Source organism: Crotalus tigris, unplaced genomic scaffold, assembly GCF_016545835.1.
Source record: "Crotalus tigris isolate CLP2741 ecotype Arizona unplaced genomic scaffold, ASM1654583v1 scf7180000018781.216073, whole genome shotgun sequence".
Classification (NCBI taxonomy): domain Eukaryota; kingdom Metazoa; phylum Chordata; class Lepidosauria; order Squamata; family Viperidae; genus Crotalus; species Crotalus tigris.
The window spans coordinates 1-216073 of record NW_024097197.1 but is presented as its reverse complement, the minus strand read 5'-3'; the positions used below and the strand labels follow the sequence as shown (position 1 = coordinate 216073).

At 38.4% G+C, this 216073-nt stretch overlaps 1 protein-coding gene across 1 annotated transcript; it reads left to right on the top strand.

Annotated features, from left to right (window-relative positions):
• Window positions 1-34136: 34136 nt before the first annotated feature.
• Window positions 34137-144771, top strand: TFEC (transcription factor EC). The gene is made up of 11 exons (XM_039355995.1): window positions 34137-34287; window positions 117126-117184; window positions 117787-117970; window positions 119699-119715; window positions 120170-120421; window positions 122120-122215; window positions 134204-134318; window positions 135323-135373; window positions 139045-139120; window positions 140054-140201; window positions 142908-144771. The coding sequence occupies exons 1-11, from the start codon at window positions 34137-34139 to the stop codon at window positions 143277-143279; spliced, it is 1521 nt and encodes a 506-aa protein (XP_039211929.1). The 3' UTR covers window positions 143280-144771.
• Window positions 144772-216073: the final 71302 nt, after the last annotated feature.

The window sequence follows — 216073 nt, the reverse complement described above, 5'->3', positions numbered from 1 at the left end:
AGAATTCAAACAGACAAGCACCTGCAACATAACACCCCAGACTTAACAATTGTCGATTAGAAAGACAAAAAAAGTCTGGATAGTGGACGTGGCAGTGCCTGGAGATAGCAGAATAGAAGAGAAAGAACTGGAGAAGATAACAAAATACAAAGACCTACAAATAGAAATAGAAAGACTGTGGCAAAAGCAAGCAAGGTAGTACCAATAGTCATAGGCTCCTTGGGTGCAATCCCAAAACAACTGGAGCACCACTTGAACACAATTGGCATTGACAAATTCGCTATTAGTCAATTGTAAAAGGCGGCCTTATTAGGAACTGTTTCCATCCTGCGACGATATCTGTAATACCATCAAACATCCACATCTGCCTATTCCAGGTCCTGGGTAAGGACTCGATAGGTAGACAAAATGCCAAATCCAGTCTGAACATCTGGCTGACTGTGCGATGATCGATAATAATAATAATAATAATAATAATAATAATAATAATAATAATAATAATAATCCCCAGACTTAACAATTGTCGATAAGAAAGACAAAAAAGTCTGGATAGTGGACGTGGCAGTGCCTGGAAACAGCAGAATAGACGAGAAAGAACTGGAGAAGATAACAAAATACAAAGACCTACAAATAGAAATAGAAAGACTGTGGCAAAAGCAAGCAAGGGTAGTACCAATAGTCATAGGCACCTTGGGTGCAATCCCAAAACAACTGGAGCACCTCTTGAACACCATTGGCATTGACAAATTCGCTATTAGTCAATTTCAAAAGGCGGCCTTACTAAGAACTGCTTCCATCCTGCAACAATATCTGTAATACAGTGGTTCTCAACCTGTGGGTCGGGACCCCATTTGGGGTCGAACGCCCATTTCACGGGGGTCGCCAAACAATGCAGTCTGCCATTTTTTCCCCCTTTTCCTTAGCTGTGCTACTCCCTTTTATTCTATTGGCTTTTGAAAGCCAATAGAATAGACTCTCGTGAATAGAGTCTAATTCTATTGGCTTTCAAAAGCCAATAGGACTTGTCCAGGCTGTCTCTGCCCTGCTGAGCCCGCCACAAGTCCCATTCTGCAAACGGTGCTGCCACCAAGTGAGTAGTCCTTGACTTACGACCGGTTGGGGGTCGGCGGCATTTAAAAGGTGAAAACCACGGCTGTTAATACCTTCAAACATCCACATCTGCCTATCCCAGGTCCTGGGTAAGGACTCGATAGGTAGACAAAATGCCAAATCCAGTCTGAACATCTGGCTTACTGTGCAATGACCCATAATAATAATAATAATAATAATAATAATAATAATAATAATAATAATAATAATAATAATAATAATAATCCCCCAGTGAGGCACTCCCTTGATGTGGTTGTGGGGCTTGTGTACTCTGAGGAAGATGAGAGCTATGCCAGAGGTTCAACCATACTGGACAGGTCTCATCAGAGGAGTCAGACAAAGAGTGTCTCTCCCATAAAAAATATGGTGAGACGTAAATTTCAGAATGCCATACCGGCTCGGACGTCGCCAGGGTTTAACAAGGTCCGCATAGATATTGAGTTCCTGGATTACTGGTGAAAAATGGGTTACAGGACTCAGGACTGTTGGCTGAGCAACCAGGGCCAGCAGCTGCAGCAATACTGGAAGAAAAGGTGTTTACCCGTCGCAGATACACAAGATGAACAAAGAAAAATGATCTGTTACTTACAGATCAAGTCCAACAAGAAGAGGATATCTAAAACGAATGCACCAGTTCTGGAAAGAACACCATCCAGAATCAGAAATAACAGAACAGAGACTAGCAGATCAACGCCGATTTATAACACAAAATAAAGTATTCACAGAAACAGAATTGGACAAACTGCAAAGGTTTACCCAGGGCAAAGAAATCAAAGCCTTACCAGAAGTAATTCAGAATGTAGAGGCAAACCAGGGGGAGTTGGCAGTGAAGGAATCTAGGAGAGATATACAACTGTTCTCATTTGGAAACCAGGCACCTCTACCTCAGGAAGAACAAAACCCTCTAACTAAAGAAATAAAAGAATTGAAACAAAGAATAAATGAGCATCTAGAACAGCACAAAAAAAACAGAATAAGGCTACCTGCATTGAAGCTTGTTCCAAAGAAACAGCTAGCACAAGCATTAAAAGATGCAAATATTGCAATATCAAGTATAAGCACCAATTCACTGCAAGAAACAAACCAACTAATGTACAGCACAGCTGCAGTTATAACAGAATACCTGGATGCAAAATCAACAAAGAAGAAAAACAAACAAACCGTGCACCAGAAAAATGGAAGGTTAGACTAGAAAATAAGATCAGCAAGTTTAAGATCACATGCAAGCAAGCTAGAACAGATGAAAGAAAAGAAGCTGAAGGACAAGAAGACCAAAGAATACCTAATCAAGAAATACCACTTAGAAACAAGGAAGATCAAGGAAGCACTGGAAATAATAAAGCAACAAATAACAGCTATAGCCAGGAAAATCAGTAGATATGAAGCTCGAATTGCAAACTATAGCAGAACCTCCAATTTCAATCCAATCAGAAACGTTTCTACCAATCCATCAATGGAGAAACTGCAAGGAATCAGTCAGTACCTGACAAGGAAGAAACAGTGCAGTTCTGGAAGCAGATATGGGATAACCCAAAGAAATACAACAAGGATGCGGCTTGGTTAAAAGAGGTGGATGCAAATAAAACAGAAGTTGAAATGAAAGAACTAGTAATAACAACAAAAATGTAGAAAAAAGAGCAAAGAAAATCAAAAATTGGTCAGCACCAGGTGAAGATGAAATGCATGGGTTTTGGTTGAAACATCTAACTGTTATACACCCACTCATTGCCAAACAGTTCAACAATATACTACAAGGAGGAGAAATTGAAAAGTGGCTAACAACTGGGAAAACCTACCTAATAATGAAAAATCCAGCAAAAGGGGCAACACCAGGTAACTACTAGCCAATTACCTGCTTACCAACAACTTTCAAATTACTAACTGGTGTAGTAGCTGATGCAGTGCAACAGCATCTAGTTGAAAACAATCTCTTTCCACCTGAGCAGAAAGGAAACCACCCCAACAGCAGAGGAACAAAAGATCAACTCCTAATAGACAAAATGATCTTGGAAAATTGCAAGAGAAGGAAGACCAACCTGAATGTGGCATGGATTGACTACAAAAAGGCATTTGACTCTCTGCCACATGATTGGATAATAAAGTGCCTAGAAATGACAGGAGTCAGTAGAAACATCAGAAAATTTGTGCAAAGATCGATGGCACAATGGAAGACACAGTTGCAGATCAATGGTGAGAGGCTGGGAGAGGTTAATATCAAGAGAGGAATATTTCAAGGAGATTCATTATCACCATTACTATTTGTTATTGCAATGTTTCCTCTGTCAACAATACTGAATAACTCAGGACATGGTTATCAAACATCAAAAACATCTGCTAGACTATCCCACCTCCTTTACATGGATGATCTGAAGCTGTATGGAAAAACATCATCTGAAATAGAATCGCTGCTCAACACTGTCCGTATATATAGCCTAGATATTGTAATGGAGTTTGGCTTGGACAAATGTGCCACACTTACTATCAAACAAGGAAAAATAGTGAAAACTGAAGGAATCAAGATGCCCAACGAAAATAACATTAAGAATCTGGATGAGGAAGAGTACTACAAATACTTGGGTATCCTTCAAGCTGACAACATCAAGCACACTGAAGTCAAGAAAAAGATTAGAAGTGAATACATCAAGAGAGTGAAGAAGATCTTAAAGTCCAAACTCAATGGAGGAAATACCATAAAGGCAATCAACACCTGGGCCATCCCAGTCATTAGGTACACAGCTTGGAATAGTGCGAATGGACTCAAGCAGAATAAAAGCAATGGATAGGCAGACCAGAAAAAAAATGGACAATGGAATCATTCACCTTCATCCACGCAGTTGACATGATAGACTTTATCTACCAAGGCAAAATAGGTGGGAGCGTGGAATGCTACAAGTACATCAGATGGTTGAGAAGAAAAAATGGCTTTGAAGAATTCTGAAGAACAATGGGAAGATGCACTGAAATAGTATATCATGGAAAGCTACTCCCCCAACTACTGGAGAGACCAAACTGGCCTTCAAGAATAGACCAAATGAAAACAGAATAGAGGCAAATTTTGTTTTTTTTTTTTTTTTTTTGTTTTTCATTTTATTCCTCTTTTTTTTTTTTCTTTTTCGGAAGACAAAGCACTACATGGCCGATACATGAAAAAAATAGCTGGGAAAGCAGATAATAATAAAACCTGGCAAGGGCTAAGAGCAGGAAAATTGAAGAAAGAGACCGAGGGACTAATTCTGGCTGCACAAGACCAAGCCTTAAGGACAAATGCATACAAAGTCAAAATTGAGAAGACAGCAACAGACAGTAAGTGCCGCCTATGCAAAGAAGCTGAAGAAACAGTGGACCACTTGGTAAGCTGTTGCAAGAAGATTGCACAGACTGATTACAAGCAGCGGCATGACAAAGTAGCAACAATGGTGCATTGGAAGATCTGCAAAAAATATCATTTGCCTGTAAGCAAAAACTGGTGGGATCATAAAATAGAGAAAGTCATAGAAAATGATAAAATTAAACTGCTCTGGGACTTCAGAATTCAAACAGACAAGCACCTGCAACATAACACCCCAGACTTAACAATTGTCGATAAGAAAGACAAAAAAGTCTGGATAGTGGATGTGGCAGTGCCTGGAGACAGCAGAATAGACGAGAAAGAACTGGAGAAGATAACAAAATACAAAGACCTACAAATAGAAATAGAAAGACTGTGGCAAAAGCAAGCAAGGGTAGTACCAATAGTAATAGGCTCCTTGGGTGCAATCCCAAAACAACTGGAGCACCACTTGAACACCATTGGCATTGACAAATTCGCTATTAGTCAATTGCAAAAGGCGGCCTTATTAGGAACTGCTTCCATCCTGCGACGATACCTGTAATACCATCAAACATCCACATCTGCCTATCCCAGGTCCTGGGTAAGGACTCGATAGGTAGACAAAATGACAAATCCAGTCTGAACATCTGGCTGACTGTGCGATGATCGATAATAATAATAATAGTAAAGTTGGAAGGGGCCTTGGAGGTCATCTAGTCCAACCCCTTGCTCAGGCAGGAAACTTGTTGGGTAGGCAAGAGTCACTTATAAAAACACACAGACAAAAAGAGGACAATGCCAAAAGATTTCAAAATATGAGACCAGGTCTACCTCTTCACAAAATACCTGCAGTCCAGGCAGCCTTCCAAAAACCTGGGACTAAAGTATGTTAGCCCTTTCCTTATCAAAAGAATCCCTTAGGGGCATTCACCCAGTTTTCCATTGTACCCCACTAAAATCAGAAATTCCATCTCCTCTGCATCCCATGCCGCCTCCGCCACCCGGACCTGTCATGATTGAGGGGAAACAACATTTTGAAGTTAAGGATATTTTAGACTCTTGCAAACAAAGAAGAAAACTCCAATATTTAGTTGCATGGAAAACCTTTCCTCCCTCCAAAACTGAATAGGTGGGCTTTAAGCAGCCAAATTCCTCAAATACTTCCATAACCAATATCCTGATAAACCAAAATAGCTCCCTATTATAATTGTATACAGATAATCCTCAAGTTATGACAGTTCACTTAGAGACTGTTTGAAGTTACACAATAACCCCCCCCCTAAGTATTTATGACACAGTTCTGAAATTATGAAAGTTGCAGCTCCACAGCAGTCATTCACCCTTAGGAACGACTGCAGAGGCATTGCACCATTCACCCTGCCTATTTCCTCCCCCACTCCACAATTTCTTCCCCCCCTCCAATCCTGCCACACCAAACTAAGTTACCATGTGAAGATCTGTCTCCTCTATGCTGCCATTTCTTTGAGAGTGGGATGATTTCGCTCCCAGCATCCGATCACCTTGCAAATGCTTTTTGCATGCTGGGAATGAAATATTCTGGGTGCCATGATCTCACAGGACTTTAAACCATGAGATCATGGTGCCCAGAAGTTTCCAATCTCCATGCAAAATGTTTGCAAGCCGATGGGACACTTTGAGGCAGCACGATTTCGCTCCCTCAAAATTCCCTGTTGGCTTGCAAACATTTTGTGTAGAGACTGGAAGCTTCTGGGTGCTGTTATCTTGTTATCACAGCACTCACAACATTTCACTCTCGGCATGCAAAACATGTTTGCAAGCCAGTTGGATGCTGGAAGTGAAATTGTCCCACTCTCAAAGATACAGCAGAGAGGAGACAGATCTTCGCAAGGTAAGTGACCTGGGTGGCAGAGGGGGGGGGGGAAGCAATTGAATAAGGTATCTCAGTGGGTTGGGGGAGGCCTTGGGTGCTCTTAAGCAGATCTGTTCCATCACCAGGCTCCTCATGGCTTTCCACACCCTGAGATACCTCATGTGCACTTAACAACCTGCACATGTGATTAGCGAATGCTTGGTTGAAAGCAAGGAGTTTTCATGCCCAGTTTACGTTATTTACTCCAACTAATCCTCGGGTTACGAATGTAATTGGCAGGCTCCATTACATTCACAACTCGAGGAATACCTGTATCTACCTTGTGTCTCTCTCTTTCTTGTGTCTTTCTGTTTGTTTTGCAGGACTGATGTCCTTGTCAAGGGGGGTATCATGTCAGATCCACCAGCTTTGGCTTGACACCTTGCTGGCATTCTGCCATCAATCAGGGAAGAGGGGGGAACAAATGGGCAATAAAGCAGTGGGAAATTGGGAGGGGAAAATTTACAGCTGAGGAAGAAAAGCGTGCTTTGGAATCCGGTTCATATTGGCACACTGGTATCTTCAAGGCCATTTACCAGCTAAAATTTTGCAAGCCAAAACACTTCATTGTTTCCCAAAACATCTCAGTGGTGTTGGATTAGCTACACATAGACAGACCATGGGGGAGGGCTAAGGGGAACCAAGGGGTTAGTTCTGTATTGGTGCGTGGCAACTTTAGATTCCACTTGACGTTATGGCATCCAGCATCTCTTAGTAAATGTACCTTTTCATTTCAACCAAATGGAATCAAGAGTTTTACTTCCCTGGGAGATCATACTGGGGCAGTTCTGACATCATATAAATGCATCAAGGGGGTAGAGCTTGAACACAATGCATGAGTACTGCTTTTACCATTATGGCAAGATGCTTCTGTCTCCACCAGATATCTGATTGGGTTTGGGCTAAAGGAACAACTTGATCTATGTGTTTGGATTATATTACTGGTCTTAAGTGGGTTATTGCTTTTTATGCTTTTTATTGGTACCTGAAACAATCAATCTTGCACAAAACTACAAAATCAGAATGAGGATTGAAATGTCAGCATTATATAGTTGCCTCCAACTTTATTTACCATTTTCTTAGAATACAAGGCAATAAACATTCTGAGCCACTTTTGCTAGCCTATGACCAAAATAAACACACTTGACTTGAGTTTCTGAATCAGTGACTCGGCTGGCCTGAGATCAAATAAACAGATTTTACTGGGATGCTTTTGTGAGTGTTTTATCTATTTGGTTACATGATGTTAATTTTATTCTGGAAGGAACTCAACTTCACATAAAACAGGAAAACTATTTGAATTCAAGTTTGTATGGATCTTGCTTTCTGTGCTTATAAATGTACTGACAAGCAGGGTCTACAGAGATGGAAATGGCTACAGAAAGACTTCTCCACTTCTACCATCTTGCTGAAAGAGTAAAAAGCATGACCTTGAGAGAAAGAGGCTAGATCCATTACAGAAGCAACAAGGAGAAAACATTTCTTAAGCCCAAACAATGAAAAGAGTATGCCTAAATGTTTCAGACAGACATCCACCTAATTCACATGAGCATAAGAAAAAGAGGCTGTAAAACAACATTCTATTATTACAGCTAATCTTAATAAAATTGGCTTTAGCTTTAATGAGTTAATTTCTTGGTCTGCTCTATATATTAAGGCTGACTCTTGTCTAAAAGACTTTCATATATACATGTAAAATGCCACTTATTGATTAGACTGATATTTTCAGGGCTTTCTTTATTTTCTTTCTCTTTTGGTTCAATTCTTTTTCTTCTTCTGACTTCTGACCTATGCAAGTTATATATGTACTTGGCTTTTTCTTTCACCATAATGGAGGACAGCCCATTAGTGTAGGTAACTCAAGTTTCACTCAAGCTTTTCTGTGTTGTTTCCTAAAGAAAAATTATCTTTATTTTTCTTCATTCAAGGAACAGTTTCTTCTAAATTATACTCATGTGTCTAGTGTTTCTCTTTTGTGCATTCATTTTACTATGTGAAACTATCTACTATCTTTTCCCTTGATTACAATCTGGTTTAATCTGTATTTCAAATTATTTGCGGAGCCTCAATATATAGGGAAAAACTCTCTTCTTCCTATATTTACCCTCCAGTTTGTGAAAAACTATACATTGGGATTGTAGTGAGTGATAGAACTTTGTTAACTTGGTTGATCTAAAAAAAAAAGAACCTAACCCAGAGTTTGAACAGTATTTGGAAATTCTATCACTGTAGATAAACTAAAAAAATGAAAAAAAAAAAACCCATTCCATTTGTATATTGTTGCAAAGAAACCAAAATAAATGTGTCCCTATAATTCATGTTTTATAAATAATGGACTGCAGGGGAATTTGCCACAGGATACCCAATTGCCTTCTTTGCACAAAGAAAAGATATGCTTAAATATAAACACACTACCCATTTCTGGTTCTTTCTTTTCATCGAGATAAATGATCTTCGGGACAGAAGTGTAGGAGTGTTAAATTGCAGTTAAGGAAATGCTGTGAAAAAATGAAAACTCCATCGAATTCATTTTTGAATTAAGAATGAAGCACAAATAAATACAGCATGTAATCACTTTGCTTGGCATCTGTTAAAAATTGATAACACAGGAGGTAATTCACAATATCAACCAATGTAGCCTGCCTTTCCAATTCGTTTATGCCAAAGGCCCTGACAAAACTTGTTCATGATTTGCATAGCCTTGAAATCATGAGATAGGAAAAGGATATGACTTGCATAATGAATCTATCACTACTGTGAAGGTATGCAAAATAAAAAAATCAACTAAATGAATGCTAATTATCTATCAGTGCAATCTTAGAACAGCAAATATGCAGAACAAATCAGTTATTTCATTGACCACCTATTTTATTTTCATCTGTTGGCTTTGCAGAATCGATTCACAGTCTGGAAAAGTAGCTCCTAAATAAATATTGTTTTAGTTTAATTGGATTGAAATTTACTAATGCAAATTCTGATATCTCTAATTCCTTGTCTTCCCTTTTTATGGTAATAAGGCTCTAATAGTTAAAGCTTATGAAGGTGTGGCGAGATGGCGGGAACACATGGAAGATTTTTAACTAGCAGCTTTCCAGGGGGCGGACAGGAGCAAAGAAGACTTAGTGGTGAAAAGAGCAAATAAATAGGTGCTCCAAGATTAAAAAGAGGGTAGACATGCGTGCTGAGTTGTTGAAAGAGCTCTCTGTGTTTAAAGGAAAATATTGTTTGGTGCTTTCACCAGTGCATGATCAAAATAAGAGGTCCAAATTAGTTCATGGCGGCTGAAGCTAGAAAACATCATGCAGAGAGCTGTCTTTGGGAATGTTTTAATGAGGAGAAGAGGTCACCTGAGTTTGACATTGCTTTTCAGAATTCTTCACGAACAACACAGACTTCCTGTTCCAAATGTGGTAAAGAATAAAAAAACCTTAGTAGTAATCGTGCAACTTTTGAACTGTATTTCTTGGAAATGTACTACAGTCCTCATTTGGTAGCTTTCGTTATCTGCCTCAAAGGCCCTCTGCCATATTTTTTTTCCATATGTCCTTATTTCAAAACTATTGCAGAATGGCTTCAACGAGGCTATATTTATAAAATATCATTTTATTCGGGTCTCAAAGTGATGATGTTTTTTTATTGTTCTGGTTGAGATGATGTTCTTAAGCTCTGTTCATTAACGTTCACTGTTGGTGCAAGACTATATATATATATATATATATATATATATATATATATATATATATATCAAGGATCACCAGGTCCATTTAAATGAATGCCAACATAAATTAGAAATTAATTTCACCATCATCTTAGTTTAGCAGCTTCAAAATCATTGATTTAGAAACATTTAAATAGAGATAAATGTTATTAGCAAATACTATCTGTGCTCCATGTGAGAGCCAATCCCACCTTTCATTATTCAGATAGATAATATTGCATGTGCTGATCTGAAAAAAAGAAACAAAATTTCCAATTTAATAAAAACTATTTTGGAACTTTTCTCTTTTGGACTTCAGTTTGAAAAGTCTCCTGGATAACTGGTTTTATATATGGTAACTGCAGTGAGGTTATTATATTCACAAATATGGAAGACTACAGAAACATAATAATGAAGGAATGGGTTATGAAGATAGCTGAGCTTGCCGAAATGGCTAAAATGACTTATTTCGACAATTTTATAAAATATTAGAAACCTTTTTGATGAAAATGGATAAAAGTAAACTATTGATTTTGATTACAAAGATTTGTTTATGGGAAGAAGAGAACTATGATATGGAATATTTTGCAAGCCTAAACTCAAATGCACTCTATACACTGAGACGTCTTCCTATGGTTGTATTGGAATAGTACCAATAGTGCTAGGATTAGCACTGTGTGAAACTTTCTTCATTTTTTTTCTCAATAATTTTCTGAAAAGAAATTGTATTTGATTTTTTTTCAAGAATTAAAAATGGAAAGATTCTTACAGTTGAGCTGCAAGATTTTTGCACTTATAGTACCTAAGTACAAACTGACCAAAAGATGTATGTGACTGTCTTGTCTTTTATTGGTAAAACATCCATTCATATTATTCTTTGGTTTCAAATACCTTATTTAAATGGAAGATATTCTGAGAATTTTCCTTTTATTGAGTCTTTTTTCCCTTCATGAAATGTTAGCATCTGGGGATGCTGCAAAGTGGTGGAGAAATTATTGTTTAAAATATTGATCAAATTTTGATCAATAATTTCTTTCCTATGACTTTTCAGTATTTCTTCCCTATCACTTCTCTATCAATAATTTCTTCACTATTACTTCCCTATCACTTTTCAGTAAGAAATTCAAGGATACCACCAAATTAAAGTCTTGAAATTCTAAAACGTAGAAAGGAAATAAAAAAGAAAGAAAGGATATTATTTCACTGAAGAACATTCTTGAGAAATTGGAAACATATTTCAGCAAAGCATCAGCTCATAATCAATATTGTTGTGATAACAAGATAATTTGAATTATTATAACACATGGATGTTATAAGTGAGAATACCTGACTGGCCAGGGTACAGAGTAATAGTGTACATAAATGAGTCCACCATTTTTGTGGTGGGTCTCAAGGTGAGGACAACTTGGTAACATTTCAGAATACTGTAGAAAAATGATTTGAAAGGAATAGGCCAATTCAGGCTATACACAGTGGTCCTGGGATGTAGGAATACACAAAACCATATTTTTAATAGATTTTGTAACTGATGTAATTCACTATTAGATTTAAATCCCTATTTTTCCCTGGGAGCTTAAGGTATATCAGTTCTTCCCATTTTGTAAAAATATTTGAATATTTTATGAGATTGTAGATAAATAAAACCCAGACCTTTTGCATTGAAAAAAATGAACTCAGGCTAGAGAAAGGAAAGAGATATTAAAAATTCAGTGGAAAAGAAATATATATAGATCTTTCAAGAAAATTTGAATAAATTGAATATTTAAAGGTGCTTTAGAACTTATAAGATATCCCAAAGATGAAACTGGACTTTCTTGTTTTTCTTTTGAAAATGTTTCACTTCTCATCCAAGAAGCTTCTTCAGCTCTGACTGGATGGTGGGGAATTTATACTCCTGTTTATAATCAAGGAATATAAATCCTTCCATTCCCCACCATCCAATCAGAGGTGAAGAAGCAAAACATCTTCAGGGAAAAACAAGAAAGTCCAGTTGCCTCATGAAAAAGCATCTTTGGGACAACTATGAGGTGGATGACTGAGAATCTCCATAGACAAGTTACAGGATACATTTAACTATCTACTCTGTTACTAGGAAGAGTACTTAGCATAGTGTCTACATTAAGAGTTTAATTTTAGATCCCACTTTTGAAGAAATATCTCACATGTCAAAACTTGGAAAAGAGATAGGTTTACTAGGCTTTGAGTTGGAAACTTGATTCAAAAACAAAGGTATAAGTACAGATTAGGCGAGACCTTGCTCAAAAACAGTAACTGTGAGAGGGACCTTGGAGTCCTAGTGGATGATCACTTAACCATGAACCAGCAGTGTGCAGCAGCAGCCAAAAAAGCTAATACAATCCTTAGTTGTATAAACAGAAGCATAGAATCAAGATCACACAAAGTATTAGTACCGCTTTATGAAACTTTAGAAAGACCACACATGGAATACTGCAATTGATTTTGGTCACCATACTACAAAAAAGATGTTGAGAGTTTGGAATAAATTCAGAGAAGAGCAACTAAGATGATCAAAGACCTGAAGACTGAAACATACGAAGACCGGCTGCAGGACTTGGGTTTGGCTAGTCTAAAGAAAAGAAGAAATAGGGGTGACATAATAGCAGTATTCCAGCATTTGAGGAACTGCCACAAAGAAGAGCACATCAAATTATTCTCCAAAGCATCAGAAGGCAGGACAAGAAACAATGGTTGGAAACTGATCAAAGAAAGAAGCAACCTGGAATTAAGGAGAAACTTCCTAACAACCAAAACAACAATCAGGAGATGCAGGAAATATACCCATAAACAGGCATAAAAGTCTTAAATGCTTATATATAAATGCTCAAAGCTTGGGGAACAAACAGAGCAAACTAGAAGCAATAGTACACGAGGGATGGTATGACATAGTTGGCATTACAGAAACCTGGTGGGCTGAAATCCATGAATGGAACAGACCCATGAATGGATCGGACTGATGGATGGATACAAATTGTTCAAAAGAAACAGATCTACAAAAAGAGGAGGGGGAGTTGCACTATATGTAAGAGAACACTATATATCTATAGAAATGCACGTGATCAAAGATAAAATCCCTCTAGAATGTATATGTATATATAAAAGAGAAAAAAAGTGACATTACCATAGGTCAGTGTTTCCCAAACTTGACAATTTTAAGGCATGTGGACTTCAACTCCCAGAATTCCACAGCCAGCAATGCTGGCTGTGGAATTCTGGGAGTTGAAGTCCACATGCCTTAAAATTGTCAAGTTTGGGAAACACTGCAATAAGTGTATATTACAGGCCACCCAACCAATCAGAAGAAATAGATTAACTCTTTGCCAACCAGCTAACAAATATATGTAGGAAGCGTACCACAATAGTAATGGGAAACTTCAACTATCCAGATGGGAGACAAACTCTGCAGTGAGTGTGAGATCAAATAGATTCCTGACCAACCTAGCTGACAACTTTGTCATCCAAAAGGTGGAGAAGAGAACTAGATGTAAAGCCATACTGGACTTAATTCTTACTAATAGAGAAAAAGTGATAGAGGCATTTGAAGTTGCCGGAACCTGGGGCGAAATTGACCATGTCATACTGGAATTTAATATAATGAAACACTAGCAACAGAAAACAATCCAACCAGTATCTTGAACTTCAAAAGAAATTCAAGAAGAAACTAAACTGAAAGACAAAAAGGACAAATACAAAAAATGGAAAGAGGGGCACAAAACTAAGGTCGATTATCAGTAGACAGTCAGAACATGCAAAGATGAAGTCAGGAAAGCAAAGGCTCAGAACGAACAAAGACTTGCAACAGAAATCATGGATAATAAAAAAGTTTCTTCCAACATATTAACTTAATTCATACTTTGTGTCTGTCTTCACACAAAAAGAAACTATAGCTAGCCCCAAAAAACACTGCAAAAGACAGATTAGAAAAAAAAATGAAAATAAGCAAGAAAATGGTAAGAGAACACCTATCCAACCTTGGTGAATATAAATCACTGGGGCCTGACAGATTACATCCCAGAGTTCTGAAGGAGCTGGCAGATATTATCTCAGAACTATTGCACAAATCTTTCAAAAATCCTGGAGCACCAGGGAAGTACATCTGCCAGTTCCTTCAGAACCTTGGGTGTAATCCATCTGGTCCTGATGATTTGAACTCATCTAGGGTGGACAGGTGCTGAAGGGACCTATACAATTTTTGACAAATGGCTGACCAATCTCCTCTCAAAAACCTTCAATGATTGGACACCCACACCTCTGTAGTCAAACAGTTCAGTTGGTTAATTGTTTACATTATCAAGAGTTCTGGGAGTTTTGAATTCTCTTTTTGGTCCCTTTTGTGGCAATGTTGATGTTGCCCTCTTAATATAGTTTGTAATCCACAGATGAATTAAAAAAATGACAGATGAGTTAAATTTGAAAAGGAAAACAAAATCCCAGCTGAAATTAAAAAAAATTAGTATCTCAGCTGAGAGTAAAAAAATGAAATGTCAGCTTGTTGTCACTGTAAAAAAAGGTTATATAAAACTAAGGATTATATAAGGTAGTCCACAAAAATTATATAAGGTAGTCCACAAAAATCCAGTAATATATTTAAAATATTTTAAAATTAAAAAATATTGTAAAAAATATTGCAGTCTCTGATCATTTGTAATCCACAAAAGAGGGTAGAGTGATAATTGCAGCCCAGGGGAATAAAATTTACTATCAGGGTAATAAGGTTTATGGTCTAGGTCAGGGGTAGGCAACCCAAAACACTTAAAGAGCCACTTGGACCCGTTTCCCACCAAAAACAAAACACTGGGAGCCGCAAAACCATTTTGATATCTAAAATGAAGATAACACTGCATATATCCTTTTTTACCTTTATTATAGGTGTGTTTGTGTGTGTGTGTGTTTGTGTGTATGTATGTGTGTGTGTGTGTGTGTATATATGTATAGGTATGTATGTATATATATACACACACACACACACACACACACACACATACACACACAGGTAAAAAAAGGATATATGCAGTGTTATCTTCATTTTAGATGTCAAAAGGGTCTCTCTCTCTCTCTGTCTCTCTCCCTCCTCCCTCTCTATCTGCCCTTGGTCTGCCTGCCACTCCTCTTCCCCCGCTCTCTTTCTTTCTCTCTCTCTCTTTCCTCTCTCTCTCTCTCTCCCTCTCTCTCTCCCTCTCTCTCTTTCTCCCCCCCTCCTATCTGCTGCTCACCTGACAAGCTTCAAGCTGTTGTCCAACAACCTCTGGGGTAGACAACCTCGTCTCTTTTATGACTCATGTACTTCAACTCCCAGAATTCCTGAGTCAGCCTAGCTGGGCTAGCTAGCTCTCTCCTGCCCTTCCTGCTTCCTGCAGAGACGCAGCAAAGGGAGGAGCTCCGCCCAGTAAGCTTTTCAGCTCCTCGGAAAACACTGTGAGTCCACTCTCTTTTACATACACACACACAAAAAAAAAACCACAAACACACACAGAGAGAGAGAGAGGGGGGGGCAGGGAAGCACAATTCCTCTCTCTGTCTCTGTCTCTCTCTGCAAAGGCAGAGGAGGCTGGGAGCCGCAGGGGAAGGCTCAAAGAGCTGCATGCGGCTCCGGAGCCGCAGGTTGCCGACCTGTGGTCTAGGTCATGGGTGTCAAACTCGTCACGTCACATGACGTGTCATGACGTATCATGTGTTTTTTCACATTGCTGGAGCTGGGGTGGGTGCGGCCTCCACATGATGCAACTGGCCAGCAGGCTGGCAGTTTGACACCCTGGTCTAGGCAGTAAAGGTTTAAAATCCTTCGGTGATACTGTAACAGCTTTTTAAAATGTTCACTCAGTTTTCTTAGCAACATTCAATATATACAAAAATTCATATTCAATTCATTCATGATTATTTAGTTAATAAAGACTGTAATCCTTATGAATTCTTATAAGTATGCAGAGGGAAAAAAGAAAAAAAAGGAAAAAACCAGCCTTGTAAATAGATTTCTATCTAATTTATTGGGGGGAGGACACTCATGCAAATAGATCTGTTTCTAATTCATTTTGCAATTCTGTCTGTGTAAGTCTGCACTATTAATGGTAAAAAGAACTATGCTGTCAGAATCCAATCATATTTCATCTTTAATTATCAAATATAGAAACTCCCAATTCTGCCTTCTTTGGATTCTGCCATAAGAGGGAGAGAAGGGGGAGAACAAAGGGGCTTTATGGCCCTCACTTCCTTTAGTAGACTTCAAAGAGCTGAATGCTGAATGTGTGTTTATTGTAACCTATTGTAACCTCAAAGCGTTAGCATCCAGAGAACATTAGCATTAACAAAGAAGAGTATTTGCCTTTCATGTAGTTATCGGAAGTCTCCATCCAGACGGAAGAAAGAAGAAACGGGGTGGAATTGTGATACTTGAAACTATCACTGGAAGGGGGGTTGATTGGGTGGGACTACTGGGGAACCCCTTAAAACCTTGAATGGGAGAGCTTGGACCCCAAGTCCTGTCTAGCACGCCTGCAACCACTTCTTCTTAATAAAGGATTCCTGTTGGAAGAATGATTCCAAGAGTTCTGTCTTCTTAAGATGCAAAGTGGGGTGGGTCCTTACATTAGACAGGACTTGCAAAATTAATCCACCTGGAAGGGAGACCCTTGACGGGGGATTTTGCAAAAAATTTACCATGTCAGACAATGGAGAAAGAGAGGGGGAAAACTCCCTGGAAAGAGAGCCGCTGACCCAGTTGGAACCTTGCCAGATGTTGGGATCCGAGAGGTCAGATTCCTCAGGAGAAGAAGTGGTGGAGACACGGGACCACAAGCCTCGCTGGTCAATGGGCGTTGGAAAGAAAAGTGAGTGGGGAAAGGAATCAAGAAAGGTGACCCTGAGACGGGGGGCCAAGCAACCAGAATGGAAGCAGGAGATGGAGAAATCCCTGCACGCAAGTGAAGAGGGAGGAAGCTGGGCACCGTACTCAGACTGGATCCTAGAGAAAGCTATTGACCTGATGAAGAGAACTCTCAGCTCCCTAGGAGAGGAGATCCTGAGCCCTACGGCCGCCCCAGTTCCTGGAGCCGCAAAGGGAGAGACACCGAGGGGGACGTGGAACCTGCAACCCAGGGGACATCTACTGATCCAGTAGCCCCACCCCCTACCGGACCACAGATGGCAATCTGGACGGAAGACACTACCACCAACAACGGAGGCACCGATCCATTCCAAGACGTCCACCGTTGGAGGTGAAATTCAAAGGGGAGCCAACACGCTTGGGTTTTTCCTAACCCAAGTCCTCAGCTACATGGAGGAATACGGGCAGGACATTCCCAGCGACAAAGCCCGCATCCGATCGTGCAATCTGCCCTGGATGGACCGGCTGCAGATTGGGTGGTGACTTTGCATGACTCCAATGCCCCAGAAACTCAGTACTTCAACCGTTTTCATGTCCTCTTTGAGAATACGATTTGAATACCCCCTGGCTGATCGCAAAGCCCGTGAAAGAATACAACGATGAGGCAGGGCAAACGCCCAGTGGCTGAGTATACACAAGATTCGGGGCCATTGCCAGCAAACTGAATTTGGCCAGAAGACATCCTCCTTGGCCATTTCAAAGACGGGACTAAACTATGATCTATATGATGCTTGCCTGCCCCGAGGGGACCCACATCGACTTGAGGAATGGTACGTCTTGGCAGAGGAAGCAGAGATCGACATATTGAAGAGGCACCGCCGAGGAAAACAATGGAGCCGCCCCCCGCCTGAGCTGACACACCAACCGGTGAAATCATCGGATACAGCCAAGAAGCAAATGAGATGTTTTCAAGTGCGGAAGAGAAGGGCATCGAGCTGTAGAATGCCGCTCAAAGGCCCCCCAGCACAACCCAGACAGATCCCAATCAACAAACCCGGAAAGTATTCAGCTAAGCCAAAAGAAACGGCCATGAGAATGATGGAAATTGCAGAAACCCCCACCTCTGCTCACCAAGGGGAAAGGACTCCAGCCTACACCACAGGGCCGGTGGATGCCTCAGATGACAGCTCGGAGGGCGAACCCCTGGTAAGTGGATGCATCACACCCATCTTCAAAACAGTGACTATATTAATCCCCCCCATGCCCGAAGCTGTGAAGGTGAAAGCCTTAATAGACTCTGGCTGTACCCGCTGCCTCATTAGCCCAACACTAGTGGGGAATCTGGGCATCCCATCCAGGAGACTGGAACAACCAATCTCATTTGGCCAGCTAGATGGATCCATAGCAGGGGGGGTGCCAGCTACCCTAGCCACTTTGCCAATACATCTCTCCCTGGGCAACCATGAAGAGGACTTAACGTTTGTGGTGACCCCAGGTATGGAATGCCCAATGATTCTAGGGATGGAATGGTTGAAAAAATGGAACCCCTGGGTAAATTGGAGGACGACAGAAATCAAATTCCCGAAGGGGGACCCTATGGACTTAAAACCCCAAGGGAGGCTACCAGAATCAAGAATAGAAAAAGCATCCATAGGAGAGGAAAAAAGATTAACAGAAATACCAGAGGAATATAGGGACCTTGCTGAAGTCTTCAGTGAGGAGAGGGCGAATGAGCTTCCCCCCCACCGACCCACAGACTGTACCATTGAATTCAAGCCTGGGGCAAAACTCCCGAAGCCCAGATTATACTCCATGAGCCCAAAGGAGAAGGAGGAAATGGAAAGATTTATAAAAAAAAACCTGGAGAGAGGTTTCATTGAGCCAGCCAAGCCTAAAGTGGCTGCCCCGGTCCTTTTTAGAGAGAAGAAGGATGGCTCTTTACGTTTATGCGTGGATTATAGGGCCCTGAATACAATCAGTGAAAGCAACCTATACCCGCTGCCCCTCATGAAAGACATGCTGTCACACCTATCGAAAGGGAAAATTTTTTCTAAACTAGACTTAAGGGAAGCTTACTATCGAGTGAGAATCAAGGAAGGGGACGAATGGAAGACTGCATTTAACTGCCCCATGGGGTGCTATCAATTCAAAGTCTTGCCATTTGGATTACAAGGGGGCCCTGCAGTCTTTATGCAACTAATCAATGACGTTCTAAGGGAGCACCTGTTTAAGGGGGTCCTTGTTTACTTGGACGACATTCTTATCTTTACCGAAACAAAAGAAGAACACGTCAAACTTGTCAGAGCGGTTTTAAAGAAGCTGCGAGCCGCTCACCTATATGCCAAACTCTCAAAATGCGAATTCCACCAGGAAAGGATAGACTACCTAGGCTATCGCATATCCCCACAGGGCATTGAAATGGACCCAGAGAAGGTCAGAGCAGTATTAGAATGGGCACCACCCCGCACAAGAAAGCAACTACAAAGTTTCCTGGGCTTTGCAAATTTTTACCGCCAATTCATCCCCTCATTTGCACAGATAGCCTTGCCCCTCACTAACTTACTAAAAACGAAGGGAACACCCTCAGTAAAACCTAGCCAGCCACTAACATGGACAATGGAGTGCCAAGCAGCGTTTGAGAGACTAAAGAGACTTTTTTCTGCCGAACCAGTACTAAGGCACCCAGACATGGACAAACCCTTCATAATACAGGCAGATGCAAGTGATGTGGCAGTGGGGGCTGTGCTATTACAAGAAAATGATGATGCAGTATTGCAACCCTGTGCATATACATCTAAGAAACTCACGGAAACAGAACAGCGCTGGCCCGTATGGGAGAAGGAGGCTTATGGGATACGTTGGGCATTACTCACGTGGCGACAGTTCCTGGAAGGCAACAAAATCCCCTTCCAGGTATGGACTGATCACAAAAATTTAGAAGCCCTGAAAACTTCCAGGAAACTCAATCCCAAACAAGCCCGCTGGTCCCAGCATTTTCACCAATTCCAATTTAAGCTCAAACATTTACCAGGAAGAAAGAACTTCCTGGCAGATGCACTATCTCGCATGCCCCAATATAACAGCGCACGAACCACAGACTCTAGACCAATAATGGCAGAGTCACAACTGGCAGCGCCAGTAACCACAAGAACCCAAGCCAAAATAAAACCACAACTGGACAGCCAAACTGGGATTGAATTCAGAAAAAGTTTGGAAACAGATGATTGGTTCCAGAAAAACAAACATGTGTGCACAATGAGAGACGGATTGCCTTGGGTAGGGGAAAAGTTATATATACCAACAACTCAAAGACTAACTTTCATGCAACTTTGCCATGACACAAAATCAGCAGGGCATTTTGGATTTGTAAAAACTTTACACTTAATTAAACGGCAATTTTGGTGGCCATCAATAAAAAAGGACATAGAAAGTTATGTTGCCAGCTGCCCAACCTGTGCATCAGCAAAGAGGTTGCAAGGGAAATCGCCAGGGCTGTTACAACCAGTGGCAAGTCCCTCAGCCCCCTGGAGGGAAATAGCCATGGACTTTATAGTGGAATTGCCTGAAAGCAATGGGAATACTGTTATCTGGACAGTCACGGACCTATTTTCCAAACAGGTGCACTTTATCCCTTGCCAAAAAATTCCCACTGCAAAGGCCTTAGCAAAACTTTTCATCCAGCACATTTACAGATTGCACGGGGCACCCCAACGCATCATCTCTGATAGGGGAGTGCAATTTACGTCTGCATTTTGGAAGGAATTTTTATCCCTTTTAGGGACCACTCAGGGATTGACATCTAGCCACCACCCTCAAGGAGATGGTCAAGCGGAACGGTGCCAGTCGGTACTTGAGCAATATTTGAGATGTTTTTTAAATTTCCAACAGAGTGATTGGACGGACTTACTTCCTTTTGCAGAAGTTGCCTACAATAATGCAGTCCACTCCAGCACAGGCTACACTCCTTTTCAAATAGCCAACGGCCAAAGTTTCAACCCTATGCCAGAGTTAACCCCAAAAGAACCAACGATCCCTTCACTGAAAGAATGGATGGAAAACCTACAAAACACCTGGCCAATAGTCAGAAAATCACTAGATGAAGCTAGGCGGGCATACAAAGCACAAGCCGATAAAAAAAGGGTTGAGCCTACACCATTCATTATAGGAGAAATGGTGTACTTATCTACAAAATACCTAAAGTCCCTACAGCCCTGTAAAAAACTTGGACCAAAATATATAGGACCTTTTCCAATTAAAAGGATCATAAATCCAGTAACAGTAGAATTAGAATTACCCAAAAACCTCAGGCAAATACACCCAATTTTTCATTGCAGCTTGCTGAAAAGAGAGCATCAGTCACCTCTACGGCCAAAAATCCCCCCCCCACCACCTCCAATCATGGTGGAGGGGGAACAACACTTCGAAATAAAAGAGATCCTTGACTCTAGGAGATATCGTGGAACAACTCAGTACCTAGTTGCCTGGAAACACCTCCCTGCCTCACAAAATGAGTGGGTCCATAAACGTCACGTCAGAGCCCCGAAGCTATTGAAGAAGTTTCACACAGAGTATCCTAACAAGCCTAACTAAATTTTTTACTTGTGTTTTCTTTCAGGTGGATCTCTCTTATTGTTAAGAGGGGCCGGATGTCAGAATCCAATCATATTTCATCTTTAATTATCAAATATAGAAACTCCCAATTCTGCCTTCTTTGGATTCTGCCATAAGAGGGAGAGAAGGGGGAGAACAAAGGGGCTTTATGGCCCTCACTTCCTTCAGTAGACTTCAAAGAGCTGAATGCTGAATGTGTGTTTATTGTAACCTATTGTAACCTCAAAGCGTTAGCATCCAGAGAACATTAGCATTAACAAAGAAGAGTATTTGCCTTTCATGTAGTTATCTGAAGTCTCCATCCAGACGGAAGAAAGAAGAAACGGGGTGGAATTGTGATACTTGAAACTATCACTGGAAGGGGGGTTGATTGGGTGGGACTACTGGGGAACCCCTTAAAACCTTGAATGGGAGAGCTTGGACCCCAAGTCCTGTCTAGCATGCCTGCAACCATTTTCTCTTAATAAAGGATTCCTGTTGGAAGAATTATTCCAAGAGTTCTGTCTTCTTAAGATGCAAAGTGGGGTGGGTCCTTACATATGCAGTCAATATTAAAGAAAATCAGTACAGTCTATACAGAGAAAACTATCTCCATGGTAAGTTGATGGGCTGACTGTTCAGCAAAAAGAAAGGAAACTGTAGATCAGTGGTTCTCAACCTGTGGGTCGGGACCCCATTTGGGGTCGAACGACCATTTCACGGGGGTCGCCAAACAACACAGTCCGCCATTTTTTCCCCCTTTTCCTTAGCTGTGCTACTCCCTTGAAAGCCAATAGAATAGACTCTCTTGCATAGAGTCTAATTCTATTGGCTTTCAAAAGCCAATAGGCATTGTCCAGGCTGTCTCTGCCCTGCTGAGCCCGCCAAAAGTCCCATTCTACAAATGGTGCTGCACCAGTTGAGTAGTCCTCGACTTACGACCGGTTGAGTAGTCCTCAACTTACGAATGATTGGGGGTCGCGGAATTAAAAAGGTTGAGAACCACTGCTGTAGATAGAACTCAGCAGAACTCACAGATAAACTTTGCATTCAAATAAATGTTTAACTTCCAAGTTTGCCACTCCTTATATTTTATTATTTTCTCCATTGATATAAACTACAGGGATATGAAAATGTGGCCCTCCAGATATTGTAAACTACATTTCCTGATAATTTCAGCTATCATGGCCAGGGCTAAGAGATGGCAACAGCAATTATGCTGTTGATGCTAGATGCCATACAAAGTATATACTTTAATTGTATATTAGCTTATCAAGGAATTGAGCTAATAGACTATAACTGAGAAAAAGTTGCTTCTGAGAAAGAAGAGCAATCTTCATTCACTCAAGGTATTTGTGTTTGGCAATTTTGCATGAGGAACTTCAACAATTAATGAATAGTTGATTTGTGAATAGTGAATGTGGTTGCTTAACTATTTTGTTTCTAATTAACTTCTTAAACCTATCTTATTATACATGTTATGTTGGTGAGCTGTTTTATCAGAGACCTGAGAGATAGAATTTATGTATGTATGTATGTATGTATGTATGTATGTATGTATGTCATATTTATGTAATATATTTTGGAGGTGGTGACACTTTGAAAACTGTATGCAACGAAATTTCATTTTAATGTATACTGATTAGTGTACATTCAAAGTGATAATAAAGTTATTCTATTCTATCATTTTAAGCTATTGTTTTGGTGCAGTTTTTGATGTGTCCAGCACTCAGAGTCATAAACACTTTATAAAAAAAACCAATACATTTTAATAAACAAAAAGTGACTGTTATTTTATACTACTATACTTTATCATATTATTTTAATATGACATAAACAAAATGATATTTAAAATGAATTTCTTCATTTTAAAACTTTCAACTAAAATCCATTTCTTTATGAATTAAAGCTAGCTTCCATAAATTCAACAATCAACATTTTAATTGACTGGCTTTTTAATTAAGCCAACTGAAATTTGAAACCTGTCTTTGATTAAAATAAAAGGGAGACATTTTGTCTCCTATGTACTTTGTATTTCATTATTTCATTAATTTTTGGAATTAACCAATACATTAGCAAGTTGCAATTTTGCATGTTATGCAAAGGTCACCTAGAATCAGTTACACAACTTTACCAATTGACTACAGCTGCTGATGACTCAGGATGAAATCTAAACAGATTTTCAGTAAATTGTATGAACTCAAAACACCTAAAATGCATTCAACCATGAAAAACATTTTAAAATAAAATATTTGCAAAAAATTATATAGACCAATTACTGAAATAAAAAATGTATATTAATCTTTTCTTATCCATTCTTATTATGAAGCACCCATCTAATTAAAATGCTACCCAGTATCTAACTCCTATATTTTCAGTTTAATAAATGAAAGGATTTCCTAGTTCTGCTATGGTAGCAAAGTGACAGAGGCCAAGTGACTGGGGCAATAATTACACAGCCTATCTCAGCCTGTTGTCAAATATCAAGCATGTTTCTAAAAACTGAGTGTTGGTACCAATTAATCTTAGACCTTTATTTTCTAAGGCTCCTGCAGGTAGTCCTGATTATTTAATAGCAGCAGTATATTTGAAAAAGAGAAAGCACACAGATAAGCTGTACTTGACAAAGATATTGTCACAGAAATTTTTCAACCAAAACCATAATTATTCTAAAAATAGATTCTTAAAACCCAAAATGTACTTGGAAAATAGTTTAGAATTCGAATGACAACTACAAATCAAAATTAAGCATAATGTAATATAAGTATAAAGAGTAGATATGGTTAAGAAAATTTATTCCAAAGCATAATAGGTTATATATAGCCATTTAAACAGTTTTTAAGAAAATGAATCAAAATGTTGGTCAGAATGAACATAATGATAAGAATATTGAAGAAATGTTCAGGCAGTGAAAAAGATAGCTTCAAAGGCATTGGTGGATAGAAAGTAATCATCCTATTGATATCTACAAAAGGCTGAAGCAAATGTTGAATTTCTAACTTAAGCTAAATAGCATTGCTGTCTAAAAGATTCTCTGCCAGAGCTATTATTGTATGGCTTTCTCTTCCTATGTTGGAGAAGAACTTTTAAAACTAAGTATCATATCATAGGGCAAAGCAAAAATGCCAACTGCCTGGGCATTTTGAGAGTTTCCGTCTTAACACAATTGAAGACTGCTAAGTTGAAGAATGATGAATTAAGTCACAATAAAAAAATGGGTTAGATCAATGAGCTAGGGCTAGGCTAACCAGATCTCTTTTGCTGGATAGATTTTGTTGACAATTTTTCACCATTTACAGCAATATTTGAAACAATTATTTTATTATGGAGTGTGTGAAGTCAAAGGGAGAAAAGATTATTGTTAGCCATAAGGATAAAGCAGAAAGCCAAATATGCATTTGTGTGCATGTTATAAATATGTGGGTAGAAAAAGAAATCTTAAAATACCAAGTTCTACTTACTTTACCCAAAGATGCATATTTATTTTGAGATTGATTTAGGTTATGCAATCAGTATTTGCCAATATAGTTCTTTCCCTTCTTGCTTTAAATCTTCATTCCCACAGCTATGTTTTTAATTCTATTATTGCTAATTGAGTGAGGCCTGAAATCTCTTCTACTTAGGATAAATTTAAATTGTAATTGGGAAAATGTGTTTCTGTTTGAGTTTTTTGTGTCTATATTTGGAGAGAAAGTAACAAAGCAATTATATTTAGCTTTGCAATGTTATCCTGGCATTATGCTAACAAATAAAAGAAAAAATGAACACCAGGATATAATAAACCAGCCTGTTTAATACAAACAAGCCTGTGGTTAAGAAGAGTCACTAAGCTTTCGTCCGGCCAAAAATTGCTGACGTCATCAGAGTTAGAATAGCAGGAGATTGGGAAGGCAGCTCATATAGCCTCCTGCCTCTGCACCCAGTGTTTAAAAATAATATTTAAGAGTTTGGAAATGTGAATCCTTGACAGGTAAGCATGGATTGGATACACATATCAGGATGGTAAAATTAGCTACTGTAAGGTCGGTCGGTGAATAAAATCTGAGACCCTCACAAGCCAAAACAGAAACTCAGATGGAGGCTTCAGGAATAGGAAAACAGCTCTTTATTCAGCTGAGTGAAGAAGTTGGGTGGACAACCTCTTGGCACACGGGCAGCAGCATACCAAGGAAGAGCCACACCTGGAGGGGGGGAGGGTTTTGTTTTTATACCTGTCTTTCCCAATCGCAATTGCACACAGCAGCAAAGAAACAATTGATTGGCTTGCTAATGGCTTGTCAGTTCATTAGGTGTCATCATTTCATTTATACCCAGGTACATCTCTTTCTTGTTTAAAGGTAATGGAATTTCTTGTGCAAGCGTAGTGTACAAAAGCGAGATAATGTTAATTAGATTATCTTGAGAGTTGATCTGGGTCTTGTTCATTTCCCCCTTTTTTAAATCGGCAATATGATTACTGCTACTTGGTAGGAACTAGGTTTCTACCAGGTTTTCTACCAGGTTCAGCAAGCGGTGGGTCATCTGAGACTGGTGGCAGCGTAGCTTGAGCCTGTTTAGAGATAGACAACAACATTGCACCAGATTATACAAATATTTAATCACATTCTTTTCCCCAACTTCACAGTTCTGGGAGGTGGCAACAAAGGGTCACCCATATAGCATTTTGAAAGGGGAAAAGGTGAGCTTCCCTGAGGGTAGAGCTCTTATGTGAAGGCAACAGGTAAAATCTTGGGCCAAAATAGGCTAGTTTCTTGGCAGAGTTTGGCTACATGGTTTTTGAGAGTTCTATTCATGTGTTCAACCGTAGCTGAGGCCTGAGGCCAATAGGCCAAGTGAAGATGCCATGGGATGTCGATGAACTTGCTGACATCTTGGGTGATTTGAGAGGTGAAGTATCGACCATTATCAGATTCTAGGACTTTAGGCACTCCAAATCTGGGTATTATAATTTCAACTAATCCCTGCACTACTTCTCAGGCCTTTTCAGTAGCTGTTGAGATGGCTTCTGACCATCCTGTGTAGAGATCCACAAAAACAAGCAAGTTGGACTTTTTTCTGTGCTTGGGCATCTCAGTAAAATCAACCTGCCAGGCTTCTCCTGGGTATTTGGCAGTCTGAAATGACTTTTCCCCTTCTGTCTCTGACAGACCTCACATTGATACACAACTGTTTTGCAAGCCTGCCTGATGCCTGAGTTACAGTAATGACTATTTAGCCATGAGCCCAAGGGGTGGGGTCCTGAATGGGTGGCTTGGTGGCTTCTTTTGACCACCTTCCAAAACAGAGTGTAGGGAAGTTGCATCCAGCCATTCACAACCCCCCCCATCCATTCTCTCACTTTTCCTCTGGGAGCAACTTATCCCATTGGTCATATAGGGGAAGTGTCATGGTTCTGGTAGATGAGAACAATTAAAAGAACTTCAAGCAAGGGATTCTTCCTCAAAGAACATTTTTATCTGGCTACAAAATAATGGCACATACAAAGGTGAACTCAAGACTAAATTTCCCTCCCCTTGGTTACAAAGTTACCCCACCCCAATTAGATATCATAAATCTCATTCACCAATTACTAGAAAACGTGGGCACTCCTCCCAGCTCTCCAGCCCGCCAAAATGCTATCAGTAATGACTTTGGTTCCCATACATGAAATTGTTTTCACTAAGAACTACTCCCCCCCTCCCTCTTTCTTTCTAAATATGTGACAACCGAAAACGAAGTGAAAATGGCTTCAGTTCAGGTTGTTGCAGTGTTGACATTTGTCTCCCTTTAAAGAAAGGAGAGATCCTGCAATTTAAACAAGAATAAAAGTTAAGAGTCCCTGTCAGTTTATTTGGATGTTTGTCATAGAATTTGCGTATCAATCTATCAGCTTTCACATCAGTACTTTTTATCCAGGTGGCTTCCGATAACGGATATCCTTTCCATTGAACTAAATATTACAATTTGCCTTTGTATAAGCATCAAGAATGCATTTTATTTCATAATGAGTCTCTCCAGCCACTACAAGTGGGCCAGACGCTTTCTTGGGAGGGGGTCTCAAAGTCAACTCCTTGAAAGGTTTTAACAGACTGCTATGAAACACTGGGTGGAACTTTCCTAAAAGATGAGAGAGTTTTAGTTCTACAGTGACTGGGTTTATGATCCAAATTATAGGAAAGGGTCCCAGGTATTTTGGTCCCATTTTTTTGCTAGGTAACTTAAGTCTTGGATACTTCGTACAAAGATAAACCTTTTCCCCCACACGGAATGATTTCTGAGATGCTCTTTTCTTATCAGCTTGCTTTTTGTAAACCTCTGAGGCTTTTGTTAAAGCTTTCTTTGTATTATTCCAAACACCCCTCCAAGCAGACACCCACTGATCTAATGTTTGAGAGATAGGGGGTCCTGGGGGTATTCAGGCATCAGAATAAAATCCTTCCCTGTGACTATTTTAAATGGCACCAGTGGTGCTATGTACTGTATTGTTGTAAGCCACTTCAGCAAGAGGGAGGGGATCAGTCCAATTTGTCTGTTGGTAATCCACATAGTATCTAAGATACTGCGCCACCATTGTGTTCGCTTTTTCAGCTGCTCCATCCATAGAAGGATGAAAAGCCAATGACAGTCCTTTCAAGGAACCAATCAGTTTAAGAAAATCCCTCCAAAATCTGGTTGTAAATTGAACTCCCTTGTCTGAAATTATCCATTTTGGTGCACCGTGGAGCCAGTAAATATGCTTAAGGAATAGCTTGGCTAGCTTCTGGACAGATGGGAGGCCAGAGCATGCAGTAAAGTGACCTTGCTTTGAAAAAAGTCCAATTATAGTCCATATTACTGTATTTCCTCTTCTTCTTGTTGTTGTTAGTTGTGAAGTCGTGTCCGACCCATTGTGACCCCATGGACAACATTCCTCCAGGTCTTCCTGTCCTCTACCATCTTCTGGAGTCCATTTAAGCTTACGCCTACTGATTCAGTGACTCCATCCAGCCACCTCATTCTCTGTCATCCCCTTCTTCTATTGCCCTCAATCTTTCCCAGCATTAGGCTCTTCTCTAGTGAGTCCTTCCTTCTCATTAGGTGGCCAAAGTAGTTGAGTTTCAATTTCAGGATCTGGCCTTCTAAAGAGCAGTCAAGATTGATCTCCTCTAGGACTGACCAGTTTGATCACCTTGCAGTCCAGGGGACTCGCAGGAGTCTTCTCCAGCACCATAGTTCAAAGGCCTCAATTCTTTGTTGCTCAGCCTTTCTTATGGTCCAACTTTCACAGCCATACATTGCAACTGGGAAAACCATGGCCTTGACTATACGTACTTTTGTTGGCAGGTTGATGTCTCTGCTTTTTAGTATGCTGTCTAGATTTGCCATAGCTTTCCTCCCCAGGAGCAAGCGTCTTTTAATTTCTTGGCTGCAGTCCCCATCTGAGATGATCTTGGAGCCCAGGAAGATAAAATATGTCACTACCTCCATTTCTTCCCCATCTATTTGCCAGGAACTGAGAGGGCCATGATCTTGGTTTTCTTAATGTTGAGTTTCAAGCCAACGTTTGCACTCTCCTTCTTCACCTGCATCAAGAAGCTCTTTAGTTCCTCTTCACTTTCTGCCATTAGAGTGGTATCATCTGCATATCTTAGGTTGTTGATATTTCTTCTGGCAATCTTAATTCCAATTTTTGATTCATCTAGCCCTTTCTCATGATGTGCTCTGCATATAAGTTAAATAGGCAGGGTGACAGAATATAGTCTTGCCGGACTCCTTTCCCAATTTTGAACCATCAGTGGTTCCGTGTCCAGTTCTCACTGTTGCTTCTTGACCCGTATATAGGTTTCTCAAGAGACAAATAAGATGGTCTGTTACTCCCATCTTTTTAAGAACTTGCCACAATTTGTTGTGATCCACACAACCAAAGGCTTTAGCATAGTCAATGAAGCAGAAGTAAATGTTTTTCTGGAATTCCCTAGCTTTCTCCATGATCCAGCATATGTCGGCAATTTGATCTCTAGTTCCTCTGTCTCTTTGAAATCCTGACTGTACTTCTGGAAGTTCTCAATCCACATACTGCTGGAGTCTAGCTTGTAGGATTTAAAGCATTTTAACTTTATTTGCATGTGAAATGAATGCAATAAAGTCCATAGCGATCTCCTCCCATGGCTGAGAAGGAGCTGTGACAGGCTATAACAGTCCATAGGGATCCTCTTCACGGTAGCACAGACTGCACAGCTTTTTACATAGCTTTCCATATCTTTCTTTAAGCCTGGCCACCAAAGTTGTCTCTGAACTAAGTGCAGGGTCTTTAAATATCCAAAGTGACCAGCTTGTTTAATGTTGTGACTGCGTTGGAGTGCTTGGAGTCTGAGTGATTCAGGCAAATATAATTCCCCTCCTTTCCAAGCTAACCCATCCCTATGGGTTAGGATCATTTGATTTTCCTTGAGCCATTTGTCATTTTTCAGTTCTTGCTTTAATTTCTTTGTCAATGGGTCAACTGGGTTAGGGGATTTCACGTGTCGTTGTTTCCCAGGGGTTATTTGAGAAATAACCTCAGGTGGTGGCATAATAGAATCTATGACTTGTTCATATTGGCTTTTATATTGAGACAGTCTAGAGAGGGCATCAGCTAAGAAATTTCTTCCTCCCGGTATATATTTCAGGGTAAAGTTAAAATGATTAAAATATTGCACCCAGCATACTTGTTTGGGAGACTATGGTGAACTTTCAGTGCCTCCATTCTCCAACTTTTTTTGATCAGTCCATACTTCAAAAGGCACCTTGCAGCTCTCTAGGAAATGATGCCTAGTCAATAAAACCCATCTGATTGCAAAAAGTTCCTTCTCCCAAACTGCCCACCTCCGTTCTGTGTCAGTGAGTTTTTTCGAAGTGTAAGCACAGGGTTGTAAATTTCCTTCATGTTTTTTTTTTGTAGCAGCACTGCCCCCACAGCCACATCACTGGCATCAGCTTGAATAACAAATTGCTCCTCAGGATGAGGGTGTTTGAGAATTGGTTTTGCAGCAACCAGTCTTTTTAAATTCTCAAAAGTGGCTTGGCACTCTAACAACCAGTGTAGGGGTTGACCTGGTCATGGTTTACCCCCATCCTTGCCAGTTTTTTATAGTTCTGTAAGGGGCAAAGCAATCCCAGCAAATGAAGGGATACATTGGTGGTAGAAATTAGCAAATCCCAAAAAACTTTGGAGCTGTTTCTGAGTTCGTGGGGGCTGCCATTCAATCACCCCTTTTACTTTACCTGGATCCATTTCAATGCCTTCGCTGGAAATTCTGTAATCCAGATAATCCAAACTTGCCCGATGGAACTTGCACTTTGAGAGTTTGGCAAAGAGTTTAGCACTCAGCAGGTTTTTTTAGTACTTCTTTTACTAAAATTGTATGTTCTGTCATATTCTCTGTATAGATTAAGATGTCATCAAGGTAAACCAAAACCCCTTTATACAAATGATCGTGCAGCACCTGGTTGATTAGCTGCATGAACACAGCAGGAGCTCCTTGTAATCCAAAAGGCATAACTTTGAACTGATAACTACCGAGGGGGCTGTTGAAGGCAGTTTTCCATTCATCACCTTTTCTTATTCTCATGTGATAATATGCCTCTCTTAGGACTAATTTGGTAAAACTTCAACCTTTTGCCAGGTGGGCTAACATGTCATTCATTAAGGGGAAGGGGCACATCTTCTTCTCACTAGCAGCATTTAATCCTTTACAATCAATGCAGAGTCTAAGTGATCCATCTTTTTTTCCTTAAAAAGTATGGGGGCAGCCACTTTGGATTTTGCGGGTTCAATAAAACCTCTTTCTAAATTTTTATCAAAGTACTCCCTCAATTCTTCCACTTTAAGGGGGGGGGGGTCATTGCATACATCTTCGGCTTTGACAATTTAGCTCCTGGTAGAATCTCAATGGCACATTCAGTGGTTCTATGTGGGGGGTAGGATGTCATATTCCATCTTGGTGCACTTCAGCCAAATCTCGGTATTTGCTGGGAATGACAGGGGATTTGTCACTGCTTTTAGTGTCTTGGATGGCAGTTCTGCTATCCTGCTGGTGTCATTAGAGGGGTTGGGAGGTGACGGCCCTATGGTTAACCTCAAGGTTCTCATTCCATTCTTCAACTTGTCCACTTGTCAACCAGGCTAATCCCAATATTACTGCCTTAGTCATTTTTGGGATTACCACAAACTAGATAAATTCCCAATGCTCTCCCACCTCTAGGTGAACTGGCTTAGTTAGGTGAGTGAAGACTCAGTAAAGACCCATCTACCTGTTTGAATCTCATGGGGGAGGAAAGCTTTTTTGCTCTGATGCCTAATTTGAGAATGGTAGGGAGGTTGATTAGGCATTGCGAACATGCTTGGAATAGATCTGGGTCCAATCCGAACTTGAAATGATAAACTAGTGACTGCTCAGGCCACTGCACAATTCTGCCAGCCACTTTCAAAATTCATGCATGTATTCCTTCACTGGCCGACCCCTCTGTTTCACCTCATGAATATCTTTTTTAGCTTGCAGGGCTATGGATCTATCCTTGAACCTGGTCCTTAGGCCCTGGATAAACAAGTTGTAGTCCCATAGCTCAGGTGATTGTACATTGTACAAACCATTCAACCACTCTGCTGCCTCCCCTTCGAAGTTTGTCACTACCACATCGACCATAGTGGCAGGGTCTGGATAGGCATTCCTCTTCATGTGCAAAAACACTTGATTCAAGAAGAAAGGGGTCACCATCAAATGTAGGTTTGAAAGGAGGTGCTTCTGTGGGCTGCTGTAGATCTAAGAGAGCCTGCAGTAACCCATACTGTTGCAATTGATCTCGTGAGAGTCCCGCTGCTTGATCAGCTCTTGGAAGGGGCCCTGGATTGGTTAGTGCCAGCGATTTTGGGGCTAAGTCACTGGGGGTGTTGATTGGGGCTAAGTCTGTAATGATAACAGTCTGGACTAGCATGGTGCTGATATCGATCCAGACTGGCTCGATGTGGATATCGATCAGGGCTATGGGTATCAGTGGCGATCGGGGCTTGCTCTATGCCCATAACATTCAGGGCTGATCTGATGTGGGTACCGGTCAGGGCTTGCATAGCAGTGGTACTGATTGGGGCTAACATACCATTGCCGATGGTCAGGACTGGCATCGTGTTGACACAATCAGAGCTGACAGGCCAACGGTGATTGGGGCTATTGTGATGCTGACACCAGTGCAGGCTTCGCCTCCGCACTGGACTTGAAGTTAAAACTGCTGACTTTGGTCATGGGGATGCAGCTCAGGCCCCAGCTATGGGACTGGGACTTTGCCTGAACTGGGGACGGTCTTGGAAGCATTGGTCATCCTGCTCACTGGAAAGTAACTGCCGGGTGGCTTGCTCCTTTCCTCCCACCTCCAGACCTTCCAATGTCTTCCTTAATCACTCAATGGACTGCCTCCAGATTGCAGCCAGATATTTCCACTCACCTGACTCATCCCAAGGTGCTAGTCACTTGGTGCCTCTTCAATCCGGAGAGTGTGATTCATGAGAAGCAGTTAGTGGGAATTCAGCTTCAGCGGCCTTTACTGAACTCTTTTTTGGTTGGGTTGTCTCCAAAAGCCAAGTGTCTCTGATAGGACTCCCTCTGACAGCAATAATGGCTCCAACTGGATCTGGAGGTTGATTCCTATTCCTACTTCCCACTTAATCAGGTATTGACAGATGGAAATCGGTTCGGCATTGGGCAACAATTTAGTAAGATACAGGATGGCAAAGAGCACCAGGTCCAGGGTCCCCTGATATCAAACCTTTGGGTTGATATTCAGGTAATCAGGGGGTCCTTCAGTTAGGGAGCCCTGTAGGAAACAGACATAGGCTTGGTTTGAAGGAATGTTTAAGCTGACCCCCTTGGGAAAGCACTTGAGAGTAGCTCCCAACTTCCCAAGTAAGTCTCTTCCCAAAAGACTCAAGGGGCACTGCGGTAGGAAAGGAAAGAATGTTGGAGGGAAGGACCTTTATGAGGCTGAACCTCGAGGTGCAGAGTTTGGGGAGCAGCCTCTTCCCTCTCCATGACCCCAACTGTAGATGTCACTTGGTACAAAAGACATGGGATAGAAGGGTCTGTGAGAACACTGTATGTTGCACTTGTATCAACTAAGAAGATGTAAGGTTTTCCCCCAATTGTTAATTCCACCAGAGGGTCGGGAGAGAAGGTAATCCCTGTGGAGCCCCTCTAGTAGGTTTCAGAGTAAAACTCGGGAGAAGTCACAGACATGAGTGGATGGACCTGCTGGTGGTGCCACTGTCTTTCTCCCTGTTTTGAGCCAGAATTGGCTCTCCCTTGGAAACTTTGATTCTGTTACAACTTCCCTTGTTCTAAAAGGGGGCATTCATTTTTCCAGTGGCCAAACTTTTTGCAGGAAGTACACTGGTTGTATTGGATTCTGGGATATCTAGGTGGTTCAGCTTGGCTCCCCCCTTTTAATTGTGGTTGAAGGGCTACTGCTAGGAGGGCCACTTGTTTCCTCATTTTCCTGTCTTCTTTCTTTTCTTCTTCTTCATCTCTCTGGGCAAAAATGGTAGAGGCTGTTTGGATGAGGGTTTTGAAGTTCTGTGTGGTTGGAGCTGAAAACTTTTGGAATTTTCTCCTAATATCATGGGCATTTGATCCAACAAAAGTCATTTTTAACATTACTTCATTGGCTGAGGCCTCAGGGTCCAAATCAGTGAATCTTTTGAACCGTCCTTGAGATGGTTCAGAAAGTCTCAAGATTCCTGAATGATTTGGTAGACCCAGTGAAAATTGACAGTCTTAGGGACACTGGTTCAGAGACCATGGACAAAGGTATCCTGGAATGTGCAGGCACCTCATTCCATGGTCAGTATTCAGTTGGCCTCATAGGTAGGAATGAGGGTGATGTTGGGGTCAGGCCATTCGGCTGCTGAATCCCCTTCCTGCATACCTTGGGTTCACACAGCCTTGTAGCAGGTGTTGGTGGCCTTCAGTACTTGGCGGCGGTCTTCCCCTCCAAGGAGAGCAGAGAGGAGAGTAAAAAGATCTGGAACAGTGGATCGATGGGTGGTGACAATACATTGGACCAGGTCGATGTACTTTTGGGGCACCTCCTGATAGGGCGGCAGATCTTCCTTCCAATTAAGCAGGTCGCTGGTGGTGAAGGGTGTGTGGACAAAAGCTAATCTATTGCCCATGAGGACTTGCTGGAGAGGCACTGGAAAAGATGGTCCCGGGCTTCTGGTTTTGACATCGCAGTGGAATGGACGCAGAAAATGGGGCTCTGTCTTTTGTGTTTGATTTTGCCCCACTGGGAGACTCTGGAAAGGGTCGGAAGTCACCCCATAGAGGCGACAATCAAGGAGGGGACTCTCGTTGATCACGTGTGTGTGTGGCAGACCTCCCATTTGATCTGAGGAAGCCCTCCAAACCGGCGGGGAAATGACTGGCTACATTCGCGTAGCCAGTCCTAAGCCGCTGACAATGGAAGACAATAAGCACCAAGAAGCAACATTACAGCAATGTGGATGAAATTGGTGAGATCTGATCCTCTCTTTATAATATTAAGACCTCTTTCCGAAAAACTACCCAAAGCACTCCCCCCGATGAGAGATAAGCAACCTAGAACTAAGGAGAAATTTCCTGACAGCTAGAACAATTAATCAGTGGAACAAACTGCCTCCAGAAGCTGTGAATGCTCCAACACTGAAAGTTTTTAAGAAGAGATTAGACAGCCATTTGTCTGAACTGGTATACAATTTCCTGCTTGAGCAGGGGATTGGAATAGATGACCTCCAAGATTCCTTCTAACATTATTATTATTATTATCAATCATCGCACAGTCAGCCAGATGTTCAGACTGGATTTGGCATTTTGTCTACCTATCGAGTCCTTACCCAGGACCTGGGATAGGCAGATGTGGATGTTTGATGGTATTACAGGTATCGTCGCAGGATGGAAGCAGTTCCTAATAAGGCCGCCTTTTGCAATTGACTAATAGCGAATTTGTCAATGCCAATGGTGTTCAAGTGGTGCTCCAGTTGTTTTGGGATTGCACCCAAGGAGCCTATGACTATTGGTACTACCCTTGCTTGCTTTTGCCACAGTCTTTCTATTTCTATTTGTAGGTCTTTGTATTTTGTTATCTTCTCCAGTTCTTTCTCTTCTATTCTGCTATCTCCAGGCACTGCCACGTCCACTATCCAGACTTTTTTGTCTTTCTTATCGACAATTGTTAAGTCTGGGGTGTTATGTTGCAGGTGCTTGTCTGTTTGAATTCTGAAGTCCCAGAGCAGTTTAATTTTATCATTTTCTATGACTTTCTCTATTTTATGATCCCACCAGTTTTTGCTTACAGGCAAATGATATTTTTTGCAGATCTTCCAATGCACCATTGTTGCTACTTTGTCATGCCGCTGCTTGTAATCAGTCTGTGCAATCTTCTTGCAACAGCTTACCAAGTGGTCCACTGTTTCTTCAGCTTCTTTGCATAGGCGGCACTTACTGTCTGTTGCTGTCTTCTCAATTTTGACTTTGTATGCATTTGTCCTTAAGGCTTGGTCTTGTGCAGCCAGAATTAGTCCCTCGGTCTCTTTCTTCAATTTTCCTGCTCTTAGCCATTGCCAGGTTTTATTATTATCTGCTTTCCCAGCTATTTTTTTCATGTATTGGCCATGTAGTGCTTTGTCTTCCCATGCCTCTATTCTGTTCTTCATTTGGTCTTTCTTGTAGGCCAGTTTGGTCTCTCCAGTAGTTAGTAAGCCTTCCTGATATACTAATTTCAGTGCATCTTCATCATTGTTCTTCAGATATTCTTCCAAAGCCATTTTTTCTTCTTCAACCATCTGATGTACTTGTAGCATTCCACGCCCACCTATTTGCCTTGGTAGATAAGTCTATCAATGTCACTGCGTGGATGAAGGGCATGACTCATTGTCATTATTTTTCTGGTCTGCCTATCCATTGCTTTTAGTTCTGCTTGAGTCCAGTCCACTATTCCAGCTGTGTACCTAATGGCTGGGATTGCCCAGGTGTTGATTGCCTTTATGGTATTTCCTCCATTGAGTTTGGACTTTAAGATCTTCTTCACTCTCTTGATGTATTCACCTCTAATCTTTTTCTTGACTTCAGTGTGCTTGATGTTGTCAGCTTGAAGGATACCCAAGTATTTGTAGTACTCTTCCTCATCCAGACTCTTAATGTTATTTTCGTGGGGCATCTTGATTCCTTCAGTTTTCATTATTTTTCCTTGTTTGATAGTAAGTGTGGCACATTTGTCCAAGCCAAACTCCATTACAATATCTTGGCTATATATACGGACAGTGTTGAGCAGCGATTCTATTTCAGATGATGTTTTTCCATACAGCTTCAGATCATCCATATAAAGGAGGTGGGATAGTCTGGCAGATGTTTTTGATGTTTGATAGCCATGTCCTGAGTTATTCAGTATTGTTGACAGAGGAAACAGTGCAATAACAAATAGTAATGGTGATAATGAATCTCCTTGAAATATTCCTCTCTTGATATTAACCTCTCCCAGCCTCTCACCATTGATCTGCAACTGTGTCTTCCATTGTGCCATCGATCTTTGCACAAATTTTCTGATGTTTCTACTGACTCCTGTTATTTCTAGGCACTTTATTATCCAATCATGTGGCAGAGAGTCAAATGCCTTTTTGTAGTCAATCCATGCCACATTCAGGTTGGTCTTCCTTCTCTTGCAGTTTTCCAAGATCATTTTGTCTATTAGGAGTTGATCTTTTGTTCCTCTGCTATTGGGGCGGTTTCCTTTCTGCTCAGGTGGAAAGAGATTGTTTTCAACTAGATGCTGTTGCACTGCATCAGCTACTACACCAGTTAGTAATTTGAAAGTTGTTGGTAAGCAGGTAATTGGCCTGTAGTTACCTGGTGTTGCCCCTTTTGCTGGATTTTTCATTATTAGGTAGGTTTTCCCAGTTGTTAGCCACTTTTCAATTTCTCCTCCTTGTAGTATATTGTTGAACTGTTTGGCAATGAGTGGGTGTATAACAGTTAGATGTTTCAACCAAAACCCATGCAGTTCATCTTCACCTGGTGCTGACCAATTTTTGATTTTCTTTGCTCTTTTTTCTACCATTTTTGTTGTTATTACTAGTTCTTTCATTTCAACTTCTGTTTTATTTGCATCCACCTCTTTTAACCAAGCCGCATCCTTGTTGTATTTCTTTGGGTTATCCCATATCTGCTTCCAGAACTGCACTGTTTCTTCCTTGTCAGGTACTGACTGATTCCTTGCAGTTTCTCCATTGATGGATTGGTAGAAACGTTTCTGATTGGATTGAAATTGGAGGTTCTGCCTATAGTTTGCAATTCGAGCTTCATATCTACTGATTTTCCTGGCTATAGCTGTTATTTGTTGCTTTATTATTTCCAGTGCTTCCTTGATCTTCCTTGTTTCTAAGTGGTATTTCTTGATTAGGTATTCTTTGGTCTTCTTGTTCTTCAGCTTCTTTTCTTTCATCTGTTCTAGCTTGCTTGCATGTGATCTTAACTTGCTGATCTTATTTTCTAGTCTAACCTTCCATTTTTCTGGTGCACTGTTTGTTTGTTTTTCTTTTTTGTTGATTTTGCATCCCAGGTATTCTGTTATAACTGCAGCTGTGCTGTACATTAGTTGGTTTGTTTCTTGCAGTGAATTGGTGCTTATACTTGATATTGCAGTATTTGCATCTTTTAATGCTTGTGCTAGCTGTTTCTTTGGAACAAGCTTCAATGCAGGTAGCCTTATTCTGTTGTTTTTGTGCTGTTCTAGATGCTCAGTTATTCTTTGTTTCAATTCTTTTATTTCTTTAGTTAGAGGGTTTTGTTCTTCCTGAGGAAGAGGTGCCTGGTTTCCAAATGAGAACAGTTGTATATCTCTGCTGGATTCCTTCACTGCCAACTCCCCCTGGTTTGCCTCTACATTCTGAATTACTTCTGGTAAGCTTTGATTTCTTTGCCCTGGGTAAACCTTTGCAGTTCGTCCAATTCTGTTTCTGTGAATACTTTATTTCGTGTTATAAATCGGCGTTGATCTGCTAGTCTCTGTTCTGTTATTTCTGATTCTGGATGTTGTTCTTTCCAGAACTGGTGCATTCGTTTTAGATATCCTCTTCTTGTTGGACTTGATCTGTAGTAACAGATCATTATTTCTTTGTTTTCAATCACTGTGTATCTGCAACGGGTAAACATCCTTTTCTTCCAGTAGTTCTGCAGCTGCTGGCCCTGGTTGCTCAGCCAACAGTCCTGAGTCCTGTAACCCATTTTTCACCAGATATCCAGGAACTCCAATATCTAGTGCGGACCTTGTTAACCCGGGCTACGTCCGAGCCGGTATGACATTCTGCAATTTACGTCTCACCATATTTTTTATGGGAGAGACACTCTTTGTCTGACTCCTCTGATGAGACCTGTCCAGTATGGTTGAACCTCTGGCATAGCTCTCATCTTCCTCAGAGTACACAAGCCCCACAACCACGTCATTATTATTATTATTATTATTGATTCTGTCAAATCTATTATATTCCTCAAGTGCTAGCCTTATCTAACACGATCAATCTTATAGTCAATACAACAATATACTAATTAAATTTAAATTTAAAATCATCTCATATAGTTCTTATTGTCTTTTATGTAGCCTTTATAGTCCAATAAGTTCCAAAATATAGGTCCACCAACAAAAGCAATGTTTTGTAACAGCTCTTCCATCCAAGAATCCAAAAATTATATATCAACTGATGTTTGTAATCCAAAATGTCCAAACACCTTATGATCAGTCCATAAGTCTCCTCCAGGTTGAAGTAACCAAAAGGCAATTTTTCCTTTCTCTCTAAATAATTCTTAAAGTCAAAAGTTAAAATTCAGTCGATGTTTGTAATCCAAGAGGGTCAGCAAGTTTCAAAAGAGTTGTCACTCCCACCATGCAGAGAATAGCCCAGAATGTTTTTTTCTGTTGCCAGCTGCTCTCTGTTGACCTGAAAGCTTCACCAAACATCAAAGAAGCTAAGTAATTATCTATGTCTGGGCTTCATGCCAAGTTCACTCCAGACGCAACAAATTTAGTGCTGTACCTCAGTTCCACCACTAGATGTCCTTAGATATCCATTTTCCAACACTTAAAGCAAAAAATTATTTCTTAAATTTTAAAGTTTCTTAAACTTCACCTCAATATTCTTTCAAAAAGAAAAATCTTACAGTTCTCTCAGTTCTCGGGTTTGTTAAACCTATGTCTTTATATTATTTCTACTTTAATATTATGTACTTCAACTTCCGGTGGTGATGTTGAGGTGGTGCAGGGGAAAGAGGATAGTCTCCATCCTCCAATGTTGATATTTTCAAGTTTGGAGACCTTTTGGGGGCACAGAGAGCCGGGAGAGCTACATGCGAAAAGGGTGAAGCCTTAGGGAGTAGTGAGGTCAAGTTTATGTCAAGTTTAGCACTGACGCCTTCATCTCCTGGACAGAGAACAATAGAGGGAATGTTGGGGACAGAGAAGCAAAATGTACTATCAAATATGCAAAGCATACAAACAACATTATTAACTATTCAAGAAACAATGTTATAAGATTGAAACAATACAACAAACAATTGAGAAAAATGAAGAAAGAATATTGACAGTAGAAGTAGGATTGGATAAAATAAGGAAAAAAGTCGACACAGTAGATAAAAAATTGATGGGAACTAACAAAAAATTGGAAGAATCAATTATACATCTGGAAATGGACAGGGTGGCGTTTTACTTAAGATTTCAAAACGTGGTGGAGGATAAGGAAGAGGATTTGGGCACCATTATGGTAGAGCTGATAGCAGAGGCTCTACAAAGAGATAAACAAGTATATTGCCAGAAATAGATGAGGTGTACCAAATCCACACAAATTATGCTCGAAGGAATAAACTACCACGTGAGATACATATAAGATTCGCCAGAAAAAAAAAATAGAGACCTAATATACAGGATTACAAGGGAAGATCCAATAATTTACAAAGGCATAGAAATTCAAACATTAAAACAAATTCCAAAGGAAGTAAGGGAACAGAGAAGAGACTACAGATTTCTCACTGCACATCTTATTAAAAAAACCCATTCCATTTAATTTAATTAATTAATCCCCAAGGGGATGCTGATAACATGGCAGGAGAGAAGGATTAAAATTGACAGTCTGGACAAGGCAAGAGAATTTTATGAACAACTAGAAGGGGAAGAAGAAGAGAACAGTAGTAGGGAAGAATTAGAATTAGAGTCTAAAAGTCAGGAAGATCAGCAACTAGAGTTAAAAGAGAGAGAGAAGGAGATAGAAAGTAAGGAGGTAAAAAGACAAAGGAAAGAAAGAGGAACAGGTTTGAGAGCAAGACAAACTCAGAAGTAAAATAATAGATGAGAAGATTAGATTAGTATCAATTAACATCAATGGCCTAAATGCACCAGCTAAAAGAAAACAAATATTAACTAAATTAGTCAAACAAGGTGTAGACAAAGTATGTCTAAAAGAAGTACACATAAAAAAGCAACACAGAAAATATCTGGAATTTCAGAAATTAGGAGAATTATATACATCACTAATGGAACAAAAACAGAGAGGAATAGCAGTTTATATTAGAAAAGGAATTAGAGCCAATTTAAAATATCAAGATACAGAGGGAAGGGTACTAATAATAGAACTACAAATGGAACAGAAAACATGGTTATTGGTGACAATTTATGCTCCAAATGAAAATCAAAAAGAATTTTATAAAGATCTACACGAAAAACTTATAGAAATTGGACAAGGAAACATCTGTATAATAGGAGATTATAATGCAATAGTGGATGTAAAAATGGATTATATTAGCAATATGAAAAATAAAAAGAAGCGGAAAACACTACCTAAAACATTTTTTGAGATGGCACATAAATTTAATTTATTTGACCAATGGAGGAAACAGAATCCCATATATGGGCAGATCATAATCCTTTAAAAATAGTGTGGACAGGTCAGAAAAAAGCAAAGAGAAGGTGGACACTTAATACCCAAATTTTAAAGGAAAGAGAATTCACTATAAGGATTAAAAAAGAAATGGAATTATTTTTTAAAGAGAATACAAAACAACAAACATCATTACAAATTATATGGGATACTGCCAAAGCATATCTGAGAAGTATAGCAATAGCGTATACAGCTAGGAAAAATAAGGTGAAAAGGCAGACACAAAATATACTTCTGGAAGAGATTAAAAAATTAGAATCCAAATTACAACGGGAGCCACAAGATGAAATGATTAAAGAGGAAATGACTCTGGCCAAACATAAATTAAATATAGTAGAACAAGAGGAATTGGCAAGAGAACTGAAAGTAACTAAACAAAATTTTTTCGAACATGCAAATAAACCTGGGAGGTGGCTTGCTTACAAATTAAAAAAAGAGAAGGAAAAAAGATTTATTCAGGAACTACAGGACAAAAATGGAGAGTTGCAATATAAAATAGATGAAAAGAAAAAAATAATTCAGAAATACTTTGAATTTCTATATAAAAAAGAGGAAACAGAGGAGGAGAATATAAAACAATATCTAAAGGCCAATGGTCTCCCGGAATTAAAAGAAGGACAAAGAGAATTATTGAATAAAGAAATAACAGCAATGGAACTAAGAATGGCAATACAAAAACAAAAAAATAATAAAGCCCCGGGCCAGATGGTCTACCAGGAGAAGTATATAAGACTCTTTATGAAGATCTGGAAATGATATTATTAGATGTATATAATGATGTATTAGAGAAAGCCAAATTACCAGACTCCTGGACAGAAGCCAACATAACTCTTATTCCAAAAGAAGATATGGATCCTAAACAAATAAAAAATTATAGACCAATCTCGTTGTTGAATTTGGATTATAAAATTTTTATTATGATAATTGCAGAATGACTAAAAATAATACTAAATCAAATAATACAGTCAGATCAAAATGGTTTTTTACCTACCAGACAAATTAGGAACAACACGAGAACAGTATTAAATGCCCTGGAATATTATGAAGCACACCCCGAAAAACAGGTTGCATTAGTATTTTTAGATGCTCAGAAGGCATTTGATAACCTTAATTGGCAGTTCCAACAGAGAGAAGATATGAGATTTGGAGAGAAGTTTGAACAAATGATAAAGTCAATACAAAATACAAAAGGCTAGAGTAATAATAAATGGGGAGAATACAGAGAAGGTAGAAATTAATAAAGGAGTAAGACAGGGATGTCCAAAGTCACCTCTACTTTTTATTCTAATGTTAGAAGTGTTATTAACTCAAATTATAAACAACAAAGAGATAAAAGGACTAAAGGTTAAAACAGAAGAATACAAGACACATGCATTTGCAGACAATTTGCTGTTTTTATAGAGGAACCATTAGAAAGAGGTAATATTCTAATGAATGAAATAGAAAAATATGGAATGGTGGTGGGACTAAAAATAAACAAAGAAAAGACTAATATATTAGTAAAAAATTTAACTGAAAAACAAAAAAGGGGATTAGAAGAAAATTTGGGGTTGCAAATTGTAAAAAAGATTAAATATTTAGGAATTTGGCTCACCATAAGATGTTCTTCAATAAAAGAAGATAATTATAAAAAATTGATACTACAAATACAAAAAGATTTAGAGATTTGGGGAAAATTACAATTAACATATCACCTCAGATGGGGACTGCAGCCAAGAAATTAAAAGACGCTTGCTCCTGGGGAGGAAAGCTATGGCAAATCTAAACAGCATTCTAAAAAGCAGAGACATCACCCTGCCAACAAAAGTGCGTATAGTCCAGGCCATGGTTTTCCCAGTTGCAATGTATGGCTGTAAAAGTTGGACCATAAGAAAGGCTGAGCACCAAAGAATTGAGGCCTTTGAACTATGGTGCTGGAGAAGACTCCTGCGAGTCCCTTGGACTGCAAGGCGTTCAAACCGGTCAGTCCTAGAAGAGATCAACCCCGACTGCTCTTTAGAAGGCCAGATCCTGAAGTTGAAACTCAAGTACTTGGCCACCTAATGAGAAAGAAGGATTCACTGGAGAAGAGCCTAATGCTGGGAAAGATTGAGGGCAATAGAAGAAGGGGACGACAGAGAATGAGATGGCTGGATGGAGTCACTGAAGCAGTAGGTGTGAATTTAAATGGACTCCAGAAGATGGTAGAGGACAGGAAGACCTGGAGGAACGTTGTCCATGGGGTCGCGATGGGTCGTACACGACTTCGTAGTTAACAACAACAACAACAATTAACATTGTTAGGAAGGATTTTGGTGATTAAAATGAATATTCTACCAAAATTTCAAACAGTTCCAATAAAATTGGGGAAATTTTTTTTGATGAATTAAACAAAATGATTAATAAATTTATATGGTTAGGTAAAAAAGCACGAATAAATGTTAAAGCGTTACAGGACAGTAGAAGTAGAGGTGGCCTTGGGCTCCCAAAATGGGAAATCTATTACCAAGCAGCGGGGTTGCTTTGGATCAGTGATTGGATAAACTTACAAAACAAAAGGGTTTTAACAATTGAAGGTCATGATTTACAGACTGGATGGCATGCATTTTTATGGGGAAAAGATAAGAAATCCCACACATACTTTTACTGGCATCAATAAGGGATGCATTAATTTGGACATGGGAAAAAGTTAAAAAAAATATTATACGAAAATTTCAATTTGGATCTCACCAATGGAGGCAATGATTCACCCAAACACACTGGATAAAACAAAGATGATAAGGTACAAAGAATTATTAGATAATTAAGGGAAGCTAAGATCAAGAGATGAATTAAAAGAACAGGGAATAACTATTGATTGGTGGCCATATATACAGATACAATCAAAATATGGCAACTACATGGAAGAGTATGGAATAAGTCGGATACCACAGCAATTGGACAAAATACTGACAAACAAGGGAGGAAAATTTTTTAACAAAAACCTATAAACTCTTATTAGAAGTTGAAATGGAAGAAGAAATAGTAAAGGGTCCAATGATAGCATGGGCACTAAATATAGATAGAAATATAGAATTAGATGAATGGGAAAGAATATGGAACAGAAATTACAAACTAACGCTGTCAACTGCATACAAAGAAAACCAATATAAAATGTTCTACAGATGGCATTTAGCACCAGCGCGATTGGCCAAGATATATAAAAATATGAATCCGGATTGTTGGAAATGCAAAAATAAAGAAGGAACATTTTACCATATGTGGTGGCAATGCCCCAAAGCAAAGATCTATTGGGAGCAGATAAGGAGATAGATACAGGAAATAACAAAACAACAAATTGAACTTAAATCCGAAATATTTCTATTAGACATAATTAATCCAAAAATGGAAAAACAATTTCAATACATCATTATACCTATAATAACTGCAGAATGCATTGCATATGCGCAATGCTGGAAAAGGGAAAACATACCAACAAATGCAATGATTATACACAAGATATTAGATTGTGCTGAAATGAACAAACTTACCTTAGAAATAAAGGACAAAGAAGTTACAGAATTTTATGAGATATGGGACATGTATTACAATTGGTGAGAATTGAGGAATAAAAAAGTATGAGAAGTAATGTAAATAAATGTAAGAGATATAGGACATAGTATTGTTAAGAAAAAAATGTACTTTGTATTTTGTTGTTTGTAAAGAGAAAAAGGAAAAATAAAAAATAAAACCAAACCAACCTGTAACTTTTTACAAGTATAATAATAATAATAATAATAATCCCCCAGTGAGGCACTACCTTGACGTGGTTGTGGGGCTTGTGTACTCTGAGGAAGATGAGAGCTATGCCAGAGGTTCAACCATACTGAACGGGTCTCATCAGAGGAGTCAGACAAAGAGTGTCTCTCCCATAAAAAATATGGTGAGACGTAAATTGCAGAATGCCATACCGGCTCGGACGTCGCCTGGGTTAACAAGGTCCGCGCTAGATATTGGAGTTCCTGGATATCTGGTGAAAAATGGGTTACAGGACTCAGGACTGTTGGCTGAGCAACCAGGGCCAGCAGCTGCAGAAATACTGGAAGAAAAGATGTTTACCCGTTGCAGATACACAGTGATGGAAAACAAAGAAATAATGATCTGTTACTACAGATCAAGTCCAACAAGAAGAGGATATCTAAAACGAATGCACCAATTCTGGAAAGAACAACATCCAGAATCAGAAATAACAGAACAGAGACTAGCAGATCAACGCCGATTTATAACATGAAATAAAGTATTTACAGAAACAGAATTGGATGAACTGCAAAGATTTACCCAGGGCAAAGAAATCAAAGCCTTACAAGAAGTAATTCAGAATGTAGAGGCAAATCAAGAGGAGTTGGCAGTGAAAGAATCCAGTAGAGATATACAACTGTTCTCATTTGGAAACCAGGCACCTCTTCCTCAGGAAGAACAAAACCCTCTAACTAAAGAAATAAAAGAATTAAAACAAAGAATAATTGAGCATCTAGAACAGCACAAAAACAACAGAATAAGGCTACCTGCATTGAAGCTTGTTCCAAAAAAAGAAAAAAAAAAGAAACAGCTAGCACAAGCATTAAAAGATGCAAATACTGCAATAGCAAGTATAAGCACCAATTCACTGCAAGAAACAAACCAACTAATGTACAGCACAGCTGCAGTTATAACAGAATACCTGGGATGTAAAATCAACAAAAAAGAAAAACAAACAAACAGTGCACCACAAAAATGGAAGGTTAGACTAGAAAATAAGATCAGCAAGTTAAGATCACATGCAAGCAAGCTAGAACAGATGAAAGAAAAGAAGCTGAAGAACAAGAAGACCAAAGAATACCTAATCAAGAAATACCACTTAGAAACAAGGAAGATCAAGGAAGCACTGGAAATAATAAAGCAACAAATAACAGCTATAGCCAGGAAAATCAGTAGATATGAAGCTCGAATTGCAAACTATAGGCAGAACCTCCAATTTCAATCCAATCAGAAACGTTTCTACCAATCCATCAATGGAGAAACTGCAAGGAATCAGTCAGTACCTGACAAGGAAGAAACAGTGCAATTCTGGAAGCAGATATGGGATAACCCAAAGAAATACAACAAGGATGCGGCTTGGTTAAAAGAGGTGGATGCAAATAAAACAGAAGTTGAAATGAAAGAACTAGTAATAACAACAAAAATGGTAGAAAAAAGAGCAAAGAAAATCAAAAATTGGTCAGCACCAGGTGAAGATGAACTGCATGGGTTTTGGTTGAAACATCTAACTGTTATACACCCACTCATTGCCAAGCAGTTCAACAATATACTACAAGGAGGAGAAATTGAAAAGTGGCTAACAACTGGGAAAACCTACCTAATAATGAAAAATCCAGCAAAAGGGGCAACACCAGGTAACTACAGGCCAATTACCTGCTTACCAACAACTTTCAAATTACTAACTGGTGTGGTAGCTGATGCAGTACAACAGCATCTAGTTGAAAACAATCTCTTTCCACCTGAGCAGAAAGGAAACCGCCCCAATAGCAGAGGAACAAAAGATCAACTCCTAATAGACAAAATGATCTTGGAAAACTGCAAGAGAAGGAAGACCAACCTGAATGTGGCATGGATTGACTACAAAAAGGCATTTGACTCTCTGCCACATGATTGGATAATCAAGTGCCTAGAAATAACAGGAGTAAGTAGAAACATCAGAAAATTTGTGCAAAGATCGATGGCACAATGGAAGACACAGTTGCAGATCAATGGTGAGAGGCTGGGAGAGGTTAATATCAAGAGAGGAATATTTCAAGGAGATTCATTATCACCATTACTATTTGTTATTGCACTGTTTCCTCTGTCAACAATACTGAATAACTCAGGACATGGTTATCAAACATCAAAAACATCTGCTAGACTATCCCACCTCCTTTACATGGATGATCTGAAGCTGTATGGAAAAACATCATCTGAAATAGAATCACTGCTGAACACTGTCCGTATATATAGCCAAGAGAGACCAAACTGGCCTACAAGAAAGACCAAATGAAGAACAGAATAGAGGCATGGGAAGACAAAGCACTACATGGCCAATACATGAAAAAAATAGCTGGGAAAGCAGATAATAATAAAACCTGGCAATGGCTAAGAGCAGGAAAATTGAAGAAAGAGACCGAGGGACTAATTCTGGCTGCAAAAGACCAAGCCTTAAGGACAAATGCATACAAAGTCAAAATTGAGAAGACAGCAACAGACAGTAAGTGCCGCCTATGCAAAGAAGCTGAAGAAACAGTGGACCACTTGGTAAACTGTTGCAAGAAGATTGCACAGACTTATTACAAGCAGCGGCATGACAAAGTAGCAACAATGGTGCATTGGAAGATCTGCAAAAAATATCATTTGCCTGTAAGCAAAAACTGGTGGGATCATAAAATAGAGAAAGTCATAGAAAAAGATAAAATTAAACTGCTCTGGGACTTCAGAATTCAAACAGACAAGCACCTGCAACATAACACCCCAGACTTAACAATTGTCGATAAGAAAGACAAAAAAGTCTGGATAGTGGACGTGGCAGTGCCTGGAGATAGCAGAATAGAAGAGAAAGAACTGGAGAAGATAACAAAATACAAAGACCTACAAATAGAAATAGAAAGACTGTGGCAAAAGCAAGCAAGGGTAGTACCAATAGTCATAGGCTCCTTGGGTGCAATCCCAAACAACTGGAGCACCACTTGAACACAATTGGCATTGACAAATTCGCTATTAGTCAATTGCAAAAGGCGGCCTTATTAGGAACTGCTTCCATCCTGCGACGATATCTGTAATACCATCAAACATCCACATCTGCCTATCCCAGGTCCTGGGTAAGGATTCGATAGGTAGACAAAATGCCAAATCCAGTCTGAACATCTGGCCGACTGTGCGATGATTGATAATAATAATAATAATATGTACTTCTCTGTTTTTGTTCCCCCAAAAGAATTCGGCTGCCCATTCATTTCTCTGGAAGGGTGGGGCAAAAATCCCCTTCCTTCTCACATTTGGGACTTCCTTGCTTTTTGGAAGTTTGTCTTTTCTAGGGAATCAAGTATCAAAGTAGTAGAGAAAGGATCAGTATTCTCACCAAGTTCCAAGCACACTGTTTATGATCTGCTAATTAGTACTTTCTTTCTTTGGTTGTTAGTAGCTTCAGGCTAGCCACAGAAATGCAGCCTCACTCTCTGGGGTGATTTTAGACCCCTTTAGGGCCTCCTGGCAGGGTGAAATCAGCCATGGGAAGCGGAGCCCTGCTCTCCATCAGCTGCATCGCTACGATGCACACCATACGTATTCTTGAGAAGCATGTATAATCATCAAGAGTCAAAATATCTTTCTCCCCTATATTCATTTTTTTCCAAAAGTACAATATTTTTAGATGGGTTTCTGTTATGGAACCACTATATCGAATAAGGATAGAATAATGCTGGAAGGGACTATGGAGGTCTTCTAGTGCAGCCCCCTGCTCAAGCAAGAGAACCTATACCATTTCATACAAATGACTGTCTAGTCTCTTCTTAAAAATCTCCAGTGATGGAACACTCACAATTTCTGAAGGCAAGCTCTTTCACTGGTTAATTGTCCAGTTAATTGTTAATTAACTGTTAGGAAGTTTTTCCTTAATTCCAGGTTGCTTCTCTCTTTGATCAGTTTCCAACCATTGTTTCTTGTCCCACCTTCTGGTGCTTTGGAGAATAATTTGATGCCCTCTTCTTTGTGGCAGCCCCTCAAATACTGGAATACTGCTATCATGGCGTAATGTATATCTCATGTAATGTATAACTCATTTCTCAGGTATATTTTAAATTCAGTTTTAAGCATTTTAAAAACTATTTCTATATTGTGTATTTTTACATACATTATGAATTCATAGCTTTAAGAGGAAAATAAAAAAAAATACTGTAGTAGTTTAAGGCCAATTTTTCCACATATTCATGTCCTAGGGCTCTACTTAAATGCAGGATAAAGGGAATTTAAGGATATTTATTTCCTTTTGGTTTATAGATGGTATGTCTGGATGGGGACATATTCATGTTTATCAGAGCTTAGTAATTCAAGATAATTTATTACTCCTAAAATAATCTTTAACTTGATATTAATTGTATTGCTATTGGAAAACCTAAAACTGATACTGCAATAAAAATAAATACCTTTTATCTACAGATTCAGTTAACAATTTTTAAAAACCTGTATCTCTGTGCCTATTATTTAGTAGAGAAAAAGATGGCAACACTTTCAGAGATGCTTCCCACAGTGTTGTGCTATATATCCTTGTGATTAATGGCTTCTCTTGCAATAACACTAGCATTTCTTCTAAAAATATGACCATTTTCCATGTACAAAAGCCACCTTCGCTGATTATGCACCATGAAAAGAAGAATGTACAAATAATACTTGTTTGTGTTGAGGTCTGCAAGACATTATTCTTTAAAAGAACAAAAGTGTAAGGAAAATAACAATAAGAAGAAGTTGTTTTTAGCTATCTGCTCTTCACCATATTCATGTTGACATCATGCAATTTTATGAAATATATCACACAGAGATAACTCTAAGGGTTGTATACCTACAACTGTCTATATGAACGCATGGATGTTAAGGATTTATTTATTACACTTCCAGGTTTCCTTAGTTTAATAATTTTTTTAAAAAAATGTTTAACTGAGAAATTGTAATGATAATACATGTCGATGATATTTTCTAAGGACTTAAGTTCTAGAATCCCCACAGTAGAATCCTTATGTTGCTGTAGCAGTTCTTCCTCAGAAGTAATCTTCCATGTAGAACCTCTTTGTTTTGCCTTCACACTTAGGAAGAAGGATGGGCAAAGGAGAAAGATAAAAATGCCTTTGTTTTATCTACTCATTTCCCATTCTACTGAGCTCTTTGCCTCATCATACCCATTGATATGGATGATTGTAGCAGTTTATGATTTTATGTATTTTTACTTACTGCTTTCTTATTTATTACATTTATGTTTCAGTTTTTATTCATTAACAGACCACCAGAAAGCAACATGAAAAAGGAAGATATACTATATCATAAATACAATATAAACCTTTTATTCAGAAGCTGAGGTCAATGTTCATGTGCTTCTTCTTCTCAATTTTCCTCACAACAAACTTATAAATCACTAGCTGAGGGTGATTTGGAATCTGGATCTCCTTGTTCCAAGACCAACATATTAACCATTGCAATTTACTGGAATTTGTTTAAATGGATGTTTACTTGTTGAAGTGTTGAAGGATTCCAGATATCTGATTATTTATTGTTGAGTTTACAGTGCAGCCTATTGACTCATTCCATTAAATGTTAGAACTCTTTAATAGACATTATTATTGAGTTATTACCATGATTGCTTTTGGGTTGTTGCATGTTGGATTTCATATGCCAAGTTGCCAATGGAGATTTATAAACTGTGTTGAATAGAAAACTTGTCTTTAAAATCTTTGAACATACATTAGTGACATTGTCCATTTTCCTCTCCAATTTCTAAGCTTTAGAGTAATTAAATCTGAGCAGGGGATTGGTTTAAGTGGTCTAAATGTCCTTTTCAATGTATGATTCTAAGTCACGATATCATACTGAATGTACTGTGAGATACTAGTTCGATGTAGGCAAATAGTTATATATAGGAACATTTCCTTGCTATTTTATCAGCTCTTATTACTCTCATATAATCTGTGTTATAGATTATAGAACATTACAGAAGACTCTCGATAAGTTGTTGATTGAAAAATTACTAATTGATTTAGTGGATATGGAATAGGATATACATAAAGGTAGGCAGAGTCACACAATGCCAAGAAATAGGACAATTCCAAGGAATAGTATGTATCCAGTTCCTACATCTGCTCACATCCAAGAAAGCTAGATTCTTACAATCTTATTAAACATTGAAATGGAAAAAGGACATTGTTATAGGAATTTTGACAATTGGATGCATTCATTTTAAAATCACATTTATAACTTTTTTTAAAGGAATGGTAACTCCCTGATCTTCTAGTTACCCATTTCTTGATAACTTCCTATTTTCCACTGGTTTACATATTTTCCTGATAGACATGTGAGATGTTCTAAACTTGTGATATGCGAACAATCCTTTTTTCCTTGATCTTGGAAATCCATGGCTAGAGCTAGAGCATTCCCTCGGTTAAGAATGAGTTTTGCTCCTAACTCTCTTTAAATTGAATATGTGGTTAGTTGCAACATGTATCTACAAACAGACCATTACTGGAAATATGGATGGTGTTATCCTTCCTTAAGCCGCTGAACTACTGAAGCCATGCAATGCTTTCAAGAACTACTGAAAACCACTGAAATCAGGCTATATTTGAAAAAGGGCATGGTGGTTCCTGAAAGCATTGCATGGTTCATTGGTTCAAGGAAAGAAGAGAATGCCATATGCCAGTTTTAGTCATAGGAAGCCCACTTGTATATAGGGGTTGTCCTTAAGTCAGACATTTTGAATCTGGGGATTGCCTTCATAGACTTGGCTGGAAAACTGAAAAAGCATTCTGGAAGAAGGCAGGGCAAACCACTTTCATAATGCTACCAAGAATATTACATGGTTTTGTTTATGAAGATTTTATATACTGTGTGTGTATGTGTGTGTGTGTATGTATATATGCATGTGTGGGTATTTCATGCTTCTTAACCATCCAACTCCCTTCCTCCTTCTGGTAACCAAGTTACTAGAAATTGAACTTGGTTGGATGAAAACTTTATCTTACTGGAGACACACACACACATACACACACACACAAAGTACATATACTGTGTGTATGTGTGTATATATGCAGTTGAAGACAAAAGGAATATTTGATTGTTCACTATTCTTATGATTAAGGAATAAGGGTATTAATTCTCAGATATGTATAAACATATAGTATGAATTTGGAAGGCAGTACCACCAGATGTTTCTGATGAGGATGTTGCAGAAGACTAATCACAAGCTATTTAATTACTAGTGCCTGAAACATCCTTGTAAATAGGCTAATATTTAAATATGATGCATCTCATGATGTCTCAATATACTTTGGCCTTTTAATGCTAATTCATTACACCTTAATACTTCTGGAGAATACCAGATTTGAGAAGATGTATTTGTAGCTTGTGAAAGTGTTAGGTAATGATGAACAGTTCATTGTTACATAATTTCCAAATCAGACAAAAATGAACACTGTTAAAAGTGTCACTAGGTCCAAGATCATGGAAAATATTCAAGTCAGCATGCTATTTAAAATCTGTACTGTATTATTCTAATTGTGAATTCCAGAGCTTTGGTTTGTTGGAGCCCAATCAAAGTTCTAGAAGTAGCTTGGAATCTTGATGATCCAGTCAATTCTTCAAATATCTTGTCCTTCTGATTGGCAAGTGAGAAAACATTTTAGACATAACTTTAAAAAGAACTTGGAAGATTGTACAAATGCCAAGAATGGGATTAATTGGCATAATACAAGGTGGCTGGGCACAGTTGGGAAAGTGTCAGTGTAAGGAGAATCCCCACCAAGTTAAACTGTTTGAGCAATTAGCTATCTGAACTCTAACCCTTCCACAATAATTAATGAATAACAGAGAGGATCAAGACAAAGACACAAAGTGATTTGGTGTGTGCTAGCAAGTAATACATCAAAGAATGCTGGTAATTGGCCCTGTGGCTTTCATTCTTTGCCCTATTTCTTTCAATTCATTGACTCAAAATAATGGGTTCAGGTTCATTATCAACAGGTTTTAGCTGCAAGAGTACAACACTTTAACAAAGCTCAAATTGTAGCACTCCTGATGGTTTGGTAAAAAAAAGTTTAGGCTGGAGCACACTCCCTTGAAAGGGACAAAAGCAGGGCAGGCAGTAACTTTGCACTTAATGAAAAAGAGGGTATTCAAACTTTTTCTGAGTTTTCTCAGGTTTGGCTGTCCTTGCAGTTAGAATGCTGGAATACAACTGGTATGGGCAGGTACGTATAAATCCAATTAAAGCTCTCATATTAGAGCAGTGAGAAATCCATATCTGACATGACTTCCAATATATGGTTGAATGCTTGGCACCGGTGCCTCAAGGAAAAGCCAGTGTTTGCAGTAAATGTCAGTTTATTATCAGATTTATTGGATGAAATCACTTTTGGATTACTGAAGGATTCTTTTGCTCTGTACATATGATTGCAAGATTTCATCTTATTATTATTGTGGTACTATTATTATCATCATCATTATCCTATCTAATTAGTGCTGGTTAAGTTTTTTTCCACCTAGTTTTGAAAAACATAAAGAAATATGATTACTATGTATCATCATCACTAATGAGAAAGAAAATATAAAGCACAGCTTTCCTAGTATTCCTTTTCATAAATATACCATGAATATTGTTTAGCTTTATAAAAGTTTATTTTACTCATTTAAGAGTTAGCTGCTGAAGCATTCTGATTATTGACTGAGTAAGGTTTGAAAAAAGCAAGGATATGATATATACTTCAGATTTTGTGTGGAAGGAAATGATTTATCAACGCTGGTAACATAATATTTTTAAACCTGAAAATTTTCTTGATTTTATCTGCTTGCATGATGAATGTATTAAGTACAATACTGGACCTTTAAGTTGATTTTGAGAAAAAAAATGTCTTACATGTGAAAGTTGATGCAAAAAAGAAAATGGCAATGCAACAATCTTTAGAAGTCAATATTTTGGTCACAATATGTTTTGTGTGTGTGTGTGTGTGTAATTTACAGAAATGAGGAATTTTGAAACTTGAATGTGTCACAGACAAAAGCAGTTATTGTTTACTTGCTGTTGGATACATATATTTAATTAAATGAATCAAGCTATAATCTTCAATTCTATATTTATTATCACAAAGAAAACTTCATCACCTATATTGGTATTTACTTTTGGGTATCCAAGTCATTAATATTTTATGAGACTTGAGTACAGATGTTGAACAAGATTCTTAGTATGTGAATGCTTAAGACTCATTCTTAAATAAATAATATCTATTGCTTTTCAATAGATTGGACTGAATTTTGGGTGAAACTACAAGATAGCTTTTAGCACAATGCTTTGCTGTTGAACAATACTGTACTGTGCAGATTATGAATGTAAATAACGTCCTCTTTCCAAACCATCTTTGCAATTTTCCTGCAAACTCTGGAATGCTTTTGTTATTTTACAGGATATAAAAACATCAATTTTTAATGAGACTCTTTTAGATGCTCCTCTAAATTCTAGTCAATGTAGAATGATACTGAGAAAAATCAATACATGCAATAGTTATCTTGATCTGATGTATGTACATAATCTTTGCTATCTATATTTTAACTATCAACATCATACTTTTTACTCAGTCACCGGTTTTATAATTACATAATTGGGTGTTTATCAATGGCAACATCTTGATGATTTGCATGTATAAATATGAGAGTAAATATTTACATGATGTTATACTCTCCACTGTCCTCCAAAACGTGAATGCTCCAACACTGGAAGTTTTTAAGAAGAGACTGGACAGCCATTTGTCCAAAATGGTGTAAGGTTTCCTGCCTGAGCAGAGGTTGGACTCGACCTCTAAGGTCCCTTCCAACTTTATGATGATGATGATGGTGATGATGATGATGATGATGATGTTGTCAGACATTCTGAAATCAGGTGATATATATCTTGATTGATCTGTTTTATTTTTAAATTGATTATTTTTCATTTTCTGAAATGTCTGCTTGTGGACAGTTGTGTATCAAAGAATGTCATTATTTTTCTCACACATATAAGCAATGTTGGATATCAAAATAATTGTTCTGTAGCTGCTTTCCTAGGGACAAATACCAGGGGTTTCATTGTAAAATATATACAATATCCAGAATTTGGTTTTGTCTTCTTTGTGTGATACTTTCATCTTAATTCTGGAAATGATTGGACCTTTTAAATACAATTCTAGATTTCACATTTATTTTGTTTTGCGTTAGGGGTAAAAATAAAAATTTAAAACTAAATTTCCAAGGGTAAAATTATTGTGGGTGACTAAAGTTATAGTCTTCTGAATTATTCATTAAATTTATTATTAGTTCTGATTTTCACCTGTACATCTATCAAATTTGACTATATTTTTATAGTATTGAGAAAAATCTTATGACCAAACTATATGTGATACAAAATAAGATACCCATGTCTTTTTATTTGTGTCAAGGTGTGAAAGAAAATTCCTTCTTGCAGAAAGCATTCTTTGTCCTAGAACAAGTGTTTCTGATTTAATAAGCAATTAACTTTTTAAAAGGTTCAAAGGGATTTCTAATGATGTATTCAACACCATATTCAATCTGGACCTTAGTTCTCAAAACCTGGGGTGACACAGACGAAACTGTGTTTAAAATTATAGGCAGTCCTCCTCAACTTACCCTATGGGATTCTGACATAGCTAGGTAGAAAGTGGCCATTCTCCAGAAATACAATTTTTAGGATCCTCACCACTGGCCATGCTACCTAGAACTGCTGGGAAATGTTATTTCTAAAACAGAGGACCTCAGTTTTTCCAACTGTGCTAAGATCTTTCTTGACCACTCTTCTATATGGGCAAGCAAATTTACCATACTCCATAAACTTTCTTTATAAAAATACAGGCATTTCAAATCCTCCTGACTTTCCAGAAGTAAGTTGAATATTCCAGAAGGCTTTTGAGTCCTTAGTCATAGGCACCAATTATAGATAGTAAATAATAATCATCAGTGATTGTTTTAATTTGATTGTGTATCAGGATTGCTGGCAGCCTACAGTCCAGAGGGATGGAGAAAGCCAATAAATATTGTTAACAAATAGAAAATAAAAGTCTACTAAATGCCTTTACCTCCCTAAATGCAAACAGGAATACAAGAGGCTAGATAATGCCAATAGCATTTTAGCATGATTTTGCATAAAATGGCATTAGTACCCTCATGTCACCTAAATGTAATAGAAGTTTACCTTCTGTGCTGGGCTGAATGTAGTCTTGATTATAACAATTATTCATAATTTCAGTAACATCATTTTGCGTTTTGCATAGATGGAGCTTCTTAATCTCATTCTGAGATAAACATGCACCACCAAATTCCTATTTGGTTTGCCCTTTTAAATACATGAAGTCTTGATCCATATTCAGGACAGTGATTTTTTTTTCTACCTTCTTTGAATTTTCCTGCTGTGATGAAAGAGTCATCTCATCCTATATTGATTTTGTCCAGTATCTTGAATATGATTATGTTATTACTTCTGGAGACAGCCTGTCAAGATGCCTCTGAATTTTCTTAATCTAAAATAATATTTATAGTTTATTATTATTATCTATTATATTATAATAATGTCTTAAATAAAGTGAACCTGTATAGATTTTGGTTATTTCATAATTTAATGAACTCTGACTCCTACATTTCAATATTTAATATACAGATGTGTGAATGTGTGTGTGGGTAGTTAGATGTATGAGTAGATAGATAGATAATAGATAGATAGATAGATAGATAGATAGATAGATAGATAGATAGATGTAGGCAATGAAGCTCATTTTCACTCATTTTCTAGTCAGTGAATTACTGGTGGTAGCCATAAATCATTATTTAATTTTAAGAGCAAAGGAACAATGAGTCTTCATACATTGCTTTTTTTAAAAGAAAAGCAAAGAAAAGAAAAGTGCCTCCATTAGTTTTTTTTTACTTTGCATTGTAAAAAGTGTGCCTCCTTGAAAGTCGATTGTTATACTTCGAGTGAGAACTTAGAAAGACTTTCAGAAGAAAATGGGAAAGGGGGAAGACTCATTTCCCCCCTTTCCATACAATGCATTAATTGTTAGAGGGGGATTAAGTTTTTGAGGTCAATTTCCCTTCAGTTATGTAGGCATTAAAAAGTGAAATTGGCCTCTTTTTATCTATAGTATTTGTTGTCCTGACCTACAACTGAGGAGCCTGCAGCATTCATTCAGGGGCCTGAATTCCTGACAGCATTCATTTTACAGATTTTTCAGGGCTTTTGCAGGGAAGAGAAACAGAAGTGTTCTAATCTCAAGGTGGTTTTTTTCTCTTCTGAAAGGTGAGGAGGATGTTTTTTCTTTACATATCTTTCTTATACTGCTACATTCCACTTTATTAGTACTTAACACATTTTCTATTCTTCATTTGTTACTCTGGGCCATTTCGGCCCATAAATCTATTTTCTCCCTGCTCTCTGAATCTAGTTTCAAGCCAAAAGTGTCCTGCATAATTGAACAGCCCTGCAGTGTTGGTATAAGTGGAAATCCATGTTTTTGCTTAGAAACCCAATTGATAAATAGATGTGTAGTTGCCAATGGGCACTGATAATGAGAAGTAATTCTTGAGTAATTCTACCATTACTCAAGACAATTGTATTGTAATAAGGTTGGAATAAAATAAGGATCCTCATCTAGAATTCCCTTTGAGTAGCCAATGTTATACATCACCTCTGTTGGGGAATTCAACAACCAATTTCATATACACGTTCTTGCAATAATAAAATTTAGAGTTCTTAGTGTAATATATGAACTCATTAATTAATAAAATATGTTATTACTGAACCAATTAGATAACTACAATTATCACCTTTGGTCATGTGCTGGCACCATTGGCTTAATTATTATATTGAACTAATTAGATAACTACAATTATCACCATTTAAAAATTGAATAATTTTTACAGACAATAATTTTTCAGACAGGTAAATAAATACTGATAATTAGAAATACATAACAAAGATCACATAATTTTGGGACATTTCCAAAATTCAGAACTTTTAAGCCAGGTATCAATGATAAACACTCCAACAAATGCCTGATCATACAATATCAAACAGTTTTCAGGCTTTCAGTTGGATTCAATGCATAGACAGCATTGGCCATGCATGTTGATGACTTGTGGTGGCATCAGAATGGATAGTAAATCCATAAAGGTGCTCTTTGAGCTTTCAGTAATGTTGATCATGGTATTCTTTTCATGGTTGGGAATTAGAGGCACCATTTTGTAGTGATTCTTATTTGTCTAATATGGCTTCAGTCAGCATTAATTGGGATGACAAAAGCTTGTTCCTGGTCCTTTATTTGTGAAGTGCCATAGGATTTGACACCCTTTTTCCTCTTGCCTAACATCTTCATGAAATCTCTGGATGAAGTCATCCTTTGGTTTGGGTTTGGTACCAACCAATAAGCTGATGATACCCAGTTATATATCTCTATCCTGAAACAACCAAGAGGTGCATTTGAAGGGCCTGTTTAGACTCAGGTTCAATCTTGGCAAACCAAAAAGTTCTGTTTGCTGGACATTCCAGTTCTGAGAGAGTTACATTACCCAATGCAAGACTTGTTTATAATTAGGGATTTTTGTGGGGCTAACAGTTATTGGAAATAAACAGGTTGCAGGATAGCTAGGAAAGCCTTTGAACAAGTTCATCTAGTGCATTAGTTACACTTATTCCTGAACCAGGAGACACTTGGGGCAATCACCTATGACCTAGTTGCCTCACAATAGTATTACTGCAACATGTTCTACACATGGCTATCCCTGAAAACCACCTGGAAGCTATAACTGGTTCAGAATGGTGTGGTATAGGCAGTAAAGGATATGTTACATATGGTCATGAATCCTATTACTTCATGACGTGCTCTAGTTACTAGTCAAATTATAGATGCAATTCAAAGTCTTGATTATCATCTATAAAGTTGTTCATGGCATAAGGCCTAGCAACTGAGGAACTGCCTGATTTTTTACAATGTATCTTTTCTTTTTTCTTTTTCCCTTTAATTGTAAGTCACCTAGAGCCACTGGGCAGCCAAATAAATAAATAAGTAAATAAATATTCTTAGAACTTGTATAATCAACAAACTGATTAGTTAATGCTATGCTATTATCAGTGATTAGAGAATCCTAACTTAGAAATAGTTTCACTTCAGTAATTAATGCATCATCATAATTAGAGCTAAGCAGAAAGTTTTTAATATATTCTAAAATTGTTTACATTTTTTAAAAAATCAAGCAGTACCAATAGCACTTGACCCTTGTTGCTTATTCCAGTCACATCCTTGGACTGAATAATCTTAAAGATACCATTGATATGTTTAAAATGTTTAGATTATATAATTTTTAAATAAAAATAAAAAAAATTCTTTGTAACCCAGGTGTGAAAATACTTAAAAAATTCTAATCATAGAAACTTTGCTATGGTATAAAGAAAGAAGAGTCAACATTACATTTCATCTAATGGAAAAATGTACCTAACATTAGTGAAATCTTCACCTGCTTTGTATACCTAATACAGTTGTAAAAAGAATCCACAGGTAATCTGGTCCGAAACTAGGAATTTACACTTAGTTGTATATGATTCCTCTTATAGTAAAATACAGGAACCCTGGCTGAATGCTTTAAAAAATAAAGATAAATTAGTTTTGTTTGTTAATTTACTCCTAATGCTCTCTAGTCCATTTCAGGAAACTGTTATTTCCATCTGGGTAAGCATGACAAAATTTTTCCACTTCCCCTAGTCAGCTATACTGAAAGATATTTTTCTTAGTTTCAGGAAACCATTCATCACCTTTGGAACACACAACAAATTCCTGCACCCCCAACTAGCTGGATCCAGTTCTCCAGCACTGCTAATCTCAAAAATCCTGATATGAGTCCAGTAGCATCTAAATAGCTGCTTTGCCAGTAGCCTCTATTGCTGAAAATCAGACAGAACTGATTGATAAATGGAAATGAGAGAGAATATCAGGAAATTGAAAGACATAGTGGTTTTGGTATACTCATTCTTCCTGTCAGTCGCAGGGTGGAATGAAAAGATCTAAGGAGGATTTGAAATGGCAGAGTTCAAATCAGTTAGGAAGTATTATGTTCTTACAGTGTTAGAAAACCTGTCTAATTCTTAGAGACCTGCAGTCTCTACAAACCATCCTAGATATTGAGTAAACTGTTTTATATTACAGCAGCCCAGTTCACATAAATGGCTTGCTTTTAGTTTGCTATGAGTGCAAAGCCACATATTAGGTACACTAGATCACCATATTAGATAGAAATACAATCATACTAATACTTCAGATTATATCTGCTTAAGAAACGTTTAATCTATTTTAATTTTATAAACTATAGAGTTGAGCACTGTCAAATTAAAACTTGTTTTTAACTATGCGAATTACCTTCTTCTCTGCAAGGATAAGTCTAGATCCACTTTTTATTTTTATGCATGCACCACAATGCAGGAGATGAGAGGCTATCTCTTGCAGGAAGAGAAGGACTGGGTACTCTTATTCTCCCCTTGTTTTGATTGACTGTTTTTTGAGTAAGCTTAACTAACTTTCAGAATTGGAGCTATTTTGGGAAAAATGCACTTGAAGCCACACTTCTATTCTATGAAAAGTGGGCAAAATGAATAGTCAGGAAATAAGTTTTTTTTAAAAGAGACTTAGCAGGTTAAGGTAGCACAATTACTTCAAATCCTCCCAAGATCCAAGAAATCATAAATATGCTCTTTCTCTCCCTCTCCCTCTCTCTCTCCCTCCCCTCCCCCTGCCCCTCCCTGCCCCTCCCTCCCCATCCCTCTCTCTCAAAGCCCAAAGGAAGATAGATGGCAAATAAATTTAACAAATACATAAATAAATGTATTTATTTATATCTTATTTTATTTATTTATTTATTTATTAAAATTTATAGACCGCCCCACTCCCTCAGGACTCTGGGTGGCTAACAATAAAAACACAATATAACTTAACAAAACAAACAATACAATAACATTCATCCAGGGGCCAGATTTTATAAACCCCAGGCCTGCCAGAAAAGCCAGGTCTTAAGCAGCTTGCGGATAAACCAACAGGGTGGGAGCGGTCCTAATCTCTGGGGGGGAGCTGGTTCCAAGACATGGGCGCCATCACAGAGAAAGCCCTCCCCCGCAGCCCCGCCAAATGGCACTGCTTGGCTGACGGGACCTGAAGGAGGCCCAGCCTGTGGGATCTAACCAGATGAAGGGAACTATGAGGTAGTAGGCGGTCTCACAAATAGCCTGGCCCTGAGCCATATAAAGCTTTAAAGGTAATAACCAACACCTTGAATTGGACCCAGAGACCAATAGGCAACCAGTACAGCTCACGGAGGATAGGTGTAATGTGGGTGTACCGAGGAACACCCACTATCACTCGCGTGGCTGCATTCTGGACCAACTGTAGTCTCCGAATACTTTTCAAGGGTAGCCCCATGTAGAGCATGTTGCAGTAGTCCAGGCGTGGGGTGACAAGGGCATGAGTGACTGTAAGGAGAGCCTCCCAGTCCAGGTAGGGTCGCAACTGGTGCAACAGGTGAACTTGTGCAAAGGTCCTCCCAGCCACAGCCGTCAAATGATGTTCCAATTTCAGTTGTGGATCAAGGAGGACACCCAAGTTGCGAACCTGCTCCGAAGGGGATATATTTTCCCCTGCTAGAGTCAACACTGGACAGTTAACATGATCCTTGGGAGGCAACATCCAAAGCCACTCGGTCTTGTCAGGATTGAGCCTGAGTCTGTTACCCCCATCCAGACCTTCACAGCTTCAAGGCAACGGTCCATCACATCAGTCGCTTCACTGAAAGAGCTCGGGGAAGAGATATATAGCTGGGTATCATCAGCATACTGATGAAACCTCACCCCGTGCTGTCTGATGATCTCACCCAGCGGCTTCATGTAAATGTTAAATAGGAGGGGGGAGAGGACTGACCCTTGTGGCACCCCACATTCAAGGGGCCTCGGGGTTGACCTCTGCCCCCCCACCAGTACCGATTGCAACCGGCCAGAGAGGTAGGAGGAGAACCACTGTAAAACGGTGCCTCCCACTCCCACCCCTCCAAGTCGTCGCAAAAGGATACCATGATCGATGGTATCAAAAGCTGCTGAGAGGTCAAGTAGCACCAACACCATAACCCCCTGTCTTGGGCCTGCCAGAGATCATCCATCAGTGCGACCAAAGCAGTTTCTGTGCTAAAGCCGGGCCTGAAGCCAGATTGAAAAGGGTCTAGGTAATCCACTTCATCCAGAGACCGTCGGAGCTGGAGCGCCACCACTCTCTCTACAACCTTCCCCAAAAAGGGGAGATTGGAGACTGGGCGGAAGTTATTTAAATCAGCCGAGTCCAGGGTAGGCTTCTTGAGAAAGGGGCCTCACAACCGCTTCCTTCAAGGGTTGCAGGAAAGACCCCTCCCTCAATGAAGCATTGCTCAACATCTGGAGCCACATTTATCATTTTTATAAATAGCTCAAGGTGGTGAACAGGGTTACTATGTTGAAGACCTGTCAGTTTAAGAATGCTGATTGGCAGAGTCCAGGAAGAGAGCCTCCTCTGCTTTTGCCCCCACTATATGGAATATTCTTAATCCAGAGGTTAAAACATGGCTCTGAACCAGCGGTTCTCAACCTGTGGATCGTGACCCTTTTGGGGGTCACATGAGCCTTTCACAAGGGTCGCCAAGACCATCGGAAAACACATATTTCCAATGGTCTTAGGCAGCGCTTGTCAACTGCCTTCTCTCCTCCCCCCCCGCTCAACCTCACTTGCTTGTGGAAAATAGACTGCTTGGTGCCAGTCTGCACGAACTCTACCAAATGTGCGCTGCAGGGGGCTCATGAAGAGCGCAGGTGCAGAGCAAGGCCCCGCCCTCCCCAGAGACTCATTGTGCAGCAACCGGATTGACTTCTTCTCGTGCACACAGGTCAGCGAAGGGGAGGCCGCCGCAGCACCCAACTCCTGCGCCCGTCAACGGGTGATCCCTGAACTTGCGCTTGTCAGCTGGGAGGTCTGGCGACGGCCGGTCTCCTTTGCCACCCCACCTGTCCTCATCTTCTCCTCCGCCCATTCATGTCGAGCCTGCCCGGGCTTGACAGGAGAGAGGGAGGGAAGGAGGAAGGGACTTCTCCTCCTCTCCTAATCTTCAAAGCACGATCAGCTTCCCAAGGGCGCCACAATCCTCACAAAAGCGGGGGGGGGAAGCAAAGGGGGTGAGAAAGCTTGCGGCGGGCTCAAAGGAGCACCTGTCAGTGTTTGTGACGAGAAATTCCCCACAAACCCAGGAAAGGGGTGGAGAAAAGGATCCCCCTCTGGGAGGAAACCGCCACCTTCTTCTCCTTGGCTTTGTGCTCTTCTGTTCTTTGGCAGCCGGGCTGCCAAGCCTCTGCTGGCTGGAACTTTCTTTCTTTCCCTCCCTCTTGGTCTTTTCCTCCTTCCCTCCCTCTCCCATTGTCCCTCCCTCCCTCCCTCCCTTCCTTCCTTCCTTCCTTCCTTCTTTCCTTTCCTTTCCTTCCCTTCACCTCCCTCTTTGTCCCTCCTTCCCTCCCTCTTTCCCCTTGTCCCTTCTGTCCTTCCTTCCTTCCCTCTTGTCCAGGATCAGGGTGAGCCTCTACAGCTGATCCGCACTTCTGCAGAGCAGCCCAGAAGGGCAGATCAGCTGTAGCTGCTCTCATTGGCTCCTGCCAGCAAACTTGCTCGAGCTTTGCTAGAAAACATGCCGCTTGCTAATTTAGCAGAAGCACAAATCAGCTGTAGCCCGACGCTGATCCTGGAGCTTCTGCTAACTTAGCAAGCAGCATGTCTTTCGGCGAAGCTGAGCAAGTGAGCTGGGCGGAGCTCTTCTCTGCCTGTGCATAGGCAGGTTTGGCATGTCACCATGGCCACCGGCAGCAAAGCCCCCAGCCATGCTGGCAGCCTATCCCCCTCCCCTTGTCCCTTCCTGGGCATGGAGGGGTGGAGAAGGAAGGGACAAAGAGGGAGGGAAGTAAGGGACAATGAGAGAGGGAAGGAAGGAAGGAAAAATGGAAGGGAGGGAAGGAAGGAAGGGACAAAGAGGGAAGGAAGAAAGGAATGGACAAGGGGAGAGAGGGAGGGAAGGAGGAAGAGACTAAAAGGGAGGGGAAGAAAAGGAAGGAAAGAAGGAAGGAAGGGACAATGGGAGAGAGAGAGGGAAGGAGGAAGAGACTAAGGAGGTGAAGGAAAGGAAGGAAGGGACAAGGGGAGAGAGGGAGGGAAGGAGGAAGAGACTAAGGGAGGGGACGGAAAGGAAGGAAAGAAGGAAGGGACAATGGGAGAGGAGGGAAGGAGAAAGACTAAGAAAGAGGTGAAGGAAAGGAAGAAAAGAAGGAAGGAAGGGACAGTGGGAGAGAGGGAGGGAAGGAGGAAGAGACTAAGAGGGAGGTGAAGGAAAGGAAAGAAAGACGAAAGGGACAAGGGGAGAGAAAGAGGGAAGGAGGAAGAGACTTAGAAGGAGGTGAAGGAAAGTAAGGAAAGAAGGAAGGAAGGGACAAGGGGAGGGAGGGAGGGAAGGAGGAAGAGACTAAGGTGAAGGAAAGGAAGGAAAGAAGGAAGGGATAATGGGAAAGAGGGAGGAAAGGAGGAAGAGACTAAGGGAGATGAAGGAAAGGAAGAAAAGAAGGAAGGAAGGGAGAATGGGAGAGGGAGAGAAGGAGGAAGAGACTAAGAGGGAGGAGAAGGAAAGGAAGAAAAGAAGGAAGGAAAGGACAAGGGGAGAGAAGTGGGGGATGGAAGGCAGGCACCCACCCCAGTCCCATCCCAGAGACCCAGATTCCCCCCACAGGCACTCTGCAACCTGAGTGATCAGCTGGCCACGCCCTCTGGCCATTGATCACATGACCCTGAGACACTGCAAACGTTATAAGTATGAATCAGTTGTCAAGCATCCGAATGTAAATCACATGACCCTGGGGATGCTGCAACAATCATAAGTGTGAAAAATGATCATAATTTGCTTTTTCAGTGCTGTTGTAACTTCAAACAGTCATTAAGTGAATTGTTGTAAGTCGAGGACTACCTATACTTTCCCATTTTTTCCTTTTTTTGTCAAGTTTTTGATACCCCCTGGCCAGCTGGATGGGGGGTTGGGGGTCACCACAACATGAGGAACTGTATTAAAGGGTCACAGCATTAGGAAGGTTGAGAACCACTGCTCTGAACCCTTGCATGGGGGAGCCCAAAAGAGCATACAATCATGGGATTAGTTGACTCCTTGACAACCCTTCCTTTGCCTTTGTCAACTAATTATTCTTGCCTTCTTAAAATTTTTATAATTTTTTAAATTATAAATTTTAAAATTTTAACTGTAATTTTAATTTTTATATACTGTTTTATATCTTGAAGTTTTATGGTACATCACCCAGAGTCCCTCGTTGAGAGAGAGATGAGTGGTTCAAAAAGGTGAAAACAAACAAATATACTTAATGCTCCTTCTTCCCCCTATTTTCCCCACAACAACAATCCTGCGAGGTGAGTTGGATTGACAGAGTGTGACTGGCCCAAAGTCACCCGGCTCACTTTCATGTCTAAGATGACAAGAACTCACAATCTGCTGGTTTCTAGGCCAGCACCTTAACCACTAAACCAAACTGTTGTCTAACTGAGGGTTCTGTTTTTTTTAAAAAAAAATCAGAAGCTGCAGGATTATCTTCTTCCTTGTTTCAGCAGAATATAAAAGAAGGATGGCAAAAAAGCTACTGTTAACATCTTCCCATCTGAGGGTCCAAAGACTATCAAAGGATATTTTCCCCAAACCCCATAATTCCCATGAAGTTACTAAAATAAGATCATAACAGGAGGTGTATTTTATTAATTAGACATATTCCTATTTGCATTACTAATTAAACAAAAATAAAGGATTATATTATTCTCAGAGTTACAGAAATTCTTTCGAAATACAAAAATGAGGAAAATCATTGCTGAAGTTTACTGTCATATATAATTAAATTTTATGCAATCTGAAATAATATTACATAATTAGGTTAAAGATGTGGAAAATAAAATGTCTGCCTAATAGCAATGTTCATAATTCCCTTTCTCATTTTGAGATCAAATTTCATTACAGTTATCTCTAAATTATTTTAATTTATTCATTACATAATATTTAAGTGAGAACTCTACTTAAATCAAGGTCTGAATATAGGAATAATATTTTCAACTCTGAGCAACTGAAATATACCCAACCTCCAACTTAGCATATTTGTCCCAATTCTATAGCTAATAGTTAATTCATAAAAGTATAAATTTAGATCACTTTGGATTATCCAACTTTTCTATAGTTCTCATTTAATTGGATGAATGCAACTGTGTATTCCTGGTGCATTGCTCCCTTTGCTAAACTATAAAGGGACAGGTTTTCTTGCTATGAAGTTACATAGGATGCTACACCAAACAAATATTTATCACAATGTATTTGTTTTGCTGCAGCTTTCTATACAATCTTGATCCAAATGAATATGCAGTTCAGTTTATTTATGGTGGAAAAATAAATGTTATTAAAGAAAGGTTTTTTGCTGCCTGAGCAAGAACAGAAGATACTGTTTTCCTTGCTTCCTTCTATATATGCTTGGGAACTTTAAGGAGTGTGAGGGAGAAGACTGGAAGTCAAGTTAAGGGCTGGTAAATGAAATAACCAGGTTAGGCAGGACCAAGAAATCTGGAAGGTTTAATGAAATTATTTATGTATCACATTTGTATGACTACACATCTCATCACACAAGTATCTCTGGGCTATGCAGAATAAAACTATTAAAATGTAAAAACAAGTGAAAACAATTACATAATTAACATCTGTAAAAATAAAATTATAAGACAGTTAAATTAAGATGCTCTTTGTAGAGCAACCAACACAAGCATTCTATGCTACCAGGGTTTTCCCAGGCCTGATGAAAAAAAGCATATTTTGAGGTTTTCCAAGAGGTGATACATGTTGGGGCTAATCTCAGCTCAAGGGGCTGATATTAAAGAGAACAGAGCTACAGTAGAAGAGGCTCATCTTCTGGATCCCATCAGATGAAACTCCTTAGGACAGGGCTTTTCAATCTTTTCACCCATTGTACCACTTTTAGGATATGGCAATATCCGAGCACCAAAACATAACCCCCCCCCCCAAAAAAAAACCCGTAACCAAAAAAAAAAAAGGAAAAAAGTGATAAAGTACAGGTAGTCCTCAACTTACAACAGTTCGCTTAGTGATTGTTCGAAGTTACAATGGCACTGAAAAAAGTGGCTTATGGCCAGTTTTCACACTTATGACTGTTTCAGCATCCCCAGGGTCACATGATTTACATTCCATATTTATGATGGTCACAGTGTCCCAGGGTCATGGATCCCCTTTTGCAACTTCTGACAAGCAAAGTCAATGGTGAAATGAGTCACTTAACAAACTTTTATATCAGGGGTGTCAAACTCAATTTCACCGAGGGCCACATTAATCTTGTGATTACTGTCAGGGGGGAGTCCTTCCTTCCTTTTTTCCTCCCTCCTTCTCATTCCCATCTCCTTCCTTCCTTCCTTCCTTCCTTCCTTCCTTCCTTCCTTCCTTCCTTCCTTCCTTCCTTCCTTCCTTCCTTCTGCAGGGCTGTCAGGGCTCAGCAGAAGCACCAGGATCAGTGCCTGGAAGAAAGATAATTAAATCCACCCACAAAATCATCTTTTCACAGCCTTTTTACAGGCTATGCAAAATGTGGCTCTTTGGAAACTCAGCCTCAACAAAAACATTTTTTTTACATGTCAGGCACTATTAAGGCTCTCTGGCAGCTTCATTCATCAATGCATCTGGCCAATATTTAAGAATACAGCCCCAAACCTCTTACGCAAATACAATGCATCGTGTCAGTTGTAGGGCAAATAACATGAGCAAGCATTTTATTTCCTCCCTGGATACAATTCCTGCAGCTGCAAAAAAAGCAGCAAAAATAGAAAAAAGAGAGAATGTGCATTTCATTAATGGAGAACAAAGGAATAGTGAGTGACTCAGACTTAAGGGGAAAAATAGGGTAAAAATAAATTTAAAAAGACACATCACAACAATGTATTTTCTGCCATGGAGCAAGTTTCGAATTGACTCCAGAGATCTTAAACTAGGCTCAGCTCAGCTTTCCCCACAGCATGGCTGGCTCAGGAATTCTGGGAGTTGAAGTCCACAAGTCATAAAAGAGCCAAGGTTCCCCACCTCTGTCTTAAACAGTTGCTCTGCGGGAATTACATCCCATGAGGAAAGCCGAGCGAGGGATTTACTAAGGCTTTGGAAATGGGTGTTTGTAAGTTTAACCAAACAGGCCAAAGCTAATAGCTGCTCCTTGTTAAACTTTTCCCAAAGAGAGCAACGTTGTAAAAAGAGAAACCAGTGAAGGAGCCAAACTTTTTCCTTCGACTTTCTATGGAGGAAAGAGGAACATGGCATCTGCCAGGTGTTTTTTTGTCAAAATTGGGCACCCAAAGCAAAGGTAAAAAACTGCTGTGGAGTTTTTTTTATAATGAATTTTATTAGTTTTCCAATTTAACAACCAAGTATTTAGAAAGCAACGTGGTAAATGCGTAATCAATAGTTCAGTAACAGCATTTTTAGTACATATCTCAGGTTACATTGTCAAAAATTCCTTCTCTGTTTCCCATTAATATTGATATAACATAGTTAAATTAGTAAATTTCTAATCATAGCAGGCTCAATTAAAGAATTTGTCAATCTATTTTTTGCTTATACATATCCATATCCTGTTTTTAAGTTTTACCTAATTCTTAATTTCTAATTACAGTATTCCAATTTTAACCTTTAACATCCATAATATTTAAATTTCTGGCAACTCAAATTTCCTTTATTTCACTACACAAAAGTTATGATATCTAAAATACACATATTACTTACTTAAATATATTCTTATTTTATTTCATAAACATTTTCTAATTCTCATCCTTTTATCATTTTCCAACAACATTTGAACCTAATACTCATATTTACCTTCATCTCCAGGTCTCCCTTTATCCCATTAGTTGAGACTTTAGGATCTCTCTAATAAGTAAGAAGACTCCATTTTTTAAACCTAATTCTAGCTTTCTTTTTCTGCCAACCAGGTTTCCATACCAATGTCTTTAAGTTATCAAATAGGCCTCCTTTCATTCTACTAGTCCATTTATAATCATTAAGTTGTTTCCCTGGTAGTTCAAGTCTCGGTGTTTGTTCTAGTGTCAAATTCAATTCGGTCTGGTCTTCTTCTTCCTCAGGTTTCTTCTGGTTTAGGTAAAAGGTCATGTCTAATTTTATAGTTATTAATTGGTTATCTAGTTTTTCAATGTGCTGTCCTGGTTGATCTTTAGCATCCTCTGTTTTGGTATTACTTTGTTCCACTTCTGTTACTTTTGGGGTTGTAGATTCTTTGGTTGCAATCAGTATTTGGTTGTCAGAATTTCAATATATTGTTGTTTTTCCTTAAAGTCCTCTGTCTTGGTATTGATGTCTTTGGCTTCTATTGTTTTCTGGGTTGTAAGTTCTTTGGTTGGAATTGGGGTTTCAGTTTGTAAGTTCAAGCTAGCGCCTTTGTCTTTCAGTCTAGATTTAATTATCTCAGTTGCTTCAAGGATTTTTTCAAGTATAGGTTTATAGTCAAGCAAAGCTTGCTGCTGGTCCTCCTCCATTTCTAAAATAGTTAAAGATAGTCCTTTAATGGAGGCTAATTTTTTAAACAAGAGTCAGTGAATGTTCACCTACACAGTTCTTAAGAGGCAGTTTCAGCTCCCACCTGCAGCTTTTTATCTTTAGAAATACCAAGGACAGGTCTAGGTTGTAAACAGGTCTCTTTACGAGAGATATTCACTTGCTATACCAAGCTTCACCACAAGATGTCCCCAATGGCATTTGAAATCCTTTTCAGAGAGGCTAGACTTTTATCCAGTTTAGGTTCTTTTCAGTTTTTTTTTCTCAAGTAGTTAAGATAGCCAGTTCCCGTAAAAGTAAGAACTTTTTGGGTCACCAAATCTGAGAAACATGTAAGTCCAACTACTTAATTATATTTTTCAGGGGTTTATCTCCCTTATGTAATCAAACACCAACATGTTAGAGGGTGGGAAAAAATGTTCCCTTTCTTCTCTCTTCACAGGGGGAGGCAGTTTCAAAAGACTTTTTACAGGAAAAAAGATACTTGGGATTGAAAGAAGGCAGATTTCACCCAGTTCCTCTGTGGTGCTTTCAAGTGCTTAGCTGTAAATTTGGCCTCAGCTGGAAATGACATTAATGATGGGGCATGTGAGTGGCCAATCTTTTCTCTGTTGTTCTGAAGAGCTACTTCAGATCAAACGGTATAGTAATCAGTCCTTAGTCATTGAAGAGTGCAAAAAGATGGCTACTCACACGTAGCAGTTTATTGTTTTTATAGTGTTTTACAAGCAGCAAAAATTCTACATGGCAATAGCATTTCATTGGCTAAACTCCTAGCCAATCCTTAAGAGTAAAAAGGCCAGAGGCCATAAACAGGGAAACTTGTTGTTTGCAAGCCAGCCTTATCAAACTGGCAAGGTTTCACATCACTATGGTGATGTGAGGTGGGGGGAGATAGATGCAGAGAGGAAACACAGGCGTTGGAGGGGCAGTTTTCTGCACACGACCTTTGCCTATCTCTCACCTCTACATCTCACTCCTTTTTGTTTTGTTAGATGAAATATCGCCGTAAGCGGGGTTAAAAGGTTTATAATCAGGAGAGGAGCATCCTTGCAGTTGTTTATATAAGGCCAAAACTTGACCCTGAGGCAATGTGGGAGAGAATTTGGGGTTAAAAGCTCTAATACATATATTGCAAAATGAAAGGAATACATTACATATACAGCACCCATAAAGATCCTAAGGTACCAATTTTCAAATCAGAGGCCAAATTGTGTAAAATATAAATCTGGTGCTGAATGGTTCGTGAATTATCAGAAATATTGAAACAATACATTTTCTCAAAACTTTCACAACCCAAATGCTGGTGCAGAAGCAAATAATCAATTGCAGCGTGATTTTGCAAAACAGCCTTTCTCAAATTTTGCAGTTCATGGTTGATCGCTGAAATAGCTGAAGAAGTAGTATTAATTGTTTTTGCCAAATTTCATGTAATAGCATTAATGTTGAGGTGAGCACGAACAGCAAGTCCTGGCATGTCCACTAGAGATATAGCCAATGCTACAAAGTAAGGTTTTCTCAGAGTCACTAGTGTTGTCTAGCGCGACACCATGTGGAGAATGGTTCGTGTAAACTTGTTGTTTGGAAAGCAAAACAGGAATCAGCTGGCTGAGGCAACATTGCGCTTCACTAATATTAGTAGGAATATAATTTAAAGTTTCTTGACCACACGTAAAAAACCCTCCTTGCAGTAGCCAAGCATGTCCAAAATGAAAGGAAATCCCTATTGAAGCTGTGCAATTTAAAGCAGGTGAGCCAATGTGATGACAGTGAGGTTTTTTAAGCAATAACCCCCCAGAGTCAGTGAAGTTTTGAATTACTGCAGAAAGGGTGCAAACAAAGACTAAACATGTAGAAAGCAAATTTTCCATGTCATACATTTCAGATAAACAAAAGAAGTCATTTTGTGTGATGTTAGATTTTGCTTCATTCGTTGCTCGAATGATTGAGTGGGATGACAGTTGCTGTTGTCAAAGGGCAGATGTTAATGATCAGACATAAACAAATAATGGATAAAAAATTTGCAGTTAAAACTGTAAAAATGGCAGCGCACAGGTTCTCAGGGATCAAGTTCTTTACATCTCCCCACGTCACTGGCTGCCTGGCATGTCAGGATTGGATTACTTGCTGTGCCGCCTGTAGAGTCACTCTTGCCATTTCTGGGACTGGGTCCAGGGACTGGTGCCATGACATCCCTGGATAATCACAACTCACTGGAATCCACACCAGTCCTGTTGGAGTAAGCACAACAGCATAACCCCACCCCCAAGTGATCAGAGGGACTGGTCCCAACCATGCTTTGTCTGGTAATGTCCGATAATATACCAGAGGTGGAGGCAAGCTTGTTTTCTGTTGAAAGTGTCTCTGATAAGTGGTCAAATTTTGAATGAAAATATTCAATTGGTGTAACATAAATAATACTTTTTGAACCTGTTGTATTACCCACAACAAATTGGGTACCCTAGATAATCCATCCTTTTTTATTTGTTTGTGAAGGCAGTCCTCGAAAGACCGATTAGCACGTTCCACGATAGCTTGACCCGTGGAATTATAGAGAAGACCATGAGTAAAAACAATATTTCAGGTTGTACAAAATTGTAAAAAGGCCACTGGAAAGTAGGCTGGCCCATTGTCAGTTTTTAGGAAAGAGGGTTTACCCAGGGCTGAAATAGCCGAAAAAAGATGAAAAATAACATGTGAAGCTGTTTCCCCTTGTAGAGGTGGGGGAAATTGTTCCTAAATACCTATTTATGAATATATATTTCTAGGAAGCCAAAAAGAGAGAACATGGATAACATCCATTTGTCATAGTTGATTAGAGGCAAAATCACATAAAAGATATAAAAAAGACATACAAAAAAAATTAGGCCCAGAAAGGGAGGAGTGATTGTGTATATGAGAAACAAAATTATAAATGCTTTCAGTTTTGGAGCAGCTGCTGCAAAGTTAAAAACAAAGTCATAAGATTGGGGTCAATCCTGGGCGTAATGTAAGCACCTGAAGGAGTAAAAGTAAGTTGGCACACATTATGAGAGTCAAAGATTAAGTTAAAAGGCTGTTGAGAAAAAATTTGAAAAACTAAAATAACAGTAGATAATTCTGAGCATTGTGATAAGGATTGCATTGCAGTGTAGGACCCTTTCCAGGTATCATCATGAGGATCCTTGCAAGCAATTGCTCCTCTCATTCACCCTCCATCAGAAAAAACAAACAAGCAAGTCAAAGATCATTAGGCAAATGATATGAAATACAGCCTATATAGTCAGTTAAAGCACATTAAAGAGATAAGTTATTTTTGAAAACAATATTAATTAAATCAGTTCCTTTTCAACGGCAAGCTTATGTGTGTCCTAAGGTTATCATTTTAGCAACCATAAAAATGATAAAAAATAAATATTTTGGGATGGGATGTGGGATAAGTACATATTATTCAATCCAATATACTTTCTGCACTTCTATTACAGTTAATATTCCGTTAGGTAATTTACTAGTAGGAAAAAATCAAAAATGTGGAATTTTGTTCACAAACTGAACACTCATGGTGTCATCAATTTGTGCAACTATATTTTTTCTGGGACTTATTGCAATCCTAAATCATTTTATATTTTCTGAAAGGTAATTAAATTGTATCTTTGGTGCTTCAATTTAAGCAAAGTCCATTCAGATGGAAACAAATTTTATATAAATAGGTTAAACATTTATAAATCTATAACAAAGTAATTCAATTAGTTCTTTTGGTTGTTGGATATAAAAAAATTGTCCAACGATTACTGTTTCCTCTTTTGAGTAAAAATTTATTTGCCGAAACTGCAAATAAATGTCAAGTTTCAGGTGAATGTCAAGTTTCAGATTCACTCCACTCTTCTCAGATTACAATTCCAAGCAGAGGAAAAAAATTGTTTTAAACGAACAGTTCCCCCTCCTTCCTGTCTCTTGCTCTTTAAGCAATGCAGCCAGCCGAAAGAGATGGGGGGGGGGTTGGGAAATCTCATCACCAAAAAATAGTTTTCCCTCCTTCATATGCATTTTTCAATAAATTCTTTCATACATTCTCCATGAAATTCTTCTCATACAAATATTTACTATTATTTTCACAGTTTGGGAGAAAATTGGTGGGTTTTGAAGGCTAACACACACTTCAACAAATTAACTCATTCAGTTCCATACTGACTGTTTGCATAAAACCATTCCACATACAATTATTTCATTTCATACTTTCTCCAGGCAAACCATATATTCTTAGCAAGGGCATTGTTGTTGGCCTCTTTTTGTATTGTTGTTATCAGAGAGGGGTTTGACCCTCTTTCAAGTCTTGGAAATAACACAGAACAACACAGACAAACGTATATACACAAATACTGTTACAACAACATTTATTTAGACATATGACTTGTCCTGCAAGAAGCGAGAAAAATGATAAGGTGATTTCAACCAAAAAGTGGTTTTAAGGGCCCTAATCATTTCCCATTTTTCTCACCATTCCAAGCACAAGCATAATGTTCTGAGTGGCCACACACACACACATAACACAAAATACAACCAGACATTTGTCTGACAGGGTTGAACTTAAGAGATTGTAGAGTTTCAAAGCATTCTGATTGCTCAAAACACTTTACAGAGAGAGTACATTTTGGTTTATGTCTCTAACTAAACAGCAAACAAATTAGCCTCTTCAGAAGAAGCTGAAAATCCAATTAAAGATGTTTTAGGAGGAATAAATTTTACTTAGTTGCAAGCAGAAGGGGGGCTGGTAGTTAATTGCTGCCCTTCTGAAGCATTCTGAGCCATTTTTCCCCTTGCCTGATGGGACTGAATAATATCGATGTAATACTGGAGCCCAAGGTTCAAGCTGTAATTTATGCTCTATCTTTTAGCCTAAGCATCCGATGCTCAGGATTCGAAGAACACTGTTTTCCTATCTCCGCCCACCAGCTCTCTTGTGTCTGCCCCAGGTTGTAGGAGGAATCTGAGTTCCCCCATGCCTGTCTTTGCTTCTGCTGGGGCCGAGATAACTTGCAACCCATACCTACCACTGAGAAGTCTCGTAAGACGAAAGTGCACTTAGGGGTCTGTTCCAGATGATGGTAAGTATGTTGGCAGCTGCTTCTTCCCCTAGGGGTCCCAAAACCAAATGTCTCTGTTCGGGCGCCAGCTGTAGTAATCAGTCCTTAGTCATTGAAGGGTGCAAAAAGATGGCTACTCACATGTAGCAGTTTATTGTTTTTATAGTGTTTTACAAGCAGCAAAAATTCTACATGGCAATAGCATTTCACTGGCTAAACTTATTGCCAATCCTCAAGAGTAAAAAGGCCAGAGGACATAAACAGGGAAACTTGTTGTTTGCGAGCCAGCCTTATCAAACTGGAAAGGTTACACAGACCTACATACTTTCACATCACTATGGTGATGTGAGGGGGGGGGGAAGATAGATGCAGAGAGGAAACACAGGCGTTGGAGGGGCAGTTTTCTGCACACGACCTTTCCCTGTCTCTCACCTCTACAAAACGGAAGGGCTGCCACCCCTCCAAGGTGACTTTTGACCCCTTTAAGGGTCCCCCAGCAAAAGAAAACTGGACGGCGGAGCAATCGCTCTGCATGTCCACCAGTGCTGCGATCCAGAACTGGAAGCCTGATGCGGAGTTTTGAAAAACTGCCAGGGCTGCTGCGTCGCTTCCTGAAATGAAGCGCCCCGCACAGTTCAGCCTCATCCTGCACAGTTGGCACAATGCCCAGCCACTTACTTGTCCAAAATGAAGTACAGGTCAACGTCCTCATAGCAGGCAGTGCCCCCTCCTCTCATTGCCCCCCTTGCCAGTCACAGGGGACCATCAGGGCAGCCAGGAAGAGCCACATCAAGGCCTGGGGAAAAGGTCTTTATGCAGCACGAGGCATTCCCAAATCCAGGTAACCCAAGGCGATGAAGGTCCCAGGGCTCTGCTCCACCCAACCTCCTTCAGTGGATGGCCAGGCAGTGGTGGCTTCTCAGGGGATCAAATCCTCACATTCAGAAAGGAGGGGAAAAGGCTGTCCGGAAGTGAGTTTCTTTTGGGGGGGTTGGTTTCAGATTTCCCTTCTGCTCTGCTTTCCCTCTGGTCCATTTTCAGGGGTGCCTCTGCCTTGCACTTCTAGCAAAGTGCAGCTGAGCCCGCCACTGTCGGCCAGGTGATTGGCAACTTCTGGATGGTCTTTTTTTCCCATTGCTTTGCTTTGCCCCAGATTTGAGGAACATGGAAGCCTCATCCCCCTCCCTCCCCCTTCTCCCTGCCAAGGAAAAAGCTGGAATCCAGCACTGATCCTGGAGCTTCTGCTCAGTGCCAAAGAAGTATCAAGCAGAAGAAGCACTGATTAGCTGGAGCCCGGTGCTGATCCTGGTGCTTCTGCTGAGCCCTGACAGCCCTGTAGCTCCAGCCATCTCTTGCTCAGGCTTGTGTGGTGCTGACACCGGTTCAGCTCATTCCCCTCCCTCGCTACCACTTCTCTAGGATGCGTACCACTTGCCAGGTGCCAATGTACCACAGGTAGTACGCATACCACCAGTTGAAAAGCCCTGCCTTAGGAGATGGGACCTGCAACATGATTTTCCTGTTGGACCTGATGAGACAGGTAGAAGTAACTGGGGAGAAGTGATTCCTCATATATCCTGGCCAGATATACTGTCCATCATCTACGTGCTAAGGGGGGATGTGTTTGCAATGGTGCCTAAACTATCTATTTCAGAGAGATCATTCTCAAACAAGCACCATAATTGTAGACTTCATTCTTTGTTAAGTTTCAATGGATGCTCAGTCATGGTGTAGTGTTAAGGCATCAGGCTAGAAAATGGGAGACAGTGAGTTCAAATTTCACCTTAGCCATTAATGCCAGCTGGTTTACTTTGGGCAGAAACTCACTCTCAGTCCAACCCACCCCACAGGGTTGTTGTTGTGGTGAAAATAGGAGGAAGATGTGTTGGATATGTTCACTGCCTCAAATTATTTGTAAAATTAATAAAAACAGGAACTAAATAAATACATGGAAATCAGCTAATTCTGCACATCTAAGCTTTTGATTAAAGTCATGCTTTTTGCTGTGTCATATAGGTAGTCCTCAATTTATGAATGTCCATTGTAGAAAGAAAAATCTTCATTAGGGTACAGTCCAAGCTGAGAATAAACAAAATGGAGACTGCTTTAGAAAGAAGGTTGTAATGCAGTACGGCAGGCCACTTTAGCTGACTGTGTTCAGCAGGTCAGCGGTTCAAATCTCACCGGCTCAAAGTTGACTCAGCCTTCCGAGGTAGGTAAAATGAGGACCCAGATTGTTGGGGGCAATGTAAATATATATATACATTGCTTACTGGTGTACACCACTTAGAGAGTGCTTGCACTTAAAGCGGTATATAAGTCTCATAAATAAATAAATAAATAAATAAAAGAGCAGAATCACAAGACATGAAGCAGCTGACCACATGTAGCTGGGAGTGGTGAGTTTTTATACCTTCTTAGACTTTTGAGGTTGTTTCCTGTTCCTGTGGTATGAACTTTAACCTGAGCTTTTGAGTGTGTCCTTTTTGGTATTGGTGGCCTAATTCTATTATGTCCCAAAGGTCATATTTTTAGAGTTTGGGTGGGGTATTTAGATTTTAGGGGTCTTTGTCTTTCTAATCTCATCAGTTTACCTTCCTGGCTCCAGCCTTTCTGAAAGAATGATCACATCTGCATTTCTACAGATCTGGTGTCTGCTAAGTTTCTGGCTTTTTAAAGATATTTTCCATTATTCCTTTGGGGAAATATAATATTCTGTCTTTTTAATATTCCCTAAAACATTTCTTTCTCTGGGGTGTGTGTGTGTGTGCTGTCTTCCCACACTATTTAATGACTGTGAACAGTCACAACTGTTTTGAACTTCCATCATAAAACATTGCACTGCCCCCAGTCACATGACCGTAGTTTGAGTACTTTGCAATCTGTTTGCCTTTACGGTTGCCAAATGCCCACAATCACATAATAAGCACTTGCAGTCTTGTCTGCTGGCTTCCCCAGAAAGTCAATATAGAATTTTGCAGGGAAAGTTGCAAATGGAGAAGTACTTGTACAGGTAGTCCTAGAGGTATGAACCTAATGGAGCCTGCCCATTAGGCTTGTAAGTCAAAAAAAATTATCAAATGAATTAGTCTCAATTTTACAGATTTTTAAAATCAAATTCATTAATTAAATCAAATGGATCATTAAATGAATGACTATCTGACTTACTATTTCCTCCTATTTGTTAATTGATTGCTGCCTGAACTGAGAGGCTTTCTCTGCTGCTGCTGGCTGCCCATCAGCTGTTTCTAGTGCAGTCTTTGGCTTAGGAACTAAATTGCCTCCAAGCAGGCTGCAGAACTCTCCATTTGCAACTGCTTTTTAAAAAAACCATTTGTTGCTAGTCTGCTTGAAAAAAAACACTTGCCACTAATTAGCTTAAGAGTTTCTAGCCAGGCACCCAGAGGGAGACAGGGGAGGGGTTTACAGAACTGTCAGCTTGCAACAGTAACAGAGCTGGAATGAACCTTGAGGTCATCTAGTCTAACCCACTGCTCTCACAAGAGAGTATTTCTGATACATGCCTATCCAGTCTCTTCTTAAAAGCTTTCAGTGATGGGACACCCACAACTTCTGGAATTTAAATTTAAACCTACAAACTACAGTAATATATGATTATCCCCAAAATAAAAGCAAGGAAACACAATGTTATAGAGTGCTTTGTGTAGATTCTGGCTAGCATTTTTACAAGCAAACTTTATCTTTGCAAAGTACTGTACTTACAAACACAATAGTGTTGTGGTCTACTTTGTCAAATGCCTTGCTGAAGTCTAAATATACTACGTCCACAGCATTTTGCTGGTCACTTTGTCAAAGAATGAATCTTGTCTTGAATCATTCCCATTCTATAAACTAAATGGAGAAGGGAAAAAATATTCACTTCCATAATTACAGTAACTATTATATTCCATTAGGAGAAAAAAACTATGCTATAAAAAGTGAGTCCTCCCTCCCTCCCTCCCTCCCTTCTTTCCTTACAGAAGCTGAATACATAGATGCTCAAGCCTCTATTTCATTGGTCAGAAAAACAAAAACAATATATTTGTTGTACTAGTATGACAAAATGATTTCTCTACCATTTCTATATCCTAATGTAAGTTTAATAAATCAAACTCAATCCAGTTATTTTGCATCATAATCTGAATTCTAATAATTCCTATCTACTGACTATGTTTTTTCAGGGTTCATTATAGTTGGGAACTAAAATATGTAGTCTCGTATATTTTACAAACATCTTTTTAATGTATTGATAAAGGCTTTATAAGAGAGGTGGGTAATTAATTTTCCCAACGGGTCACATGAGAAACTGGAATTGTAATAGAGAGCTGCTGTACTCTGCCACCATTCCTTGCTGTACCCTGCCAGCCCCCATCTCCCCATTGCTGCCCAACCACCCTCAATCCCTACACTGCTGTCACCACCTCCTGTGGCTGCTGCTTCCCCCAACAAAGGGTCAGATGTGGCTGATGGACAGTAAATGCCCAGGTCTGCTTTATAATATACCACTGAACATCTTATTTTAAGCTGAATGTGATAGAGCTTGTGTTGCTCCATTCAGCAAAGCCATCAATCCTGCAGATTTTCTGTAGTTACTAAAATTCCTTTTGGACAGGGTAAAGCAAAGTTGATTTGCCTTCATTCATGTATGATGTAAAATGTGATCTCCAGGGAAGATATAACATTTTGAAGTATATGTTTTTAATATGTGTCTTAATTTTATCATGAAGCACTCATGAATCCATCACTTATGAGAATGACCTTGGGCTGCTTAAGGAAGCTTTAATAACAGCAAGTCTGGAAAAGAATGACCTCAGGCTGCTTAAGGAAGCTTTAATAACAGCAAGTCTGGAAAAGTCATTAAAATGAAACTAAGTAAAATGTTTTTTGTATTTAGACCTTAAAATAGTTATACAAATGAAACATAAGTTTTTTGGAATACAGTTTGTATATAATATTATGACAGCTTTTAGAGATTTGTTGGGGAGACAGCAGGGGAAGCATGTTATCTGTGAATCCTGATTTTAAATAATCTCTTCAATAGCATTTACTGGAAATTGTTCTCTTATGTTAAATTAAAAGACAGATCTTGGGGAATAATACATATTGTATAGGTAGAATTAAATTTATATTTATACTGTGGCTTGCTTATGAACTATATTCAAGAATGTTACTTTAATGCAAAGTACAACTTTCAAGAAAAGTTATGCCTGTGATTTAGTGAACTGCAGAAGAAGCCCCAGTAGTTGCAACATAGTGGATTTGAAGGTAGAAATTCAGATGTTGTAAACTATAACTACATAATGTCACCTTGTCTTATTTTAAAATGATATTGATTGTCTTTAATAGTCACCATAGTTGTTGAGTCCTTGGCGAAAAGCAGACACGAGAAGCAGTTGTAGTTCTCAGGTTTTCTTTTATTCTGTGTTCAGCTTACAGGTGAAGGCTTCAGCAACGCCCAAAAGCTCCCAGCCTCTTATATAGGCAATTCCCGGATCAATGTGTTACTTTTCCCGCGCCAGCACCCGCGCATGCGCACAGGTGCTGGCGACAGCCTGTCTGGTCCCGGGCAGCTGGAACTGCCTGCAAACGCCCCGAGCCCGTTTGCAAGGCTCGGGACATAACACCCCTTTCCCCCGGGCTAAGACTACTACCAACATACAATTATTTCTTGATGCAGTGTTCTACTCCCCAGTGTTCCTACTGTTTACTGGCTTTTGTTTAACCAGCAATGTTATGTAATCCTCTAAGTACTTAGGAGATTTCCTTGCTGTCTGTGACCTTCTCAGCTCTGGGTTTCTGACAGGTGTTCCCTGACTGAAGGGAGACGTGAGCCTGTTCTCCTTATCTTGCCTTGGTGCCTTCCAAGGACTGTGCCCCAATGCCTGGTCTGCTTGCTTGCCCACTGGGCTCGTCAGGCCAGGGCTTCTGTCACTTTGTGACCTGGTTGACCTGCCTAGCTGTAGGCCCTCGGGCCCCTTGAAGTGATAGCCACTGCTGGGCGTCTCTGTAGAACCTCCTAGGTCTGTCCAAGACCTGTCAGGAGGCTGTCCATTCCCTAAACCCCGTTCTGTGTCCGGGCTCGTGTGGGTTTCTGTACCTTCCCAAAACTCAGTTACTCCCTGATTTGGGCTAGAGGTGTTGCGGTCGGGACTTGGTTCCTCGACCACCTCCCTGTATGTTTGACCCCCTGTAGGACTTGGGGTAAGGTCAGGCCAACTCTGGGGATTATGTGCCAGCTCTCTTGCGGGGTATGATTTATTGGGATGCTCCCGGGTATCCTCCCTGACTGGAGTACTGTGCTGTGCAGGTGAATAGTGATTGTACCCCCGGGGTGACTCCCTGGCTGGAGTAGGGGTGAATGCCTGGTAGTTGGATAGGCTCTTAGAATTCCTGTTTGGGGCACTCGCGGAATCTTGGAATGGGCCGTTTGTGGCTCCATCATTGGAGGTGGCCAGCAGCTCGTGCCCCTCCCTTTGCTCTAAAGGGTCCCCCTCCCCCCTGGAAAAGACCCAGGAGTCTCATCTGGAAGATCCCGCCTAGGGCGGAGTTGGTCGATGTGCCGACGCAGCACATGACCGTTGTCCAGGGCTACCTCGTAGGATAGAGGACCTGTGACCCTGGAAATAGAAGCGGGGACCCATGTATGACCAGGCCCGTAATTGCGAGTCCAAACCGGGGCACCCACAAGTAGTTGTCTAGGTGCCCTAGGATGTGAGGTAGATGAAGGCAGTCTGTCCGGATGCAACGGGTCAAGCTTCGTAGTAAGTTTGCACCCCCAGGGAAGTTCAGCTGGGTTTCTCCCTGTAGAAGTGGACGGTGTGGTGCGGTAAGAAAGGAGAAAGTCAGCCAACCTGTGATGCCAGTCCCCATAGGTGAGTTTTTTCAAGGCGTCCTTTGTGATGCGGACCATGCGTTCAGCCATACCGTTGGTGGACGGGTGGAAGGGTGCAGACGTGGCATGACGAATCATGTTAGCCTGTAAGAAAGCTTGGAATTCGGAGGAAGTAAATTGAGGGCCGTTGTCAGACACGATGACATCTGGGAGCCCGTGTGCAGCAAAAATCCCCCTCAGTACCTGAATAGTCTTTGCAGTGGTGGTGGATGAGACAGGTACAACCTCAAGCCATTTTGAATGACTGTCAACGAGGACCAAGAAGAACTGGCCCTGAAAGGGCCCAGCGTAGTCAATGTGCACCCTAGACCATGGGGACTGTGTATCCTCCCATCTATGCACAGGAGCTTGGGGCATCTCTGGGCGAGAGCGCTGGCACAGGTGGCATGCATGCACCTTAGCCTCAATGTCCTTATCTAAACCAGGCCACCACAAGTAGCTGCGCACAAGGGCCTTCATGCGAACAATGCCAGGATGACCCTCGTGGAGGGACTCTAAGATCCTAGTCCTCATTGAGGTGGGAATGACAACTCTGTTTCCCCAAAGCAGACAACCCTGAGAAGTGGACAACTCGTTCCTTTTGGACCAGAAACTCTGAAACTCAGGACTAGGGCAGTGCTCAGGCCATCCAGACAAAACCCAAGAAAGGACACGTGAAAGTGTGTGATCTGTGCCTGTTTCAGCGGCAACATCCCTGGCATTCAGAGGGGACTCGGGCAAGGCTTGGATGGATAGAATGTTGACAGCTGGCACAGGGTCAGCTTCTACTACTGGCAGGGGCAATCTACTGAGGCCATCAGCATGGCCCATTTCTTTCCCAGGCTTGTGGAGTAAGGAAAAATCATATGCAGACAGAAAAATAGACCACCTAAGCATTCTAGGGGAAATGATTTGGGGAGTTTGTTTACGTGTGGTAAACAGTCCCAGCAGAGGCTTATGGTCAGTGAAGACCGTGAAATGCCTGCCATACAAGAAATCATGGAATTTTTTAATTCCAGCAACAACAGCCAGAGCCTCCCTGTCTATCTGAGCGTAGTTGCGCTCAGCAGAAGACAGTGTTCTGGAGTAATATGCAACAGGAACCTGAGTTCCATCAGACCTGAGGTGGCTCAGGACGGCTCCTACCCCGTAAGGGGAAGCATCACAAGCGATGCACACAGGAAGGGACTCATTGAAGTGTGCAAGTACACTGTTAGAAGTGAGTAAGGCCTTGACCTCATTGAAACTAGCCTCATGTGTTTGTGACCACTGCCACACTGCTTGTTTGTCTAATAGCCTGTGAAGAGGCTCAGCTATACTAGCTTTATGTGGAAGAAAGGAATTGTAGAAATTCAGGAGGCCCAGAAAGGCCTGAAGTTCGGCCTTAGACTTTGGCCTAGGTGCTTCTAAAATGGCAGTTAGTTTGGATTCAGCAGGGTGAATCCCAGCAGCATCAATTTTGAATCCCAGAAATTCAGTAGAAGGCACCCCAATTTTGCATTTGTCTTTTTTGAGCTTGAGGCCTGTTTTCCTGAACCTTAACAGAACAGCCCTTAGCCTTTCAGCTAGAATGTGTGTGGAGTCTCCTGCAATTAAGACATCATCAAAGTAGGGGCAAACCCCCGGTATGCCCCGTAGTGTGTTTTCCATTACGCTTTGGAAAATCCCAGGAGCGACATTCACTCCAAACTGTAGCCTTTTTACCTTAAAGGCTCCCCTGTGGGTCACAATAGTCTGAGCTATAGCAGCATCATCATCAACAGGCAGCTGTTGATACGCTTGAGCTAGGTCAAGCTTTGCAAAAACGCGCCCCCTCTTGAGGGAGGCCAGAATATGACTGACCACAGGAACAGGATAGGCATGTTGCTGCAATGCCTTATTAAGAGTGCATTTGTAGTCAGCACAAATGCGAATGTCCCCATTTGCCTTTAGAGGCGTGACAATGGGGGTCTCCCAAGGGCTGGAATCAACAGGTTCTAGGATTCCCTGTTGGATCAGTTTGTCTAACTCAGTGTCAATTTTACTCTTTAAAGCAAAAGGGACCCTTCTTGCTTTAATTCTAATGGGAGTGACAGTGGGGTCTAGTTTTAAGGACACAGGGGGTCCCTTGAATGTGCCCAGCTGGGGGCTGAAGACATCTGCAAATTCTTTGCAGACTTCCTGTAGGTCGAGTGTTTGTAAGCTGTTGAGCCCCGTGACGTGTATCCCCAAGGCTTCAAACCAATCGAGTCCTATGAGACTCATTCGTTCACCCCCTACTACTAATAGGTCTAGTGGACCTTCAAAATTCTTATACTGTACGTTAAGGGTGGCCTCCCCCTTAACACACACTCTCGAATTTTGAAAGTCTGTTAACACAATGTCAGAAGGCCTTAATTTAGCCTGAGTTCCACTGCCGGAACAAATCTTCCTAAATGTATGTAAGGATATGATTGAAAGGGCAGACCCCGTGTCTAGTTCCATAGTTAATGGAACCCCTTGTAGCTTCACCTTGAGTGACAGCTTTTTCTTGATGGGCTTGTGTGTGCCTGTCCTGAAGATGCTTCTTCGCGAAGCGCAAAAACCTACCCTATTCTGGCTGGGGATCCTGGTACCTTTCAGGCGCAGTTCTTCCTGAGGTTGTACCTTTCGTCGGCCCAGACACACAGCTGCAATATGTCCTTGTTTTCTGCACGCCCGGCAGATAGCGGAGCGGAACTTGCAGTCGGTTCTCCTGTGGTGACCTCCACAGCCAATGCACTTGAGGGGAGCTGAAGAGCTTCCTTTCTGATTCCCTTCCTTCGCGGGGTGGAGGTGGTCGACTTCCTCGTCCGGATCCTCTTCGGAGTTCCCTTGGACGTCCTCTTGGTGCACGGATGCAACATCTGGACTGTTCCTGATCGGCCGCATGTTCTTGACGGCGCCGCCTGCTGCTTCTTCTGCGGTGACCTCTCTTAAGGCATCTTGGAAGGACAAGACTTCTTTGGCGAAAAGCCTCTGTTGTAAATCTCGATGCCTTAAGCCGCACATGAATCGGTCCCTCAGTCGTTCTTCGAGGTCCTTGAACTCGCAGTGCTTGGCGGCCTTCCTCAATGCGGCGATGTACTCTTTGGCCGACTCTCCGGATCATTGATCCCTCTGCTTGAAGGTGTGGCGCCATGCGATGACGGACATCTTGGGCTGGAAGTGCTCCTTCAATAGCTTCTTTAGTTCTGCGTAGCTGACAGACGCTAATGAAACAGGTGCTGCAAGGTTCTCTGCGATTTCAAAGGCATCTTGGCCGCAGACACAAAGCAGGGTGGCAGCCTTCAAGCTATCTTCCCTCACTTGGTTCGCCTTGAGGTAGTTTTCCACCCTGGCTACGTAGGAGTCCCACCGCTCTGGATGTGAGACGTCGAACTCCAAAAGCCTTCCAACCTTTGCCATCTTCTGGAGACGGGTCTATCAGCCAGCCTACCCCCGAATGCGCACTGGATTGGCAGGTAGCTGCCGAGTCAACTCCGTTTCGCCGCTCAGGACTCACTTGGGTAAGCTTACACCTCTTCCTTTCCAGACGATGTAAGGCATCCCACCTTCGTCGCCAGTGTTGAGTCCTTGGCAAAAAGCAGACACGAGAAGCAGTTGTAGTTCTCAGGTTTTCTTTTATTCTGTGTTCAGCTTACAGGTGAAGGCTTCAGCAACGCCCAAAAGCACCCAGCCTCTTATATAGGCAATTCCCGGGTCAATGTGTTACTTTTCCCGCGCCAGCACCCGCACATGTGCACAGGCGCTGGCGACAGCCTGTCTGGTCCCGGGCAGCTTGCACCTGCCCGGAACTGCCTGCAAATGCCCCGAGCCCGTTTGCAAGGCTCAGGACATAACAATAGTCATCTACAGTTGTTTTTTATTTAAATAATTCTCAGTGTTTAGTGCTATCTAGAATTAAGCTGTTATTACTCTCTTTTTTTAAACAGAAGATTGTTGACTATTCAAATAAATAATGACATTATTCCCTGAATGGTACTGAGATGTGTATGCATAAGACTGTTGAAAAGATTGTCATGGCCTCTGTTGGATATCTGCACAAAAGCATATAAAAACAGGACTTCCTGGGAGCATTTTAAGTGTTTGTAGTGGGAGATAATTAATGATTCAAGCCTTCCTGTGTTTATTGTTAACTTTCTTAACTCAGTATGATCTGGCATATGTTTTGTCGAAAGAGAAGATATTTTTGAGGCAGGAACTGGACTGTTTCTTAAGTATATAAATATACAGTTTTTTAAAAAGAAAAGGAAAAGAAAGAAAAGCAACACCTTAATCCCTTACTGTATCTTCATTAAAAACAATTTTCGATGGGTTTGCTCATATTATTGAATTGCACAGTGTGCTAACCATTAGTGACACACTTTACATTACAAAAATGACAGTTGAACTGCAGGGATGGGACACAGATATTTGCATCTTTGAAAGCCGGTTTTACTTTGACAAGGTTACCTCAATACCCAATTTTGTATTCTTCCCAGCTGACATTCTCAAGTATCCCTTGTTATTTTCTTTAGGAAAGCAGTGTTGTTTTATAGGATCCAAAAATCAAATGGAGCAAAAGCCTATACCTATTTATAAAATTTGTTATTCTAAAAAGGTGACACCAGATTCCTTCTTTTACTTGGCAAACAAATATCTTTATTATGTTAGTCATTTTAATTTATATTTTGATTTTTTTATGTTGCCAGCCCCACTACATGATCAGGAAATCATCTCTAAGAGAAAGCTAAAACTACTTATATTGAGATTGGCTGTGATAACAATCTTGCAAGTTTGATTGTGCTGTGCCTTACTTTTCATATAGTTCAATGAATTAGGGAAGCATCTGTCTGAATCACATCCAGATGTTATCTTTAAAATCTGGGCTTTAAAAATGCTTCTTTTTGCCACTTCTGCATATCTCCATCAAGGTCATCTTCCTTACTCTTTATAATTTTCTCTTTTTATTTTAAATGTTGATTGCCACATTTAGGGTTTCCCAAAAAGGCAGGCTTTTACAATGTTTTTAATGTTTTAACTGTAATATACTTTTGAATTGTAAGCCATCCAAAGTCATTGACTGAGATGGGCGGCTACAGAAATTGAATGAATGAATGAATGAATGAATACTATAAATCAAATGAAATCTAATAAAAATTGGTAGTATGCCATTCTATAATTAAAATACCCTGGATTGGATTGTTTGTTCCATGATAATGATGGTGATGATGATGCCCATTCAGTTGAGCCTGATTTTTGGTGATTCTATGGGTCAGTCCCTCCACATCTTCTGATCTTGCACTATTTCTTTGAGTTTTTCTGTTCTCTGGCTGGTATCAGCTTTCATATTATCCAGCCACTGCATTCTTTAATGGCCTAGTTTCCTTTTTACCGTTCACCCTTCTAAACACTAGGTTAGAAGACTCTCATTTTGCCATTCAGTTGGAATGGCAACTTTTTTCATATGGGGCAGCAAAACATTTTGAATGGTTCTATATAGGTTTTTTTTTTTTTTGTCAAAATAGCATATCTATTTTATGGGTTCTCCCAATTAAGAAATACTGGAATGAAACAGAGATTATTTTCTTGCTATATTTTTTATATATTGTATAAAAATAACCACAGTTACTGCTGATATACAGAGTACCAAATCAAATGAATATTTATAGACTTAGGTTAAATGCACTTATCACATAATGACAAAGCAAGACCAAGATCTCTTGGTATCCAAAGCAGGAAATACAAATGGCATTTCTCTTAGTTGAAAAATGTAGAGTAGTAAATAAAATAATGAATATGTCATGGTTCCGATAGATGAAAACCATTTAAAAGAACTTCAAGGAAAAACCTTTTTCCTTAGAGAACATTTTATTTAGGAAACAAAATATCGGCACGTACATAGGTGAACCCAAGACTAAAAATCCCCTCCCTTTGGTTACAAAGTTACTATTGCAATTCCTATCCCAAATTGCTATCATAAATCACATTCACCAATTGTTACAAAATGCAGGCTCTCCTCCCAGCTCTCCAGCCTGCCAAAATGTTATCCGCACTGACCTTGATTCTCATACATATTAATTGTTTTGGCTAACTGAGAACTACACATCTCCCACCCCTCTTCCTTCATCTAATATCTCTAAACTAAAATGTGGCAATGAAGACAAACTGAAGATGGCTTCAGTTTGGTTTGTCACAGCATTGACAGAATATCTGTTGCTCCTTTTGGCACTCTTAAATTTTATTTGATTTTAGGTTAGCCTTATAGCTTCTTTAGTTTTCCAGTTGATCATTGCATGAAGTAATGTACTACAAGTAAGACAGATCTATGCTTTGTCTTCTTATATTCTTAACATGATGGAGCATATTTTCCAAAGCGCCTGAAGGCAGGACAAGAAGCAATGGATGGAAACTAACCAAAGAGAGAAGCAACCTAGAATTAAGAAGAAACTTCCTGACAGAACAATTAACTAGCGGAACAACCTGTCTCCAGAAGCGGTGAATGCTCCAACACTGGAAGTTTTTAAGAAGAAACTGGACAGCCATTTGTCCGAAATGGTATAGGGTTACTTGCCTGAGCAGGGGGTTGGACTTGATGACCTCCAAGGTCCCTTCCAACTTTATTATTATTATTATTGTTGTTGTTATTGTTATTATTATTTACAAAGCAAATGTTTGCTTTCCATCAGAGTTTTAATGCAAAAGTAAGTTTTTTCAGAGATGTGGGAGACCTATCTTCTTGCTCAGTTTCAGAGATGACCAACAGTCATTTCTCCATGGCTCATCAAAAATTCAGTTTTATAATATTTCTATCAACTTCCCATGCTTATTAGAATTTGGAGTCACTGATCTCAAAACTGAACACACCAAGATGTGTTGGGAATATTCTGAGTTGAAATCAGGTTAAGGAAAAACTAATGAAACATAGTCATCCAGTAAAAAAACTGTAGTGATTAACAAAGAAATATTATTAAAACATTGTGATATAAATCCTGCAAATGCCAATGGACTGAAATAGTAGTGGTATTGTAATGGTATTTGTGGTAGAAGCATGTTTTAAAATATTGGCTTCAAATAATGGTCTTTAAAGTCTATTGTAAACTCTTGGAAATTTTGCTCAGTTTTTCTTAATGTACATTTTCACTAATATTTGTAATATTCTACCAACTATCATGTGCATGAAATGATTCAATAGAGCAGGGGATCTCAAATTTCTGGGTCAAGTAGGTATATTTAAAAATTTAAGATTTGTAATGTACATTCCAATAAAATGGCTGTCATGGGAAAAAGTTTTTCTTATTCACAAAATGGCTATCATAACTTGCATAGCTTATCACAATATTCTGTCCTATTGGTTTGCAGTATGTCAGCATCCTATTTAATTATGCTTAAATTAAAACAATAGTTACTAGTTAGGATTCCTCCAGAAAAATATCCAGAGCAACATTAGTGGCTAGGAGGACTAGGTTAGAGACACCAATGCAAATTGGATTCATCCCTAGCTATAATCAGTGCTTTTTTTGTAAGAAAAAAGGTGCCGGAACTCACATCTTGTTAATCTTTTATTTAAAAAATTATATATTCAGTTCTTAGCAGGACTGAATTTGGGGTCACACTTTTACACTAAAAAATTTAAAAAGATTTTCAATTCACCAATGATTTTTTAAAATAAAGAAATTATTTACCTTTTGCACGTAGTCAGCCACACATGTCAGTTGTGTAACAAAACATAATAGTAATGCCGCAGTAAGCACTCAGTGCGCAACCACATGACCAATCACAAGCCGAGCAGTGCCACAAGCCGAGCAGTGCCATTACAATCAGCGCGGACAAAGTATGCATGCATTGGACTCAACACACAAGCAGCCTGCATGCACTGTTTTAATGATTTTGCCGCCAACCTGCTACGCTCAATAGGGCGATTCAAGTCCATGTAGACCAAACATTAAATTTTCAAAAGTTACTTTTAAAACTTGGAAAATCCATTGAAAAAAGTGCCAGAACTCTGTTCCGGTGCATTCTATGACAAAAAAAGCACTGGCTATAATTGATATTTATATCCCTATCTAGGATAAGGTGGGTTTTTTTGACATCTTGCACTGTTGTTAAAATGAATTTCATATATATATTCATTCCTATATTTGTACAATTTCATATGCTTTCTTCTATATAGATCATTTTAATAACTTGCAGGCAGTGTTGAAATGAGCTTTACAATTGTTAATACAGATACATACAAATAAATATATATATATCTTGATAAAAGATGTTTTCTGTTTCTCCCATGTTTCTTTGACTATTTGGGAAGCATATGTAATATTTTGTTATTGACTCCTTGTATTTTAAGTATATACCTAATGTTGATATTCTTATTGTAGTGCAACCTTTAATATTCCATTGAGATTGTACCTTAAATTCTCTTTTCTTCTTTCCTTGAACCATAGCTTTGTCCATTCAACATAATGTTGCATATAAAATGTTGTTTTATAAATAGTAGTATGCTCTTCTGTGTTTTTTAAATAGATTGTGTAATGCCTTGAATATAAATATATTTTAAAGGATGCATTTAGACTTCAAAGGTCTATATTAAAAAGATGAAAGGCAAAGAAATATTTGTTGTAATGTATGCTGCCAGTATGAAAAATTGTAGGAAAAAAAGCATTTTTGTTGAAGAAATTTTAAACCTAATTTTTACCAGATCTTATTTTTCATTGTAATATTTAAATGGATTCTGGGCTCATAAACAAAGCATAGATGTAAATCTTATACATACTAATGTTAATCAAATATACTGCTGAGTTAGTAGTCCTGTCACATGTAAGCTACATATATTGTTACTTTAATGTATTCTCTTACTACTTTGATAAAAGCCTTAAGATGTTGTGACAGGTGCTTTGATATTTTCTTCTGATGTTACTGTGTTCTTTTCTTCTCTTCCTTTTTCTTCCAAATTTTCTATTTTGCATAAACATGAGCAGACATGACAGTTTTAGTTAAGGGGGAAATCATCATGTTTTATCGGTTAAAAGAGAGTGGGCAAGAAAGGCATACTTTCTATTTTAGCTAAAAATATAAGTACAGTGAAAGGTATCCCGTAACTGTTTACATTTGATAAAACAGCAAATGTCATTTTATATCATGCACATAATAAGGACAGATCTAAACACATTTAATCCGAGCAATCTTTGTTATTGAGAAAGTCTCAGAATGAAATATTTTAAAGTATATCATTTAAATTAGGAAACTCATAGACAATAGAACCTTAAACAAGTGAAATTCTAGGAAGTATGTCTATCATTTTATGAAGAAAAAGGTCACAAGGAAAAATCACAAAAATATGAAAAAAAACAACAACAGATATACCTTCTATCAAATGGGAAGGAATTCTAATGGTATGGAAAGGGACAAGGTATAAGATTTGAAATATCATCCATAATATCACTGGTATAAGTCACATCATTTCTGATATCAATTATATGAATGTGAATAATGAAAGTCAAATTACTATAATATTTTGAATTAATATGATTTATCTGAGGAGGCAACAATGTAGAAATGAGATAATTCTGTTTTTTGGGGAGGGATGGGGTCTTTTTACATTCAGTAAATGAATAGATTTTCTTTTCCTTATATTAAGGTTCTATGTGTTGATTAGATGTTCTGTTCTGATATATCTTGTGATTTAATACAAATATCTTATTTCTATTTTTAATTTATAAGAATTCAGTAGATTTCATTTACTTTTATTCAATTATTTCCCCCTAAGTTTCAGATTTCTTATATGCATAAATGCAAAACACATTTTCATGTGTGATGGATGATACATGTTTTCAATATATTTTAATAAAGCTTGCAATTATTTATAGATAATCTGGATGGAAAGAAAAGGTGGACATTAACTGAAAGAACTGATGACAGTGGCAATTTGCATATGCATGGTTGTATTGAAAAGTCTACAATGCAAAAATGATTTTCTAATTTTACTCACACACACAAAAAAATCCTCTGGTAATCCCATAAGCATCTTTAACCAATAGGAGAGAATATTTACAGTTCAGGGTTGAACTTCTTTAGCTTTCTTATTTTCTACTTAAATTGATTATCAAATGACTATAATGTTATTTGGAAATCAATTTAAGTACTTTGAACTATTCAGAATTTCAGCTTTAATCTTTCCCTTCAACAAAAATCAAGAGTTCTTATTGTTTATTTCATTAAATCTAAGATCAGGAAAGATTTGCTAGAAAATGTGATTGTTATTAAGTCCAAATCAATGGTGGCTCAGAGACTTTCCATTTGTATTACTCTTCCTTTTTGTTCAAGGTTTATGAAGCTTTCCACAGGCAGGAGGTGAAATGGTTTGGTGCGAGAGTTCATCTCAATCTATTCACTCTCTTGTCAAACATAAATGTGAAATCAGCAGTACTGAAATGGTTTTGGAAGGGGAAAAAAGAAAGTCTAGTGTAATGTAATGAGGTCCTTCAGAAGAGAAAATGAAACTTCAGTAGTTAATATGAAAGTCATGTTTGAGGATTTGAAAATATAGGTTAAATATTTCTAGCCTGGAGACTGATGTTTTAATGTTTAACTTGTAAGGATGTCAATTTTCTTATGTAGAAGAATCAGTTCTACCAGTTACAGTTTGGAGAAATGAGATTTTGTTATCTTTGAAGCTACACATCTTTGTGCTATATTTCAAATGCTTATGATTGTAGGCACATTATATTTCTTTTATTTATGTGTTGTTCTTATCTTAGTATGGTATATAGGTTACCTCTTCTCTGCTAGGTTGTTCTAAGAACTGGTAATTTGAGCACTGAGGCATCTTCTACACCTGAAGTCGTATCTCCCTGGTCCCAGCCAATACTTTATTGAAGAGACTTTTTATTTGTCACCTGGTCTACTGCAAGTGTAACCATGATCTAATTTGACTTCTTCAAAAGAATGAAAGGCTTGTCATAAAGAATTGATAAAATGTCAAACAAGTGGGAGGTGTATATTGGTTGAAAGTATGAAGTATGGCTATATATAATTACATATCTAATCATATAACAGGAGGAAAAGTATCCCCTGAAACCGGTACTATGAAATGCATTAGGATTTTTTGTATGTGAGTCTGTTAAGTGCGGTTCAAACGTAATATCCAGAGCAACCGATATATAGGATGTTAATCTATATATGCTGGCTGTGGAATTCTGGGAGTTGAAGTCCACATAGCTTAAAATTGTCAAGGTTGAGAAACACTGAGCAAAAAATAAAACAAAAATATATCCTTTCATGATGGCTAGTATAACAATGCAGATTAATAGAGAGGACTCCAAAACTTTATGTCTAAAAATACCAGATTGTGAATGAATATGAATAAAAAAAGGAAGGAAAGATGGAAGGAAAAGAGAATGGTTAGTCAATGAACTAAAGGAGTAGTTTATTTGAAGAATAAATAATAAATAAAACAAAAAAAAATTAGAAACAACTTATTTCTGTTACATTTTTGGTGATATTTGTGTATTAGAAGGAATAAACTGTGGTGGAAATTCACATGCTTCTTTTTCCTTCATGCTAGGTTGCTTGGAAAAAAATCATTGATGTGCATTTGGCTGTTAATTTTTCATTGATAATGATCTGTGATAATGAAGAATCTTCACCACAGCTATAGTATTGGCATTTGCAGAGAGGGATAAAGTACATTCACTCAGATCCACTTAGCCTTGAGGATACAATTGTAAGTTTTAATACTGAACACAGGAAGCATTTATGCATTTGAGAACATGTGGGGCCATGGTTTGTGCTTGGCCATCTTTTGAGCTAATGAAGTGTGAATCTTCAAAAATGAGTGATTTTGCCAAACAACCTTTTTTATTTCATATGATTATTTTTTCATAAATAATGTACTCTACATTTTTACTTTAATCAAAGTAAACTTTAAACTTCTTTTTGTCAGAACTATATTGCACCAATAGAAGTGAATATTTGTAATTCAGGATTGAACTTTGGGGTCCTTGGTGCTCTCTGAGCTTAATTATTTTCATGCAGATGTTTCATTAACAAACTAGGTAACATCATCAGTGCACTGGTAATGAAATATTTGCAAGAAAACAGCCAAGCTTAGAGAATACCAAGGACCCTACAACTATATTGCAAAAAGTATACTATTCAGAAAAAAAAACATAAATATAAAAGGGTAAATGCTCTATGTATATCACAATCTAAATGTAGATATACTGAACCTATATTACAGTTCACATAACTGATGGAATTGAACTTCAAGTTCCATAATGTTTGACCATTAGCCTTGTTGGTAGAGAATTGTGTGAGTTGAAGTTTAATGTACTTGATTGTGATAATTCTATCTGTATTTAAATCATCTGTCTTCATGTTTGGCTATTTCTAGATATACCTTAAATATATTTAAGCTTTATTTCAGTAAGTAAAAATGAACTGTTTTTATCTTGAAAAGTGCTGTGTCACTTCTGCTTTATCCAAAATTCCAGTTCATATTAAGGAAGTATACAAATATACCACATCTCTGTCTCTAAAAAAAACCCTCTCTAAATCTTCACAAACTAATTAGCTACACATTATTCATTGTCAGATATTTAATACCTTGTTCCTTGTTCTCTTGTCATTAGCAAGCTGTTTTCATTCCAGTAAAAGTGATCTCTGAGACAGGGCTGCATAATAGGGGTGGTTATATAAACAGTCAAAATCCTACCAATTCAACCAAGCTGCTAGGATCTTCTTCTTCCTATTGTTGCTTAACTAAAATGACCAAACTCCATTTATCAATTTCTTCTTCTTCTTAAAACACAGCATCTTATTGTGTTGCTAACTAATTTTGGGAAGTAATATTTTATGTATATCTTTAATGAATATGGCTTACTTATAAGGCTGATTGAATTCTGATATGCTATATATATTTTTAGAATTATGTGATTTTAATGTGTATTATGTTGTTAATCTTTTTTCACAACTGTTGTAATATTGGAATACAGCAATGTGTTGTAATATATGTGCAAAAAGATTTTTTAAAATGACTAACATATAAATATAATTGTCATCATCATCATCATCATCATCATCATCATCATCATCATCAACATTTTAGCCATTGTCTATCCACTGCAGGATGAAGGCGTCTTCCACATGTTTCCAACCAATATGATCCTGAGCTTTCTTTTGCCAATTATGCCACCAATATGTGCTGATGTATCTCGTGTTATTTCATTATTAAAACAAAATACATATTTCTATTTTGATAATGTTGCATCAACTAAGCTTGATCTTTTTCAACAAAGTAATTACTTTTTCCTTTTTAACAGTTATTTTAAAAATGAATACTAATTTTATGCTTTCTTACCCCGAGATTACAATCTTGAAGTCTTGAAAGAAAGTTCTCATGCATTTATCATCCCCCTTCCATCTGCTCCCAAATAACACAACCTTACCTACTAGTTTAAAGTAGGCGATAATCAAGTCAAAGAATCTATAGCAGCAATGATACTGATATTAAATTGCCAATGAGAATGAAGTAAACAATTAAAGCTCTCTGTAATGTAGACTTCATTTTTAAAGTAGGTGCATAAAACCAGGCTTCTAGGTTTCTTTTGTTCTGCACAAGTTGTGCCATAAAGAGTTCACTGCTGATATAATCATTGTGAGTGGTTGTCTTCATCCATTTAAATCAGATGAATAGGCAGTGATGACCAAAGTGCAACTTGTCGGTTTTTCTGACCTTCTCAGTAGCTTTTGCTGTATCCTTTCTATTTGGAAAGGGGAGAGCCTTGTGCTGAAATGATGCTATGCTTAATCAAATAGAAGATACTCCTGGGAGTATCTTCTATTACTCTACTACCAGTCCTAGGAAGCAAGAATGTCTGCAGGAGGGAGGTCAAAGATAGTATTTGAGACTGCCATATTGACTTTTTAAAATGTCCCCAGTATGTATCCTGCAGGGATGGGCTAAATCTACACATTTGTGTCTAGCATCAATATTAAATTAAGAGATGTCTAGAGCGATGCTGGAGGGCTAGTAACTCCGAATCCAACCGGACACTTCTAAGAGCCTATATTAGGACTTATTTAGTGGCGATACGAGCGGCAAAATGTTCGCATTTTTCCGCACTTATTGCATCTGCAGAATCTCGCCCCGCCGCCCTGTTTAGGGTGACCCATTCCCTACTTAATGTTCGGGAAGCTGGGGAGCCCTTACAGGGTAGAGCAGAGGAATTTGTGCAATTCCTATCAGACAAAATCACTCGGATTCGGACAGACCTAGACTCCGATTGGGCAGGGCCTTTTGAGATGACTGGGGCAGGTCTTAGCTCAGTTTTATGGGATGAATTTGAGTCTGTGACCACTGAGGATGTTGACAGAGTGGTGGGAGCAATGAGCGCCTCCACTTGTTTATTGGACCCGTGTCCTTCCTCGTTGGTCTCGGCTGCCAAGGAGGTGACACGAGGCTGGCTCCAGGTGTTGATCAATGCTTCGTTGAGGGAGGGGTCTTTCCCGCAATCCCTGAAGGAGGCGGTTGTGAGGCCCCTGCTCAAGAAGCCTACCCTGGACCCGGATGATTTAAAAACTTCCGTCCAGTCTCCAATCTCCCCTTTGTGGGGAAGGTTGTAACGAGAGTGGTGGCGCTCCAGCTCCGACGGTCTCTGGATGAAGCGGATTATCTAGACCCTTTTCAATCTGGCTTTAGGCCCGGCTTCAGCACAGAAACCGCTTTGGTCACGCTGATGGATGATCTCTGGCGGTCCCGAGACAGAGGTTATTCCTCTGTCTTGGTGCTACTTGACCTCTCAGTGGCTTTCGAGACCATCGATCATGGTATCCTTTTGCGACGACTCGAAGGGGTGGGAGTGGGAGGCACCGTTTTTCTCCTCCTACCTCTCTGGCCGGTCGCAATCGGTATTGGTGGGAGGGCAGAGGTCAACCCTGAGGCCCTTGAATGCGGCGTGCCACAGGGATCGGTCCTCTCTCCCCTCCTATTTAACATTTATATGAAGCCGCTGGGTGAGATCATCAGACAGCACGGGGTGAGGTTTCATCAGTATGCTGATGATACCCAGTTATATATCTCCTCCGTGAGCTCTCTCAGTGAAGCGGCCAATGTGATGGGCCGTTGCCTTGAAGCTGTGAGGGTCTGGATGGGGGTTAACAGACTCAGGCTCAATCCTGACAAGACCGAGTGGCTTTGGGTGTTGCCTCCCAAGGATCATGTCGACTGTCCAGTGTTGACTCCTGCAGGGGAAAATATACCCCCTTCGGAGCGGGTTCACAACTTGGGTGTCCTCCTTGATCCACAGCTGAATTTGGAACATCAATTGACGGCTGTGGCTGGGAGGACCTTTGCACAAGTTCGCCTGTTGCACCAGTTGCGACCCTACCTGGACCGGGAGGCTCTCCTTACAGTCACTCACGCCCTTGTCACCTCACGTTTGGACTACTGCAATGCGCTCTACATGGGGCTACCCTTGAAAAGTATTCGGAGACTACAGTTGGTCCAGAATGCAGCCGCGCGAGTGATAGTGGGTGCTCCTCGATACACCCACGTTACACCTATCCTCCGTGAGCTGCACTGGTTGCCTATTGATCTCCGGATCCAATTCAAGGTGTTGGTCATTACCTTTAAAGCCCTATATGGCTCAGGGCCAGGCTATTTGCGACACCGCCTACTACCTCATTGTTCCCTACGTCCAGTTAGATCCCACAGGCTGGGCCTCCTTCAGGTCCCGTCGGCCAAGCAGTGCCATTTGGTGGGGCCGCGGAGGAGGGCCTTCTCTGTGATGGCACCCACGCTTTGGAATCAGCTCCCCCCGGAGATTAGGACCGCTCCCCCCCTGTTGGTCTTCCGTAAGGTACTTAAGACCTGGCTTTTCCGGCAGGCCTGGGGTTTATAAAACCTAACCCCTGGATGATTGTCTTTGTACTGTTGTTTTGTTATGTTTTATGTGTTTTTTATTGTTAGCCGCCCAGAGTCCTTCGGGAGTGGGGCGGCTTATAAATTTTAAAAAATAAAATAAAATAAATCATTTACTGAGATTTATTAGAAAGATCTGGGTTTCCCCCCATGTATTTAGAAACAGCTGAGTGGTTTAAATTTGTTTAATTATCATGTTCATTCTCCATTTTATATGCTATGCTTGGGTAGGTTTTTAAATTTTATATGGTTTTTTTTTTTATGCTGTCCAGAGTAACATTACTTGGATCAGGTGGTCCTATAAATCCATTAAATAAAAATTAAATATTAAATTAATATTTTCTGAGACGATTCTTTGCCACTCATTGTGAAATGTAACAGGTAAATCCCTGAAGATTAATCCATTTGCCAACTGCTGCTTTTTTTCCCTTTTCACCTGAAATTACAGAATTCAACACATTAAAGTACTATATAACAATTACTGCTGTTACTACTACTACTTCCAGTATGAGAATGATGAGGATGCAAATTTTCTGTCAATGCTCAACTTTAGCTGTTCATCTATTGCTGCTATAATAGAAGGATATTTGTAACCCAGGCTTGAAATGAGGGGTTCTTGGTGCTCTCTGAGCTTGGTTGTTTTCTTGCAGACATTTCATTACTCAAACTAAGTAACATAATCATGAATAGAATAGAACAACAGAGTTGGAGGGGACCTTGGAGGTCTTCTAGTCCAATCCCTTGCTCAGGCAGGAAACTCTATACCATTTCAGACAAATGGCTGTCCAATCTTTTCTTAAAAACCTCCAGTGTTGGAACATTCACAACTTCTAGAACAGGCATATCAAACTTCCAGCCTGAGGGCCAGATGCGTCATGCTAAAACCGTGCCCACCCCATTGCCAGCAATGAGGGAAAAGTCACGATATGTCACGCGATATCACGTGACATTGCAAGTTTGATACGCCTTTTCTAGAGGCAAGTTGTTCCACTGATTAATTGTTCTAACTGTCAGGAAACTTCTTCTTAGTTCTAGGTTGCTTCTCTCCTTGATTAGTTTCCATCCATTGCTTCTTGTCTGCTTTGGAGAATAGCTTGACTCCCTCTTCTTTGTGGCAAACCCTGAGATATTGGAACACTACTATCATGTCCCCCCTAATCACCCCTAGTCACCCCCTTCTCTTCATTAAACTAGACATACCCAATTCCATCAACCATTCTTTGTATGTTTTAGCCTCCAGTCCCCTGATCATCTTTGCGGTTCTTCTCTGTACTCTCTCCAGAGTCTCAACACCTTTTTTACATCATGGTGACCAAAACTGGATGCAATATTCCAAGTGTGGCCTTACCCCATGACATTATAAAATGGTATTAAAACTTCACATCATCTTGATTCTATCCCTCTGTTAATGCAGCCTAAAACTGTTTGCTTTTTTGGAAGCTGCAACAGCATATGCTGTCCCATATTTAAGTGATTGTCCACTAGGACTCCGAGATCCTTCTCACAGTTATTACTATTGAGCAAGGTACCACCTATATTGTATCTGTGCATTTGGTTGTTCTTGCCTAAATGTAAAACCTTACTTTTTTCACCATTGAATTTCATTTTATTAGATAGCACCCAATGTTCAAGTCTGCCAAGATTCTTCTGTATCTTAAGCCTATCTTCTGGAGCATTGGCTATTCCTGCCAGCTTGGTGTTGTCTGCAAATTTGATGAGTTCCCCATCTATCCCCTCATGCAAACAATTGATGGAGATGTTGAAAATCTAAAACAGAGCTTTGGGGTACCCCATTGCATACTTCCTTTCATGTAGATTTTTTCCAAGATGGCAGCAGTGTAGGAAGCAGTATCAGATCACAGGGAGAGAAATAACCAAACTAAGTAGGAAAGCACTGGGGGAGGGGGGGGAAGGGAGGAAAAAGAAGCAGAAAGTTAGATAAGGAAGATAGAAAGGATAAAGGAAAAGAAGAAATTGGGACAAGGAGGAAAACACTGGCAAATAGGAGTGCAGCAAATGAATGACTGCACATGGAAGCTGGCAACAGAGAATGAGAGAGCCAGCTCCGGAGCACAGCTAAGCAGCCCAACACTGGAAAAAAAGGTAACTGAGAGCAGCAAACTGGCATCTGAACAGCAGACAAAGGAGGAGACCATTGGAAGCAGCGAACTGATGGGTCACAGCATTTATTCGGCAATTGTCTATGCCCACACCCCAATCTAGGCAGCCCAGCTTGAGGGGGCAGCCAGGCAGCCCGACCCAGGGTTCAGCAAAGCAGAGACAGCCCAACTCCCACAGCCCTCTCCCTGCCTCCTTCAATCCCACAGTCCTCCCCAGTGGAGACTTGCCTCAGGTGGAGGACTGGATCAGTGTTCCCTCCCCAGTGAGACCAGCAGCCCCCTCCCCTGCCTCCTACTAGCCTGGTCTGGCAGAGAACATAAGGCCTACAGCAATCCATCAACTGTGAGGAATTGGAGGTGGCAAAACCTGAGGAGGGGGAAGAAACACAGCAGCAGCAGCAGCAGCAGCAGCAGCAAGAACAACAACAACAAAAGAGAGGCTTCGAGCCAGAGACCTCTCTGATTTCTCAAGCTGAGTGGCTGGCTGAGAAGAGCAGACTACACAGCAGAGCTAAGCCAGCCAGAAAGCTGAATGGAGGCTTGACCATAGCAGAGACGAGCACCATAGGACAGAAGGGAGCCAGCAGAGAAAACAACAAGAGACTGGAGCAGCGAGCAATAGAAGTGAAGGCAACAATTAAGTTTGAGGTCCCAATAGGAAGAGAGGAAAGACCCCTGGAAAAGAATAAAAAGAAGAATAAATAAAACTAACATAATAGTAAGAAGGTTAAATAAATAACAAGGTAGAAAAATGAAGACAAACTGGCAGATAAAAGGATAGTAAAAAAAACTAGGCACAATCACCTAGCACAGGAAAGAAGAAACAAGGCTAACAGCAAAGCACAACCACCAACCAAAAAGAGGGATTTTCAAACAACAAACTCATGGAACAGGTGACTGATACTATTGTGTTATGCAGTACATGTTCCATATATAAGCTTGTGCCCAAAGAACACCCAAATTATACATTCATTAGATGTAAACTATGTGAACTATTAGATGAAAAAGTAAGGCACTTAGAGGCAACTCTAGCCAAACCCCAATCTACAAAAGAAAGCTGAACCAAATAATGAACAAAGAATGCTACTGATAAACCCTTGGAGGAAGACAAATGGAGGTATGTCACACATAGAAGGAAACACAATACTCAAAGAAAGAAGCAGCATACAACTAACAAACCCCTTCTGCCTAATCTAACCCATTCAGAAGCAGCCCCATTAAAACTGAGCAATTGATTTCTCCCCTTAGATGGAAACTAGCAGACCCACAACCTCCCCCTCAAAGAACACATGCAGACACCTAGCAAAGAAACAACTTCAAATATCCCTTAAAAATATACCTGAGATAAACAGAAAAGCACCCCAGACTGCTGCCCTCCCCAAAAGGAAGGTGAGTGTTGGTAATAGGAGATTCTATCCTCAAAGGAACAGAATCATCCATCTGCAGATTGGACATACAATCCAGGAAGGTATATTGTCTCCCTGGAGCAAAAATCAAAGATATGGCTGAGAACTTAACCATAATAATTATGCCTACAGATTACTACCCATTCCTCCTCCTCCACATTGGGATGAATGATACAAAAAAGAACCTGAGTACAATAGTGAGAGATTACAAACTAGGCAATAAAGTTAAGAAGCTAGGAGCACAAGTAGTGTTCTCATCAGTACTCCCAACAAAGGCCAACACCCACTGAGGAAAAAAAGAATTTTAGAAATAAGCCATTGGCTAAAGGGTTGGTGTAGCCAAGAAAACTTTGGTTTCCTGGATCATGGACTGCATTTCCTACACGAAGGACTCTTGGCAAAGGATAGGCTGCACCTCTCAAAAACAGGGAAAATGTACTCGGAAAAAGACTGGCTCAACTCACCAGGAGGTCTTTAAACTAAAATTGAAGGGGAAGGGTGACCAATCTTCAGAATCTCTAGAACCCAAAACCAATCATAAATTCCAAGAAAAAAAATCAAACAGTGAGGTAGGCAGTGATGAGAAAAAAAGAAAAACTCAAACTATTAGGAGATGTAGGAAACATACCCACAAACAGGCATAAAAGTCTTAAATCCTTATATACAAATGCTCAAAGCTTAGGGAACAAACAGTGCAAACTAAAAGCAATAGTACACGAGGGAGGGTATGACATGGTTGGCATTACAGAAACCTGGTGGGATGAAACCGATGAATGGAATGGACTGAGAGATGGATACAAATTGTTCAAAAGAAACAGGTCTACAAAAAGAGGAGGGGGAGTTGCACTATATCTAAGAGAACACTACATATCTATAGAAATGCACATAATCAAAGATAAAATCTCCCCAGAATGTAGACAAAAAGTGACACCCAACCAATCAGAAGAAATAGATGAACTCTTTGCCAACCAATTAACAAACGTATGTAGGAAGCATACTATAGTTAGTAATGGGAGATTTCAACTATTGAGATATCAACTGGGAGACAAACTCTGCTGCAAGTGGGAGATCAAATAGATTCCTAACCAACCTAGCTGACAACTTTGTCACTCAAAAGGGGGAGGAGGGAACTAGATGTAAAGCTATACTGGACTTAATTCTTAGTAATAGAGAAGAAGTGATAGAGGGAGTGTTAGAGAATTTTAATTTCTCTATTGGTGAAAAATAAATCAGAAGCACTCACAGTTGACTGCATTTAGCTGATTCAAATAACTTTATATTTATATAAAAATATTTACAATACCATTCTTCTTTACAGCAACATAACTCAATGAAGTCTTCTTACAGAGACAGACCAGAGACAAACCTTGAGACTGGAATCCAGCTCCTAACTCAATAATTTTTTTGCACAGACTCAGTAGCACTTTCTTCCCATTGGCTGACTGAGTTACCACATGACTCTTCCTGTTCATGAATATTCCAACACCCCTCCCTTCATGACAGGAAGAGACATCAGACCTATTAATACATTCTTTAATTGCAAAAAACCTTGTGCCACTAACCTGGCCTTATACTGTACATCATTATTTGGCAATACCTTTTTCTTATATACCCACTTACAACCCACAGCTTTGGTTCCCTGTGGCAAAGTCACTGATTTAAATACTTCATGGTCTCCCATGGATTTCATCTCTTTATCCATGGCCTCCTTCCATTTTTCTTGTTCAGTTTTTTGGTAATGCCAACACCTCTTTATAACTTCTTGGCTCATACCACACATTGAAAACCTTTACCTTGCTAGCAGAATACCTGTCAGGCGGAATTCCTTTATTACATCACTCTGACCTACGTAGTATTAACTGCTCCTGTGTCTCAAGTCTTTCTGGTTTCATGTCTTGTTCAGCCTCTCCTCTCTGAACATTGACATCTTCAATAATGATTTTTTCATTATTAGATGAATTATTGTCACTAAACAGATCACCATCATTAAGTGAGACATACCCAGAATTTGCATTAATTCTGTCCCAATTTTGTTCTGCAAAATTAGCAGACCTTGAAATTATAACTCTTTTACTTCCATCGCTAAAGCGATATCCTTTTGACCCTGGCTCATAGCCCACAAACCTGAGCTTTCTTGCCTTTTGCTGTCCCTTTCTTCTGATTGCCTTTGGAATATGTACCCATGCAGTACTTCCAAAAATTCTCAAATGTGTCAGTGATGGCTTTCTCCCATATAGAATGGCATTGGAGTATTATTAATGGAGGAACTCCACAACCTGTTAACTATATAATTTGCAGTCAATATGGCTTCTCCCCAATATGACCTGCTCATACCAGAATCCTCTAATAAGGAATCTTTCATTGTTTGCAAAACACAATTCCTTCTTTCAGCTACACCATTCTCTGCTGCTGTATAAGAATTTGTATGTCTGTGTCTTATCCCCAACTGCCCCAACCATTGTTGGAATTTAGTTGACATAAATTCAATACCTCTGTCAGTTTGCAACTGACAACTTGTTGTCTGTACCTTCTCTCTACAAAACTTACCCACTGTTTGAATTGTTGTAGCATCTCTGTCTTATCTCTAAGCAAATAGCAAATGAATACCTGCTATAATCATCAACAATTACCAGTACATATTTTGCTCCTCCCAAACTGGCTTGCATAGGTCCCACCAGATCTGCATGAACCAGCTCTAGAACTCTTTTTGTTTGTCTTCTGCTATATTTACTAACTGGGAATGCCTTTGACTTCGATGCTTTGCATACTGCACAGTCCAAATATGTTTTGCATCCCTTCAAATTTAGTCCTTCTGCAAAATCTTGCATTTGCTGCAAAACTTTAAAGCTTGCATGGCCAAGTCTTCTATGTAGAAGTTGAACACATGAATCATGCTCTGCAACATTCATAAATATATGGGAACATTGAACCTTTTGTCCCTGCAATACATATAGATTATCTTCCTTTATGCCTTCTGCACAAATATTCCCATTCCTTTTGATGAGACATTTCCCATTTACAAAAATGACCTCAAAACCTTGTTTGTCTAAATTGGACACACTTAACAAATTATGTTCCATCTCAGGTACACAAAGCACATTGGTAAACTTTGATTCCAAATATGGAATTTTTACATCACCTCTTCCAATGACTTTTGCTTTCTGGCCATTTGCCAAAGCCACAGCTTCTTGTGCTACTGGAACAAACCTAAAAATAATTCAGAGTCATTAACAATTGTTTGACTTGCCCCACTATCTATTAGCCACTTGTCTCTGTTGTTTCTATTGCAAACTTTTGCAACACCAAAATGTTCCTTTTGCAAAACATTTTTCTTTGCACAAATGTCTTTTTCTGCAAACAGTTCCTCTACAAACAGTTCCTTTGCAAATGTGTGCTGGCTCCACAAATGTAGCAATTCTTTACTTGTAAAGCTCTCTGCTTGCAAAATCTCTCTTTTGTTGCAATTTGGTCTGGGTCTGATCTGCTTGTTTCTTCTCCTCTGGAGACTTGCAGTCTGGACCTCCTCCTCAGGAATTTCTCCTCCTCGTGGCTACTTCTAAAATGGCGTTTTTCCTCTTCATTAAGCAAACATGCCTTTAAAGCCTCAAAATGTAAGTCTTGCTCTTCTTTGCACTCAAATATTGCAGAAACTGTGTCCCAGGTTTTATCTAAACTGTTCAACACCAATAAAACCTTCTGGGACTCAGGGAATTTAATCTCACGTTGTTCTAAGTCCAAAAATAAACTTTGCATTTTATTTAAATGCTGTTCCACAGATTCACCTGGTTGCAAACAGGCCCTGTAAAGTTTTCTTGATAATTGCACTATATTGCATATAGAAACATTCACGTGCACAGCTCTCAACTTCAACAAAATCTCCTTTGCAGTCTTTAAATTTGCAAGATTTAGAAATTGTTCATCACCTAAATTCAAGATGAGATAAGCCATTGCTTGATCATGGCTTTTCTGATCTGCTTCTGCAAATACTTGTGGTGGATTTTCAACAATATACCACAGCTCTTTTGCTTTCAGCAAACATTCCATTTTTGCAGCCCACACAATGTAATTCTTCTGGCCCAAATGAGGCACACAGCTTTCTTTAAATTCTATTGCAGCCATTTTGCTAATTCTGCCTTGTTCTTATACTTTCTAAACACAGGCAATTTCTTCCAGCTTTAAATTACAATGCAGTCCTTAGTAAGCTCTGGGCCCATAACCTGTTAGAGAATTTTAATTTCTCTATTGGTGAAAAATAAATCAGAAGCACTCACAGTTGACTGCATTTAGCTGATTCAAATAACTTTATATTTATATAAAAATATTTATAATACCATTCTTCTTTACAGCAACATAACTCAATGAAGCCTTCTTACAGAGACAGACCAGAGACAAAACCTTGAGACTGGAAATCCAGCTCCTAGCTCAATAATTTTTTTGCACAGACTCAGTAGCACTTTCTTCCCATTGGCTGACTGAGTTACCACATGACTCTTCCTGTTCATGAATATTCCAACAGGGAGTTGAAGTTGCCAGAACCTTGGGTGAAAGTGACCACATCATACTGGAATTTAATATAATGCAAACACTAACAATAGAAAACAATCCAACCAAAGAGCTGACTTTAATAAACTCAGAGAGAACCTAGGAAAGATCCCATGGATGAAAATTCTAAAGGGAAAAACAACTCAGGAAGCATGAGAAACTCTGAAAAATGAGATCATAAAAGCCCAAACGAGCACAATACCACTGAAAAAGAAAAACAAGAAATTCAAGAAGAAACCAACATGGCTTAACAAAGATCTCTCTCACAAACTGAAAGACAAAAAGGACAAATGCAAAAAAATGGAAAGAGGGGCACATAACTAAGGCTGATTATTAGCAGACAGCCAGAACATGTAAAGATGAAATCAGGAAAGCAAAGGCTCAGAACAAACAAACACTTGCAACAGAAATAAAAAATAATAAAAAAACTTTCTTCCAAGATATCAATAACAAGAAAAAAGTCTACAAAACTGCAAGCCCATAAAGAGAGAAGATGGCAAGGAAATAACAGGCAACAGGGAAAAAGCAGAGCTGCTTAACTCATACTTTACATCAGTCTTTACGCAAAAAGAAACTACAGTCCAACACACACAAACAAAAAACCACTGAAAAAGACAAACTAGAAACAAAAATTAAAATAATCAGGAAAATGGTAAGAGAACACCTATCTGACCTTGACGAATATAAATCACCAGGACCTGACAGACAGTCACTTGTCACTTTATCAAATGCCTTACTGAAGTCCAAGTAAATTACATCCACAACATTCCTCTGGTCCACTAATTTTGTCACCTGGTCAAAGAATGCAAGAAGATTTGTCTGACATGACAAATCTTTGGTTATGACTTTGTTTGCCTCTAAGTGTTCATTGATTCCTTGCCTGATTATTCTTTTCCAGAATCTTTCCAGGTATTGAGGTCAGGCTGATAGGTCTGTAGTTTCCTGGATCTATTTTTTTTCCTTTTTTGAAGATGGAAACTACATCAGTTCTTTTCAGTCCTCTGGTGGTGGTAATAATAATAATAATAATAATAATAATAATAATAATAATAATAATAATAATAATAATAATAATATAAAACAGAAGTTGAAATGAAAGAACTAGTAATAAGAACAAAAATGGTAGAAAAAAGAGCAAGGAAAATCAAAAATTGGTCAGCACCAGGTGAAGATGAACTGCATGGGTTTTGGTTGAAACATCTAACTGTTATACACCCACTCATTGCCAAGCAGTTCAACAATATACTACAAGGAGGAGAAATTGAAAAGTGGCTAACAACTGGGAAAACCTACCTAATAATGAAAAATCCAGCAAAAGGGGCAACACCAGGTAACTACAGGCCAATTACCTGCTTACCAACAACTTTCAAATTACTAACTGGTGTGGTAGCTGATGCAGTACAACAGCATCTAGTTGAAAACAATCTCTTTCCACCTGAGCAGAAAGGAAACCGCCCCAATAGCAGAGGAACAAAAGATCAACTCCTAATAGACAAAATGATCTTGGAAAACTGCAAGAAAAGAAAGACCAACCTGAATGTGGCATGGATTGACTACAAAAAGGCATTTGACTCTCTGCCACATGACTGGATAATCAAGTGCCTAGAAATAACAGGAGTCAGTAGAAACATCAGAAAATTTGTGCAAAGATCGATGGTACAATGGAAGACACAGTTGCAGATCAAGGGTGAGAGCTGGGAGAGGTTAATATCAAGAGAGGAATATTTCAAGGAGATTCATTATCACCATTACTATTTGTTATTGCACTGTTTCCTCTGTCAACAATACTGAATAACTCAGGACATGGCTATCAAACATCAAAAACATCTGCCAGACTATCCCACCTCCTTTACATGGATGATCTGAAGCTGTATGGAAAAACATCATCTGAAATAGAATCGCTGCTCAACACTGTCCGTATATATAGCCAAGATATTGTAATGGAGTTTGGCTTGGACAAATGTGCCACACTTACTATCAAACAAGGAAAAATAGTGAAAACTGAAGGAATCAAGATGCCCCACGAAAATAACATTAAGAGTCTGGATGAGGAAGAGTACTACAAATACTTGGGTATCCTTCAAGCTGACAACATCAAGCACACTGAAGTCAAGAAAAAGATTAAAGGTGAATACATCAAGAGAGTGAAGAAGATCTTAAAGTCCAAACTCAATGGAGGAAATACCATAAAGGCAATCAACACCTGGGCAATCCCAGTCATTAGGTACACAGCTGGAATAGTGGACTGGACTCAAGCAGAACTAAAAGCAATGGATAGGAAGACCAGAAAAATAATGATAATGAATCATGCCCTTCATCCACGCAGTGACATTGACAGACTGTCAGAATCCAATTATACTTCATCTCCAGTTATCAATTATAGAAAACCCCATTTCTGCCCTCTCTGGATTCTGCCATAAAGAAAGAGAGAGGGGTGAACAAAGGGGCTTTATGGCCCTCACTTCCTTTGGTACAACTTCAAAGGGTTTGAATGTGGTTAGCACCAAAAGGCCTTATCATAACAAAGGAGGCTATTTACCTTTCATGTAGTTTATCTGAAGTCTCCATCCAGACGGAAGAAAGGAAAAAAGGGGTGGGATTGTGATGCCTGAAACTGTCACTGGAAGAGGGGGGTGATTGGGTGGGACTACTGGGGAACCCCTTAAAACCTCGAATGGGAGAGCTTGAACCCCAAGTCCTGTCTAGAACGCCTGCAACCATTTTCTCTTAATAAAGGATTCCTGTTGGAAGAATTATTCCAAGAGTTCTGTCTTCTTAAGATGCAAAGTGGGGTGGGTCCTTACATTAGACAGGACTTGCAAAATTAATCCACCTGGAAGGGAGACCCTTGCCGGGGGATTTTGCAAAAATTTACCATGTCAGACAATGGAGCAAGAGAGGGGGAAAACTCCCTGGAAAGAGAGCCGCTGACCAAATTGGAACCTTGTCAGATGTTGGGATCCGAGAGGTCAGATTCCTCAGGAGAAGAAGTGGTGGAGACATGGGACCACAAGCCTCACTGGTCAATGGGCGTTGGAAAGAAAAGTGAGTGGGGAAAGGAATCAAGAAAGGTGACCCTGAGACGGGGGACCAAGCAACCAGAATGGAAGCAGGAGATGGAGAAATCCCTGCACGCAAGTGAAGAGGGAGAAAGCTGGGCACCGTACTCAGACTGGATCCTAGAGAAAGCTATTGACCTGATGAAGAGAACTCTCAGCTCCCTAAGAGAGGAGAATCCTGAGCCGTACGGCCGCCCCAGCTCCTGGAGCCGTAAAGGGAGTGACACCGAGGGGGACGTGGAACCTGCAACCCCGGGGACATCTACTGATCCAGTAGTCCCAACCCCCTACCGGACCACAGATGGCAATCTGGACGGAAGACACTACCACCAACAACGGAGGCACTGATCCATTCCAAGACGTCCACCTTTGGAGGTGAAATTCAAAGGGGAGCCAACACGCTTGGGGTTTTTCTTAACCCAAGTCCTCAGCTACATGGAGGAATACGGGCAGGACATTCCCAGCGACAAAGCCCGCATCCGGATCATGCAATCTGCCCTGGATGGACCGGCTGCAGATTGGGTGGTGAACTTGCATGACTCCAATGCCCCAGAACTCAGTAACTTCAACCATTTCATGTCCTCTTTGAGAAGACGATTTGAAGACCCCCTGGCTGATCGCAAAGCCCGTGAAAGGATAAAAACGATGAGGCAAGGCAAACACCCGGTGGCTGAATATACACAAGAATTCCGGACCATTGCCAGCAAACTGAATTGGCCAGAAGACATCCTCCTTAGCCATTTCAAAGACGGACTAAATTATGATCTATATGATGCTTGCCTGCCCCGAGGGGACCCATACCAACTTGAGGAATGGTACATCTTGGCAGAGGAAGCAGAGATTGACATATTGAAGAGACACCGCCGAGGAAAACAATGGAGCCGCCCCCTGCCTGAGCTGACACACGAACCGGTGAAATCATTGGCTACAGCCAAGAAGCAAATGGGGTGTTTCAAGTGCGGAAGAGAAGGGCATCGGGCTGTAGAATGCCGCTCCAAAGCCCCCCAGCACAACCCAGACAGATCCCCAATCAACAAATCCAGAAAGTCTTCAGCTAAGCCAAAAGAAACGGCCATGAGAATGATGGAAATTGTAGAACCCCCCACTTCTGCTCACCAAGGGGAAAGAACTCCAGCCTACACCACAGGGCTGGTGGATGCCTCAGATGACATCTCGGAGGGCGAACCCCTGGTAAGTGGACACATCACACCCATCCTCAAGACAGTGACTATATTAAACCCCCTCATGCTGTGAAGGTGAAAGCCTTAATAGACGCTGGCTGCACCCGCTGCCTCATTAGCCCAACACTAGTGGGTAATCTTGGCATCCCATCGAGGAGACTGGAACAACCAATCTCATTTGGCCAGTTAGATGGATCCATAGCAGGGGGGATGCCAGCTACCCTAGCCACTCTACCAATACACCTCTCCCTGGGCAAACATGAAGAGGACATAACGTTTGTGGTGACCCCAGGCATGGAATGCCCAATGATTCTAGGGATGGAATGGTTGAAAAAATGGAACCCCTGGGTAAATTGGAGGACGACAGAAATCAAATTCCCGAAGGGGGACCCTATGGACTTAAAACCCCAAGGGAGGCTACCAGAATCAAGAATAGAAAAAGCATCCATAGGAGAGGAAAAAAGATTAACAGAAATACCAGAGGAATATAGAGACCTTGCTGAAGTTTTCAGTGAGGAGAGGGCAAATGAGCTCCCCCCCCCCCACCGACCCACAGACTATACCATTGAATTCAAGCCTGGAGCAAAACTCCCGAAGCCCAGATTATACTCCATGAGCCCAAAGGAGAAGGAGGAAATGGAAAGATTTATTAAAAAAAAACCTAGAGAGAGGTTTCATTGAGCCAGCCAAGCCTAAAGTGGCTGCCCCGGTCCTCTTTAGAGAGAAGAAGGACGGCTCTTTACACTTATGCGTGGATTATAGGGCCCTGAATACAATCAGTGAAAGCAACCTATACCCTCTACCCCTCATGAAAGACATGCTGTCACACCTATCGAAAGGGAAAAATTTTTCTAAACTAGACCTAAGGGAAGCTTACTATCGTGTGAGAATTAAGGAAGGGGACAAATGGAAGACTGCATTTAACTGCCCCATGGGGTGCTATCAATTCAAAGTCTTGCCATTTGGATTACAAGGGGGCCCTGCAGTCTTTATGCAATTAATCAATGACGTTCTAAGGCAGCACCTGTTTAAGGGGGTCCTTGTTTACTTGGACGACATTCTTATCTTTACTGAAACAAAAGAGGAACATGTCAACCTTGTTAGAGTGGTTTTAAAGAAGCTGCGAGCCGCCCACCTATATGCCAAACTCTCAAAATGTGAATTCCACCAGGAAAGGATAGACTACCTAGGTTATCGCATATCCCCCCAGGGCATTGAAATGGACCCAGAGAAGGTCAAAGCAGTATTAGTTTGGGCACCACCCCGCACAAGAAAGCAACTACAAAGTTTCCTGGGCTTTGCAAACTTTTACCGCCAATTCATCCCCTCATTTGCCCAGATAGCCTTGCCCCTCACTAACTTACTAAAAACGAAGGGAGCATCCTCAGTAAAACCTAGCCAGCCACTAACATGGACAAGGGAGTGCCAAGCAGCATTTGAGAGACTAAAGAGACTTTTTTCTGCCAAACCAGTACTAAGGCACTCAGACATGGACAAGCCCTTCGTAATACAGGCAGATGCAAGTGATGTGGCAGTGGGGGCTGTTCTATTACAAGAAAACAATGAAGGAGTATTGCAACCCTGTGCATATACATCCAAGAAACTCACGGAAACAGAACAGCGCTGGCCCGTATGGGAGAAGGAGGCTTATGGGATACGTTGGGCATTACTCACGTGGCGACAGTTCCTGGAAGGCAACAAAATCCCCTTCCAGGTATGGACTGATCACAAAAATTTGGAAGCCCTGAAAACGTCCAGGAAACTCAATCCCAAACAAGCCCGCTGGTCCCAGCATTTTCACCAGTTCCAATTTAAGCTCAAACATTTACCAGGAAGAAAGAACTTCCTGGCAGATGCACTATCTCGCATGCCCCAATATAACAGCGCACGAACCACAGAGTCTAGACCAATAATGGCAGAGTACAACTGGCAGCACCAGTAACCACAAGAACCCAAGCCAAATTAAAACCACAACTGGACAGCCAAACTGGAATTGAATTCAGAAAAAGTTTGGAAACAGATGAATGGTTCCAGAAAAACAAAAATGTGTGCACAATGAGAGACGGGTTGCCTTGGGTAGGGGAAAAGTTATATATACCAACAAGTCAAAGAGTCACTTTCATGCAGCTTTGCCATGACACAAAATCAGCAGGGCATTTTGGATTTGTAAAAACTTTACATTTAATTAAATGGCAATTTTGGTGGCCATCCATGAAAAAGGACATCGAAAGTTATATAGCCAGTTGTCCAAAATGTGCCACGGCAAAGAGGTTGCAAGGGAAATTGCCAGGACTATTGCAAACAGTGGCAAGTCCCTCAGCCCCCTGGAGAGTAATAGCCATGGATTTTATAGTGGAATTGCCAGAAAGGAATGGGAATACTGTGGTCTGGACAGTCACGGACTTGTTTTCCAAACAGGTGCACTTTATCCCTTGCCAAAAGATTCCCACTGCAAAAGCCTTAGCAAAACTTTTCATCCAGCACATTTACAGATTGCATGGGGGCACCCCAACGCATCATCTCTGACAGGGGGGTGCAATTTATGTCTGCATTTTGGAAGGAATTTTTATCCCTCTTAGGAACCACTCAGGGACTGACATCTAGCCACCACCCACAAGGAAATGGGGGGGGCTGAAAAAATGAACTCCACACTTAAGCAATATTTAAGATGTTTTCTTAGTTTCCAGCAGACCGAGTGGGCAGACTTACTCCTTTTTGCAGAGGTTGCCTACAATAATGCAGTCCACTCCAGCACATGTTACACTCCTTTTCAAATAGCCACCGGTCAAAGTTTCAACCCCATGCCAGAGTTAACCCCAAACGAACCAATGATCCCTTCACTGAAAGAATGGATGGAAAAACTACAAAACACCTGGCCAATCGTTAGAAAAGCACTAGATGAAGCTAGGCAGGCATACAAAGCACAAGCCGATAAAAAAGGGTGGAGCCTACACCATTCATTATAGGAGAAATGGTGTACTTATCTACAAAATACCTAAAGTACCTACAGCCCTGTAAAAAACTTGGACCAAAATATATAGGACCTTTTCCAATTAAAAGAATCATAAATCCAGTAACAGTAGAATTAGAATTACCCAAAAACCTCAGGCAAATACACCCAATTTTTCATTGTAGCTTGCTGAAAAGAGAGCATCAGTCACCTCTACGGCCAAAAATCCCCCCCCCCACACCACCTCCAATCATGGTGGAGGGCGAACAACACTTCAAAATAAAGGAAATCCTTGACTCTAGGAGATATCATGGAGCAACTCAGTACCTAGTTGCCTGGAAACACCTCTCTCCCTCACAAAACGAGTGGGTCCATAAACGTCATGTCAGAGCCCCGAAGCTATTGAAGAAGTTTCACACAGAGTATCCTAACAAGCCTGACTAATTTTTATACCTGTTTTGTTTTCTTTCAGGTGGATCTCTCTTATTTTTAAGGGGGGCCGGATGTCAGAATCCAATTATACTTCATCTCCAGTTATCAATTATAGAAAACCCCATTTCTGCCCTCTCTGGATTCTGCCATAAAGAAAGAGAGGGGGGTGAACAAAGGGGCTTTATGGCCCTCACTTCCTTTGGTACAACTTCAAAGGGTTTGAATGTGGTTAGCACCAAAAGGCCTTATCATAACAAAGGAGGCTATTTACCTTTCATGTAGTTTATCTGAAGTCTCCATCCAGACGGAAGAAAGGAAAAAAGGGGTGGGATTGTGATGCCTGAAACTGTCACTGGAAGAGGGGGGTGATTGGGTGGGACTACTGGGGAACCCCTTAAAACCTCGAATGGGAGAGCTTGAACCCCAAGTCCTGTCTAGAATGCCTGCAACCATTTTCTCTTAATAAAGGATCCCTGTTGGAAGAATTATTCCAAGAGTTCTGTCTTCTTAAGATGCAAAGTGGGGTGGGTCCTTACACAGACTTTATCTACCAAGGCAAATAGGTGGGTGTGGAATGCTACAAGTACATCAGATGGTTGAAGAAGAAAAAATGGCTTTGGAAGAATATCTGAAGAACAATGATGAAGATGCACTGAAATTAGTATATCAGGAAGGCTTACTGACTACTGGAGAGACCAAACTGGCCTACAAGAAAGACCAAATGAAGAACAGAATAGAAGCATGGGAAGACAAAGCACTACATGGCCAATACATTAAAAAAATAGCTGGGAAAGCAGATAATAATAAAACCTGGCAATGGCTAAGAGCAGGAAAATTGAAGAAAGAGACCGAGGGACTAATTCTGGCTGCACAAGACCAAGCCTTAAGGACAAATGCATATAAAGTCAAAATTGAGAAGACAGCAACAGACAGTAAGTGCTGCCTATGCAAAGAAGCTGAAGAAACAGTGGACCACTTGGTAAGCTGTTGCAAGAAGATTGCACAGACTGATTACAAGCAGCGGCATGACAAAGTAGCAAAAATGACACATTGGAAGATCTACAAAAAATATCATTTGCCTGTAAGCAAAAACTGGTGGGATCATAAAATAGAGAAAGTCATAGAAAATGATAAAATTAAATTGCTCTGGGACTTCAGAATTCAAACAGACAAGCACCTACAACATAACACCCCAGAATTAACAATTGTTGATAAGAAAGACAAAAAAGTCTGGATAGTGGACGTGGCAGTGCCTGGAGACAGCAGAATACACGAGAAAGAACTGGAGAAGATAACATCTGTCTGACTGTGCGATGATCCATAATAATAATAATAATAATAATAATAATAATAATAATAACAACAACAACAACAACAACAACAACAACAATAATAATAATAATAATAATAATAATAATAATAATAATAGTTGGAAGGGACCTTAGAATTCATCTACTCCAACCCCCTGCTCAGGAAGAAAACCCTATACCATTTCCCAGTAGTTCCCCAGTGTTCCAGGCTCTTTGAAAGATATAGTTCAGTGGTTCTGAGTTCATGTCTGCCAGTTCCTTCAGAACCTTGGGATGTAATCCATCTGGTCCTGGTGATTTGTACTCATCTAGGTGCTCACTTACCATTTTCTTGCCTATTTTAACTTGTGTTTCTAATCTGTTTTTTATGGTACTGTTTTTGATAGGTTGGACTGTTTTTTCCTTTTGTGTAAAGATGATTGCAAAAAACAAGTTAAGTAATTCTGCTTTGTCCCTATTGCTTGTCATCTTCTTTCCACTTTTTCCCACTAATGGACCAATCATTTTCTTGACTTTTTTCTTGTGTTTTACATGTTGAAAAAAGCTTTCCTTTTTTGTTATTTTTGATTTTTGTCGCAAGCCTTAGTTTATTTTGAGCTTTAGCTTTCCTCACTTCATCTTTGCAGGCTCAGACTATTTGCTGATATTCTGCTTTCGTTATGTGCCCTTTTTATACTTGTCCTTTTTATCTTTCAATTTATCAGAGAGTTCTTTATGCAGCCATGCTGGTTTCTTTTGAGAGCTATTATTTTTCTTCTTCGTTGGTATTGTGCTAGACTGGGCTTTTATGATCTCAGTTTTCAAAATTTCCCAAGCTTCTTCAGTTGTTTCTCCTTGGAGATTCTCATCCATGGAATCCTTCCCAAGCACTCTCTAAGTTTATTGAAATTAGTTCTGTTAAAGTCCAAGACTCTAGTTTGACTATGTTCTGTTGCATGCTTGCATAATGTTGAATTCCAATATCGCATGATCACTCCCCCCTAAGGTTCCTGCAGATTCAATGTCTTCTATCATTTCATCTCTGTTAGTGAGAATTACATCCAATATGGCTGATCCCCTAGTTCCCTTTTCTACTTCTGCTGATGATGCTGATGATAATGTTTAGTTTGAGTAATGAAATGTCTGTAAGAAAACAATCAAGCTCAGGGATCACCAAGGACCCCTCAGAGCTGCTATTAGATCTATCCGCAGGACTAATTCTCTTTTTTCTTATCTCCTGGGAAAAATTTAGAGAAAAACAAGGGGTAAATTCCCTCTGCCTTTTGAAGCAAGTAGTTAGTGTACTAGAGTTTCTTCTTGAACAAGTAAGCACAGCAACTGAATACACTTGTAAAACTGATTTTTATATATAGTACTATAGTACATTATTAAAAGTATGTACAAAAATACAAATAAATATGATTTCTTTAAAAAAGTTAATCATTCATCCCTTATGGTAGACATCATACATATAAACAGTAGATTGAAAAAAATATTTCCCCTGCATAGACTTTTAAAGATGTCTTACCTTAAAGTGGTCTCTATTTTGGGATGGTGAAAACTGAAATTATGGAAATTAGACTTTGGTTTCTAATTCCTGCTATATGTAAACTCCAAATAGTAGCTGTTGCTAGCATGAATTACAGCACAAGGCTAAGATTTTAGTTAGAGCTATGTACAAGGAAAGAAGGGTATGTGAATGAAATATTGTTGGATGTGTATGTTAATCAGGTTATTTGCTTTACTGCATTAATCAAGCACAAGTTTAATACTGATTATTAGTTCATATTGAAATGGAGATGAGTGCCAGCCCCTATAGTTGGCAACATAGCAGAGTAAAATCCACAGGGTGCCTTTCCTCCTTCTTTCCTATTAGTTCATATTGCTTTTCTGATTTTTTTAAAATCTTAGGTTTGGTCTGTACTTTTATTTTGTAATTTTAATTATTTTTCTTATAAATCACTCTGGGATATATGATGGAAGGCATAAGTAAATCCATGTGGTGTCTAGAAAGTACTGTAGATCTGGTCCATCAATATCTATTCAGCTCAGGACTTTGAACACAAATTCTCTCCAACTAAGTTGAACATTGCATTATTTAACTATTCTGGCTTTAAACTGACTTACTAGCTGTCAGTCTTAGTGCTAAAACATTGCAAGGAATTCAGGGTCTAAAGATAGTTCCTCTTGAACTATAATACAAGAAGATTTAATAATGCCTAACAGCTATGATAAAGAAAGAGAGAAAGAGAGATGCCAGAACTATTTTTAGATTTTGACACTAAAATAGACAGCTCAATAATGCAGTTTGAGCAGCCTGTGCTGTAGTGAGAACCATGAAAATAGTTGTTTCTTCAGTTACTTTCATTTCCCTCAAAGTTTGTTGAAGATTATGATGTCAAAAGGTTAATATAAATAACTATATTTAATGTCACATGAATGTTTTGTTTAAACTTCAAAGCTTTTACACACAATAACCTTTATTCCGAACAGGACAGAATCCAAATGTAGCTATTGATGAAGATGAATATAAAGAAGATTCTATTTTCAGGGTTAAGAGAGAAAAAAAACCCTCAGCAATAATATTTGCAATCTGACCATATAAACTAACCTCTGGAGAACCACATGAACATGATCATATAGTTTTCTTTATATCAAAGTAGAAGTAATCATCCTGCTGGAATTTTATTTTTTTATTTTATTTTCCAGTGTTGCTTCCAGCCCCGGCCTTTTCTGATACTGTCTAATTCAAGAATTAACTGTAATTGCCCTGCTTAGCCTTTTTCTTAATCAGTGGAGATTTTGCCAGCTGCTGTGAAGGCAATAGCAAACTACTATTGGCGCAGCAGTTAGAGTGCAGTACTGCAGGCCACTTTAGCTGACTGTGTTCAGCAGGTCAGCGGTTTAAATCTCACCGGCTCAAGGTTGACTCAGCCTTCCATCCTTCCGAGGTAGGTAAAATGAGGACCCAGATGGTTGGGGGCAATGTAAATATATATATATATATACATTGCTTACTGGTGTACACCGCTTGCACTTAAAGCGGTATATAAGTCTCATAAATAAATAAATAAATAAATAAATAAATAAATAAATAAATACTTCCATGTTGAAAGTTTGAAAACTCAAGGGAACTTTTAACTTTACCATGTAGAGCAGCAGATATCAGCAGACAGAAGATCCTAGCATTTGCTGCATGTCTCCTAAAAGTGGACAATCCTTTTTCTTTCCTTTGAAAATCAGAAACAAAGAAGCAAAAGCCCTCAGTGCCTTACCCTCTACTTTCACAATGCCAAAAGCATCAGAGCAGCTCTTGCATCTTGATGAAATGAAAGAAGGTCTGCTTTATTATTAATAATCAAGGGACTGGACCTTTCTAACAATATATGTTCAAATCCCAAGATGAAAAAAGAAATTAAATGCTTTGGTTGTGCCTCCATAAAAGGGTGAAACTCGTGATGCAGATGCTTTTAGTTTTCAAGTTAAACTTATATATGATGCTCTCTGAAGGTTATATTTTTAAGAATAAATATTGGAGAAATCAAATGTGGTTTAAGGTGGTCATTTCATTAATGTACCATTCTATATGATTAGGTACCCTATGCTTATTAATTACTATTAGTTCTGAGGAGTCAGTTGTCCTTCAGATAGATCACTTAAATTTCTTTGATGTAAATGAAATGCTGTGCAGAGATAAAAATGAATTTAGGAAGGCTGAATAGAATGGTATAGCAGGATACTCTTGAAATATGATGGTGAGCAAATGTTAAATTGAAAATAAAGGATGTTGCAAACATTCTTTTTAATATTTAATCAGGATTGTATTTCATAATACAAATAGGTTACAGTTATATTAACGAATAATAATAATAATGCAGATGGATAGATCTATTTCTGAGTAAACGTGCATATAATTTCTAACATCTAGATATAATCCAGATATATTCAGACCAGACTGAATAATAAAAAAAATAATGTCTGATTTCAAATGCTTAATATTACATGTTTTCTCATGTGAAATATCTTTAAATCAAAGAGTGAATGCACATATTATAATAGTTTAAAACAGCCATGGTTTGTTTATTTGGCTACATAAACTATACAATGAACATTTCAACTGTAATTGTGAATCAGTTACAGCTTCACTGGCAGCATGATCCAGTCAAATTGAAGTGCTGAAACACCACTAAAAGAATTTTCTGACCTATGCATAGTTACTTTCTATTTTGTAAATGCAATTTTATTTGTAGATGATTGAAAATGAGATGAATATCTTTAAACTTCACTTTTAACGCTTCTGAGTTATTTTTTTTGCAATTTTATTCATTTAAAATTTTGTCATAATTACCTGTAAAGGGATAGAACTTAAAAAAAAGTAAAAGCAAGATAAAATAACCATAGCTGAGGAAGCAATGGGTATCTGAAAAATTAGTATAAGAATGTGAGTTTACTTAAACTTGCTTGAAAAATCATTACATTACATTACATTACATTAACTAAAACTAGGATTAGAACTGCGTACTGCATTTAATATTAGAAGTAAATTAAAATATAATACACAAAAGCTTCAGTATTATTTAAATCTTAAGAAACATTGGAAGAAAATTAGAAAAAATTTCTCATTAGTCATTTAATTTAGAAGTAAATTAAAATATAATACACAAAAGCTTCAGTATTATTAAATCTTAAGAAACATTGGAAGAAAATTAGAAGAAATTTCTCATTAGTCTCACTAGAATATTTCAAGAAAGCCAGAGGCTGAATGTAACAGTACATATTTGTATAGCCTATATCCTTGAAGTAGATAAATAGTAGGAATGTGGAGAGGCTCTGAAATGAGTATTATTTGAAGTTGTGGCTGTCAATCTGCACAATCAAAGGATGGACTGTACAATTAGCCATTTAGGGCATGACCACTAACTTTATAACGCCTCTTTGGTTGCACAAAATTTTGTCAGTCCTAAAGCAAAGCACTGAGAATACTGTATTGGTCAAGTCAGACTTTCATCATCTAATATACTTTCCTGGATAATCTGTGGTAAATTTGAAAATGCCTCATTTGACAGATTGCTCTTGCTATCAGGTGAGCTAATTTAAGAAAAGATGCTTATTAATTAGTTACTTTGTTAATGTAATGCCCATTTTGGGAATGTTTTCTGTTGGGACATAACTGTGTAGATAGGTTTCATTTCAGACAAGGTTTTGTGTTGCATGGTAATGATATATTAAATAATGCCTAATTGTCTTTTCAAAATATTTATTTCCACCAACAGTGGAATGAATAGTGACTGAAAATTTAAAAATTTAGAGAGTAAGGAAAAATGGTTTGAAATACCAGCATTTTCTTATTGTTTTGTGAATGTAGCATAGATAATTCTGATGCAAGCAATAGCAATGATGATCTACTTGTACTGACATTCAAAGGATATAGATTTCAAGTGGAAATATAACTGCTATCAAATTTCCATATCAGAAATTTATATATCAGGCTTACAAAGAAAAAGTAACATTTCAGGAATGTTTCCCCTTCTTTTCAGGTTCAATCCCACCTGGAAAATCCAGTGAGGTATCACGTTCAGCAAATTCCACAGCATCAAGTGAAACCACTCCTGACAAGTGAAACCAAGCTATCTAGCCAATCTCTATTATTGCCTCATTCCCAATCTGTACCTTCTTCAGGATCTACGCCTATAATAAAGAGTGATCATATGCCACCTACTAGTAATATCAGCATTCCTGAAAGTCCAATAACCAAGATACTAACTCTTGGAGGAGAACATGAAAATGGGGTATGATTTAAAGTTGTGAGATTAGTTTAGAGCAGGCTATTATACCAAATGGAGTTGACAAAAAGAACAGTGCTCCAGTTTGTTCTGCTTTTGTTGTTTAAATAAAATAGGATTAAGGAAGGATGATTTCAGACATTAATTTTATTGATTGCACCGTAAAGCTTGCACATTAAAAAATCATAACTTCATTGTGTATCCAACTTCATTTGGACATCAACAAGCAATGCATCATCATTAACAAGCCTTTCATTACCGTATCATCACTGCTTAATGATGTGTTTGTAACTGATATGCTAAGAAGTGATTTTCCTCTTTTCAAGGAATCTAACCATAACTGAACAACATATGTGCAAGGGAAAAATGTTAGGGTTCATGTATGTTACTGGAGGTTTTTTTTTACTTTTATTTAAAAGAATGATGTCTTCAATTTAAGTCAGTGCTCCCCGCTTGCTCTGAAAAGTAAGGTGGTGGTGGGGAGAAACATCCCTTATTTGATCTGTTTTCCCATATTTTCATTTGAGACTTCCTTTGCATTTCATAAAAAAGTAGTCTTTCTTTCATGTAAATATACTATAAGTATCTCTTGTTTCAGCAAATAAGGGTTGTAGAACTATTGCATTGCATACTTATAAGCATATTATTTAATAATATAACAGCTCCTATTCTGCAAATGTAGACCATAGGGTTGTCCAGATCTTTGAAGAAGTAGGTTGGTTTGGACAGAGACGGAAATGAATCACTTCTTGGAAATAGTTTCATAAAGCAATAGGTTCCTTTACTCCTAAGAGTAAAGCAATAATATGTGTCCTTCCTCATTTTCAAGCTCCATGCCTTTTACTAAGGAATAATTTTTTTTGACCAAATTGAAGCTATTTCAATTGTTGAGATTCTCATGCCTTAGCTTCATGGCCAAAATATTGATATTCCAGGGATAGAAAATTGTTCCTAAATGCTTTAATTTTATTCACTTATTTTTAAAATGTTCAGAACCATTATTTCTGCCATCTGGTCTACCTACTCTTATTTACTATTTCTGTTATCACTGTAAGTTAGTCACATAAATGATTCTAGCTAATAAAAGGTCAATAAATAGTTAATAAGATGTTAGGATCATAAACAGCAATATAATTTTGGCTATTTGATGTGTATCCCACTGAGAGAGAAGGAAATGCATTTTGGATTAGTCACGTGGATGATTCTAGCAGATTAGAGATAATTAGGAAATAGGATAAAATCAGTAAATAAATGAAATCAATTTGTTTGGCTGAAGACAAATCATATTTCAGAGACTTCATTGTCTGTTTCCTCAAATGAGTATTCTGATTTTTTTCCCCAAAATCAACAAGTAACCATTTGGTTAAGTGGTAGATATTTTTTTTTCTCTGTTCTTTCTTCAAAGAACTCAGAAAATCTTACATGTTGTTTCCAGGTGATCTTTAACTCACATAGTGTATAAGAACCATTCCATTTAATTGTAGAAGGATCATGACATTGTGCTCTTTCAGACCATTCTGAGGAGACAGGTTTACCAAATATTATTTATTTTTAATTTGCTTTTGTTCTTTGCGACTGCAGTTCTCTACTTCACTCAGTATATGTATCATTGATCTTCTTTTAGCATGAACTTATATAGGATTGTACTGTAAATTTCTCTATTAACTATTCATTTTCACTCATTAGCAATTCTTGTTATATTAGATGGAAGAAGTTATTGATGATATAATCAACATGGAATCAAATTTTAATGATGAAGGGATAAGTTGCTCTGAAACACCACTGCTCATGCCAAGAGTGGTAAGTAATTGGCATACTTTTTCATAAGAACAATTGAAAATGTGGGTCAGAAAACTGTAGTTTGGAATTATAACCAGGTAAAATGTGTTGCTTGCACTCAAACTATCTTTTGCAAATACAAATTGTAAATGTGTGCCATAGAAAGCTGTATTGTTCAAAGTTGTAAAACTATATTATAACCAGTGAGGTAGTGAATTCATCTATTCTCTAGAATGCCTTTAATATTTCATCAGTTTATAGTTACTTTTTTCAGAAAAAGTTCATGCAAAACAACATGCATGATTCAAATTCCTTAGCATTTTATTTTTATTTGCAAGGATAGCATTTTTCTATGAAAATATAAATTATTGCCAAGAAAATGTATGCCTTGCTATTTTCGTATTGGTTGATTTTAATCATTTAAGTAACCCGTAGGTATGAAAAAATATGGACAAGAATGGTATATAATATATATTTACAGACTTAACAATTGTTGTTGAAACTTACTATTGTCAAATATAACAATATTGAAGTACACTTTCCTATATATAAATTGTAATTAAGTATAATACTTTAGTAAAAATTCTAATTCTCTCTATCCAACTTTTCAACATTTATGAACAATTAATAAAAATCAAAATTGTCTCTTCTTGTCTCACCAGAAATTGAAGTCTAGCTACTTTGAACTCCTATGCTCAAATATTACATTTAGATCTTTATGGCACCTGAAGTAATGTTGTTGATACTATCAATTTCTAGTCAGTAATTACCATGAGTATGAGTACATATTTGATGGGAAAGGAGCTGACTAAATATTAACACCTCTATCACTAATCTTAGCTGATTGGAAAAGGCTAAACAAGACATCAAGGCAAATGACTTTGTCAAGCACATTTTACACTAGATCAGGCATAAATTCCAAGGAGGAATCAAAGGTCATTTGGTATATCAGCTTCAGCAACTGTCAGTATGTCATGAGTACAAGCTTGCCAAAAAACAAAAAATAACAAGAAAAACAAGCATCAAATTATATAGAGTGCCCATACTGAGTTTTTAAAAATAACCATTTACTTAGTTAAGTATAATGAATGCTATATAGTATGATTCAATAGGGCTGAGTAATGAGAACTGAAGAGTTGGTTTGGTATACCATTACGTTTGTCCCTTTGCTGAAAAGATTTAAGGTAAATTTCTCAAGAGGGGAGATTAGATATGAGATGAGTGGCAAATACATTTCCTAAATAAATAAATATGAAAAATGATAAATTTATTTTTTATATAAGCTGTGCTCCCCAAATGTACTGCAATTAACTATTTCTAGCAAATAACAGGAAAAGTTGTATGGATCTTTTAGTATTGCTCCCACTGGTTTTAGTGAATTGGCAAATGTTCTGAACATTCAAGTTGATCTGATAATTGCTAAATGCACTAATACTGAGGATAAAGAAATAGTGCATCCATATGCTGTGCATAGATGAGCATTATCAGCAATGGAAAGTGAAGCTTTTCCCTCAGTTCTGGTTCTGCTGAAATATAGCTGGATAGCATGTGGAAAGACATTGTATATTGAGTGCATGCCATATTTTACAGTGCACATGGAATCTATTTTGACTACCCAAGAATGTTGTACAGTATTTCCTTGTCTCTTAGCAAAGCTTGCTGTCTTATTTGGTATAGCATTCATGTGTATGGTGAGACATATGCAGATGAGCATTTCAAGAAATGCCACTTCATCTTTAACATGCAAAATGACTTCATCTTTCTTTTATTTCAGAGGAGGTGGTTTCAAGCAGAACTATATTTTAATACCATCTTTCCGGTTAAGTAAGATATAATTGTGTAATTTTATGGTGAGGATGTGATTTCATAGAGCTTTTATATCTCAGTGTGGTCTGTATCCTCTCGCTGACATCTAGTGTATTCCTACTGTAGATCTATCTGTATATTAATATTTGTTCAGAAGTAACTAGGCTTTTAAAATGATTCAGCTGCCATGGTGTTTTGTTCTACCTAATTTGTACATAAAATATTTATACAACATTTTTGTTTGAGATAAAACTTGTCATAAATTGGAATTTAGTTGATAAATGCTTGCTTGCTATGTAAAGAACAAACTACTAGGTCACCTTATTTCTTTTAAATCAATATAATTTATTTCAGCATAGAATGCATGCATGCCCAACCCTGACATTCACTGTGCCTCCCCTTTACCCCCAAGCAAACATTTTTGGAGTGATCTTTGCCTGTGTTTCTTCATCATGGCACCTTAGCATCTTATAGACATTCAACTTTTTACTTTGCATTTATTGCTGATAATAACATGATACGTTTCTTGTTGCTTATTTCTACACAAATTATTAAAAATGTATATCTCAGTATCATAGGAGTTGGCATGACATTCTTAGCAATCTTGATAGTTGTTGGCAGTATCTATTTCTCCTTATTAACATTTAATCCATTTAATTTAGTATTGTACCCAAAATATACCCTCATATTTCACAAATTGGGTAAGTTATAAAGTTTCTAACTTAAAGGCTAGGTGCAATAAAAGGGAGTAAGCTTTAATCAATACATATGATATTCTGCAGTTAGAATATGTCTAGGAGATGCATTTTATGGCCCCATTTTAATATAATGCAAATCACCTACCACATGACCAAATGTATATTTGGCATAAAAATGATCATTATACAAATTGTACAGCAATCACAAACACACAGACCACTTACAGAAAAACCCACTGTTAATGTGTAGAATTCTTTTGCAAAGGATTGATATCAGTTCAACTAGGTAGACTAAGCCAGGATATCAACTCCACAGAAAGACTAAAACTATACTTTATTGGGGTTGGCTATAACAACAAATTCTTGCAAGCCTGATTATGCTTTACCTCCTTTGTTGTTTGCTATATATTTGTCCTTTGGAAAGTCAATATCTCTTTCTTCTGTGGAAAAATTAAGATCTTAATATATTTTTTAAAAAGAATGGACAAAAAGAAGAGAAAACATTTGATCACTAAATCTTTTGGGTATTAATGACACACTGCTAATTTATGATGCCATTTTAGAAGGGTTTTGCTTTGCTTTGTTTTGCTACTCTGAAATGATCTATCTAATTGAGATTGTAGACTATGTCCTTTAAAAGTTTAATCTCCACAAACAATTATTTGAAATGTGAGTTTTAATATGGATTGAATGCTTCATTTTTTGTAGAATGAGAGAAATTCCATATTGACAAGATGTGGTCTTCTCATATTCATTGCAATAAATATTCAGATCATTATAGTATAGTGGTTAAGATGTTAGCACGAATGCCTGAGAGGTAGGATTAAAAAAGCCAAGATGATAGCCACAACAGTTTTTGGGTTAATCACTCTCAAGTTTCTTTATATTCTGCTATAGAATTGTTCTCAATACATAACTACGAGCTGCTAGTTGAGAAGATACCTTAAAGTCTGGCTTAAGGGAATATCTTATTTTACATTATGAGAAAGTCAGTCCTGTTCCAAGATACATTTATTCTACTGGAAATCAGCTAAAAACTCATGTGATCAGAAATCTAGCACTGAAACGAGTATTGTGGCACTGTATGTTCTAGTTTGAAGAAAAGGACCACAGCATAATTACATATCAGCTGCTGACCTATTTCTTGAAAGGTTATCTAGTTAATATCACTGCTATGTTTCCATTATCTAGCTTGAACACTATTCTCCTTGGATGTTCTGGTTTTCCAATATTGTCTGCCTCATCCATCTGCTTACTATATAATCTAATCAAACTCAGCATTTTTGCTTGCCTGGTAAAAAGACAAGTGTTACCTTGAGGATGAAAGGTCTTGTAGATGGGCAGTTAAATCACAGAGAATTGAAAATAAACAATTAAAGTTACTTCAAGGTCATTTCTGTAGCTTGCAGCTAATAAGACAGTCTCGCAGCCTGTTTGTGAACAGGCTTAATATAGGCTAGGCCAAATAGAATACACAAAGCTGTACTGTTTCTTCTCCAGTTTAGAATGGGAAATATATTTTGATAGTTTTATTTTATTGTGTGGGTAGTTGAATTAGAGGCAGTGGATCAGTTTGCATTAAAAGGTCCATAGTCAATGCATATTTGATCATTCATCTGCAAAGACATGGACATGTTGTTAATTAAATTGAATAAAGGTAAAATGAAAAATGAAACAAACATTGAACAAATCTATTTTAGTTAATTAAAATGAACCACAAAATGCATTTTTCTATCATATGCATTGTTAATGAAAATACCACTACATTCTTAAACTTTTGAAGCACTGTCATTGATGGTTGCATTTTAAATCGGTGGGTCTGAAGTTTAAATTGAAGACCTATTTTTTTAAATTTTCTCCTTGGCAATTAACAGCAAACCAAATATTTTGTCACCACCTATGCCCCATACTTTCTAATTAATTATAGGCTAAAAATAGGCTCTGAGTGCTGCTCAGTTGAGACAAACTGTAACTGATAACTAGTTAAATTAGAAGCAGTTAAATTAGCAGGTGAACAAATTAAACAAGTAAGCAATTTTAAAATTTGAATTAACTAAATGTAGAAATAAGTTTTCTGGACAAATAGCAACCATGATTTTAACATGGCCCAAACAGGATTGATTTCACAAATAGATGCAAAATAATTCTTAATACAGAATATTTGGTTATTTATAACTGAATGTATGAATTTATGATATGAATGTGATGTATCTGTAGATTCAATGTCTGACAGCTGTTTCAGGTATGTTGCCTTAAGATGATAAAAGTATAAATGTAAGCGTGGTTAGTGACTGCTACAATTATGTTTCCTATAGTAAACTAGGTGAGTAGAGATTGAGAAACCAGATTACAAATGGGGTCATAGAAAGGTAGAGATGTTAGGTTGTAGATAAGTATGATTACATAATGAATAGAACACTAAGGGAAGACATGATAGCAGTCTTCTGCTATCATGTCTTCCAGTATTGGAAGATGTCACAGGGAAAAAGGTGTGTGTTTATTCTCTGTGATATCCCAGAATAGCACAACAGAAGGAAGATTTACAGAGACAAATCCAAATTCAAGGAATAATTTTATAATTGCTAGAGCTATTAAGCAGTGGAACAACATATCTCCTAGAGCAGGGGTAGGCAACCCAAAACACTCAAAGAGCCACTTGGACCCGTTTCCCACCAAAAACAAAATACTGGGAGCCGCAAAACCCTTTTGATATCTAAAATGAAGATAACACTGCATATATCCTTTTTTACCTTTATTACAGTGTGTGTGTGTGTGTGTGTGTGTGTGTGTATATATATATATATATATATATATATATATATATACACACACACACACACACACACACACACACACACATATACATACGCACACACACACACACACACATTAAAAATAAAAGTAAAAATATCACTCTTGGGAATATCCATACTATTAAAACAATGATCACCAAGAGAATGCTTTAAGAGAATAAAATTACATACACACACAGGTAAAAAAAGGATATATGCAGTGTTATCTTCATTTTAGATGTCAAAAGGGTCTCTCTCTCTCTCTCTCTCCCTCCCTCTCTATCCGCCCTTGGTCTGCCACTTCTCTTCCCCCACTCTCTTTCTTTCTCTCTCTCTTTCCTCTCTCTCTCTTTCCCTCCCTCCCTCCCTCTCTCTCTTTCTTTCTCTCTCTTTCTCCCCCCCCTCCTATCTGCTGCTCACCTGGCAAGCTGGCTTCAAGCTGTTGTCCAACAAGCTCAGGGGTAAGCAACCTCATCTCTTTTATGGCTCATGGACTTCAACTCCCAGAATTCCTGAGTCAGCCTAGCTGGGCTAGCTAGCTCTCTCCTGCCCTTCCTGCTTCCTGCTTCCTGCAGAGACGCAGCAAAGGGAGGAGCTCCACCCAGTAAGCGTTTCAGCTCCTTGGAGAACACTGTGAGTGCACTCTCTTTTACATACACACACACACACAAAAAAACACAAACACACACACACACACACACACACACACAGAGAGAGAGACAGAGAGAGAGAGAGACAGAGAGACAGAGAGACGGAGAAGCAGGGAAGCACACACACACACACACACACACACACACAGACAGACAGAGAGAAGCAGGGAAGCGCAATTGCCTCTCTCTGTCTCTGTCTCTCTCTGCAAATGGCAGAGGAGGCTGGGAGCCACAGGGGAAGGCTCAAAGAGCCGCATGCGGCTCCGGAGCTGCAGGTTGCCGACCTGTGTCCTAGAGTATGCCCATCTCTAGAGGTTTTCAAACAACAGTAGAACAGCCATTTGTGTAGACTATCTGAGGATTCCTATTCTGTGCAGAGATTGTACTAAAATGCTTCCAAGGCCTTTCTTAACAGATATTGCTGCCAAACTTATTAATAAATCAAACCATTTGTAGTAAAATACCTTCTGAGCTAGGTAAACTAACAACAACCAATATAGGGAAATTTAACAGTTAATCAAAGTGATAGTCAAGAAAATGACCCATCCAAGCTAACCCAAATGCCATTTAGGAAGTTACTTATTCAGAAAACAAGTCATGAATTATTCTGGAATATGCATGCTAGAAAGAAGTGTTATCTTTGGTTAGCTCCCAATATGCATCACCCAAGACTGGACAGATATAGCTAAATGAGCTTTGTGACCAAAGATCAAAGTCTGATCCCAAGTGTCCAAACTGGGCAGTCAAGATCGGACAGATTCCTCAGTGATCATCCTTCTTCATAACAGACAAAAGGAAATAACTATTTACATACTTTATCAGTTATCAATTTTCTTATCTCAAGGTATAGTGAAAGCCACCAATTTACATGTCTTGATCAAATAAGAATATCAATAGCAGCATTTTTTCGTACGGCTGCTGATAAAAACAGGATCACCAACATGATCGCCAACGTCCGATAACGGATATGGCACAAGAAGAAGAAGATAGAAGCAGAGGCCACTAATGAACTAATGTCTTATAGTTATCTGGTTGCTCCAGTAGATTGATCTTTGGCTTGATCCAACAGAGTTCTTATATCTTAAATAGGATAAATATAGACATGAAGAAAAATAAAGTCACTGGGGCTATTTCATAAAATTATTGAAATATTGGATACTGTTTTTTCATCTCATCTACTTCACTAAATAGCTTTGTAAAATTATGCTAAGGGACCCAAAAGAGCCACATTGAATTTTTTTGAGAGTCAGTTTGGTCTAGTGGTTAAGGCACCAGGTGACCATGCCTTAGGCATGAAACACAGTGGGTAACTTAAGTCAGGCATTCTCTCTCAGCCCAACTTACCTCTCAGGGCTGTTGTTGTGGGGAAAATAGAAGGAGGAAGGGACATTAGATATATTTGATACTTTGTTGAGTTATTTATATAAATAAAAAAGCAAGGCATTTTTTTAAAAAGGTGATGATAATGAGAAGAATGACAAAAATTTGATTATATTCATCATAATCTCTACCTGACTGCATATAACAGGGGCATACACAAAAAAACCCTTCATATTTCAATCAAATAAAATGCAAATACAAAAATGTTTTTTTTTTCTTATTTCAATTAGCTATTACCAGAGCATATCTGAAATTTAATTTGGTTAGTGAGTTCTTCATGTTTCTACAGTTGTATTGTCTAAAGATGTCTGGTTAACCATTTGCTGTGTTAATAATTCAACATGGATATTAGCATTGTGCACAATGCTTTGTCAGAGGGGAGAGGGAAATAGAAGAGACGTAGTTTGGTTGAATAGTTTACTGCCACAGGTATGAAAACAATATGAATCGAAAGGTACCCTTTTTCTACATTTCATGACTTGCTTAGTGTATGTCTGTAGTTTCAGCATGACAGCTATTTTATAGAATATTTTTAGTATGTAAGAAGCTAATTTACATTGGCTGCAGATTTGCTTTTTACCATTAGTCAATCTTTGATTACTGTAATAATGTAGAGTTTACATTAGCTTTTTTCATTAAAATAAAATAAGGATAATACTGTAGAAATCGTGACCAATTTTTTTATCTGTATATTAGCTATTTTTTTCATAGATGTTGCTGCTTTATTCAAAGGCCTACAGATAGGATTTTGATTCCTATTTGTACATTGCTGCAAGCATTTCAGAAAGAGATAACAGAAAAAAATCAATACGATGTAGATGTATTCCAAGAATTGAGATGTAATAGCTGACACATAGATATTCTACAGCCCATTTAGTTTGAGACTCAGTCCCTCATTCCATTTTAAATGTGAAGAATGGAATATAAGAAAGAAAACCAAACAGAATGATTCAATTAGTGAATAGGTATTTTCATTTATCTCTTTATCCTCCTCCTTCTCCTGCTTCCCATTTTGATTAAGAAGATATCTAGTTCTGGAGAACATTTTTAAACAGAGCATCAAGTCAGACCTGCTGTCAGCATGATAAGTATCTCATTCTTCTTTTGAAAGCAGTGTATACATCACTGAATCTTTGCAAAAACCTAATGAGTTTGGTCGTGCTAAGAGAGAATAATAAACTCTTGCTGTTCTCACCTGGCAGAGGGTTTGAACTAAAGGCTCTATATAGCTTAGAGTTAGATAGTGCTACCTGATGCTCACTACAAAAAATGTACCTTTTGTTATTTTATTTCTTGATGTATTTTTGCCTGTTCTCCATGGCAGCCACAAAATTGGAAAACACTCCTTCAAATGCATAAAGTATTGTCTTAAATTGGCAGACCATACAAACGCTTACTTTACACTCAGATTCACAAATGTATGGTGAACATTTAGTGAAACTCTAATATGTACAGTAGTTATTAATAAATTAACCTTCCTACGATAATGTTAACTTTATAATCAGAACTCCCGTCTTAATGTTCACTGTATCCTTTCCTCTTTTCATATAATTTCATTTATTTATTTATTTATTTATGAGACTTATATACCGCTTTAAGTGCAAGCACTCTCTAAGCAGTGTACACCAGTAAGCAATGTATATATATATTTACGTTGCCCCCAACAATCTGGGTCCTTATTTTACCTACCTCGGAAGGATGGAAGGCTGCGTCAACCTTGAGCCGGTGAGATTTGAACCGCTGACCTGCTGAACACAGTCAGCTAAAGTAGCCTGCAGTACTGCACTCTAACTGCTGCGCCACCTCGGCTCATATTCATATTTTCTTTTCATTTTTTTGGTAACTATCCTGATTCCTTTGGCGTCCCAACATTATACATATTATTGATAATTTAGGGCAATACTTAATGTAGCTGATGGAATGTATGCTAGTCCATTAAACCTGATTCCATCAAAATTACCAAGATTCTCCACATTTGATATATTTACACTGAAGTTCAACATATAGTACATTGGAACTGAACAAGTGTTTAGGAACTGAACAAGTGTTTACCTAGACTAGGGTATTGTCAGCCATCTCAGAAAAACCAAACATGAAACAAGACTAGATGAGCTAATTCTGCTTTATTTTATGGCTACATTAACAGAAGCTTGCAAGTTGAAGTTATAAAAATTCCACTTCCCATTGTTTCTTTAAACGACTTGATCCATTAGGGCAGGCCCTTCATAAGTTTCTTCCTTTGACCTTTAAGCTACTGGGGGCACCTGTCTCTATTGTCTGATGGCTTCCTAAGCAGCATCTCTTTCCCTCATTCTCCACTCTCATTCACCATTCTATTACAGGGATAGATCCAAGAGTAATTCACCATCAGTTATGAATTGATTACTGAGATCTGCCAAAATAAATTCCACCCAGGAGAATATTTAACATAGTCTTTCTAATGTCTGATATTATTTTTAGAAAAACCTACCCCACCCCAAGTTCTTTGAACTGTAAAATGTATATTTTAAATATTGCCTATAAAAAGGAGGATAATTAATTGTTAAAAATATTTTTACATTTAAAAAATCTGTATTGGGAAATTTATGCAGCATCCATAAAAGATTATGTAAATATTTACATTAAAATTTGCATATCTCAGGGACACTGACCATATGTTAAAGATGTGAATAAAAACAGGTGATTTTTATGATTTGAAAAAATCTGCTAAAAATCACAGCAGAACTGTAAACTGCTGAATCAAGACAAATAATGAACAAGATTTGTTGAATAAATTGTATACAAAGCTGCATGTTTCAAATTCAGGATAGAAAATACATACACGTATAGAGAAAAAAAATGGTAGTCATCCAAAGAAGCTGATTTCAGCAAAGTTGGGACAAAGAAGGGACCTTTCTTCACAAAATACATGTGTGAAGTCTGCTGCTAAAAACATAGAAGAAACTAGATTTTGGGATGGATTGAAAAAGGTTACATTAAATCTTAAAGGTTATCAATGGTTATTTATTTCATCCAATATCTGAGACAGAATCTCCTTTAACATCAGTTTCCAAGATAGATGTTGCAATGTTCATGTCCTGTTTGATACCTATAAGATACATATGGCCCACTATTCTTATTCTTATTCTTATTCCTATTCCTATTCCTATTCTTACTACTTTCAATATATTCATTCATTTTCTCTTCTTAAAGACAGCTTATTCCATTTTTTGTTTTTCCATCTCTAGTTTTTCACTTGGTCATTATCTGGGGATGAAGAAAGGTCATGATTAAAATGTATCATTGAGATATGATGGAATGGTAGAAGTTTTAAATATAAGAAAAAAAATGTTTTCTTCAATATTTATTTATTGGTTATTACATTTGCATCCTATCTTTCATCCTGAAAGCTCAATGAATTACACAAGTTTCCACCCTCATATATTTTTATAACAATCCTTCATGGAAGGTTAGACTCAAAGGTAATATTAGCCCAAAGTCACCAAAATAGCTTCTGACTGCTATCTAGATTAATGATATTATTAACATTATTAGATTTGAATATGGCATATGCTAACCATTTTAAGGTGTATGGAGCTTATTTGTGAGTATGTAAAAAATTCAGAGACATGAAAGTATCACAATGCAACAGTGTTTTTATCATTTTAATAAAAACATCAGATCTTGCAAATAAAATTGCAATGTTAATTGGTTTTTATATTTACATTTACTTTGGATATAGAGTTAAATACTCCAGTATTTATGGATTATGATGGGTTAAGAGCAGATGAAGGTTGATTGTATGTTTACTGGGTAGCCAGCCAGTTGGCTAGCAAGTTAAAACCCTGGAAACAGTTCCCTTTCCAAATCATGTAGTATCTATCTATGGGGGGAAATTGCAGACACACAAAAAGCTGTTACTTCTAGTTTTTCTGTATGAATCAACTATTCCTATCAATCAAGGGCATTACAAATTTGAAAGTTATTTTAAAAATCCCAACAAAATACAAGCTTAATTTTATGTTTGGAAGGATTTTATATTAAAGGTCAGAAATGAACAATCAAATAGCAGATGATAAAATTTATGTCTACATAGCAGATTGATAATTAATTACCTACCCAATTTCTCCTAATGCCTTTGCAAGAGAATTGCCCAAAACATGGTTTCCTATGCTCTATCCAGATATATTTTAAGATGCTTTGCATAACTGCATCTTTTTTGTATGCTGCACGAAACACAAACAATTTAGCAAGTGAGTTCAGGGAGATAGTTAGAAATTCATTTGCGTCTCAGGTAAGATCAGCAAGGTTATTTTCCCTTTCAACTTAACTCATATTTGCAGTGTAGTAGCAGTAATCTTGTTACTGGAAAATATGCTATGGCATTAATTCAAAATCAGACATCAGGTGCCATAATCAGGCATCATTCTGCATATAAAACTCAAATCATCCTCCTCCTAGTTTCTGCATATGGAACAATGGCAATTTGACCCTTAACATTTAATTTTATTTTATACATGATAAGGGCAAAGTATGTTTTTTAGATGTAGTTCCCGTTGAGATTAAGACATGAATACGCATCTGAAATCGAATTTTGTTCTTAAGTACTTATATATGTCTTTCCCATAATAAAATCATGAATTTATTTTCATTCTTCCATATCTAATTTATGTCTTTTTCTTTCACTCTCTGTGTTTTTCAAAGCTTTCAAGTAGCATTCTGGATTTATACAATAGTGACCAAGGAATGACAGCTGCCAATGTGGGTCTTACCAATACTTCCTGTCCTTCTAATTTTCCAGTTAAAAGGGAAATAACAGGTAATACAGCTTTGACAGTTTGGCATACTAAAAAGCTTGTTTAAACAAAGACTGAAGTGTCTGTCTGTTTGTAGAACAAATGTAATCATGCAAAATAAAAACATAGTAGAAGTGATTTAAATAAACATTTAATACACATTGGGCACCTTCACAGTGTACTGTTTCTACTCTCTAATTTCTTATTAACTGGTTTTAAACCATCCATGTGATTGTTTTCACTCTTGGTAATGAATTGTGAAATGTGGAGAACAGGTAGGGAACACTGTTAGCCATTTAGCATTCTATTTAGTAGCCTCCCTGAATCAGAATGATCTGGTTCAAAACATTTTTATCTACTGTATTTGTTCTGAAATGAATATCCCTAATTATGAAAGTCATGGTAGTCCTTGCTGGTCCTTATATCTAGACACATGCAGTTAAGGGCTGTAATTACTATAGGAAACAAAATTGATCTGCACATATTTTGACTTCTGGCCCATGATATAAATAAATTATCATCCATTACATTTGTTCCAGGTCATCATAAGTGACTCTTTTAAAGAGTATATAATACAGCCATTCACCAAATTAATGAAGTAACATCTTTCAGACTTTCATTCAATTAAACTAAAGAATGTTAACAACCATGCAGTTTATCAGTGCAACTTAAAGGGAACAAAGAGATGATTTTCTTCCTCTTTCTTCAACATACAAATCTGATTATGCCTGGCAAGATAATAATAGGAAACTTTATTCACTTTAAAGTATTATAAAGTTTTCTATCACTACAATATAAAGTACAACAAATTGGATACTGCTTCCACAGAATTTTAAAAATTAAAAATGCATGATATTTTTAAAAAGTCAGCACATGCTGTAAACAACAAGTAAGGAAGCAGGAAGTAGCAAAAGAATTAGGAAATCTGAGATGGTAAAACTTTTCTTAAAATCTTATTTGTAAAAAGATAATTGTTCATATAAAGTAATCTATGACCTGTTTAAATAGATTTTTATTTCTTTCACAGATACACAAACAATCACAAAAGAGAGACTAAAAAAGGACAACCATAATCTCAGTAAGTACATTTAACACTTCCCAAATATTTACTATTGTTAATAGACTGTGGAAATAACTGTTTACTTTAGAGTTATTGTTGAAGAAAGACTGAAAAAACTTTTTTGTGTGAAGGGGATAGACCTGAAAAATTGAAATGGACAATAAACCAATTCTCACAATTTCTCAGACAAAATCATCTCTTCCGTTTCTTTTTTTAATGTTCCAGTTGTAATTCATTGCCAGATTTTACTTTTATCCATTTTCCCCTCAATCTTTTATAAAAATTGACCATGTAATGTTTTTTCGTGCCAATATTCTGTTCTTGTTTTTATTATATTATTTTGTTACCTATACATTCAATAAGTTCCAATTTAAATTTGCATCAGTGCCTGTTCTTGCTGTCTTTTATGTAATTGTTTTCTTGTTTGACAGTTTGTTTTTCTTGAAGTAAAACTTTCCATTTCTGTAGGGAAGACACCATCTATTAATATCTCTATGACAGAGGTGTCAAACTCACAACATCAGGTGATGTGTTGTGATGTATCATGCCTTTTTTGCCATTGCCGGCAACGTGGTGGGCGCGGTTTCACTATGATGAATCCGGCCCATGGGCCAGCAGTTTGACACCCCTGCTCTATGGAAATGTAATGCATAGTGAATCATCATTTACTTTCTTGTTTTTAGTCCAAATTGGCCAGTGTAGGTTGTGTCCAATTCATAATTCCAGCAGTGTATTGTATCATAGGTATGGCCCAAGTATGGATGCATTTGATGGTGTTTCTATCATTCTTCTTATGCTTAGAGTAGTGGCTAAAATTGTGGAAATATTATGGGAAAAGTGTATATTTGAGGTTTGATGGCTAATAACACCACTTTTTTTAGAATAGTACCATAAAATTATATATCGTTGGAAAGATAATTTAATCAAGAATGTAATGCAAGAAAGTTTGTTCAATTATCTGTAATCTATGGAACGTTATAGCCAAATAACCAGAAAAAGGAAGCACAACTTGCTTAGGTTGATATCAGGTAGCTTTCCTTCATCTGATTGTAGCCAATGATCATGAATGTTTAGAGAGCCAATCAGGTGTCATCTTGTTTTGGCAATGAGCCAATCAGATCACAGTAGGATTCAGTTATTGATGTCATGTATTGAAGCTGATAGGAAGACATTTGTCAGTGTGTTATGTGATCTCTATCAAGTTGGTTTGGGGGTTTTTTTGTGTTCTTTCATTTAGTGAGCTTGTAAAACGTAATAAAATTAAAGTAATGGTGCAAAGAGTTGACTAGTCGCCCAGAAAGTGATGTAAAATAGTATTATTATGTGAACAAGGCTACAGTTATAAAGAAATTAGAAGAAAAATTGGTGGAAACTTAACCAAAGGTGGCATTTCTAAGTTTTTGAAGAGGTATAAGGAGACTCAGTCACTACAAAACCACACTGGTAAAGGCAGGAAAAGGTGCACCACAGCAAGTGATGATAGAAGAATTAAGAGACTGTGCCTGCATGACAGAAGAAAATCATCTGGGTGTATACAAGATGAAATGGCGCAATGCAATGTGAAGTTGAGTGCAAGGACTGTTCGGCGCAGACTGCAGAAATTTGGCCTAAAATCTAGAATTCCACAAAAAAAGCCACTTTTATCTCTCAAAGATTGAAAAGACTAAACTGGGCTAAAACCCATGTTACCTGGACAGAGGAACAATGGGACAGTGTTATTTGGAGTGATGGATCAAGTGATGGACCAAGATCTCCCTGTTTGGTAGTGAAGGCATAAAATACGTAAGGAGAAAAATTGGAGAAGATTTGCATCCTGATTGCATTACATGTACCATGAAATACCCAGTCAGTGTTATGATCTTTTCTCACTTTTTATATGTATTGTTTAATAATCATATTTTAAACTTGTCCATGTCTGATATTATCCAACTATAATGGTTCCTGCTGGTTTGGCCATTTAGAAATTGCATTAGTATTTAGAGTTATATACCACTTCATTGTGCTTTACAGCACTCATTAAGCAGTTTACAGAGTCAGCATATTGCCCCAACAATCTGGGTTCTCATTTTACTGACCTCGGAAAGATGGAAGGCTGAGTCAACCTTGAGCTGGTCAGGTTTGAACTCCTTACAGTGGGCAGAATTAGCCAGCAATACTACATTCTAACTACTGTGCCACCATGGCTTCTTTGGGATTTCAGTTTCATATATTGTTTTTGATTTTACTCCAAATTATTAAATATTGATAATACTGCATTATTGTCCTTTAGTGCCTTGGATTAATTTAGATATGTTGCCTATTGCTTCTATGCTGTGTGCTGTGTGGATTTTTAGGAGAAAGAGCAGAATGCTCAATTTGCAGAAATTGTGTGTGAAGCCTATATCATCTTGCCATTAATAAATTGTAATAAATTTATGCTATAAGGTTAGATATCTAGGAAAATTGTATTTTCCTATCCAGTTTAAACTAAGTAATGAAACCAATATCCCACTTCACTTAATACTATTGTATTGAATTATGCATGAATTGGTGAAGTTAACATAATTGGACTGTACATTATTCCCATTGTTTTCGTGCAATTTATATATGCATCATGCTTCATGGCATCTTAAAATGAAACTGCACATTCCAAATAAATTATATCTGTGTGTCAAATAATTTCAATAATATTCTTGATATTCTTACTTCTGAACAGTCATCTTGGTGACAATGACCACTAACTGTGCCATAATGTTCTATAATAATATGAAGCAAGTGGATGGCTGCAAGCAGATATTAAATGTAAAAATGTCAGGTGTGAAAGATCAGGTCCATACAAGAAGGTCCAATTAAAGTGATTTAATGCCACTCATGCCTATGCAATATTCTCACCTGCTAAAAGTTAAATAAGGATCACTAGAATTAAGGGAGGTTGGACTTCGACCTGTGGCCACATAGAGATTCTTAGCTGATTCCTCTTTTAACTCCATCCTTTCTCCCTCTCCTACAAGATATTTTACAATCAAAAAGTGACTTGTACTGTTCGTTCAAAAACATTTTTAAACTAATTAAAAAACTTAAAGTATATTTGTTATGTACTATTAGGCAGTTTTTTCACCAAATTTTCAAGCATGAATGATAATCAAGATTTATAATTTATAAAAGAATAAAACATATATTTTAACAATCAAAGCTAGACCTTTGTTTAAGTAAATATGGATGAGATTGTAAAATAAATATTTTCATTCAAATGACAGCAAACACATGAATGGTATTATCACCTCTTTGCAGCCTTTCAAAATAAGTTGTTTGATATGATAAAAGCACTGGTCCTTGAGCATTGATTCACAATTTTAGCTCATTGTCAAATCAAATGAGAATCACAATTATTATTTGAACACACAGCCTTAATGTTAGAGGTACACATTGTTACATTTATCTTATACATTACATTCCTATAAAATCTTTGTTAGCTGCATAGTTTAGATGAAGAGTTAGGTGTTCTTTCATTAAAGATAAAGATTTTGCTATTGATTATTTTTCTCTTTTTAAAAGAAGTTGTCTCAGGATAATTAAACTAGCTATTTAATGGCTTTCACAGATTAAATATTTTCAAGCTTTACAAAGTAGAAATACTGTGAATTTTGAAAGAGAGTATGGTGTTTTGTAACAGAACAACTTTGTTGCTATAAAGATATCTTGTTTTATAGTTGAAAGAAGAAGAAGGTATAACATTAATTACCGGATCAAAGAGCTTGGCACACTTATTCCAAAGTCTAATGACCCGTGAGTTCACCTGTCATTTTTATCATTGTATTTAGAATTTAAGTAAAAAGAAAATACAAAAAAAAAATGGAGCAGACAGGAATTTTAGATGTCATATTTAGTGTGGACATTTCATCTAAAGTGGCAGATTACTGGAGTCAATTTTTGTGTTAGTTAATGGATAATTTCACATTCCAATTTAACTGATAATCTACATATAATATATTGGCCCATGTGGTAAGATATTTTTAACATTATACTTGAAATATTATAAGATAAATGCCATTTTGGGGTCAGTAGTTCCCTATTAACAGTGACAAATCATATAAGCCTAGATATACAAAGCATTTTCATGTAGTATTTTATAGAAAAGTTTGTTTCAGTTTGTTTTAATCATATGGGTTTTAAAATATGATGTGGAATTGTTGCTAAAACTAAACTATGATTTTGGTATACTATTAACATTGAATATCAAAATTATATAAAACCTTTTATTCAAATAAGAATAAAAATATGCTCATTAGAAAATCAGGTGAAAAGAGTTATAAATTTTAAATTATATGCAGAAATTTATGCTTAAATTGTCAGTAATGTATGGTTCTTAGTTCATTAATGGAGAATTCTACACAGATTTTAATCAAAGTTAATAACAAAAGCATTTTTACTAAAAATATAAAGACTATAAAAGTAGAATCATGAATCTGCATTTAGATCTTACACACAAAAAGTCACTTTATTACGTTCTTTTGACATTTATTTTCATTCTGGGATTAATTTTAATATATAAGGGCTTTTTAACTATTCTATTAAAATTTCCATTCAGAAGCAATAATATCTAAGCATGAATAATGATCATGTAAATCATTATTTCATATTAATATAAAAGATTTTGTACATTTTTATAAATTTTGCTGACATGCACAATTGTGAAAAGGTTATCATTACTTTCTACAGTGATATGCGCTGGAATAAAGGAACTATTTTAAAGGCATCAGTGGAATATATCAAGTGGTTACAGAAAGAACAACAGAAAGCTCAAGAATTAGAGCAGAGACAGAAGAAATTAGAGCAGGCTAACAGACGACTGTTGCTACGAATTCAGGTTTGTAGAGAAAAATGCTCGTTCAAAGCCAACCTCTTCCTATCTCCATCTTTTGATTTTGCTACAGCTTTTACATCATCAAACTGTATTCAATGATTATAAAACACATACACATAGATCTAAACCGTAATTACTTGGAAACTTAAGATACACTTTGAAAAATGTTCCTAACCTTTTATTTTGGGGTATATTGTCCAACATCAAATGAAGCAGCATGTAATTTTCTGGTCACTTCCTATAATAGACTGTGATTGATCTACAGTTTTTAATTGGATAAGGTTCTAGATAGCATTCCTGAATGTTGTAAGAGAATTAGTGTGTAGTCACAGTATTTAATTAAGTATTAAGTATTTAATTCAAAGCAAAACCCACTTGGGCCTGTTTCATTTTCAGAGGTAAATAGTGCAACCAAAATCAAGCAAATAATCATCAGCCACAATAACGCAGACAAGTCCCTGCAGTTTTCTTGGCAAGATTTCAGAAGTGGTTTGCCATAGCTTAAATTAAAATTAAATAGACATGTATATGACTGTGTTGTAAGGTATGGTGATCTTAGATAACAGAGTATTAAACTCCAGTAAGATCAATAGGACTTCCAAGTAACACAGCATTAAAAAACACTCAGCGAAATTAGAGGATTTGAAAATACTTTAGCTGGAATATTCATAACATTGTAAATAGATGTTTACTGGAAACAATAATTGTTTCTATAAAAACAATCACAGTGCAACATGTGAAATTGTGGGCATTTTAAAATTCTGAGAGGTATGCAGCAAAACATGTACTTGAGTCACGGTCCCCCACTTTGATTATTTTTGGTCTGTTGAATTCAAGAAGCCAGACAGTGGGAATTTGTGAAGAATTTCAAATAGAATATCTATTAGGATCATACTTCAACTGATTATTTTTTTTTACATGAATTAAAAATGTGATCTTGATAATTTCAGATAATTTAATTTCTTTGGATTTGAACCCAATATGAGTTAAGCCCAGGCAATTGCCTCCATACGATCACTGCTTCCCCATAATTAAAAAGCCCTGCTAAATAGTTATATTAAGCAACCATTCTTTATTCATACATTAGAACTCCCTCTCACTCATTTTCTCAGTATCGTATCTGACTTCTGTCTTCTTCAGAGGTCACCTGTATCATGGAGGATATTAAGAATTCATTCTACCAGCAGAATTGCATCTATAAGCAAAGTAGGAAGACCACCTGATAATATTTTAGATTATTAAAATATGTATATGTTAATATTCTTAAATTAGTAAATTTAAAATTGTTAATATTATTATTAATATTTTATAATATTATTTTTGTTTATTATATCATTATACTATTTTAATATTTGTTATGTACCCAGTATTGCTAGTTGGGTTAGTTTACAAATATTGAAAGATACACACACGCATACATATATACAGTTTAAATCAATTTCTACTTTATGGAAAAGACAGCTTGATTTATAAATGTTTAAAACTGGTTTAATTCAATTAATTATAAGGTATAAGCAATGTAGGAATGATGCTAAAATTTCATTAGCTTATAAAGAGAAAGCAAAGGTTTCCAATCTCACCTGTACTAAGTAACAAAGGATAAACCAGATATTTAATATTTCTGAAAACTCTGAAGCAAAAGAAGAAAAATGTTTTTGTTTTTGCTTTGAAAATTTTGGAGAAAAATGGAATAAAAGCTTTATTTTTAGCACTCTATACAGATGTTTAGTTCAGACTCATTAGTTATTCAAATATTTGACTCTCTCTCTGTTTTTCTTTTCCCTTTTTTTCTTTCTCTCTTTCTCTTTCTATTGTTGGGAGATATTAAAGTGAAAGAGTATTGTGCTGAGAGAATAATTGTAACAGTAATTGAATTTATTTTTAAGAAATATTTTATGCAAATTCATATGCAAAATGCTTAGCTTTAAAATGAAGCATTCTTCAATTTTGCCTATTTAAAGAAGCTGATAGGAAAAAACAATCCTGTTAACAGAAAGAATTGTCAATTTTATGGATGTGTGTGTATTCTGGTTGCAGAAAGGACTGATTTTCCAGAAAAATTGTGAAGAAGCTCAGATTATATATTTTGTCACAAAGGCAGTGCATAAAGAATTTCCTTTTTCAGAAACTGAACCTCCCCTCCAACAGTTTTAATTTCTTCTAAGCCTTTATTTTTATCATTCTATTATAAAATAATAATTTAATTATAATTTTATTGTTTTATGGACTTTTTGGAAACTTAGTGGTCTTGCACTAAGATAATATTTTAAATGGATATCTTGATTTCCAATCGTAGATTAATTACTTTTGCAACTTGGCCATTTTATATATCATGATACAACTTATGTTATCATTACAAAATAAAGTGTTATGAACTATCTCATAATTTATTTTCCATTTTTTAGAAGGAAAATGCCTTGAGTATTTTTTCTCTCTGACTTTTTGTTCCTGAAATGGAACCAAGGCATTTATATTTGTGCTTGAATCTTAGACTCCCAAATCATACTAAGAGTTCATGGTTCGTCATTATGGCTATTATGTAGTCTTTATAAAGACACAAAAAACTAGGCTTGTCGCATTAGTATGTTACATTTTAAGCATACTGTCAGACTAGGTTTCAGAACTGCACCAGATATAATACTGAGTTGCATGGAATCCCTATGATTTTTTTTTAATCCTGCTCTCTAAATATTTTGTTTTCTAACATAGGAGCTAGAAATACAAGCACATGCCCATGGACTACCAATGATGTCTTCAGTCAGTGTGGTTGACTTAGCATCCAGGGTCATGAGGCAACAGGCATATCCAGAAGAGAATTCAATAGACTATATTCAACACCTAGCCATGGTTCAAGAGCAAGATGCTGATTTACATGACCCAGCTGCTGCTTTTTCTGATCCACTCTCCCACTTTACAGACCTGTCTTTTAGTGCTGCCTTAAAAGAACAGAGACTAGAAGAAATATTACTAGATGATACAATATCACCACTTCGGATAGACCCTCTTTTATCTTCTGTGTCTCCTGCTCTATCAAAAGGAAGCAGCAGAAGGAGCAGTTGCAGTTCAGGTGATGATGTATAACATAGAACAACATTCCATAGATAGAATAGAAGGAAATCTTCCTTGCTTTACTAGTGCTATATGTATGCTGCTGCTTATTTCAGCATGATCAGGTTGGTTGCTGATAGAATCTATTTTGGAAAGGATTGAGTGTGAAATAAAAAATAAGAAAATTTTCCAACTTTATAGAAAGTAGTAAGATTTTACTCTCAGGCAAGACAAGGGGGGGCATACATATTCAAGGAGAACATTGCTTTTCATGCACAGAGGACAAACATTTTGAATGAAAGCTTAATTTGTTCATTACAAAGTCTCTGAATCATGAAAAAAAGTTTGGTCTCTCTTTGGCCTCTGTGCATGGAAGTTAATGTATAGAAAGCCCACTGTACTTTTTTATGTAGAAACACATGTAAAATCTATTTTCATAAGTCTCTTGTTGGAAGTGATGACTCAAACCATCAGAGATTTTGTATCATTATTATTTATTTACAAGGAATGCTGTATACAGTATTCAATACCTTGCAATTTTATTCCACTATTGTATAGAAGCAGGTTGGTGTTAGAGAATGTTGGGGTCAAAGGTAGCCCATTGCATATCAGTCTAAAACTCGAGGGTATGTGTTCTATTTTAGGATGCTTGAATGATTGAAAATGAGAAGCAGAACCCTAAAATAGATATTTGAAGCAGGATCCTAAAATAGATATCTGGCAACTTCAAGAAATTATTCTATGTATCATACTACATCCACAATAGCTTACAAAGGTTCAAGTTCAGAGAATGTACTTCACATCCTGGAATTATTGACATTGATCATGAAAATATTTCCTACCAATCTAAATTATTTATTCACTAGGAATGAATCCTAATGGGTCCCAAACCTATTAGCATGGAAAGTGTGCATTAGGAGTATAAAACCGTGTTGCATGTGGGAAGACATCTCTATCTTCACTTAATTGGACTGCCCTATTCCCCATAATCAGGGTCTAGTGCCCAGCAATATCACTTTAAGGTGAATTGTATAATTACAAATTGGTGTGCCATTGTCCCAATGCATTTTGGGAATAAAATCACCCAGTGATTTTAAAAGTCCAGACCGTATAAACAAAGACCTAGATTGATACAGCCTAATACTTAAAAATGGTAAAAGACTCATTATTAATATTAATTATTCCAAAGAATCTAGGCAGTTTCAGAATAACCTTCTGCTGGACACTTTCCTAATGAATATTTTGAAATTAAATGGATTATACGTCCATTATAAGTTAGATCCTATTAAGGTGCTTGCTATTTTTTTTTTAATCTTGCATATTTTTCTGCAGTATAATTCTATTGATGATGTTACAATATATATGCATCCATGTTTTAAATCTCAATCTGAATATTTTAACAAAGAAACTTGTACATTTTGCATCTATGTTATGCCTCTCTCACTCATACACACACTTCATTCAAAGAAGATATTAGAGCAATTTGCACAGTACTCTCATCTCTCTCTCTCTCACACACACACACACAAAGAGATGGGGGGGGGAGAGAGAGAGTACTGTGCAAATTGCTCTAATGTCTTATTTGAATAAAGTGCATTTATTTTTTTTACCAATATTTGAAATATAAGTCAAGTATTGAAAGATCTTTATTGTGTCCTTTATGCAAAGAAAGTAGGATTTGCGTTCCTACTGTGTTCTTATACATGGGAAATAGAGGTAGGCCAAATGAATATTTGAGTAGTTGTTCAAATATGTTTGAAAAATATCCCAAAAGCTTTCAAAAGAACTTAGTTAAGGCTCGGTAACATGGTAGGTACAGTGGTGAGATTCAGCAGAACCGGTAGCTAATTTTTTGTTGCCCAGGCCTAGAATGGACTTCCAGAAGCAGCATCAACACAGAGAAGCAGTTGTTCACATATTTCAATCCCACCACTGGGTGAATGTGTACTTTTCATGTGGTGAAGGCCCTAGGAATTTACAACTAGATTACTCATTGGAAGAGGATCTTTGGATATTTATCTCTTTTTTCTAGTAAGAGATATTCAATTAAGAAAAAAAGAATTGACATATTCTTATTTAATCCATACAGTAAATGTAGATACTAATGAGATAAAATACCAAAGCCCTAAATTATCTTACAGCAGAGATAAAGATTCTAAAAAACTGAAAAAATGAAAAAGAAAAAAATCCTGTTGCTTTATAATATACTGTAAATGACTGGAAATAATTCCATTGCTTAATGTTAAGAACATTATTATAGAACATTTGATTGTAATAGGGCTGTGTATATAAAAAAGAAAATTATTGTAATTTAAAATTATGTGGAGGCTTGTAAATCACTTGCATTTACTGTAGAGTCATTTTTATAAAAATTACCATTTTTAACATTAATAAAATCACTTGTTTTTAAGCAACTGCATGCAAAAGAATATGCTTTTTTACAAACTGATTCAATTTTTATTAAAGTAGTTTTAATACATGCTGATATTTTATTTATTTAAAGTATACAATTACAACCCAAGTAAAATAGATCTTTTTATAACTTGCATGAAGTCAGAATGGCACTAAGCTATATATCCAGTGACACATAATAATAATACCAGTTAAGTATGTTTACTGTGGACACTATGCTGAACAATAAATACACAATGCCATTCTAAAACATCATGGTCATGTTACTATGTACCATGCCCTTAATATAATCCTGTCTTTTTTGTTTTAATTATGTTCTTAAAGTTTTGAAAACAATTTAAAATGCTGTAGTAATTGCTGATAGGCAAGATGATTCTGAATAATTAAATAAGGAAGCTGTACCAACCCTTTTAAGTATATTAAACTTCCTCCACAGACAGTTTTAAGGGAAACAGAATATTTTATCTCAGCAAGCAATACATTGGAAATTGCTGATAATTACACAACATTGTGTCATTCAAAAGATATCCATGTTTCATGAATACAAGAAAGAATTTTAGCATTTAAAATTCCCGGTAATAAATGTATGCTTTTCTAGAATATATTTAAAGATTATACATATGATAGAATGGTACATTGTGATTAAATAGGAATACAATGCTAGCAATAGCTTTGTAGCAGTCTTGCATATTTTAAAATTCATACTCTTTAAAAAGGCTATTTAGCATGGTATGTGAGTGTACATATACCAATTTATTTGCTTTGGACTTTTAATTATTGTGTTATACACAGTGGGACTAATTAACACTTGTAATTCAATTAATTTTGAATTTGATGAACTAGAAAAGAAAATTTAACATGGGAGCTGATGATGCAAAAGCTTTAGTGTGTTTGAAGGCACAGAATGATCTGTATGTAAGCAGAGTTGGGTCAATATGTTAATTCAGTTAAATAGCATGAGAAAATGGAATCACAATATACAGATTACAAAAACACAGTCTGCTATCTTCTTAATTAGAGACAATGACATTAACAAAAGACTTCCAATCAAATTCAGTGTCAGCATCATTTGTATGGACAGATAATGTCGATTGGAAGCAAACTTAGGGAGATTTGATGCTAATCAGTGTCAAATCTGCCAGCCTAATCAAGGATGTACCAGTTGTGAAGTATGACAAGCAATGTTGGTAAATCACTGACCCATCAACTTAAATATACATCAGTTTCATTAATTGGCAACTACAAGACAAGTGTCGAATGCTCAGGATAGCAAGGATTCTGATACAATCCACCACACAGTGGTTAACTATATGATTCATGTAATAAGAAAAAGGTGCCTGCAGGCTATTGTTCCTAGCATGGATTAAAATTTGCATATTGCCTCTCCTTATGTCAAAACATCTGGTGTCTGCAAATGCTAACGTTTCGTTAAAAAGTTTCATGAGCAAGGAAAAGTAGCCTGGAAATATTGCATGTGACTCATTCAAGCATTATAATTGAATAAGAGGCAGGGCTAGGGAGAGAAAGACTGATGGAAAACAACTGTATAGGGAGAATTATGGGAGGGTATATATTGTAAAGAGACAGGAACAATGTTCATATTATACAAGCATTGATTTTTTTCTTCCAGGTGTCATTAAAAATGACAATTATTCTGACTGAAGTTAGATGTGATGCTAGAATGTCACCATTAAGATAATATTAATCTATTAATTATTATATGGAATGGAGATAAGGAGAATGTGTTATCTAGCTGACATTCTTAATACTCTCTTATATTATTTTTGGTACTATTGCATATCTTTCTAAACATGCATGTGTCCATATATTGTGAGATGGAGTAAAATGAGCGAGCATAGTTTAAACATTCTTTTTAGTAATTTGTGTGGTTCCAAGATTGTACTAGGTATTAGAAGTATGCTTATGTTTTTAGATATAGTATATAGCCAGCGTTTTCTGAAAGGTCAGGCATCATTAGGACTTGCAAGGAGGAACTGTTTGAAAACTGTTTGAAAATTCAGGGGATATAACTAGATCAAGAAGTTCAAAAAAATATCCTAGAAGAAGACAATAGCAAATCACTTCCATGGTTTTGTCAAGAAAACTGCTTGGATGAATTTTGCTGAGACTGATTCAATATTATCTGTGATATTTATATCTTACAAAGAAGTGCACAAAGGTGCACTGAGAACTCTGCTTTTTTTTAATGTCTTAATGATAAATATCATACAGATTTTACAGCCACAGGAAGTCAAGAAATTCCTATCTCTGTCAATGAGGCTATAAAAGATTTCATTGTATAACTCATATTTACTAACCTGCAGACTCTTTTAAAAAGCAGTGTTGACATGCATTTTATATTTCATATTCAATACACCATGCTTTTTTATATATTTGTAAGTAACCCTAATCAGCTGCAATAGGCCATGAAGAAAGAAAATCAGAAATAGATGATAATCCCTAACTTATATACTCAAGATGATGTCCCTCAATCTTTTATTTTGAGCCAAACATAGATTGGAATAGTACTGTATGGTTTTAACTCCTTATGAAATGCAATAAAAGAAAGGGCAAAACATATCTTTTGGAGAATTGCGTCCCAAGGTATCTGGGCTTATCAGAGAAGGCATCCATCTACTTCTTCAGGCTTGGGAGATATTTTAGCTGGCCATCTCTAAATAGGCAAGGCAGTGCCTGATGAAACCTAATTCTGTGCCATTCAGTTCATTGAACTGAACTGAGAAACCTACTGGGATCCATTGAGCAACCTAAGAATTGCTACTGATGCAGTTGTCCACCAACCACTCTGGCCATTGCATTCTGGACCAACTTCATCTTCTTAATTGTCTCCTGAAGAAAATTAGTGGGGACTTGACAATCCTATAGTAGTAAGTTTTGAGTCAATATACGTGAAAGTTGCGTAGCCAGAACCACATACAAGTACCTTTGATTGGGTTAGAGCTAAGTTCTGAAAAAAGTCATACTTCTTATCTGTACATACATTCCTTCTTGATCTTGTTTTGCATATATACAGGGCAGAGTCTGCAGGTCATTTTTTTCAATGTTGTATTTTGGATAGGATTAAATTAACCAGCTTGCTCCATTCTTGTGACCAATTTTCCTTGGAAATCAGAAAATCAGTTGCTACTCAGAATGAAACGGGTGCCATATAATAAATAATAACTAAATAAATAAATGTAGCGGGAGAAAGCATAATGTCTCTATATCTTCCTTAAAATTAGTAATGAAAATTAACATTTCCATCAAAGTAGAAATCAAAGATATAATAAAATTCATTCATGTTAGGATAGGTTCCTAACTTTCCTAACTTAATTTTTGTTTGTATCACTTGTAAAAGAGTCTGCATTCTTTGGTGCCTTTTAATATAGCACTTCTTTTTTTTTTTTTAATTGAAAAGTTTTACAAAAAATTACAACATATACCCCAAACCCACCCACCCTCCCACCCTCCCCCCTCCCCCACTTCCCAGAGCTGAATACAGGGTAATAAATATAATAATCATAATCTAACTAACATTAACCAACTATATAAATAAACAAATATAATGCGCTTTAACTCTCTTTTAACACAAAGTAAACAATTTAAGATTAAGCTTAATCATATAAACAAATTAAAATCCTAATATCTAAACAACACAATATCATAAAATTTCCACTATACTAAACTATTAATGATAATAATAATAACAGTAATAATACTTTAAAATTTATTCATAAAATAAATGGAACTTTTTAGTCCCATATTTATTCTGAATATAATCTATCCATTTTCTCCAAACAGAAATGTATCTTTCTTGTGAGTAATCCTTCAAATAAGCAGAAATCTTAGCCATTTCTGCTAAATTTGACACTTTAAGCGTCCATTCTTCTATAGTAGGCAAACAATCCTTCTTCCAATATTGCCCTACCAGCAGCCTTGCTGCTGTTATTAAATTCAATATCAAGTTAATTTCTTTAGCATCAACATCTACTATAATACCCAACAAAAATAGTTGAGGAGTAAACTTTATCTTTCTTTTAAAAATATTCTGAATGTTCCACCAAATTTTAATCCAAAAAGCTTTTACATTTCTACAGGTCCACCAAATACGAAAATAAGTTGCATCCAAACTACCACATCTCCAACATTTGGGCTGCAAGTTAGGATACATTCGAGACAACTTTTGGGGATCCAGATGCCACCTATAAAACATTTTATAAAAATTTTCTCTCAAACTTTGAGCTTGAGTAAATTTTACATTTCTAACCCTAATTATCTCCCATGTGTCCAATAGAATCGGCTCCTAAATATTTTGTGCCCATTTTACCATACAGTCTTTAACTAATTCCGTTTCAGAATCCAATTCTATTAAGACATTATAAATTCTCTTTATATGAGCTCAAGTTTGATCTTTAATCTATTTTATCAAATTCACATCCTCTAAAGTAATACCAACTCCACCTAACTAACAATTGATTATATTGAAACCAAGAGTGTACAATATTTTCTTGCTTCAACTCAGCTAGAGATTTTAATTGCCAGTCCTTCCCTTCCAAACTAAGTAATTCCTTATAAGAAATCCTGTCCAAATTCCCTCCTCTAGATACCCCCTCTATCATATGTCTGGGAATCCCCCAAATTGGAATTTTATAATTTAACCTATAATAATACTTCTTCCAGATCCGTAATAAAGCATTTCTTAAAATATGAGATTTAAAAACCTGATCTACTTTTTTATTATAAATTAAGTATGCATGCCAACCATATAATAAATCCCTCAAGAAGTATATTTTTATTTGTTAATTTAAGCCAATCGCTAATCAGAGTTAAAGCCACCGCATCATAATACAATTTTACATTAGGTGCCTTAAGTCCTCCTCTTTCCCGTGCATCTTGTATAATCTTAAACTTGTTTTTTTCTCTGCCCAGATAAACTTATTAATACCCTTCTGCCATTCCTCCAAGTTGGCATCTTTTTTCAAAATAGGTATCATTAGGAACAAAAAAAGAAATTTTGGAAGAACATTCATTTTAACTGCTGAAATTCTCCCCAACAAAGATAATTGTAATTTTTTCCAATCATTTAAATCCTTTTGCACTTTTACCCACAATGTCTCATAATTATTTTTGTATAATTTAACATTAGAAGCTGTAATATATACTCCCAGGTATTTAACCTTTTTCACTATTTCAAAACCTGTTAATTTAACTTACATATCCTTTTCCTTCATAGACATATTTTTCGGTAATATTTTAGTCTTATTGTTATTTACCTTAAAACCTGAAACTTTCCCACACTGAGTTATAATTTCCATCAAATCCCTTACCGAATCTGTCAGTTGAGATAATGTCACAACCAAATCATCAGCAAAAGCTCTCAACCTATAATCATTCTGTTTTATTTTTATTCCCTTTATTGTAGTTGATTCATGAATTTTAATTAATAAAATCTCCATTGTTAAAACAAATAACAATGGGGATAATGGACATCCTTGTCTTGTACCCTTTTCAATTTTAAATGCTTCTGTTAATCCTCCATTAATTATAATTTGTGCCGATTGTTGTTGATATATAGCCTTAAGAGCATATAAAAATTTATCCCCAAAATTCATTTTCTCTACAACTTTCAATAAGAATTGCCAATTTAACTGATCAAAAGCTTTTTCAGCATCCAAAAATATCAAAGCCGCAGGAATTTGATTATTCTTATCCAAATACTCAATTAAGTTAACAATTTGTCTTACATTATATTTCATATATCTTCCAGTTATAAATCCAGATTGATCACTATGAATCAATTGCTTCAAAACTTGCATTAATCTATTTGCCAATATTTTTTAAAAAAATCTTATAATCTGTATTCAAAAGAGATATAGGTCTATAGTTCTTAGGCTGGGTCAAATCCTGATCCTCCTTTGGGATCAACGATATGAAAGCCCTTTTCCAATACGGAGGTAGCTTTGCCCCCAGCAAAATACTATTAAAAAGTTCTATCATTTCTTCAGATAACATTTTATAATAAATTGCTGTTAATCCTTCTGTATCAGGATCCTTATCAGCCTTTAATTGTTTGATTGCCCAAATAATTTCCTCAGAAGTAATTAAACAATTCATCTCATCTCGTTGATTGTTAGAAAGTCTAGGAAAATGTGCTGCCTGTAAATAATTTTCTATATCTAAAACTTGTATACTTTCACTAGCATATAACTTTGAATAAAAATCTAAAAAACTCCTTTTAATCAGGTTCTGTTGATATACATCTTTACCTCTATAATCTATTTTCTCTATAATCCTTGACTTCTGTTTCTTTCGTAGTTGGTAGGCCAACCATCTACCAGGTTTATTTGCATTGCAAAATGTATTATGTTTCATATACCGCAAATTAATTGCAATCTGATCAGCCATTAACATATTAAATTGCTCCCTAAGCATAGTTATAGAAACTCTTAAGTTATTATCCGATGGATTTAAAATCAAAGCCTTCTCTTTAAGTTTAATCTCTTCTTCCAACTCTATACGTTTTTGCTTCTGTTTACGCCTGTTCGCATTATTCATTTGAATCAAAACACTTCTCATATACGCTTTACTAGCATCCCAAACTATTGGCATCAAAGTACCCTTATACATATTCAAAAGAAAAAAATTCCTTCAAATATTCTCTACATTACTGTATATTCACCTCATATCTAAATAAATTTTCATTCAATCTCCAAGTCCTTCTATTCACATCTTCAACAGATAACTCCAACCATACAGGATTATGGTCAGACAATGTTCTAGGAAAAATCTTGACATTCTTGACCCTAGAAAAAAAGTCATTAGTAATTTAAAAAAATCAGTTCTGGAATATGATTGATGCCTGTCCCAAAAAAAAGTAAAGTCTCTTTCTTCAATATTCCATTCTTGCTAAATGTCTCTAAATTCCAAGTCGTCCTTCAAGTCAAAAAAAGCTTTAGGTAGCTTAGCATGATTAGAAAGTTTAAAAGAACCCTTCTTATCTTTACTTAAATCTAAAACACCATTCCAGTCACCCATCATAATAACAGATTTATAATCCAATTGAATTAATTTCTGATGTATCAACTTATAAAACTGTTTCTGTTGATGATTAGGGGTGTATAATCCAATAATTAGACATCTCTTACCATTCAATAATAAATCAATAATAACATATCTTTCTTGTAAATCAGAGTCAATTAATTTCGGCGACAAATCTTTTCTCACATAGATAACTACTACTCCTTTTTTCTGCGGAGCAGAGGCTATAAAATGTAATCCCAGCTGGGAATTAATCAAATACTTTTGGTCCTTTGAAGTAATATGAGTCTCTTGCAAACATACAACATCATTCTTGTGTTGTTTCAGATAATGAAATTCTTTCTTTTCTGTGGTGAATTCAAATCATTAACATTTTAATATACCACTTCTAAATGTAAGTATTTGTCAAGATACAATATTTAAACAAATGGAAAATATCCATTTAGTTCTGATAGGGATTCATATGTAGGATATATGGCTAATTTATAGTAGTGGCACAGATTTTCATTTAATAAATTTATGTTTCATAGCACACTGTAATTCTTTCATTTTATTCATTGTTTACTTTCTAGAAACTTTTGTATATATGTAATGAAAATGCATTAGTCTTGCAGCTCTCAAGCTAATTAACTAGTCATTCTGCAGCAGATATGTCAAACTTGTGACATCACATGACATCGCACAAAGTATCGGGACGGTTTTGCCATTGCTGGCAATGGGGTCGGCACAGCTTCTGGATGATGCATCCAGCCTGTGAGCTGGCAGTATGACACCCCTGTTCTGTAGCATCTGATTTTGGTTTGAAGCACCTGGTATGCAGGAAATCAACTGGTTAAAATATCTTTGTGGATGAGTCAGAAAATTCCATGCAGTTCTCCACACTTCCGAAATAGTAGGACTTCTCTACTTTATCTGATATGACAGGGGTCCCCAATCCCTGGTCCGTAGACTGGTACCTATCCACAGCATGCCAGAAACCGGTCTGCGCAAACCAGTGAATCCCCATCTGCAGGATGCAAGCAGCATGGAAACCTATACCCCCTCCGGTCCATGGAAAAACCTCTCTCCATGGAACCGGTCCCTGGTGCCCAAAAGATCGGGGACCTCTGTGATATGACAATCTGTAAACATGCTTATGTTTTTTTTAAAAAAAATAAATGTTCTAATTATTCAGAATTGCTCATTAATCAGGTTTTTAAACATCCTAATATTGAAATACATATGCAATAGAACAAAAATAAAAATTGTTCGAGTTAATATTAATTACGAACAACTATTTCTTTCTAGATTTTCTATACTTCCTAATAAACAAAATCCTAGTATTCTGCCCCCTTCCAGATCAGCTGAATTAGAATAGAATAGAGATGGAAGGGATCTTGGAGGTCTTCTAGTCCAGCCCCCTGCTCAAGCAGGAGAAACTATACCGTCTCAGACAGGTGAATGTCTAGTGTCTTCTTAAAAACTCCAGTGATGGAGCACTCACAATTTCTGAAGGCAAGCTGTTCCACTGGTTGATTGTCCTCACTGTCAGGAAGATTCTCCTTAATTCCAGGTTGCTTCTCTCTTTGATCAGTTTCCTACCATTGTTTCTCATCCTTCCCTCTGGTGCTCTGGTGAACAACCTGGCCCCCTCTGCCTTGTGGCAGCCCCTTAGATACTGGAACACTGTTATCATGTCTCCCCTATTTCTTCTTTTCTTTGGATTACCCAAATCCAAGTCCTGTAGCTGTTCATATGTTTTAGGCTGTTGATAATCTTAATTGCTGTTCTCTGAATTTTTTCCACTCTCAACATCTTTTTTGTGATATGGTGACCAAAATTGGCTGCAGTATTCCAGGTGTGGTCTTACTAGGGTTTTATAAAGCAGTAATAATATTTTGTGTGATCTTGATTCTATGCCTCTGTTTATACAACCCAGGATTGTATTAGCTTTTTTGGCTGCTGCTGCACACTGCTGGCTCATAGTCAGATGGTCATCCACTAGGACTCCAAGATCCCTCTTACAGTTACTATTTTCAAGCCAGGGTCTTGCCCAATCTGTATGGGTAAATCTAAGACTTTGCTTTTCTCCACAATGAAACTCATTTTGTTGGATAGGGCCCATTGTTCAAGTTTGTCAAGATCTTTTTGGATCCTGAGTTTGTCTTCTGGGGTGTTGGCTTCTCCTGTCAGTTTGGTGTCATCTGCAAATCTGATGAGTTCCCATTGAATTCCGTCATCTAAGTCATTTATGAAGATATTGAAGAATACTGGGCCTAAAACGGAACCTTGTGGTACCCTACTTCTTACTTCTCTCCATGTGGATGTAGTGCCATTGAGAACTATTCGTTGAATAATGTTTGTTAGCCAGCTACAGATCCATCTGGTGGTGATATTGTCTATTCCACCTTTTCCTAGCTTACCAAGGAGTAGGTTCTGATCTACCTTGTCAAATGCCTTACTGAAATCTAAGTAACTACATCCATTGTGTTTCACTGGTCTACTAGTTTAGTCACTTTATTAAAGAATGAGATGAGATTGGTTTGGCATGATCTGTTTTTAACAAACCCGTGCTGGCTACTAGTTATGACTTTGTTTGCTTCTAGTTGTTTGCAGATCTGTTTTTTGATTATCTTTTCTAGGATTTTCCCAGGTATTGATGTTAAACTGATTGGTCTGTAGTTTCCTGGTCTGTTTTTTCCCCTTTCTTGAAGATGGGGACCACATCAGCCCTTTTCCAATCCTCAGGTACTTCCCCGGTGCTCCAGGATTCATGAAAGATGTGGTGCAATTGTTCTGAGATAGCATCTGCCAGCTCCTTCAGAACCCTGGGATGTAACCTGTCGGGTCCGAGTGATTTATATTCATCAAGTTTGGATAGGTGTTCCCTTACCATTTTCTTGCTTATTTTAATTTTTGATTCTAGTATGTCTTTTGCAGTGGAGTTTTTTGTTTGTGTGTTGGGCTATAGTTTCTTTTTGTGTGAAGACTGATGCAAAGTATGAGTTAAGCAGCTCTGCTTTCTCCCTGTTGCCTGTACTTTCCTTGCCATCTTCTCTCTTTAGTGGGCCTACAGTTTTCTTGATTTTTTTTCTTGTTAATATATTAGAAGAAACATTTTTTTATTATCCTTTATTTCTGTTTGTTCATTCTGAGCCTTTGCTTTCCTGACTTCGTCTTTGCATGTTCTGGCTATCTGCTGATAATCAGCCTTAGTTATATGTCCGTCTTTCCATTATTTTTTTTTTGTATTTATTCTTTTTGTCTTTTTTAGTTTGTTAGAAAGATCTTTGTGCAGCCATGCTGGTTTCTTCTTGGATTTCTTGTTTTTCTTTCTCAGTGGTATTGTGTTGGTCTGGACTTTTGTGATCACATTTTTCCTGGGTTGTTTTTCCCTTTAGGATTTTCATCCATAGGATTTTTGCTAGGTTCTCCCTGAGTTTATTAAAGTCGGCTCTTTTGAAGTTTAGGACATTGGTTGGATTGTTTCCTATTGCTAGTGTTTTCATTATATTAAATTCTAGTATGACGTGGTCACTTTCGCCCAAGGTTTTGGTAATTTCGATTCCCTCTATCACTTCTTCTCTGTTTGTAATGATTAGGTCCAGTATAGCTTTATGTGTAGTTCCCTTCTCCACCTTTTGGGTGACAAAGTTGTCGGCTAGGTTGGTTAGGAATCTGTTTGATCTCCCACTCACAGCAGAGTTTGTGTCCCAGTTGATATCTGGATAGTTGAAGTCTCCCATTACATTGGTATGCTTCCTACATACATTTGTTAGCTGGTTGGCAAAGAGTTAATCTATTTCTTCTGATTGGTTGGGTGGTCCATAATATACACCTATGGCAATGTCACTTTTTTTATATTGACTCATATACATTCTGAAGAGATTTTATCTTTGATCATGTGCATTTCTGCAGATATGTAGTGTTCTCTTACATATAGTGCAACTCCCCCTCCTCTTTTTGTAGATCTGTTTCTTTTGAATACTTTGTATCCATCCATCAATCCATTCCATTCATGGGTTTCATCACACCAGGTTTCTGTAATGCCAACTATGTCATACTCTCCATTGTGTACAATTGCTTCTAGTTCTCCCTGTTTGTTCCCCAAGCTTTGAGTATTTGTATATAAGTATTTAAGATTTTTATGCCTGTCCATGGGAGTGTTTCCTGTATTTCCTGGTTGTTGTTTGAGTTTTTCTTTTTTTTATCACTGCCTACCTCATTGTTTGATTTGTTTTCTTGGGATTTGTGATTGGTTTTGGGTTTTAGTTTTAGTTTAAAGCCCTCCTGATAAGTTGGGCCAAGTACATTTTTGCCTGTTTTCATGAGGTATAGCCCACCCCTTGCCAAGAGTCCTTTGTATAGGAATGCAGTCCATGATCCAGGAAACCAAAGTTTTCTTGGTAACACTAACCCTTTAGCCAATGGTTTATTTCTAGAATTCTTGTTTCCTCAATGGGTGTTGGCCTTTCATTGGAAATACTGATGAGAACACTACTTGTGCTCCTAGCTTCTTGACCTAGTTGTTTGTAATCCCTCACTATTGTACGCAGGTTGTTTGTTGTGTATTCATCCCAATGTGGAGGATGAAATCTTTACATTTTTTAAAAAGACCAGCTGTTAGAAAAACCCTGCACTTTCATACCAACATAAAACAACCACAACAAAAAGAATGATGAATCGTCTAGTCTCTACCCCATTCTATAATGTAGATAGTAAATGAAGCTTGAAAATGGAGAACTGTAGTTTGAAGGAAATCTGTAGTCAACATTTGTTTGAGCTTAAATATGGATCTACACAGGATCCAGCACCTTAATAAAAATGTTTTAAATTGTCTAAGAACTGGTATTTTTTCAAGAACTCAGACAGAAGGGCTAGAATTGTGTGCATGGCCGCAATTTTACTCAGTTATCAGCCTATTATCTAACCCATGTTGTTGAAGCTATAACAATTCATGACTTAATTATGCCTGCTCAACTTTTGACATATAGAAGATCAGTGTCCATACACATGTTGATACATTGTCAGACAATTTGCAACCTTAAATAAAAAATCAAGATGGATTCTCTCCTATTTACTTTGCAAATTAGGGAACAGCTGAACTTTCCCCAAAGATTCTTACCTAATAGGATTGCAGTTCTAGATACTAAGACATTTTCCAAATACAATTACATAATTTTAACTATTATCAAAATTATTTTAGATTCAGAATGTGAATAGAGAACCATGAAATAATGTTTTTTAAGTATGGCATCTTACAATTATGTCATATGCACAACTGAGTAGAGACAATATTTTTTACTAATTATGATTCATTAACAGATTCAGTTAATAACATACATTTTATTCTTGAAAAGCATACTGCAAGACTTGTTGCTGAACACTAAAATGAGACTGGGAAAATGTCATCATCTGAATTCTAAATCCAAAATTTATCTGAAAGTTATTTTTGATGGTATGCTAATAACAATTCCACTCGAAAAAATCTAGGAGTTTTCTAAATAAGTTTTCATTTATGCATTACTAGAGTTTTTCTCACACAAACCCTTATTGACTTTTTCTCTTCTCTTTCTTCTCTGTTTCACCAGGTTTAATTTTAGTGGTGTCATGTTTCCTTACAGCAAAATAAATAAGATTTTTATCATGAAAATGAGTCATTCTGATATGGAAACTGAAAACATCCCAATGGCTTTTTGATATCTCCTTCATTTAATATTTACCTGCAGGCATATCTGAATTTCTTCCATTGAAATGATATCTAGATACAATTTATGGAATGACACTAATGTGGGCATTGCATCTTAAACTGACAAAATCCAGATATTCTCTTAACATTACGCTAAGGAATTTTAAATTGACTCTGTTAAAGCCAAGGTTATTTGCCTTGGGGATGCCTAATGGAAGGAGCATTATAGCACTGTCCACAAATAGGTATCTTGAGAGATACAAGGCCATGGTACTTCATTGACAGTTAATAGTTGGCACTATTGCTGTAGCATAGTGATCTGCGAGGTCAAGGGTCATACCTTTCCTTAATATTTAAATAAAGATACTTGACTAGAGCAGAAAACAGCTTATTGCCAGTTATAGCTCCTGCTCAATTTCCAAGAACCTTTACAAAGTCATGCTAATTCCTGGCCTTTTTAGAATGCACGATAACCTTTCATAAACCTATCTTTTCCAGATGTCCTTGGAAATGACAGTTATAAAACTGCAAGTGATTTTTAATGCAAAAAAGGGAATGGCAGGCTTAGAGATTACTTCTCTATGTACTGAAGACTGTAACTAAGCAAGGTTCAAAATGCATTAATGAGAAGCTGATAAAACAATTTATGACTGTCTTAAAGATGTTTAAGAGCTACTGTTGTGAAGAGAAGGGAGAAGCTTTGAACTGTTCTTATAAAATTAGGAAGCAACCTTAGGATCCTGGAGCAGAATTGCTGTGAATCCTGCTAAACAGTTATACACAAGTAGAAAGCTATCTCTTCTCACCAAGAATTTAAAATGAATTATCTCTTCAGATTTTTTTTTTGTTTCTGTACATACTGAAACTGATATTCATGCATATGTTTCCCAGCATCTACCATTTTCAAATTGAAAAAAAGGACTTTTTGGGCATACTGTTACCACATATATATGATTTTAGATGCAACAAGGAAAAGTTAATTCAGACTTTACTTGCAAATACAGTAATAGATAAATTCCACTGATCCCAAAGCAGTCCAAATAATTGATGTTATTTGATGTACACTTATATAATTCTATAATTTATGACATTGTCATTTGCATAATTTACAAAAATGTAATTAGATCAGTTATATAACTATACAAATTACTTTGTACAAATGAAGTTAAATCTGTCAAATACATGAATTCAGATTTAGGGAACATTTCATTTTATTAGATACCTCTTTCCTCAAATTGAGGTTCTATTGTGTAACATGTTTGTCCAAATTTTCGAGTTGTGCTTTATAAAGTATATAAAAAAAACCTTGAAACCCAAAATGATAAACTATGGATTGGGGTGACATGGTAGCAGTGTTCCAATATCTAAGAGGCTGCCACAAAGAAGAGAGGAAACCACCTGAAGGCAGGACAAGAAGCAATGGATGAAAATAATCAAGGAGAGAAGCAACATAGAACTAAGGAGTTAGAACAATTAATCAGTGGAATGACTTGCCTCCAGAAGTTGTGGGTACTCTATCACTGGAGGTTTTACATAGAAATTGGACAACCATTTGTCTGAAATGATATAGGGTTTCCTGCTTGAACAAGTGGTTGGACTAGAAAACCTCCAAGGTCCCTTCCAACTCTGTTATTCTGTTAAAAGAGGAGACTTCATATAAAACGGGAAAATTTTCTAGGCGTAAGTATTTTATATTTTTTCCCATATTTTGGCTCTGAAAATTAGTGGTTCCACCTAAAAAGTATGGTGAATCCCTTTTTTGTCCATCCCATGGATAAGTAATACAACTAGGGAAGAGTACGAGCTGAACTGGGATCTTTTTATATAAAATAGGTCATGTTTCTTTATTTAGGAGTAAGGGCTGTAGGTTTTCTGTGCGAATTCCTTATTTGCTACTCAAAATGCATAGTATTTAATGAGCAGTGGTCTGCTTTTGTGTAAATAAAACTTTTGTGTGTCATGGTAGAATTAACACCATCTACTAGAAGCTTTACATTAGAGCAACAAGCTCTAAACAAAAGAAACCCAAAGTGCTATTTCTTCTTGAAAATTCTTGCCCATTCAACTAAATCAGCAATACAAGCTTTTATTACACTATCTTTTGAAATATAAATAAACGGAATTTGGAAGATTTGTCATCTGGAAGATTTGATGTTTTTGTCAAAATGATGAAAGTAGCATCATACCATATACTTCATCCCTTTTAAAACTGTGTATTATGTCATGATGCCCATACAAAAAATGCCCAAAACTTACATCAAGATGTGCAAACTCATTTGTGAATATGGTCCAGCCTTTTGTTATTCTTTGACCATCATTTGAATACAATCGGTACTGGAAGGCCTTCAGTGAAAACTGAGTTTGCTGCAATGGTCTACCAAGGTAGAAGTGGTCTGCTTCAAGTGCAGGCATCAGACTTACATTGTCTGTAAGTCTAACTAATTAAAAGTGACCTTTTGAGGGCCCTTTAATGACCTGGGGACAAAACCTCTTACCTATTAAATGATGCTGAAGTTGCTATCCAGAAGATTAGTGGTGAGTGTAGAGTCACTGATGCTGGCATGCCAATCAGGTATTTGGTATTTGATGGCATATTGCAATGAAAGAATTGGATTTGATGGCACTTCAAGGACATTTTCACACAATTTAACAAGTGGAATCTGCTGTGGGAGAACAGACAGCAGCTCTAGAAGACCAAATGGCATTGGTATTCTTATTTGGAAGTATTTGTTTACTGGCAGAAATAAGGGCAGGATAAAACATTTAATTTTTCTTTTTTTACGCAGTAAACTTTATGTTTTATTTATTTATTTATTTTACTGGCATGAATATTGTTCCATAAAAGAAAAAAAAAGCATTGCCTGGATTTATTTTCTGACCATTATTATTGCTTGTTTCAAGATTATTACTGAAAATGAATTTGTCATAAGAGGAAAAATATGTTAAAAGTTATTTGCTCTGGATGTCAAATACATTAAGGATGCCATTGCAATGCTGTTTTATTGTTTTGTTGTCCCTTTTTAACTGGTACACTACTAAAACATAGTTATTTTATTCATTTCATTTCATTCACTTATTGCAAACTGGATTGGGGGCCTAGAAGTTAGCTCCCATCTTACAATCAGAAAGCTGTGAGTTCGATCCTAGGTAGCAGCGAAGAGAGAAAATATCTGCTGTGAGCTCCAAATAGGTGTCTGGAATGGCCTCCAGCCAGTAAATCCTCAGCTCCATTCAGTTGCAACTATTCCACCCCGATGCAAGGGATTATGCGGTCATTAAAAAGAAAACAAAAATGCAAACTCGATTGGGCCCATAAAAATATAGCTGACATGTGGCTGGATTATAGCTAAACCTACTTTCTGAAGCACTCCGAAGGCGCAGATGTGAAATCCCTGTGTGAATTTTTTGATTAGCTTAAGACACACCTAGCAGGTGAAGGCTTTTTTAAAATTGTTCCGTCAAACATTTTACCCTTAATATGAACCTAGTCAAATTCATTTTATCATTCTGCTTTACTGTAGATATGATACAAATGTATCTTGTGACAGAAAAATGAAGAAGCATTTGCAAGTTTGTCCCAAGACTAAATAAGGCACAAAAATCCCAGAAATTTCCAGCTAGCAACCAGCACCTTTAGGGACACCTCTTCTCAATATAGGAAAACCTGGATTAGCCAAAAAGCCCAAAAGAAACCATGATAGGAACAGACTACTGATTCACTGCCTGCAGAAGTCCTATCCTCTTGGCAATTCACCTCTTCTAGTTCTGGTGTTGACAAAGATGTCAAGAGACAAAAATGTCTGTTCTCCTACACTTCTGTCTTGCTTATCATATGTTCTGATATTAGATCCTTCATAGTAAAATATTTGATGTGCCCTGCATGAATAGTTGTTTATAGACTTTTTCAAAAATTTCTTATTTTACCTCAGCTCATCCCTATAGAAGGAGTACAAGATGGCATCATTAAATTGTGAGATCTATAAAATAATAGAGAAAAATGTTATTCTGTTGCAAAATGGTTTAATCTGTTGCATACAATTATTTTTCAAAATGACAATACATAAATAACTGGTTAGGACTTACTCTACTGGCATACATTGTACATATTAATAAATGTTTACAGACTACTTTATTTCACTGCTTTTATAAAATACTCTTTCTAGTTAAAATCCAAATGTAATTAACATTAACCTATTGTAGATTTTCCATGCAGTGTGCAAATATATGAGAAGGTCAGTTCAAGTGAAAAAGCACTAACAATGAATTGAGGATCTTCAATTTTCCGTCACTTAAAAGTAATGATTATTAATAACCCCCAAAAGTCAGGAAATAGCATCCTCAGAAACTCATTCTGGATTAACTTGCCTCATAAACCTTTAAGGTGACAGCATTAGCTGATAGAATCCACAAGATCTGCTGTAGTAAGAGATATTTCTTTTACCGCACAGACTTATCAAATCTTTATTTCTCCTATGTTGCTCTCATAGCCTTTCACTCATCTCTCTCCTCTAAACAAACATACTGTTTTATGTCATTTTTTTCCCTTGAGATAGAATGTAATACATCCAAGGCAAAAGTCTTGTGCTTTTAATTAATATTGAAGGGAGATTTTAATGTTTCCATTCTCATCTTCCTTTCCCAGTTATCTTAAGATACTCAATTCTAATACTGACAAAAGCTTGAAGCCTTCCAAACAACCATATACTGTACAAGGCAGCCTCATCATGTCACATTTCAGAGTGAGGCGTCTTTGTGATAGAGAAGACAGAACCATTATTTAGGTTTTAAATATTTTGTTCTTGTAAAAATATGCCACCAGCAGAACTAGAAGCATATGAGACAACAAGAAGAATAGTGTCTAAAGAGAATAGCAGCAACTGAATAAACATGGAGAATAAATATGGATAGATTTGAAATGATTGAGTAAATGAAACTGCTACTCTGGTACTGAAAGAACATAAGTTCATTATAAAAATCAGAAGCTCACCTTGAATGTTGATAAGGAAATGTAAGGGTGGCAAATGACAACATGTGTGTCACAATCTCCTCATATATATGCAGTGACTTAACTTGTTTACTTCTGACATCAGAATGCAAATATGTAATTGTGTCATTTACATGAAACATCACTATGTACTTCATCATGCTGATGTATGTGATTTGTAGCAGATGGTGTTGGAAGTACCAATAACTTTAACTATTGATACTTCATTCAGAAAATATTAAAAGACCAAAAGTTTGGGATTCATTGGAATGGTTTATTAATAGCATTCATCATTTAACAATTAAATAAATAATATTTGACTTTGAATAAAGTAGCAATAATAACAAAATAATTTGCACAGTGGTAGAATGGACAACAATTTATCTTCAAAAATTGCAGAGTCCTACTAGATGAGTGGCATGAGAAGGTTATTCCTCATTCCTTGTAGAGATAATGGCTGTGAAAATGTTATCAGCTGAAATGTGTCAAGCATTCCTCAAGCTATTGAGCTAGAGAACTATGTAATTAATGCAAAACAAGAACAACTGACCAACTGACAATAAAAGTATTATCTCTTTCTGATCTCTAGCATGATCATCAAAATCATTGCAAAAACAAAGAATTTGTTATCAAGGAAAAGAAATGCTATAAATAAAGAGAACAGCTGCCCCATAATAGCAGATCTATACTGTGTTCCCATATCTATTCTCTGTCCTGACATTACTGCCATCCTATTACTTGAAGTGAGCAATCTGGAGTAGGAAGCACTGTGTTTTAGATTTAAATGAATTTGAAAATAAAATTACACAGTCTTGGAATATATCAAAATTTAAGTAGGCTTCTTTGGAATTATATCAAAGCTGAAGCATATGTATTGAATTTCATTATTGATTCAGAGACTCAAAAGAACATAGTGACAGGTCAGTCCCTTAGTAAAAATTGATAACTCCTTTCCCAAGTGTTTGATATAAATAAGGAAAAAGGAGAGAGGGAAAGCTAACATCTCTGGCTTCTACATATACTGTGTTTTTTTTTAAAAAAAATCAAACTGTTTTGGGAGAGAGATGTTGAAGTAACATACCAGAACAGTGCTATTTTGAACTTGGCAACTTTAAAGTGTGCAGACATCAGTTCCTATAGTTCCCCAGCCTATATGGCAGATGAGGTCCACATGTCTTAAAGTTGCCAACTGGGAAAAACACTCTACTAGACGAGTGCTCTGGACTTTTTTTTTAGTTTCTCTTAGAAGCAAAGATAGAAAAGAAGGATCTGTGGGACTCACTGTAAGTAGTGAAAAATTACTTGGAAAATGCAAGTCTGACTGCTTCTACTTCTGCTTCCTATTCACTATTTCAACTGTCATTATAGTTCCCTAGATGTTGGTGCTAATTGAGCAGAAAACAACAAAAAAAAGCTATAAGCAGTGTTCATTCATCACCATTTCCAAGCCCCTGCAGCTATCCTTCTGAAATACTGCAAGTTTTTTGCCTAGAGTCATTTTTATGATATATGTCATTTTTATATAATATCCGATTAAAATAAGTTCAGAAGAGAGGAAAGGGAATCACTTCCCTCTTCCAGATTTAAAAAACACTGTTCCCATTCTTCTGAAATGTTGCTTCCTTTTTTATCTAGGGTTTCTTCTACAGTCTGTGACATTTTATAACATTCTCACTTTGGAAGATGCACATCCTTTTGTGGGGTATAATGTAAATGTACAGTAATTTATTAATCTGGAACTTAGCTAGTTTGATCCTAGCTAAGAGACACATTTGCCAGCTGTTTTCATTTAATTATGCCAGGAAAAAAGGAAGTCTTTCTTTTATTAAAAAAGGTAAAGTTAATTAGAAAACTCCCAAGTCTGAAAATACAGGTAATCCCCGAGTTCACTTAATGGTCTTTTGAAGTTATGTGATTAGTACCCCCTAATGCTTACGAGCAAGTTCCGAAGTTCTGAATATTGCAGCACACAGCAGTCGTTCGCCCTTACGAGTGACTTCAGTGACACTGCAACATTCATCCTATCCCCTCCTACTCCTTACAACTGCTTGCCCCTCCCTTCCTGGCATGCCGGTCTCACTTACCTTCCAAAAATCCTATCTGCTGTGGTTTCTTTCCCTTCAAGGGAGAGGAGAGTCAGCTTGGAAATGTTTTTTGTGCTGAGAATGGATCTCAGAAAGTGTTTGAAGTTGCGCCAAATCATGGATCTCAGAAACTTTCATTCTCTTTGTGAAAGGTACTTGTCTCCTGCTCCTGCCCCCAACTCCTTTCTGTCTGACAGAAAGCCTGTAGCCTTCGACTGAGGGAGAAAACCAGGCCCCTCACACCTGTGCTCTGTCTGCCGGAGCTTGCTGCGCTGGGGGAGAAAGTGACCATGGAGTCTCAGAGCCCTCCTCCAAGTGGCCCAGAATGGGGGAGATTTCCACATGCCCCCCCAACCTCTGAATCCAGCCCTCAGAGGACTGCTCTAAGCTGTTGCCCCTGGAACGGAACTTCATCCATGCTTCAGAGGCGTTTTCCTAGCCATTTTCACCAGGAACAGAGGTTGGGGGGGGGGCTTCTGCATGCCTCTGGAGCTCCATTCCAGGTGATAGCAGATGGGAGCAGTCCTCCAAGGGCTGATTCCAACCTCTGGAGGCATGCAGAAGCCCTCCCCCCAAACCTCCATTCCTAGCACAGACCAACCTATCAAAAATAATGCCATAAAAAACAGAATAGAAACACAAGTTAAGATAGGCAAGAAAATGGTAAGTGAGCACCTGTCCAGCCTAGACAAGTTCAAATTGCCAGGACCAAATGGATTACACCCCAAGGTTCTCAAGGAATTGGCAGATGTGATCTCAGAACCACTGAACTATATTTTTCAAAGATCCTGGAGCACAGGGGAACTACCAGAAAAGAGCTGATATAGTTCCCAACTTCAAAAAAGGAAAAAAATGGACCCAGGAAATTACAGACCTATCACCTGACCTCAATACCTGGGAAGATCCTGGAAAAGATAATCAAACAATGAATCAGTGAACACCTAGAGGCAAACAAAGTCATTACTAAAAGCCGACATGGGTTTGTCAAAAACAGATCATGCCACACAAATCTTATTGCATTCTTTGACCAAGTGACAAAATTAGTGGATCATAGGAATGCTGTGGACATAATTTACTTGGACTTCAGTAAGGCATTTGATAAAGTAGATCACAACCTATACTTGACAAGATAGAAAAATGTGGGGTAGACAGCATCACCACCAGATGGATCCATAGCTGGCTGACCGGCCGAACTCAGTGAGTGGTCCTCAATGGAACCGCATCTACATGGAGGGAAGTGTGTAGTGGGGTGCCCCAGGGCTCTGTTCTGGGCCCAGTGCTCTTCAACATCTTCATCAACGATTTGGACGAGGGGATAGATGGGGAACTCATCAAATTTGCAGATGACACCAAGCTGGCAGGAATAGCCAACACTCCAGAAGACAGGCTTAAGATACAGAAGGATCTGGACAGACTTGAACACTGGGCGCTAACTAACAAAATGAAATTCAATGGTGAAAAAAGTAAGGTTCTACATTTAGGCAAGAAAAACCAAATGTACAGGTATAGTATAGGGGGTACCTTGCTCAATAGTAGTAACTGTGAGAGGGACCTCAGAGTCCTAGTGACAATCACCTAAATATGAGCCAGCAGTGTGCTGCAGCTGCCAAAAAGGCCAACACAGTGCTAGGCTGCATTAATAGAGGGATAGAATCAAGATCATGTGAAGTGTTAATACCACTTTAAATTCCTTGGTAAGGCCACACTTGGAATACTGCCTCCAGTTTTGGTCACCGTGATGTAAAAAAGATGTTGAGACTCTAGAAAGACTACAGAGAAGAGAAACAAAGATGATTAGGGGACTGGAGGCTAAAGCAAATAACGAACGGCTGCTGGAATTGGGTATGTCTAGTTTAATGAAGAGAAGGATGAGGGGGACATGATAGCAGTGTTCCAATATCTCAGGGGCTGCCACAAAGAAGAGGGAGTCAAGCTATTTTCCAAAGCACCTGAAGACAGGACAAGAAGCAACGGGTGGAAACTGATCAAGGAGAGAAGCAACTTAGAACTAAGGAGAAACTTCCTGACAGTTAGAACAATTAACCAGTGGAACAACCTGCCTCCAGAAGCAGTGAATGCTCTAACACTGGAAGTTTTTAAGAAGAGACTGGACAGCCATTTGTCCAAAATGATATAGGGTTTCCTACCTGAGCACAGGGTTGAACTAGATGACCTCCAAGGTCCCTTCCAACTTTATTATTATTATTATGGATCATCGCACAGTCAGCCAGATGTTCAGACTGGATTTGGCATTTTGTCTATCTATCGAGTCCTTACCCAGGATCTGGGATAGGCAGATGTGGATGTTTGATGGTATTACAGATATCGTCGTAGGATGGAAGCAGTTCCTAATAAGGCCGCCTTTTGCAATTGACTAATAGCGAATTTGTCAATGCCAATGGTGTTCAAGTGGTGCTCCAGTTGTTTTGGGACTGCACCCAAGGAGCCTATTACTATTGGTACTACCCTTGCTTGCTTTTGCCACAGTCTTTCTATTTCTATTTGTAGGTCTTTGTATTTTGTTATCTTCTCCAGTTCTTTCTCATCTATTCTGCTGTCTCCAGGCACTGCCACGTCCACTATCCAGACTTTTTTGTCTTTCTTATCGACAATTGTTAAGTCTGGGGTGTTATGTTGCAGGTGCTTGTCTGTTTGAATTCTGAAGTCACAGAGCAGTTTAATTTTATCATTTTCTATGACTTTCTCTATTTTATGATCCCACCAGTTTTTGCTTACAGGCAAATGATATTTTTTGCAGATCTTCCAATGCACCATTGTTGCTACTTTGTCATGTCGCTGCTTGTAATCAGTCTGTGCAATCTTCTTGCAACAGCTTACCAAGTGGTCCACTGTTTCTTCAGCTTCTTTGCATAGGCGGCACTTACTGTCTGTTGCTGTCTTCTCAATTTTGACTTTGTATGCATTTGTCCTTAAGGCTTGGTCTTGTGCAGCCAGAATTAGTCCCTCGGTCTCTTTCTTCAATTTTCCTGCTCTTAGCCATTGCCAGGTCTTGTTATTATCTGCTTTCCCAGCTATTTTTTTCATGTATTGGCCATGTAGTGCTTTGTCTTCCCATGCCTCTATTCTGTTCTTCATTTGGTCTTTCTTGTAGGCCAGTTTGGTCTCTCCAGTAGTTAGTAAGCCTTCCTGATATACTAATTTCAGTGCATCTTCATCATTGTTCTTCAGATATTCTTCCAAAGCCATTTTTTCTTCTTCAACCATCTGATGTACTTGTAGCATTCCACGCCCACCTATTTGCCTTGGTAGATAAAGTCTGTCAATGTCACTGCGTGGATGAAGGGCATGATTCATTGTCATTATTTTTCTGGTCTTCCTATCCATTGCTTTTACTTCTGCTTGAGTCCAGTCCACTATTCCAGCTGTGTACCTAATGACTGGAATTCCAACTTTATTATTATTATTATTATTATTATTATTATTATTATTATTATTATTATTATTATTATTAGCTAGGAAAAGGCATCTGGGTGGCAGCAACCTGGAAAAGGCCTCCGGAGCCCGGATCAGGCCATGGGGGGGGATGGAACATATCTGGGTGGCAGAGGAACCACGGCAGAGAGGATCTTTTCCAGGTGAGTCTGGTGTGGCAGGAAGGGAGGGGGAAGCATGCGGTATCTTAGTGGGTCGGGGAGGCCTTTGGGTCCTGTTCCAGCACTAGGCCCTCCATGGCCTTCCCCATCCTGAGATACCTCATGTTTGCTTAATGTGCCAGGTGCATTTTAACAAGCAAGGGAGTAATCTCGTACCTCAAATGGAGATTCACTGTACAGGTTTTTGAGTTACAAGTGGAATGGGCAGTTACACTCATTACACTCGTAACTCAAGGACTACCTGTATGCTACAGAGATCAACACTTGCTGATTTCAATTTTTAGTCAATAAGAATTTCAGTAAGATTCAGATTCAAATCCAAGTTGAATTAAAGGGCTTCCAGATCAATCTGAATTGTATTAAACTATTTCCCAAAGTGCCAATTCAGATCCAAATAGAATATTTCTAGTGATACAATTAATTATGGGATATAAAATGTCTCCAATTCAGCCTTCCTGGAAGGTGCTGCTATTTCAGCTATGGTTGTACACAACACTTTCCCATAATACTATCTGTCCTGTAGATTTCTTTTCTCAGGTTTGCTAGTGCCAAGGCTTATAAGCTTTGGATGCCTTTTAAACACAGACCATTTTAAGTTAGTTTAATAGCCGTTTCACTCCCTTTCATCTGAAAAAAATTGAACACTTTCAGTGTTTGTATTTGATTTGCAAACCACTTGAAGATTATTTTCTATGAGAAACAATATAAAATACTTTTAATAAAGGGACAACTAAAAATTATATGGAAAATTGACTGAGATTGTATTTATACATTAAAATATTTATCAGTTGTATGTTGGATGTTGACATTTATTACTGTAGCCACAAGATGTATGCTGTATTTTACTTAAAATAGAACAGGAGGGATAGATACATAATAAACACTGAGCAAAAATATAAGAAGGGAAAAGGGAGAGGGAGAACTTTCTTCTAAAATGTGCTATTACTGTAATAAATAGTTGAGAGCAGGGATGAGCCTGAAGAACACTCTAATCAAGGATCTAACAAGGAGAAAACGATACCCCTACCAACACCAACGCTGGCAGGACTACTGTATATAATAAATAGGGAGCAAACACACTCAATCGACTGATATTATATTGGCTAATGAAATGTCTACAAGCAAAGAACCAAACTCAGAAAACTCCAAGGATTCCATAGTTCAATCCTGAGCTAAATAATTTTTTTATTGGAACCACATATGGGTGTGAAATGCTTCAGAATAGGAGAAATTTGCATGTACACAAAACTTTGTTAAGGAACAACTATTTTTTTTATGCATGAATGCCTGCAACAGCTTGCCCTGCCCACTATTGTCAGATACAAACCAGCAATAAACTGCACAGCTGTATGAAAAACAGCTCAACAGAATGCCTGAAAAATGATAAGCTAATAATCATGGATGCTCACCTCAGACTAAACAATATTTTTTGACTCCCATACCTCACCAGCCACCACCTTCTGCCCAGCTTTCTTTAGGATAAAGAAGGCAGCAGTAGAGTTGTAAATGGGAGCTCAGCTCCACTGCTCCCCTTCTCTCCCATATTATCTGAAATGCTTGCTCTGATGTTTATCTTCGGCATTTTGGCTTAATTAAGTGCACCTAGAGCAGCACATATTCAAAAGAGCCCAATCATTCTCTATGGTACAAATATGATTGGGCTGGCCAGGCTAGTGTTCTCTGCATCCCTTCTACCCTGGGACCCTCTCTGGTCAAATTAGCCCCTGTATCCATGCAGAGCATCTTCCTTGTTCTCTAAGAAAAAAAAAATACACATATTATAATTGACAGACACATATGAAAGCTGGGGAAGTATGTCAAAAAAAGTCAAGATTGCACACTTGAAGGGCTGCCTTTTTTATCTGCACATGTTGCTGTGATTGCATGGCTGCCCCAACTCTCTTCTTCCTTAAGCCCCTCCCCAGTACTCCTGAGAGGGGGCTTGAAACAGCGGTACTTAATTTGCAGCCACATTTTCAGTGGGCATTGCTATTTTAATGTCTATATGAGCAATGGGCCACTGTTTGATCTTTAATCAATAACCCTAGAAAGAGTTTGAAATTGTGTTTTTAAAACCACAACATTTTTTTAAAAAAAAAACAAGCTTTTCTTGTTAATCCTGTCTAAAACTGACTTAAGTATTGTTGACAGAGATGACAATATGGTATGGTAAAAAAAGTCAAAATGTTGCTGTGTTAGTGCAAATGAAGGTTTGCATATTATTTATGTCCATCATCTGTATGACACACATTAAAAACATGTAAAGCTTCACCTGTGCCATTTCATTTGCAATCTTGTCATTTTCCCCCCACATCTGATTGTTTTTTTTTATTGAAAGATTTTTTAAAAACTTTTACAAAGACAAAAAAAAAAAAAACAATAACAACAAGAACAACAAAAAAACAAAACAATACAACCCTCCCCCAACCCCTCCCAAACCACCCCCTCCCTCCCCCCCGGAGCTTCCCAGAGCAGAATATAGGCTTAATTAAAAAAAATTAACAAAATTATAAGATAATTAAAAATAAAATATATATGAAAAAAGAATTATAATCCTTAAAAAGAGAAAGTATTTAAAAAAGAAAAACAAAGAAAAGAAAAAGAAAAAGTAGAGTTTTTATACAAATTATAAAAAAGCTAAATGATATTTTTTCAAATCCAATTTAAATTGTATGAAATTTATCCATTTTTCCCATACAGCAAAAAATTTCTCTTGCGTTTGCTCTTTTAAGAAAGCCGAAATCTTTGCCATTTCCGCCAAGTAAGATACTTTAAAAAAACCACTCTTGCAAAGTAGGCAAAGATTCCTTCTTCCAGTATTGACCTACTAACAGCCTTGCGGTTGAGATTGTTAAAGAACCAACATTGACTAGGAGTCAATCTTTTATATAATGAGAGATTGGTAACAACTCCTTTAAAAAATGGTCCAAAGCACAAATTATGACAATTTGACAGAGGTAAGTTAGTACATTTCTTTGTTTTTGAGATGAAATATTGTGCTGCACTCAATTCTTTTAATTTTCATTGTACTGGAGTTCTTGGTAAGTGCTGTATTATGATAACTGCATTAAAATAATTTTGCTTCAGTATCTAACAATGATTTAGCTACATGCAAGTTTATAAAATATTTAATAGCTGGCACCTTTGATCTTTAACTACCTACATTAAAAAGGGGAGGTGGGGGGAATTGTGCAGTCATTTCTTTTGGAAATGAAATTTCAAGCATCTGACCTTAAAACAGTTTCAAAATGCAGAACGTTTGTTGTGTTCAGCATTGGCCACTAGAGGTCTCTCTTGGAACAGCTTTCTTTTGAATTAAAGGAAGACTCCTTAAAATATTTTACTCAAAAGAGCAGTTTTAGTTTTTTGATTGGAATTCCTCCCTTTAACTTATACTAGAGAAAGGTATAATGCCTCCTTAACCAGTTCGCCTGCTGATGAGAAGATGTTGGTTTGACTGAATGAATCATCTTGGATATTTTAATACACAATGGGAAGACTTTGGCAAGAAGTCTGTGCTTTCACCCTGGTTTTCCAAAGACTGAATATTCTGACCAGATAAAAACAATACAGTAAAAGTGCCTTACTGTTGAGAGACAGGCAACATGAGACTTTCAGCTCCACTGAAAATGTCTAAGATTCAACATACACTTAGATCCTGTAATTGCAAGCACAAACCTTTTTTGACTCCTCTTCGAAGAGAAAGGTTGAGTGCATCATTATGATTTTACTTTACCCTTTTTTTATAAAATGAGCTGGAAATACTCTATTGAAGGCACACATTTATCTTTTATTAAAAATAGTCATAAGGTTTATTCCAGTGGGCAAAGACAACTGAAAGAATGTAAACTGGCCAGAATGGTGTAAGTTATACTTTCTTAATTTCATCGTGGACATGATCAGGCCAAATATGCATAGCGGCAAATCATCATTGCTTAGTCTCTGAAGCTATCTGGAATCACTGAATCCCCCCTGCTAGATTAGGTTTGAAATTATTTTTCTTAGTCAGCAAATCCTTTTGCAAAGTTTTGGCAGGAACATTGTTTAATTTAGTTTATTCAATTTATGATCATAAAACAATCATACAAAAAGATGAAGGCAAAGAAAAAGTATGCCTTCCAGATAAAACAACCAAGAAAACTAAACCAAGCTATGGTCTTGCAAATGTCTGTTGGATATTGGGCTCTGCTAGCTACAGAGCAGCGACTACATTCTTCAAAGAAAGAATTGGTTGTAGGAAATATGGGACAAGTTAACGGGGTACCTGAACAAACTCACCTTCTAATACCGCAAGGCATGTAGTATTTTAAGAGTGACTTTAATGTCAGCTGATGATAGATCAATTTATTCTAAGGAGAAAGCAATTTTAGACTCAGTGAAATTGAGATGACCTGCACTTAGCATGCCCACAGCACCCTTGTAGGTTATTTATTTATCCCAATACTGTGTTTCCACCTTTACATTCTGAATTAATTAAAATTGCGGATACCATAAACCCTAGCTAACAGGATTCCATGGAAAACTGTGATGTTGTTGTCAAACTAAAGTTACCTGCAAATGTTGGCCTGATGCTTTCATTGCTTCGAATCCAAAACATTTTCTATCCTTCTACATCACCATAAATATATTTTTAAGTCTTGTCTGAACCCACTTATAAACCTCTGTTGGTGAATCAAATCAGTTATCAGTTTAACGAGTTACAAAGGTTAAACAGTTTTGTAGTCTACATCAAAGGTAGGTTGTAGCATTTTTCTCTTGGATATTATAGGAAAATTTCAGTCAGAGATATACAGAGGTAGACCACATAAAAACCTAACTGAATATCTGAATAACTGAACTAAATACCTGATTATGGATTCCTGTAACTGCATACAAAATTGCCCTTTCCCTCCAGAGATTTACATTTACTTACACAGAACAAGGACATTTATATGCAGTAAAAACATAAACTCTTAAGTATTTTGGATTTTTTCAAAATTCTGGTATTGGCCATTAACTTGAATGGATCAAAACCAGCAGAGGAGAAAAAAAACAACACCGTACTTTAATACAGAATCCAGTATCAAGAAAAGGGGTTGGAGGGGAAGAAGGCATAGCTAAATAATTGTCTTCTGGCGCTCTTGAAGTTTTAAAAAGCCCCTGGGGAGAACCTTTTATTACAATAGGTATTAAGAAAGATCAGTTGGAGTTTAGCAAAAGAGAAGACAAAGGAAGCTGGGGGCTGATATTCGAAGTCTGTACCCATCCACATTGTTTCACTATTTTCTTAACAATAGCAACAATAGTTTCTTTTGAATTCCAGAGCTCACCAAAATGCATATTAATGCCATTTTCTTTCTGAGCCTTCCAGCACAATCTCTCTCTCTCTCAAGAACTTTTCTGGCCTATTTGTAGTGCCCAGTCATTTATATTAAGGATGACTTTTGTACCATTTCTCACATGTGAAGTAAAAGAAATCAAAATAGTCAATATTGTGTCTCCCTAAACCCCTTCTCCCATCAAATTTTTTTGGTTTTGTATGTACACTTCTTCTTGGATTTATTTTCCTATTTTCTTTTACTTATTTTACTTATAATTACTACCTAATTATTCTACTATACTTATATTATTATATTTTTTTTCTTTTTTTCTTTTCTTGTCACAAGGAGGGCAAAAGGAACAATCTTAAACATTGAAGACCTACTCTTAAAAATTTTGCTGTGCCAAATTTTCAATCACTGTAGGGCTGTAGGGCTAGAAACTAGCATTTTAACAAATGAAAGTTGAGATATTTAGCTAAGAAATATGCAACAAAGGAATTAATATGGATAACTGATAATTAGAAGGCAGTATTGGCATCAAGCATAAAAAAATGAAGAAACTGGGTGGGCTTTTAAAATTGCCTATTTAAGTAGGTATCCTGGGGGGGGATCCTACTGCTAGGGTTCCTCCAAGGTGCCCCAAGGACAAAATATTCTTTGAAGATTTTGGAATCAAAGTCACTTGCAAGATTCTGTTGTTATAGCCAATTTCAATAAAAGACATTTTAACCTTCCTGTGGAACTGATTTCCAGGCCTGGTTTACCTAGTGAAGCTGACATCAGTCCTGATTTTGTTATACCTCGGCTTTCTTCTTATAATTCAGAAACATTAGCAAGGTGTGTGTCTTCCAAATGTTATCTTGTTCTAGATGTAAAATATGTTTCATCTCTTTTGCCTAGGCAATGGTCCTTACATATCTCTGCCAAAATTATCTATCTTACTCTCTCTCTCTACCTCTCTATCTTTACACTATCCCAAATTAGAGTGTTATTTATGCCAGACTTAGTATGTATAAATAAATAAATAAATATTTTTTTCTTCTTTTCTGCTGATTGTTCAACCTAAGAACACTTTGAATATGAGTGATGATGATGTTATCCACTCAGTTGTGTCTGACTCTTGGTGATTTTATGGTAAATATAAGTGCCTTGCCTAATACTCTAATCTCCAGCCACATTTTTTCTTAGTGACATAGGAAAATGAATTGGAACAAGCTGCTAATTATGACACATCATTCAGATTACTTACACTGGCTAGCAACAGGTCTCTAAATTCTTTGGGCAGATGTCTGATCTGGAAATCTTAGGATTTGAACCTGGAATCTTTTATGAAAATCACAAAGATCTTCATCAGAGTTATGGGTCTTCTCAGTCTAAGTAAATCACTTAGTGCCATGGTGGCACACAGAGCTGTCCCTGTGGACACACGTGCTATCACCCCAGAGGGACGTGGGGCTGGGCTGCTCCCCTCCTCCTCTCCATGTGCACCAGCACTCTCGCTCTCTTTCTCTCTCTGCACTGGGAGTCAGGAAACAACTGCAAGAGCTGGGTGGGGAGAGGGGAGAAGCCAGAAGCGGTGCAGAGAAAGAGGTGTCGAGATGAGCTCAAGGGCCGGAGAGGGAAAGGGAAAAAGATCACTCTTGCCACAATCTCCCTTCTGTTGGCCACTGGGAAGCCTGGCGGCACACCTTGGCATGGCTACACCAGGAAATTGCAGTGCCCCGGACTTGTGAGTTTTGGCGCTCACCAGGTTTTAGTGCAGCAGTGGGACAAAACTCACCAAGGCGCTGAGTTCTCTTTGTGTGGTTTGCATGCATTTGTGAGAATGGCTGCTCTCTTCTGCCTTCCCGTCTCCCCTTAGCTAAGGGGCGCTTTGGCATGGGCAGCTGGGGGAAGGGGAGGCCCAGCTTCTCTCAGGGGGCTGAATTAAGTGCACATTGGAAGGGGAACCTCTGAGTCGGGGGCAGCCAAAGTTAGTCCTTCAGCTTGGGAGAGGAGCTCCTTCCTTTCTGCACAGAGCGACTCCCACCTCCCACAGCAAAATTCTGCAGGGGCGAGAATCACGGAGTTTAGGCAGTGAGTAAAACATGCAAGATGATCGAAAGCCTTTCTTAAGATTTTAGGGGTGGTGGTGGAGGGGGGGAAGATGGCGCGGAAAGTTTGATGGACATCGCTAAGAAGTGAGTGAATGACTTCAGTTCCAGAATCATGTGGAAACATGTGCAATATCTGGAGTGTGGGCTGGAAAAGGGTGGGCTATTCTTTTATTCTTTTGTGAGTGGAAGTCCCTAAATTGGGGAAAAAGGTGGGGGGGAGGTTTAACCAGTGTGAAGGAATAATCTATATTTGAGGAATTTGACTTTGGAAAAGGTATTGAAATACACACCCTATATTTCTATCTTTCCCCCCTCCAAACTGGGATAAGAATAGATAAAAGCAAATTTTGGTGTTATTTTACTCCAGTGGCCAATCAGATGCAGAGGAAAACTAGAAGTGGACAAGAAACTGACAATAACTCTCCATTCTGTGTATAGAAGGTGTAGTTTTATATAAGGAGAAGAAAGATAAAATAAATAACACATGCTGGATAAACCAGTACTGTATAATCCAACTGTACTTGCAGTGTGACAGCAGTTAAACCAGTAGTGTCACATTTCAAAGTTACAGTTAGAGTACTCTGATTGTAGCTGCTTTCTTGCAGGTATGTGGAATGGTGTGGAACCCACAGGTTTGCAAAGTGAAGAGAGGAAGTTGGTTACAGCTTATTAGGAAAGATAAAATAGACAACCAAGAATGCTTTATTGACCATTCTTCATCCAGAGTTTATATCAGTTGCATATGCTAATACAGGTGCTCTGAGACACTCTTCTGTTTTAACTTTTTTTCCTTGTCACTTTTTGGAGTTTTCATTCTGCTTTTGCAAGAGGGCAGCATTTGGAAGGGGGTGTAGCTGCCCCCTTTCCCCCCCAAGCCATCAGCTGAGCAAGACGCTCTCCTGCCCACACTCTTCCCCCTGTCCAAGGCTTTCATTGTCGTGAGCATTTCTGTTGAGGATTGGCAGGAGGGACTGTTTGGTTTTTATTCCCCTCCCATCTGCTGGGTGGTTGCAGCAGGTTTTGGTCTTTTGTTGTGCTTTGAGGTTACCCACAAAACACATTTGTTTGGGGGGGTTCCCCACTCCAGTTGCTAAGCTTGCTTAAACCCTCATCCTCCTCACTGGAGCCCCTGTTGTGTGCAACCAGCCCCTGCTCCGGCCCCTGCCTTGCCTTGCCTCACCCTGCAGGACAAGCCTGCTCCCACTGCCCCACCCATCAGAGACCCCCTGGATCTCCCCTAACCCTGTTCGGCCCCCACAGGCACCCCCCCCCAGGAACAACATTGAGGTGGTCATGCCCACCCTGGCCACGCCCACTCAGTCTGCTATGACCACTGTAGCCATGCCCACCCAGTGGGCCACGCTCACCCAGGACCGGCGATACATAAGTGGGTTTTGGGTTGCAGTTTGGGCACTCAGTCTCTAAAAGGTTTGCCATCACTGATTTAGTGTATTCTGCTTTTAAAAAGTTCAATTTAGTAAAGGTTTTATATAAAACTAAAGTTAAAAATTATGAGTCGAGATTTTTCCAATGTTTTAAAAAGACCAGGGGGGAAAAGTCAGAAATTAATAGAATGGTGTGTGTGAGAGAGAGAGGGGGGGGGAAGGGGGAAAGAAAATATAACACCACATGGGACAGAATGATACTGGGCAGATTCCTAGGGCTATTGCATTAAAACTGTTGCAATCACCTTATGTTAGTGGTACCAGCAAATATTTGGAAATTTGAATTGTAACTTGGGAAAGATTCCTTTTTGCCAAAATCCTATGGAAAGGCATAGAGCCAGGATAGTTATTGGAAGGGCTTGTGATCCATGGCAAAAACTAGTAGAAACCCAGTTGGATAGACAGCACCTCTTCCCTGACCCTGAACAGCCTCTTAAACAATACCTGGCACTTGATAACAAGCAGGTTATAAAACCAATTACATTTAAATAAACACATATCAATGCTTTGAGAGTTATGAAATCCTTTATAAATATAAAAATATTGGAAACTGGGAAATTGTTCAAAGAATGAGATTTTTAGAAATGCAAGTAAAACTGAAAAATTAAAACCACAATTAAATCTAATTTATTTCTCCTCCTCCCCCTCCACACCCTACATAGTTGTACTGATTTTAAGTTTTAGTTTTATTGCATTTCTCTCTCTATTTTTTGTACTAGACAGCTAAATCACAACACAGTCTCAAATGTAGCCTTGGAAGCAAGCTTGACTTTCACTAGATTTTAGCCTATTTCAAGCAGGCTTAGAATATTGCTCATGTGCATTTTTACTCCCACAGACCTTCTAAAATGGCTTTTGCAGTAGCGATAAAATAACATAAGCCCAAATGCTTTGTTTACAAAGAAATATTGGCATAATTACATAGGAATATTAAACAAGAACAATTGCCTTTAGCAGCCAAGGCTATTAAATCACCCACAAGCTGTCATCAAGAATTGAAATCTGCCTGCATATTTTTGGTGTTATGTTTGGCTGTCTAATCAAAACAATATGTAAACTGCTTGTTTAGAAGTTACATCTGTGTTCCTGGAGATTTTCTGAAAAGCCAAAGCAAAACATAAAAATACTGTAGTATTGCAGTGAAGCAATGTCTTTGTCTCAGTTCTCCACATATCACACGTGATTTCTTTACCTGCATATCTTTTTTTCTTCCCACCTCTTCCTCAACTCTCCTATCAACCTTGAATAAATTTTATCAGTTAGGGCATCTTATATATACCCCTCTAGATTATCTCTGTCAACATAAAGTACCAAAATCAAATCCTTGTAAATGTAAAGGAGAATTCAATGTGCCCATTACAGTACTTCTAAATTCTGATGGATTTGAGTCTGCCATCGCCCACAATCTGCTAAAGGCCCAAAGGCTGTTAGGCAAAAGGTGCCAATCTGTAGAAGCATATTTTTTATGTGACTCACAGATAGGTGGTACTAATGTCTAAACATCTCAATCCTAGAAATACAAAAGTAATGGTCATATTTTATTCAAAAGCTCAAGAAAAATGAAGTCTGTATTCTGTGCCACGATATTTTATTTTTCTAATGCCAGCAAATTTTGTCTTTGTTTAGATCTAGAATGCAAAGACTTCCTGCTAGGTTGTTTAAGGTGATACAAACTGGGCTTTTAACTTCCCAGAAACAGTTTTTAAAAATAATTTCACAAACTATGAATTTTTTAATTTTTTTATTGTTATTTATCTCTGATGGTTTTTATATTGTGATATGACTTTAATCATAATTTTGCTTGTAAGATGCCCAGAGTAATTTTTGTCACTATATAAATTTGCTAAATAAATAAATAGATATATAAAATTCAACTCCTTTACAAGTTACTATTAGCACTCCTGATATAGACATACAATTAATTTTTGCAAATATTATAATTTTATGGATGGATAGAAGAGAGAAACTAATCCAAGGTTCATTATTGTTGCAATATGTAGATGGTAGGGGTTTTTTTATCAGTTTTTAACTGTTTTGTGTGTGTTAGTGCTGCTCTTTCAACATATTTCATTAACTACAATCAAATCTATACTTTTTGCTTGGCCCATTGCCAATACAGGCTAGACACTACTTCCAGAATGAAGGAACAAATGATTTGTTTTCCCACCACTCCCTGGTGTCTTATAGCTTCAGTTCAAAACTGTTCTTGCCTGACTTTAGCTTTCTTAACCCCTTCAAAATGGTTGTCGCCAGAACTTCTCTTCTAGTAGTAATCCCACTTCCACTGCAGGCACTCCTTTTCCAGCAGGGCTGTTTGCTGCTCTGTTCAGGCTTTCCATCCTAGCCTGCTAGGCTAATATGTTCTCAAGATTTTATAATCTTACAATGTATGTAAGAATGGCTGATAAATCAAGGACTTATAGCACAGGTGTCAAATTCGCCATGTCATTGCCGGAGCTGGGTTGGGCACGGCTCTGCATGATGCAACTGGCTTGTGGGCCAGCAGTCTGACACTCCTGACCTACAGTATTCTCCCAAGCTAGAAGCTCATGTTTCATACAACCTTTACATCTCCCAGGGAGCATACTAAGATTCCTTCTTTGTTTCTATCAACCTTGTTGCAAAGTTTCCATGAAACCGTCATTTTTTCCCTACTGTTATGACTTTTTGTAGCATCAAAGCAATGGTGAATACAAGAGAAAAGAAAGGGCCTGTCTTAGTGTCAAAGGATATAATGTGGGAAGGAGGGAAGAGAGTGAAGGCACGTATGAAAGTAAAATAAAGGCATGAGGACCAGGTAGAAAGGAATAATCACTGAATGCATTGAAGACGTTACCTAGTTGGATAATGAAACATCTGCAAGAAAATAATAAGCTCAGACAGCATCAATGATTTCATAAAGGAAAAGGTAAATAGGGCTAGACCAATCCATTCAGCAGCCAATCACTAGGCTTGGCTTCCCTGAATGGATGGGAAGGACAAGCAGGAAGATTGTCAGTTGGGTCTTGTAGTAACCATCATTTGAATGAATGCCAGCCCAGGCTCATGGCCAGCATATAGAAATTCAGATTGAAGCCATGAGCAGCATAGCAGACAAAGTATGCATTGCCTGCATTTTCTAATACAGATTTGTCCCTTATCTTTCAATACTAGATGAAAGAGAAATAAAGGTAAAGGAGAATAGGCACTGGGATGGCAGAATGCTTGTTTTTATCAAGATCCCCTTCTCCAGCCAAATGTTCCTCTTTATTTCTTCACACTGAATTCAAATCATTTGCTGGGACATCAGTCAGCCCTGTTATTTGGGAGGCAGGCAATACAACATATGGATGCCTTACAGTCATTTTAAAGTCTAGCTCCTGAAATTTTAAAAAGTTGATTTATTTTAAAGATTTCTTTCTTTTCATGTAAAGAACTTCAAGGTAGCTCCACAATCCTCTCTTCAATAAATTAAGGTAAAACTGGAATGCTACAAAGCAAGTCATAAGAAATTTTAAAAAACCTTGATTTCTGTCAAAAGTCTTTTCTGATATTTATTAAAATCTGAAGATTTTGCTCATCCTATTGCAATTTTTTAAATCGCTCTCTATTTAAGACAAAAAAAATCCAAAACCCCATGTTATGAAGTGCAGTTGAGAATGAGAATGTCAAAAAGAATAGTGCCACTTTAAGTACAAAATGGGCCCAAATGAACTACGGTCTCCCTTTTTAGTCTCCCGCTATTTGTTTTTACAATGATTGCAAGTTTCTATTATAACACTTGCCTGCCTGAAAAACTCTGGAAAGACTTTGGTTTCCATGGTGACACTTTTCTTTTTCATACATATTTATCATTTAAAAGCAGGAAACCCACCCTCATTTTTTTCTATCAGTGAATGCTACTTTTAGCACAATAACTAAAGTCAGCGCTGATTTATTTTTTGTGTCAGTGTATTTTAAACATATTCCTCCTATCAATAAAAACTCATGGAGTGGCACAGTAATTTTTTTTGTAAGTAGTTTATTTTGAACATGTCTTCTGAAAACATTATTTCCTCTCTAAACAGAAGTGTGCTCCCTTCTTAAACTCATTTTCAGTTAACATTAATACTTGCCAAGTTTCTAATTATTGCATCCTGATCATGCCAAATATCATCTTGACCATATAGCTGGGCACAGAGATCTTCCTGATTTTCCTGTGGATCTTTTTAGTATTTTTTTTAAAAAGACAATTGCAGTAACAATTTAATAAGAAAAAAATCATGTTCAACCTTTCCCTGTTACACTAAAGCCATATAAGATATGGACTTTTTGTATTTTACTTCACTTAAAATGAAGCTTCTTTTGAATTCTAGTGTAATTGTCTATTCCATAAACTGGAAAAACAAAAGTGTTATGTCTACACCCAACCTTCACACTCCTTTTAACTCTTTGTATGCTATTGCTGTCATGTTAAAGAAAATAAGTTAGACTGCAATGAGTTACAACTAGCAAGCATACTGAAAATTCAATGGTATGATATATTTCAAAGTTTCCTGTGACAAAGGTAATTTTTTTTACCCTCTGGAAAAAAAATGGAAATGAAAGGAATTGATCCCATTATTCTCTTCACCCAGAAGAAGTAAGATAATTTAAGTGTGTCTTCATGCCCTTGCTTATCATTAAATCATTCTGCAATAAGTCAATCTATTTTCTGAGTGGTGATTCAACTTTTTTTTATAGAGTCCATTTGGAGAGTTCCAATAACAGTTGAGGGTCAAAAGTAGGTCCAGCAAACTAGTAATCCAGTGGGCTTCAGCCAGACCTTTGGGCTTTCTCTTTCTGTTCCATCTCCATTAACAAGGACTCAAGCACTAAATTAGGGAAATATGAAATAATGGCCACCCAACCAGACCACTGAGGGTGGCCAAGCAGAAGTGTGAATGGCAGGCAGATGCAATGCTATTGAGACCCAAAACTTAATGAAATAAGGACCAGGTGGAAAGTATGACAATCCTTTTAAGGCAGATAGTAGCCATTAATCATTTGGCTAAATAATATATTGACTTTGGGGGTGTTTTCCACATATACTCTATCATCATCTTACAAACAAATACCCCATTACTCAAAGTGAGGCACAGTATTTACTGTTTAGAGCAAAGAGATCTTAGTGGTGTGTGGAAGACATTGCAATAATGGTGGTTATATTTTTATACACTCAAGAACATAATGGCAGTAATAGCAACATTGTCTTAGATATTTAAAACATAATATCTTAGGATTTCAAACCCATGGAAAGTTTTCAGGTCCCTTTGAGCCAACCCCCATAAAAAGGTATCTAGAATCCACCTACTATGTGGAGAAGGCTATATTCTGGGAGGTTTATGCATCAAAAGACACGTGCTTTGTAACTTAATAATAACTCTGCAGTTACAAGAGGTTGTTCTGCCATGAACAAATAGCACTAAAGTAAAAAATATTCCCTGATTTTATTTTCTAATTTTCTACATATTGGGAATGCAAATCAGAACTCTTACGAAGGTCATCTCTTCCATATGTGGTTTCCACTCACCTCTTTCACATGTGCTTTGTATTACAGAGTAAACCTATAATATAAATTATTTGTGATAATAGAAATCTAGCCAGTTTCAGAAATGGCTTCTTTGAAAATAAGCTCAATATAAAGGAGGAATAAGCGTTTTAATGAGTTAGTGCGTACCTTAGTAAAAAGAGCAGTTGGAGAGATTTTAACATTTTATTATAGACCATAATTATAACAAAATTTATTTAGAAGACCTATTATTTAGCTTACTCTAGAATGATCCATTGTATTTCTGTCCTTACTACAAGCATTTTCTTTTCTTTGGTCAAAATGAGGGTGTTCCTATCGCATGTAACTTGTTCAGTTTAGAGTGTGATAACATCTCCTAGATTTATTTATCCTCTATTATATAGCTAAAGTGGTCTTCATATGTGCACTAATATTGTTTACATTTATAAAATGGAACACAGACATTCTGCTAAAGTGAAAGATTGTATGGTCAACAAAACACAGTGATTAGATCATCTATCTAAGTTGACTGCGATGCAGATCTTGATATCTATCTTCTCATTATGCAGCTGAAGCCAAGATGTTACTTAGATGAAGAAGTTTCTTCATTGTCTACCTTTTCAGTACTTAAAACATAAAGAAGAATGTAAAGCTTATCTGCTAGCTGAGATATTGAATACTTGTTATAAACAATAAAGCAAAAATCCTCACATTGCTACCATCAGGGATTCTTTTCTATATCAGTTCATCTGCTGAAGAATTTTTGCACAAAGATAGTGAAACATCATTTCAGAATAGTTTGGACATATATTAGTCCAAATATTACAAATGTGGAGAATTGTAACCAGACCTGCTGGGCTCAATATGGCCATGTTTCCCTTTGATAAACTCAACTTGAACATACCCAGAAGCTTTAACATGCAGAGAAAGAATCCTATGATGCCTGCATGTGATGCATCCCCATAAGGGATCAGAGCTGTGTTAAGCCATCTTAAGGCTGAAAAGACACAAGTTCCCGTAGCCTATTATTCTAGGACTCTCTCTTCAGCAGAATGCAATTACGCACAGATTGATAGGGAGGCATTGGCCATCGTGGCGGGTATAAGAAAGTACCATTGACTATTGGTATGGCCGTCATTTCACGGTCTTCACAGACCATAAGCTACTTTTGGGGTTGTTCACTACAAACAAGCAAACACCCCAGATTATCTCTCCTAGGATGTTGAGGTGGTCAATATTCCTATCCACTTATAGTTATTGTCTGATTCATAAACCGGGCAAAGAAATGGGCCATGCAGACGGCCTTAGTAGGTTACCCCTACCGCTCCAGCTAATCGTATCCTGGCTATCCAGGATTTGTTAGAGTCTCCCCTTAATGCAGGGGATATAGCTGTTGAGACAGCTTCAGACAACACGCTGAGCCACGTGTTGAACTGTGTGCTCACAGGATGGCCGGAAACGTGCCCGGGGCCTAACTTTCAGAGTTTTTGGAGAAGGAAGAACGAGTTATCTGCTCATAGTTATCCATTGCATTTTGTGGGGCAGTTGGGTCGTAATCCCAACCTCACTGAGGGCTAGAATCTTTGAATCTCTGCACGAGGGACATATGGGAATAGTCCGGATGAAGGCATTCACATGAAGCTACCTTTGGTGGCCTGGGCTCGATAAAGATATCAAGGCCCAGGTCCACAGGTGCATTATTTGTCAGCAGTCAAGGCCAGAAATGCCACACGCCCTGGTCCACAGATGGGAAATCACACAAGCCCCATGGTCAAGGATTCATATTGATTTTGCAGGCCCCTTTCAGGGGTAACTCTTCCTCATAGTAGTGGACAGCCACTCCAAGTGTTTAGAGGTCACTCCTGTGTCCACTATGACTACTGCTAGGACCATCCTGGTTCTGCGCAGCATGTTTGCAACACATGGGCTTCCTGATGTCATAGTTTCAGACAACAGGGCTCAATTTACTTCTGCAGAATTCCAGTCCTTTTTAAGGGCTAATATGATTAGGCATGCCACCTCGGCTCCTTTTCACCCGGCTTCTAACGGCCAAGCGGAACGCATGGTCAGAACAACCAAGGAATCCTTAAAGAGGATTGCAACTGGCAACTGGCACCACAAGCTGGTAGATTTCTTACTTTGCCAACGCACAGCATCCTGCACTTCTATGGGAAGAAGCCCAGCAGAATTAAGATGGGGGCGGCACTTGATTACAAAGCTGGATTACTTACATCCAGACAGGGTTGCTTCGCAAGCACAGCAGCCAAAGGCCCCAAGGCACATGCAAGTTGGCGACCCAGTTTGGGCGCGGAACTGCAGGGCAAGGGGCACTGTGGATGGTAGCTGTGGTTGGTAAGGTGTCAGGGCCACTCTCGTATGAAGTGGTCCTGGAAGGTGGTCATGTGCTTCACAGGCACATTGACCAGCTGTGACGGAGAATAGCAACCCAGCTACTAGCTCATGACTCTGTTCAGGGAGAGGAGGAACATGATTGCAATTGTGCATCCGAGTCCCCAAACGAGGGCAAGGCTTTTTGATTGCCTAACAGGGGATTTGCAAACGGTGAGACTGCCCCTAACTCAGGCACTTTGACTTTGGGACAATGCCATCAATCGGCTCCAAATGTTGGTCCGGTGGCCCCTACTCCATCGCAGGACACTGGCTCAGGTCTACCAGGACAGACCAGCCTCCAAGAATCGGCTCTACTGGTGACAAATGGAGCACATAGCCCCAGTCTACCAAGCCTGGCAGGCAAGCTTGTAGACCGGGAGCTAACGGCAGCTCCAAGACATTCAGAATGGGCCAAAGGGCCACTGAAGTACTTAAATGACTACATAAGATTTCTGTCATTGTAAACTTAAATGCTTAAGTATTTTTGCCATTGGAACAGTGTAATGTTTATGCACAAGGTTATGCCATTTTGTCATTGGAACAATTGTAAAGTTTTTGCACAAGCCGAAAAGGCTCTGTAAGTGTAAATGATCTAGGGGGAAGAGGTATAATGTATTGAGTAAGATCTGAGAATTGAGATGCTGAGAACTGTGAAAAAATGGTTAGCTGGCCACGTGGCCAACAAGCAAGACTTTCTGTCTGCAGACTGCTTATTATGCATTTAAGTGGGAGAATACTGTGTTCCTACTGGCTGCCACCTTTAGGCTGAGTTTATAAGTATGGGTGGAGCATTGTTGTTTAGTTTCTGTTTTGACTTGCAATAAAGAGAGTTGTTTTTCACCTACTGCCTCTTCAATGTCACATTGAACTGAATACTTAACAACATCCTTCTAAGATTTTACCACTATATTTTCGAAAAACTAGTAAATTGATCTTAATAACATTTATATAAATGCTACTGATATTAGTGTTATTCCTATAACATGGAATTTATATTTATACCCAGATAGTACATTGCAGGCCTGTTGCCTGGAGCAACTTTTCAAAAAAGTCCAGCACTTTCCCCTTTTCTCCCCATTTTCCAATGATATTATTAGACTAAACTCTTCGAAACACTCATTACTTTCTCATGGGGATTTTTTAGAAAGGGCCGGGTCATTTTTTTTCTGTCTTCCACAATTACAGCTCATGCTAAGAAGTCACATTTGAAACAAGAGTTGTACCATAAACTATCTTTCAGATAGATGTCTGAAGACTGTTTTTTGTATGACATAAAGGTGATTGTTGTTCATGCAACAATTCCTTTCTGTATGATGTTGAGTTATACCATCTGCACTTGCCAGTATTGCTATTCCACTTCATCCTTCTACAGAATTGTTGTTTTTGTAGATTTTGAAAAACAGAATCTGAATGCAGAACTTTCTATAAACTTTAATTATTTTAAATTCTCATTTATCCCATATGTATTTGGGATAATCATCAATACATCACAAGTATTGGAATGCTTGAATATTTGACTTCTAAAAAATCCCAGGAATTGGAATATGGTGGGGTACTGAAAAATCTAACTTAAAGTTGTATAATTCTATTTGCTATCTTTACTTCCCAGGATTCTCTAGGAAAAATGAATTGCTCTTAAATCACTTTAACGATTGGGTGTGGATAGGCTAGGTATAGTTGCTTCATGATCTTTGATTACATTTGTGAGTGTATATTTCTAGCTTAGAATAAATATTGTGCAAAGGTACAGTACCAGGCTCCTAATCATATCCTTGATAAAAAAAGACATGCATTTCTTATGATAAAATTATCTCATTTCCCAAGTTTAGGCTTGATGAAATCCACATGCCCTGATATTTTTAGATTTTGGATAGAGGATGATGAGCTACGTTCTACAAGGTCTTGACCCCAAGGTCTTGACAATTCATCTCCAATTTCTGATGCCAGATAGTAAGTTGAACAAACAGATATGAATGTTTAATTATTCATGTCTATAACTATCTTTCTTTACACACAGAGACACTTCAATGTTGCCATTTTCAATTCACAATTCCACATAGTTCCTGCACAAAATTACTTTCCACTACTCTATTTTTTCAATATGTGCCCAATTTCTCTTCCTCTGTCATAAAGCTGTGTAAATCAGCCCTGATTCTTCAGAATTGGAACTCTGAAATCCAAAGAAACACCATGTAATTCAAGTTTCAATCTGAGTTTGGAGAGCAAAAGAATCCAATGTGGACTATTTAAAGTTTCAATTTGGAAAATGGAAAAAGCAAAAAAATATAATGAGAAAGCTGCTGCTTTATTTTTTTGCAGACCTGGATGAAAATAAGAGGGTTGGCAGACCCTTTAGACCAGTGGTTCTCAACCTGTGGGTCGTGACCCCATTTGGGGTCGAACGATCATTTCACGGGGGGCGCCAAACAACGCAGTCCGCCATTTTTTCCCCCTTTTCCTTAGCTGTGCTACTCCCTTTTATTCTATCGGCTTTTGAAAGCCGATAGAATAGACTCTCTTGAATAGAGTCTAATTCTATTGGCTTTCAAAAGCCAATAGGAATTGTCCAGGCTGTCTCTGCCCTGCTGAGCCTGCCAAAAGTCCCATTCTGCAAACAGTGCTGCAAGTTGTCTGCAGTGAAGGTGAGCTGTTTGAAAGTTTCCACCCCTCCCTGCTGAGCAACTACTAAAAATGTAAGTAAAAGAGGGCCAGGGGTGGGAGGTGGGAGGCCGGAGGGTGCAGGGAGGGTTGCTGGCATGCATGGGGCCTGGCAGGTGCCTTACTTCCCTTGGGCTGGGCCAGCTGGTGGCCCAGCCGGTGGTTGGCCTGCTCTGTCTCTGATGCTTGCCAGCTACGCCACGGCCGGCGCAGGGGGTGGCACCATGCATGTGTGGCGCTCCCGGGCAGGGAAAGTCCTCAACTTACGACCGGTTGGGTAGTCCTCGATTTACGACCGGTTGGGTAGTCTCAACTTATGACCAGTTGGGTAGTCCTCGACTTACGACTGGTTGGGGGTCGCGGCATTAAAAAGGTTGAGAACCACTGCTTTAGACCAGGGGTGTCAAACTCAATTTCATTGAGGGCTGCATCAGCATTGCGGCTGCCCTTGGGAGGCCAGGTGGGTGTTGCCAGGGTGGGTGTGGCCTACAGGATGGGTGTGGATGGAGTGGGTGTGGCCTACTGGGTGGGAATGGCTAGCTCTACATCGTTCACATCAAGGGTGCCTGTGGAGGCCTGGGCATGAGTGGGACAGATCTGAGGGTCTCTGGCAGAAAGGGGTAGGACCAGGGCAAGTGCCAAGGCATGATCCACTGGAGGAGCCTCACTGTTCCTCTCAGGCCATGCCGGGGGGGGGGCTGGATGGTGGTGCAGGCTGCCCAGAGCCCTGTGCTCAGAGGTCAATTGCTCAGCCTGGTCCTCGAGCACCTGCGGTACCAAGCCCAGCCCCACTTCCCCAAGGGAGTGCCCAGCTGCACTTACCTCCTCCTCAAGGCAGCTTCTGCTGTGCTTACTCTCCTTATCCAGGTTGCTCATGATGGGTGTGAGGGCAAAGTCAGAGGGAGGCCCACTCCCTCTCCATAGGAGGAGATCCAGCTTTGTATCCAAAGCTTCCTTAGCAATAGAATGGGAGACCTCAGGATAGGCCAGGAAGAGGGGGCAAGGGGATGGTGAAAGGGCAGCAGGGGAGGACTAAGGCAGGACTTCCCTAAGACCCTCCCTCTCCTTTCCTTCTTTCTTTCCTTCCTTCCTTCCTTCCTAAGTACAGAGTGGTGGGAAAATATTTGAGATTAGGGAGGGAGAAAAACAGGCAGGAAACACAACTGGGGAAGTGTCACCCTTTGTGAGGAATGAAGAAATGCAGCATTGCCTGGAAGTTGCCAGCATATGGCCATCACTTACTTCACAAATCTGGCTTGGTGGCTTCCGGTGGTGTCATCCTGTGCCGCTGGCAGCTACATTGTAGCCGTCCGCCTGAGATCGTGTTAAAGCTGCCGTGATAGCGAACATCAGCTGTTCCGTGGTTCAAGCTTCTCTCCCAGGCAAAGGGAGAGAAGTGAGGTTTTTTGCCTTGTGGATAGTGGTGGAGCCACTAAGATCCCGAGGGTTTTTTTCGGGATCGAAGGGTGAGCTCCCACGGAGTCCTAGGCAAACTCTGCGACTCAGACGCCTTTGTTCCCTTTTTTTCTTTGGAGACGAAGCAAGACGCAGCCCCCACCTTCGCTACTTATGTTAATTGGTGAGTTAATCCTGAATGCGGACAGAGCTGATCAGGGGAACGGATTTACAGCTTAATTTGAGCTTTAAGTCCTGGAAGAAGAGTTTTTCTTTTGTTCTTGTTATAAGGGGGAAATAAAATGGTGATGAGTTGCTTTTTCTTCTCATGTAACTTTTTTTGATTGAACTTTTGGATTTTTAATGGCTACATGAGAAGGGTAATTATATTATTTCTTCCTTTTATTTATATATATAATTATAAGAGGTTTTTTGTCCTCTCTTTTTTTTGCTTTTTTTTCCTGGTCTTTTGGATTTTTTTTGGAGAAAAGTTTTTTCTAAAATGGCTTCAAAGCATCAAGCAACTTCTGCAGTGCCTAAGGTGGCTTCCTCTCTGGCAATACTTACAGTGCAACAACCTAAAGCTAAATCACCACCACCCTCCCCACCGATACCAACACTTACAGTAAAAGACATTCAAGATGTTATGGGGAATGTTGTTTGTCAAATTAGAGAAGAAATGAAGGAACTTTTGGAAGAGAGAAATAGAGTTATGAGGGAAGACATAGTAATGGCTTTGCAAGGACTCGCCTCTGTTGTTGAAAAGCTGGATAATCGTATTGAGGATGTTGTTGATAAAGTGGATTTATTAGAAGATCGTGTTGAAAATGTCGAAAAAAAAGTGGAGATTTCACAGGATGAAATTCTTATGTCTCAGTATAGAGAGATGGAGTTCGCTTTGAGAATCAGAGGCTTGAGGGAAAACATGCAAGAAAACTTGAGGGAGGTGGTGGCAAATGATATTGCTGTGATACTTGAGAGAGAACCAGAGGAGATATTGAGGGAAATAGAGAAAATATTTAGAGTCAATTCTTGGATCGCAAAGCAGAGAAATTTACCAAGAGATGTGGTGGTTTATTTTGGAAAAAGATCTCTACGTAATGAAGTGATATAAGCATTTTATAATCAGAGATTTCAGATTGCTGCTCAGGATGTGATCATTTTAAAGGAGATTCCATCTAAAATTTTAAGAAGAAGGAAAGACTTTGCCTTTTTATCAGAGGAGCTTAAAAAGTGGCAGATTCCATTCAGATGGGATATTCCAATTGGAATTGTGGTCAGCCAAGCGGGGACACATTATAGACTTAACATAGTTGCAAAGGCTAAAGAGTTTTATATGTCGGTTCTGGGAGCACGCTCACCACTATCCTTACGTTTCAAAGTTCATGAAGTGAAAGAGGGAGAACAACTGGTTGAAAATGCTGCTTTAATGAAAGCTGGAAAATCACAGGCTGTGCAGCAGTCTGTTGAGGTGAAAGAGTGAATGACCCGAACAGCTCAAGACGAAGAGAAGAAGAGCAACATGAGATGGATACAAAAGAGTCTACTCAAGAATTGGTTTCTGAGCCTGTGGGAGGAGCAAGACCTAAGAGATCTTCAATTCGATCCTCGATGTTAGATCTTCAAGCAGTCTTCTCCAGGCTTGCAGCTGGAGGAGATGGCAAAGCTCCTGACCTGGAATGTTAATGGCTTAAATTCTTCTCAGAAATGGAAGAAAATATTTCATTATTTGAAGCAACATAATAATGACATTGTTTGTTTATAGGAAACTCATATTACTTTGAAGGATCAAAAATATTTGATAAATGCCCGACTGGGCTCTCATTATGCATCTTCTGCTCCAGAGAAAAAAGGGGGTGTTGTTATGCATGTTAAGAACAACGTGTCAGCTAAATTAATAGACTCAGATTCTCAAGGAAGATATGTTATGATTGAAGTAATGTTATATGGAAAGAAATTGCTTGCAGTGGGTTTGTATGCCCCTAATCATCAACAAGAACAGTTTTATAAGTTTTTATATCAAAAACTGATCTTATTGGATTATAAATCTGTGATTTTGATGGGAGATTGGAATGGTGTTTTGGATACATATAAAGATAAGAAAGGATCTTCCACTTTTCTCAAGCAAGCTAAATTACCAAAGTCTTTTTTTTGAACTGAAAGAAGATTTGGAATTGATAGATATTTGACGGGAGCGTAACATAGATGATAGGGACTTTACTTTCTTTTCTGATAGACACCAATCATTTTCAAGAATTGATTTTTTTTTGATTACCACGGATTTATATTTGAGTGTTAAAAATGTAAACATTTTTCCAAGGACACGTACTGACCACAGCCCTGTATGGTTGGAACTAACTCCTGAAAAGGAGGAAAGGAGATCATGGAGGTTGAATGAAAATCTATTTAGATATGAAGTGAATGTAGTGAAACTTAGAGAATATTTAAAGGAATTTTTTATTTTAAATATGTCTAAGGGAACCTCAATGGCAATGGTTTGGGATGCAAGTAAGGCCTATATGCGGGGTTTTTTTTGATTCAAATGAATAATTCTTATAGGCGAAAACAAATGCAAAAACGTAAAGAATTAGAGGAGGAGATTAAAATAAAAGAAAAAATATTAATTATGAATCCTTTGGATAAGAATGTAAAGGCTTCTATAAATTTGCTTAAATCACAATTTAATATGTTAATGGCTGACAAGGTTGCAACCAACTTAAGTTTTATGAAACATAATACATTTTGTAATGCAAATAAACCGGGTAGATGGTTAGCTTATCAATTAAGGAAAAAACAGAGGTCGAGAATTATAGATAAAATAAATTATAATGGTAAAGTGGTTTTTCAGAAAGAATTGATAAAAAAATCTTTTTTAGATTTTTATACAAAATTATACATGGGCCAGAAGGTCCAGAGTTTGGATATAGATAAATATTTACAAGACATTCATTTTCCTAGATTAACAAATGATCAAAGAGAAGAGATTAATGGGCTAATCACTTCACAGGAAATTGTTAAGGCAATTAAACAATTAAAAGTTGGTAAAGCTCCTGGCACGGATGGATTGACATCAATTTATTATAAAACTTTAAATGAGGAGATGATTGAGCCCTTAAAGGAACTTTTTAATAGTATCTTATTAGGTTCGGAGGTACCTCCATCTTGGAGAAGGGCTTTTATATCTTTGATTCCAAAAGAGGATCAAGATCTTACTCTGCCTAAGAATTATAGACCTATATCTCTTTTGAATACAGATTATAAAATTTTTTCAAAGATTTTGGTGAATAGACTCATGGTTGTATTGAGTCAAATTATACACACAGACCAGACTGGTTTTATAACTGGGAGGTACATGAAGAATAATGTTAGACAAATTATTAACTTAATTGAATATTTGGACAAAAACAACCAGATCCCTGCGGGTTTGATCTTTTTAGATGCGGAAAAAGCTTTTGATCAGTTGAATTGGCAATTTATGTTGAGATTGGTTGAAGAAATGAATTTTGGGGGAAAAATTTTGCAAGCCTTTAGAAGTATTTATCAAAAACAATCAGCCCAACTTATAATTAATGGAGGCTTATCTGAGGTTTTTCCAATTGAGAAGGGCACAAGACAGGGGTGTCCTCTGTCTCCATTGTTGTTTGTTCTAACATTAGAGATTTTGCTGATTAAAATTCGTGAATCATCTAAAATAAAGGGAATAACGATTAATAAGGGAGAATACAAATTAAAAGCTTTTGCAGATGATCTGGTTGTAACTTTGTCTCAACCAGTTGACTCAGTAGTAGAATTGTTGCAGATTATAAACCAGTATGGGCGAGTTTCTGGTTTTAAAGTCAATAATAATAAGACTAAAATTTTAACAAAAATATGTCTGATTTGGATAAGGAAATATTAGTTAATTTGACAGGTTTTGAAATTGTAAAAAAGGTAAAATACTTGGGGGTTTATATAACTGCTTCTAATGCAAAACTTTATAAAAATAATTATGAAGTATTATGGCTTAAAATGCAGAAGGATTTGAATGATTGGAAGAAATTGCAATTATCTTTATTAGGGAGAATTGCTGTAGTGAAAATGAATCTTCTGCCTAAATTCCTTTTTTTGTTTCAAATGATACCTATTTTAAAGAAAGAGGTAAATTTAGAAGAGTGGCAGAGGGGATTAATAGATTCATTTGGGCTGGGAAAAAAACAAGAGTTAAACTCAAAATTATTCAAGATGTTCGAGAGAGAGGTGGACTCAAGGTGCCGAATTTAAAATTGTATTATGATGCGGTGGTTTTGACTTTGATTAGTGACTGGGTTAACTTAACAAATTTAGATATACTCTCTTTGGAAGGATGGGATTTATTATTTGGATGGCATGCATATTTAATTTATAATAAAAAGGTGGATAGGGCCTTTAAGTCCCATGTTTTAAGAATTGCTCTATTGCGTGTCTGGAAGAAATATTATAGGGTAAATTCTAGAATACCATTGTGGGGAATTCCTGGACATGCTATAGAAGGGATAAGGAAAGGCGTGAAAATGGATAGGATTTCTTATAAGCAATTGATTAAGTGGGAAGGGAATAAGTGGCAATTAAAATCGATGGAGGACTTATTGCAAGAAAACATTATTTATTCTTGGTTTCAATATAGGCAGTTATTAGAAAGATGGAGTATAGATCAAAAAATGGGTTTTATTGTGGAAGACGCCAATTTGGTGAAACAAACCAGAGATCAAAATCGAGCCCATATAAAAAGAGTTTATAATGCTTTGGTGGAATTGGATTCAGAAACAGAATTAGTTAAGGATTGTATGGTTAAGTGTGCTCAAAATTTTGAAGAGCCGATTCTATTAGATACATGGGAGATAATTTGGGTTAGGAATGTTAAGTTTACCCAAGCTCAAAATTTATGAGAAAATTTTTATAAAATGTTTTATAGATGGCACCTTGATCCACAAAAGATGTCTCGTATGTATTCTAATTTACAGCCCAAATGTTGGAGATGTGGTTGTATGGATGCAACTTATTATCATATTTGGTGGTCTTGTAGAAATATAAAGGCTTTTTGGATCAAGATTTGGTGGAATATTCAAAAAAATTTTAAAAGAAAGATAAAATTCACACCACAATTATTTTTGTTAGGTATTATTGAAGATTGTGATGGTAAAGAGATTATTTTAATGTTGAATTTTATTACGGCAGAAGGTTATTGATTGGGCAATTTGGAGAAAAGACTCCTTGCCTATCTTAGAGGAATGGTTTCTTAAAGTTTCTTATTTATCAGAAATGGCAAAAATATCGGCTTATCTGAAAGACCATTTACAAGAGAGATACAACTCTGTATGGAAAAGATGGGTAAATTTTGTTCAGAACAAATATGGGATTAGAAAGTATTATTTAGCTTTTGAATAACTTACTGTATAAAGTTTTATGTTTAGATTTTTTGATTTTATTGTAATGGAGTTAAAGGGGTTTAAAAACTTTTTAGGATTTATGTACAATTGTTTGATGTTTATTTAATTTTTTATGTTTTTTTGTTGTTTTAGCTCTGTATTCAGCTCTGGGAAGGGGGGTCAGTGGGAGGGGGGAGGGAGAGAGGTGGGGAGGGATTTTATTGTAAAATGTTTATAAAAATTTTAATTAAAAAAAATCTGGCTTGGTGGGCTCTGGGGGAGGGGATGCCAAGAGCAGCGTGAGAATCAATGTTATCTGCGCAATACTGCCCAGCCCCCAGTCTGCCAGGTTTCAGCAGGCAGTGAGGCACTCTCCTGACAGCACCGAGAGACTGAGCCAGGTGGCACGAATCTGAAAAGAAGTGCGATGCTGCCCAGCTCCCAGCCTGCCCGGTCTCGGCAGGAAGCAGGGTGTTCTCCTCACAGCGCTGAGAGCCTGAGCCAAGTGGTGCAAATCTGAAAAGAAGTGTGACACCACCCAGCCCCCAGCCTGCCTGGTCTCAGCAGGCAGTGGGGTGCTCTCCCCACAGCGCCGAGAGGTTGAGCCGGGAGGTGCGAAGCTTGCCAGCTTTGCACCTTGGTGCCTGCTGAAACTGGGCAGACTGGGGGCTAGGCATTGCACTTTTCATCAAATTCGCACTACCCTGTTAAGCTCTTGGTGCTGTGAGGAGAGCGGCCTGCTGCCTGCTGAAACTGGGCAAGCTGGGGGCTGGGCGGAGTCACACTTCTTTTGGGATTTGCACCACCTGGCTCAGCCTCTCAGCGCTGTGAGGACAGCGCCCCGCTGCCTGCCAAAACCCCTCCCCCAGAGCCCATCAATCCAGATATGTGAAGTAGGTGAGGGCCATTTGCTGGCCACTTCCAGGAGATGGTGCATTTCTTCATTCCTCACAAAGGGTGATACCTCCCGAGCATGCACCCAGGGGGTGGAGCCAACGCAGCAGGGGATGGTTCCTCACTGTTTCCAGATTGCCTTGTGGAGCTAAGACTGAATATGTTTCAGCATAGATGGCCACCACAAAATTGTGTATTAGCTCCCAGCTGGCCTGGGCCAGGGCCAAGACAGCAGGGGCCGTTCCCTCACTGTTTCCAGGATGGCTTTGTGGGCCACATGAAACCACTTCACGGGCTGCATCTGGCCCCCGGGCCTTGTTTTTGACATGTCTGCTTTAGAGGACATTCATGATGCTCAGTTTTGGCCAGATATCACAAAGGGTATCCACTATATTTTTTGTAAGTTTATTTTTTTGGGGGGGGAAGGCTTTTAAGGCAGAGATATAGGTGTGAGAAAATGACAGCACTGTAACTACCAAACTATCCAGCCCAAAGCCTATGTTATGTTGGTTAACCACAGCAGGAAATGTCATATTTTATATTAAAAAATAAGAATTTTTAAAGAACTATAATGAATGAATTTTTCATTTAATTTTCTTAGTGCAAAATTTAGCATGACAATGAAGCACAACCATTGATCTATTCTTATGGGATTTTGTAACTTCACTGCCTCCAAACATTGGATTTTGCTTGCAAACAGATGTTTGTCTTAATTTATTGACAGACTGAGAGCTTCCAAGAAAGGATTTCATCATGTACAACCATATCCATATATTTCTTGGATATATGTATAGTATTGGATTTTTTTCCTATGGAAATTTTAAATAGCCCCTCTGACTTATAGGACTCAGTTGTGTCTTGCTGGCAATATTACATGCTTGTTTGTGTATTTGTTTAAAATATTTATATAGCTGTCCATTTTATATCAAAATCTGAGTAAGTCCAAACAAGGAGCAGAGTGCAAAGTTAAAGTGGCATAATAAGATTCAGTGCCAGGGAGATGGATAAGCCAAAAGAAGGAGGGTGACACAGAAAAATATCACTTGTTAATATGCTAGTATATGTTTAGACTAGTATCTATAAATAGTCTAACAACTAGAATCTTACTTTTAAATTCAGCATGATTGTGGTAGCTTTGTAATAAAATGTAGTTCATACACAGACTTGTGGAGTTAACAGGCAGACCCAATAAATTGGAACTGGGCTGGATAAGGGTGGTAATTTTGCCTTTCAGAGTTCCTCCTATGTTTTGAGATATTTTAGCAACTTTAATAACAAGTCTAAGGAATGGAATTAATATTGAAGAATACCCTACCTGTGGACCAGGACTCTGCCCCTGAAGTGTAATATGGGGTTCCTGATAGTATAACAGTGCTTGAGTGGCAGGTTCCTACCTAAGCTTGTGGACTTCTGCTTGTGATGTATTCCTTTTGATATTGATTGACTTCATATCCATGAACGACAGTGAGGGGCAAGAACTTTAGAAAATATCTATTTTCTTCACAGTTGATAGTTAAATTGTCCTCTTTACAGTAAAATGTGATGGTTCAAAGAAATAGTCTCCTGTTAACCTGAGAGAAAGATGGAGACATTGAAACTAATCTTTTAGCCAGCATATGTAGCTGATATTCTTTAACTGATAGAACAAATTTTACAGAATAAATGTAAAGGCTGAATAAAGTCAGCATCAAGATACACTTCGATTTTACTCCCTTTGAACTGATATAGGGTGGGCGGATTGAGTAAGGGTGACCTACAGAGACATCCAAACTGGTGTAGTGTTTTTCTTGTGCAATTTCATAGATTTCATAAGCAGTAACTAATCAATGGATAAGAGAGACAATTTTACTCATAGCCTGCCACTGGGCATTGAGTCAAATTCTGCCTTTAAATATATAAATTCATAAAATTAGATAAAAATATAATTGTTGCCCTATGGGTGTATTTTTGACCCTCTCTAAAGCCAGTGTCAGAATCCAATTATATTTCATCTTTAATTATCAAACATAGAAAATCCCAATTCTGCCTTCTCTGGATTCTGCCATAAGAGGGAGAGAAGGGGGAGAACAAAGGGGCTTTATGGCCCTCACTTCCTTCAGTAGACTTCTAAGGAGCTGAATGTGTTTATTGCAACCTCAAAGAGTTTGAACCTTACCATAACAAAGGGGGCTATTTACCTTTCATGTAGTTTATCTGAAGTCTCCATCCAGACGGAAGAAAGGAGTAAAGGGGTGGATTTGTGATGCCTGAAACTATCACTGGAAGGGGGGGGTGATTGGGTGGGACTACTGGGGAACCCCTTAAAACCTTGAATGGGAGAGCTTGGACCCCAAGTCCTGTCTAGCACGCCTGCAACCACTTCTTCATAATAAAGGATTCCTGTTGGAAGAATTATTCTAAGAGTTCTGTCTTCTTAAGATGCAAAGTGGGGTGGGTCCTTACATTAGACAGGACTTGCAAAATTAATCCACCTGGAAGGGAGACTCTTGCCGGGGGATTTTGCAAAAATTTACCATGTCAGACAAGGGAGCAAGAGAGGGGGAAAACTCCCTGGAAAGATTGCCGCTGACCCAGTTGGAACCTTGCTAGATGTTGGGATCTGAGAGGTCAGATTCCTCAGGAGAAGAAGTGGTGGAGACACGGGACCACAAGCCTCGCTGGTCAATGGGCGTTGGAAAGAAAAGTGAGTGGGGAAAGGAATCAAGAAAGGTGACCCTGAGACGGGGGACCAAGCAACCAGAATGGAAGCAGGAGATGGAGAAATCCCTGCACGAAAGTGAAGAGGGAGGAAGCTGGGCACCGTACTCAGACTGGATCCTAGAGAAAGCTATTGACCTGATGAAGAGAACTCTCAGCTCCCTAGGAGAGGAGAATCCTGAGCCCTACGGCCGCCCCAGCTCCTGGAGCCGCAAAGGGAAAGACACTGAGGGGGACGTGGAACCTGCAACCCGGGGACATCTACTGATCCAGTAGCCCCCACCCCCTACCGGACCACAGATGGCAATCTGGACGGAAGACACTACCACCAACAACGGAGGCACTGATCCATTCCAAGACGTCTACCGTTGGAGGTGAAATTCAAAGGGGAGCCAACACGCTTGGGGTTTTTCCTAACCCAAGTACTCAGCTACATGGAGGAATACGGGCAGGACATTCCCAGCGACAAAGCTCGCATCTGGATCATGCAATCTGCCCTGGATGGACCGGCTGCAGATTGGGTGGTGAACTTGCATGACTCCAATGCCCCAGAACTCAGTAACTTCAACCATTTCATGTCCTCTTTGAGAAGATGATTTGAAGACCCCCTGGCTGATCGCAAAGCCCGTGAAAGGATAAAAACGATGAGGCAAGGCAAACGCCCGGTGGTTGAATATACACAAGAATTCTGGGCCATTGCCAGCAAATTGAATTGGCCAGAAGACATCCTCCTTAGCCATTTCAAAGACGGACTAAACTATGATCTATATGACGCTTGCCTGCCCCGAGGGGACCCACATCGACTTGAGGAATGGTACGTCTTGGCAGAGGAAGCAGAGATCGACATATTGAAGAGGCACCACCGAGGAAAACAATGGAGCCGCCCCCCGCCTGAGCTGACACACGAACCGGTGAAATCATCGGCTACAGCCAAGAAGCAAATGGGGTGTTTCAAGTGCGGAAGAGAAGGGCATCGAGCTGTAGAATGCCGCTCAAAGGCCCCCCAGCACAACCCAGACAGATCCCCAATCAACAAATCCGGAAAGTCTTCAGCTAAGCCAAAAGAAACGGCCATGAGAATGATGGAAATTGCAGAACCCCCCACCTCTGCTCACCAAGGGGAAAGAACTCCAGCCTACACCACAGGGCCGGTGGATGCCTCAGATGACAGCTCGGAGGGCGAACCCCTGGTAAGTGGATGCATCACACCCATCTTCAAAACAGTGACTATATTAATCCCCCCCATGCCCGAAGCTGTGAAGGTGAAAGCCTTAATAGACTCTGGCTGCACCCGCTGCCTCATTAGCCCAACACTAGTGGGGAATCTGGGCATCCCATCCAGGAGACTGGAACAACCAATCTCATTTGGCCAGTTAGATGGATCCATAGCAGGGGGGGTGCCAGCTACCCTAGCCACTCTACCAATACACCTCTCCCTGGGCGAACATGAAGAGGACATAACGTTTGGGGTGACCCCAGGTATGGAATGCCCAATGATTCTATGGATGGAATGGTTGAAAAAATGGAACCCCTGGGTAAATTGGAGGACGACAGAAATCAAATTCCCGAAGGGGGACCCTATGGACTTAAAACCCCAAGGGAGGCTACCAGAATCAAGAATAGAAAAAGCATCCATAGGAGAGGAAAAAGGATTAACAGAAATACCAGAGGAATATAGAGACCTTGCTGAAGTCTTCAGTGAGGAGAGGGCGAATGAGCTCCGCCCCCCACCGACCCACAGACTGTACCATTGAATTCAAGCCTGGGGCAAAACTCCCGAAGCCCAGATTATACTCCATGAGCCCAAAGGAGAAGGAGGAAATGGAAAGATTTATTTAAAAAAACCTAGAGAGAGGTTTCATTGAGCCAGCCAAGCCTAAAGTGGCTGCCCCGGTCCTCTTTAGAGAGAAGAAGGACGGCTCTTTATGCTTATGCGTGGATTATAGGGCCCTGAATACAATCAGTGAAAGCAACCTATACCCTCTGCCCCTCATGAAAGACATGCTGTCACACCTATCGAAAGGGAAAATTTTTTCTAAACTAGACCTAAGGGAAGCTTACTATCGCGTGAGAATCAAGGAAGGGGACGAATGGAAGACTGCATTTAACTGCCCCATGGGGTGCTATCAATTCAAAGTCTTGCCATTTGGATTACAAGGGGGCCCTGCAGTCTTTATGCAATTAATCAATGACGTTCTAAGGGAGCACCTGTTTAAGGGGGTCCTTGTTTACTTGGACGACATTCTTATCTTTACTGAAACAAAAGAGGAACACGTCAACCTTGTCAGAGCGGTTTTAAAGAAGCTGCGAGCCGCCCACCTATATGCCAAACTCTCAAAATGCGAATTCCACCAGGAAAGGATAGACTACCTAGGTTATCGCATATCCCCACAGGGCATTGAAATGGACCCAGAAAAGGTCAAAGCAGTATTAGATTGGGCACCACCCCGCACAAGAAAGCAACTACAAAGTTTCCTGGGCTTTGCAAACTTTTACCGCCAATTCATCCCCTCATTTGCACAGATAGCCTTGCCCCTCACTAACTTACTAAAAACGAAGGGAGCATCCTCAGTAAAACCTAGCCAGCCACTAACATGGACAATGGAGTGCCAAGCAGCGTTTGAGAGACTAAAGAGACTTTTTTCTGCCGAACCAGTACTAAGGCACCCAGACATGGACAAGCCCTTCATAATACAGGCAGATGCAAGTGATGTGGCAGTGGGGGCTGTGCTATTACAAGAAAATGATGATGCAGTATTGCAACCCTGTGCATATACATCCAAGAAACTCACGGAAACAGAACAGCGCTGGCCCGTATGGGAGAAGGAGGCTTATGGGATACGTTGGGCATTACTCATGTGGCGACAGTTCCTGGAAGGCAACAAAATCCCCTTCCAGGTGTGGACCGATCACAAAAATTTAGAAGCCCTGAAAACGTCCAGGAAACTCAATCCCAAACAAGCCCGCTGGTCTCAGCATTTTCACCAGTTCCAGTTTAAGCTCAAACATTTACCAGGGAGAAAGAACTTCCTGGCAGATGCTCTATCTCGCATGCCTCAATATAACAGCGCACGAACCACAGACTCTAGACCAATAATGGCAGAGTCACAACTGGCAGCACCAGTAACCACAAGAACCCAAGCCAAATTAAAACCACAACTGGACAGCCAAACTGGAATTGAATTCAGAAAAAGTTTGGAAACAGATGAATGGTTCCAGAAAAACAAAAATGTGTGCACAATGAAAGACGGGTTGCCTTGGGTAGGGGAAAAGTTATACATACCAACAACCTAAAGAATCACGTTCATGCAGCTTTGCCATGACACAAAATCAGCAGGGCATTTTGGATTTGTAAAAACTTTACACTTAATTAAACGGCAATTTTGGTGGCCATCAATAAAAAAGGACATAGAAAGTTATGTTGCCAGCTGCCCAAACTGTGCATCGGCAAAGAGGTTGCAAGGGAAATCGCCAGGGCTATTACAACCAGTGGCAAGTCCCTCAGCCCCCTGGAGGGAAATAGCCATGGATTTTATAGTGGAATTGCCAGAAAGCAATGGGAATACTGTTATCTGGACAGTCACGGATTTGTTTTCCAAACAGGTGCACTTTATCCCTTGCCAAAAGATTCCCACTGCAAAGGCCTTAGCAAAACTTTTCATCCAGCACATTTACAGATTGCACGGGGCACCCCAACGCATCATCTCTGCTAGGGGAGTGCAATTTATGTCTGCATTTTGGAAGGAATTTTTATCCCTCTTAGGGACCACTCAGGGACTGACATCTAGTCATCACCCTCAGACAGATGGACAAACGGAACGGTGCCATTCAGTACTTGAGCAATATTTGAGATGTTTTTTAGATTTCCAACAGAGTGATTGGACAGACTTACTTCCTTTTGCAGAAGTTGCCTACAATAATGCAGTCCACTCCAGCACAGGCTACACTCCTTTTCAAATACCCAATGGTCAAAGTTTCAACCCCATGCCAGAGTTAACCCCAAACGAACCAACGATCCCTTCACTGAAAGAATGGATGGAAAATCTACAAAACACCTGGTCAATAGTTAGAAAAGCACTAGATGAAGTTAGGCAGGCATACAAAGCACAAGTCGATAAAAAAAGGGTTGAGCCTACACCATTCATTATAGGAGAAATGGTGTACTTATCTACAAAATACCTAAAGTCCCTACAGCCCTTTAAAAAACTTGGACCAAAATACATAGGACCTTTTCCAATTAAAAGAACCATAAATCCAGTAACAGTAGAATTAGAATTACCCAAAAATCTCAGGCAAATACACCCAATTTTTCATTGCAGCTTGCTGAAAAGAGAGCATCAGTCACCTCTACCACCACCATCAATCCCCCCCACCACCACCTCCAATCATGGTGGAGGGTGAACAACACTTCGAAATAAAAGAGATCCTTGACTCTAGGAGATATCATGGAGCAACTCAGTACCTAGTTGCCTGGAAACACCTCCCACCCTCACGAAACGAGTGGGTCCATAAACGTCATGTCAGAGCCCCGAAGCTATTGAAGAAGTTTCACACAGAGTACCCTAACAAGCCTGACTAAGTTGTATACCTGTTTTGTTTTCTTTCAGGTGGATCTCTCTTATTTTTAAGAGGGGCCGGATGTCAGAATCCAATTATATTTCATCTTTAATTATCAAACATAGAAAATCCCAATTCTGCCTTCTCTGGATTCTGCCGTAAGAGGGAGAGAAGGGGGAGAACAAAGGGGCTTTATGGCCCTCATTTCCTTCAGTAGACTTCTAAGGAGCTGAATGTGTTTATTGCAACCTCAAAGAGTTTGAACCTTACCATAACAAAGGGGGCTGTTTACCTTTCATGTAGTTTATCTGAAGTCTCCATCCAGATGGAAGAAAGGAGTAAAGGGGTGGATTTGTGATGCCTGAAACTATCACTGGAAGGGGGGTGATTGGGTGGGACTACTGGGGAACCCCTTAAAACCTTGAATGGGAGAGCTTGGACCCCAAGTCCTGTCTAGCACGCCTGGAACCACTTCTTCTTAATAAAGGATTCCTGTTGGAAGAATGATTCCAAGAGTTCTGTCTTCTTAAGATGCAAAGTGGGGTGGGTCCTTACAGCCAGTTTGTTCTGCAATGACTTTGTTCTAAATCAACAAGTCAACCAATTTACCTTTAAGATGTCCAGCATATAGCTTGATTATATTCCCAGGTTAACTGGACAGAAATTTGATGGGCTAATTTTTATGTAGTGGAACAATGATACATTTGCCCCATTTTTAGGAAATATGAGCTATACGATCTGAGTAAAAATATTTGCCAGGATTGAGGGCCACCATTTGTTCTTAGCCTTCAATAATTCCACAGGAAGAAAGTCCTCCCTAAGGCTTTTACTTGCTTCACCTGCATGTATTTGGAAATCCTGAAAAACAAAACAAAGCAAAATAGGGAATTGCAACCTGCTAGATTTTCTGGGCAAAGCAATGTAGTGTTGCTGAAGTTAGTGTTTGTCATGGAATTGAGCTTCTCCACAGTATCTGATTTTTATTGGCTATGAGAAAGCTATTTTGAAGAATCAGTAGGTATTTGATTAGGATTCACAAAACGATTTAAGTTCCATTCTCAAATGTATGTCCTACGCTTAAGCACCCATTCTTAGTGGCCAGGTATCTCTTTATCTCCTGTGCAACATAAGAAAGCTTTTACATTAGCCGTCCTTAAAGGGGGGGTTCAGTGAGACACTTACTCAACAGCTTATTTGCTCCAATCCATTGGGAGAAATTAATTTAATCACTCACAATCTCTTCCATGATCATAAGCAAGGACTACTTGTAGTTCCATTGTAACCACTTCCTGAATACTAACAGGGAGGATGCCATCTGAAAGAAAGAACATTCTTCTGCAGTAGCAAAAAAAAGTCTTCAAAACATGATATATTGGAGAACTCTAAAATCCCTACTGAACCAGATGAGTTTGTTCTTCATGAAGAACACAGCCCTAAAAATTCCTGGAATATTACAACTGTTGACCATGTAAGAATGCTGGAAAGACAATACCTCAAGGGTATAACATACACACATAATGAAGGGTTCTTGATGCTTTCTGAGTTTGGTTCTTTTCTTGCAGGCATTTCATTACCCAAATTAGGTAGAACAGCAATGATGATATTACCTAGTTTGGGAATGAAACATCTTCAAGAAAACAGCCATGCTCAGAGAGCACTAAGGACCCCTCATTTCAAACCTGAGCTATACATTCTCCTTTACTGATACACAAATAAATCAGATTCAAACTTTTTAGGCTAAATAAAGATATGTCACAATTATGTCTGAAACTTGAAACATGTTTAAATTGTCTCAATGAATACAGATGTTTTGAACAACACTTTCTATTACCTATAATTATTTATGATGTACTTATTGAAGATATAGTTCAAAACCATAAAATTATTCTTCTGTATTAGTCAAACTGAGGTAAAAGGCTGTTCTCTATGTTCTAAATGTCACTATTCAAATATTGATATCAAATATTTTGTGCCTATATCTGTAATAAAAAATATGAAATAGGATTACTTTATGTGGAATATTTTTGTATTCAATACTTTTCAGTATTGTTATGTTAACATTATGTTATGTTTTCAGTTCTGTTAATTCATATTCATTTTTCCTGTTGTTTAAACAAGTGTTTCTTGTTTAAAAAGTGTGAACTGTGGGCCATAGGTCTATTTTTATCTATTATACATTTAGAGGTATTTATGCTAAAATTGGTCTATGTCTATGAAGTTCAATGTGGAAGACAGTGCTTTTTTTTCTGACAGAGAGTTTGGTATACAAAATAGTTCAGGGGATGGAATCAATAATTGTTTTAGATTCTCTTTGGCTAGAATTGAATTTTATAATTAAAAGCAGAAGATGTTCCAATTCAGATAACACTGACATAATTTTTATCATCTGAATAGTTTCTAAATTTTATTTCCAGTCAAGTAAATTAAGTCTACAATTTAACACAGAGTTAAGTGTAGTCAAGGTTATTCACTATGAAAAAAAATCCTAATAATTTCATCCTGTCTATTTGCTTGGTGTAAGTCCTAACATATTTAATGGGATTTTCTTCACTGAGTAATTTAAATTTTTTTGATAAAATGAATCATATTATCTTATAAAAATAGATCAGGGTGGAGAAGAAGAAAAGAAAAAGAAAACTCAAGTCTTATTTTTTTAAAATATTTTTAACTTAAGTTTATATAAATGAAAAGAAATACAGACTCTACATATCATATTTTACTCCTTTTTTAAAAATGTTGACATACAGGAATAAATCTTCAGAATAAAAAATAAATTATTTCCTATTTCTGGGATGTCCAAATGACTTACAATGGTGAAGAAAACAAAAGCATGCTGGGTATTTTCCAAGTTAAAAATAAAGGTTGTCTCAAAAAATGAATGTTCTCATTGTGCAATTTAAGTTTTAAATCAAAGTTAACAAATAAGCCTACGACATCTCTCTATATGAACCATGAGGTACGTTTTGCATATCTAAACACAAATTACCATTTCATGGCAATTTGTTAATTTAATTAGATATTTTCAGGATTTATTTCTAGTATTACTTATTACTTATTTCAGGCTTTTAGCTAAAGGTCACACAAGTGAATCTTGTTTTGCCAGGTGGATGTCTAACATATACAGGACTTTGATAAAAAAAACAGCTGTAGCTGCCTGATACCAGCTATGGCTGAACTGTGCAAATAAATATATCTAGGCCCCAAATACTTGCCACATCTGCCAACAATTAGTTATGTATCAGAACTGGAAAGCAACACAGAATAAACATGATCTGATTTCAGAATAAGCAAACAAACAAGAGTCTCAGCATCATTATTCATCAAGTGGAGGTGAAGTTACCCAGTGTAAGAACTCAGGCTCAAATCTGTTAACTGGTAAAGTTTATTGGGCAGTATTAGAAAACAAAAGATCTGATGGTCTGAATGCTTTGCAGATGTTCTGGGACTGAAGAAACCAATCTGTCTGCCTGAGAATGAGTCTTCTTCTGGGATATTAGATGTGAGTGTCAGGCTACTTTCCCTATCGCCCTAAGCATGCCTGCATTTCTGTTTAATCTTTTTCTTTTGTTCAGAATCTTCTTCTTGTGTTTAAAACAAAATTTATATTAACTTTATTAAAGTAGCATGTTCCAGAGATTAGCAGGTTTTCTGTCTCTTTGTGTACATTTTGGTTCTTCAACTTACTTTTGGAACTCAGAAAACTGATATACTAGTCTATCTAGCTTAGTACTGCCTGCAGGATTTCTATATTCTTTATCTTCTCAATATACACAAAGTTTTGGGAACTGAATTTGGAATCCTTAGCAGAGTACTGAAAGCAAATTGACTTCTGTTGCTCTTGGCATTTCTCAAACATGGCTCTAAGGCTCCAGGACCTCAATAACTCCACAAGTTTACTTCCTACAGAGACAGCAATAACAATTCATTCCTTTTGCCCACTTCTTGGTTGCATAGCAGCATGATTCCTAAGCTTGGGAAGATATCTTAATTAGCATTAAAAAAAGTTTAAAGCAATAGCAATAGCAGACTTATATACCACTTCATAGTGCTTTTCAGCCTCTCCAAGCAGTTTACAGAGTCAGCATATTGGCTCCAACCATCTGGGTCCCCATTTTACCAGCCTTGGAAAGTTGGAAGGCTGAGTCAACCTAGAGCCAGCCAGAGTCAAATTATTGGCAGTGAACAGTGAGTTAACCTGCAATATTGCATTCTAACCACTGCACCACCGCAGTTCTTTCTGACCATCATGGCATCCTTTCTGACCATAATCACATTCAGCTCTTTCTCTTGTAGTTACTTTCGTAGCAAGGCCATAGACAAAGAGTGCTTAACTCTGGAGCAGTGAATTAATTGATTGCAAAAACAAACTGGTAAGGTCAGAATGAGATGAAATTGCCAAAACAGTAATGTCAACCCAGGACTCCCATTCTAAAGTTCTGCTTTGAAGTAATCGCTGTTGAGTTTTCATGCCCTCTGCTATAAGTCTGAAAGTAATTTTTAGAAAGAAAAGAAAAATTGTTCAAAAGATATGGCCAGTATAGTAAATAGAAAGCAAAATAAGTATTTATTTTTATTTAGCCTATGATACCAGTTTCAGAAAACCAGAAAAGAACAAACAAGCCTCAACCAACATATTATGCAACAAATATACTGCATTTTACAAATATTTGCCTTAGTTTTGTCTTATAGCTTCAAGGTTTAATTTAATGCTTTTTCATCTCCAAGGTCATGTATTTGGGTTCCTAAACCCCACAGTTGAGAAGATTCCTACAGAAAGTTCCTTGAAGAAAGATCATAGCTCAATGACAGAATACTTTATTTGAATGTGGAATATTCCTGGTTCAGTTCTGAGACTCTCTAGGTATGATTTTTCAGCATTTGAAAGAGCTTTTGACACTTAGTGTGAATAATATTGAGCTAATCAACCAAAAGTTTGGAAACAGAAAAACAAACGTGTGCACAATGAAAGACGGGTTGCCTTGGGTAGGGGAAAAATTATATATACCAACAACTCAAAGAGTCACTTTCATGCAGCTTTGCCATGACACAAATTCAGCAGGGCATTTTGGATTGTAAAAACTTTACTTTTAATTAAACGACAATTTTGGTGGCCATCCATGAAAAAGGACATAGAAAGTTATATAGCCAGTTGTCCAAAATGTGCCATGGCAAAGAGGTTGCAAGGGAAATTGCCAGGACTATTGCAAACAGTGGCAAGTCCCTCAGCCCCCTGGAGAGAAATAGCCATGGATTTTATAGTGGAATTGCCAGAAAGCAATGGGAATACTGTGGTCTGGATGGTCACGGACTTGTTTTCCAAACAGGTGCACTTTATCCTTTGCCAAAAGATTCCCACTGCAAAAGCCTTAGCAAAACTTTTCATCCAGCACATTTACAGATTGCATGGGGCACCCCAACGCATCATCTCTGACAGGGGGGTGCAATTTATGTCTGCATTTTGGAAGGAATTTTTGTCCCTCTTAGGAACCACTCAGGGACTGACATCTAGCCACCACCCACAAGGAAATGGAGCGGCTGAAAAAATGAACTCCGTACTTAAGCAATATTTAAGATGTTTTCTTAGTTTCCAGCAAACTGAGTGGGCAGACTTACTCCCTTTTGCAGAAGTTGCCTACAATAATGCAGTCCACTCCAGCACAGGTTACACTCCTTTTCAAATAGCCACCAGTCAAAGTTTCAACCCCATGCCAGAGTTAACCCCAAATGAACCAACGATCCCTTCACTGAAAGAATGGATGGAAAAATTACAAAACACCTGGCCAATAGTTAGAAAAGCACTAGATGAAGCTAGGCAGGCATACAAAGCACAAGCCGATAAAAAAAGGGTTGAGCCTACACCATTCATTATAGGAGAAATGGTGTACTTATCTACAAAATACCTAAAGTCCCTACAGCCCTGTAAAAAACTTGGACCAAAATATATAGGACCTTTTCCAATTAAAAGAATCATAAATCCAGTAACAGTAGAATTAGAATTACCCAAAAATCTCAGGCAAATACACCCAATTTTTCATTGCAGCTTGCTGAAAAGAGAGCATCAGTCACCTCTACGGCCAAAAATCCCCCCCCCCACCACCTCCACTCATGGTGGAGGGTGAACAACACTTCGAAATAAAGGAAATCCTTGATTCTAGGAGATATCATGGAGCAACTCAGTACCTAGTTGCCTGGAAACACCTCCCTCCCTCACAAAACGAGTGGGTCCATAAACGTCATGTCAGAGCCCCAAAGCTATTGAAGAAGTTTCACACAGAGTATCCTAACAAGCCTGACTAAATTTTATACTTGTTTTGTTTTCTTTCCGGTGGATCTCTCTTATTTTTAAGAGAGGCCGGATGTCAGAATCCAATTATATTTCATCTTTAATTATCAAATATAGAAACTCCCAATTCTGCCTTCTCTGGATTCTGCCATAAGAGGGAGAGAAGGGGGAGAACAAAGGGGCTTTATGGCCCTCACTTCCTTCAGTATACTTCTAAGGAGCTGGATGTGTGTTTATTGCAACCTCAAAGAGTTAGCACCAAAGAACCTTACCATAACAAAGAAGGTTAATTTCCTTTCATGTAGTTTATCTGAAGTCTCCATCCAGATGGAAGAAAGAAAAAAGGGGGTGGAATTGTGATACCTGAAGCTATCACTGGAAGAGGGGTGATTGGATGGGACTACTGGGGAACCCCTTAAAACCTTTAATGGGAGAGCTTGGACCCCAAGTCCTGTCTAGCACGCCTGCAACCACTTTTTCTTAATAAAGGATTCCTGTTGGAAGAATGATTCCAAGAGTTCTGTCTTCTTAAGATGCAAAGTGGGGTGGGTCCTTACAGCTAGTTTATATTATACCCAAATATTTTGCCCATTTTACCATACACTTTTTAATGTATTCATCTTCTAGGTTCATCTTAAGTAACATTTTATATACTTTAGAAATCAAGTGGTCATCTCCAGAACATAAATTAATGTCCAATTTAGATTTAGTTCCTGTAAAAACAGAACTTTTTTAAATCAAATTTAAATCTTTCAAAACTTCTGTAATAATTAAACCAACCATAAGCAAATCCTTCACTTACTACTTGTTCTTTTGTCCTTATCTTAAATCTCTCTTTTTCAAATATCAATAAGTTCAATATGTCATCTATTTACATTCTGAAATCATCTCTGTTCTATGTAATGCTTCATGAGATGATAGCCAAAGTGGCATTTATCAGCTAATCTTCTTTTATACTTCCACCATACACATGCAATAAATTGCCTGTAGCAGAGAGGGGAGTTAGGGTGGGATCGGCGCTGACTGGGAGGCTTTGCTGGAGCTTGCAGATTTGGTGGATTTGGAGATCCGGCTGCATCTGTGGTGGCTGGCGGCAGGGCATGGCTCTTGGGGAAAGATTTTTAAAGGGGAAGAGGAGATTGACTGAGAAGGAAGAAGCTTTTATCTTTTTTTCTGGAAAGGAATACTACATGAAGGGAGAGCGAGATAGGAGGTTGGTGAAAAGCCTTTTATCCTTTTTTTTCTGGAGGGGCAAAGCCAGATGGAGGAAGAGCAAGGGAAGAGGTTGGCTGGGTTTTGTTTTTATTATTTTTGGTGAGATCTGCCAAAACTGTTTCTAGCCTACAGTTTTGCTTTGAGTATATGTACCAGAAGAGAGGTAAAATGTTGTCTGAATACATAAGACGATTGAACAAGTTACTATATCAGATTGTGGAAAGGGGGGGCTTGATCCAGCTGAAGCGAAATGATCCCGGATGGAGCAACTTTCATGGAGTGCTTTAGTCTCAGATCCAGTCTGGAACCAAATAAAGACAGAAGCCAAAGGGAATATCTGGGGGTATCATGAGCTCATAAGGAGAGTTAGAGCAACTGAAGTGGTAGAGGAGGCCAAAGAGTCTACAGCCAATTCACCATCAGAATGGCCCTCAGGCACGGGAGCAAGGAAAGGTGGAGATGATGATGCCTGGCTCACAACTATGCAAGCTCCTATATCAAACTTAACCAAGATGATGGCCTCAATGACGGCAATGGGTGGTTGGCCATTGAATGGAGGTTGGGCTAGATCAGTCAGTGGGAGGATGAGTCTTTTCACTGTAGCTGACAACTCGATAAGGTCAGTGATCTGCTATAACTGTGGGGTGCAGGACATTACAAGCATACTTGTACAAAGCCGTGAAAACCAGGAAATTCCACTCAGTCAGGAAACTACAGAGGGCCCCAGTAAGGGGGGCTAGCTAGCTCCAATCAAAGGGATGACTGAGGGCAGTCTTGGGCATCACCTTTCATGAGCAGATCTCTCCCAAAGCCCCCCTCAGTGATAGGAGTAATGGGAGCATCACCCTTAGTGAGGGACTCCCATATCCAAGAGCCAACTGAAGTCAGCATGACAAGGCTCCAGCAACAGTCTTCAGGGACTCAAGCATGGGCTGTCAAACCAGATGCTGTGTCTCTTACTGACAAAATTCCTAAACAGATAGTGGGCTCCTCTTTGATGGTGTCTGTACAAGTAGAAGGCATTTACATGAGGGCCCTCTCTGACTCAGGTGCGCAAGTGACATTACTGTATCGGGATTTCTATGATAGGCACTGACGCACATACCCATATGAAAGTTGGGCGATTTGAAGATTTGGGCCATTGAAGTTCCCATATGATGGGTATCTACCTATCCAGCTAACATTTGGGCCCTCAGCTGCTGGATACACGGAAACCTTTGATACCCTGGCCATTGTCTGTACCCATCCCCCAGGAGCTAGCCAGGGCTCACTGATAGTGGGGACAAACACCAATTTAGTTAGGCATCTGCTCATCTCAGTTGTCCCAATAGGGAATGACTCGGTGATAGGCGATGTTTACCCCACACTGCAGACAGCATACTGACACCTGATGTGAAAACAACAGGCCCCCGCAGAGGATGTGGGGCTACTGTGGAAGTTGGACAGAGATGGTGAGAAACCAGGGGAGATGGTGTGTTTATAAGCCTCTGTCAGAATGGACTGGAAGCAGCCTGGTCCCTACCTCATCCTCGAATCTGACCCCAGAAGGCAGAATGCCAGAATAGAGGTAATCCCAGAGGTGGTCTCCACAAAGGTGCTGCGGCAGGCCAGAGGACTGATCTTGGTTGGAGTCTGGAATATTACAAACTTCCCTGTGAAGTTGAAAGACCAGATGTTGTTGGGACAAGTGAGCCCAGCCACCCCAATTGTACCTCTTGATACTAAGGAAAAGACAGAGAGTGTAAGGACCCACCCCACTTTGCATCTTAAGAAGACAGAACTCTTGGAATAATTCTTCCAACAGGAATCCTTTATTAAGAGAAAATGGTTGCAGGCATGCTAGACAAGACTTGGGGTTCAAGCTCTTCCATTCAAGGTTTTAAGGGGTTCCCCAGTAGTCCCACACAATCAACCCCCCTTCCAGTGATAGTTTCAAGTATCACAATTCCGCCCCCTTTCTTCTTTCTTCCGTCTGGATGGGGACTTCAGATAACTACATGAAAGGCAACTACCCTCCTTTGGTATGCTAACGCTTCGAGGTTACAATAAACACACATTCAGCATTCCGCTCTTTGAAGTGTAAAGAAGGAAGTGAGGGCCATAAAGCCCCTTTGTTCTCCCCCTTCTCTCCCTCTTATGGCAGAATCCAGAGAAGGCAGAATTGGGAGTTTCTATATTTGATAATTTAAAGATGAAATATAATTGGATTCTGACATCCGGCCCCTCTTAACAATAAGAGAGATCCACCTGAAAGAAAACACAAGTATAAAATTTAGTCAGGCTTGTTAGGATACTCTGTGTGAAACTTCTTCAATAGCTTCGGGGCTCTGACATGACGTTTATGGACCCACTCATTTTGTGAGGGAGGTAGGTGTTTCCAGGCAACTAGGTACTGAGTTGCCCCATGATATCTCCTAGAATCAAGGATTTCCTTTATTTCGAAGTGTTGTTCACCCTCCACCATGAGTGGAGGTGGTGGTGGGGGGATTTTTGGCCGTAGATGTGACTGATGCTCTCTTTTCAGCAAGCTGCAATGAAAAATTGGGTGTATTTGCCTGAGGTTTTTGGGTAATTCTAATTCTACTGTTACTGGATTTATGATTCTTTTAATTGGAAAAGGTCCTATATATTTTGGTCCAAGTTTTTTACAGGGCTGTAGGGACTTTAGGTATTTTGTAGATAAGTACACCATTTCTCCTATAATGAATGGTGTAGGCTCAACCCTTTTTTTATCGGCTTGTGCTTTGTATGCCCGCCTAGCTTCATCTAGTGATTTTCTGACTATTGGCCAGGTGTTTTGTAGGTTTTCCATCCATTCTTTCAGTGAAGGGATCGTTGGTTCTTTTGGGGTTAACTCTGGCATAGGGTTGAAACTTTGGCCGTTGGCTATTTGAAAAGGAGTGTAGCCTGTGCTGGAGTGGACTGCATTATTGTAGGCAACTTCTGCAAAAGGAAGTAAGTCCGTCCAATCACTCTGTTGGAAATTTAAAAAACATCTCAAATATTGCTCAAGTACCGACTGGCAGCGTTCCGCTTGTCCATCTCCTTGAGGGTGATGGCTAGATGTCAGTCCCTGAGTGGTCCCTAAGAGGGATAAAAATTCCTTCCAAAATGCAGACGTAAATTGCACTCCCCTATCAGAGATGATGCGTTGGGGTGCCCCGTGCAATCTGTAAATGTGCTGGATGAAAAGTTTTGCTAAGGCCTTTGCAGTGGGAATACAGTGCACCTGTTTGGAAAATAGGTCCGTGACTGTCCAGATAACAGTATTCCCATTGCTTTCTGGCAATTCCACTATAAAATCCATGGCTATTTCCCTCCAGGGGGCTGAGGGACTTGCCACTGGTTGTAATAGCCCTGGCGCTTTCCCTTGCAACCTCTTTGCTGATGCACAGGTTGGGCAGCTGGCAACATAACTTTCTATGTCCTTTTTTATTGATGGCCACCAAAATTGCCGTTTAATTAAGTGTAAAGTTTTTACAAATCCAAAATGCCCTGCTGATTTTGTGTCATGGCAAAGTTGCATGAAAGTTAGTCTTTGAGTTGTTGGTATATATAACTTTTCCCCTACCCAAGGCAATCCGTCTCTCATTGTGCACACATGTGTGTTTTTCTGGAACCAATCATCTGTTTCCAAACTTTTTCTGAATTCAATCCCAGTTTGGCTGTCCAGTTGTGGTTTTATTTTGGCTTGGGTTCTTGTGGTTACTGGCGCTGCCAGTTGTGATTCTGCCATTATTGGTCTAGAGTCTGTGGTTCGTGCGCTGTTATATTGGGGCATGCGAGATAGTGCATCTGCCAGGAAGTTCTTTCTTCCTGGTAAATGTTTGAGCTTAAATTGGAATTGGTGAAAATGCTGGGACCAGCGGGCTTGTTTGGGATTGAGTTTCCTGGAAGTTTTCAGGGCTTCTAAATTTTTGTGATCAGTCCACACCTGGAAGGGGATTTTGTTGCCTTCCAGGAACTGTCGCCACGTGAGTAATGCCCAACGTATCCCATAAGCCTCCTTCTCCCATACGGGCCAGCGCTGTTCTGTTTCCGTGAGTTTCTTGGATGTATATGCACAGGGTTGCAATACTGCATCATCATTTTCTTGTAATAGCACAGCCCCCACTGCCACATCACTTGCATCTGCCTGTATTATGAAGGGCTTGTCCATGTCTGGGTGCCTTAGTACTGGTTCGGCAGAAAAAAGTCTCTTTAGTCTCTCAAACGCTGCTTGGCACTCCATTGTCCATGTTAGTGGCTGGCTAGGTTTTACTGAGGATGTTCCCTTCGTTTTTAGTAAGTTAGTGAGGGGCAAGGCTATCTGTGCAAATGAGGGATGAATTGGCGGTAAAAATTTGCAAAGCCCAGGAAACTTTGTAGTTGCTTTCTTGTGCGGGGTGGTGCCCAATTTAGTACTGCTTTGACCTTCTCCGGGTCCATTTCAATGCCCTGTGGGGATATGCGATAGCCTAGGTAGTCTATCCTTTCCTGGTGGAATTCGCATTTTGAGAGTTTGGCATATAGGTGAGCGGCTCGCAGCTTCTTTAAAACCGCTCTGACAAGTTTGACGTGTTCTTCTTTTGTTTCAGTAAAGATAAGAATGTCGTCCAAGTAAACAAGGACCCCCTTAAATAGGTGCTCCCTTAGAACGTCATTGATTAATTGCATAAAGACTGCAGGGCCCCCTTGTAATCCAAATGGCAAGACTTTGAATTGATAGCACCCCATGGGGCAGTTAAATGCAGTCTTCCATTCGTCCCCTTCTTGATTCTCACGCGATAGTAAGCTTCCCTTAGGTCTAGTTTAGAAAAAATTTTCCCTTTCGATAGGTGTGACAGCATGTCTTTCATGAGGGGCAGCGGGTATAGGTTGCTTTCACTGATTGTATTCAGGGCCCTATAATCCACGCATAAACGTAAAGAGCCATCCTTCTTCTCTCTAAAAAGGACCGGGGCAGCAAAGGACCGGGGCAGCCACTTTAGGCTTGGCTGGCTCAATGAAACCTCTCTTTAGGTTTTTTTTTTATAAATCTTTCCATTTCCTCCTTCTCTCCTTTGGGCTCATGGAGTATAATCTGGGCTTCGGGAGTTTTGCCCCAGGCTTGAATTCAATGGTACAGTCTGTGGGTCGGTGGGGGGGGAAGCTCATTCGCCCTCTCCTCACTGAAGACTTCAGCAAGGTCCCTATATTCCTTTGGTATTTCTGTTAATCTTTT

Bases quoted from the DNA above. Each gene is read 5' to 3' on its own strand.
- TFEC (XM_039355995.1), top strand. From the start codon at position 34,137: ATGGTTCAGAAAGTCTCAAGATTCCTGAATGATTTGGTAGACCCAGTG. The intron at 120,422-122,119 runs GTATGATTTAAA...TTGTTATATTAG, and splicing joins GAGGAGAACATGAAAATGGG to ATGGAAGAAGTTATTGATGA. The intron at 140,202-142,907 runs GTTTGTAGAGAA...TTTCTAACATAG, and splicing joins GACTGTTGCTACGAATTCAG to GAGCTAGAAATACAAGCACA.